Here is a 244,720-nt window from a genome sequence, read left to right as displayed (position 1 = left end):
CTATAAAGCATCACACAGAGGGGAGGTCCAGGTCCTTTCTGAAAACAACTGAAATTTCAGTTGTTTAATATTCCAACGTTGCCCATGAAAGATGACTGTTAGCTTTAGTATAGATCTCTCTGGTTTGCCTTGGCAGACAGATGAGCAGCTGTTGGAAACAACTTAGCCAAAACCTCACCCCTGACCAGGACAGCAGTTCCCAGGAACCCATTCTAGCCTTTTTATAGCACTGAGAGTGAATATCCATTTCTGCTGGGAGTACAGCAACAGCAGTCGTGGTTGATAAATCTGGGCATACTGGCAGAAAATGGGAAGGAATGTATTTTTTTTAATTCTGTTCACATTATTTTGAACTCTCCCAGCAGAATCAAGAGATTTTTTACTCTATTTTGAATTTACTAACCTTAGTTTCCTAGCTGTGAAGGCCATATATCTGCACCTAATACAAACAACTCGGAGTAAGCTACGTATTTTCATCTTGGCTATTTTCTATTTGTGCTTGCTACTTTCTCCATCTCCTTTTTAGATAGCAGCAGTGAAGCCTAGCTAAACATTTCTTGGGAGTGTTTTGGGAACCAGGATAGTGTTTTCTCTCTGTTGCTAAATTGATGAGTGATTTCTGACCCATTGCTTTCATGGTTCAGTTTCTCTGTAAACAGATTTGTCTGTTTCTTCAGTAGTCGTGAGTTTCACGGCCAGTGCAGACACTGCCCACTGAACACACAGCTATAACCTAAACAGTTGAATTCTGAGAGAGGATAAATAGTCAAATGCACTTTGGTGGAGCGTGGCAAACTCACCTATTTCAAACTTGTTTTGTTAATTTGGACCACTTGGACCAGTAAGATGCATTTCCAAGGTGGAAAAGTAAAACAGAGTAACAGCTTCAGTTCTGCTTCAAAAGAGCTCTTTCCATCACCTGAGCTGTACGAAACAGTCATTAACAAATCTTAAAGGACTTGGGTGGCATCCTGAGACCTTGCTGGAATGTGAACTATGCTTTTCATTCCCATTTGACACTGATGTTACACTTTTCAAAGATGTGTACCTCCATGTCTTGGAAAGAATGAACTTAATTATGGAAGGAACTGGTTTGGGCCCATTTCCTTTCAGTGTTTTCAGTAAGAGTCTGAATGACAGATGCAGTCAAACTGAAGGACCCGTAAACAATTTGAAGGATGGGATTAGAATCGGAGAAAAAACAAACCCGAAATGGAAAACTTGGCACCTGAGAAACACATGCCGGGTGCACAATGGGAATAACGGGTGGTAGGATGGCAGCCAGGCACACAGAGGCTCCAGCAGGCTGTGACACACATGGAGACCCAGTGAGACGAGGCTCATCTCCCGCCTGCGCTGACACAGGACCGGCGGCCGTGAAGGGAAGGCAGCGGAGCGTCCGCTGCCCGCGCTGCGGAGCTCCTCCGCGCCTCAGGCAGGGCACGGGCTGGGCACCACCCGAAATTATAAACACCGCTGATGACATAACGAGTAATTTGTTCAGCGTAGGAGAGAAAAAATAAAATCAATTAAAAAACAAAATAAAGATGGTGAAGGAGAGTAGGAATACGGGCTCCGGCACAGAGCGGGGGCGCAGCCCCGCTCACTGACCGGCCCCGCAGGGCCCCGGGAGCGGCGGCCGCGTCCCGCCCGCCGGTGGGAGGCATCGCGCCGCCCGCCCCGCGTCCCTGCCCGTCCCCGCCGCTCCCGCCGCCGCTCCCACAATGCACAGAGCCCGCCAGGTAGCAGCAACATGGCGCGGGCCGCCGCCTGAGCATCCTCCTCCTCCTCCTCTTCCTCCTCCTCCTCCTCCTCCCTCCTCCTCCTCCCGCCCGCCTCCCGCCGCCGGGCTGCCGCAGAGGGGCCGCCCGCCCGCTCGCTGCGCCATGGCAGCCTCCGAGCTGTACACCAAGGTAGGGGCGGCCGCGGGCCCGGGGCTGCGCGGGGCGGGGCGGGGGCGGCGGGGCTCGGCTGAGGGATCGGCGCTGCCGGGCTCGGCCCCGGCGGGAGCCCCGGGCGGGCCCCGCATCCCGGCGGGCACGGGGGGCCGCTCCCCGCCGCCGCCGGGCGCCGGGCCCGCCGTGGGCTGCGCTGGGGCACGTCGGTTATCGCCTTCGGCGGCACCGGCCCGCTCCGTGCGGACAAACGGCTTCTGCGACCTAAGAAGCGCTTTGATATTCCACTACGCTTTTTGGTGACACTGCACCTTTGGATTATATTCTTCTGGCAGGCGTTCAGAAGCCCTGCAGTCAGCAGTGATGCGCAGCGTGACTCTCATATGCTCTTTAATCAGGCATTTTTCTAATGTTTTTAGTCTTGTGTGTTACTATCTCATCAGCTTCTGCCTGCACACAGTTACTGTCCTGCGCATCTTGATGGCAAAGCCTGCAAATTGAGATGTGGAAATGATTGTGTGCACCCTCAGCAATGCATTGTTTTCGTTGCTCTGCCTTGAGCAAGTGCATAAATCTGAAAAAAATATGTCAGACAACAGGTCTTTAAGGGCAGAAGGGATGACAGAGGTCACTGGGATTGAGCAGGGCAGTACAACATGGCAAACTCCAAATGCTACTTTCTAAAGGCTTGCACAGTCCAAGAGTGTTGGTAGGAAAGCCAGACCATCTAGACCCTTGAGCCACTTGGTGAAATACTCCAGAATTGTCCCCAGTGTAGCACTCTGCAAGGAAGGAAAGGGAACAGACTCTTTGTTTTGACATGAGTGGGTCACGGTATTTGTAGAGTTCTCCCACTCAGGAGTGGTGGGACAGTATGGTGACTGTCAGGACAAATCAAACTGGACAGTCCCTTCAGCAGGGGCTGCCTGCCTGTGTTTGAGAGTGTTTGTGTGGAGAGATCGAGTGTGGGAGGTGAGAAGCATGCCTGCACCCCCTAAAGAATACCAAATTCAGTAGTGATACGGCACACTTTGGTGTTTTGTATCTCATACAAGAATATCTCTTTGAGCTATCCCAAAAGGAAATTTACCATTCTGGTCAAGAGAGCAGTGGTACTGCAGAGTTGTTTCCAGGCACCCAACAGACCTTCTCTGTGTAAGGAGTTGTTTTAGAAATGTGTTTTGATTTCTCTTTCTCTGTTGTTCTTCTTCTTATGGAATTAAAATATCTCATGAAGTGTGGATCACAACACTTGCTTTTTCTCTTTTACTTCTTTTTTTATTTCCAACTTCATCTGACCTTGAATTCTTTTCACTGAATGGTTGAATCCTTTGGTCAGAAGCTGTTCCAAAAATGTGAGTGTGCTGTTGTCTTGGGACTGTGTTACGGTGGAAAGCTCAAGGCCCCTCGTAATTCCTGAGGAGGGCCTGGCTCAGAGTTGGGTGGGCCAGGGTTGGAAACCTGCTGGGCACTAAAGAGAGACTCTGCTGTCTCCCCTCTCTGCTGGCTTTCTCCTCAAGTAATGGCAGCATGCTGCTTGAATGGCATTCAGTATCTCATCCTTGATTAGGTAACATCAATAATGGATTTAAGGTCAAAGCATGCTGAGGTAAAAAGAGCAAACACAAAGTCAGACAAGTGCAGGGATGATCTGCAGAGGGGACTCGCTAGGTGATGAAGGCCAGTGAGATATTGTCTCTGTGCTTCACTCTCACACCACAGGCTGTTCTTGTCCTCTTTAGAGATCTATGTAGGTGCAGAAAGAGTGAGTTTCACATCTTTTTTAGCTGGTAAGCAGAGATTGTCATTCAGGGCAGCTGCTTAAAGTACCAGAGCTTCCAGTGTAGTATCAGCTCTTGTCATGCAGTTTTGGCATAGATATTTTGCTGGCGTGCAGGGTCAGGGAGGAATTTTCAGCACATCACTGTTGCTGTGTGTGTGCATGAGTGTGCCCAGGAGCAAAGTTCTCTTAGCCTCTCCCACTGGATCCCCCATCCCAGCTTGCCTGTGTTGTTCAGGTGGCTGGGTTGCTGTGACTTCAAACAGTGCTTGGTAAAGTTATGTTACTGACTGGATGGGCAGTGGTGCAAAGTTGTCAGCATTTCTTCAGATGCTGCCTGAGAATGGCAGAACAGATTTATTTGCAGCTGGGGGTGATACAAGTGGGGCACTCTGCTGTATGCTCCAGTGTATCCAGCTTTACTAGTATGTTATCCCTTCAAATTTGGGTTCTTTGCAAAACAACATAAAAAATAGCACTCACTATCCCAACCACGTATTGAAATAGCTGAAAGGAACTTTTACTTTCCCAAGCTAAATTATTTTTTGTTAGAAACCAGCAATACAGAATTTTTGAAGAAGTCATGCCACTCCTGTGAAGGCCCTATTGCTTTGATTCATCCAGATGTGTTTCTAAATTTGGTGGCTATATAGCCAGCCTTGCAGTTAGACATGGTTGTAGTTAATCTAAAAATTTGGATTTAAGTAAAATTAAAGGGCTCAAGTGCACTCACAAACTAGTTGTGAGCAGTGGGCCCAAACCATGTCCACTGGAAACTCTCTATTTCTGTGGCCAGTGACACTGCAAATTCTGACTCTGCTTGAGGGCATTAACTTTAATTTTGGGGCGAGGCAGCGTAAATCAGTTCCATGAGTTGTATCTCAGGCATTCTTACTAAAAACATTATGCTTTTGAGCCTTGTCCTGTTGGATATATATCATTAGCAGGTTGGTGATCTTGCTATAAGCTCATTTCTGAAAGTTTTGGTTCTTTGACTTTGCAAACAAACTTGGGAGAATCTTGGTGTGATTCCTGGATCACTTTATCCCCACTGAGCGCTGCTGGGATGTCGCTGATCAGCATTTCAGTAACTGTTGACCAACAACAGATACATACCTACTTCTGCTGACCCATAAAAATTGATAGGGACAATCTAGGCCATGTACTGGCTTTTGTTAAGTGTAATTTGATTTCCGTGGAAATTAAGAACAAAGGAGAATGCTCTGCCTAGAATTGGAACTCATCTGACTGCTCTGCTGAAACTGCCATGTTTTGTGGAGTCACCTTGGTGAGGTTCAGGGGTGTGAAACCAAGCCCCAACACATCTCGCCTGTACACAAAAATCAACAAAACAGATCAGACACTGTGTTTATGCTGCCTCTCTGAAAATCAGAGTGAACAGGTTACATTCTTGTTCTCTGTTTCCATCTGGTTTTCCCTGGGTTTGAGTTGCTTCTCTTTCATGCTGTGCTTTCCTAGAGCATGCAGCTTTGCCCTCTCGGGATGTCTGTTTACCTTTTGTATGGCTGTGTACAGTGCACTGATTTATTTACTTATCCATTCAGTCAGACATTCATTTATTTTCATTCTTGCTGCTACCAATGTGCTCCTCCCTTTCCATTACCTCTGAGATGAGGGGGAGCTAGCTCCAGCTCCAGGACCTAATCCAATTTCAGTTCTAGTGAATGAAAATGTTTCTTCAAACACGGAGGAATCAGTAAACAGTTTTCACTGGAGAGCATGTCCTGGGCAAGCTGATCTCAGTGGCTGGCCTTGAAACGGTTCAGTTTGAGGGTTTATGAGCAATAAATTGAGTTAGGGAAGTGTCAGAGGAAACTGCATAGAACAAAAGCTGCTTGTGCCGTCCCCGGCGTTCCAAGTGGCCCTTTCTTGCTTTCCCGTGGCTGTCTGCAGCAGCTGCTCTGGGGGTGAAGCCAGGGATGCTACAATGCTTGAACTCTTCCTTTGGCTGTGCTGGGTCCTTGCAAGCAAAAATAGCAAAGGCAGATTCAGACCAAGTAGTGGCTTTGCTTGGGCACCTTAGTGCTACATGGGGAGTGAAATACAGCAAAAACAACCTGAGTGTAAGAGACAGAATGTAGCTGTTTCAAAACTGCTGGGCCTATTAGTGGGCTTTCCTTGGGATTTAAAAAAAGCTGCTGTAATTATATAGTCCTGTATATTGCTGTGCAAACTGTTGTTTTAAAGTAGGTTCTTTCACCTAGTGTGGAAGAAGTCAATCCACACACAGAGTTGAGGTATTTGACTTTAAATAAGTCAAATACAGTCACAGTTCTGCACAGAAAGGGGTGCTGGGTGGCAAATCCACAAAGCCAGCACCATGACTGCCAAAACTTCTCACTAGTTACACAGTTTAGCAAACAAAGGCAATCCTTTTCACTGGCTACAAGTTACCTAGTTCCTGTATTAATTAGTGTTCTGTCTTCTATTGGTTAATGATTCTCTTGCTTCTCATGCTAATTGCATGCTCAGTCTTTCTCTTCTTTTGGCTTGGTGATTTCCTAGGTTGGTGGCTGTGTGCAGGTGGTCAGGAATTACTTTTACCCAGTCGGAATGGATTCACAGTTCCTTGAGTTGGCTTTATTTGTGTTTGTTTCTGCTCTGGGGATTCTGTCACATGTCCTTGTGGCCCCTAAATTCTGCATTCTGTGTGTCCACTGTCAGTGTCCTTCTTCCCAAGCTTTGTTAACCTCCCAGCAGGCCTGAGATCCCTGGAGCATGTCAAACCCTAAACCTTAACCAGAAAATTCTATCAACAAATATTTTGTCTTGCAAACACCTGGACATCACTTAGAGCTTGTTAGCTGCTATCTGTTTCACAGATTGAATCTCCTTTTCTGTTTATTAGGCTTGAAACTATACAAAGATCAAAAATCCGAGAATATCCTTAGGAAAATTTTTACGTTCCACAATTTGCGACAAAACCATTGCACATGATCTAAGTGTTCTGTAAGCGTTAAACAAATAACCACGTGTCTCAGTAAGTCACTGCTTAGTCCTTCCAGAGCTCTGGTGCCCATCAGTGCAGAGATGGGATCCTTCAGGCACAGCCTGGGCCTCCTGCTCTGTGTGGAGTTGAACAGTTCGGAGCAGAGAGGATCTTGCAGAAATCATACTGTCAAGGAATTGTACCTGAGCATGGCAGTGAGCCTTCACAGGGTACTCTTTATATCTGTAGTCTGCCTCTTCTTAAAACCTAACACAGCAGGAGAACAGGGAATATTTCAGTTTAAGTCTCTGCTTGGGAACCCTGCTGTGTCACTGGAATACACGTGATGGCAGCTCTGCCAGTGACAAGTCAGGATGGTGTGCGCCCATTTTATTCCTACTGCCTTTAAAATGAAGGTGCTGAGGATATAATTACCCAACAGTCCAACAATGCTTGGTTTAACCTAAGCTTGATATTTTACCATGCTTTTGTAAAAAGACCTGTTCTCTGTAGTCAGATGTCAGCCACCGCAGCTGAAGAGACTGAGAAAGCTCTTAGCTTTCCAACAGCAGGTTTGTGACATGTCAGCAGAATGTTGGTAGAATAAACTGAACCTTGGGAAGCAAGGCAAGCCATGGTTTGAGTTAGAGCCCACTCTGTACCAGAGCTGCTCCCCTGGGTGCTGAGTGTGTCTGGAGGAGGAAATGATGCCACGTGGGTGGGGTCAGAGATACCAAGCTGTTGGGGAAAGCTTCTCACAGCCCACAAAGAGCTTCTGGGAGGGTGCATCCTGTAGTCCTAATGGAACACTGGAAGGGTCTCATCATTCAGAGCTGCTTTTGGGGAGGGGTGATAATAGCCTTTTTTTTTTTTTTTTTTTCTGTAGACCTAATCTTGAAAGTTGTGTGATTTCTTCATTACGTGTAAAGAACTGTGAGGGTCCCAATTACAATAATTGGTCTTGTTTCTTCCATTCTTTCAGTATCATTTTAAAACATTTACTTGGTCATATTAGTGGATTATGTGGGATCCCTCCCAAATTGTCACCAGCAATGCTTGCAGAATAGTAATGTCTGCACATGGAGCTGCCACTGGTTATTTGCAGTCTGTTTCTGCTGCAGAGGTTCTATAGCATGTGCCATGTGGATTACTCTTATTTTTTAGATAAATAAATGATCAGATAAAGCACTGCCAAGCTCCTGCTGTGTCAGAAAATGTGTGTAATGACCACCATGGTTATCTTTGGTTGAGCCAGAGAGCTCCAGGTTGAGTTGTAAGGGATAGAAAGATGTACCCAGCTCTTAGGGTTGGCTTGTGGGGCATTTGGGAGTTTAATTCTCTCCACGTGTTCCATTAACAAAGTAGTTTGTCCCTATCTTTGTGAGACTCATTGCCTAATCTGTATTGAACTAAAGAAAGCATTTTTGTTATTGAAATGTGCTCAGTGGGCCAGCTGAATTGGAGGAAGTGACACAAATGTGCAGTATCACATGGCTGCACTGTTTCTGCACGGACTATTTTTAGTAGGATTTTAGGAAAGCGAGAAGCAACAGTGAGGTTAACCAGTGGTGGTTTCTGCTCTGGGGAAGGCAGTGTGCAGCTGGCAAGGCTCCTGTGGCTCTGTGCCTGGATTAGCCTCTGCAGCAGACCTCGAGGAGCTTGGGGTGGCCCATGGGGACATTCACAGAGTGACAGAATGGGTCAGGTTGGAAGGGACCACAGTGGGTCAATCTCCTTGCTTAAGCAGGGCCATCCCAGAGCACGAGGCACCAGATTGTGTCCAAGTGTTCTGAATATCTGAAGTGAGGGAGATTCCACACCGTCTCTGGGCAGCCTTTCCTGTGCTCAGTCACTGCCCAGTAAAGGAGTTCTTCCTCATGTTAGGGTGGAACTTCTGAGCATCAGTTTCTTCCTGTTGGCTCTTGTATTGCTCAGCACCACTGAGAAGAGCCTGGTCCGTCCCCTTGGCACCCCTCCTTTAGATATTTATGTTAAAAACGGGCCAGGAGACCTGCTCCTTTGAAAAGCCTTTATTAGTCAGCTCTTTAAAGGGGGAACTCGAGGGGTCGCCTGCGCCGCCGCTGCTCCTGTCGCCGCCCTCGCTCCTGTCGCCGCTGAGGATCAGGTGTCAGTCGGACCTTCTGCTCTCGCTGCAGCAGAGTCGGGAGGCTTCGATTTCGCGGGAATCCCCGGCAACCCAACTGGGCTCGTGTGGTCTAGGGGTGTCACTTCTTCCCAGTCCCTTTGTGGTCGTGGCGAGGCGGCAGAAGCAGAATTCAGTCTTTAGGTAGCTGAGGGTCTTCTCGGTGTTGTAGTGCCTCCCTTTTTACCTGGATTTGGTGCTGGGTCGCGGCTTTTGGGTCCGCTTGCCGGCAGCTGTACTTCGGTTTTGGAGCGGTGCACCATGGAAGTCCTTGGATTTTCCTATTAGGCGGGGCCGGCAGCTCGAGGAGCCGGCAGGGAACGGCGACAGCCTAGCCCGACGGAAGGGGGGGGGCCCGGGGTTTTAGAGGGGGTATACAACTTGGAATGAGATTTTTGAGGGTACAAACTTTGGTACAAACAGCTTAACAGACCGGTTTACAACTGGCATAATATTTGAAACAGTACAACTTTTTAACAAATGGCAGACTGTGTAAGAAAATGGGAATCTCTTACATTTTATTCATTTCAGTCCCCCCTCTATTTCTTTGATCGGGCCTTTGCCCGCATCAATTGGCAGTTTTTTTTTGATTCATGGGAGTATATCTTTTTTAATTTCTGGTATTGGTTATATATTCTTTTGGCTTTATTCAGTTCTTCAGTTTGGGGTTCTAGTCTTAGTAGGTTTGGGGCTTGCTTGAATGGTTGCAGTTCGAATTAAACAGGGGAATATGCAGGGAAGGAGTAGGAAGCTGGCAAGGATGCTTATTACAATCAATAGGTAAGTTTTTATTAAGGGGCTCATCAATTTCATTCAGTGGCTTTTCTTTTATTAAATTTGCAACTCCCTTTGGATTGTCTAATTTTTTTTTGGTAAAACAATTCTCTTATAGGGCACTCTCTAGTTAGGTGCTGCATAAACGTTGCAGCAATTTTTACCATCCAATATTGTTTTTCATTTTTTTGGCAAGTAGATACTTGGGTTATATTAAAACACGTGGGACTCACATGAGTGTGAACTCTTATAAGGGACTGCAGATTCTCTTCATCATAGATGAGATGGTAGCCCCTAGAGCATGTTCCTTTGGCATGTTTGCTTATTAATGGGACTATGATTAGTCCTCCCAAGAGTCCAGTATGAACCATTATCTCGATCTCACCTGGTCTTGCCTCTTGGGTTAGGGAAGTGGGATAGTCATTCTTAGGGCATGCTCCTTCGGTGGGTTTGCTCATCAATAGGACTATAATTAGTCCTCCCAAGAGTCCAGTATGAACCATTATCTCGATCTCACCTGGTCTTGCCTCTTGGGTTGGGGAAGTTATTTAGCTGGCCTTATGGAGTTTCTTTCAGTGTGCTCCCACTTGTTCAGTTTTTGATTAGGCTTTCTGTGGTGTGCCCTATAAGAGATCTGTAATGATATTATTATCACAACCTTTTTAACACTTTATAATAACTTAGAACAACAACTTACAGAGAACATTTTATGATTTAATTGGGCTTTGGTCGTTTCTTGAAGGTTATTTTAAGTGTGTTTGGATCTCTAATGGTAGTCCATTCAGAGGGAGTCTCTGCTGGGGTAACAGAGTCACTGGGAAGTGGCAATGGTCCTTTTACTCGGGATATGTGTGTCCAACCCTTTTCTTGGGTTCTCACTGCAGTGTGGGTTGTGAGCAGGACCTGGAATGGACCTTCGAATTTGGGAGTTAGTGGAATGGTATTCCAAGATTTAATTAGGACCCAGTCCCCTGGCTTTATTTGGTGTACATCCGCATCTAAGGGGGAGGTTTGAGGAAGATACCCTCTTCTTTTAAGATCGGCCAATGTCTTTCCAATTGTTTTAATATATTCTTGAGTGGCTGCCTCCCCTTCTAAATAATTTGCAGTGCTGTAAGGAGTTAGTAAGAAAGGGAGTCCAAACATCATCTCATATGGTGAAGCCCCTATGTCTGACCTTGGCCGAACTCGGATTCTCAAGAGTGCTAGGGGCAGACATTTTAGCCAATTCATTCCAGTTTCTGTTATCAATTTAGTCAATACAGTTTTGAGGGTTTTATTCATCCTCTCAACTCTCCCCGAGCTTTGGGGATGCCAGGGTGTATGCAACTGCCATTTAATTCCCAAGGCTTTAACAACATCATGCAGGACTTGTGCTACAAAGTGGGGGCCTCTGTCTGAATCGATGTTATTTACCAGTCCATATCGGGGGATGATGTGTTCTAATAGTATTTTTATTACTACTTGTGCTGTTTCCCTTTTTGTAGGGAAGGCTTCTATCCAATGTGTTAAGTGATCAACTATAACCAAAAGGTGCTTATATCCCTGTACTGGAGGCATTTCTGTGAAGTCTATTTGTATACTTTGAAAGGGTCTTAATGCTATTTGTCTTCCTCCTGGTGTGGGCTTTTTCATTACTTTTTGATTTACTTTTTGACAAATTAGGCATCCTTCAGTCACTGCTTTGGCTAGGTTATAGATTCCAACACATAGGTGTTCCCTCAGGAAATGATCACACAACCCTTGGGTGCCCCAGTGGGTTAAGCTATGGATTTCTGCCAGTATTTTTCGAGCTATTGCTTTGTTTAGGAATGTTCTTCCATCTGGGGTTAGCCATTCCCCCTGCTTCCCTTGGTGTAAACCTAACTTTTTTATTTCTTTTAATTCATTTTCATCATATATTGGTTCACTAACTTTGTTAGCTGGTACATCATTTAAAGTAAGAATTTTTATTGGTTCTCCCAGCCTTTGAGCTGCTAGTTTGGCTGCTTGATCAGCTACTTGGTTGCCCTTTCCTTCAAATGTGTCCTTTTTTTGATGTCCCTTGACATGTACAATTGCTATTTCTTGGGGCTTCATAAGAGATTCTAATACCAATTTAATTAATTCTTTATGTATCAGATTTTTCCCCTTTGAATTTAGGTAGCCTCTTTCTTCCCAGATTTTTCCAAATGTGTGTACTATTTCAAATGCATATCTCGAGTCTGTGTAGATTGTACCTTGGTCTTGTTCTAATAAATCTAATCCCCTCTTGAGGGCATAGACTTCACAACACTGGGCAGACCAATGGGGGGGCAGTTTTTCTTTTTCTATAACTTTTAAATTGTCCCTTTCTGTACCTTCGACTATTGCATAGCCTGATATTCTCTTTCCCTCTATCACCCTAGATGATCCATCAATAAATAGCACCCTCTCACATGGTAGAGGTGTATCTTCAAGATCTTCCCTTACTTTTGTTTGTAAATCTATGATTTCCAGGCAATTGTGCTCTAAGTTTGGTGTGGGTTCCCCTGAGAGGAACTGGGCAGGATTTAGACTTTTTGATGTGATTAGCTCCAAATCACTGGTGCCGGTTAAAATCACTTCATATTTTAAAATTCTAGAGTCAGTCAGCCATTGTTGAGCCCTTTGGCTCAACACTGTCCTGAGATCATGGGGTGTGTGTGCAATGATTTTTCCCTGCAGTGTCAGTTTTTGTGCTTCCTCTACAAGAACAGCTGTGGCTGCTACAGCCTGGAGGCAAGCCGGCCACCCTCTTGCAACTGGATCCAAAAGTTTGGAAAGATATGCGACAGGCTTTTTGTGTCCTCCCCATTCTTGGGTTAATACTCCATAAGCTATTCCCCCTTCAGAGTTAATGAATAGGTCAAACTTTTTCTTAAGGTCTGGGAGACTCAGGACAGGGGCTGAAGACAATTTTGTCTTTAGGTCTTTCAATTGTTCTTCATCCTTATCAGTCCATTTTACAGGTTCAGGTTGGACTAACTTCTCATAGAGAAATTTAACACTTTGGGAATATTTTTCTATCCATAGCTTGCAATAACCAAATAGTCCTAATAATTTCCTTATATCTCTTTTTGTGGTTGGAGCTGGGATTGAGAGTATACCTGAGATTCTCTCAGGGCTTAATTTTTTACACCCTTCCCCAATGAGGTGTCCGAGGTATGTGACTTGTGATTCTACAAACTGTAATTTGTTCTTTGACACTTTGAGGCCTTTTTCTCCTAGAAAATTTAAGAGATTAATACTGGTTTTTTTCACTTCATCTTTCTCTCTCCCCGATATTAGGAGGTCATCTACATACTGCAGGATTTGTACATTATTTTTAGGGATAAACTGCCTTAGTAACTCTTCTAGGGCTTGTCCGAAAAGGTTTGGGCTTTCAGTGAACCCTTGAGGAAGACGAGTCCATCTTAGTTGCTGCTTTCTCTTACTTTCAGGGCACTCCCATTCGAAAGCAAACCAATCTCGGCTTCCTTCTGCCAAAGGACAGGCCCAAAAAGCATCTTTTAGATCTACTACAGTAAACCAGGAATGTTCTCTAGGGATCCTGCTCAGGAGTGTGTAGGGGTTTTGTACCACCGGGTGCCTGGTAATTGTTTTTTTGTTTACTTCTCTTAGGTCTTGCACTAATCTAAACTTATTTTCTGCCTTTTTTACAGCCAGAATAGGGGTGTTGTGGGGTGACATACAAGGCTCTAATATTCCTTCTGTGAGTAGATGGGTTATAATTGGCGTTAGTCCTTTTTTCCCTTCCAGAGAAATAGGATATTGCCTGACCCTTATAGGAGGCGTATTTTCTTGCATTTTTATTTCTATAGGTGGGATATCTAAATATCCATATTTTCCCTCCTCGGCCCAGACTTCTGGCTTGATTTCTTTCAAGTCTCCAATAGTCAGCCTCATCATTTGTACTACCATTTTTCCTTCTCTAGGAAGAATCCCTACTCCCAACTGAACTTGCAGGTCCCTTCCCAGCAAGTTACTGTCTATTTTGGGTAGATATATTAAATTAGTGACACATCTCTTGGAATTTCCTTTAATTTCTATATTTTCTATAACTGAGGCTTTGAAAGGCTCCCCTTCTGCTCCTAGGACTTCACAGGTTTTTCTTCCAATTGTAATTCCAACTGGAAGTCGGTTAATACACGATTTATCGGCACCAGTATCTACTAAAAATTCAAACTCTTCATGTTGGGGACCTACTTCAAAGTTTACTATGGGCCCTTCTTGATGTTTCGTGGGGTCCCCTAACGCATAGAGCCCATGACACCCCTAATCCTCTTTGACTTCTCCTTTCAATAATTTTTCCAATGCCTCTTGCTCCCCTACGACAGTCTCATCAAATGACAATTTTTTGCAATATTTTTTTAAGTGTCCTATTTCTCCACAATAAAAACAGGCTCGGGTCTCTCTCGGTCTCTGAGGAGTACCCCAAGATGGTGGGTTCCTTCCTCTTCCTTTTTCTGGTAAAGATTTTGTGTTCCTTTCACCCCTAGCATCCTCTTTGAGATCTCTTACACTCTCCCTGGCCACGGCTACCATAATCCTGGTTTTTGCTTTTGTTTTTTCTTCATCTCTCCTAAGATATACTCTTAGTGCTTCCCTTAATAATTCATTTATTTCTCGGTCTTGCCAGTCCTCCATCTTTTCAAGTTTTCTTCTGATATCTGGCCAGGATTTTGTGACAAACTGTAACTTTAATAATATCTGTCCCTCTGGGCTATCTGGATCCAAATTAGAATATTGCTGGAAATTCCGTCTGAGCCTGCTCAGCCAGGCTGCTGGGGTTTCATCTTTCTCTTGGGCCCTGTCAAAAGCTAATTTGGTGTTGCTACTCCGAGGAACTGATTCTTTAATACCTTTTATCATTAGGTTTCTATAATCCTCCATATTTCTCCTCCCTTCTTCTCTGTTTGGGTCCCACCCTGGGTCAGCTATTGGCAACTTCTGGTCACCGGGGGGGCCCATTCGGTTTTCTCTCTCCCAGATGCGCATTCCTGCTGCCCTAACCAACCGAAACTCATCCGGATTGAAGAGTATATTTAAGATGGAGTTTAGTTCTCCCCATGTATAAATATTTGGGCCTAAAAACTGGTCAATCTGGTTGGCAATTCCCACTGGGTTTTCAACTAGATTCCCCAGTTCTTTCTTAAAATTTCTGACTTCTGACGCTGTTAAAGGTGCATTGACAAACCCTATTCCTCCAACTGCCCCACCCAATGGGACCTCCCTTAGGGGAAAGAGTTTGGTTTTTGACCTGGTGTTACTGTAAGGTCCTTCTGGGGTTTTTATTGCCTGGCAGGACGCATTGTTAGTTGCCAGACCTAGCTCCCAGCTGTGAGGGGGTGCAGGGATTGTGGATGGTGAAGGAGAGGAGGTTAGACCAGTGTTAGGAAACGGCAGAGGGTAAGAGGGGTTATAAGCTGGAGGGGGGCAAGTTGGGGAAAGAACAGGGATTACAGTTTGAGAAGGTGGGATATGATTTTCAAATGAGGTTGGAGGATTAGTAGGGATAGTTTGTAGCCCTTCGGGATAAACTGGAGGAGGAGGCAAATGTTCTAAGGGGTCCCAATTATGGCTAGCTTCTTCTTGGTTCTCCTGCTTTTCATTCTTTTGTTTCCCTTGCTGTAACTTACATATTTTTGCTGTTTCATTTTTGACTACTTGTTTCTGCCAACAGATAGCATAGAGTATTTGTTCAGTACTTGAATCTCCTCGAGATTTCAAGTATTGAGTTAATTGTGAACACATCCAGGGGTCTCTAGTTCCACACCATGGCCATCTTTCAGGTAAATCTAGCTTAGGCCAAGCCTCTATGCAATAATGGATCATCTTGATCCTGTCCAAGCTTTTAGTGGCTTCATCAAACTCCCATAGCTCTAACATTTGTCCTAGTGGACTGTCTGGTGGAATTTGTTTTATCTTTTTCTCTCTCTCTTCAACTGGCTCCACTCTACTTATGTATGCCCCCATTTTCAGTGGGTCTCAAATAAAAACTACGCTGTTCTTATTCTGACAGAAACTTTACTTCAGGGCAACCCAAAGCAAAATTACTTGTCTTTGTTTTAATTAAACTTCTTTAAGGTGCCCCTATACCTACACAAGTTTAAAGGTGTGCAGCCCAAATTTTAACTCTCACTCACTCTTTGAGCACTCGTAAGTAGCCCCAGGGACCCCCTCAGGGTCTGGGCACTACCCCTGCCAGTGCTCGGAATGCCCCACAGGGAGCCTGGTGACCCGCCCTTAGGGCCTCAGCCACTACCCCTTAGCAAGCACTCCTTTACTCCCCTGCACCCGGACAGCGTACCTCTTCCCTGGGCACCCCCGACCAGTTTTACCTCTCGAACCCGGAAAGCGTACCCAAGATACCCCCGACCAATGCAGACTTTTATCTCAGCACCCCGACAGCTACCCCAGCCAGTCTCCAAAGCACCCCGAAAGCAGCCTCTTTGCTACCCCAGCCAGTACTCAGACGCTCTGGGCCGTAGCCTCAGCCAGTACTCTTTATCCCAGCACCCCGACAGCTACCCCAGCCAGTCTCCAAAGCACGCCGAAAGCAGCCTATCTTTGCTACCCCAGCCGGTGCTCAGACGCTCTGGGCCGTAGCCTCAGCCAGTACTCTTTATCCCAGCACCCCGACAGCTACCCCAGCCAGTGCCAACTCACAAGCCCCGAAAGTAGCCTGGGCAACCCGCCCTTAGGGCTCCAGCCGCTACCCCAGCCAGCGCTAGTCTCCTGTGACACCCCGGGCTATAGCCTCAGCCAGTGTGGTGCGTGCCTCACTTACTTCTTTGACGTGCCACTTACTCTCTAAATTCCTCCGCACGTCCAGAGGGGGGCGCCTATGCCCCTGGAGACGCCTCAGTCACTCTCAGTTCACTCGCTTCCTGCTTTTCCCGGCCGGCCCCCTCGCGGGGGTACTCAGCAGTCCAAACTCGCTTGGGGGGTCCGAGCTGCCGGCCCCCACTCATTCACTCCACATCCGCTCGTCTCCACTCCCGCCACCGGTTATTCTTACCGATGCTCCCTCAGTGGCGTCCCGCGAGGCTGGCGAGCGAAGTCCTCTGCTCCGGGATATCCAGCTGTCCAGGAGGTCCGAGGTCGGGCTGCGCCTTCCCGTCCTGGTCCTCTTCTGGGCGTGGCTTAGATCCCGGCGAGCCCCCAAATTGTTAAAAACGGGCCAGGAGACCTGCTCCTTTGAAAAGCCTTTATTAGTCAGCTCTTTAAAGGGGGAACTCGAGGGGTCGCCTGCGCCGCCGCTGCTCCTGTCGCCGCCCTCGCTCCTGTCGCCGCTGAGGATCAGGTGTCAGTCGGACCTTCTGCTCTCGCTGCAGCAGAGTCGGGAGGCTTCGATTTCGCGGGAATCCCCGGCAACCCAACTGGGCTCGTGTGGTCTAGGGGTGTCACTTCTTCCCAGTCCCTTTGTGGTCGTGGCGAGGCGGCAGAAGCAGAATTCAGTCTTTAGGTAGCTGAGGGTCTTCTCGGTGTTGTAGTGCCTCCCTTTTTACCTGGATTTGGTGCTGGGTCGCGGCTTTTGGGTCCGCTTGCCGGCAGCTGTACTTCGGTTTTGGAGCGGTGCACCATGGAAGTCCTTGGATTTTCCTATTAGGCGGGGCCGGCAGCTCGAGGAGCCGGCAGGGAACGGCGACAGCCTAGCCCGACGGAAGGGGGGGGGCCCGGGGTTTTAGAGGGGGTATACAACTTGGAATGAGATTTTTGAGGGTACAAACTTTGGTACAAACAGCTTAACAGACCGGTTTACAACTGGCATAATATTTGAAACAGTACAACTTTTTAACAAATGGCAGACTGTGTAAGAAAATGGGAATCTCTTACATTTTATTCATTTCAATTTACACACAGTAATGTATAATTATTTATTGTATTCATACAGCAATTTATACACATTCATTGAGTTTGGGTTTCATTCCTTGACAGCACAAAGTAAATATACAGAAAGCAAATACTTAATTATTGAAGTTTTGCTTGTATTACTGGGGTCTTTAACAGCTGCCTGCATACACGAGCACATATACAGGTGTTGCTGGTTTGAAAGGCATCTTGGCTAGAGGGGAGACCATGGACCCAGTTTTGCTTTGCTCTGTCAGGCAGCAACAGCTCCTCTGATAAAAGTGAGTCAGGGATTTGTTGAATGCCTTTTGATTAAAGTCACCTTTCCTTGCTGCACGTGTGAAGTGAGGGATGAGCAGAGTCTGAACTCCTTTGCTTGGCTGGGTTTTCTTTCGCGTGCTGGAAGGTGCAGAGGTTATGTCTGATCTAATTTTGTGCTCACTGTAGTGGAGCAGTGTTTACTACTGCGGGTGGTGCTTGACTCTGATAGTGAGTGTTCCCGCAGTGGGCCCGGGGCCAGGGAACGGCGTTGGGGCAAGGCATTTGTTCCTGATGCTTCATTAGCAAGCTACTCGAATGAGTTGAAGCAGCAGAATGTACCTTCTGTCTGTCTTCTCTGCTGCTGAAATAGCAAGGAAAAACTTCCTGTCTCTCCGTCGTTATAGGTGGTTGTGGTTGCAGGAAGACACGGTGTTATGGTCAGAAATAAACCCACTGTTCTTGGGAATTTACATCGTGTCTGTGACATTGTCTTTTTCATGAAACTCTGTCTTTCTGCTGATTTCCATGGACCATAACCCCACTCGAGAGATGCTAGAACAGGGATAATGTTTCTAAGGGTTTGGCTGGTTCAAATTGGTACCAAAACTTTTAAGTAAGTGGAAATGCATTAGGCATGAAATTAAACCTGTTATCTAAAAGTCATGGGAGACAGAAATTCAAACTGTTGAATTCAGTGGCTCTTTGTACAGTAACTTTCCCTTTTGCTGGCTTTACTTTGGAGCTGGATCCACGATGCAGAGTTGTGGGTTGCCAAGGCCTTGTTTGCCAACACTGACAAGGCTTTTGGTGACTCCTGGCAGAGAACAGTGCTACATGCCTGTGCCAGTGCCACCCTTTGCCTAGGACTGCATTATTTCCTCCTTGTTCTCAGTGTTCTTGGCGTTGCTTAAACCCTGGGTTTGCTTAAGCCTGATACTGCAAAGTTTTGTCTTTATCCTGTGTGAGTAATCACACATTGCTTAATTTTATGCTTTGAAATTAAGTACATAAATTTGAAAGATAAAGCCCTTTATTCTCTATTTCTTCTTATGGCAGAGAAAAAGCTTTGCTGTCCTATAGCTGTTAGGAATGATTTGTAGGGGAAAACAAACTGAAACGTCCTGAGGATGTCTCTTGTCAAGTTCTCTGAGGAAAGCTTGGTCTATGCAGCATTGCAATAAGTTAGGATCTGCCTACTTAAAGCCCAGTTTTAATGTTTAATAACCAGAGTGTGTTTTCAGCAGAAGCTTCCACTTTCAGGACCCTGCCGTCTCATGGTGCCACTCATCTTTTAGCACAGTCCATGTTTGCAATCTGCTCTGGGCAGCACCCTGACGTGAAACACTCTGTGAGATGGTTAACCTGGACTGCCCAGCACTGCAAAAACATGAAAAACACAGAGTAATCGAGCTGGTGATTTTGGGATCTTCCTGGTCATCCAGGTCATAATCTGGGCCTTTTCTGTCACGGTACAGCTGCTTTGCTGCTGCTTGCAGCTAGTTGCAGTATTTAGTAGTTCTGTTTCTGTGTGTCAGTCTGTTTATATACAAATAAAATATAAAGAAGAAATCAATGCTGTTAAAACAGTTTGTGTGGGTTCTGTGTGGGGTTTTTTTGGATTTTTTTAAGAGGCTAAGTAGTTAGTGTGGTTACATTAAAGAGTGCCTTCCTTGCTGAATTGTGGATATTAAGGAGCTGGAAGGTAAGCACAGGAAACATTAGGCATTGCTAATGAAGTTTAAAGACTTCACTCCAGCTGAATGTCTGTGGATTGCAGATATTGATTGACCGAACTTTTAATGTGAGTATCTGCAAATTTTAATGTAAATTTTGAAGAGGGTGCAAGTGGATTACTTACAGAAGCAAATGCCTTATGTTTTACACCTGTTCTCCTTAGTGGCATTAGTGGATTTAGTTTCTTTGGCCTGTCGGTCAGGAACAATAGCAAGATCTTTCCCTGAATAATAATGCTATGGAGGTACTCAAGGCTGGAGTAAAGCTTCTTAGAATGTTGAGGGAAGAGAAGGTACAAACATACTACCAAAAAACAAGTATGAATGAGAAGTCTCCACGATCATGAATGGTTTGAGGGAACGAAATGAAGATTAAACTGGAGGAGAGGCAGTCAGGAATGCAGAATGCAGCTGTGTTTTTGTGTCTGTCAGCTCCATGCTGTTTGGTGAAAGTTCTGGCTACTTTCTGAACATCTTGAAAGCTGTTGCATTTCCCTCACTGCTCATCAAGTCTTAATTTTTGCCTTTAACCCTGCTTCCAGGTGTGGCTGTAGGTAGGTAAGGCTGTTAGGGTAATGCACATTGCCCCAGGCAATTAGTAGATGTGACTTGTTGAGTGTATTTTGCTTTTAGGCGGCAGTGGGGAGGGTTGAGATCAGACTCTTCCACACTGCTTTCTCTGTGGTCTGATGAGATCCCTTGCTTTAAGATCAAATGTAAAGGGTGAAGCAGCATTGCTTTGAAGAGCTCCCATTCTGTGTTTATAACAGCTACCACAGGGTAAGTGTGGCATGTGATTTGTCATGTTGTTTTCCAAGGCTGCTGGATGGGTAGATGTAAACTGCATGTTTCTGGTTTGACAGTCCTAAATATGGAAAGCCAGGGACTTCTCATTTGAATGAAGTACTTATCCATGGACAGGAAAAATGATAAACTCTTGCTCCAATTACCAATGTGTCCTTGAGTTCTTCCATTTGATTATCACAAGACAAGAGAATTTTGCAGCTGCTTTGTGTTTTACAGGAGGACACTCTTGAGCTTTGTAGAGCTGGAGAAACAACCTAAAAATACTATGAGGCAGTCTAACAATGAGGGAATTCATTGCCCCAACATGGCTTGTCACACGTTACTCTCTGCAGACTCCATGGGTTATTCATAAGTATCTTTAAAGCAGATGACCTCAGTTGTTTTGCTGAGGAAACTAGAGCGAGAGATTCCCAAGTTGCCTTATGAGTTAGTATACACCAACACAAGAGAGATGGAAATTTGTTCCCTGGAGATTGAGCCTATTTTGCCTGGAAAGGAAACACCAGCTGCCTCTGAAAGTTTCTATCGCAGGAGATATGGGATGGAAATAGAAGTTTTAGACTATATGTATGTTAAAGTAAGTAGAATATGTTCAATTGTTATCTTGGTTTTAACATAGGCATATGGGTCTGTGTAGCTAAGCATGTAAGTGCTTACTAGTATCATAATATTACAATATAAGAGTTTATTAATAAGCATTTAAGTTGAGTTTGGATTTATGATCTTGGAGATACATACATGACTATTTCAAACATGCCAGACATTAAATTCATTGTTTAGGAGATTGTTTCACTTGGGAAAAAATCTAACAAGGGGAGAAGCAATTGCAGAAGTCGTTAGAATTTCATGTCCAAGTGCACTTACTCCTTGTGACAGTCTCACGTATCAGAAAAGCTGATTTGAACTTTTTGCACACAATCAAAGAGAAAACACTTGTAGAGAAGAGCAGTGAAATAGTTTGTAGAGAAGAGCAGTGGAATAGTTTCTCTAAGGCTAAATGTGGTACACTTGAAAATGTGCTTCAGCTAGTGTGGCAGGGTGTAATTTCCCTTCTCTCTGCAGCACAGAGGTTTCCCATATCCTGCTGTGCCTGGTGAGGTTTGCCCTGCACTGGTGGGATGCTGCTGGGGCACTGGGGCCAGGATGCTCACAGCCCCCTGCACCTCCCTGTGCCCTCTCATGGAGCTGGCGAGGGCAGGGCGGACAGTCCAGGGGAAGAAATGGCTTCTGCTCTTGCTGGGGAGTTCTTGAGAGAGGCTCTGTGGCCACCAACCCCAGTTCTGCTTTCACAGCTTCCCCCAGTTCTTATGGAGGAGGGGCAGCTCTTGAGGAGGTTTGACTCTGCTCGCTGGTTTTGAGTTTGAGTTTGAGTTTGAGTTTGAGTTTGAGTTTGAGTTTGAGTTTGAGTTTGCCAGGTCATTCATATCAGGTCACTCTGGTTTCCTTGTGTGGGGATTTGCTGTAAATTACTGTTAATGTCTCATGAAAAACTGGTGGAACTAAATATGATGTGCTTCATTAGATGTGCTTCACTGGTGTCAGTTTGCTGTTGTAGTAGAGCAGAAAGGTGTCTGTGGTGTGCACTGGCCCATGATGACAGCTACACTCTGTGTTAGCGGAGTAAAACTGGTTCTCTTTGGATAACTCAAGCTAAGTCAGTAAAAGCTCTGTTTTAATGATCCAACTACATCTCAGCTGGGGTTCCTGTGTTGGCCTAATGAAAAATACTCAAATAATCTTTGCTTTTTAAAACCTCAGTTTGGTGTTTTACTTTAAATGTGGCTTTTTGGGGGGCTAGGGTTAAGTAAAAACAAGATGGTCCTTTTGGACTCGAGCTCAACTTTACAGAAGGACATTCAGAATAGTACAGCCTTATCTACTCTCGAATATATTTCCTTTAATTTTTAACTTTTAAATGAAACTTTCACAGTTAAGTCAGCAATTGTCCATGCTCCAGATGTTCTACAGATAGCAGAAAATGTAGCCTTATTTGATCTCTGTGAGCTAGGTGAGCAGTTATGGCTCCTCCTCTAGTACTACCTCTTTCTCAGTAAGTTCTTGTTCCAAACTCCAGTGCTGTGGCACGGCACGGTGCAGTGCGTCTGTCTGATCAGTACAGCCCTTTATTTTCCCATCCTGCATAAGTAAGTACTGGACACAGCAGATAATCTGATGGCAGCACTGCAGATGGCTCTGTGCTGGCAGACACACAGTGAAGGCTTCCTCCTGTTGTGTGTGTGAGGCAGGAGCACCCAGCCCCTTCCCACCCAATAAACTGGGGCTGGCTGCGAGATGTTAGCAGGGATTCTGTCTCCCGTCCCTAAGGTTTCTAGAAACTTTGGGGAAAATAATTGTGGAAAGGTTCTGTAAGATCTTAAATCCATCTGAGAACTTGACGAAGTAAAATCAGCATTTCATTGTGTGACATCAGCATGAGAAATACGGAAGGATCTGGACTGGATTTGTATCAGAGCTCTGGAAGTTATGTATGTTACTGCATTTATGCTGTCAAGTCTATATTATGGCTTGCATCATCTTGATGTTGAAACAAAATCCTGCAGCCACCTGTTTTATTTGCCCTTACAGTGTTAGTGTTCTTGAATCTTAAATTCAGACACCCATGCAGTTAATTGTTTTGAATATTTGTTTGTGTTTTTAGTTGCAGGCTATTTTAAAGTTTTTAAATTGGAGCATTCACTGTAAGCACATAAACATGAAATCATGCATCCTTTTCCTAATGCTGTTTCTTCAGTGCAACATGTCTCATCAGCTGAATATTCTGGGTAGCTGCAGTTGTTTCATTTGCCCTTAATTCTTTTGTGGCCATTCTTGTACAATTCTTGTAGCATGTTTTTCAGGTTGGATGAATTGTGAGTTTTAAGGCAGACGTATAATTAACTACTTTCTGAAATCTCTAGCATATAATTCCTTGTTGGCCTTCATTCTGGTGGTATGGATCGAAGTGCAATACAGTGTTTGCTTCTCTGTGTGGGTATGACCCCAAATGAAATTTTACATGAGTCAGAATATTTTCCTGTCTCTCAGTCTGAGGTAGGCGTCACACTTCTGCTCGATGTTTGTGCAGATCTTATTGTGGTTATTCAGCTGTTTTGTGTCTCAAGCAGCGTCCAGAGCATTGGTGGGTTTGATCTCACTGTTACTGCCATGTTTTCTGAAGATTCTTCAGAGCTGCTTTCATTCCTTTGACAGGTCTAGAAGTCAAAACTCTTTCAAACACAAAATTTTCTTCAGCATTGCTGTTTCTGTGAATATGCATTTTTAAGCCTGGTTTACTTTAAATGAACTTTTATCTTTTTGAGAAGCATACTGAATTAAATGGGGCTAGCATACTGCATGGGATAAAATAGCAGTGCTGCTGTTTCACTGAGGGTGTTTGGTGAGTTACTACACTGCAGGTTTGCTGGTGACTGGTGGAGAAAGAGGCATCCTGTGGGCAGGTGGGGAGGCTCAGGCCAGCGGTGCAGGAGCATCACTCTCTGCCATCCCATGCCACATGGGCTCATGGCTGTGGCAGGGACATAAGGAAGGGTGTAGCTGTGCTTCTCTTTGAACCGACTGGCCAGGCCAGATTGTGAACCATCTCTCGTTCTTCTGTAATTGATCACACAGCCTTGGTTAAGCCCTCTCCAGAAGCACCATGAAGGCAAAGCCCAGGCAGTGTTGCTGCCCGGTGGGTTTCAGCAGTGGGTGCTGCTGGCATCACATGCCCAGTGAGTTACAGAGTGCCAGATGTAGCCCTGGCCACTGGCTGGGGATGGCTGCCTGCTTGGGGAGGGTGGAGAGGAGCCTGTGAAAGGGCATCTGTGAAGGGCAGCAGGAGCCAGCAAGAGCTCTTCCCGCAGGCAGCAGCTTGGGGGGTGAATGGGCAGCATTTTGATAGCTGAGATATTGTCTGGGTTAATAACAGCTGATTATAAACCACATCTCTCCCTCTGGACAACATTTTGAAGGGAAAGTCAAGTACAGTCAGCATAAAATGTAGAAAGCTGTGTTTTTAAAGGTGTAGAAAATGCTCAACTTTTAAACATTTCATGTGTTTTAACTTCTTAAAAATGTTTCGTAGGACCATCGTACCTGTTACAACCTTGGAATATGACTCTTCTTGGATAGATTTGCTAGTTTAAAGTAAAACTGCAGTTTTTGGCCTTGATGTCGGGCCCAAGGTGTAGATTTGCAGGGTGGTAATTTGCTCTGAATTTCAGTGTATGTAGATATCCTGTGTTTAGGATTTAGCTTTTTTTGCATCCCTTTGAAATAAGGTAAAGTTTCAGCTAAGTGTAAGTCAATGGACATTTTTTCCAGTGGCTGACAATACAGATCTTGCTGCAGTGAATCTGTGTGGGGCGCTGATAGTTTTTGATTGTACCTTGTACAATCGAGGCATGTTTGACAAACGACATAGAAGCTGCTTTTGTTGTTGCGAGCCCCCAGGCCCTAGATACAAAGAATACCCTGTAAAAATGCTTAAAAGAAGGGGGGAGGAGGGGTAAGCTTTTGTATCCTTATGACTCAAATGTAGTGGATATTTATAGAGTAGATGAAATACTCAAGTACTTTTTCTCACTGAGCTGTGATTCAAGGAATTTCCTTGTGCATGCTGAAGGATGCAGTGCCTCACCTGCACAACTGGGAGCCAGGTTTGCAGACCCAATATCACTGGTAGGCAAACTCATAGTGATGATATCCTAGGGGGTACTCAGAGCCTGGGTCACTGCTGTCCCCTGGATACTGTTTGGGAGCTCTGCTTGTGGCTGGTCAGGGAATTCCCATGGGACAGGGTAACACAGGGCTTTTGATCTTCCTGTGAGGTCAACTAACTATGTGGGATTGCTGTCCAGATAAAACATTAATACAAATTGTCACTTATAGTTCTCCTACTGTACATCATGATATAAATTTCTTCTAATTTTTTTTTCTTCCTAAATATATGGCCTTAAAATCTACAAGATGTTTATAAATGGCTGTTGCTGAGCAACAAGACAGAAAATATGCTCCACGCCCAAAGAGTGCTGCTGCCTTTAAGAAAACTGTAATTTCTGTTTGGATTTTTTTTTTTTCCCAGAATTAGTGATTCTGTTTCCCTCTGACTCCAAGAAGAATTAAGATGAGTTGGTCAGAGGCTTTGCAGCAGACCACTTATCATGGAGATGCTCTACTTTCCAATCCTTCCTGGTCAATTGGTGTTTTTGTGAGAAAAAAGTCCTGACTTTTCAGAGTGCAGGGAGCAGCAGCACTCTGATAACAGGAGTGCAGTGTGTCTTTGGGACTGCCCCTGGATCACAGGATGGCTGGCACAAACTGTGGTGGTTTCAGCAGTGGAAGAAACAGGACCTGCTCCTGCCTCCTGTGTGAGTGATGGTGATCTCTTTGTGGGAGATCCAGACTGGTCAAGTTAAGGCTTGTGTTTGCCTGTTACTCAGCTGGCTCTTGATCTGCTTGTGTAGAGCTTATAAAAACTAAACTCTGCTGTTTCAAGTATTTCTAGACTCCGAGTTATTCTAGACTGTTATTATCTTTGGTGGTGGCACTGTGAGCCAAGCGTAAGGGAAAATACAAAGCTGAAAGGAAATTGTTCTAATAGCACTGAATTGTGTTTTCAGAGCAACCCCAGGCAAGGAAATCCCAGAGCTCAGAAATCTTTTTGTAATAACTTTGCATTTTGCCAAGATCAGTTCAACACTTCTGCAGTGTGAGCTTTGATGACTTTGTGCTCTGTTTATTGTTATGCCTTACTAGCAGAGACTTTTTCCTGCCTGACAGTGCAGCCTGCTCTCTCCAGGTGGCCATGTTCAGTCAGCAACAAGTTCACATTGAATAATTTTGGTGAAATTTGGCTTCGACTTTCACCAGCTGTTGCTGTTGCACTGGCTCCCTCAGCTAGTGCTGTCAGAATTGACGGTGTCTCTTTGATCCAGACATAAATGAGCTGCTTTATTCCTACCCAGACCCAAGGTCAGTCTTGAAAGGGAGGGGGGCAATGTCTCTCATATTTCTTTTCATGGTTAACATGTGAAAGACTGTGGGTTTTGAGGCTGTCTGTAAATAAAAAAAGAGATGATCTCTGCTGCAGTGAAAATCATAGCAGTTCACTTGTATGTGTAGGTTGTGCTGAGAAACTTGGGACAGCTTTCTCTGAGTTGAAATTTCCTTTTTCCTTCTAGGATAGAGATCATTTAATGAACTCTTGCAGCTCTTAGCCAAAGAGCTGTTGAGCTGGGAAGATAGCTGTATCTCCTTCTGTGTTTGTGATTGTGCAATGGAAGTAGAAAACTATTTGCCTGCTGACGAGACTGCTGAGCCGCTTGCATTGCTAATTCCGTTTTGTCAGCAATGTCAATTAGTGCTTCAAGAGGTTAATGTCTCAGATGAGAGGCTTTGTGAGTCATATGGTCTCATTTGATAGATAATTGTTATAGTCTGCTGATTTCTTCATGTGATCTAAGATGAAACCACGAGGTATGACAGAATACTCGGATTTTCTATTATATTTTCTTATTATGTAAAATTGTAGGAATCCAACCAACCTTCTGACCCACCGGTAAGATGTGAAATCTTCTGTGTTTGTTTTCTGCTGTGATCTCTTTCAGAGTTGATCTGTAAATGTCTATAAACCACTGCCCAGCTTGTCCTTCCTTGAACAAAGTACAGCACTCCACACTTCCACAGGATTTTAGAGATGCTGTTTTTGGTATGTTGGTCTGCTGAAGCTGGAAGAGAGTCTAGGCTGGAAACTGAGAGCTGAAATAGTCCTGTCATTATGCCTTTAATTATTTATGAATTCCAGGACATCTCCTTGGTATCCCTTCTGTTTTCATTCTGACTTTCAGACTAGTCTAGGTGGAGCCGTGGTCCTGCAGGTGCTGGCCTGGAGGACCCTTTGCTGTAGGTGGGAGGATGTGCTGAGTGTCCTCCCCACGCCTCTCCCAGTCCTACACCTCCAGTGAGGAGGGGAAGTCATCAGTGTTGAGGCAGAGTCACACCCACAGAGGAAGGATAGCAAAGCTCATTTGTTTGAGCCAGATCAGTACTGAAGTATAAAGTGCAAGTGACACTAGTGGTAAGCTTGAGCTGACATGAAAGGTAGCAATATTCATCTAGAATTTTATTTCTTGACCTTTCCTTGAGTAAGTCGTTCTTGTGCCCCACTGACAGGTTTTATTTTGGTGGTTCAAATTTTGCCTTGAACTACTACAGAGAGTAATGTATTCATGGATCATAATTAGGATGATTAAACTAAAGTTCATTTGATTCTTGCTGTAATTTATATTGTCATTTCAGTGCTAGAATTTTAGACAGGATAGTCATTTTTAAACTAGAATTTTCTTCCCTTTTTAGAAGGTGATTTGTAAATCAGTGGCTCTAGAAGTTTATCTTATTTTACCCTTATCCTAATGTCATAAACTCTACTTTATATACTAGTAAATAAAGAGGGATGAATAGCAGATATCAGAGTAATTTCCCAAGAGAGGCCTTGGTCCTGTTTCTACCAGTGTTGGTGCTTTGTTTTCTTCTGTAGGGTTGGATCCCAGTAAAGGCTAGGCAGCAATGGAATTTTAGTATTAACTGATTATATAAAAGCCTGAAAATCTGATTTTGCAGACCATTCTGCTAAGTTAATGAGGTGACAATGTTGTGAGATGATTCAGTACTTATAATTAGGAACATCTCTCTCTTTCCTCCCACCCATTCCTTTCACCAGGTGTTTCCTTTGGCAGGGATTTAAGGCTGGGCACTGGTGCTGGAGATGAAAAGCTGCAGCCTAGCCCTCATAGGATGGCTTTAATATCTGTAGGGTTATGTCATGGAGGGTTTGCTGGCTGGAGTAGCTCAGTTTCTATGGTGATCTGTTTTCTGCTTTCTCTTTGCCTTCTCTAGACGGTAGAAAACATACAGTTTTAGGTGGATAAATTAAAGATGCCAATTTCATGCTGCCATAGATCACACTGTTAGAAACTGCTACACAGCATTTGCTGCTTCAGCTTCTCAGCATTTGTCTTTGAGGCTGCTGCCTTTCTTAGGTCAGGAAACATTTCTTTGTGTAGCCTAAAGGAAACCAGCCTGCTGCTCCCTTTGTCTAGGCAACATTTAAATGCTTTCCTCTTTCACATTTACTTTGCTTTCTGTTAATTCCTTGAAAGGAATATCCTATCAGAAATATTGGGGATGGGGAACTTCTGCTGCATCTTGAGGGTGGAATCTCGTCAAAGTGTGATATGCGTTTAGTCTTCAGCTGTGTCTGGTGCTGGACCATCTTTTGTTAAACTGAAGAATCCCTGATTGCTGGCAGGGTTTTTGTTTTTTAGCCTTTTGGTTAATTGGTTGGGGTTTTTTTAATAAAAGAATTCTGAGAACACATGTATTGTGCTGTGTTTGGATATATGGGTCTTATGAGTTACTGATTTTAGGATTTCAAATTACGATGTGAAATTGTGACTTAAAATTACTATTATATGAAATCATGAGTTTATGATTTATGAAGTTTTACAGAGTTTTTTTGCTTCAAACCAAGTGGGAAGGAAAAAAAACATTGTTCCTTAGCATACTACTTGACTGTAATGTGGCATCTCTACTGTCAAGTCCTGTTTAATTATTTTGGACTTATTATGTGATTTCTGTGGGTTTGTGCTTGCATGGCACATACTCTTGTTAGCACAGACCTTCATTTCACTTCAAAGTTCCTTGCTTTGTGAATTGGGGGTACAGAAGGGCTGAAAACAACTTCTCCAAGTGCCCAGACCATGCCCTCTGCTGCTACTTCCCTCTGTTGTTACATACAGTGCTCTGTGATTAACAGGAGCATGTGCTGAAGAATTGTTTTAGGCATCTTTCATTTTTCAAATAATTTGTCTCTTGGGGAGTGGGGAAAAGACTATACAATAATAAAGTAATGCAGCACTTTTGCACTGAAAACACTAGCAAATACATATGAAATTAACAAAGCTCAAAGAAAAAAAAGATGCCACACAAGCACAAATTGACTACAAAGAGCAAAGCTTCTTTGTGTAAAGTAAATTCTTAGAGCTGGCAGTAACACCCAGTGATGATGGAGAAGGGCCAGGTGTGGGAGCGTGACATGCCTGTGTAGTGGGAATGATGAAAGTGACAGTTTATTTACTTATTTCATTATCTTTCTCCTTTCACTTGGTTTACGTGTGCGGCATAAGCTTTTCGAGAGTCTCAGGATGAAGGCAGTGCTTTAAAGGCTGCCATGTGTTAAGGGTACAAGCCATTGACTTAAAAGGTTGTTGTAAATTACTCATGTGCAGTGTTCCTAAGGATCATCACAGGTATGGGAAACAAATTACATCCTGAAGTTCAAAATCATTGCAGGCACTGAGCCTCCAGCTGGGCAGGTGCACTTCCCTCTGCTGGGGCTTCATGGGTCTCACTCCCCAAACTGCTGCTCCTTTTATCATTTTATCATGCCCTGTCTTGCAATAAGACAGCAATAGGAAGATTTTCATGAAATCTTTCAGAAACTCCCTAGCAGAAACAAGCAGTTTGTAATTTTAGTGGGAAAACTGGGTTAATAAGTGGGGGGAAAAAAACCCTTCATCATCCTTTGCAGCAGAGGAAGCTATAAAAAAATAAGTTGTGTAAGATTAGGTGGTGAAGCTGTATGACCAAATACAGTTTTCTCTGCCATCAAATGCCATGCTTTGACAAGTACATTATAGTTATTTTGAAATAAGTTAGTGCACTGAGAATGTTTTGCAATGAGGTGTGTGAATGCACCTCCAGAGCCAAGAAGCTGCTTTGTTTGCAAAGGTGGTGGGTGTGGTGTGATCTCAGTGCTCTCTAGGCATTGAGAGAACATTGGTTCAGGAACTTTAACTTATTAAAAATGTCACAGCCTTTTCCTTGTTCTCCTTGGGCTGTTTTCATACGTGCATGTGTTTGCATGCCCATGTGACTGTATAGGTAACCAGCTGGTTTCCATAGGTCTTTAATTGATTCTTGATTATGAGGTAACAATTGTATCTTCACTCATTGAAAAATATTAATATCTTGCTGTTTTTGAAAACAAATCATATGTTTGCACTGGGTCACTTTTGTGAATAAGGTTTGTATGAAAATGGTCATTAATGGGAATCTGGATTGTTGGGTTTTTTCTTTTATCTGGAGACTTTTTCAACCAAATGTTTTCATTTTTTTCTTTTGGCATTCTGGGTATAATCAATTTTAAACTAGCTCTGTTTGTAACTACAAAGGAAAGAGCTTTTAACACTTGATCTAGCAGCTTTTCCTAAATTAACACAGATGGGCCAAAGTATTCTCTTTGGGGAAAAAGAAGACAAAAATGGCTCTGTAATATTATGCTACAAATGCATTTAGATCCTACTCAGAAGAGTTACTCCACATAATTTTTTGGATAGCCAAATTTTTGAATCTTTCTGAAAGTGATGATTTTTTTTTTTTTTTTTTTTTTTGCTTTGTAGATTTTCAGCATTGAATGTGTATCTTGGAATACCTTCTGCATAGGAAATGCCTTTTTCTCTGTATGTAGGCAATAAAATTATGCTTGTGTAGCCTTTTATCAATAGAACAGGTTATTCACCTCAGATGTACTAATTAACTCGCCTCTTGCTTAAGGGTTTGTCTGTTAAACATGTATTTAAAAAAGAAGAAAAATAAATGTCATTTATTTCAGTGATTCAAATATAGTGCAGCCAAAGCTCACTGATCTTTTGCTCTTGTTGTTGTACTGCAGTATGCCAGGGTTTGGATCCCTGATCCAGAGGAGGTCTGGAAGTCAGCAGAACTTCTCAAGGATTATAAACCTGGAGATAAAGTCCTCCAGCTTCGACTTGAAGAGGGCAAGGTAAGTCTGTGCATTGTTTGTAACCTGATAGTTCTTGTTCTCAACCAGAGTCTGATGTATCTATTGCAGGAAGCTCTGCTGTCAAAATATATCTGTATTTAGGTGTGTGCTATTGGCTTTGTCCACTCACTTTCTGCAGCTTTTTTTTTTTTTTTTTTTTTTTTGCGTGTGTGTGATAAATTTTACTGTTTAGTTACAAAAATCAATTTTACCTTGTTTTTAAAATAAATTAAAAAGGAGTTGCTTTTATCCACTGTCTCTTATGTTCAGTTGCGTCATCTTTTTCTACTTATGCCATTAAACGTATAGCCCTGGTTTGCTATTCCAGGGAGACAGGGTTGCTAGGAGAACAGTGTTGCAGAGAAAGAACTGTGACTTTTAAGTTGAGCATAACCAGCAGAAAATAAAGATAAAAAAAGGCAAGGATTAAAGGCATTACAAAGAAGATGCTGCGCACTGTGTTGAGAAATGATGACGTCCATGTACAGCTCACATCCTTTTAGGTGGGTTTTTTCATGGAAATAGCAGGTAAATAAAGTGATTTTAGCTCTAGACATATGCAATTAAGACATCTATATTAGAGATGAATTTATATCTGAAAAAAGTTCTGAGTAGCATTTTTTCCAGTGTTTATGTTCTTCATGGTGTTCTGCCAGTCTTCCCATGTTGTGTTACCATGTTTGATGCTGGCTATAGATTGATGGGAATCTTCTTCCCCTGCCTGTTCCACTCAAGAGGAAAACAGTAGGGAAAAGCTGGTTAGATTTATGATATAGTGTATTTTGGCTTATCTAATAAAAAGATATGGCAGCAAAAGCATAGGCTTTGCTTAAGTAATAGTCTAAAAAGATGATATCTCTATACAGTTGGCTGTTGTACAGATAGAAAACCCCTTTGGAAAATTTTACATGTCATTTTTGGAGAAAGAACCTCTAACTCAAATCACCAGAGAACTGAAATCTTGCAGTGTGTTTTTTTACCTTGGGCATGTTTTACTGGGAAGAACGGTTGGAGCTACGGAGTGAGGAAACCTAAACAGTAGTTCTTTGAGGAGTGTCCATTTGATTTTCAGGACCTAGAGTACAGCCTCGACCCGAAGACGAAAGAGCTCCCGCCCTTGCGGAACCCCGACATCCTGGTTGGTGAAAATGACCTCACAGCCCTCAGTTATCTCCACGAGCCTGCTGTCCTGCACAACCTCAAAGTTCGCTTCATTGACTCCAAACTCATCTATACCTATTGTGGCAAGTACTGGCTTTGCAGAGAGCAATCTTTACAGAGAATGCCCTAAACAGGAAAAGGAAAGCTGTCTGTTGATACATCTGCCTTCAACTTAAAATCATTTAGTGATAGGGCGTGCTGGATTATTCTTAGGGAAATCACTGTGTTTGTGGTCATTAATAGACTTGAGAATATTGAAGTTCGGAGAAAATTGACTTCACTGTGTGTTCCTCTAGCTCCCCAATGGACTCTGTTAATAAAATGTGTATTCAGCAGTTTTTGCTTCCCAGTGGGATTCCTGTCTGGTTGGTGTGCTCCGTAGGCTTGCTCAGGTTGGGGTGGGTGGGAGGAGGCTCACACACTGCAGATGCAGGAGCTGGTCTTGCTCTTTGGTGGATTTATTACCCACCTATAATTCCCTACTTCTTCATTGAGCTCCTCCATCTCTTTTGGAAGACATCAGTTTATTTTCTTTTTCGTGCTTTCCCATTAGGGCAACTACAGAAGTGAATTTGTAACAGTTCATGAGCCAGTGCTTGTCTTATTACAGTTACAATCAATCTTGGTTTTAAAAATAACACTTAACTCACAGCAGAGGTTACCTAAACTTGTAATTGCCTGTGGTATTTTCAGATGGCCAGAATGGAGGAAAGTTTCTTAAATAATCACTTTGTCATAAGTGCAAAACTGCAACTGAATGGTCTGTTTTAGAAATAAACATTGTGAAGTAGTTTAGGCCTAAAATTTAGATTTGATGCTTCTGGGCTGTTTTATCTATGTGTGCATATATTTCTTTTGAATCTCAGTGTTTAGTCAAAATACACTGCTAGCTTTTAACATAACTTTTCAGTAAGACAAGCAGCTCATTAAACGTGTGATGGACAGATGGAGGCATTAACATCCTGCCACATTTTGCTCACTCTGGCTGCTCCTAATCTGCAGATGCTCAGCAGAGCACTTCTGTTCCCAGTCTTGCTCTCAGCAGTGACCAGACCACAGGGGACTAGATCAGACTTTGCCACCCCCTGCTTGCAGCCAGACTTCATTCCACATAGGAGTGGGTGATGATTCACACTACATCTCATCCAGTCATGCAGTGGGAGCACAGAATAATTTGGGTTGGAAGACACCTCTGGAAGTCTTCAGTGGAGCTTCCTACTTAAAACAAGTCTGACTAGATCAGGTTGCTCAGTGCTTGGACCAGTTAAAGTGTCTGGGTTTTTGAGTACCTCCAGTGATGCCTCTCTGGGCAGCCCCTGCTGAGGATGCATGTTGTGGTCCCACCACTGGGAAACCACCTCAGTTCCCCCACTATGGACATAATCTGTGTTTCTTTCCCAAGTACCCCCTTGGCAAAGCTCTGGTGTGGAAGGGCTTTTGTGCAACTAGAGTCTCATGGCCTGAGCTTATAAGGGGTTTTCAGTCTCAATTTTGTGGTCTCCTAACACCACCATACCCCTCCCATGGGCCTGTCCAGGCTGTGTCCTGGCTGCTTGCAGACAGGCTCTGGGTTGAGCAGCATTCAAGAGGCTTTCAAAAGGAACGTGTTGTCTTCTGGTTGTGTTTTGCTGTGTTTGGGAGAGCATGAAAAAGACATGTTTCAAGTATTCCCCAGTGCAGCTGTAGTTGTGGTTTTGGCTGGTTTTATCATTTCTCACAGGGCTGGGAGGCCTTTAGCTCTCCATGGCTGGGTCTGCCAAAGATGGCAGAGCTGGATTGGCTGGATTGCTTCCAGACAAGACCCAAGTGAGTCTGGGATCTGCTTGTATGTTTTTCAGAAATGTGTGAGTCCAGTAGTGTGGGGTTCCTGGTGCTCAGAGACAAGGAGGTGTTGGAGGTTCAGTGCTATTGAGGAATGTGCAGTGGTTTATTCACTGGGGGTGTAGGCAGGTGTGTTGTGTTACAGGCTGAGCAAAAAGAGTTGGCTTGTCAGCCTCTAAAAACCTGATCCTTTGGTCACAGACATCCACCCTTCAGACTTCTCCATTAGTTCCCATCCTGCTGCAGGTTACTTCCCTTCTTCAAAGATGATTGCCTTGGAGCTCGGTCTCAGAGGGGCTGCATTTGCCTCCTTGATGTGACTCTCACGTTAGCCAGGTTAGTTTAAATAGCCTGTGAAGGTGCTTTGAGCTAACCCAGTTCATGCAGCCCAAAGGAGACTAAAACCACTTCACTCCATCAAGAGAATCACAGTAACAGTATTCTCAACAGTAGAACTAGAACAGGAACACATGGATGGAGAGTTGTCCAGGGCCATAAAAATGAATTCAACCATGCTGTCTTAGTGTGTATATGTCAAATGGATATTAAATTCTTTAAAATTTCACTTTGAAGTAATTCAGACTTTTAAACGGAAAACCTCCTGATTTCCTAATTTCAAGTCAGCCTTTCACCAGCAATTCAGAGGTGATTTATAACTGTGCTTTACTCTTGGAAACATGAATGAGGAATTAATGAAGGAAGTTGAAAAGTTACAGAGGAAAATTTGAATGCTTACATGGAAAAACTGCTACAGCTGTGATGAAAACTCAGTGAATCTTGCTGGTTAGTTCAGATTAGTAAAAAGTACTGCCTGCTATGCAGGAGAGCAAACTTTAGTTTGAACTAGTAAATTACTTACGTTTATGTCCAATTTTGCCACAGATGGGTGAGTATGTTCAAGATAAAAGAATTAGATAAGCTTACTTTGGGCATATATAAAAAAGATTGGCACAAAGAGTAGCCAATGTTCAACTTAATGGAGTTGTAAGAACAAAACCACACATGAATCTGATTAGGAAAGGCTGTATTTCTTAAAATAGCAATATGATTTAGCAGAGATAAAGAGAAGATATATGTAAATTAATCTGGATTATAGCCCTGAGAGGCAGACTGATTTTAAAGTTCTACAGAAAGCAAAAAATTCCTAACTCACTTGTTTTGGTTATTTCCAGATGGTAGTTGCTTGTAGATTTTACAGATTGCTACTGAAGTTAAGTGTTTTAATATGCTGGAGACTTGTCACGGGGCTGCTTGTTCCCAATTCAAGGGTTTATTTTTGCCAGCATAACCAAAAGCAGGAGGGATTTATCGGAAGTCTCACACAGATTTTTGTAATGTCTCTTTGATGAGACTTGCAAGCCTGAGAGGCTCAGCTGTGGTTTCTGTAGACTGTATTTCACTTTTTACTACTTTTTCTAAGGGCAGATGTTAAAATGTGACACACAAAATAGTCCTTGAGTCTTGTAGTACTGAGGTCTCTTCCTGTCCCTAACCCCCACTCTTATTTTTTAGTTCATCCTTACAGCATTAGAACTTGGCATAAATGTTTATAGAGGTTTTTCACTGGCGCTCCTGAGTCATTCCAGTGAAGTCATGGCTGATGGAAAAACACCAACTCTGCTCACATGGGCGTGTCAGACATAAAACTTGCTGTGCGTTTGAGGAAATAGATCAAGGTCTCTCAGATCTCCCCCTAAAACATACTGTCCTTTCATGTTTTTGCTATGGTTTATGCTTGATCTATAGATGCATAAAAGGGTTTAAAAACTGGTTGATGCTCCCAGCAGCAGTGCCAGACTGTAGATGCTTTCATTTCCCTTCTGCTAGCTTTTTCCGTGGAAAATTTCTTAGATAGACATCACAACACTGTAATCTGCACAGAGCAGAGGGCTGGGATCGGCACTGAGGAATTCTCTGTGTGTAAGAGTGAATTTCTGAGTAAATTTAGGAGCAAGTTGAGTGCTATGGAAACCCTTCTGGGGCAGGTTCTTCAGGGATGGGTTGTCCAAGCATGCTTGGTGTAGTCACTGTGCAGTCATCTGCAACTGCATTGGCACACTTAGGCACCAAAATGCATACACAGAAGAAGAAATTCTGTTTTTAAAATATCCAGAGTTAAAATTAGAGGGGTTCTTTTTTTCCCTTCTCTTCTTGTCGAGGTGAGGAGGACTTGCCATGTCAAGGGGGCACAATGTGCCTGTCACAGCTGGGTCTCACTGTTCAGTGTTTCCACCCCTGCACAGAGCTAATAAACTTTCCCTACCTGTTGTAAATGCTGCAGGAGAGAAAGTTATAAGGAATCTTTGTCAGATTATCCCTGTGGGTAGAGCAATCCTCATTTCTCATGAAAAAGAGAATTGTCCCAAAAACATATGAGGTATCACTATTTGTGGCAAGGAAGTTTGTAAAGAGTGGGACTTAAGTTTTCCTGTGCAGGGAGAGTGAAAGAATGGCATGAATTTAGAACTGCTGTAGTGATGAGTGGTATTAAAAAAACCAGATGTGTTTAATTAGTATGGAAAAACTAGAAAATGGGAGGTGTAAGTGCATTCTCACATGTATCAGATGAGGTTGTTCTGATGCTTTCTAGAGCTATAATTGCCTGATTTCCTGACATGACTGGGTGCTGCTCTGTTCAGCCCTGTGAAATATGTCTACTGTTTGTTTTTCTGATGCCTTTGACCAGGAGGTTGTCCTGCCTGATTGGCAGAGATGCCCTGGAATCCAAATTACTGTGTCTATGCATAATTGCTTATTACAAAAACTGAAGATGTTATTCTCTCACAACAGCTGAAGGGTTAACATGCTGCACATACCCAAACTGGCAGTCAGTGAGACCACCCAGTAGTTATACTTCATAAATTACAGTTTCACTTGTAATTCAGAGTAAAACACAGGGAAGTCCAATTCCCATTCATTGGTTTACTGCACTGAACAGTATTTCAAGTCTGAAATTCATTCTGAATCTCTTTAAGTTTGCATGCTAGCTTTAGAAAAGGCAGGTAGAAAGAAAAGGTGAAAAGTTGTCCCTGATATGTTTACCAGAGCAAGGTAGAAGTAAACTCGTGTCACTTTGTGTGTGCAGAACTATATTCAGAATAAATATCTGTTGAAGTCAGTAATATCAGATCCTCATTCTTTAACATTTTTAGAAAGATTAGAACAATAGTTGATGTTAAAACCATTTTTGGTTTGGTTTATTTTAAAACAACTATTAATAATTCCTTTTGTTTAATTTCCTTTGTAGGTATTGTTTTAGTGGCCATAAATCCTTATGAACAGCTGCCTATCTATGGCGAAGATATCATCAATGCCTACAGTGGCCAAAATATGGGGGATATGGATCCACATATCTTTGCAGTGGCTGAAGAAGCATACAAGCAGATGGCCAGGTTTGTAGACCAGAGTCTTGAAGTCACTGTTTTTCTGAAAGGAATAAAACAGAATTTCTGGCTGATGCTCTTCTCTTTAATTTATAGCTTGTGAAATATTTTGCAATATCTGTCTTTTATCCAGTGTTTTAGTACATTTCACAAGGGGAAAAGTTGCCTAAGTTAGTGAACAGTAAAGCTTTATAAATGCTGTGGAGATCATGGCCACTGACGCTTAGCAGGAATTACCACAGATCTCATCAGTATTTAGGTCTAATATTAGCCCTGTGCTTTATATGATTATGTTTTTTAAATTTGATTAGCAAAATAAGGAGATACTTTTTAGTTGTTGGTGGATTATTAAAGAGAAAAGGACCAGGTTCTTGGCTGTTGTGTGTTTGTATGTGATACTGACAGGAGAAAAGAAGTCGCTGGGCTTAGGAGTGCTATTATAGGCTCCTGGTCGTGTCACTGATGTCCCAGCTACGTAATCTGCCTGTGGCTGTTGTTGACTGGAATTAAGAGGGAGCAGAGGGACGATTGCACAGAGCGCCTGAAAACTGAGTCTCTGAGGACACTGCAACAGCTGTGCAGGAAATCCTCATTTTGTTCCATGTTGCATCAAAATGAACTTGTCACCCAAGGGCAGTGGCTATCAGCAACTTCTTCCCCTTAGCCCCAAGAGCCTGCAGCTGGGGGGAGGCTTTTGAAATATTTCATTTCTAGGATAAAGAAGTTTGGGGCTACTGTGTGGTCTTTGGTTAACAAGATGCTCCCTGGTAAGCTTCAAGCTGTTGGTCTGGTTTTCCTTTTTGGTAATACAGCTGATGGTCAAATTAAGTAAAACATTGAAAGATCTCTGGATTATTTGTGATGGCCCTTAAACTATACTGCAGGTGAGGGAGGCAAGGGGAGAATGAGTTGAAAATGATAAAACCTTCATGTTTGAAACCAGCTATCTGTTCATTTAAGAATCTTTATGAGAGCTAGAATGCATAAAATGTTTGTCTCGTGCGCATCTGAACATGGTGATCCACAGTACCCAGGCAACAGATAATTTCAAAAGAAAACAGTTCAGTGCAACATTTCATGATTTAGGGTAATTGCAAAAGAGCCAGTGTTTCAAAAATACCCTTGTCTTGTTTGAACTCCAGCCAGCAACTCAGTACCATACAGCCACTTGCTTACTCCCTCCCTCCTGCACTGGGATGGGGAAGACAAACTCATGGGTTGAGATAATAACAGGTTAATAATTGAAATAAAGTAAAATAATAAAAATAATAACAATGAAAAGGAAGGAAAGGCAGAAGAGTAGGGCCCAAGGAAAAGAAGTGATGCACAATAAAATTGCTCACCACTGGCAGAGCCGTGCCCAGCCATTCCCCAAGCAGCCATCAGCTCGTCACGGCCAACTCCTCCCAGTTTGTGTACTGGGCATGACGTTCCTGGTGTGGAAAATCCCTTGGCCAGCTGGGGTCAGCTGTCCTGGCTCTGCTCTTTGTGCACCTGCTCACTGCCAGAGCAGGAGAACCTGCCAGGGCCCTGCCTGCAGGTGAGCACTGCTCAGCACCAGCCAAGGTGTCACTGTGGTGTCAGCATTATTCTCACTACTCCAAAATGCAGCACTGCACCAGCTGCTAGGAGGAAAATTGCCTCTATTCCAGCTGAAACCAGGACAGCTCTACACCCACACTGTTGAATGGCAGAGATATTTGCCTTTCTTTCTGCTCAGAAAATAGACATATAATCTGGTGTGGAAATACAAAGGCAAAACTGTGTGTTGCGATAGTCACATCTTCATGTATTTTTCATCACTGTTGTTTTAAACAGACTTGGTTCTTGTAAAAGCTGTACAAAATAAAAAATTATTAACCTTATTTTATGTCTAAGGCTTGGTACAGTGGTCTGATATTTTAGTCAGTGATGGCTGTCATCCAAATTCACAGAATTTTTGTTCCTAACATTAACCAGTGGAAGTAAGAGGTTGGAGAGGGATCTCTCTCGACTGGCTGACTGTACACCATGACTGAAATGGGCTTACCTCTTACTGGTGCTGAAATGTCAAATTGCTGGGTCACCTGCATTCTGAGTGCCTGTGCAATGAAGGTAGCTGTCTGCCACCATTCTGCTGTTGGGCAGACTCGAGGGGCTGAGATTTTGGCTCGAGTTTCCTCTTTGGCTTTTCCTTTTTGTCTTAATGAACCCGCTCTTCAGCTCTCACTACACCCTCTGGCGATTCTGCTGTCCTGAATAACAACAAACAAGATGTGGTAGGAGTTCCTTTTTGAAACAAATTATGAGAAATTGTATAACTATTGAGATTAGCTTAAATAAATCTTCTGAGTTATTTAATTAATTACTTTATGTGTCTATGTTATAAACAATTTGTTATTCTTTTATGACTGACAGTACTTTCACAGTTGCAAAATGAAATCTGGGCACACAATGCAACTGAAAAACATTTCTCTGCACTGAAGTAACACTTTTAATTGTTTAGCTTTTCAATGTTTATTTTCTTTTCTATTTGTTTGGGGGTTTTTTGGCTTGTTGCTTTTAAGAACTTTTTCTGTCATTGCAAGTTTTGGTAATTTAGTTTTCTATAGCTGCTTACAACTACTAAATCCCACCCTTTAACTTCAGTGATGTTTTTTATACTCTGAAAAAAATCGCCTTTTACTTCCGAGTTATGAAGTTAGAGAAAAAGAACTCCAGTTTTACATTTCTGCAGCTGACTAAAAATTAAAATCAGATTGTCTGTGACTGCTGTATTAACATTTTAATAAGTGCCTTGCATATTCATGCAGTAGCTAGTCACATGGCATTAATCTGCATTTATGTGTGTAATTGGTGAGATTTATTTTTCTCTTGTTTCTGATTTTTCCAAACTTCATGTTTAAATGATCACTGGAATAATTAGTCATGATGCTCCTATCCTTAAGGCTTCAGTGAGTTCTTCTAAATATTTACTCCGTAGGTCTTCTTGTTAATTTATAATTTAGTGATTTAGAGTTTGTTCCTTCCATCTTCATTGCTTCGTCTGCTGCAGCTGAGAAATTCCATCCATGTGCATGGTTAACTAAATGATCTCTGGAGCCTTTTTCAGCCAAAGAAAATGCCTCATGGCAGAAATCTGGAAAGCCAGTGATTAAATATTTGTCTTGTGTTTTCAGAAAAAATACAGTGCAAAAATGCCCACTGGAGTGACAGGGATGGATATGGCTTGTGCACCAGAAATGATACACAGCAATTGCTTGGGGTTAATTGCAGTGTAAAGCAGCACATAAAGATACCTTTGCATGTGGCATTTCCTGCCTAGTGGGAGCCAAATGATGGGGTACATCCTGCTGGGAAATGGTGGGCCTGTTTGAGCCTCTTTATTTCCTCTTCCTCCAGCAGTTCTGTCTCCAGTTTGCAGTGGAGGGTTAGTGGGAAGGAGCATGGCTCATCTTTATCCATAGCAAACAGTGCAGTAAGGGGTTACTGTTTGCTTGGTAGCTTCTTGTCCTTTGTGGTGCAGGAAAACATGCACAGCTCTTAAGACTAATCTCATTTTGGATTATTATTTCTTTCCTTTGCCCCCTTCCCTTCTCTTCCTCCCTTGTCATCTGTGTCTTTGTACCTTTTTCCTTTTCTCTCTCCATCTCCTGCTGCTCCTCTGCACAGACTGACAGCTTTGTTTCAGACAACTTTCCTCTGCTGTGCCTAAAAAAAGCAATGATCTAGTTTTACAACTGCACTTAAATTGTGTTAGTCTTGAGGTTCTGAGTGCTTCATCTTTACCAGTGACTGTATTGGTTTGGGCTGTGTGAGCCTCCAGACCACAGATGTGAGGGTTTGGAGCAGATCTCCTGCTCTGTCCTGTGTGTCTCAGTGGTAGGGAGCCTGCTCATTCAGCTGGGGATGTGCCCATGTGGCTTTTGTGCAGAGTGGTTTGGTTCTGTAGCTAGAGCTCTACCAAGCTGTGCTTCTGGTAAAAGCTGGGACCTGCACTCACAGGGCTCTCCTCAGCAATGGCAGTGTGTTGGCCATGGATAGCTCACTCCATTTCAGTGAATATATACAGCTTTGGGACTGTTTATGGCAGATGAGTGATGTAGAAGGAAGAAAATTATTATTGAAGAATATATTTTTGTCCCAGAAATACAAACCTCAATGTCAGCAGGTGGGTGTTTGCATGTGTTGAACCCTTTGGGCTGCAATGTGTGCCACTTTTGTGTGTCAGGGTTTCCAAATTGTTAATAAAACCCAAGTTCAGTCTTCAGTTACCCCTCTGTGGTAACTATGAAAATTGAAGCAAAGCTTCAGTTGCCAAACATTTTATCTTTTATTTTCAATTACAACTTCAGTAGGAATCATAACTGTCAGCAGGTGTGGCTCATTTTCTTTGTAATATTCAGTAGAATATTCAATACATTTTTAACTTGAAGGTTTGCAGTAAGATGCTGATGATTATACTCTTGAAACTGTTAAGAATTACATTAATATATGAGACTTGGGATTATCAGTTTCCTAACAACACTATTAGGGAAAAAAAATCACTCTTTCACAGGATTCTTTCCCCTGCCTACTGACAGTACATTGCAGTAATTAAGATAATGTATGTTTTTTATCAGCACTTTGTTGGTCTGATTTGTTCCATCCTACTTGTGGTTGATGGCAGATACAGCAGATTCAATTTAATAAATTAACTTTGAGATTTCCTTCTGATTAAGTAGTAAACTTGTCGAGCATTGCTTAAGTTGAAAGTAACCTCTGCAAACAGAATTGCATACTGATGAGATCTATATAATCCTTAATACCAGCGTGGAAAACAACAGTGTTTAAAGCATCAATTTCCAAAGTTTTGCTTTTTCTATTTGGACAAAGTAAGGTGATTTATTTTGTGGTACTGTGTGGCTTTGTCATTAAATTACCTTTAATAGGCAGGCTGCCTCTCTATTTTGTCAGCTTTTTTCTGTATGTCTGATGGCTTTCACCTACAGAAAGATATTTTTCTATCAGTTTTTGTTCAGCAGGAAGCTTGGTGAGTGGTTGAGTAGGTGTTTTGAAAACATCTTTACTCACAGTCTCCAGTTATCCCAGGCATCCCAAGATGATATCCTCTTATAAAAATGCATATTTGATCAGCTGCTGTTTTGCTTCTGTTTAATAAATGGATACTGTATTTTCCCCTGGCAGAAGTCATGGCAGGGATGATTAACAATCTGTCACAGATCTGATCCAGTAATGGAATAAGAGCCTGCTGTGGTGGGTGCTGGACAAATATACAGTGGCCTTCCTCCACTTATGGCCTTGCCATAGGACTTCCTGAGTTGAATATCTGCCTTAAAAAGAGATGGTGTTTCTGGGGTCCCACTGTTAAAAATGGGAAAAGTCTTCCTTTCTGATGAAGTGTAAGGGAAGTCTCTTACACTTGGAGCCTGACATTTTATGATGTTACGGGTGCAAGATGGTAGATGGGGGAATCAACTTGGTATAACTTAAGGGACCTACTTGCCCAAGCAGTGATTGGTTTTAGGCAACAAAAGGGTTAAGTATGGTTGTAGCTGGAAGCTGGAGTTCATGTGAGGTGTCCTGCTGGTAGCTAAGCAATGAGCTTTCCTAAACTGTTGCAGGAGTGACCTCTGACTAATCCCTAGATAAATGGGTTGCATAGTGCTGGCTCATCTTTGTGCTCCTCTGGAGTGCAATCTGTCATGGGTTTGTAGCATGTGCTGACCTCAGTTTTCTTCATTTGTATGTGTTGGGAGATGTTACTGACAATTCATTATCTTTTCACCTTTTGACATTTTTACAGTCAAGAGCTGTGTTTCCTGGATGTAATTATAATGGCAAGTGGTGCATTTTGTTAATTAAAAAAAAATCTTCAGGTGAGAGTGTTGCAGAATGCTTTTACTGAGCTGTTGTTGAAGAGAAACAAAGGTTCTGAAGAACCTGAGCTCTTTTGGAGGGGTTGAGTTTGCAGCTGGATCAGACTCATGAGCATTCAGGTTGTGAATAATAATGTTATTTCATATTTGCTTTGCCCATTCAATGAGCAGATGCCAGAGTTCTTTACAGAAGAGATCAGCATCCTTACTTCCATTTTATAAATCGAAGCAGAGATATGGGGCTTGGGAGGGCAGCTTTGGAGAGTTCACCAAGGTGGCAAAAGCAAGGCATTGAGCCCCTGAATCGAAGTCCTGGTCCTCTGACTGCTGACTTGATGGCACCAGCTTGACAATAAGATGTGTGAGAATAGAGTACATAACTGATAGTGCAGTTCAGTTCAATGCTTTCAGGGTACAAAAATAAGCAAATGGACTGCATTTTTCACCCCGGCTTTCCTGCAGCATTAAGGGGTCTCTGTGCCAGGTAATAACATTTGCTTTCACAGAAGGTTTCATGTCTTCCAGGCACTTCCCAAGCCTTCCCAAAGCCTGTCTCCTCTGATAGTGGAGTCTCAATTTCTGCTTGTGTAGAAGACAAGACAAAGGTGGTATGCTGTGGCCAGCCCTGGATCAGCCCAGTGTTGGTCCCAGGCACTGAGCTCCCTGTGCTCAGAGCATCCTCTTTTCTCCAGCAGCTAAAGACATCAGTGAGAAATGCTGTTAGGCTTAAAAAAAACAAGTTAAACTGGAAATATATTTTCAAACGAGATTAAAGAAAGTAGTTTATTGCCCTGATGTTTCATGCTTATTAAAAGTGAATGCTTTTACAAAGAATCAATTTACTGCTTAGTCAGGAGTGACTGTTATGACTCAAGGTTGCAGCTGAAGAATTCTCTGAATTGTTAATGTGTGGCATCTGTGAAGACTGGGTTGTGTCAGAGCATGTTAGATCCAGGTAGTCAGGATAAACCAATGGATACAGCATGCGAAGGTGGAACAGACACAAAAATGTGGCTGCTGTTCTGTGCTTGCTTCTGGTGCAAAGCACTTGTAACTCACTTTTGTCTTCTTTGGCTGTTTGCCCATCACATCACTACAGGAGGGTTTGGAGCACTTCAGTCTCTCATAATCATCCTTGGCTCTTATGTAGCACTTTGCACATTTTGGCTGTTTTACAGACATTATCTTGTTAATCCACACACCAGCCTTTTGAAGGTGGAAAAAATCAATTCTCTGTGTCAGACCACGCCTTTTGGGATGTGCCAGGACAAGTGAATTTGGAGGTTCAGCACTGGGAATGCTGTGGAGACGTGGCTCCACACGGAGAGAGGGGCTGTGCCTGCTGTTCAAAGAGCACTGCAAGAAGGAAACTGGGGAAAGGAAGGGTGAGGGTAGTAGGGGTGAAGGCAGAGCACTTACCAGGTCTGCCTGGTTGCAGGGCAGGTGACCTGCCAGGGAGAGCAGCTCAGCGCTGCAGAGAAGATGGCAAGGTGTGCTTGTGCAGCCTGAGCTTGGAAGCAGTTAGAAAGTAAGAGGATAAAGCAGGGGAACTTTCCCATTTTAAGGAGGCTACTAACCAAATCCAGAAATGGGATAACAGAATTTATTTAAGACTGTGAAGAACTCTGTGATTAAAATAGTTTATTGGGAAGGTTGATGAGGGACAAGATGTTGCCTCCTGCCCTCGTTGTGAGAGGTGCCGGGAAGGCAGCCCGGAGCTGGCTGCTGCTGCTTTCCATCAGTCCAAGAGCATTAGGAAACTGCTGAATGAATTCTTGTTTGTTTATTTATTTATTTATCGAACAGTTAAATTACTTCTGTTTGAAAAGCAAATCCTGGGTTTGTAGATTTGCCAGGTTTTAAAATGGCTTCTAGCAGATGCTGCCTGCCCTGGGCTGAGTTTCAAAGGCCTTTGCACTGAGGGAGTGCAGCTGAGCATGCACAGCCTTGTTTGCTGCCACACAACACTGCCCTTAGGCAAAGGTGAAGCTAAATATATTGCACTGACTCGTGTTAAACCTCCCAGCACTGGTGGGTTTTACAGCTGCCTTTTATATTAAGATAAGTGGAGAAGCAATTTTGGTCTTCTAGAAAAACAAGTCACTGTAACAGTGGGAGCATCACAGAAAAGTGGAGCGCAGCTGCCCAAAAAATGAACCTGGGACCTACTGTGGCAGGGGACTGGGAGGGCAGGTCTTGGGGAGAGCACAGGCTGGTGAGTCTGCAAGAAATAACTGAATCCTTGTATCACTCCAAAACTGCATTTTGTGCTGAAAAGAGTGTCCTGGGGAAAAAAATGCAGCTATGTTTTGGCTTCAAGTTTACAATCACTGGTAATTTTAGGAAGCACTATTTATTTCTGCATTTATTGAAATCAGACATATTTTTAGTGAGCCTTCAGATGAGTTGTGCAAAACCTTATTCATCTTATACCATGGATTTGTCTTGCTGGTGCTTTATTCTTCTGCCCGTGTTCATCAGCTGTGCATCCTCTCTGCTGCCTCGGGAGATGCCAGTCCCCTGGAGACAGGGCTCCCTTCAGCCTGCAGGGGCTGGCCACCTGTGGCTGGGAAGGTCCTTCCTAAATTTCTTAAGGAGTTAATTAAGCTGTTTTCTGTGAAGCTGGCAAAACATTCACTACTGGAGCGAACTCTTGGCTGTATATTGATACCTGATGAAATCTGCTGGGTCTCACAAGGAGTTCAGAGTTTTTTCTGTGGATGATTATTCCAAGACTGAATGAGCTGTTTGGAATGTGTGGAGTATTAGATGTATTTTTCTATCCTTTGATTCTGTGCTTCCTGTAACAGCAGTATTTCTAAGTTATTTGGGAACATCAGTAAAGCAGTTACAGTGATATTTAGCACTTCCACACTGATTTAAGTGCATTGTGTAAACATCATTTATTTTGGCTTTGTTACCAGTGCCTCATGGTGAGGGAAATGATCATTCTTAAACAGATTTTTTTAGTGATGCTGTCAATGATCTGTGAAATGTTTTGACTGTAGATACTGCAGGTTATTTTGGTCATATGCTGTCACAAATATGTAATGGGGATGCTGAGAGATTGATTGCAACAATAGGATGTTTACTTTGGTCAGAGTTTTGTTTATACTGCTGGAGACACTAAATCATGTCAGCTGCATATATGTATGTGTATCCTTGAAAGGTTTGGAAATCTGCTTTAAGGTGTAAGACAAGAAACATAGCTTAAACTAAGTTTTTGTTGGTCCTTAGTTAATGCTGTGTCTCTCAGAGAAGCTGCAGCTGATGAAAGAACAGCAAGAGTTCAAACCTGCCAGCATTTCAGAATGACTCCTAGCTGACCTTTCAGCAATGTCATTAGTTTTTAAGTTATTTTCTTGGGTTGGATTTCCTGCTGCCATAATTCAGCTGTAGGATGGCAAAGCACTAAGGTCTTTTTCTGTCTTTATGGGCATGACGCACATTGGTGTTAGTGGCACTCGTGTGTGTGCTGAGAACAGGATCTCTCCCAAATGTTCCCTGAGTCACAGGTTCCTTCCCCGGGAGTTTGTCAGGTGCTTTGATCATTGAGAATTCACTGTTTTGAAAATGTAAAGCCATTTCAGGCTTACAAGGCTATCTTATCACCACAGAACTGCAGTAGAAGAACAGTAGTGAGATAAAGAAGACCAAACTGTCACTGCTAGATTAAATAAAAGCTATTTGTTGTGTACTTGCATTGAAGTAGTAGGGGATTTTAGTTTTTGAAGATCACAGGATCAGGCCTTTACTAACAGTTGTTGCTGTGTTGAATGAAATAAAAACGAAATGGTCATACAGAATGGGGTTGATGTCCTTACCCATGATCTAAATCTGTTATACCAAAAGAAAAGAATTAAGCAGCAGCAACTCCACTAAGGGAAGGAAAAAAAAAAGGGGGGGGGGAGAAAAAAAGAACAAACCAGGAGATTTAATTGATTAGCCTTTTAGCACTGAGGCAGTGAGGGGGGAAGAGGTCCTGAAGGTAATGGCCTTCAAACCACCCTGACAAGGAACTTCCTTAAAAACATCAACATCTTGGCAGTGTCCTCAAGGTAAATAAACAGACGATTTAGGATCAAAGGCAAAGTAAGTACTAATGTTCTTCTCATCAAATTGCCCTGTTATTTGCTTTCTTCATTATATATTAAGGATATTACACTCTGATCTTTTCTGCCAATCTCATCTGTGTTGTGACATGGAGACAATTCAACTTTGAAGTAGTTCATCACAGGCAAGCATTTCAAAGTCCCTATCAGAATCTTTTCAAATCAGCTGTTAATGATACAGTTTTTCCAGGGAGAGATGCTGGTAGCTTGGGTATAGATGGATTGATAGGAGTATTGAGGTTGATGTCAATAATTTCTGTATTCCTTTTGTTATCAGTAATTCTGTATTCCTTTTGTTAGTTTTCCCAAGTTGGTGTTTGTGTGGGGGGTGTGCTTATATACGTTTATTTAACATTATTTACTGTGGAGTCATGAGTCTGAAAGCCAAGATCAAGTGATACAGCTGATGCATCAGTCATAGGAAGCAAAAAAAATCACAAAAAAAAGTGTTGTGCTTTGATGATTCAATCAAATAGCTTTGGGCTTCTTTAATCCTCTCTGAAATGCTTATTGATAGAGAGGTTTTTAACTTTTAGTGTTCCTGCTTCAGAGAGAGATTTTCAGCTGGTACAGAGGAAGAAGGTAAACAAAGATATCTGTAAGGATTTTTCACTCTGTATGTCTTGATTATCCTGATCTGTTTGGACAGTTTGCTGTGGAAGCAAGTAAGCTGTTTTGGTTTTTGTGGGAAGTAGCTTAAGTGGGTGCAGTGATCTTGAATGAAAATTGTTTGAAAATTGATGACTCTGCCTTTAATATTAGCAACTTTGATGTTGCAGTTCTTTCACTGTTTTTTCTTTTTTTGCCTCAATTTTTCCATTGGTCAGCTGAAATCGTTAAAAGCTGCCCTGGATAATGACAGCTGCCAGTGATTGGTCAGTTTTGTTGCAGCTCTCTGTACAGATTGGAGGTGCCCAGTGTTGCTCTTGCTTCCAATATATCTGGCAGCTGTGACCTCCTGAGAGTAGCAGTTCCTCCACACTGAGCTCTTCTGAAAGCATCTACAGTACATTTTAATAAAATACAAAATTTCTAGTAGCCAGTGCTGTGAAAGCATTGCACTGAGATACATGCAGATCCTCAACAAAAGGTTTTTTCACCTCTTGAGAGCAAGGTGATATTTTTAAAACCACTTGCTGGTTTCTTGTGCCTTGTCATTCATAATCTGCAAAGCCCTTTTCTGTATGTAAGGTATCTCAAGATAGTTTGCAGCAATCTGTCTTCCTCAATGCTGAACCTTCTTTGAGCAGAAACTATCTTCAGTGTTAAATTTTGTGACGTTTATTCAAAGCATAAGAAGCCCCTGTTGCTATGTAGGCTGTAATCTCAATCTTGCAGGAACTAGGTAAGACTACATGTTTTCAGTTTTGGCACTCTGACAGTGAATTTCCTCATAAACATACTGCCTGTCAACAAAATTCTGTAGATAAAGTAAAATTGTCTTTAAAAATTACCAGCCACTACAGAAACCTGTTTCTGCATTATTTTTTGTGATAGAGAAGACTTTAAATTACAGGTTAGGTATTCCGTAGTGTGTCCTCATTCTTGTATTTATCGAGAAATAGCTGTTACCCTCACATGATTCCCAAAGTATAGCCTCAGAGAATTTATATACACGATTTCTGAACCAAATCCTCTGCTGTTGCAAGCAATCTCAGCCTATCATTTCACATTTCAGCTTGTGAAGAGTCTGACCTGTCATCTTAAAATGGCACTTTTAATGTAGTTTTGTTACTCCTTTATTCTTCTGCTATTCAGAAACAGCAAAAGCTGAATGTGATCCTGACAATGCCTGAACATAAACGTGCATCAGTGATGTAGTTCTGTGTGCCAGGATCTGATTCACCCTTTGGGGGAAAAAGGACTCCTCCACCTCTCATCTCCCAGACTGCTTGTCTTCATTTCTGTTTGCAAAAGCATAATTAAAGTGTTCCCTCCATTCAGAAGTAATACTAATCTTAAAATCATCTACTTATCTGTTTTATGCAGAGCAAAAACTGCAAGATGAAGTATTGCATGAAATGGCATCTGGCTGCAAAGTGGTGTCACACATAAAGCTGTTGCCCTACTTACTTGTTTCATTGACTGAAAGTTTTAATTATAGCCTTTTTTCTGACTGGTGACATGTTAAGTATTCTAAATGTCAGGTCAAAGGTCAAGGGCTAATGATTTAACTAAAAATAACTCTAAAGGTGTAGTATAATCTGAGAAAGAACTTGGGTGGTGTCAATTTTGTTTTCTGGGGATTTTTTCCTTTGTTTTGGTCTTCTAAATTTTGTTTTGCTTTGTTTTTAACACAGCCTGATGATGAAAATTTCATTTGACATAAACAGCGGTTTTATTTTCGACAGACCACTGCTTATACCTATCACTAAAAATAACTCTCACTACATTTCATACATCATCCAAGGGGCTTTGGTGCTGGTTTACTTGTTATTTTTCTTTTAATTGCAGTGTTTTGTTTCTTTGAAGTTCTCTGTCGTTAAAGAGCTTTCTGCTGAGCTGGCACAGCTGCCTGGCAGGACCACTCCAGCCTCCTCCAAGACTAAATATCTCTCTGCCTGTGGTAGGATGTCCATAAGCCAAGTCTTCTCTGGGGCTGTGGCAGTGAGAGCTCATCCCAACTGTCCTTTCTCCTTCAAATGCCCAGTGTGATCTTGGGTGTTTTGTTGTGTTTTCCTTTCTCCCTGCCAAAAAGCACAAAGGATAATATGCTAGAGGATGGCCACTACAGTGTGTTAAGGCCAAACAATGGATTAATGTACTGGTGAAAACAAGAGCGGCCCTGAGCCTGGATGGAGCGCTGGCAGGAGGACACGGCTGCAGACAGTGAGGGAGCCCTTTGTTTGTCAGGATGGCTGTGGCTGCTGCAGACACAGAAAGTCACTGCAGAAGGGACAGCAGCAATGTTTTCAGCTCACACAGAGCAAACCCTCTCTTCTCTAGGCCAATGTGTGCGATGTGTGTGTGTGTATGTACTTATACAGGGATATAATAATGGATCCCTTATTCCTGGGCACATATGTGTGTGCTGAGGAGATGAGCAGTCTTCATATCTTACATCATGGGAGAAACAAATTATGGCTAATTAGCAACAGTATTCTTTAGAAGAAATTATTTGAAACTCATGTTTTTATTACTGTCTTTGTAAAAGTGGAACTCCTGAGAAGAGACTAAGGACTGCAAAACCAGTGTGTATTGTCCATGTGACCTTCAGGAATGTGACAGTTAGAATGAGACATTTTTAATTCCATGTCCTTTCCTGGCAAAAGAGCTTGTTTTTTATGGACAGTTTTGTCAGAAGTCTGAGTGTGTTTGCATTCCTTGGTTTTCCGAAAGCTTTTTGTGCTTTGGGAACTAAGAAATCTTAACCATCAGAGGATCCATTTCATAGACTTGAGTCTTCGTATATTTAATGATATTTAATACATGAAACAGCTGATGAGCTACAAATGAAAAGCTTGTTATGTTGTTGCCTATCTCCTGTGTTAGGCAGTCCCTGAAATCAGACCAGAAGTTTCATATTTTAGAATGGCATGGGGTTTTCTTGTTTTCTATTTGAAAGAGAACAGGAGGAAAAAAGAGAGAATGGTGCCAATCTTACGAAGAAATGATTGGTTTTGACTCACTGCAGGAACTGTCTGTGGGAGAGGAAAATTGGTTGTTACCGGTTGTCCCATTTAGGTGTGGATTTTAGGCATTTGCTTGGATTTCTCCTGCATCCTGCTATTTGAGCAGGAGGATCCAGATAATTCTTGAAGCTTCCTGAGCCACAGAATCTCTCCCACACACCTCTGTCTGCCATGAGTGAACTCTGTGAGGGGGACTGGGGAAGAAACAAGAGTGTTTCTTCATTTTCCAGCTGGAAATCTTAATTGTTACTGCAGGCCATGCCAGGCACACAGACCTCTCTCAAGATCCTGCAGAGAGGCTTGATGGCCACTGTCACATGAGGTCTCGTCAGAGGGAGGGATGAGGCTTGTGGCCAAGGCTGACATCTCTGGCATTGGATCTGTGTGAGCTGGACTGCACAGCCTGGGTTATCAGCTGAACACTTCTGCTTTCCCACGACCCTCCCACTGAGGCTGACAGCTTGGTGTGCATGGATGTGAGAACTGTGCCGTAGTCATTCACACCTACTGCATGTGTTACATGCAAGTTGAGAACATGAAATTAGGTTGCTTTGATCTTCTTAACGCTTCGCTATTAAATTTAAAGCAGCACTCAGCCATTCTAAGTAAATTCTTTTTACCAAAATGTGGAAACTCTGCCTCGACTGGTACCTAATTTGGTTAGACAAATGCCCAGGGATGGGTGATAGAACCAGAGGCTCCTTCAGCCTGTGGCTTTGAGCAGCACTAAGTGGGTGCTGGAGCTGTGCTCTTATCTGAGAGCTTGGCATTGTTTTTGAAGATAGGTAGCACCTTGAGAATTGCAGCAGAGCCTGTAAATAGTTGTTACCCAGAGGCTGTGCCCACAGGTGATTAACTGGGCCTAACTCAACAGTTATTGTGGGGTCTTGTCCAGTTTATAGTGCCCTCATATCTGATGGGACTTAAATTGGTTTGATTTGGCAGAATTAGGTCAGTTGACGTGGATGATGTTTGTATCAATGACCACACAAACCTGTCCTCCCCTGGAGAGAGCAGGGGGTCAGTAGTTCCAGCAGAGACCACAGTAAAGCAGTGCAAGACCAAAGTGATTTGATGAGAGTGGTGTTTAACTCCAGGGTGGGAGATGGAGATGGTCACTGTTCTGCTGGGTGAGGAGGCCTGGCCAGGCACCTGAGGTGTCTGAGGTCCCTCTGGGGCTGTCACAAGTGTTGACATCATCCTGGCAGGGAGAGAGGAAGGGAGGAGGAGGAGGTCATGGTGCATTAGAGGCCATGGTGAGGGGCATGCACACAATCCTGTTTCCATTTGGGGCTTCTATTTGTTGGGGTACCAATGTAAGTGTGACACATAGCATCCATTTGAGACAAAATCACCAATTTCTGACTATAGCAGACAGGTCAATCACAGAAAAGGAACACATGTAATTTATACATGTTTGATAGATAGCTTCATTATTCCATCAGCAGGGTTTTGTTTTTTTTTTATCATCCCAGAAGCAGAATAGAGATATTCTGCCAGGCCTTCAGGCTACAGAAGCCATAGGTAGTTTTTCCATGCATATGTCTGATTTCCCTGCACAGCATCTCCTGATGCCATTGGCAGGCCCTGCAGACTGTCACTGAGCTGCCTGAACGTGGAGATGCCTGAAGTGTCATTCACAGCTCCTGTGCTGTGAGGACACCTGGTCTGTACCTTGGCTGTGCTCTCTGTGTTCCAGCCCCAGCTCTCTAAAGCTTTGGGGGAAAGTTTTATTCCTCCTTTCACCTCTTTTCATGTTAGTGTGTAAAATAGGATTAAGCTTACCCAAATCATAGGAGTACTTCAAAATACCTTTTATTTTAACTTCATTGGTTTTGAAAATGTAAAAGCTTTATAAAGCACATATAGTCTTTATTTTAAAAGTTTTGGGCTCAATTAATGTTAATTTCTGTGTTATTTTGTAGTGTGTTGTTTACTCATGTAGTTGGGTTTATGCACGGAGTTCTCTTTGAGTTGAGAGAAAATTGTTTTAGGAGCAAATGGAAATTATTCTTTTTTACAAGAGAAGATTTTTTTTTTTTTCACAACAAAGGGACTGTCTTCACTCCATAGCTGCTGTCTGTGTCCTGAACAGCCACACTTGAATTTTTCAGATTCAGAGCAATTCTGGGATAAGCTGGTGATTAGAGCAAAGGGACGAAAGGTTTCTGTGGCTGACTCTGCTGTTGATTTCTCCCTCTGTAAGATGACATTCATGATCTTTACTAATGACCACTGGTAATTTAGTGGAGCACTGTACCACAGACTCTGGATAGAAGTAGCTGCAGAAGCACATAGTGAATAGCAGTAATAGATTCTTTGCCATAGGCAGGTTCTCCAAAGCAGCTCTGCTGGCTGGACTGTCACAGCAGCATCCATCCTGGAGCAGCATCCTGCTGGCAGGCAGTCCAGGCAGCTGGGTAACTAACTGCCTTGTGTCTTCCACCTGCACTTAACTTTTGCTGTGCTGCTAACATTTATGGTGGAGGGGTTGTTGCCAAGCTGTGGACGCAGAAAATAATGTCCTTGAGAGAACAGCTGGGAATTAACATGTGTTTTTGTTTCAGGGATGAGCGAAATCAGTCCATCATTGTCAGTGGGGAGTCTGGAGCTGGGAAGACTGTCTCTGCTAAGTATGCCATGAGATACTTTGCCACGGTCAGTGGATCTGCCAGTGAGGCCAATGTTGAGGAGAAGGTTTTGGCCTCCAACCCCATCATGGAGGTAAGAGAGCTACTGCACCAAACCTCACCCTCCAGCTGCAGTTATTACTGGCACAAACATAAGCATTCAATAGAGCAATCCATACTTTAAGACATTTGTGAATATACATTAAAATTTTGTGTTTAATCGATTTACAAGGAGTTGCTTTAGGTGTCGTCTTGGTAACATTTATGAAAGACTGAGAGAAGATGGGAGGTGATGTTTCAATATTGTTAATGTATTTCACATAAAGTAATTTTTATATGAATACTGCTTTGTGACTGGTAGTTCCCAGACTGCTGGCCAAATGCAGTTGGTTTTGTGTGTATCCAAAGAGGATAAGACTGTTGGTCTTACCCATCAAATTTGTACATCTCACAGTGGAGGCCAGCAGATTGTGTACTCTAAAAGGAAGTAAAGAAAATGTTAAATTTTAGGAAATAAAATTAGAAAAGAGACTGAGAAAACAAAGTTACGTGGGATGCACACAGTTTCTTTCAGAGAAAAAAAAAAACATTGGGAGATCTAATTTTTGCTATAATTAGCTCAGATTCATGTTTCAGTTCTGGAAATTGTTATAACCAACTGTAATCAATTCCCAAAGCCGTTTGCTTTGGAGGGCGGGTGTTGGCAATGGACTTTGAGAGGACATGTACTATTCCTCCTGCTTCAGGGTCTCTGTTCTCTGGGAAGCTCAGGAGAGACTAATTCTGATGTCACAGCCAAGCAGAAAAGATTTCTTAGACTTATCTGAACTATTTCTCATGTCTTTGCCTACATATGTATATTCAAGTTGTGCCTGAAGTTAAGGAACTATGTTAAGAAATGATTCATCAGAGAGGAAGTCTTGGGGGAATTTCTGAAGAGAAGTAACTCTGTCCATAGGCACACACATACTCATGCCTGTGAACAGCCTTGGAAATGGTTTAGGACCACTGATGCCTTGGAGGATGTTGGGCATCTCTCTGCAGTAGTGTGAAAAATCATGAGTAAATAGACTGCATGCAGTGAAATGTGACATGCAAAATGCTGCCATTGTTTTTTTCCTCAGGTATTTTAAAAAATGAACTGTGTTTTATTCCTCCTTTCCTCCTGGCATGAGGAGTTCATGATCCTCAAACTATAGCTGCCCCATCACAGTTGTGTGTGTCTGTCATAAGGTAATTGTGCCTGGTTTGTGGTGCTGTGTGATGTTTGGAAATTTCTTGTGTGGAGTAAACCAGGCTGTGCTGTGCTGGGCAGTGCCTCATGCACATGTCCAGCCTGTGCCCTGGGGGGCAGTGGTGGTTGTGCAGGTGTGGGCTGAGGCCAGAGAACTGCAGAGAACCCATTGCCCTGCTGCAGCGTTTGCAGGAGGTGCCACATCCCATCGGGGGCTGAGCTGAGAGCCCGTGTGCCGAGCCCCCCTCTGCCCTGGTGTCCCCACCATCAGCCTCCAGGGACAGCTCTGCTGAGAGGCTCTGCAGGACAGCTCTGTGCCTGGGTGTTTGCTGGGTGAAATAGGTTTCCCTGCACCACTTCTTTTGTTTGGTGTCAAAGCCTAAAGCAAACATCCTGCTCTCAGCCCTTGGGCCCCACCTCCCAGTCAGTGGCCATCAGCTCACCACTAATTATCTGAATAAAGCAAGGTAGTTTAAATAGAGGACTAAAAGAGCTTCCCATCTATACCTTTTTTCATTCACTAAAAATAGTGATGATGCTTTATTTTTATTTTCTAGGAATAACAATTTTGTGAACATGGATATATCTAAATATATATTTCAGTTGCTTTCAAGATTATTATAATTGGGCAAAAGTTATCCTTTTAATTTCCAACACTTGAACTTTAAATTAGCTTTAGAGTGAGTGTTGAAAAATTTGATGTTGAGACAGACTCTCATGATAACATAATTAATGTTTTCAATCTTCAGTTGATAAATCAGTAGAAACACAAATTAGCCCACATATTTTAGGAATAAAATGAGTACTTCATTTTAGAAACTAGAAACTCCTCATTTGCTAAGCTGACTGTAAAATCTTAGGAGCAGAAGATCATTTTATTTTAAAATTTCTAGTTGGACAACCTAAACATCAGTATTTTATGTGCTACCATCACATTATCTTAGCCTACTAAATACTCAGTAATGTCAAGAGGTAACTGTACATTTCTAGCATCTATTTAAGTTGATACTTTTGTAGTCAATAACTATATGCAGTTTTCCTATTGCAAATGTAGAAATCAATGAGTCTTAAAACACATCTTTATATGTAATTTCCTGCCCCTCATTCTTTGTTACCCTCTGTAGCTATGCAAATAGTACAGCTTTGTGTGTATCCAGGCAAGCAATCTGATAATCCCAAAGACTTTCTGTTTTTATCAGTAATACCTTTCAAAGGAATAATTGCTTTCTGAAATACTGTAGTATTATATTGCTACCATCACCAGCAAAGTAAATCACAGTAGTACTAATTTTCTTCTTTCAAAAAAACACAGGAGTGCAGTTCAAGTACATTCAGTTTGAATGAATGTGATGTTTCTTAGAACTGCAGGGATGAAGTTTGTTCCTAGATGCTTTCCAGCAGCTGTCCGTCTGATGCCCACTTTGACATCTGCTCTGTTGGGTGTGCGTGCTGCTGCTGCTCTCGTGGGGTTTCTGACAGCCTAATCCCACTTTCCAGGCTGTACCAGCTGGCACTGACCCATTCACTGGCCTTCTGCTGCAGATTTGGGATACTCAGCAGTGCTGCTTGCTCTCATTTGTTTTCCTTAAGTTTATTTCAGTACAGAGTTCCAGTGGATGGCTGCATGGACTGGGAAAGTTGACACAGATACAGTGGTGCCCTTGGGGCTTAATAACACATACACAGTGCCATGTGATGAGGGGCAGTGTGCTGCATCTCAGTTCTTCCAAATGCCATTCCTTTTGATACAGAGATACCTTTAGGAATTTTTTAGAAGATGAATTACTGTACGATGTCTAAAACATTATCTGATTGAGAAGAGAAAATGCTTTTCTTTGAAGTTCAGCATGTTGTGATTTGCATGTCTTGAATTCTGATACACCCAGCTGGTACTGGTTGTGGGGTGAACCCTAATGCTGATGAGGTAAGGCAGAATTGCACCATGCAGGATCCACAGTCATTATTTGCACTGGGCATCCCAGGACATGTAATGTAGAGGAAATGCACAAAGTGTTGTTTGTTGTGTGTGAAGCTGTATTGAATTGATCTGAGAAAGTTCAGCACGATGCAGGGCAGCATCAAGGGCTGTCTCTGGGTCAGTAACCAAGCTGCTGTGGAAGGGGTTCAGTTTCAGGTAGGTGACACCAGTCTGTGCATGTTAATTTTTAGATTATGCTCAGGCACACAGTAAATACTTTTATGTTTGCAGAAATAGTTTGGAAGTGTGGTGATTAGAGAGTAATAGTAATGATAAACTGTTAGCCAGGCAGAACAGAGTGGGCTGTGGTTTTATAATAGGTAGACTTCGAAAAGTTGCAAGTACTATAGATGTATATGTACACCTATATATAAATATATCCAGGTGAAATAATTCTTACAGTTTTACTAAGTCCTTGAAAGAAATCTGTGTGTATGTGAGCTTCCTGCTAGACTCTTTATTTCCTTTTGAAAGACTTGGAAGAACAATAAAGGATTTTTAGCTGTAAAATTAGACTATGTGGAAGTGAAATAATTGCTAGGACTATCAGCTCCCAGTCTTACATTAATGAAATAACTGTATTTTGCTGTAACTTGTTCACCAGGCAGAGACCGTTCTTCTTTAAATTTTTGATTATTTTTAAGCCAGGATGCGATTAATGTTGTTAAGTGTTTATGAGCCATGTAGAAGATTAAATAGATGTCATAATTTCTTCAAGCTGTTTAACCTTTACAATATTCCCTTTTTTCAGTCTATTGGAAATGCCAAAACTACCAGGAATGACAACAGCAGTCGCTTTGGTAAATACATTGAAATTGGTTTTGATAAGAGATACCGAATCATTGGTGCTAACATGAGAACTTACCTCTTGGAGAAATCAAGAGTGGTGTTCCAGGTAATACTGATGTAATCTCTCCATTTTGTTATGCCATCCTTGAACCAATCCACTGTCCCACATTTCGTCTCCATCTTTGCCTACCTTGTATTCTAGAGCTCAGTAAAAACAAATTTATCCTTGACTGGCTGCCTAAAGGTACAAAAATAGTAATTATGGTTTGTACCATGTGAGGATGTTACATGAAGAGCTGTTGTATATTTTAAAAGTAAGAGACAGTTCCAGCACATGGTTTAGTTGGAAGAGAGTATTTTTCATTTCTTTTTGATTTGAAGGTATGAAATTTAGAGTACTTAAGTTCAGAATTACAGTGTTGGCCATGAGTCATCACCTTCTGAGCTGTGTTTGTCCTTCATTTTAAAATTCAGGCTTTGCCTGGACAAGGAAGATACTCCCTTCAACAGCTTACTATAAATGCTGAGACAAATAGTGTTAGTTATTTTTGGAAAATGAAAAGCTTCTCAGTATGATCGTTTCACTCACCTACAGAATCCTGATCTATAATTAATAGTAATCTACAGTTCTGAGAAGTAAAATAATTTTTTGTTTGTTTTTTTAAATGAAAATGTCTGTATGCTTCTTGCTGTTGAAAATTGATTAAATTAACCAAGAAGGAAAAGAGAGATGTTGATTTATCTTCCTTTTTTCCATATGGCTTCTGTGTTCTTAATGTATTGCTAGTGAAAGCATTATACATAGTAATTCATTTCTTCTCATGGTTGTTTCTGCCACTTCTAAAGTGGTGAAAAATAACAAATTGCTTTCTTCCTAAAGGCAGAAGAGGAGAGAAATTACCACATCTTTTACCAGCTTTGTGCCTCTGCAGCATTGCCCGAGTTTAAAACGCTACGATTAGGTATGACATTCACATTCGTTGTGTTGTGTGATTGTAGGGACAAAGCAGCATCTCTGAGCTTTTTGAGCCAAAGATCCAAATGAGGAATTGCAGGGTTTTAAATTCCAAACTTTTAAACCTCCAAGTACTAAAAGGTATTGAAAATAACTAAAATTATAGACCTTGGACTTTGCGGTTTTCTGATAAAACAAAAGTAACAGATTTGTTTATTCAGCAGACTCTAATACACTGCAGTTGCAATCAATAGGACTTACTATGTCCTGGAGGGTGAAATTCTTTTCTCTTAGTTCTTTAAAGCCTTTTCTCTGTTGTTCCAGCCACTAGAGAATTTTATCCTTTCTGTTATAAGCATCTGAAAAGCTTATTTTGCATCTGTGTACTTCTACGTGGGCTGTTAGCAACAATTACTTTACAATCTCTGCTAACCTGGTGATCAAAAAGCAGATGAGAATTTGATTTTTTATCAAATTAAAATGTTAATATAAGAAAGGTTTCTTATTTGACAGGAGTTGGTGCTTTGTAAAAGAAAAGCATGATGATAACCTTAGACAATCATGTCATAATTTTAAAAATTCAGTATAAATTGCAGTGCTTCCTGTATATTTCTATAAGTCGATTTCATAGTAGGAAAACTGCACAGTCTGTGCTGGTTTCTGAAATACCATTCTGGTTTTAGAGTGTTTCTCTGCTCTTCTGCACCACCCTGGCACATTTAGGATTCACATCTGCTAACACAGGAAAGAAAGGAACTGATGTCATTATAACTGAAGGAGCCATTTAGCAGACTTTTCTTTCAGCATTCTCGGAACCTTAACTGAGCAGAAGAAAAGGAGTCTGTTAGTGCAGCTGGAAGCATGGCCAGTGAAACCATAGGAATTTACACAGGAGAGCTACTGGTCTCCCAGTGGAGCCCAGTGCTGTCCCCAGAGGAGTATGAAGCTCTCTCTTCTCCAACCTCGATTTCTCAGCCTGCTTGGATCACAGATACTCTAATTTATGAGCCAGGCCATAAATTAGAAAAGAAAAGAAAATGGGCAAAATGTAATAGCCTGATGTAGTAATAGCATAGTAATATCTGTCACATAATTACAAAGTGGTGCTGCTCTCAACTCTGTGGCTACTGCATAGGGGGTTGTTTCAGACTTAGAGAGTAACTGCTTCCAAAGTGATTATTCCACAATCGTGGAAGTCTGAACCAAGGTTAGGTAGAGAATATGCTTGAGGACCTACTGTGGGAACCAGGTAGCTTAAAGAATACTTACTTGCACAGTTAAATCTTGAAAAAAATGCTCTTTAGAATAAGCATGTCTTATGAGCCAGAAGGCAAAAAGGTACATGTGTCAGATCATGGATTCTGCCAAGAGTGACTTAACCATGACGCAGCTTTACAGACATGCTGTGAATTTCTGCATCTTTGTGTGTAAAAAAAATATATCTATTTTATTATTACAGGGAATGCAAATTACTTTCACTATACGAAGCAAGGTGGAAGCCCTGTGATTGATGGTGTTGATGATGCTAAGGAAATGATGAACACCAGGCAGGCCTGCACTTTGCTAGGTAATTGGTAAACCAGTCATATCCTAAATCTAATACACTACTAAGTGTTTTTCTATATTATTTGTGTATCTTTTTTTCATACTCTGTTGTGTTTAAAGCCAAGAGAGTTTGCTATGCTCTGGGACTGAGATCCTTGTATTGCATGAAGAATGTATTTAAATTGTTGTAGAATTATAAATCTAAGAGGAACACTCATTACGTGAACATAAATGGTGGATTCCCTTGGTGTAACATATACAGTGCTGGAGGTCACTGACAAAGCACTTTGAAAGAGCAAATTAAATGATTCATTTTAATGGATTTTTTTTTCATCTGATTGTAAAACGTTTTTGATAGAAGTGGAGCCAATTAGAACTGTCAAATGTCAAAGTCACACACAGCAGTCACAGTTTTTCTCTCCTTAATAATTTTTTTTTGTCAGCTGCAGCTCTCTCCATTCATTTTATTCATCCTTTTCCAGGGATTAGTGATTCCTACCAGATGGGAATTTTTCGAATCCTTGCTGGCATCCTTCACTTGGGTAATGTGGAGTTTGCATCTCGGGATTCTGACAGCTGCACTGTTCCTGTGAGTAGCAGATGAAGGGCGTGACAGATCTGCCTTCTGCTTGTTTGCAGGGACCTCTTCTGAAAAAGAGTGAAACGGAAATGGGTTTATTTCTAATTTGCTAACATTTTCAGGTTTTTGCAAAGAGATTCAACTCACCTCAGTTTAGAGGCTATAGACAGTACTCTCTGTATTGTAACATTGGTATACAATTATAACTGTAATGGATCTGTCCTAGAAAAGTCTTGCAGGCAGGCTAGCTTTGAAGTCCTGAGCAGGTGTCTAGGTCTTTATATTCCTACATGAATATCTTCCCTGCACACAGTAAATGGTTTGCCAGATCCTTTTTTTTTTTTTTTTTTTTTTTTTGTTTTTTTTTTGTTTTTTTGTTTTTTTGGTTTTTTTTACATGAAATGCCAGAATGCCCTAAATAATTGCAAAATAAGGGGTTTTCTGGGATGTCTAGGCATGAGCATAGGATATACAGGTATGATTTTTGTGTGACTCATCTGAGTGTCAAGTTTCTCCTTCTGCTCCCTTTGAATGTCTGCTGCTGGCCTGCACAACCTTCATCTTTGTCTCTCTTGCAATAGTAGCAATACTTCCAGAGTTTTTTTCTTTTCTCAATGTCAGTCCCTTTCTCAAGAATCTGCAGTGGCCTGAGCTGAGACAGCAGGTCCTTCATGGGGCCAGAGGTGGTTGGTGTTCCTGCCCTGACACCACCTGCCTGTGGGGTCTAATAACAGCTGCTTTGAAACCGCAGCAATAGTCGGGCTCCTTGGTGTCTTATAAAGGTTTTCACTACAAAGGAAGCTCATTTAATGATAACAGGTAGAAAGCTGATGTGCCCCAGGACATGAGGAGCTTGCCTGTGCTGTGATGAGTATCTCCAGTGCAGGAGTCCCACTGGCTGAGCTGGTAAAAAGCTGCAGGTTCCTGTGCAGCCCTGTCCTGTTACAACAGCTGGCAGGCAGTGGTGAATGTCTGCTCAGGGGCACCTTTACCTGGGCTGTGCTGTTCTCTGGCAGTAGCCAAGTCACCACAGAGCTCTGTGCCATGCAGGCTGCTCTGCTGGGAGGCACTGCTGGGAGGGAACAGTGCTGCTGCAGGGTGCACAGCAAAGGGCTCCCTATGCTGCTGTGGCAATCAATCAGTTTGTTTAATGTCAGCTTGAGCAGCCCTAATGTGACACTCTTTTGTGCAGTGTTCGTAATTATTATTACTTTATTATTGTCTTCCAAGCCAGTAAAACATGCTTGGTTAATTGGATTTTGGAGGTGTAGCTGCATGGGGCCTGTATGCTGTAAGAACTAGAAAAAGCCCCAGAGAAGTCACAAGGATGTGGAAATATTTAAAGCTGATGTACCCTGAAGCTGCAGGACATGTGGTAACAGTCCTCTGCCATCTGTCCTTGTCAAGACAATACTTGTCAGTGTGCTGCTGAGCCACCAGGTGCAATGGAAGCGTGATGAGGAAGTTAGGGCAGCTCCTGAGGAGGAAAGACCTGTCTGTCCTCCTTGATTTCTAGTGATCAGTTTGCAAGTTAGTCACAAAGTGTAGTATCTTATTCAGTGGTAAATGCACTGCACTGATCTTCATGCAGAAATCTTAGATACCATTTCAACATACAGACCTTGCTGGTTGATTTTACCCAGTTAAACAAAGCTCAGGTTTTCCTCTTGTACAGTTCAATTTGAGAGCTAGAGAACATCATTAGTGTGCTGCAGTCTCTTAGTGCTTGTCTCCAGAATTCACTGAGAAAATTCTTAGTTAAGTACTGAGGCCAGAGCACTAAAGCCCTTCCACACTTGTTTCTTGCCCCGTTGCCCATCACTTGCTGCCACAGCTGTATGTGAGCAGCCAAGAGCCCCACTCAGGAGCTGCTGTCTATTTGTCCTGAGACAGTTGTAAGAATTCAAAATATGAAGTCCACCCCAGCGAAGATGATTCATTTTTCTGAAGGTTGCAGGTTCCCTGTGAAGCATTTTGGTGAACACAAGTATAGTAACATCAATGCCTGTGAGGAAGCCTATTCACTAAGTCACTTCAGCAATGTGAATGTGCTAAGTGGGTAGGGAGCTTGCTACATTTTGAAGGAGGAAGAGCTGAGGAAGCTGCTGTTGCTGCTTATTGTAAGATCACTGCAGGCAGGCAGTTTTGTTTGCATGATTGTATGTTTGCTATGGGCAATACTGTTTCAGTATCTAACGAGCCTGTTTTTATTAGCCCAAGCATGAACCCCTCACCATCTTCTGTGACCTCATGGGTGTGGAGTACGAGGAGATGGCCCACTGGCTTTGCCATAGGAAGCTCGCCACTGCCACTGAAACCTACATCAAGCCAATTTCCAAACTTCATGCCATCAATGCCAGAGATGCACTTGCCAAACATATCTATGCTAATCTCTTTAACTGGATTGTAGATCATGTGAACAAAGCCCTTCACGCTACTGTAAAACAGCATTCTTTTATCGGGGTGTTGGACATCTATGGGTGAGTTTTTGTCAGATATATGACACACTTATATAATTATCTGGCCGCAAAGCATCCTTGTCTTTATCATCTAGCACTGCATGGATTACACAAAAAAACCCCCAAACCTTAGCAGCTGCTTGTTCCAGCTGAAGAAAGTAGGTGTTTAGTTTTGACACACTAAGATCTTTGTCATGACTTTGATGTTTATAGTGGGATTTCAGATTTTTGCTGTTGGTAGTTCATTTATCTGTTGCGTTTTGGGAAGTTACAAGGCAATTTTCATGTCAGGTTCCTCCAAGGTGGCACTTAGAGAGAGGACAGAGAGAATTAATGTGCTCTCCAGGAACATCAGTCCTTTAGCATCACTTAACTGCCTATGTAGTGCAATTTGCCATTTCCCTGTGTGTTTTCTTGCTTGGTGTCATTTGTCCCTGAAATAATTCAATTTCAGGGGGAGGGAGGGAATTTAAAATTTTGGGGGTAATTTTATCTTTTTTTTTTCAGTACACTAGTAATTTTGAGTATATGCATATTTTAGATTTGAAACATTCGAAATCAACAGCTTTGAACAGTTCTGTATCAACTATGCCAATGAAAAACTGCAGCAGCAGTTCAATATGGTAAGTAGGAAATGACTGGCATTTCCTCTTCCCTTTCCCCTCATCCAAGTCCATTCTGCTAATTGGGTCCCCAGTGGTTAGGATGAATTCCTTCACTCTATTAAGCAGCTGTCCTGGCTGTGGGCTTTGAGGGATGGGGAAAGATCGACTATTTCCTAGAAATAGATTTTATGACTAACTGCTGCTCTGGGACTATTTGAAATTCTGATCAAGTAACAATTATAAGGCAGAAGCAGTGCTTGGCAATTAAGACCCTGAGATTGCCTGTCAGTGAGAGGACTGTGCAGATGAAGTTGGAGTTAGTGGTGTGTCCATAACCTCCGAGAGGCCCTGGGTGGGCAGAGGAGAGCATGGCTTGGCTGCTGGAGATCTGCCGCCCGCGCTTCCTCCCCGGGGTTATTTTTTGAGGCTTTTCAGCTGCATCCTGAAGTTGATGAATGACGTGTGGCAGGAGGCGGCTCTTCCCCCTCCTCCAGAGAGATCACGATTCTCTCCTCAGCCTTGGTGACGTTTGCAATTACATATCTTACCTGCATAATGATGAGGCGAGTTATTTCTGCCAGGTCTGTTGCTAGGCTCTGCTGCAGCTCCGGGATAGCTCTGAACTCCTGTTATGATCCTACCTCTGTGGCAGTGCATGCTCACAGGACTGGATCCCCTGTGCCCTGTGCCAGGGAGTAAGCAGGGTGCTGGAGCTTCCCAGCCCTGGTGTGCCCTTTCCATGTGGGTAGGGCCATGGCTGGCTTCAGCTCTGTGAGTGGGATGTTGTCACTGCTAGGCACAGGGTGTCTTGGAGTTTTCTCAGCTGTACAGCAAAATCTAGTTGCTGTAAGAGCTGTAATGGTTCTCTTCTTCAGTGAAGATAACTGTGCCCCTGTTCCCTTCCCTTGTGCCATTGCTGTAAGCACCTGCCTCACGGAGGGGTGACAGGGCTGTTGTGTTGGTGTCCTGCCATGTTCCCAAATGCAGTGCTGGTGAACACGGAGCTGTTGGGCTGCCATGCAGGCACACAGTGGGGAGGTTGCTTTGAATGAAACCCTTGTGGCTGGTGGCAGCCAGCAAACCTTCATGTGCTGCTTGGAGCAGCCTGAGCCTGGCTGAGGAGAGGCCACTTGGGAACTGCCTGACCACCCTGCCCTGCCTGGTGCCCACCACCCACAGCGAAAATCAGGTCTGAAGGCATTTTTCACCACCTCATTACTGGTTCCTTCACAGTGAAGAAATGGGTTTCTGTTTACTTTCAGACCTTGGGTTGGATACGACTCGGCAGCAGAGCACGCCAGGTTTGCTGCCAGGTGCAGGGTGGGAATGGCTCCCAGGGGCGCGGTTCAGAGCAGTGTTGGGGATGGTGGCGTTCAGCTGATGAAGTGAAGGGATAAACAGCTTTGTCAGGGTAGTTTTCTGCCACCTGGCAGATGTATGAGGTGTCTGTGGGCTGTGCACTGAGCTCAGGGCAGGTGGGGCTGGCACCCCAGTTGAAGTGTTGTGGCACCCCCAGCCCCTGCCTGTGCTGGTGGTGGGGCACTCCCAGCACGCATCCACCTGCCACAGCAGCATTAAGTGTGCAGAAAAATGCAAGTGGGGGTTGAAACATCATCAAAAATGACTGTAGTCAGCAGTCTTTTTGGTTTTTCAAAGTGCTTGTTCTATTAAGACCGCAGTTTGCCTGTTTAATATCTTATTCTGTTTTTTCCTGAAGTTTTAATTCATCTCTTATGCACATTTCATTAAAGCTGTGCGGGTTGCTCGTGATAATATTTTTGAATAAATATACAACTACATAGTTACTGATCTTCGTACCAGATAAATCTGTCACAGAATTTTCCTTAAAGGATTTCTAGTGCTAATGCTCCTTCAGCTTTTGCTGGAGAGTAAATTTTAATGCAGTGCGTCATGTTAGGAAAAAAAATCAGCAGCCATTTAAGAGGAAATAGAGCTCTGTTCTTTTACAAGGAAACACAAAAGTATTTATAGTGAAACTTAGCTTGAAATAGAGTGGTGTTCATAATTTCCAAATCATAAAAGCATGGCACATCCTACTTTATAGGTTGCTGTTCTTGCATTTGAAGGTTTTTCTGGGTTTTGTGGTTTTTTTTTTTAATAAGAGAGAAGAGCTTATTGTAATTATTGGACAGTATAGTAAATAGATAGGATATTTACAGAGAATATGGAGTGCTTGAATTTAGGCTGTTGTTTTTAGGCCAGGAAAAAAGGTTAATTTATTTTTCATACACTTGTTAAAGAGTTTATTCAGTTGAACTAGTGTGTCACTTGACAGCCTGGATTAATGTGCCAAGATTAATTCAGTAGAGAGTTCAATGTATTTATTCTGCATTTCATTTCACAGAAAACTGTTTTCCTTTTGCCCTGCAGCATGTCTTTAAGCTGGAGCAAGAAGAATATATGAAGGAACAAATACCGTGGACCTTGATTGATTTCTATGACAATCAGCCTTGCATCAACCTCATAGAGGCCAAAATGGGAGTTCTGGATCTGTTGGATGAGGAGTGCAAGGTGTGTGTTAAAGGGCTTTCATAAAGAAAGAGGTCATCAGCTGTCCTGCTTCGGGGCCTCACAGGGAAAAGTCATCTGCAGACAGTTGTCATTTTGACACTCTGCTGGTGCAAGAATTTGGAAAGCACACAACAGAATTGGCAATTACAGGAGGAGAAAAAATGGGTTTAGTAATGGACACCCCCACCCCTTCCCCTCCATCATGGATCTGTAGATGTTCCTGGGTCTCTGATCAACTTTCTTTAGACTTCAATAGTTTTCCCTTCCCCAAGGATGAGTGACTGCAGTCCTTGGTCCTGTCAGATTTCCCCAAATTGCATGTTGCTTGGTGTTTCACCCTTTGTCTTTCGTATTGGTTTATTTTATGCCGAGCGATGTACAGGGGATGTCTCAGAGTGTCTTCTTCAGTGGAAACCCAGCCTGGGGTTCTTATTTATCACAAAGTATCACAAGAAATCTCTAAGAGGGGTGGATGAGTTATGCTTAGCCTGGTAACATGCCTTTGGGATCCCTGCCTTCAGTTGTGTGACACTGTGTGCATTGTTGGTGTCAGAGGTGTGCCAGCAGCTGCACCTGCTGCCAGTGCCCAGTGCCCCGTGTGGAGCTGGCAAGTGCACAGCTGGTTACTGTGTCCTTGCTTCTGGCAGTGCTGGAAATCTGAGGAACTGGAATGTCAAAGCAAATCATCAAGTGTTGTCACCCATCTTCTTAGATGCTTTTGCTACTGAAAAGTTCTCCAGACGTTTTAAATGTATTCTGTATTCTTTTCCCTAGATGCCAAAAGGCTCAGATGACTCCTGGGCCCAAAAACTATACAATACTCATTTGAATAAATGTGCTCTCTTTGAAAAACCACGTATGTCAAACAAGGCCTTTATCATCAAGCACTTTGCTGACAAGGTAAGGCCTTTTCCTGCAGGTGTGTGGGAGGAGATCCTGGGGCTGCTGCAGGCAGAGACTGGGCAGTGCCATCCCTGGCTCTACTCGGCTCTTACAAAAATGTGCCTGCTCAACACCTGCTCAGGAGGAGGAAGTGCAGCTGTGCAGAGCCAGGGGCACAGACAAGCTCCTGACTGCACCTCATGCTGTAACCACTGACCATCCCTTTTCCCAGCACGAAAGCTTAGTGCATTTGCAGCTCTCAGCATTACTGCATCAATTCCAGTTATGCAACAGGAATGTACAAAAAAGGAAATCCTGTACCCCGCTCCTTTTAGCTAAAGAGCAGCAAGGGATTAATGCTGTTCGTGCTGCCATCTCGGTGTGCAAAGAGGAGAGAGGCCAACACACCCTTTTCTATTGCTGGAGCAGGGTGTGCTGCTGCCACCCTCGCCTCGGCTGTGCAGGGAACAGCTATTTCTAGGGAGCTGGCTGAGGGCTGTCTCAGTGGAGTGCATGTCGTGTTCAGGTCCCAGTGCTCGTCAAACTGAGCCGCACCTCAGCTTAAAACAGAGAAAATTAATCATCTCATTTAATACAGTGGTCCTGTTATATAGAAAAGCTACCTCAGAATATTGTCAGCTTTGTTAAAAAAGGTTTCAAGAAGCTCTCAGATTCTTATCAATAGGTCTGCTCATGCTGACAGGGGTTGGAGATCTTTATCTGCCTCCGCTAGGTTTCTCCCAGGCTCCTGAATTTACCTGTAGAAGAAGGGTCCTATCCTTTTTTGCATCTAGTGTTACCTTGATGAAAGCAGCAAGAACATCTCGGTAACAATTTAGATTCATGAGTTCTGTTCTATTTTGTGGATGAGAGAACAAGAAGGAATTAATTAATGTTTCATAATCTGTTCATTAGGCTAAACTTTGATATTGAAAGCAAGGCTTTCCTGTGTCTAGTCTGTGAGCAGCAGGGGCCAAGGAAAGCAGAAAGTAGCTCCAAGCAGGTACTAGCAAAGCTCTAAGCTCTGTCTGTGCTAAGCATTTTATGTTTTCTGTGTGCTTAAGCGAATGTACTCAGACATCTTGGAGGAAACATTAAGCCCCAGCTGGCATGTCAGCGGTCTGTGCTGAGTTGTCCTCCTGCACAAGGCAGGGGTGCTGCTGCCCTCTCCTGGCCTGGCTCCTGCAGGAAGAACGGGGCTGGTGCCCCAGGTAGTGCTCAGAGTGGGATTCCAGCTGCGGAGAAACCCTGGGGACATTCTCTGTCCTCTTTCCTCTAGGAATTCCTTGAAATGTTTTGCAGCTCAGGGTATGGTGTCACTGTGCAAGCACTGATAAAATGGACTTTTGCCAATAGTTTTGGTTTTCTTTCAGCCTTGAATTAGGACAGTGAAAGAAATGGTAGGTTTTTGTCTGCTGCTGGCTGTTCTTTGGTCCAGGAGACTCTGTAGCCCTGTGACAGAGGGTTGTTATATATTGTTGCAACATACAGACATTTTATTGCTTCTGGTAAAATTAGTCCTTCAGAGCACAAATGAGCCATTTCCACAATAATCTGCAGGCAGATGTACTTACTGCCTCTCAGCTAATGAGATGAGAGATACTTTCTTCTCAGTTGCATCTGGATTTCAGACAGCTCTGCAGCCCTGATGAGTTCAGTGGAGAAGCTCAGCACACACTTTGATTCTTCACCCTTACAGTAACCATTCAGTCATGCTGCCTTACCACGAGCATCTCTCAGCAGTGAAATATGTCTGGTATAATGCAATGGCAGCATTCCTCTCTCTATTTTAATGTTCTGCATTTTACTGGAAAGCACTCTCTTTGAGGAAAATCTATATTTGATAAAGATGCACTTGGGAGCTGATATTTTCAGTATGGAAAAGAATTATGTTCTAAATGTGAATGTTATAGGTGGTGAATTCTATGCAAATTGTTCTTATTTAATACTTGTAATACTTTCTCTTGTAAAATGATGGCTTTCAGGTGGAATATCAATGTGAAGGCTTTTTGGAAAAGAATAAAGATACAGTTTATGAAGAACAAATTAAGGTCCTAAAATCAAGTAAGGTTAGTATAAAGGTTTTTTTTCTTTTTTTGCAGTTATGAATCTCTGATTTAAGAGTCATTAGAAAACTTCTTATAAACCTAGGAAAAATTTCTCACTTAGTATCAGATCAAGATTGAAATTGAACGTAGTTTGTGTTTTACTTGGTTATCTGCATGAATTTAGGAAGTCTTATATCCTAACTTTTTCCATGTAAGATCAGTCTGTTTAGCCATTAATTTCCCTGGTTTTGGATTGTTGTTGTTGTGGGGGCTCCTTTGTTGGGTTTGGGTTTTTGAGTGGGGGCAAGGGGCTTTGAGGAGGGGGGTTTCTTTTTCACAAAACTTTGCTATATTTTCTGTAGAGACATCAATGACTTCTGATATACTGTAGTGGTAGAAGAAGGCTTAACAGTTAAGCCCTTAATTTTACAACCTAGAAACAGAAGCTCCTTGTTTATGGCATGACAACTGAGCAGAAAATTTCTGAAGGAGAGACAAGTTCAGTTCCAGAAGCAAAATGAGAGAGGAATAAAATACATAGACCCTAAGGACACAAACCAGAATTTACAGTCTTGTCCTCTTGATATCTGAAAGAAAGATAACATCTAAATTGAAAGATACTGCATGAAGGAATATTATAGAGCAGGCCTTCAGTGGCATCATCTGTGTTTTGTAATGGTAGAAATGCTGGTTGTGCTCTCAGAAATGTGAAGGCAATTAACTTGACATTGCACAGTGATGGCTGTTGGGAATTTGCTAGCTCTAATGGCCCAGGAAGCTGGGTATCAAGGACAGGCTATTTAAAATTATGTTATTCTATCAGGAAAACCAACGTTTTTCTCTTCTGTTTCTATTCTGAGCAGATAATATGAAACGAAATGATTAAAACATGTGGTATAATGAAACACCACAGCAGACTTTGCACTGGGAGAAGTGGTTTAAGTGAAGCCAGTTTCTGGGGGTGGAGGGGGGAGGCAGATGGCATCTTTGGGGAGCTGGCAGAGGCCAGCCAGCCACTGTGTGCAGGACAGAGGGACAGGGTGCTCCATGGGATGTCAGCCAGTGACTGAGGGACAGGCAGAGGGGACAGAGCTGCTGTAGGAGCCTGACAGCAGCTTGGGCAGGCTCAGTGTAGCTTGAGCCAGTTCAGTCCAAACACTAAAAACAACATGGTTTTACCTCACAGTAAGTTTTGCCAAAACCAATGTGAAGAATGTTTTATTTTTGTTTTTCATCAGCGCCTTTTTGTTAGTAATTGTAATAGAACTGCATTTCTCATTTTTATTTTATTTTGTTGCTGGTGATGTTTTCTGGGTTTGCTCTGCACATCCAACAGAAGGTAATTCTAAACTGAAAGCATCATCTGTCATCCTGCCCATGCCCACTCTTACACACAGCTTGGATGCTTGTTCTCCAAAAAGTGCATGACACACACTGCTCTTGGCAGGCACTGTAGAGTTCAGCTATTTATTTTGGCCTTCTCTGTAAATCCACCCATAGAACCTCTGTGAAGTAGTTCAGTTTCTATGCATGTATCATGAAAGCAATGCAACAATCCTGAGCTTTTATGCTTGCTGCTGGCATGGTTGTTAAAATCTTCTATTGTGGCTCTGTATTGAAAGAAATCATCTGTAAGATTGTTAGCAGCATGTGTGTTAAGTTGTCTGAAAAAATTACAGGGAAGAAATGCTTGCTTGCTTGTTTTCTATCACGTGAATTATCTGCCCTTTAATCAGTGTTTTCCCTCTCTTTGAACACTCCTAGTGTTCTGTGAAACACGGAAAATTGATAAGATACTAAAACCCAAACAGGAGTAGTGCTGCAGTGTGGATCATTGCAGCACTGCTCCACTATTGCTAACCTGTACTGGAGAAGCCAGACATTGTTCCTTTCTTCTACTTGGAGTAACTGGGCCAGTGTCTGTGAAAATAGTGCCTTTGATATGCACTTGCCCATTCTTACTGGCAGATTTTCCCAGGGCTGGAGAAAAGGAATGTGGCTTAGGTATGGACAGCTTAGTGAACTCATCCATCTGCAGTTGAGACAATGGGGACCCTGTTCCTACCCCCACCTCTGGTGTGTGGGAGCGCCAGGAGCTTCAGAAAAATCATATTACATTCAAATAAGTTCCTGTGCAGGCTGAAAACACCTGGCTCTGTAGCTCAGCTGCCTTTGCACACCGACTCACTGCATCACAGGCAGCTGACAAGGAGCTGGTAGCCCAATCATCCTCAACTCTGTGTTGAGTCAGTGGAAGAAGAGTAAATCACCCTCAGGAAATGTCCTTCTTCCACCAGCTACAGAGGTAATCTCAGGTGAGATAAAGCCAAGCTGTGATACTCCTTTTTAAGTTCAGGAATTTAGGATACCTTTGTAGCATCCTTAGTCACTCTGTTGTGCTGGAGTGCTATGCTTAGTGCTGCTGGGCAATATTTGATGCCTTCTCCCAGCCCATCTGGCACAACCACAGGGAAAGTGGTTTTTGTTGGGTGCCATTTTGTTGTGCAGTGTGTTCCATTGGTTTTCATGTCTGCTCACCAAGCTTTATAAGACAAAACCAATTTTTTAATTTTTTAGGTTGTACTTGGCACAAGCAATTTCTAGTACTGAAAAATGAATACTCCTGTCTCTTGGGAAGAATGCACAGATGCTAGATATAAAATTATTCATGGACAGGTTCAGATCCTCTGACTCTTAAAATGGTTCTGAAGTGCTGTAGTTGTCAGTAGAAAGACCTGGTGGTGTTATTTTTAGTTATAAGTTACTTCAAAGCAGCTGTTATGTATCAGTATATTTTGTAGCCATTAGAGAGAGGGAACCAGTAGTCCTGTGTGGTATTTGGAAAAACATTTCAGGTTTTTCCTCCACTCCCACTGGCAGGGAGTAGATCTCAGTCAGATAAATTTGGCTAGTGGGGTTTTTTTTCAGTTGATGGTTCCTCTTTTAAGCTGATTATTTCAGTTTGGAGTGATAAAGCAGGAATCATCTTTGCAGCCTGCTACTTTATTCGGTGTCCCAGATACCTCTCAACCACAAAGGAGACTGATGCACCATTGGAATATGAGAGGAGCCTGTTGTTTCCTTCTTAGATCAAAGCAGCCATTTATAATTGCAGCTGGAACTTATGAAACTGCTGTCGATATCTAACAGTTTCACATGGAAGCTGTTGTTGGCTATATGAAAAAATCCTCAAATCAGAATTCTGTCTTCATGAGGAGACTCACTGATCAAACCCACAGAAGTTTTGGTATTAAATCATGGCCCACTCACTGTATCACTTAGCCTGTCTGCTTTTTGCATTTGTCCCCTGTGAAGTTTAACAAAAATGCAGTTCTTACAAAAACTGAGCCTGGAATTTAGCCTTAAACACGAACAGGTGCAATCACTTGCTGGTTTCTAACCCTCTGTGTATTTTTTATGCTGTTATACCAGTTTAAGCTGCTGCCAGAGTTATTCCAGGATGAGGAGAAGGTCCTGAGTCCCACATCAGCAACCCCTTCAGGGCGTGTGCCTCTGTCTCGAATGCCTGTCAAACCTGCCAAGGCCAGGCCAGGCCAGGCCAGCAAGGAGCATAAGAAAACTGTGGGACATCAGGTGAGTTGAAAATGCAGCTCTACTAAATACTCTCTCCCTTTACCTTCTGTGTCATAGTTCTCAAGGTGTGCTGGTGCCTTATGGGATCCCTTGGGATTTTAAGAGAGGTGCAGCTTATTGTGACTTAGTCTGGTGCAAAGAGTCCCTAATTACTAATGCACTCTGGGGGACAATTTGAGACAGCCCATTTTTTATTATGGTGCTGAACCCCAAACTGATGTTTTTCAAAATAAATTTAACATAGATGCTGAGAAGCTTTGAAAATCTTAAACTGGGTCTTTGGATCATGTGCCACTTTGTCTGATTCAAATCAAAAGTGGGGTTCAGTCCCCAGAAAACTTGGTTCCAGTTATCATTGGGCCAAACATTAAATATCCAGTATCTTTGCCATAATTAAATTAAAAGGATGCAAATCAGGTCTGCTTTCTGAGGTTATCTCAAAGATGACTGAGCTTATTGAGGCTATTCCCTGACATTTTTTTTTTTCTTTTGTTTTCCAAAAAGTTTCGAAACTCTCTTCATCTGCTGATGGAAACCCTGAATGCTACAACTCCACACTATGTGCGCTGTATTAAGCCAAATGACTTCAAGTTTCCATTCACGTAAGATGCCAGTTCCTGTGTGGTTTGAGTAGCCTGTCTTGGGAGGGGATTGTCCAAGGCCACTGAGGATCACTCCGGAGTGAAGTGCTGTGTCTGCTTTTTCTGGTTATGGATTCACTGTGTGCACGTACATGCATTACAGCAGGGGATGTTTGGGGATGAACAGAGGGAGAAATAACTTCCTGATGCCGTTTTTTTGTTTATGGTGTTACGTGAGAAAAAATTCCAACACTTTCGTTGCTACCAATTTTAAATGCAACTGACAGTTTGCACTCCTTGAGCTCATTTGACATTTGTTGGAGTTTGCTTTTTCAGATTTCAAAGCCTCTTTCATTATCTTTTTTTTTCTTTTCATGTATGAACTTGCTTTGTGTTTTCCCCAAAGCCTCCCGTAGCTCTTGTGCTGGCCAGCAGGAACTGCCAGTGGGCTCAGTTCTCCAGCCAGGCTCTCCTCTGTTACCCCTGAGTTTGAAGAGCACCTTACCCACCACCCATCACATCCACCCTGCTCCCCACTGTGCCACTTCTCTCTTGGGTGTGCACACAACCAGGACCCCCAGCTAATGCAAACCTAGTCCCACAGCCACCTTTTGTTCCTACCTAGGTTTGATGAGAAGCGGGCAGTGCAGCAGCTGAGAGCTTGTGGTGTCCTGGAGACCATCCGAATCAGCGCCGCTGGCTTCCCCTCCAGGTGTGTTTTCTCCCTTTGGATTGCTTCCAGCTGCTGTTCTTTTTAAGGGAATGTTCATTGCTGGGACTGACACTCTGCTTTGGGGACAGGTGGACATACCAAGAGTTCTTCAGCCGTTACCGGGTTCTGATGAAGCAGAGAGATGTCCTTGGTGACAGAAAGCAGACATGTAAAAATGTCCTGGAGAAGCTGATTCAGGTACTGGACATAGTGCTGAGAGCATTTGGAATCCACAGGAATAAAGGCAGTGTTGCTTACTCCCTCATAGCCACACTGTTTTAGTACTTCTACAAGATACTAAACCACAAATGTATCCTGTAGCTCTTTGACTGCTGTTCCTTTCAACATGGAATCAAACAGCCAACAAAATTAATTTTTTTTTCAGTGTGCCTTTGTATATTCTCATTTTTTTCCTCAAAGGAGCACTACAGCCTGTAGACATAAAATATGTTTCTCTTTCTGGTTGAGTTCTGAAATTTCACATGTGTTTGAGCAGCAGCAGCATGCTTTGTTCTGCCCTAGTCCTGATACAATAAGTGATGTGTACATGTCTGAAGCCCCAACTGCTTTGTTTGCACTGTGTAATGTGGTTGAAGATGGACTGTTCAGAGGGGTCAGCTACAATTTAAGCAGAAAATTGTGCGTGTGCACTGCCTGTATTGCTTTCATCTTCTAGGCCCCTTTGTCACCTCCTGTAGCCTTCCATGTTATTATCTTTATGGCATTCTCATCTAAGCAAAAATCTCACACTGCTCCTTTGGGCCATGCTTGTGGCCTTATTGTATTAATTTTTTAACAGAATCATACAAACAAAATACCCTTCTCCACTACTTAAATTAAGTCTCAGATTACCCAAAATATTACACAGATACTTTTCCCTCTTTACTAACTGTGCTTTCATTTAGCCCTTCGTGCCTTTTTTTATGCATTAACACTTAACACTGTAACTTATCCTCTTTTTACCTTTGAAAATAGGACAAGGATAAGTACCAGTTTGGTAAGACAAAAATATTTTTCCGGGCTGGTCAAGTAGCCTACCTGGAAAAAATAAGGGCAGATAAGTTGAGAGCTGCCTGTATCCGCATCCAAAAGACGATCCGAGGCTGGCTGATGAGGAAGAAGTACATGCGCATGAGGAAGGCTGCCATCACCATCCAGAGACATGTCAGAGGGTACCAGGCACGATGGTAAGCACTGCTCAGGGCAAATCCCACACCAGCCTCAGTCCAGAGCCCTATAAGTAGGGCATTTAAATGGGATACATTTGTTCTCGCCTTCCTGAACTGCCTGAGAGGAAATGATTTTCCAGGGGAATGTAGGAAGTTGAATATAATGAGTGTGTCTGTCCTGCCTGGTTTTGACCTTTCTGAGTAGCACCCTGCCTCTGTGATGCAGAAAATAAGTAGTACTCAGGAGATATGTTGCAGATGAGGTAAAGCAGGACTGTCTGAATCCTTATTGCCCAGTTTCCGTGTGCCCTCCCAGCTGAGTCTGTCCTGTTGGAGAAGCCGTTCCTCATCAGGGGTGCCATTCATCACTCAGTGATTTGCTTGGATTGACTTCTGAGGGATGGCCATGGGGCTAGAGAGAAGGGCACGAATACAGGTGGTATTGTTCAAAGATGAGGTGGTGATGAAGGCTATAATAACCAACCTTCAGAAAGAGACATATGTTGAGACACTTTGTAATTGTCTTACTGCAAGAGCGAAAAACAAGCAAACATTTTCTACTGGTGGAGGTTAGGAGAGTAGATCTGGAGGATGACATAGTGGAAACAGCTTTAAAGTTGGAGAAGAGGTGATGAGACATTAAGCTGAGTTTACCTTGTCAGTTGTATAGTACAGTACTTAGGGGAAGTGAAAGCATTTCTCCGTAAAGCTTTGTAAGGTTTCTGTTAAATTTGTCATTCTGTTGTACTGGCACACAGCAGAATAGCAAATAAACATACTGTGTCACTGACAACATTAAGAATCTAAAGATACAGGGTATTAAAAAAAACCCCAAGCATTCAATCCCATAATTACAGGTATTGTTTGCAATCTTTTCCTTAGCTATGCCAAGTTCCTGCGGAGAACACGAGCTGCCATCACCATTCAGAAGTTCCAGCGCATGTACGTGGTGCGCAAGAGATACCAGTGCATGCGAGATGCCACTATTGCCCTTCAGGCTCTCCTGAGAGGTTACATGGTCAGAAACAAGTACCAAATGGTAAGAAATCATAATGTACTTTTTCACTCTGCCTTTATTTCCGCACACTTTTCAGGACCAAGCTTCTCTGTGTCGTTGTCTTGGGAATCTGAAATGTTTTGTGTGCCCGCTGTTAGGTGTGCTGCACTAACAAAATACCAGAGCATGGACTGAGGGACAGCACCTGGAAATTAGAACTATCTAATACTGCCATCAACTTGTCATTTTAGACATATTCTCACTGTCATCTGACATAGATGTACTTAGACTTTCAGTGCAGCCAGTGGAGAATACAACAGTGGTTTACAGCATTTCTGACTTTTTCACTTGTTATAGAGAATGTTGAGGCATTTAAAATAAATACTGAAAATTGCCATGCTTTAATCTGGCTCCATGAGTCCAAAACAGTATTGCTTACATCAGTATACATGTGATGCATTCACTACTGGTCCTCTCCCATCCTTAGTTTCAGTGATTCTGAAATGGCTTATGGAATTAAGTTAGCAAAGAGATTCCCACAAAAATTGGATATTAAAAGTTAACCATGAGTGGAGTGGTTTTATTTTTTTTAATGTACGATGGTTTTGGTGTGTGGATAAATTGATATAACCTTCTCCTAATGATATTGATAATATTTTCCTGATTATGCTTGATAATAAATTATTCAATTGAGAAATCAGTATTTGGTTTTCAGTGGTTACAGGGCTGGAAACAGAATTATGAGTCAAACTGCAAAGTGCTAACATGTTTCATAGCACTTTTATCTACAAGAACTGTGTTAACTAGGCTCAAAAGTCAGCCAATACTTCACTGAAAAAGTAGCTGGGGGAGTTGTGGTTTTTTCCCAAGCTTTAGATGTTAAGGGCACACAGCCAGAAGTCATCTGATGCTTATGTGCCATATCTTTCTCTTTTATAGTTGAAGTTTCTATATATTTTTCATTTGTATTAAAGTTTCTACACAGTCACTTGTAGCATTCTAACATAAACTAACCAGAAAGTTGGAAAAAAACCCAAACCTTGATAAGAATTTCTTCTTATTAAGACCCCTGTGCTTGATTTGGCTGTTATTTTGTGTGGGTATCTACATACCTTTTTATTGGAATTCTTAGCATTCTTGTTATTACAAACTATATTTGTGATGTTAAACAAGATGTGTTTTTAACAGTGTTCTAACAGATGTGACAAAGTGACCCTGGGTCACAGCAGTAGGTGACCTAAAATCTTCAGGAGAATGGGAGATATTTCTCTGTGCCTTGTTAGTTGCATGAGTCATACACAGCCCATCTGTCTTGTAGCACAGTTTAATAAACCTGTTATATTCCCTCCTAATAGAGGTGGCAGGTTTCTGGAGGAGCCCCTGGAGGGGGTGGTCAGACCTGCCTGTCAGGAGGATCCCCCTCGAGCTGTGAATTGTTGACAGTCTGACAAGTGCCCCTGCGGTGTGCTGTGTTTGTCTTGTGCTGCTGAGGTGGGATTTTACCCAGGCTGAGGTGCAGGATGGCCAGAGAGGGAGGCACAGGCTCTGTGTGCCGTGGGAAGGTAAACACTGTGGCTGTTGTGGAGTTGGTGATGATTATGGCCGAGTGAAACCGAAAGGTTTCCCTGTGACAGGACACCTGGGCTGAGCCCTGCCTGCAGTCCTGTGTGGGGCACGTGTTGTTCCTTAGGATTGTGAAAGGTACCTGTTGTTGTTGTAGGAAGAGAGGGCATGTGTTGAGTCACGTGGGCAGTACAAGGAATTTAATGTGCTTGAATCATCTGTTTCATACATCCTGGGGAAAACTGTCTGAGACATTGCAATGTGCTTCTCAGCTGGACAAGGAGCCTAGTTCCTCCACAGCTTTGACATAAGCTTTCCTGGGATATCCCTGGTAGATAAAGTAACTTCCTGATCCTCTCCCCTTACTTGGGAGTGGCTTGTTTCCGCGCTGGATTGCATGGATGCGAGAATTCACTGGCAGATGAGGACCATCCCTGCGCGATGGAGGTATTTGACAGGACTTGTTGCTTTCAAACTTGAGGTGAAAATGTTGTTGAAAGCTAGTTGTATTTCAGTGTTCAGGCACCTGCTGGGAACCTGAAGGAAAAATGTTCCAGAAAATGTATAAGGAGGAGGCAGGAGGCAGGCATGCCCACTGCATGGTGTACAGAAGTCAGAAGGACTTTGGCTTTTGACCTTGCTGTGTTTTTCAGAGGGCTGCTTCCTTACCTTGGTGTGCTGACTAACTGAGTGCTGGTATTTCCAGTCTCATTTTTAATTCAGAAATAAAACGCAAAGGGAGAAAGTTTGCATATATTACAATCTTGCCACTTTGCCAGTGAATTTTAAGTTCATTGATTTGGAACTGTAGTGCTTCTAACACATTTCAGCTTGTTTACTAAGCAGTATAAAAAAAAATAAAATTATTGTTACCTGACTAGTTTGTCTTATCAGCTTTGTGGTAAATCAGTGTAAGAATGCAAACTGCCAATGTCATTTAAACTATCAGTTCTGAGCATTAACATGAAATCCTAAATATTGTTCTTTAAAATAAACGGTTTTATTTGCAGAAGCTTTATTAAGTGAACCCTAAAGCTCTCAGTGTCCTGGAAACTTTATGGATTTGGGCAGGCTCTCCATTACGTAGCTGTGGTCTGCTTGAATTTGGGTGTTCCAGACCTGGGGGATCTCTGGTTGAATTAGTGGGTGAAGGATCCAAAAACAAGTGGTAGACTCTTCTTAGCTGAACTTGCTGGTTGACACACAGATGAAGGTTACTGGCATTCACGACTGGTTTTATGTTATAGATTGTTTTTTAAAAAGTAATACAGATTTTTTTCTACACCTCAAAGCTATGATTGAAAATTCTGCCATAAAATAAATTGGAATTACTACACTATGAATTTATTAATAGAGTAGTTGAAAATTTTTCCATGCTAGCAAGTCTAAGATATGTCATAAAAGGCAACAAAATCCCTCCAAAAGAAAATAACAGAAACAACCCAAAAGCTTCTGACTTCTTAACAGCTGCTACAATTTCCTCTGGGAAATGCGGTACTGACTGCATTGCATATCAAATGTGGTAATTTTAAACTTTTTATTGATGAACTCTATCCAACATATGTCAATGATTCAAAAGTGTTTCAAGATAAAGTTGCAGTTAAAAAAAAAAAAAGACTGTATTTGTAATCTTGCCAACAGGTACCATGTACTTTTGCAATTAGCTGGGCTCTGACCTCAACCCAAAGGAATGCCTGGTGCTTCATTGTGCCTCCAGTTCTTTTTGTCCTGTTTTTCCCTCTGGTTCCTTTTCATTTTACTCCTTGTTTTCTCCTTGTTCCAGTCTTCTTTTTCTCTTCTTTTATTTGTAATTTAAACCATTTCTTGCTGCTCTTCCCCGGAAGTTTCTCTTGGCCGGCTAAGGAGTCTCTGTGTACATCACTGTGGTGTTCTGTTTACCTGCAGAGGTGCAGTGTGGAGCTCTGATGGCCTTGCCGTGTGTTTTCCCACCTGCAGATGCTGCGGGAGCACAAGTCTGTGGTTATCCAGAAGCACGTGAGGGGCTGGCTGGCCCGGCGGCGCTACCGCCGCACGCTGCGGGCCATCGTGTACCTGCAGTGCTGCTACCGCCGCATGATGGCCAAGAGGGAGCTCAAGAAGCTGAAGATAGAAGCTCGCTCCGTGGAGCGCTACAAGAAGCTTCACATTGGCCTGGAGAACAAGATCATGCAGCTGCAGCGAAAAATCGATGAGCAGGTAAAAGCTCTCTGCTTTTCCTCTTCCCCATTCTCCCCAGGAAAAACGTGTCTTGGTTGCCCTCTCAGCACTGCGGGCATTCGGAGAATGCACTGAATTCTTATTGTCAGGGCTCAGTTCTCTTTTCTGATGAAGAAAAGTGATAGGAGAGAAGGGGAGGCCACAGTAGAACTGGAACAGTCAAACATCCACTTGTTCCTCTCGGCAGAACTGAGAAAAAACACCCACTCGCTTAACGCCAGTATTGCGTTTGAAGCACGTCAGTTGCTCTGTTTTAGGGGAAGGTGGGGTGATGGTGTCTGCTGTATGTGGGCTCTCCATCTGATTTTAGTTTAGGATGTGCAGGCTTAGAGACTGGACTGTTCTGTCACCTCATTCAGCAATTCTGCAAAACCAGACCAAAACCTTTTTGAAATGGGGAAGCTGCTCCTGTGCTCCCATGTCTGGGTGTATTCCTTAGGGAAGGAAAAGGCTCCCTTAAACCAGAACTTCTCTAACAGCTGCTGTGTCCTTGTTGTGTCTTGCAAAGAACAAAGAGTACAAGTCCCTGCTGGAGAAGATGAACAGCCTGGAGATCACGTACAATACGGAGACGGAGAAGCTGCGGGGCGATGTGGAGAGGCTGCGGATGAGTGAGGAGGAGGCCAGGAACGCCACCAACCGCGTCATCAGCCTCCAGGAGGAGATTGCCAAGCTCCGCAAGGAGCTGCACCAGACCCAGTCGGAGAAGAAGAGCATTGAGGAGTGGGCAGACAAATACAAACATGAAACTGAGCAGGCATGTATGGGGTCTCAGATGCATGAGAGGCTTTACAGGGGCCTGGTGTCCATGCAGATTTTGCCCAGGCTAAATTGTTTCACTTGTGTGGCTGGTATTTTTACTGTATTTTTATAGCTGTGCAATCCTAAATAGGCTTGGTACCTAAATGGCTGCACCTATCGTAGAAGAGTATGCTAAATCCATTTATTGTATGTAAATATATGTATCCAGTCTATTAAGATTTTGATATTGAAAGCATTTACAAATCCAATCCTTAAGCTTTCTGACTCAGAGGTAGTGCATTCATAACAAGAAATCATTTTTACCTACCTAGAGAGAGTAATCACATAGATACCAAAATCTGTCCCATGTTCAGTATTCAAAGGTACTGCTATATCCTGCCTAATGTAAGCAGCCAGCCTATTCAACACGTGCACAGTCTAGTTCAGCAGGTTTCAGCTAACGCCTTATCTTTGCTAACCACAAACTTATCAAACAGGTTGATTTCTGTCAGGCATACTTGCTGATAGTGGTGCAAGTTTTGGGTATTGGAAGAGCCAATCCATTATTATGTGATGCTGCAGTGACAAATTTCAATATCAGATAAGCATAAGGGAAAATATTAATACACAAAGCAAAGTGAATGCATAGTAACCATAATCAGAGACAAATGAGTACATGGGAAACCTGAACACAGGTTAAGTGACACAGCTTCAGGGTAGAGGCAAGATGTTAGATTTTGGTGTTACCCAGTGCAATGGAATTTACCATAGAACTACCAAATGTGTTACTGTTTTATGAATATTTCTGTTTTAATGAGCCATTTACATCTTTGGGACTTTACTGAAAAATGCATGGCACTGTGGAGTGCTTCAGGGCAATTTTAGCATCGGATCAGAAATAGGGTGTAGAACATACAGGGGAGTTTGCAGTGGTACATATTTAAAAATGTAGTTTGGAAATGAAGGTATAAATAGTTCACCAGTTCAGTCTGTGAAGAACAGTTTAAGTATTTGAACTGTTACAACAAAGATGTCATTGTTGTTAGAGATACTGATAAAAGAATGTTGGAGTCCAGGGCATTCCTCTGGGTGCCCTGGAAGGTCACAGACCTCGGCAGAGAGGTTTGGGACCCGAGCAAGAGGGTTTGAGATCTGTACAGGGGGGTCTGGGATCTGTACAGGGGGTTGTAGTAGGCCCTGGCACAGAGCCCAGGAAGACACAGTCTTTGACTTTAGTCCGTGGGAAAAACTTCCAACATTGAGACAGGAATTACAAGTCACAAAGGTGTGATAGACAGTAGTGTAGTTTCTCACAGGGTGGAAAATGTTGTAGTTTTGGGATTCTTAGAATGGAGGTGAATGGGGAACAAGATGGAGGATTTAGGGCGGTGCCCTTGGTTCTTCTTCTTCTCCCTTGGCCTCTATCTCCTGCTGTGATGGTGGCACAAAGTAGTTCAAGGGAGATTGGGTCAGAGTAGAGTTGACCCCTTTAGTATAGGTGATGGGTATTGACACATAATTGTAAATAAGACACACGTAATTATCTGTATAAGAGGCTGAGACATCCCACCACAGGGGGAGTCGTCCCTGTGTCTGAGCAGCAGAACAGACCTTGGCTGGGCACAGAGAAACTTGTAAGATAAGAAATAATGAACAAGGCGAGAAACCTTGAAAAACAAGACCTTGAAGACTCCATTTCATTCTTGCATCTGGCTCAGACCTCTCAGAGGGCAAAAGACTCTCAACAACCTGAATCTCGGGTGAAGAAAAAACCTGAGAAAGATGAACTGCATTCTGAGTCAAATGTTTTATTATCTCTGTAGCTGGTATCAGAGCTGAAAGAGCAGAACTCATTACTGAAAACAGAAAAGGAGGAACTGAACCGCCGCATCCATGACCAGGCAAAGGAAATAACAGGTTGGCTCTGTTCTCTTCATTCAGGGTTTCTACTTCATGTTACCTTGTAAAGCGACACTCTGCTGCATAAATTGGGCTAATTTGCCTTAGTTTACATTCCTTTTTGTCCATTCATTTCTTTGTTTTAATAACTTGCTAACATTGGAATTATTTACAATTTGCATTTCCACGAAATCCTAAGGGTTCAGGGCCTTTTATAGGGGGGTGACTGTTCCAAAGCACTCAAATTTTTAAAATGCAGCTCTGGTATTTAATACAGTTTATCCCCTACAACTTTTCTGGCTGCTGTGACTGTGTAGGCAGCAGTCAGGAAAGCTTAACTCTAGATGTGAGGACTGTGATGAAGGGAGGTGTGATGAGGAGGGTCAGGATGCTTGAGGTGTAAAGCATCTCACATTTTGCTTTTACATAGCACACCAACGGTGCCTCTTCTTCCTCCCTCCTGGAATCATTTATAGAAGGTATTAGCAGAATGAATAACTTGTCTGAGTGAGCACTTTCATGGTTGCCAAATAATGCTTTGGCCCTTCATATTTTTTGCTTAATGTTTGCCTAGAGAAGCACAAACACCAGCTTCAAATGGCAGGCTGTTCCTCTGGTGCAGACACAGGCCTGTACTGCCTGGATGGATGGACTGCATGATAGGCAGGGCTGGAATTCTCACTTGGGATCCCCGCTGTCTTTGGCAGAGTCCATGGAGAAGAAGTTGGTGGAGGAGACAAAGCAGCTGGAGCTGGACCTGAACGATGAACGGTTGCGGTACCAGAACCTGCTGAATGAGTTCAGCCGCCTGGAGGAGCGCTACGATGACCTCAAGGATGAAATGAACCTGATGGTGGTAAGTGGCTCCACAGCTGAGAAAGCAAAAGCTGTCTACAACTGTGTTTAGGCAGAGAGTCTAGTAGGGTAAGTTAGTAACTGCTGTCAGCTGTATGTGGTGATGACCTGTACTTGAAAAGAGAATTTGTCCTTTTATTAAATAACTGTTTATTTTGGTTAGTTCAGCCAAAATAAATACATTTAAAATTTATTGTTGATTTAAGAAAGAGAATTTAATTGTCACATCTGTGAAGAAGGCTAAATTTCTGCTGTGACTTTCCTGGTGGTATTACTTGGGCTGTCCACCCTTATTTTGCCCTCTAGTTATTAACATCTGCTGGGGTTCATTGCGCCATCTTCATCCACTGATAAATTTTAAGTAGTTCTAAGAATGTTCTATGTGGCAGGAATATAAAGTATTCCTCAATAGAATGTGTAGGAAGTTAAAAAATTGCTGCCTGTGCTTCCTGTAAACTAAGTGTTTCTTTCCCACAAAGTGCTGCATCCTTGCTTGGTTCTGCTTTCTGCAGCAGTCCTTTGTGGTGTAAGATCTGACCTGTCTCCATAGATTTCAGTGCTAACTGTATCTCATTGGCTTTTAGGTCTTTGGAGAGACCAGAATCAAAAATATTTTCTTATGAACTTTGATAACTGTGACATAACACTAAATATTATAAGCTACATTAAAGGTTGTGAAGAGACAGTCACAGGGAAAGCCATATACTGGTACTGATTTGTTCCATTTGCACTTCAGAGCATCCCCAAGCCTGGGCACAAAAGGACGGACTCAACTCACAGTAGCAATGAGTCTGAATATACTTTCAGCTCTGAGATCACAGAAGCAGAAGACTTACCTCTAAGGATGGAGGTAATGTTAAAAATCCCACACAACTTTTCACTTATACATGGTTGAACTCATTCCTTTCTCTTTTTTTCATAAGTGCTTCTGAACACCATATCCTTATACTGAGATATCTAATGCTTTAATCCAACTTTCTCCATTTCTTTTTAGAGAACACTTATTCCCCAGTTAGTTGTGATCCTGTGTAAAAAGACTGTCGAAGTATGCTTTGAGTTTTTCTTGTATTACAGTAAGCATAGAGTAGATACTTGCTGGTCCAGCTGATTTGCATCTGTGAAACATTTGGTTGTCAGTGTTGGTAAGCACAATCACTTATTCAGCACAAAGTGGGAATTTAGAAAACCATTGAGACTTCCTGAGGAGCCTGCCTACTGTATAGTCAATGATTTAAAATGGCAAGCTGCATTCCTAGTAACTACATGGAATGAGTTTCCTTTGCATATGCAGCAATACAAATCCCAGGATGTTTGGGAAAATGATCAGGAAGATGTTCAAAAAATGTTCAGAAAGATGACTTGATTCAGCTAATGCATAATAACCATAAATAATTTGTGGTGCAACTCCAAGCCATTGATAATATTTTCCAAGATAAGATTTTCCTTCCAGCCCATCCCATCACAGTGGGGACTGCAAACACAGAGCCTTCAGGGTGGAGTCCAGCTGTGCTTGGCACTTTCCAGAGTCAGAGTTTTCTCTGTGTGTTCTGAAGATCTCCTTAACTGTGAGCCAGGGCACAGCACACCGTGTCTCCCCTCTGCCTAGCTTAGGGATCTCCAGGGTAGCTTTTGACAGGCTGTCATTGCTGCTTTGGAAAGCCTCCGCAGAGAATTATTTTCTCCTCTGGATGCAAATGTCCTGACGCATTGGGGCTGGCACAGCCTCTCTATGCTCTCTTTCATAATTTGCCTTCCCACTTAGGTTTTCACCTTGCATAATGGTTTCAGGATAATGCTCCTACATTCACAGATAATCAGGAGAAGAACCGTGCAACTGCACGTGATGGGATGTCACATATGAGCCAAATGCCATTTTTGCTTTGGCTGATGGACTTACTGAATTGCTGCTCCAGAGCCAGGTTTGGGGTTTAGAATATAAACAAAGAAATGAACTCACACAAGAGTGTGAATGAATGCAGCACTGTATTTGTTTTATCCCTCAACATTCTCCAGTTCCAACTCTAGACTAACAATATAGATAATTATACAAAACCACATAAAAAAATCAGGCCCACCTCAAGGCAAACAAGTAAAGCCAGAAAACTCAAAAGTCTGTTTCCTTTTGCCTGAACTGTTGGTATGGTTTATGACTCTTCCCCTCAACAGTAAAAGGAGATGAAGTGGAAATGGCTGTGCTTGCTTGTCTGCTTCAGTCATTAATATTAATTTTCTGGTTGCTTTTATAGGCTTTAAAATTTTATGGTATAGTTCATGGTAAATACTTTGATCTTCTCAGTACATAAAGTACAAAAGGGCTGATGGACAATTTCTAATGCACCTTCAGATTGCAAACACTGGTCCTTGCTCAGAAAATAGTGAAGAAGCCAGTGAATTAGGCTCAGAACAGGCTGTATAATTAACATAATAAAAGGAAAAAGGCATAAAATATATTTTCTGTTACCTATTATTTGGGTCACAGCCCACTAAATTAACCTTCAAATTGCCAGAGATATTTCTCTTTAGCTGAGGAATTTACTATAGAAATCACTGAAAACTAAACCAACAAACAAAAATGTCCTTATTTACAGTTGTTTCCAGGTGAGTCTAACCACAAACTTTTTCTTTTTTCTACTTTACCCCCTTCAAACAAGTAAGACTATAAGGTATGCTTAGTTATAGACCTCCTGTCTGCTAGGTAGTGTCTAGTGCTTTCTTTTGCTAGGCTTTAGGCTTAGAAACATTTTCTACTAGTAAATCCTTTTTAAAAAATAGTGTTTGATAGCTGATGAAATATTTTAGATAGTCAATGCTCAGAATCAAGTAACATTTCCGTGTTCCTCTCTTTCCCCAGTCTGTTTCCCATCTTTACTCACTTGTGCTGTGGAAGGGGAATACTTCTTGACTTCCCTCTGTTGTTTCTCAAGCAGGAGCCTAGTGAGAAAAAAGCAGCGCTGGACATGTCTCTGTTCCTCAAGCTGCAGAAACGGGTTTCAGAACTGGAGCAAGAAAAGCAATCCCTGCAGGATGAGCTGGACAGAAAGGAAGAACAGGCTCTCCGTGCTAAAGCTAAGGTGGACTCCTTGCAGCTGATCAAATGCTGACACCGGAGTGTCCTTTCTTGTGAAACAGTAGCTCTGTGAATGCTGACTGGCTTTCACTAAATCTTTATCTTCCTCTAGCACTTGCTTTGTTTAATGACAAAGCTTAATGTTTTTTGTCCTGGTGCTTAGTTCTAGGGACTGGTGATTTTGTTTTCCAAGGTACTTGAGATCCTCTGATGGAAGACAACAAGAACAAAAAGTGCTTGGGACCTCACTTTAAAAAAAGAAGAGGCTGAAAGGCTGTTTTTATTAAGAAATAGCCATAAGGAAATCTACTTAAATGATGGGGAGAATGGGTAATTGTTCATTTTAGACACAAGTGTTTCAACCAGGATGCATAGCCAAAGCACTGGGCTTACACATGTTAGCTGATTGTAATTTAAATTCTCCTGATTTGGTCTCCTTAAGTTCTTGGAAAATTATGAAACCAGTTTTGGCAATGGTTTCTTACTACATTTCTACCAGTGAATTTCTTTAACATGCTGGGGTTCATCCTACTCTGTTTTGTTGCCAGTGACAGTATGTGATTTTGTTTATGTTAACCATTTATAATCTCAGAAGTAAAGGAGACAATGCCAATATTCAAACTACAGAAGTTAGCAGTACCAAAATGAGTGTTTGACAGGTTTATAGGAAAATAATTTCAGTTCCCTTTTGTTTTCCTACCTCAATGAAGGATTTTTAGTTTTCACACTTGTTTGTATTCTTTCATAGGAGGAAGAAAGGCCTCCCATAAGGGGTGCAGAGTTGGAGTATGAGTCGCTCAAGGTAATTCTAAAACTCAGGTTTCTGGGTTTTTTCAAGTAAGACTCTTGCACCAATTGTATGTGCTGGCATAGAAAATTACATCAGCTCTCCTGTTTCCAAATAGTAGCTGGAGAAACCAGAACAAATATTCCCAGCAGTCATTTCATTGTAGTATTGCTGTTTTTGAGGTGTAGAATGTGTGGCTGGGAATGCAAAACAAAAAGATCCCCTAAGCCAGAGGGAGTTCTGTGTTAAAACACTTGCATGTTAATTTGAGCAAAAATACAATGATAAATGTAGGTATCTTTTTAAAAAACATTATTTTAATTACTGCATATCTTAGACCACTAAAACTAAAAATACTTCCTAATAATGATGCAGAATTTTCTTAGCCTCCTGACCACTATTTGTGAACTTTGTTGTGCACCCTTTTTTTTTTTTTTTTTTTTTTTTTGCTAAGGGGAGAATAAGAGGAAAAAAAGATTGGCAATTCTGTTTTCCATCAAATCTGTCTGATTCATGTGTGTGTGTTCTGGTTCTGGTTTTGCATTTCAGACAAAAAGTTAGTCCTGTTAGTGAAATCCTTCCAGACACTACTGACCATAGTCAAGAGGCCAGGGACACAAGGGAGATTGGTGGATTTCTTGCAGTTACACACCATTTTTACCATTTCTGTCCATAGTTTTGTACCTGTGGGTTACTGATGTGTTGCAGTGCTGCTGGGTGACAAAATTGTCCCTGTTTCTTGCAGCGTCAAGAGCTTGAATCTGAGAATAAAAAACTGAAGAACGAGTTGAATGAGCTGCAGAAGGCCCTCACAGAGACAAGAGCTCCAGAGGTGACTGCTCCTGGTGCCCCAGCATACAGAGTCCTGCTGGACCAGCTGACCTCGGTCAGTGAAGAGCTGGAAGTACGCAAGGAGGAAGTTCTCATCCTCAGGTCTCAGCTTGTTAGCCAGAAAGAGGCAATTCAGCCCAAGGTAAATCACACTCAGCAGCTGCACTGTGTAGGAGAGTTACATTGCATCATTGACATGCTTTATTTATTAACACTGTGCTTGAAATGGCAGAAGAAAGTAGTCTGGGTTTGAAAACTTTCCGAAGTGTAATCCATTGGTCCATTATTAGTGCACAAATCACAGCAGTCTGAATTAGGAGCTTGTATTAATCAACCAGTCTGGGGTTTCTCTGCCAGCACTCATGTGAAGGTGTACAGGCTGTACCAAAGTCTGATCCCCTCAGACTCCTTTAACAGTGCACAAATAATTCTCATTGGGAGCTGTATCATTTCTCTAGTGTGCAGTTGGACTGGAAAATTTAAAGGAATTCCTTTCAATTATTAGTTCAGTAAAAGGAACAGTTTGTTCTGCATCTGTATGATTGCAGGTCAGTACCATTTCATAAAGATGATGTCTGAAGATATGTGAATTCCTTATTATTGCTTGATAGGTGCTGTGTGCTTTTATAGAAACAAGAGTAGATTGCAACCACTGAAATGAATATCTTCTAAAAAGCTCTGATTCTGATGACACAGTTAGGGAAGTAATATCTTTGCAAATAAGAATCATTCAACCTGAAAAGGTATCATGTAAATCAAGGAACTAGTAATTTCCACTGAACTGAGCTATTTCGTGTTTCATAATGGCAACAAGGAATGAACGGAGATGTCATCCTTCCTTTGCTGCTGCAAAGTTATGGCTATATTTGTCCTAAGTAAACTGCATGAAGTCTGTGGTGCATGAAGATGTATAAGTCTTCATTTAAATGATTGACTGTAAAGAAAACAGAACACATTTTTCTGTAGTATTTAGAACATTGTAAATAAATACTTAGTAAATTTTTCCCTTAATAATAACATTCTCAGCAGTGCTGGGATGGATGTGTTGATTTTACAGCAGCTATGAGTATGAGGGAAATAGGAAGGTGACCTGTGGGATGGCCAGCAGCCAGTTTGCAGATAGCTTCTGCTTTTTAGGTTGGACAGCTGCAGCACAGACAGATATTTTTTAATGTTTTGTTTTTCTTCTTTCTTGCCTACCAATTTGATTGCCAGGAGGATAAGGTACACATTTTCTTCTACAATATAAACTAGAACTTCCTAAATGCTAAAATAACCCTCAACAATATTGAGCTGTCATTTCCCTGCCTCTTAAGTAACCTACATGTTCTTGCATTTTTCCTTGATATTATTGAAAAGCTTTTCCCATAATTCTATGTCCTCTGCATCCCCATCTTCATGCTCTGCACAGGGAAACAAGGTAATTCAAAACAAGCAGATTTAACAGTTTTGAACTGTTGGTTTATGAAAACCTGAATATGAAAGGAAGGATTTAGGAATTGGTCTAATCAGCTCCATTATGTTTCTGGCTGAGTATTGAAGGGTAAGGGCAGTGATGCAGGGAGCACTGTGAGCTGGGAATCAGACCTCTGTTAACTTGCAAAGCCGTTATATTTCACAACAGATTAAGTGTCTGTGGTGTGAAGAAGTCCCTTACTTCAGAGTGTTTGCTATCCTCAGCAAGCAGCAAACATTGTGGATTCACATTGTCATCTCTAGATACTTGATGGGAATTGCTGAATGTTTGATTAGAAAATGTAATTAAATACATATAAGAGTATAAGAAACTGAACTGACCCTAAATGATAAATGTTCAGTCTGCTAAAGCTTGATTGATTGGCAGGTGAGATACAGCAGTTTTACTCCACAGTAAATTAATAGTAGAAAAGCCTCAAAGATCTCAAAAGATGTTGGGAATAATTCTTTGAGAGGCTTACATATTTTATTGTTTTTCATATTGGATAACACAATTCATACTAGACACAGATATCTAGCTCCAGAATTTATGTCCATGACATTGTTATTGTAAATACTTTCCAAAATTGTGCTCATGAAAAGAGCATCTGCTTGTTTTGAAAGTCAAAAAGTCAGAATTCCATCTCTTATGTTCATTAAAGTCCTGTGGTACTCCATGGCAATGACTCAGATCAGACTGGCCAAGGTGACTGTTAAAATCTATTAACTGTTTCAAGTTTTATTGAAGAAAAAGTGAAATGCCATAATAAACATTCAAAACTGAAACTAAATGGTAATGTTATGCTATCTAAATTAGAAAATCTCACGCCCTTGTCAATTCTTTCCTGCTTTGACAGTGTATTTAAAATTCATATAGTTCTTATTTTTGAGCTTTGAAAGACTCCATGTAATGCTATGTTTAAGAAATATTAATAGAATTAAGCTGGCAAAACTATGCTGCTTCAGTTTTAGTATTAACAGCTGTTCCTGGTAATTTGAATAAAATGGAAATTCAACGTTCCGTGAAATTTATTTTGTTTCTCTTATGTGGTGAACAAATGGAAAATGTACCCACATACTAGACAGACCGATATCTGACCATTTTTTCATGCATTTATTTTAAAAGATAAACCAAATGGACATAGAAATTAGGGACCAACCTCTTGCTCAGGTACTCACACTTACTTAATGTGGATTAGTGTTCCACATGAATTTAAGGAGCACTTACCGTTGTTAAATTTACTGGAAATTATCATTCTTTTTCCAGCATACAATGACAGATGCTACAATCCTCTTGGAGGATGTGCAGAAGATGAAAGACAAAGGAGAAATAGCACAGGCATATATTGGACTGAAGGAAACAAACAGGTACAAGTTCTCTTTCTTTATTTTGTGATCAGTTGGGGTCTGCTGTGGCACACTGTGTATATTGTGTTCAGTCAGTTCCATCTGTGTATGTCCAGAGAACACTCATAGCTGGGGTTATAATTTGATTTCATCAATTAAATTGTTGTGTGCAGTATTTGAAAGGATTTAGAAATAATGGGGAAATGTAAAATCAAGCTTTCTGGATTTCCATCTTCTTAGCCTCTAATTGCTGCATGGCCCAGCCTGGGTGCCAGGCTGGTTTGTCACCCTCTGAACCAGAGTGCTCACAATAGTCTGCGGCAATGCATTTATTGTAACAGCACAGAATGCTGTAACCAGCTGCGCTGTCACTGAGCACTGAATTGCATCATTCAGAAGAAAAACACATAAACAAGGAAAGTAATTTGCTACATTGTTTTAGAGTGTTTTTTTGTTTCTTTTATAGTAACTGTAATGTAGTGTGTAATGTCCTTACCATGTCACCTCATCACCATCACATATATCTCTTATATTTTTTTAAACACCTTTCTTGAAAGGCAATCTTCCCAGGACTATCATATGCTGAATGAGGACGGAGAACTTTGGCTGGCTTATGAAGGGTTAAAACAAGCCAACAGGTTACCAGACTTCTCAGAATGTTCTTTTTTTCTTCATTTGCATCTTCTTTTCTAGCTAACTGTACCCCTTGCTATGGGTTTGCTTTAGCTACAGTACTTCTATTGCTTTAACAGATAGAAAAAAATTCAACACAAATTATACAAGTTATACAAATCAGGAGTTTCCTCAAACCTAGTTCCTAAAGCTTTCTACTTGTCAGGTTTTATGATTTAAAAAGTTTAAGATGACACAACAGCCAATACATAATTCATAAGAATACTTGAACAAAAGTAGGCTGTAAAATACCAGAAGCTCCGCAGCTGGAAAGTATTTGTAGCCATGTACTATTTGTGTGCCTTTACCCCAGGTTTCAAAATTGATATTCCTTACAGTTTTTCAGCCTAAAGAAGCATAACCATTTTAGTAATTACTAAACTGTTGTTTAAGTAGCTTCAGAGTACCCTTAATTTCAAACTGAAATAGGTCTTAACTCTCCTTGTGTCTCAAGTTCAGTAAATTAAATGTTTTTCTCCCATGTCTCTCCACACCAGATTCAAAATGTAAGTCACAAAATAACCAAGAAAGAGAAGTAATCTTTAGTTCCTCATGGTGCTGTTGAAGCCTCAGTGGGATCACTGTGGTCTCTGCAAGGACTGTGCTGCTCGTGGGGCAGGCAGAGTCGCCTTGTCAAGAACTGCAGCTCTGGCTCTGTATGCTCATCTGTGTCCCTGGCTTCCAAAATGCTCCCTAGTCTTGTCCTGACAACTAATTCACTACATCAGCACTGCTGATGTTCTCCATTTGTGTGCATTTGGTAGCAGTAACTACAGAAGGTGGTATTTTCAATGACTGCTGCTAACTAAAGTCCTTCCTTTTCTGATGCTAACACGTTTTACCCCTAACATTGTTGTGTAAACCTGTGAAGATCTAACTTAGAGCAAGTGTTCTGCAGAGCAGGATGGGAAGTGCTTTGCTCTGTTCCTTTTGCCTCTTGTCCTGGCACTGCAGAGACTTTATATTAGACAGCAAGAAGCTTTATATTAAATGGCAGAGCAGTGCAGGTAAATGACTATTTGCCTTTGTGTGTTTCATCAGTCTAGTTACTAATAAATGCCTTATGCATATTTAAACCCTGAAATATTGTCTAATTGAACACTGGTAGTCACTAGTATGGTCATTTCCTGTGTATGTACAAAATTATGAGTCAGAGCCCTTGGACAGTGCCTTCCAAGCAGGAGTTGGTCCCCCAGCACTGCCTGGCATGAGGCTGGTATGTGTTATCCCCATTTCACAATGAGAAGAATTTGAGATGTGATGTGCCCAAGGGGAAGGAACAAGTTAATGGTGAGGATATACCTCCTGAATTTCAGTCCTGAGTTGGATTCTGTTGTTGACCTTTCATGCATTAAGGACAACCCTCTGAAAAATGGTTAATTTAATGTAAAAATAAAGATTATTTATGTGCATTTGCAATTAAATGGTTTCTGACTGAAAAAGTCTACTCTAAAAATATTTTCCATTGTTAATATTGCAAGGTGCTAGCTTAAGTGTCCATAGTGTCATCTTCATCTAAGACTATTTGATTTGTTTAGAGGTAAAACTTCTTTAAAGCCCCTTCAATCTGAGAAGACTTAGCTTTACATTTATTGCCACAGTGGCACCACGTACAGTACGTGTTCAATCAAAGGAAACGCAAAGCAGTGTCACAATTAGCTTCTCTCTCTTCACTTTTTGATCATGCAAGCCTAATTTAATTAGAAGGCATACTGAAGGGTTTAAAGAGGACTCTGCCTTTTTCATTTTCCTTTGCAAGCCATGGCTAATTGTTCCTGAGCAGCAGCTAAAGCTTTACACTCCCTCTGAGAACTGGGGATGTAACTTTCTGCGTGTGTTCACACAAACTGTTGCTCACCCTCCTTAGGCTGCTGGAGTCTCAGCTTCAGTCGCAGAAGAAGAGCCACGAGAATGAGCTGGAGTCTCTGCGAGGTGAGATCCAGAGTCTGAAGGAGGAGAACAACCGGCAGCAGCAGCTCCTGGCCCAGAACCTGCAGCTGCCTCCAGAGGCCCGCATTGAAGCCAGTCTGCAGCACGAGATCACCAGGCTGACTAATGAGAACTTGGTAAGGGAAATGTCGCTGCAGGAGCAGGCACCAGGACTTACAGACCTGCCCCACCTCTAGGTTCTTATCGTTTTTCACATGGCAGCTTCCTGCAAAAAAATTGCACCAGGGTAGTGGTTCTCTTGAGTGTAAGCTAATGGGAGAGAGAGGCTTGTGATTGCTTCTGAAGTAATAATGGTTCAGGAAATTGGTTTGAAGTTTGGGGCATGGAGGAAGCTTGTGGATCCCAGCTTCCAGCTGGTGAGTTTAGTCATGGCTGAATAGAATGTTGATATCCAGGGAAGTCATAAAAACTAACAATGCCAAGGAGTGGTGTTTCCCCTGAAATATGTTATTTGTTTATTTCATTGAAAAACTCTGATGTAATTCTTTAATTATTTAATGTAATTTATCTTCCCATTTCTCTCTTCCCTGCCTGAAGCGACACAGATAATCCACCATTTTACGAGCTCCAGCTACTCAGTATGATTTGAAAAAAGAAATAGTTCCATAAAAAGAAACTTGGATAGAAGTCACTTAACTAATAGTTGATATTCCATGTGTACTGCACAACATTTTTGTGTGAAGGAGGGATTGGGCAAAACTCCCTACCATCTTCCTCAAAGGAGTATGTTCATCCTATATGGGCTACTTAATTTCCTGAGAAATCTTCCAAAGAGACCTGTGTTGGAATATGTTTGGCTTGTTATTGGTAAAGGGAAACAAGCTACTTCAGCCAGAAAAATCCTAGTTGTGAGTGTCATTTCTCCAAACAAGCCACAAACAAGCTTGTGTTTCCTGCTAATGTTCATGACAGAAGTTATCACTGTTGGAGTCTTGTCTTAATACCAAAGATTTTGAGCAAAGTATCAGATAATTCAACTGATACATGTTGGAGAAATGGCTAAAACTGTAAGTTTGCCTCAGCAGCCACAGTCTCTCACTGGCAAAAGTAGATGGTGAATGTTTCTGTCTCAGCAGCTCCCTCCTGCTGCTTAGTCATATGTTACAATTTTTAGCCATTTTTCCCCCTAGAGACCTACTCATCACATTGTGTTCCCAAGACAACACACAGTCATGTAATTATAGCCCAGAGGAGTTCTCTTTGTTTTCAAATACACTGAATGTAATTCTACTTGTTAAATATAGACTCATTCCTTAGTATTTCACTTCAGATGTTAGAGTATTGCAAGTCCACTCCAAGCCAGGTGAATGTTTCAGTTCCACTCCTAGCCCTGGAGTGGAAACAATTTGCAGTTTTCCAGATGCCATGTCAGAATTGTAGTGTTCACTGCAATCCCATCTTGATTAGCATAAGAAAATGTCCTGTCCCTGTTCTCACAAAGGTTGTATTCCATGCTTTCACGGTCCTAGTATGGCTCATTTTAAAAAGGTCTGACTGTTCTGCTAGTCATCTACATCAGCTTCTCTCTGGGAGGTGCTGGCATGAACACAACTAAGGCCTAGACTACCGAAACACAGGAGATTCTTGATCTTGTTGTATTCTGATTTAATCTGTACAGTGCTCACTGAAGTTTCAGTGTCTCAGAGGGAGGGAGAAAACCAATCCTGTCCCTATTTTTGCAGTTTTATGAGGAGTTGTATGCAGATGACCCCAAGAAGTATCAGTTGTACCGGATTTCCCTTTACAAGCGGATGATTGTATGTAGTTCACATGAATGCTGTTTCTCTGTTGTCTGGTCGCTGTTTCTGAAGCACTAATTGAAAAGCAGGCTGTCTCCTTTTCTCCCTTTCAGAGGAAATCCCCCTGCAGAGAGCTTCACGATGCCAATTACTTCCTTCACTGCTTTTTTTGTTAATCTTAGTGTCCTTTGTGTAATCTGTGTTTCTTTTTGATGCACAGTTTTGTTACTAATACAAGCCTTGCGCTGTGAGCAAAGCAGTTTCTTTTTGAATATTACTTAATACTGCCCTGGAAAAGAGGTACCTGATGCAAAAGATGTTCAATTTTCGAAACTATTTTTTGGTTTGAAACTTTGTTACATTTAGATTCAGTTCAGAAAAGCAGAGGACTGATGATACAGATCCTTACCAAGGTGAATAATGCAAGCAATCCAGTCACAGCCTGAATTTATTCTTACTTTAATATTTTTCAGAAATGGAAAATATGAAAAATGACAGTAGAGATAATTTTTTCATGGTAATTAAAGACAGCACCATATGTGAGCTTGAAAGAATGTAATTTATGAGTTTCCAGATCGTAATGAGATGTGAAATCTGTTAAATTTGTTTAGAGGAACCATAGAAAAAACTTTATTCATCCTCACGTGTTCTGAAATCATATCCCTTCCCTGATACACTCAAAACAGTCTGTCAAACTTACGTATATATTTTTGTTAATTTCGGGAGAAAGTGTTTTATCTGACAACAAGTGTGTAGTGTTTTAATAGGATTTCTGTTGTAAAATTGAACAGTGCTTTGGATGCGAAGCATGGCCTTGATTTTGTTGTCAACAGGCCTGTTATCTTACTGCTCAAGTATATTGTACCAGCTTGTAAAACTCTTTTACTACATGATTAAGGTTTGTGCCCATGCTGCACTTAAATTTTTCAGTACTTCAGAAGAGATGTAGTTTCCCAGATAATGCTTTTGATGCGGGGAGTTTACAATCCCTTATGTTCTTACCAGTGCCAAGAATATTCCTCATGCTTAGGAGATTTTTCTTCTAAGCTGCTTTCCAACACTCAACCTGAAATGGCTTTCAGGTTGTATGAGCTTGAGGTTTTGCTTTCTTTAGAAAAACTTCCACATTTTAAATTACACGATTATTTTATGTCACAGAACTAGTCAAAGATGGATTTCTGGGCAGTGTTCCTTTGAAGGACAAATACAGTTTATTAAAAGAGTAGGACTTTTAGGTGCTAGATGTTATTCGTCTAGAATAAAAACATGTAAGAAACCAGTTTCAGTGTAAGGAAATGTGATGATAGCAAGGGAAATGGCAGAGCAGCACAAGAAATGGTGTTTGGATGTTTGATTTGGTAAATTTGAGTGCAAGTTACAGTCTTTCTAGGAATCTCTCTCATCTTCTCATAACATGGATAAGTCTGAATAAGGAGTCAGTCTTAAGGACAGGAGTAAATGGTGCAGAAATACATGATAACTGTTTAATAATTAAGAAAATAATTTCTGTGAGGCATTTGGAAGAGCAGGGAGAAAGCATTAGGGAGATGTGTTTGCAGCAAAATATCTTCTGCTATATGAACTGACCTCATTCTGAGTGTCTGCAGAATCTACCTGCCTATGAGCTTTGCCTTTGTAATGCTGCATATAACTTAATAATATTTGCAATATTTGGCTTGTGTTGTAGGCAGTGTACCAGCTTGCAGCCCTCGGCCAGAGGATGGCACTTCTGTTCAGCTTTCCTCCCTGCCTCATAACTCTAACAGCACTGTTTTTGTCTCTGTCACACAGTACAGGATTGTTCCCATATCTTAACCTTTCCCTTATTTTAATTTACAGGATTTAATGGAGCAGCTGGAAAAGCAGGACAAAACTGTTCGCAAGTTAAAGAAGCAGTTGAAAGTATTTGCTAAGAAGATCGGTGAACTCGAAGGTACTTTTATATTTTGAGAAAGATTTTGGTTTGCTCTGTGATCTGATTGTCATCATACCCATCTGTTTTAGCAGTTGTGAGTTCTTCAGTAGCTTTAGCCACTGTAATTTGAGAAACAGGATGTATGCTCAGACCTCTATGCGTTCCTTTAGGAACCTTTAGAAATTTTATTGAGAAAAGGAGATTGATGCTTCTCTGAAGGCAGAAAGTATTCAAACATCAAGGAATGTTTCCTGCCCTGTTTGTGTACTCAAAGACAGTATGTGGTTTAGTCAAGAGAAAAGCAGTACTAAATACAAACCAGGCAAAAATAAGTTATCCAGTTTTCCTTAGAATGTGAATGTTAGCTACTCAAACGAAGTGTTTTTTTAAAAAGTCCTACAGTATTGTTCAGTTCCTTCTCTGGACAAGATCACAGTAATGTTCATACATAATACAGAATGGGAAAATGCTCCTGAAAATATAGTTTGGTGTATTTATTGCCTAATTAACTTAGAAGGACGCAGTGGGTCTGACTGGGATGGAGTTAACTTTCATCATAGCAGCCTGTGTGATGCTGTGTTTTGGATTTGAGTCTCTAACACTGCTGGGAACATACCAGTGTTTTGGCTACTGCTGGGCAGTGTCAAGGTTTTCTTTTTTTCCCACTCTGTCCCCTCAGTAAGCTGGGGTGGGAGGGCACATGGGCACACAGCCAGGACAGCTGACCCAGACTGGCCAAAGGAATATTCCATATGCTTCACCTTCTAATGTCAGGAACCACAGGAGGGTTTTTTGCACAGCAAGGTAGCTGTTGTGTGAGACTGGCTGGTCATCAGTTCCCTTGGGATTGGGGTTTATCATGAGTGATTGCCTTTGCTTTGCTTCCTTCCCCCCGCCAGCCCCTTTTCTTTCACTTACTAAACCACCTTTTTCTCAACCAACGAATTTTCTCAGTTCTGCTCTTAATATTCTCTTCCCTGTCCTGCCAGAGCCAGGATTTATCTTAGGAATGTTACAGAAATGTCTCAGGTATGTATTGGTTTCACTGGAAAAGTAATATTTCTTGTCATTCTCTGTCTGAAGTGGGCCAGATGGAGAACATATCACCTGGACAAATCATTGATGAACCTATTCGTCCAGTGAACATTCCGCGGAAAGAAAAAGACTTCCAAGGGATGTTGGAGTATAAGAAGGAGGATGAACAAAAACTTGTCAAGAATCTTATTTTAGGTAAGTATCTTTCTCATTTGTGGTCTTCTCTGTTTCCGTGCACTCGAAAAAATGAATGATGAGAGCACAGAATTTGCATTAGGAAGTGAATAGCTTGTTTTGGTTTTGACAGTGTTCAGTTTATGTACAGTTCCTAAATGTATATTGTAATCTAATTATCCTTCCTGATGAGTATAGTACATATTATGCCTGCATATTTTTAGCAGGCATATTATTATCTTATGATTATCTTATTCTGTTTTTTTTATCAAGAAAGTGGTTTTTAGTATTGCTGTGAGTTTTCACTGGCCAAGTGTATATATCTATATATGCATGTATATGCTATTAACTGAGGGGGTTGCAATTACCTCATATAACATCTTCTAATGACTTGATACTTAACAAGACAATGTGTGTTTGTTTTTCCCAAGAGCTGAAACCACGTGGGGTAGCTGTCAATCTGATTCCAGGACTACCAGCATATATTTTGTTCATGTGTGTGCGCCATGCAGATTACCTTAATGATGACCAGAAAGTGCGGTCGTTGTTGACTTCCACTATCAATGGCATCAAAAAAGTGTTAAAGGTTAGTTAGTCTGCTTAGTTTAGAAAAAAAACCCGTTAAATTAAAATTCGCTTTTGGTTTTATGTTGGGAGAATGAGGAAAAGGCTTTTAGTGAATTGGCTCTGGATTTGTGATCAGTGAACTCCCACTGAAATCCCAAGAGTTGTGTTAAAAATATAACAAATTACATTGCTGGCATTTTATCCAAATAGTAGCAGAGATGCATTGAATTAATGGGAAAAGAATTACCTTCTTTTTGGTTTGAATAGTCTCTCTCCTCTGAAGCTCAGCTTAAAAAGTTTTGGATGTAGTCAGAGTTTGCAGAGTGAGTCTTCGTTAATCTTCTTCAGAGCACTTAAATAAACAGCATCATTTGCAGTTTTGGTTAACAGATTCCTCATTTGCTTCACCTACAGATTACACTGATGATAATATGTTACTGCCCAAAGTCTTTGCAAGGAGTTGGCTGGGAGAGTTTGGGCCAGGTGTATCTTGAAGGCATAATTAAGACATAAATATGTTTTATGCTTACATAGTTTTTTATTTTTTAAATGAGAGAGATGTGTCAAAAGCCAAGCCTTTAATCAAACTACTAATTTTTAAAAAAATACTTAGTAAACAATCCTGCTGGAGCTTAGATATCCATAGGAATTTTTAACATTTTTAAGTGAAAGAAGTGCATACTATGGTGCTCTAGAAGCATATACTTGATCCTCTGTTCTTTGGTGAGAAGGGTTTGTTGTTTTGTTTCATTTGCCATACCAGGCTGCCAAAATGGTTATGAAGTAAGTAGCATTCATCAAAACTGTTGTTTCCTGCTCCTCCTGCTGGCTCGTTATCATTCCAGTCTTCCCTGCTGGGCTCATCACAAGAGTCATTGGGTATTTTGGGAATACAGTCACATTGCCCTTTGATTTCTGCCCAGAGCAATTAGGATGGGTCTATAAAACACAGAAGGATCATCCCTGTGGAGGAAATCATATTCATGAAAAATACTAAGGAAAACAGGGAGGGTGTTAAATGGCACTTTGCCAAAACCCTTGCTTTCCTAATTCATTACTGTAATACACAAAGTTTTGCAAAACATCAGAATGAGGATCTACCAGAAAGTGTATTTTAAGTGTTTAGTTGTGTGTCTTGCATTCTATTCTTTTATTTCTCCTACCAGTCTTTGCTGAACTGTGTTTGTTTATATCTTCAGAAAAGAGGAGATGACTTTGAAACAGTGTCCTTCTGGCTGTCGAACACCTGCCGATTTTTGCACTGTTTGAAGCAGTACAGTGGAGAAGAGGTAAGCAGTGCTCTTACTCTGGTCTCTCTGCTCTCCAGTACTGTTGTCAGCACTGCTCTTTAACAAATATTGCATAAAAGATCTGGTCATAGTCTTTTAAAATGGCCACACCTTTTGGAATGATGGTGGCAGCATCAGTGGAGAGCACAGGGATATAAGATTTGAACCAGCTCCCCTTTATTGCAGGCTGGGACCCAGAGTCTAGTTGAAGGTGGCAATGGGCTCCCAAAAGGGTCAGCTCAGATCAAGCAGGAGAATCTGGCAGCTCCTGTTACGGTTTTTAGCAATGATTCACTGCACTCCCTATAAAAAGGCCATATTATGCCCTTTAGGCATAGTATGGCAGACCAGTTGATGTTTGGAGGCTCTGATATGCCCAGTTCCTCTTTCAAGCTTAACTGGGCTTTTAGCCATAGCCAGCCAGGTGAAAATGCCCATGCTGGAGTGGGAGGGAGTCTTGCCCACCAGAAAACTGGCAGAGTTTGTTCCTGTATCACAGACCTGAAGTTTTGAGTTAAGGAAGCAGATGCTGTGAGCATCATACTTGAAAAGGAAATCCAAGCATTAGCCTCAATCAGACAAAGTTCCAAACTAAAATTGTGAGAGGCTGTAACTTAAGGTATTATTTGTCAGTTGCATGAAAGAAAATCCAAATACTGGGTTTGTGTAATATTTTTGTGCCCTACTGAAGCATTAATTTCTGTTATTTTATGAATTCAGGGGTTTATGAAGCATAATACACCTCGTCAAAATGAACACTGCCTCACTAATTTTGATTTAGCTGAATACAGACAAGTACTGAGTGACTTGGCTATTCAGATCTACCAACAACTTGTCCGAGTGTTGGAAAATATTCTGCAACCAATGATTGGTAAGGCAAAGTTGAATTCCTTAAGCTTCACAACATAGTACCGAAATGAAAATCGTGATGGTGGTAGTAGCCATGTCTCATATTTTTTCCTAAACAGTAGAGTTTCAGTAATGGTTCTTGTGGTATTCTGTTCATAGATGACAAGGACTGTTCTGGACAGGTTGGATAAGATTAAAAACTAAACTGTGACTGGTTCTTCTGGCAGTGCCAGAATAAATTGGTATACCTTATTCATACTTGGCATTTGCAGGAAGAAGCTGTCTGGGCAATCTGATATTTGTTGCCCTGTCGAGAAATATCCTACTGAAAAATTAGACTTTAAGTACATGAGAACTCTTAATTGAAATTAATATGGAAAAAAATGTTTGATTGTTGTTATGGACAGCAGTGAGGACTTAAATCACAAGCAGGGATAAAGCTAACAGTCAGCGAGGGTTTTTTTTTTTTCATTAAGAATACTTCTCATTTTCTGTTCAGACAGTACTTCCACAGAAATGTTCTTGATGATTTCCAGTCACAATATTTAGAAGAATGGAACAGCTCTCAGTTTGCTGACTCTGCTGGTCATTTGACCCTGTGAGGAAAAAAGTACTTTCCTGAGCTAGATTCAGACTGTCCTTTTAAATACGCATGCTGGAATCTTCGTAACAGCCCTGTGAACTTAGATTTTGCAGGACATAGTGGGACACACAGTTTCTGGAAATCATGGTAAACTGTGGCTAGCAGAAAGCCCAGCCTGCTCTCTCTCTGCTTGGCTGTCTTGCACAGTATGCTTGTGTCCAACAGTTTTCAGTCATTCCTGTAATGGTGTCCATCAAATGCAGTTTCAGGAATGCTGGAGCACGAGACCATCCAAGGTGTCTCAGGGGTGAAGCCGACAGGGCTGAGGAAGAGAACCTCCAGCATTGCTGATGAGGGCACCTACACCTTGGACTCCATCATCCGGCAGCTGAACTCCTTCCACTCGGTGATGTGCCAGCACGGGATGGACCCAGAGCTGATCAAGCAGGTGGTGAAGCAGATGTTCTACATCATCGGGGCCGTAACGCTCAATAACCTCCTCCTGCGCAAGGACATGTGCTCCTGGAGCAAGGGAATGCAGATAAGGTGGGACAGCTTGCTACGGTTCTCTTCAATGCACTGCTGGAGGTCTTATTGGACTCTTGACATTGCTGAGTATCATTTTGGTGGGGCTGCAGATATCTGGAATATTTATTTTTCCACACGCAAACATGTGCAGATGATGTTAAACTGATTTGGGTGAAATTCAGTTAAAAACAGCTTAGTTGACTTTGGCCAAATCCTGCCTGACATTCAAGGAAATGTGGCAGAAGCAAATCAAAAAGTGTTTCATTATCAAGTGGGAATCAGAACTGTAAGTGAAATGTTGGTAATTGCTTCCTCAGCTTTTAGAGATTAGCAGACATACCTGCTGCTTTTTTTCATATACTGGTGGTGCAGTGGACTTCTTGTCTACACTAGTTTGCTGCATCCTGAGGTAAAGCCATCTGGATTTCACATCATTTGTCCAATGGATTTTACTGGCATATGTCAGGAAATTTAGCCAGGGCATTCCAGTCCCTTAATTTACCTCCCAAAACCTCACTGTACATAACATGGATAAAATCTCATTTGCCTTTCTTCTTACCACATTCACACAATTAATAGGAGCAGAAACAAATGGGAAAGACTAGTTAGTGGAAACCTTTGACAGTAGTTTCTAACTGTTATGAAAGTCAAAATCCCTGCCTTAATTGAAAGAAAACAGTGTGAAGACAAAATAACAAGAAGGAAAAACACATAAGGACAAAGAGGCAGCACTGGGAAAGAGAAATTGCATGTGCTTTCCATTTATCCATAATCAAGCATTAATGTTCTTCATGCTTTTACCTCTTTATACAGATACAATGTGAGTCAGCTGGAAGAATGGCTACGTGATAAAAATTTGATGAACAGTGGGGCTAAGGAAACCCTGGAACCCCTCATCCAGGCTGCACAGTTGTTGCAAGTAAAAAAGAAGACGGATGAAGATGCAGAAGCCATTTGTTCAATGTGCAATGCACTGACTACTGCCCAGGTGAGCAAATCCTCATTGTCTGTCTTGCTGTGCCTCCTGTGCAGCTCTCTGCTCTACTGGTGTTTGCTATCCCTGCCAGCACTGCTGTCACACATGAATTGGAGGTTTCATACTTTGCTTTGCTAAAACAGATTAAGTTAGAGGTGTGAAAAAAGGACCAGACCTTTTTGAGTCTGGTGTTTGAGATAAGTTTTGAACAAATGAGGGGAAGCTCAGTAGATTGTGCAGGGTGCAGTGCTATACACAGTCTCTCAGATTTTGAAAATCCTCAGAGAAAAGTCTTCATTCAAAGACATCTCTGTACTCCAGACAGCTTTGCCTAGGATAGTAGGAATTGATCTTTCTGCCATCAGGGTTGGTATCCAGCCAAGCTGATGGACAATTCAAACAGAGCTGTTGTCTCTGAGTCTGCAAACAAGAGTGTAAAGTTACTGTACCCATTAACCTCAAAGGCTGAACCAGGTGGATCTCAGTAAACAGACTCCTATTTATGAGAGCTCAGATTTTGTACGGATATGTTGCACTCCTTTTTCAAGCCATACTACATTTGCATAGAGCTTGTACAGGAATAAATGGACCCAAGCATCTTTGATGCTTGCTGAACAATTCTCACCAGGAAAAGGAAAAACTTTCCCTTTTTTCACAGTTGTGTCAGCACTAGCAGTTGCACTGATAAAGCCATTTTGATTGATTAGTTCACATTACTGGAAAATAAGTTTTCTACTGAATAAGAAGTTAGAATTCCTAACTAATGTTAGGAATGTGTTTTAACTTTTTAACAAAGTGTTTTGACGTTTTAATAAAGGGAATAGTAAAACATCTAAGAGATTTTTTTTAATAGGTTTTACAAATTTCACCCATATTATTATTATTATTTAAAGTTCTTGTTATGTAATTCTTTGCTTTGATGGTTTTAGCCCTGCTTTTAGAGAAATAGTTCACTCTCTTGAAAAACAAAAAAAGTTGTAAGACTACAGGAGGTCATGACTACAGGGTCAAAGTTAGGGTGAGAAATACATCATGTTTTCAGGAGTGGGTATGAAAACAGTTACTTCTTGTGTGATTTTTCCATCATTTGGTATTTTCATCACATATGTAGAAATTCAGAGTTTCTACCTCCAAAGAGCATATGTTCTGAAGGAGGCAGTCATTTAACATAGCACTGAGCAGGGTGATGGAATTCTGCATTAATCAATAAAGCAAAAAAATAACAGATACTTTCAAATAATTTTCTTTTTTAAATAGCTAATTTTAAAATGGTATTATTAGTAATCATGGATGTGTCTGTCGATTGATCAGTAACATGAACCTGATTGTTCTTCTTCACAGATTGTAAAGGTTCTGAATTTGTATACTCCAGTTAATGAGTTTGAAGAGAGAGTCTTGGTGTCGTTTATACGTACAATACAGGTATGTCTGTCTTTCCATCAAAAACTATTTGACTGTTTCTAAGAAAACCTCTGATAAGCCAAAATCACTTCCATCTTGAAATACATTCATGAAAAGGAATAAACTATGCTTTTTAGCTGTTGTAGTTTAACAGCACTGAAAAGGTGATGTCAGCCTTAAAATTTAAGCAATCACAAGTTCCTGCCTCCAGACTTACATGGAAGTGTTAGTTTCCCTGTCAGTGTGTATGAGGTTTTCAGGTGCGAGGTTTTTGTGCTTATTCATCTTTGTATATGTAAGCTCACTTGTATGAAAACTTTTCAAGCACTAAGATTAAAATATGCAAATTCACTCAGACCTGTGTCTGCATGTGAAGTTCTGTGCTTTGGAAACTGAGGCATATATCTATACCAAAATTCTTAATTTAGTCCTTCCAGTTTTGTAGATATTTGTGAAAATGAGAAGTTTGAAAACTCCAAAGAGAAGCAGCCAGTAGAGCAAAATTAAAGAAACAAACATGAACTTTCTGGTCTATTAGAAATTGAATTACAGCACAGCAAAATAAGGGGGATTTGGAAGGTAGAACTGAGATAAAGCTGTAATTCCACTTACTGAAAAGGTGGTTACCAGATACTGGGCAAAATCTTCCTTTTGCAGGGAATTTAAGTATTCCCAGATTGCATTGTAAGGGGGAGATGTGCAGAACTGAAGCTAACCAAAGTAACTGCAGTTTAATGGCACAGTTGATGTAAATGTGACAGGTGAGCACAGAGTGTGTGTCTGCACACACATCTGTAAGCACAGATCATCTTTGTAGGGTGATTGTTAGCAGTAGATTGTTAGCTGCATGCTGATGCCATCACTTTCTTATCTTTGCAGGTACGTCTGCGAGACAGGAAGGACTCTCCTCAGTTGCTCATGGATGCTAAACACATCTTCCCTGTTACTTTTCCATTCAATCCATCCTCTCTGGCTTTAGAAACCATCCAGATCCCAGCCAGCCTGGGCCTGGGGTTCATCTCACGTGTGTGATCCCGAGGATGTCCTGTCAGTGTTAGGTGGAGAACCAGTTGCCTGATGCCTGTACCTGTTCAAACATAGTGAGCCACTAAACCCACGTTTTCTGAGCTGCAGCCTGTCTAAGCCCAGATGTGTAGTTAAGGTAGCTGGGAAACTGCACAGCAGCACAGGCTGGATGCTCATAGAAAGATGTGCATTTGTGCTCAGTCATTGCATTTATAAGGACATCACTGATTCTTACATTTGCAGAGTATGGAAATCGGGCTTGGACAAAAATTGTGTCTTCAGCTGTCTACAGACATTTTTAGATCTTTAGTAAACATATTTAAATAGTGTAAATTAAAATCCATATGTAATCTTCTCATAGGTGGGGACCAATAGGGACAGTCAAAGTCCTGGACATGGAAGACTTGAAAGTAAGGCATTTTGTAGTAGAATACACAGTCACGTGGGAGCCTGTTACATTTAATTTGTAAAAAACTGGAATGGAAAAACACAAACTGGCAATATATAAAGTTATTTCTTAAACCACTTCCTCATTTATGTCAGTTTGACATAAATTGTAGTGATAAGTCTTATAGCTCACTATATGCTCTTAGGTGTTCATTTGTTAGAACTGTGGTTTACCAAGCAAACTAAATTGCTGCTGCATATTCTGTTGTTTTAAATGTATGACAGTATCATACTAAGCACTAAAAATAAGATACTTCATTTTTTGTTGTCAACCTTATTTACAGTCTGTTGCAATCTGTTATTTTAAATGGATTTTTGCACATTGTATCAAGTAACACCTGTAGAGGAAAATGGTAACTAAGCACAAGTAGCACACTGGAAATTATAGGTTTAGTTATTTTTTAAAGTAGTTAGCTAAAAATACAGGATCTTGAAGCAAACGATCAGAAGTCAGTAATGATTTTAGTATTTATTTAGGTTATAGAGTCTGTCTAATGTTGTTCTTTGTTTGCAGACCCCAGAGATGACAATGTGTATTTTGAGTATAATCTCTTGGTTTTTTGCCACTTAAAAAAAAAAAAAAAACAACAAAACAACAGAGAAAAGTCTTCTTTCACACTGGAATATGAGAGGAAAAACTGTAATAGAAAATTTCTGCAGTAGCCCAAGGCTCTCATTCTTAGAAAGGTTGACTAACAAGAAAGTTAAGTAGGATTTGACTATGATGCTGTCACTTGACTATGATTCATGCTGATTTAATGGTTGGAAATCAGAGTGCATAAAGAGAAACTGAGTTATTTTGAATGTTGCACATTTTACAGGAAAGGTTTTTCTCTCACACATCTTGGATCTGCGATATAAAATTCACATTTCACAATGTGAGGCATAAGCGCGGAAGCCTTGTGTAAGGGGTTCCAGTTCTGTGGTGTATGGTTCAAATATACATGTAAAAATAAAGCCACACACATTGCTCAGTTGCATTGTGCAATATTTTTAATGTATTATAATAATCTGCATCTTGGTGTTAACATTAATTTATTTTACAATATTGATAAATAACCTGGAGGTACACTATTAGACTGTTCGGTACTCCTCTGTTTGCCTGCAAATTCACAGAGAAAAGATTTGCTGTTAAGCAGACTGAAACATTTCAGTTTTGTTTTACTTGAGAGGCAGACATGCTGTTTGTATGGTTGCTAAAATAGGAAATAAAGACAACATAAACTTCGTCAGTATCATTTTAAGATGCTCGTAACATCTTATATTCAAATGACCCATATTATATTTGATGGATCATGTCAGTTCCAAGAATTTATACTGGTAAAAGGGTTCTGAATGATCTTTGCTAAATGATTTAGATTGTTTTGCTCTGCATCATATACCAAACACTCCTTTTTTCAAATGTTACTTGATTTCTGAAATTCTGGCTGCTATGAAATGGCTCCAAATAAGGTGTAAGGTCGTTTTCAGACTGTCAGGGTACTGTACTTGTGAGAATGTAATGGCAAAGCCTTCACATCCAGTAACAAGGTTAGGAAAGAAAACACATGAGAACATGCTGACCTACCAATTTTTTTCTCCTATTGAAAAACAAACAATTGGCATTACAGTATGTTCATACTGTAGATCAGGAAATGTATCCACTACTTCAGCATTAGTGTTTAAAATGTATGCCTAAATGTATTTTTGTTTATTTTTTGTTTACCTGTAAAAAGCCTTATTGTATTGTTTCCTTAAAAAAAGTAGTGTTTAGTAATTTATAGGTATCATCCTTAAACTCAGTGGTTTGACTGCTATTACTTTTATATCACATTAAAAGTATATGCTGCTTGACATGTTTTAAAGGAAAATATTTTTGAGTTGGAATAGATGTGTAGTTGGTAATTCATCTAACATTTTACATGGCAGTATTTTACATGCACTTTTCAGAAGTAAAATTTCAGTGTGAGTATATAATAGAACTATCACCTTAGGACTAAAATCTCTTTAACCATGGAATATAATGCAGAATTATTTTAAATTTTTTTTCCTTTGAATCATTGTTATGCTCTTTTAATGTGGACATATCTTTTATATTTTAATTTATTATCTATTGAGATGATAGATTTTATCAGATGCTGGAAAAATACTTGTCAATGACCCCTTAGAAATATATACAGTTATTCTACAGATTTTGCACAATAATTACCTCATTCAGTTTGGTGTATTTTTATTCCAGTGATCATTTTATTCTGATGTTTAGGACACAGTCTTCTATCCAAATTTTGAAAACTTGCTTCTCACTCTTCAAACTAGGATAGAACATAAAAGTGCTTAAGTCAGTTAAAGGAGATTAATCTGTTACAGGGAAAAGTAGCATCAGCTTCATTGAAAGTGGATTGATAATCCAGCAACGTTTGTTCCCAACTTGGAAACACCAGCAACTGCAATTTGAAGGTCTATATGTAATTTGTGATTTAAACTGAACACATTTCAAATACCATACTAAAACTACGACTAAACACTTGGGTTTTTTAGGATGCTGATACTTCATGCAGTGAGTAAAAGCCTTTAAACATAGGTTTTCACTTGTTGCCACTACAGTACATAGAGGAAAAACAAAACATTGTCAGAATTACCTGAGCTCTGATCCGTTGTAGTGTCTGATGTTGTACTTAGTAAATGTATGCATCATAAAAACTGTAGACTAATAGCTATCACTGGAAGATGTCCAAATAAAAGTACAACTGTACAGTTTGTTTCATATTTTTTGGGTTGGTTGGTGGCTCGTGAGCTGGGTGCTGGCACAGACAACACATGGTCACAGGGTTCCCTCTCTGCCTCCATGGCAGGCTTGGTGTTGACTGCCAAGGGAGTTGGTTAAAATCTGAGGATGTGTAAATACACACCCAGATAGCAGCACTGTGCCATAAATTGCTGTGCTTAAAGGGAAATACCTTGCTCAACGTGACCCATTTCTGGTTAGGGCGTTTTGTCTATTAACTGTTCCTGAAATAAAATTTGAGTAACTTCACTAGAACTTTCACTTGTGTGCCATGAAAGCTCCTCATATCAGGTGGGCAGGGCTGGTGGGTCTTGGCATGTATCTGCCTGCTAAAACAGGGCACTGCGGTTGTTCAAGTCTTCTTCCTCATAAAGGGTATTTGACTGTAGCACCTGCTAGCGCTTTGAACCTTCTAAATGCACTCAGAGTTGTTAATTTTTATCTTATTCTGAGCTTGTCACAGAAATTCCTTTGCAGTGCTTTTTAGGGAGGTGATTAATGTTCCTGTTGGGTTTTTTGCTGTATCAGGACTGCTCCCTCTGGCACCTGCAGCGTCCCTCTGACACCTACATTATTCACGGTCCCCAAAGGTGTATCCGAGGTGCCGGCTGTGCCAGGACGGTGACTGGGAGCAGACAGAGCCGGGATCCTGCTGCCCGTGGAACCTGCCCCGCTCTGCCAGGCGCTGCGCTCCCGGGGACAGGGCTGGAGGGACAGGGACAGGGACAGAGCCGGCAGGCAGCGGGGCAGGGGCAGGGACAGGGACAGGGACAGAGCCGGGGCTGGCGGGGCAGGGGCAGGGACAGGGACAGGGCCGGCAGGCAGCGGGGCAGGGACAGGGACAGGGGCAGGGGCAGGGCCGGGGCTGGCGGGACAGGGACAGGGACAGGGCCGGCAGGCAGCGGGGCAGGGGCAGGGACAGGGACAGGGACAAAGCCGGCAGGCAGCGGGGCAGGGACAGGGACAGGGCCGCAGGCAGCGGGGCAGGGCTGTTCCCCACGCCCCGGGGCGGGGGCCGGGCCGCGGCCACCTGCGGAACCTGCGGCGGCTCTGCCCAGCCGCGGCTGTGCCCCGATGGCGCTGGCCGAGCTCTACACGCAGGTGAGCGGGGCCGGGGAAGGGGAAGGGGCCGGGGGGCTGGGGCTGAGGGGAAGGGGCTGAGGGGAAGGGGCTGAGGGGCTGGGGCTGAGGGGCTGGGGCTGAGGGGAAGGGGCTGAGGGGCTGGGGCTGAGGGGAAGGGGCCGTGGGAGCGCTTCGTGCGCTTTGGGCGCTGGGCACAGCGCGGAGCCGCCCGTGCCGGACATCGCACCGCTGGGCACCGTGAGGAGACGCTTCTTTCTGGGAAAAACACTCCTTCTGTGAGACTCTCGGCCTCTAGGAGCCGGTCTCGCTGTTCTCGGCAGCGATCAGGCAACGTGAAGGTTTAACTGCCCTTCCCTGGGCACTCAGGCTCGGGGCGCCGCGCTTTCTGTTGGGCAAATATTGAATGTGTGCGGCAGAGCTTGGCCCTCAATCAAAGATTGTTCCTCCATAACGCACCTGCTGAAACTTTTGCACAACTTTTCCCTCTTCTCCCGTAGTCACCGGAGTGTTGTGACGTATGGTTTGTTTGCTTAGCTTTAAATACCCGAAGCAGCAGGGGTCTGTTGGTGTTGGATAAGCCTGGGGCTCGCCTGTTGCCGCAGCCGCTCTCCCCCTGAGCCCGGGGCTGAGGTCCTGCCGCGCTCGGGCCGCTGGAGAGCGAACGCGGCTTTCCCGGGAACGGTGTGAGGCAGGTGAAGGGGGAAGGAGCGCGGGTGTAACCCGACACGGAAATGAGCAAACTGCCCTCTGTTTACCTGCGAGGCAGGGTTTGGAGACAGCCAGCTCTCTAGGCTGGGCGCATTTGCCAGTGGAGGCTCCTGCAACTCCAGGGGCCTTTCCTGAAGAATCAGTGCTTTTATCACGTTCTTCTCCCTCCGTTTCTCGTCCTTGACCTAGTGCAGTTCATTTTCTTGCATGGGAACACAATGTGTGCCCCTGGGGCTGTTTGGTGGTGATATTCTAATTCACAAAGAATAACAGCAAACAAAGAATTCAATTTAACAAGCGCTTTGTGTAAGCCAGAAGGAGATCGGCATAGCGTAGGAATGATACAAATAACACTTTATAGTTGGATAAACATGGAAAACACAAATGTAAGGCTAATTTAGCCATGTCTTTCACGTGGCCATTGAATAGATACTTGTGGAGCTGGGCTTTTGTCCCCTTGATCAGAATGATGGAAACATTACCCTTACAGTGGTTTGGGGTTGTTCAGAAGCTGTCTTTGTGATTTTGGATATTGTGTGAATAAATGCCATCATGCTGAAAGCATCAGCAAAGAGGTGTTGTGGAAGCAGCTGAGGTTTCCATGGTTGCTCATCCTCTGATGAGCACCAGGTTCTGTGTGGCTCATTAGAAATGTCAATGTCTGTCCTTAGAGATACTGAAAGCAGCTGGAGAAGTCACTGAGCAACACAGCCTATCTCACAGGATGTTCTTGTGCAAGTCCCTCCTGCCCTAAATTGTTTGGTGTTGGTCCTTGGGAGTTGAATTAAGGAAGCTCTAACTGTACAGTGCACTTTGCAGGGACCTCTGTAGGTACCCACCATGGTTCAGTGGGGTTCTTTGGGACAGAGACACTCATCTACTGCAGCTTCCAAGGCTTCTTTCAAATTAGAGAGGGAAAAAAGTAATTTTTGCCAAAACCAACAGTTGAGCACCAAAACGAAAGGGAATACAAGTCCCCAAGGTATCTGTGGGTCTGCTCACACTCTGTGAAATGGTGACTAATGTTAATTTTCAAGTAAGCAGCTGCAGCAGTTCTCACAGGTTTATTTAAACAGCTTGTTTCAACTGACCATGAATATAGCTGGGGTGAGGGAATTAAAGAAGGAGTTCAGGCTATCAAAACAGAAATATGCTGGAAGAGTATACATTGTAGTTTCTTGTGTGGGTAGGGACAGATGATGTCCCTTTGTCAAACCCTATGAGGATGTGAAGGACACACTCCACATCAGTAAAGTAATTCCACACTGACTGAGGTTTCCAGCTAAGTTACGTCCTTTTAAGGACTGTTGTTTCCCATAGCTTCTCAGGCAGAGCATTTAAAGAAGATGCTTTTGCTTCAGCATTTTAACTTCAGCAAAGGAGATGTAAATGGTTCAAACAGTGTAACTTATATTTAAATATTTTTTTTTTCAAATATCTGTGCTTGAGTAAGTTTGAGATAGCTTGCTGGGATGGAGCTAAAGTATGCCAGTTGATTGCTTGTAAAGAAAGAAACCAGCCAGTAGTCTTTGAAGTTTGTCCTAGAGCAGGGAAAGATGTTTGGAGGTTGCACTTCAGTCCCATTAAAAGAAAGGGAGCTGTGCAGAGTCTTTCTTGGCTATGCTCATGTGCCTATCGCAAAATGCATTCTGAGTTCAGTGTCCTATGCTTGAATTCAGGGAAGTGATTGTCTGTACTTGATTGTCTGAATTCTGGTAAATGAGATTCTTTCCCTGGTACTTGATTATTTGAACCCTCCTAAAAACAAGGTCTCTCCCTTAAGTGTATTTTATTCTTTGTTCAGTGTTAGAGGATTTGAAGAGCCTGGCAATAGCTGGCCCTTACTCACCTTCCTGCATGCTGTGTTGTTTTGCAGACTCTGCTCTGAACAGGAGCAGAAGATGCGTGTCTGAAATTAATGAGTCTTCCTTCTTTTTTTATTCTTTCATGAAAAATAACAAAACCACAAAAAATACACCCTGCTGTACAGAGCTAATAATAATCCCCCAAAGTCCTGGAATTTGGCTGCACTTGATGCTTGAAAGGTATTTTTTAATGCTAGCCTGGTGTTATGATAGTAGCTCAGCTAACCATTGCCTTGTTTTTCTGCTACAGTACAATAGGGTTTGGATCCCTGATAATGAAGAAGTTTGGCAGTCTGCAGAAATCACAAAAAACTACAAAGCTGGAGACCGTTTTCTCCATGTGCAGTTAGAAGATGGAACTGTAAGGAGAAAAGCCTGAATTTTTGTGGGATTTGCTGAGATATGTTAATGTAGAAACATAGGTCTCACTGTTATGGGGTCTAAATAACACGTACATATTTCTCTTTTCCATCATATTGAAATTGGTACAGTACACATCTGCTGCCCAAAAATATGAGGAGTGCAATTCTTCTGTCTGTATTCATTAGTATGGAGAACACACCTCAAAGATCACTTTGGAAACAAGCCCTGAAACTCATCCTAAACTGAAGTAAAAATCAGAAGTGCAGGGCAGGCATAGTTCTCTCCCAGAGCCAGCTGTTGCCTTTTTTGTTGATTTGTGTAGGATGTTAATTTTAGTATCTAAATTCTTTACAGATGTAATATTTTGAAAGCATTTCTATATTACTGCATTTCTATTCCATAAAGACTAGTATTAAAGGTATGATTAAATGTATTTGTTGAAAGAAACAGAAGTGAGTTTTAAACTTTCTGTAAAGAAAACTGAGGAGTTACAAGTAAGGATAGTTATAAAGCTGAATTGAGTTCTGACCAGGTCTTTTCTTTCATTCAGTTGAAGCTGGTCTGTTATCCTCATCTGTACTTGAAATACATCTGTGTTTAGAGAGCTAAACATGTGTTCCATTTTTAAAGATTTCAGTACAAAATATTGTAATTAAAGAAAATGAGGCTTTCTTTTGCATAAGCAACAAACAGCTCCAATTCCCCCAAGTTCAGTGAGATGTATGGAATCAATGAAATAAAAGATCAGACAGGGCTCCATCAACTCTAAGCTTCATGTAAGGGTAATTTGTATTTATGCAAACATAATGCATTTTATAACATTTCAAGTAATTTTTGTTGACAGGAACTGAGTTACCCTGTAGATCCAGCTGCTTTGCCACCACTACGAAATCCTGACATACTTGTTGGTGAAAATGATCTCACTGCCCTCAGTTATCTCCATGAACCAGCTGTTCTACACAATCTTAAAATTCGTTTTGTGGAGTCTAAGCTTATCTATACATATAGTGGTAAGCTAAGTGAAATGAGGTTTTTTAAAAAATCTTTTTTAAAAAGTATTAATCTTGATTCAGTTTTCAACTTGTGTGTAATGTTTTCCTGAAGTGTATTTTAACTCATGTTGAGTGGTTTTATATTGAGTTTATATCCAGTTTATATGAACTTGTTTGTTCATCACCATCTTCTACCTAGAAAATATCACTACTTTGTATTATTTCAACTGTTGCTGCCAAAACCAGATATTTCATGTAACTAACCTGTGTTTTACTTTTATTTTGTACACTTGCCTGTAGGAATAATTCTGGTTGCAATAAACCCCTATAAGCAGCTGCCAATATATGGAGATGCCATTATCCATGCATATAGTGGGCAAAATATGGGGGACATGGATCCACACATATTTGCTGTGGCAGAAGAAGCATACAAGCAAATGGCAAGGTTCAGTATGTTATTTAATGTCCATAAATAACACTTGAAGTCTTGTGTCGGTCAGTGTTAATTGTTGTTTAATTTTACTGTGTATGTGTCACTGGCTATTAGGAATACCTTTGAACACATACCTTAATTAGAGAAGAAAGGATTCCTTAACCAGCTGAGGAATTTCTAGAACTCAAAACTACTTTCATTCTTGATGAGGGGTAAAGCACTGACTTAGTGAACAGCAATGACATCAACCCAGAGGTCACAGCTGAAGAGGAGTAAGGGAAGAATAGATGAAAGGTGGAACAGATATGTGAGAGTTGGGCACAGCTGTGATTTCAAACATTGTTTTGTATGTGTAATTCCTACATCTATACATGCACTTCAGACATGTCTGAAATAAACTGTCTGATTATTTGGTTTTAGAAATAACAAAAATCAGTCTATTATAGTCAGTGGAGAATCAGGAGCTGGGAAGACTGTGTCTGCAAGGTACACTATGAGATACTTTGCCACTGTGAGTAAGTCAAGCAGCAATGCACATGTGGAGGATAAAGTATTGGCATCCAATCCAATAACTGAGGTAAGTTTTGGAGAGTGTCTGTCAAGTCTGTACTCATCAAGGGAAGAATTCTGAGAGCTTATGGGAAATTTTGTTTGAAATTTTTAGGGGTGCTTTATCTGTCTGAATTAGATATCTCAAGTATATCTGAATATACTATCAACATTCCTCTGAATGTTGCTGATGGAAAGAGGTGGTTAGCCTCAGGAACACCCAGTCCTGTCTGATTTACCAGTGCCCTTTTGGAGGTGCTGGTTTGCCTCCAGAGTGCTGTTTGGCCATCTAATTAGATGATGATATAACAATAGTGAGCGAGTTGTTTGGTTTTATTGATTGGATCCTTATGGTGGAAAAGCATACTTTTTCTAATTTGCAGTTTATGCAGCATTATACTATTTGACTTGAGGCTTGTCTTTTGGGCCACAAAATTTGAATAACAGCCCAGTGCTGAGACTGATCCTTGAGCACCTTTGATTTTAGAAACTTGTAGTTGACTCAAGTTTTGACTAACTTATTCTTATAAGACACGTGAGTAAGTCAAATGGTAAAAGTTTGTATTTTTTACAGGCTGTGGGCAATGCAAAAACCACACGGAATGATAACAGCAGTAGATTTGGTAAATACACTGAGATCAGTTTTGATCGGGGTTACCAAATCATTGGAGCTAACATGAGAACATACCTGCTTGAGAAATCCAGAGTTGTATTTCAGGTGGGTAAAATAAAGTCTAAGATTGTCAATGTCAGTATAGCTCCTGATGCACTATACTCGTTCTCTATAGAAAATATTATGTGAAGTCCTGAACAGTGTATCCAGTCAGCATTTGTTTTATTTTTTTAACAGGAGCTAGTATTATTTATGATCAGTTACTTTATTCCATGTTCTTCCTTATGTTAAGTGAAGAATGCTTCTCAGCAAAAATTCATGAGATAAATGCTAGAAATATTTGAGAAATCTGTAACTTGTGGTTACAACAGTAACAGAGGCCAACTGTATCTGGAAAGGAACAGGATATAGGGGGCAGAGAGAGTCTCAATTAAAAAAAAAAAATAGCTGAAGTTTTAAAAGGCCAGGAATTATTTCATGTGACTCACTACAATGTTATGGCTCAACTGCAATAATATACTAAAGAAGGTATTTAATTTTATAAAACGGTTCTTACAAAGGTTTCTTTTTTAGTAGTATTGTAATTTCTTAAGTACATGGAAAAGTACCTCTGTATATCTTCTGCCCTGAAGGATGGTTTGGAAATGGAGAGTTCTTTGAGTTCTCACAGGGCAGTATTTCAGCTGACACTCCTACACATTTTTTGTTACAGCATTTGACAGTTTTATTAGTAGTTGATTATTCAAGCTGAAGAAATTATTAACATCCTTGGGGGAAGAACTCAACGTATAGGCAGTGAAAATAAAAGATACTTGAATGTATCACTTTCAAACCTCTTGCTAAATGTGCCATTTTAATAACAAGCAATTTCTTTGCTAACCCATGTTGCAGCGGAACTTAGCCTTTAGTTATCATTATCACTTCACGATAGTGTTGAATATAAAGTGTTTTTCAGTTTGTTTCTTCATTTTGTTGTTAATATTTATTTCTGTGATGTTACTCTTTGCTTTATTTTACAGTCAGAAAATGAAAGGAACTACCATATATTTTACCAGTTGTGTGCATCTGCTACGCAACCTGAATATGAACATCTTAAATTGGGTAGGTCTCAAGAAAATAACCTGCTCTTCACTTTTGCAGTGCAGCATTTTAAGGCTGGGCTTTCAAGTGCTAGGATGTTTAGTGCACTTCAGCATAAATCTCACAGCCTTGAAACAGGACCTGTGTTTTTAAGTCACTTAGCTGTTAACCCTGCTGGTTTTGAACTTGGTAGCAAATCCCTGGTAACTTAAATAGTGCATGATCAAGTACCTGAGTGTCTTTGGAAATCTTATTCTCATGCTTTCTGTAGTGACAGATGCCATGACAGCTAAGGGAATTGATTCATTTATCTACAGAGAAGCTGGGAGAAGCAGAATTTAAGTATGTGTTTCCTCACTCTCCATTTCAGTTTGTTTATTAGATTTTTATTAATTTTTCGAGGAATTATGAATAGTAATTTGTGTCATCTTAACTGAGCTGGGCACGTGGATTTCCCACAGAAAAAAGAGGACCTCCAGCTCAGCACTGCGACATTGTCATCTGACAGCATCTTCAGTTTTTTTGTGTTATGAAAGTTTTAACAAGTGGCTCTCCTCAGTCCCTCATTTTTTCAGAATTACAAGATTTGCTTCTTTTCTACAGGAAGTGCAGAAGAATTTAACTACACACGAATGGGTGGCAGCACTGTAATAGAAGGGGTTGATGACAGAGCAAATATGATGGAGACTCAGAAGACATTTGCCTTACTGGGTAAATTTTGGGGATGCATTTTCAGTAGATTTTGTTTTTGAAAAGGGCAAAGGTGGATTGTTTCTGAAGTATCCAAAACATTAGCAGTAATTGCCAAAATAGTTTATTTCATAGCTTGTCCCTTGTGGTGTTGGTCTGTTTTCAAAGTGCTGGGCAGGAGCAATTAGCAACTGGTGTTAATTGTTACTGTTCAGAAGCATTGAGGGCTGGAGTCTTCTTGGCCCATAAACTAACATGCTGTGACAGAAGTGGAATTGGAAGCCCCTCTGCCCCTGTAAAAGCTTATGTAAAAGCTAAATCAGACTTAAGCTGGCACTTGAGGAGGTACAGGAACTTATGCCCAATCTGTCATGAGATCAGGCAGGCAGAAAATTGGCAGAACCAAGGATTTGCATCATATTCTCCAGAGATGCTGTACAATTCTTGGCTGCACAACAGGGCAAGTAACCCAGCATTTTTCTACTTTAATTAATTGTACTGTTTCTGTGTATTTCAAATAATCAAGGAATGTTTTTTTAGGTCTGAAGGGGGATTTTCAGATGGATGTATTTAAAATGCTGGCAGCAATCCTGCACTTGGGCAATGTGGAAATAGCAGCTGTTGGAGATGAAAGATCATCCATCAGTGTAAGGAAGTAGCTCATTCAAATACCAACATTTTCTATTCTATTTTATGCCAGAAGTGCTTTAGGAATGGTTTCTCCCATATCTGGGGCTCAGAGCAGCATTAAATCTGGTGTACTAAACTTGATTGATTTCTCCATCTCCATCTGTGTGGATTCACAGCAAGTGTTCACACAGATGCTCTTCTGTGCCCAAGTTCAGAAACTCTTAAAAGGCAAAAAGTGGCTAAGAGTACCCCATATCCAATTGATCCACAGCTGCTGGAAAATCCATTTTGGAACTCTCTGCAGGATGCAGGAAACAGAGCGTAGTCAAAGCTGCTCACAATGTGTCCCAGCAAGCTGTGCAAGTCTAAAAGGCAAGAACACCTAAAAATAGACTAAAGTAACTTTCTTTCAGTCTTAATCCAAAATATCTCATCCAGTCCAAGTTTTTCTCTCCTATATCAGGAGTTCTATCCAGTACTATTTGCTTTAGCTCATCTTGCTATTTTTCCAGATGAGGAAGTAAATACAGCCCCTCACCTATCTAAAAGTAAAAATCACAGTTCGGTGTCAGCGGCGCGAAGATTTCACTGTCTGGACAACAGTTAAAGAATTCAATGTACCCTAATAATATTTGTTGATCTTCATTAAAGATGGAGGACAAACATCTGAGCATATTCTGTGAGCTTCTGGATTTGAACTGTGACAAGATGGCCCGGTGGCTGTGCCACAGGAAGATTGTCACCACCTGGGAGATGGTGATAAAGCCGATGACCAGAGCCCAGGCCGTCAACGCCAGGGATGCTCTGGCAAAGAAGATCTACTCTCATTTATTTGACTTCATTGTGGAAAGAATTAACCAAGCCCTGCAATTCCCTGGCAAACAACACACTTTCATTGGTGTTTTGGATATTTATGGGTAAGAATGTCTCTGGAAGCAGAGTGCCTTTTCTTTGGAGTTGATAGAAAAAACAGGTTTTTGTGCTGGTAATGAATTTGAGGGGGCTTGTTTTACTAGAAGATCATGGTCATATAAGTTCTTTAGATCCAGATTAGTGGAAATCCTCTGCTACTATAAATACCCTTTTTTTTTTTTTTTTTTTTTTTTTTTTTGTGAATGAGGTTTAAATTTAACTTCTGATATGATACTTTTAGATTTAACTCTGGATTTTCTAGCTTTGTTTTGTCTGGTAACATTAGCATCTAGAGAAGTTTTGAAATTCCTTAACATCTTCATTAGTCTTACCATTAGTTAATCAACCTAGAAACATTAGGATGGCTGCAAAGGCTTTTTGGGATGCTACCATTTGATTTTGATGTCAAAGGATTATTTTTTTCTAATTTGAATTGTGTTTCAGATTTGAAACGTTTGATGTGAACAGTTTTGAACAATTTTGTATCAATTATGCTAACGAAAAACTACAGCAGCAATTTAACCTGGTATGTTCTTTCTTTGTTACAGTTCTTTGTCTTATTTTGCTGCAGGGTGGATATTGGTAAATGCTGTTTACGCTTGAGTGATGGATATTTCTGGATAGTGACTATCCAGTAATAAATAAGAATATTTTATTTTTATATGTAAACATAGGTACATGCATATATATAAATGAAAATTTTAAAGTTTCTTTTTTTACAGACAGACATATAATATATTTCAAAATATTATTTTTTAATGTAAACAACAACTATGTGCATGCACACAACTGTATTTATTTTCCCTTAATTGTAACATTCTTAATGTTTTCATAATTTTTGCAAATCCAGCATGTCTTCAAACTTGAACAAGAGGAATATATGAAAGAAGATATCCCATGGACTTTAATAGACTTTTATGACAACCAGCCTGTCATTGACCTTATTGAAGCTAAAATGGGAATTTTAGAACTTCTGGATGAAGAATGCTTGGTAATTTAATATTTGTTCATTAGGAAAAAAACCCAAAAGCACAACAAACTATATAGATTTTTACAAGTGGAGCTTGTAATCCATATTTTACCCTTGTCAATGGGAAATAGAGCATTTTCTTCAGAAAAGGAACATTAATGTTTGCCCTCCATTTGGCAATTCTGACTGTAAATTACTTACTCTGTTTTCCTCTTATAGAATTAAGAACCTAAAACTGGATCTGAGAGCTTAGCTAGAAGTAAGACAGCAGCTGGAGTTCCTCCCTGTGGGGGCGAAGCAGAACTAGAGCAGGTTGGGCAGGAAGCAGTGGGATCCTCATCCTTTTACCCTCCTCGGACTGGAGGTCCAGCTGCAGTTTGCTGCTGGTCCTCTTGCTCCAAGCAGGAATCTGGACTGCTCAGTCTCCAGGGGGCTCTTCCACCAATATTTTTTAAGTTAAATTAGTCCACAAATCACTATTTTTGATACCAAACTTTGTGGATTAACACAGCCTTCTTACCAAAAATGATTTGCTACGAGGAGCCAGTGGTGGGTCTGAAGAGGCAAAAACTAGTTGTTACCAGGCCTTGTAATTCACTGGAGGGGTTTTATTTTGTGTTTATTGACAGTCAGCAGCTCTGCTGCTTCTAACAGCCCAGCTGAGTTTGTTAAAGAGATTGCCTTTCTCATTCTTACAGTTGCCTCATGGAAAAGATGAAAACTGGCTTCAAAAGCTGTATAATAATTTTGTCAATAAAAACGCACTCTTTGAAAAGCCAAGGATGTCAAACACCTCTTTCATCATTCAGCACTTTGCTGATAAGGTAGAGTGTAAACAACACAGTATTGTTCTCCGTGTTTCTAGCAGTAGCTCATTCAGAAAAAAACCAAATATAGGAAATAGGAAATATTAATTATTAACCACACCTATTTGGAACTTCTATAACATTGATCTTCAATACATTGTGCTATTTATTTATTGGTAATACTGCCTGTAACATGCCATTTAAATGGAAGAAATGCTTAAGACCGTTAATTTGAGAGCATAAAAATAAATCATCAACATACAAAAGCAGAAAAAATAATAGAATGTACAAATAGAACAGTTAGAGTAGTAGCTTATACACATTTTAGTCTCAGTTATTTACATTTCAGATGTACTATTCCTTTTTGGTGCCTTGATTTGAAATTGTAAAATAATGAAGAGAGGAAGAAGGAAATTCCTAATGAAGGCAGAAGCATTTGGATTCTGGCAGTTCATCCTGCTTCTAAATGTGGACATTAGAAGCAGGATGAATGTATATAATCTTGAGATAATGGAAGTGAGAAAATCAGAGTTTCCGCCTTCATGTTTGAGATTAATAAAGAGCTCTTGTGTACCACAGCTGGGAGAGTAAAAATATTTGTTTTGTCAGTTTTATGTGTTGCTGAAAAGTTAATGATTTCACCTGTTTGCACAGGTAGAATATGAATGTGAAGGATTTCTGGAAAAGAACAGAGATACAGTACATGAAGTATTGGTTGAAATCTTGAAAGAGAGCAAGGTTTGTGACGAACAGTATTAATTAATCTTCTGAATATCTGATTTTGCTGTAATTAATTCAGATCTGATTTTGAAATGTTTCTTCTGATATACAGGTTTTTAATTGGTTGAATAAATTAATTCCATTTTAATTTTTATTAATATTATAGAAGTGTGTATTTTTACCATCAAATAATATACAGGATGGAAAACCACAGTGTTCAACTTCCTTCATATATGTGCATTTATTTTGCTAGTTATGCTGGGTTTTTCTTTTAGTATCTCCCTTCAAGAGCATTTTGTAATCCTTGTAACTGAAAAACTTTTTTCCTGTAGTCATTACTTGCAGCTTTGATAGGTGGTTTATCATTAACAACTGCCTTTGTTTATTCTTCAAAAGAGATTGAGAATGCCAGGGCAAGGAAAACATCAGGTGTCTTATGTGTGGTTGCCACTTCCCATCTGCTTGTCCCTTTGAAGTCTACAGCCTTGAGATTTCAGGATTACTCTTAACAAGCTAACTTCATCTGACCTGAAAATATATTCTTAACTTTAATTGCATATTGTGAAAATACAGCCTTAAGTGCTCTTATTTTTAGCCCTGTTCTGTGTTTATGTTCATATTTGCTTATACTGAAATAGTTTTTGCAGGCTGCTTTCACAGATGTTGAGTTTTGTGTGTGAAATTTGTAAGTGCTTCACAAGAGACTTCAGGATCATTGCAACTCTTTTCACAAGTGTTGTTTGTTTGTGGCTTAAATACCTAGTTCAAAATCAAGCAGTACCTGGCCTAAGACTTAAGGGGTTTTTATTTTGTGTTATAGTAAATGTAATTTTGATTTAAATGATGCTGCAGTTACTCAGTGTTTAACTCTGGTTCTTTCACCACACTTTTAGTTTCATCTGTGTGCAAATTTTTTTCAAGATTGTCCAGTGTCCGTTTCGCCTTTCAGTTCAGCTATAAACATCAAATCTGCCAGACCTGCTCTGAAATCACCCAACAAACAGCTCCGGACTACTGTGGGCAGTAAGGTACTGCACAGACCTGCTGTTCTGTGGTGTCTGTTCTTTCTGGGAAATGCTGGGCAGCCTCAGACTGCATTCTGTCACTGTTCATGGGGGCTGTCCAGTGTTCAGGACAGCAAGAGCCACAGAGCAGTGCTCCAGGCCTGGGTATAAGCAGTGTGTTTATTTTATATATAGAAGGCTGTTGAATACAGCCACACTCTTCAGTTTCCTGCATTTAGGATCCCAACCTCATCATCTCCAGTGTTCAGCCAAAACCTAACAAATAATTGAAAGACTAAGATTTGACTTTTTACTGGAAATGTTTCATTAGCAAAGCTCTTATGTCTGGTATTTTCTAGTTCCGGAATTCTTTGTCTTTACTTATGGTGACACTCAATGCAACCACTCCTCATTATGTGAGATGCATAAAGCCAAACGATGAGAAATTGCCTTTTGAGTAAGTATGTTGTGCTCAGCTGTGGTTTTCCCTCTCACTGTGCTGGTGTGTCAGCAAGCTCAGTTCTTATTGTTGAGAAACTTCCCGTACAGAACATGGTTTTCCTTTCCAGGAAGCTGAATTTGAAAAAGTACTGTCTTCTTACAAAAAATGGAATATTTAAGTGTCATAATTGTTACCTTAAAAGTCTTTTAACCTAGTATTTTTCTAGTTAGATACTAGGGATTGTGTATTTGTCAGAATATTTTTAGGGTAAAGGTTGTTCTCCTTTGGTTTAAGTTGATGAATATTTTATATAGGGGTGTTGCCCTTATGCAGTAAGGATTAACCCAAATTTATATTTAGAGAATAGAAACCTGTACCATTTTGTTTGTGAAATTCTCTTTAGTCTGCAGAAATGTTTAAAAGGGATTTAGAAGTCAGAAAAGATGTGAACAGTGTTGAACATAGCCCCAGATGTTTCCCCAATTTTTATGTAATTTTAATGTTTGAATGCAGTCATATGTGGCAGATAATTTTCATCATTCCTATGACCAGATTAATAACCACTAACCCATGAGTAGGAGTTAACTTTGATGCAGCTGTTGGTCTCTTTTGTGGGCAGACCTGTGGAAGCACTCTGGTGTTAGTTATACAGCTTCCAGCTGGAAGGCAAGTGAAACTAAAGCCTTTATCATTTATGAGTAGGAGGGAAGAGGCCAGCTTTGATTCTAAATGAAATCTTTTAAGTATGTTAGTTCATTTTCTTGTAGCCAGACAAAATCTTTCCATGTGAAACACTTTACTGATGATATTATATCACTGTCACTGCTCTCATGATTCTGCAGTGAGGGCAGAAATAGCTTGGATAATGTAAAAATATGTCAGAACTAGACTAGAGGAGTGCACCATAAGCTTCTGAAAGAGCACTGTAGTCATCTGCCAGCTACAGGGCTCTCTTGGCTAATGCTGAATTGACACTGGAGGTGTGCTCTGTGGGTGTATCAGCTCTGGTCCAGAACAGGAAGGGGCCTTTCCATGCCTTGTGTTTGTATTTTGGAACACAGGTATTAATGAGCAAACCCTGGTTTATTCATAATGAATGGGCTAAAGTATACCTAGAGGGTTTCTTCCTAGTGGGCTAATGAGGGGATTTATTTCTGTGTATGTTTTGTGTTGAGATTGGAACTATTCTTTACCACTTGGTGCTATGAACAGGCACAGTTAATCCTGACAGGAAATAGGAATTTTAATGAGAGAAATAAACACAGTCTTCCTTTGGTTTTGAGAAAGAAACAGAAAACCCAGATTTTTTAAATTTATTTATATTTTTAGTTTGTGATATAGAGTAGGACATTATATAAGAAGCAAGGAGCATTGTGTTCTATGAGCAGAAATACAAATCCAGTTGGTAGAATGTTTCTAATTATTACAGCATGCCAAACCCGGCAGAAATGTAAAGTATAACACTGCTTTTTTTTTTTTTTAGGTTTGATTCCAAAAGAGTTGCTCAGCAGCTGAGAGCATGTGGTGTTTTGGAAACTATTCGGATTAGTGCACAGAGCTATCCATCCAGGTGGGGATAGCAGTGGGCCTCCCTGTGCCAAAAAATACCTAGTTGTGTGTTAATGAAACTAATTTGTTAACTCCTGATTTTCCAGGTGGACTTATATTGAGTTTTTCAGCCGCTACAGCATTCTTATGACACAGCAGGAACTCTCCATAAATGACAAGAAACAGATTTGCAAGATTGTTTTGCAGCGGCTGATCCAGGTTGGTTTGTCTGCACCAGCCCATGGATGTATTACAGCATCTGTTAGTAATAAAAGGTCTCTTTTGCCATGGGTAGTGTCTCCCCTCAGACAGGAAAGGTATTTGCATTATTACTGTTTTTCCTGGTTTACTGTGCTGTACATAGGCTTGTGGGTCAGTAACCTTGTGTTGTGACAGTTGTGATGTGTCCATGGACAGAGAATTTAACCACTCTGTGCTTAATACTGTCACTTACAAAATGGAAGACATCCTGTTTTTATAAACCAGTAAACAGTAATGGTATACATTTGTCAAGTATTACAAGCACAAGAAGGATTTTGATGGTGGAATGCAGCATATTGGAGAGCTGTTCAAAAATTTGCTATTTTGCACGTTGCTTGTTTGTTAGATGAACCTGTGGTGGTGAGGCTGGTCGCAGTCAGGTCAGCACCTCAGGGCTGAGTTCAGATTCAGGGATGTGACACAGGCACACTTGCTAAGTAGCTCTGGCACAGGCCAAGGGGGAGAGCTGGAACTTAAAAGCAGCTTCACCCTGAGTTTCTGCTCACACAGCTCAGTGGTTCCAGACTAGAAGTGTTCATCAAAAGGTACTGCTGAGCCCATGGAACCAGACTTGTGGGAGGAGGTGAAGAGGTTGCTTTTAAGGCCCTGATAAGTCCTGCCTTTAATTTTAGATCACGAGTGTGCCACTTTTGATGTAGTTCCCTGTGTCTTTCCTGCTAAGTGGGTTTTCCCCCCTAAATCCTCCTATCTACAAAGCAGGCAGAGAGGATATTCTTATTTAAGAAGATTGTGTCTTGAAGCAGAGCTTGCCTGAAGTGACAATTTATAAAAGGAAGAGAATAGCCGGTCTACAAAAATAAACTAAAAACTTCACATACCTGCCATTTTCTATTTTCAGGATCATAACCAGTATCAGTTTGGGAGGACAAAGATATTTTTCAGAGCAGGGCAGGTTGCTTACCTGGAGAAGCTGCGCTCCGACAAGCTGAGGCAGGCGTGCATCCTGATCCAGAAGCGTGTGCGGGGCTGGCTGCAGCGGAGGAGGTTCCTGAGCCTCAGGAGGGCGGCGGTCACCGTGCAGCAGTACTTCCGTGGGCAGCGCACTGTCAGGTACCCCTGCTGCCCAGGGCATTGCTCTGGGCCCTGTCTGAAGGCACAGGGGAGTGCCAGATGATGCCCAAAGTGTGGGGTTTTTTATGAAAGAGCAGTTCAGGTTGTGTTTTGATTTCATCTTGGTTGTAATTATAGACTCAAATGTGTTCTGGTTATTCAGCTGATAGGAGAAAAGTACGCCAACAGGTTTCCAACCTTGCCTGACAGATTCCCAAGCTGCCTGTCTGCCTGTGAGCTCAGTCCTTAGCTGATAATAGATGTCCCAGTTGGCCTTTCTACTGAGCTTCAGAGCCAGAGAAGAAATCAGGGGTTTACGAATTCGTATGGACAAATTATTGGAAAGGATGTGCACCAGGCATTTGCAAAGCAGACTGAAAGATGGCTCTGTGTAGGCTTGGAGGTTTTCATACAGAGACCATCAGGACAGATGCTTGTGGATACATTTAAAAGTTGTGGATAACTCCCTCTCTTTCACTTTGGTTGAAGAACAAGCTCTATTTTTGATAATGGATGCCTGTTTTTGATATCTTATCTTTTTGTGTGTGTCTGTATGCCATTTGACCAACCAAGGCAATGAGCATGAGATCAAATGTGACCTAAGTAAATTTTATTGTTTTTTGAATTAAGGCAAGCTATAACTGCAAGAAATCTGAAGGAAACATGGGCAGCTATAATTATTCAGAAATACTGTCGGGGGTACCTTGTGCGCAGACTTTGCCAGCTCATCCATGTGGCTGCTGTAACAATACAAGCTTACACAAGAGGATTTCTAGCAAGAAAAAAGTATCGGAAGGTACAGCCTGTCAAAAATCTTATTTCAGTAATTCTTGCTCTGTAAGGAAGATGAGCACAATGGCAGTTATCCCTAATACTTTACCTTTTGCATATCTGGTTCTCTCTGCTCTGTTTTTTTTGTTTTTTTTTTTTTTTTACCAAGATCTCTGGTTTATGCTGGATGCAGACCATTTACTGTGATCACTACACTGGCTCAAATGTGTCTGCAGTCTGGATATTTCAGTATTTTGATATTCCCCTGAGATGCATTGTCCTCAGCAATGTGTGTAGACTCACAGACTGCTGTAATTGGTGTGGATTGAGCTACTTACAGAGAGATGTTGATACTTTGTTTTACAGATGCGTGAAGAGCAGAAGGCTGTGATCCTCCAGAAGTACGCCCGTGCGTGGCTTGCCAGGCGCAGATTCCAGAACATTCGGCGCTTTGTGTTGAACATCCAGCTTTCATACAGAGTTCAGCAGCTGCAGAAGAAGATAGAAGAGCAGGTGAGGGGAAGCAGTCAGGCTCTGATTTGTACTCTGTGTTTTACCATATCTGCTCTAGTCAAAGATGTTGAATTAAGAAGACAGGAGAATATGTAAGGCTTCTGGTCCTTTACAATAAACTACTAGACTTTCTACACCCATGGTAGAAAGAATCATCTAGGGTTTCCGTGTATTTATGGGTTAATTATGCAAATGAGAAGAGTCTGCAATTACCGTTTAGGTTTTTTTACTGTTTCCTAAGTCCATCCAGTCTCTGGATGGGGTTGTTTGTGTTAGGATGAAGGATGTGTGAGATACTGCTCTAGTGCAACATGTTTTGTTACTTTGAGGAATTCAACATTATGTTTATTTTGCAGCTTATTTTTGAGAGCCATTCCATGATCTTTAAAATGGTAGTGTTAATCTAATTGATGGAAACAGTTGGGTTGAAATAATCATGACTGACAAGGGATGTTGAGCAGAAGTAGGTCAGGTACTCCCTTTAAAATTCTATGGAACAGTTTCAGTGCATGTTTCTGTTTTCTTTTGCCTTGTCCTGCTCATTTTAGAGTAGAGAAAATCATGGTTTGCTGGAACGATTGACCAATGTGGCTTCAGCTCATATGAATGACGTGGAAACAATTCAGAAACTTGAATCAGAACTTGAAAAATTAACTGCTCAAAAGAGAACATATGAAGAGAAAGGGAAAAATATAAAGAGGACAGTGAGCAGGTAAATTATAATTGCCATCTGTGCTTTTATTTTCAAATAATGTTTTCAGTTACTGGATTTATTAAATGCATGATTTGAGAGTTTCTAAGTAACTATACTCCTTTGGGGGAGGCAGTAGGGAAGGAAGAGAGTCCATGTATACTTCTTAAAATAGAAGATCTTCTGTGACCTATTTCTTCCTCCTTTGTAATTTGTATATTTTACTTACTTTCTGTTTGTACAGAAAATCTTAAAACTTGAGAATCAGAATAAAGAATTACAAGAACAGAAGGAGACCTTAGAAATAAAACTCCAAGAAAAAACTGAGGAAATGAAAGGTACAATAACTAAAGAAGTATATTCAAAGGAGTTACACTGGGGTAAAGTCAGGTTTTCAGCAAAAGTAAATTACTTTTGTTCTAATAAAAGCAGTATAAATGCTGAAATTGTAGTAAATTGAAAGCTGGTGCTTCTCTTGCTTAGAATGTGTAGCACAAGTGTACAAATTCTTTTAATTTAATTGTTAAATTAATTTTTTTCTTTCAATAGCAGAAGCTCTCCTCCTGCTATGTTTCCTTTTTCATACACATGCATTCCATCAAAGTGTAGCTTCATCCTTGCTTCCTTTAATACTCTACTTTTAGGAATCTAATTTCAAAGGACACAGGCAGCACATGAGATCAAGTATACTTTAGATAAATAATTGCACAATTTGGTGCTTCAGAATCTTTTTTCTATAGCATTACTTGTAAAACGTACTGTGATAAATTTTGCTCTTGAGAGAGTACTTTCAACCTCAGAGTATGTTAAGGGTTACTTATTAAAATTAAACTTCTCATTGTGATCATGCTTTTTAATCAATGTACACAATTGCATGAAGGTCGTTGAAATATTAAAATATTTTTTGACAGAGAAAATGGATGAACTCACACAGCAACTCTTCAATGATGTACAAAAAGAAGAAAACCAGCGAATGTATGTAGTCTGAATTTTATTTCTTAGAAACAGCATTCATTTTTTTCTCTTTCCCACCTTTCCTTCTTCTGTGAATGTATTATGCCAGCGTCATTTATGAATCTGTCCATGTTCTTGGGTACTAGTGCTGGTACTGAAGTAATTCATGCAGAGTTTAGGAAAAGCACATTCTTTTTTGTGGGTGAGTCATTTGCAGGAAATTGGACTGTTCTTGGTTTTGCAGTTTCCTGTGTTTTCCTGTGTCTCTGAGAACTGAAAGCCAGCTCTGATCATAATGGCTTCTTTGGAGATGTCCTCAGCATTTGGTCAGGAGTGGAAGAGCAGCTGATGGCCACACCAGTCAGAACTCCTGTGAAGTGAATATGAAAGGACAGAACTGAAAGATTCAGTGTGAGGGAAAGGCAGTATTTGTGAAGGACATCTGGTTAAAAATATAAAGGAAAAATCCTTTTTTCCCCCTTCGGTAAAAATGCTATCATTTATCAACAAATGGCTATTGCTTTCAGCATGCTTCTCTTGGATCAGGTGTTGATTTCCCACTAGCTCTTTTCCAGTACAAGACAGAGAACCTTGAGTACCAGAGAAATGCTGTTCTCTGAAGTGTGAAGAGAGCAACCAGTCACTGTTCCTGAGGGCTGGAAGCTCTGTGGTGCTCCAGCTCAGTCTGATTTCAGCTGCCAGTAACTTCAGACTATATTAAGAGAACTTCTTTTGCTAGTTTTTCTGCTTTGCTCATTACTTGTACTATGCTGGAAGCCAGTCCAGCAGGGGCTGGTGGAAAATGGAAAGTTTCCTGCAGTATTTTACTGAGGACCCAGGGCTTCCTTTCGCTGGTCCTTCTTCAGTGCTGACTGTTTCCATGAATGCAGTGGAAAGGTGCTCAGGTGGCTAACTCAAAGTTAGAGAACAGGCCTTGAGTGGAAAAAACTCAGTTTTGCATTGAATTCCATCCTAGTGTCATTATATTATCTGTAAGGAAATGCAGGGATGTTCTCCTCCCATTATCATCCATTGTGTGGGTGGGTTCTGAGGATGTAGGATAGCATTTTCAAGTAATTATGGTTCATTTAAATGTTCTTCAGCATGTCCACTTTTTCACTTAAAAATATAGACAAATAAAAACACCTTTTTTTGTGTTGTGTTCTTAAGGATACTTGAGAAAAATTTCCAAAACCAGAAGCAGGACTATGAAAAGGAGATTGAATTGCTCAAGGGAGAAATTAAGATTCTGAAAGAAGAAAAAACTCAGCTACAGCAACAAATTCAGCAAGAAATTATCGTTCAGGATGGCTTGAAAATGGAAGTAGGACAGCTTACAAAACAAGCAGAGGTGAAGCATTTAATTTTGGAGTCCTTGCTAGATAAAGCAAGTGGAGAATGTGCATGTTTTGCTTGTAGATTTTCACTAATTTCTTTATTTCCAGTGCCTTTTTAGAAGAAGCTGTAGTTAATAAGCTGTATTTAATACATGACTGTATTGCATTGTTTTCATATAGTAGACAGTGCAAGTTACTCATCACAGAAATAAGTGCATGTTTTCAAGAGTAATTTTGCTTGAATATTTATAAATATAAATATATAGATCATTTTTTTCCTGAGAAAGTATTCGTTTCTACGGGAATTTTTCATATATGTAGTTTATAAACTGAACCTTAAATTAGTGTAAAGTCACATTTTTGTCCTCTGAGTCAATTCCATGGCAAAACATACATTTTTTCAGTACCTCACATTACTGTTCTGCTGTGATACCTGAGAACCAGATGCTTTAAGCACAACGCATTTTAAGCTTTTCACCATATTAATTTGTTCTTAACTATAATTATGATTTAACTGATATTCAGCCCTTGTCACCCACTCCTTGTCTCAGTATGTGATTTCTGTTTGATTCAGAAAATACCGGAGTTGCAAAAGGAAATTGAGCTGCTTCAGACACAAAAATTGGATGTTGAAAAGCAGGCGCAGTCACAGAAGCGAGAATTGAGGGGTAAGTTACACACCAGATAGTGCAGAGAATTCCTAACTGCAGTGTGAGCCAAGCCACTTTAAACTGATCTCTTGGGTGTCAGCTATGACAAAATTCCAGTTCTCTTTCCCATCCCATGGTGGTTTAATTCCATTCATACATATATATACAGTTTTACAAAGTGGTTACTCAATACTGAGATCCAAAGGTACCCCTTTGAGAAAACTCTGAATTCAGGCATTTCTCCTTTGAAATGAAATAAATACTAATGATTTAAACTTCACCTAGAATTTAAACTTCACTTAGCGTTAAACAAGTGACACAAATATGTGTAAACAATACATTATCTAGTTTTCATTCACTCTGTCTTTTGTCCTAGGTCCAATAATATCAAATATGCTTAAATAACTTGCTGAGTTGGGTTCTCTTTGGAAAAATGTACTTAAGAAGCACTACTGTTGTGAACTTTGTTTAATGATAATAATATCACAGAGCAAACATGTATTTACAGCATTTAATGTAGTAACCTAGAACAAGATGATGAATCAACTCTCCAGCCCTAGGAGTTCCCCAGATTCAGATTAGAAAGATGTAATTTTGCATTGAAAGTTTAGAAAAAAAACAGTATTGGTGGTACATCAACCTAATGCTCCTACATGTCCCAAAGTAGAACTGAGTCCCTCATGGTATTCCTGTGGTAAATCAGATATATTTACGGAGTACCAAGAAAGAACCTTGTAGATTTAGGAAGAGGATGGTTTGATCTTTTTAATGAAACATGCAGAGAAAATAATGAATTTTATAAACTTTGTGAATTTTTTTTTTTTTTCCCAGAAAAGATGTCAGAAGTTACAAAGCAGCTTCTTGAAAGTTATGATTTTGAAGATGTAAGAAGCAGGTAATTTTGTTCTAAGGCATCTTAAAAAAAGCTTATAAAATGCATTATGGTCACCTGCACACTAATGGTTCTGCCTTGCATTCTAGACTCTCTACAGAGGATCTGGAGCACTTAAATGAGGATGGAGAACTGTGGTTTGCTTACGAGGGCTTGAAAAAAGCCACAAGGTTAGTTCAGTTCTTCACCGTTTCCATAACTCTAAGCTGTGACCTAGAAGATAAATGGAAAGATCAGTGGCTAACAAGATTTTATAGTGTAATGCTGAAATTCTGTTAAGGAAATGAACAAACACTATATTATATGATGAGCTGAGCAGATTAAAATCAGTTGAATAAACGTCTACCAAGCCAGTGAGATAAGTGTGTATGTGTCAGTCAGGAAAATGTGTTTCCTCTGAGATACCATGCATAACTTTCAACTCCTTTAATGCACAGGTGATGTAATGGAATATCTCTCTGTTAATCACAGTACTTTTGTTTTCACTTTGCATTAAATTTGACCCATTTAATCAAGGTCGTTCTACATCTGCCATGTTCTTTTTCCCGTTTGTTTTAACAGAGTATTGGAAAGCCATTTCCAGTCTCAGAAAGAAATATATGAGAAGGAGATTGAAGGCTTGAACTTTAAAGTTGAACATCTTAGTCAAGATATTAATCATCTACAGAAATTATTCCGGGAGGAAAATGACATAAATGATGGCATTCGGCTTGAAGTTAGCAGGCTAACTTCAGAAAACCTGGTAAGGTCCAGGTGTAGAAGTACAACCCAGATATGTTTGTGGCACTCAAAATATTGTGGTTATGTCTTTGAAATCTCAAGGCTCAAACAAATGTGGCCATGTAAGATGACACATCCATAAGGCCCTTTCCCTGCCTGCTGGGGCAATGTGTAAGGGGACAGCTGAATTTATTGTTTGAATGTCCAGCTTGCTGGGACAGCCTCACAGAGACTTTTTGCCTTTTCATTTGCATAAACCTGATTCGAGATTTTTCTAAGAAGCCTCCTCAGAATTCTGAAGCTCTCCCCAGCAGAGGGCAGCTGCACATTCCAAAACCAGCTACAGGCACGGCTGAGGAGCCTGACAAGTGCTGCTGTGCAAAACTGTCTGACACAAGGAACTGATGTTGTTCCAGAAGATAGCATATGCCATATCATTTTTCTGAAAAATAATTGAAGAAATGTATTCAAAACACAGCCTCATAAATTCAAAATAAAAGGAGAAGTTATTTATTATATTGTTTTTTAAAATTATTTTATGGGCTGTTGAAGGTGAAGGGTTTTTTTTCACTAGTAGTTGTACTGGGGAAATTAAAGCCATAATACAATTTCCTTTAAACTGGAGCAGAACAATGGTAGTGGAACAGTCCAGCAATTTGATTAGCTCAGTATTTAGTTTTTAAGAGTGGCCAGCAGCAGGTGCCTCCAGAAAAGTTAAACAGCAGTACCCTCCAGAGCCTCTCTCTGGTTTGGACTATTGGCAGTTGAAGGTCCTGGGGTGACTTAGGAACTACTGCAGGGATTTAAAAAGAAGGAAGGTGCTGAAATACACAAATCTCCTTTTTCTCCAAAAGGTAATCCCAGATCTTAAGCAGCAAGTTGCTGAACTTGAAAATCAAAAATTAGATCTTGAAAACCGTCTTCAAGAGCAGACCGTAAAGTTGCAAGGTAATGGACCCACTATGGTCCCCAGTCTTTCAGCTGTTTGAGATGAACTTGATGAATTCCCTGGAACTGAACTTTTAAAAGCTCAAGTAATATTCCATGATGACTTCATTGGCTTATTACTTACTTTCTTAAGAATAAAATGAAAAAAATGTAATGGAAAAAAAGTGTTATATAGCTTATACCTCTTCTTAAAGAGTAAGATACGTGCAAATATTTATTTTTTTTTTTTACCTTTTTGAGGTCATTCAGTTCTATGGTGTGGAAATCTCCAAATGCATTCCATTGGGCTCTGTTAAGAATATGCGGAATGGAATATGTCCTTTGGATACATTCATAAAAAGGAAAAGATCATTTGGAAGTTAAGGCATACTCTGTGAGGTGGACTTAAGAGATTGCTGCAAAACTCAGAGTGGGAAACAGGGAAAAGTTCTTCTCAATTTAGGAAAACGTACTCTTCTAAGGATTTGGTGTGTCTCTAACTGCAGTGTCTTCCTAGGCAACTGATTTAAAATTTATGACTAGTTTTACTGCCAACTGCAAGAAGTCTGCAATATCAAAATTCTTCATCCCATATAATTTTCTGTATGGTATGGAGTAGTCACATATTTCTCTGATACATTATCTGGCAGGTCATTCAATTTCATTAGATGAAACAAAATTATGAGAGTAAGAAAGATTTACTAAATACTAGTACTAAGCAGTAAATACCTTTGATTTTGTTGTTTCTGTTTTGTTTTGGGTTTTGTTGCTATTTATTATTGAAAAAAATGGAAGAGGTGTCAAATCGGCTGCATTTTGAGCTAGAACGGGATAGGACACGAAGACGGTAAGTTTTTATTTTATTTTATTTTATTTTACTATAAGAAATGTAGTCACTCTAAGCTGTGGTAACAGAGTCACTTAAACTCTTAAATGTACTACATTGCCCTTAAGTTTTGCCTTAGAGTGTTTTGCACAGTTAATAACTAATGGACAAGTATGATCTGACTGTGCTTTCACAAAAGATGAAGAGACAAGACTTCTTATCTATTTTTAGATCTTCTGAGGCCCAGAATGAAGTAGACATAAAAGAAAAAGAGAGTCTGAAGGACACAATCCAAGGAATTGAGGGGCTGAGCAATGGTTTGATGCAAGATGAAGACCAGGATGAAGTACAAAGCAAGATAAAGCAAGTGACAGCTCGACTTGCTGTGGAAAACATGGTGAGGAAATGGAATTGTCATTAAGAAACTGTACCTGAAATGCAGGATAAAAAGAATGAAATTAGGATTTTGTGGTGTGGATAGGATGTTCCTTCAACTAATTGAGAGAGAAAAAGAAATTTGAAGGTGTTTTTTCCAGCAAATATAAGTAAAAGCACATCGTAGTGCACTTTCATTGTGCCTGTAACATGGAGTGATAGAAAACGTTTTTTGATTGTGTTACTCTGAACTCACTGACCTTGATTATTACAGGATCTTGAAGAAAAGCTAGACATGAAAGACAGAATAATAAAAAAATTAGAAGATCAGATCAAAACTCTGACCAAGACTATTGAAAAAGGTAAGATATTATTATGTGATTTATTTTGCTTAATAGATTTGAATGCTCAGTGTCTGTTTGAAGAAAAAAATCTATTTTAAAAAGGTGAAGTTTGGGGTAGAGTTAGGAATTTAATACCTCAGAAAAATGTGCCAGGGGAATCAGCAGCACACATTACAGAAAAGTTTTTTCCTGGTGTTTTTTTTTTTTTTTTTTGCCTTTTCCCCCAGCTAAATCATAGTTACTTAGCGGACCTGGTCAGTATGATAAAGGTGAAGGCAGAGGGACAAGGTGCTGCCAGCAGCAGTTAATGCACACCCTCACACAAACTCTCTCTGAGCCAGCAGTGTTAGTTCTGCATCTGACATGGAGCTCCTCCTGAGAGTGGCAGATGATTCCTGATGTGAAGTTAGTCTGGACAAAGGTCTTATAGACAGAGTAGTTTTTCACTGCAGGATACTTGCAGAAACATTGCAAAATTGTCTACTGTAAAGGTGTAACCTTGCTGTTTATTTTTCTTAATGCTGCAAGTAATCCCACTGATCCCAGTGAAGCTGTTAATGAATAATAAAAATGTTACTTAACTCATAATGCTTGGAGCCATAAGATAAGAACATCAGTGTGGACAGGGTTTGTACTCTCTTAATTACAGAGAAAACTGCTTTTCTCCAGTAGTTTTTTTCTAACATGACCATTAGTTTAACCATTAACCTGGAAATAACAGTACTTTTCTGTTTGACAGCTGAAGCCCATGTGCCCACTGTGCCCAAAGAGTACATTGGAATGATGGAGTACAGAAAAGAGGATGAAGAAAGGATCATTCAGAATCTGATCCTCGGTATTTTAGTAAAACTTGGAATTTTATAAGTTATCAACAGTATTCAGAACACCGTAACAAAAACTACAAGGCACCATATTTCACTTATATTTAAAGTTGCCTTTTCCCTGTACTCTTACCACCAGTACAGTTTGAAGGCTCTATGTTGCTCTCTTTCCACTGCCAGACATTTCGAGTACAGAAATGCTTTATCTGTGTAAAATTAATTTCTCTGACTCTTCTCTGACTCTATTACCTTTCTTACTATTTATCCACCTCTGAAGCTGTAGATCTCAAGAGCACGCCAGGGACTTGAATTTACTTTCTTCCTGGTCATCTGCTAAGTCTGTAAGTCACAGTGCTTACATCCATGTGTGATGGTTCCTGTCTGTGCTTTCCACATCTTCCCTTCACTGAAAGGAGCTGTACTTTGTGTTTCTCTTGTAGAATGATTTTGTCCTTCATCTGAACTACTTCACAGTATCAGTCTTGCTGCCAAACCAGCTTTTCTCATTAGCTTACAATTAATGGTGAATTTGACAAATTTTCCATGTACATTTGTACCATTATTAAATTAACAACACCTACCTTTTCTTCTCACCTCCTTCTCACTTGTGAATGTTTATATTTTTGTGAACAAAGGTGTGGCCTTAAGCAATGCTGGAATTTGGTGGGGCATCCAGTGGGTAGTTAAATGTAATTTGCTTTTTGAAGTTGTCCTGCCTGGCATAGGCTATGCTGGACCTTAGAAGTCACTACAATACTCTCCTACTCCCCAGGAAAATATAATGAATACTCATATGTCAGCAACACTGTTACAGAAGTTTTCAGAAGCAAGTGTTTCATCAGTAAATCAGTTACCAAGTGACTGGTCACTGCAGAAAGGAACAGCATGGTGCCTGTCTCTTTCGGAATGATACATTGAAAACTGGATTTTTACATAATAAACCATGCGACTCTCCTCTTGTGCAGATTTAAAGCCACGTGGAGTTGTAGTTAATATGATACCTGGCCTTCCAGCTCACATCCTGTTCATGTGTGTGAGATATGCAGATTACCTGAACGATGCTGACATGCTGAAGTCGTTCATGAATGCAACCATTGATGGCATCAAACAGGTTGTTAAGGTAGGAGCCATGTTTGATTGTACTCCACTGTACTTTTTGATTTTTAACAAAAGGTTTACAAGATGCTTGCATGGTACCTGGGGAGTGCCAACACTACCATTTGCTGATATTCCTAGAAGGGAATGATCATCATTAGTGACACTCCTTTTGAGGTTTGTAGTAGCATCCCTGTAAAGTCTCCAGGTAAGGTTCTGCTGTGCTGAACACAGAATCCACAGAATGTGGATTTTTTTAGTGTAAATTATATACATTAATTTATATATTACATTAATATATTAATGTAAATTATTTTATCTGAAGATGTTGCTGATGAGATCATTTAAAGTATTTTATATTTTACAATGAGTAGCTAATTAGGTGAAGTGCACCTGCACTTTCAACACTGGTAAAAGTCAGAGGGACAGAAATGAAGGCTGGTAGGTCTGGCAGCAAGCTGGTAGTGGGCTGAAGAGGTTTTTGCACTGCTTGGCTGCTGGTGTAATTCAACATGTCATTTTGTACTGCAGCACTAGAACCCAAACATTTAAAATCGAATTGCCAGCCAGTGTACAAAATTCAATTATAAACAAAATTTGCTATGCTGTATGCATAAATAATCAGCTCTGTGAATGCTTATTATGGATTTATGATGGAATGAAACACCAGACACAGGGAGGAAGCACAGGCAGGAGTGAGCTGTGGTTTATGCAGTTGAACATGTACTGAGAATGCTTATAAGTTTGTACACAAACAAATTTATAGCACAGTTTATCCATCAGAGAAGCTTTTGTTTACTCAGCTAATAAAAATAAGAGATAGATAGTTAGAACTGTGTTTATATGTAGTTCAGTTTGTGAATGCAGGTGTTGTTCACACTTCTTTGCAGGAAGCCCTCCAATACACCACATATCCATAGGAACTGTAAAACTGTTTGTTCAGGCTTATTATTTAGCCTGTCACTTAAGAATACATAAGCAGTATTTACCAAACAAAAGGGGGATCTTTGCTGTGTGTTAGCCTGAAAACAGAGCAGGATTTGTTCAGCACCTTAGAGATGCTCTGTGCCCCTTCTGCTATAGATAGGCTCTGTTCTACCAATGCTGTAATGGTCTTCACTTCAATTATTGAATTAACTTCATGAGCCAATACCATTGTAAGACTGCTTTACTTACTATTTTCAGGAACATTCAGAAGACTTTGAGATGTTGTCCTTTTGGCTTTCCAATACGTATCATTTTCTTAACTGTCTGAAGCAGTACAGCGGGGAAGAGGTATGATTGATTTCATAAAATAATTTCATTACTTTTGACACATTTTAATTGGAATTTAAAATAGCATTAATTAATAGCTATTCACCAGCTGATCAGTGTTCCTTACAGGTATTTATAGATTCACATTGCTCTGCAGTTGTGCCATGTGTCTTATACAAATAATAAGACAGTATAGAATTAATGGATCAAAAGAAATGAAGGAAACATCAAAGTGCTAAAGTAAGTTAAGGCCATGACATGGAAACTGCTACTTAATTTGAATCTTTCCACATGAGTTTAATTTGAGCTGGACTTCATATATCCAGCCATGTATATATATAAAACAGCTTTACTGTTTTATAATTAGAGCCATTCACTCACTGCTACCAAAATAGAAGAAAACCTCTGGAAAGAAGCAAAACAATAAAATGTTCAGGTTTTCCCTTATTTCACTTGCTTGTTTAAGCTAAATCTCATCCTAAGATTCAAGGTTTTTAAAATTATTTTCAATTGGAAACTCTCACTGTGTTTTTAATGGGGTTTTATGGAATTGGGTGGCCTGAACTGGGGTTAGAGGCGTTCCCTCTCTTGGCCACACCGGGGTCACACAGAACCCAAACCACTAAACTTCGTTGCCAGCACTCTGTAATTGGGGTTGCAGCAGTAGGGAAAGCTCTGAATCCAGAAATTACTTTTAATCTACATTCTAATGAATATTAAACACCTCACACAGGTTATGATTTGGAGTAGACTTTTGAAGTCAGAACTTCACTAACGAAAAGTCAAAAATAATATCCCTTTGCAACAATACAGTGTAGATTTTTTTGTTTCCCATCATAGTTGAAACAACTACATTGTTGGCTTCTTATTTTGTGGGTTAGTTTGGGGTTTTTTTGGGTGGGGAATGAGAGGAGAAGAGGGAGAGTTTGCTTTCTGTTTAAGAGATCTAGGAGTTGCTCCAAAGTTCATTGACATCTATGCGTGTCTTTTCCTTTGGCTTTAGGAGCAGAGCAAACGTCAGCATAAACTGGAAAATTAAGTACAGGAAGCTTCCATTGAAATTGGCTGTGGCTTTAACTCATTCCGAGACTGTATTCAGCCAGAGATGGAATGAGTAACTCCAACACATTGCAGTAACAATTTATAATTACCACATTATGTGATTTCTAATTATATTTACAACTCACTTGTAGGAATTCATGAAGTATAACACTCCACGTCAGAGTAAGAACTGTTTGAAGCATTTTGATCTCTCAGAATACAGACAGATTCTCAGTGATTTGGCCATTCGAATATATCACCAGTTCATTATTGTAATGGAGAACAACATTCAGCACATAATTGGTAAGACAGCAGCAATCCAAGAGGACTTCAATGTAGCTTGTGAAGTGTATAATGAAAGCTTATACAGGGAGGCAGAGGGTGGGACACACTCCTATCTACTGATATTTATTGATAGGTGTTCCTGCATGTGTGTTTCTACACATAAAATTTCACTGAATCAAATGTTCCCAGACTTTCTCCTCAAAACTTCCTAGTGTAGGATAATGCTGTGAATCTGAGCAACATCACACAAAAATAAAGGGCTTTTTAAAACTTGTGTGCTCTGGAAGCCTTTGTCAGTAGCTTATTTTTCTCGTATCAATTAACTTCTAAAATATCCTGAAAGTGGGTTTTGTTCAATAATTAATGTAACTGAAGGGAGCCTTGGGAATTTTGATTTTATCAGTTATTGTCTGTTGTATTTCAGTACCAGGCATGCTGGAATATGAAAGTCTTCAAGGAATTTCTGGCTTGAAACCTACGGGGTTCCGTAAACGTTCTTCTAGTATAGATGACACGGATACCTACACTATGACCTCTATCTTGCAGCAGCTCAGCTATTTTTATAGCACTATGTGTCAGAATGGCTTGGACTCTGAGCTCCTAAAGCAGGCAGTGAAGCAGCTTTTCTTTCTGATTGGAGCTGTCACCCTCAACAGTCTCTTCCTCCGCAAGGACATGTGCTCCTGTAGGAAAGGAATGCAGATAAGGTAAAGCCAGTAAAGCTTCAACGAGCTTGAGAAGGAATTTTTAACACTTGTGTGGAATGTCCATTACCTCTAAGTCATTGGATATTCTGTGACCATTCTGCTGGAAGTAGCCAGTTGTTTTTACTTCTTTCGGAAAAGCAAATCCTCGTAATTTGGGCTGAGCTCTCTCAACATGACAACTGTAAATTGTTCTTTCCATGGAAACACTAGTGGAGGAAAAGGCAGAGAAAATTACAGTCTGAAGCTTAAAGTCACACATGGTTAGGATTCTTTCCATACTAGCTCATCCATGATGTGACCATCAGTATTTTTAATTCTTCCTTACTGTAGTGAACAGGTGCAGTGTCCCAGGGCTGGCAGAGATACAGAAGCTGACTTGCATGTTTCATGCTCTGTGACAAGACAGGCACTGAGACAGAGCCTTGGAGATGTAGATTGAGCATCATCTCTCTTGTTGCAAGCATCAAGGAAACATGTTCCTCACTGTTTACATGCTCCTAACTGTTTTGCAGAAGAAACAGTGCATTTGTTTTCCATGAGTCAGTCTGCAGACTCAGGTGAAGGAAAATCAGAAAAATCTTGGCCCATCTGGGAACATTATTAGAGGAAACCTTATAACCATCAGTTATAAGCCTGGCCCTGCTTTAGCAGCAAAGATTGTTCTCATTTCCTGTGCATGCTCAGTCGTAAATAAATGTTTTAATGCGTACAGTGCAGTAGACAATGCCAGTATGTATTAGTAATTTCCTGGAAACAACAGCTAAACTCACTTTCTATTAGCCAAGCTATAAGAAATAGGAAATGAAGACAAAAATTGAAATATTCAAAGGATTTAACTTATAGTTCAATAAGCTATTGATTGTTTGATTTTTGTGATCTGCAGGTATTGTTTTTAACCTAAAATACATTAATTTGAACACAGCAGTAGAAGAGTATTTCTTCTTTAGCAGTCTTCAAAGTAGCTTGCTTGTCAAGGGGAATCTGACATTTCTGTTCTTTGTTCATGGTTTAACCCAGATGTAATATTAGCTACTTGGAAGAATGGCTTAAGGACAAGAATCTTCAAAGCAGCAATGCCAAAGAAACTTTGGAGCCCCTGTCTCAAGCAGCCTGGCTCCTTCAGGTTAAAAAGATCACAGATGATGATGCCAAGGAAATATGTGAGCACTGCACATCTCTTTCTGCTGTGCAGGTAATGAACCATCTGTTTTCTTCTGGCAGCAGTGACTCCAGAATCTTAGCTACCTAAAATAATTTGTTGCAAAAAGCCATTGGACTTCCATTTCATAAAAGTAGCATCCTCAGCATTTCACATCATCACATGTTAAATTGGAATTTTAACTCATTATTCCTGATTGGTTTGAGCATTTTCACTGCTCCCATGGTGAATGCTGCCCTACTTTGTTGTAACCCACAGTTTTGCTCCACAATGTATTATTTTTTTTTTAGTATGTCACAGGGTTGTTGTTGTTGTTTGTTGTTTATTGTTTCCCTTAATCAATTCAACTTTTTCTACACCTCCTTGATCCTCTTGACACCTCTGGAAATGAATCATAGCAATCATCATATATGTAACAACTCAGTGGATGACAAGTCAAAATTCTCTCCTTTACTTGTAAAATGTTCTACTAAAGCTTAATTAAATACCAGTAAGAATGTCATAATAATGCTTTCTCTTTTTGTCTTCTCCCTTTTTATGACACACTAAAATAGTCTTTGTAATTTGAGCAGATAGTTAAGATCCTGAACTCGTACACTCCAATAGATGACTTTGAGAAAAGAGTGACTCCATCATTTGTTCGGAAAGTCCAGGTAAGAACTGCAACTGCTATTTCTAATATTCAGCTTACAGGATACTTCATGCACATGGGTTTTGATGCTTTATAGTTGTACTTGACCTTTACATCACATTATTGCTAAGTTGCTCATCTTCTAGCCACTTGAAAGTGATGCGAACAAATCTGCTTGACATCGTGGAAAAGCAGGATTTGCCGTGGGAAGAAAGTGATTTACTGGCTTTGCTTTGATTCTTAATTCATTGTTTTCACACTCTTTCTGTTCTGATTTCAGGCTATGCTAAACAACCGTGAGGATGTTCCACAGCTGATGCTTGATACCAAGCATCTCTTTCAAGTGACGTTCCCGTTCACCCCCTCTCCACATGCTTTGGAACTGATACAAGTCCCCAGCAGCTTCAAACTTGGCTTTCTCACGAGGGTTTAATAAAACCAGTGAATTGGTATTTCCTCAGAGACTCTATAAAGACAGCAGACTTCCATGGTTCATTTCACCAGCTGGTGGATACTATGTCATTGTGCAGTGAATTAAGCTGTTAAAAACTTGTTCTTCAAGACTTGAACAGTAGGAATAATCTTGACTTGTTACTTCCTTCTCTCTTTTCTTTCTCTTCTTCCTTCATTTCAGTCCTACAAGAATAACTTTATGTCATCACCTGGACACAAGGCTTACATACAGTTTTTAGCCCAAACCTGACAAGAAAAGCATTTATCTGACAAGTTTGCATTGCTGCCCTGTCAGCAGCAGTCAGAGGGGAAGACTGGCATGTGATAGATGTTACTGCTTTACAGTTTTCCTTGCCTTCACTTCCCGTAATGAGAGGGTTTTTTTTCTTCCCAAGGCAATTCTATTCTTTGCCTTGATATACTGGATCTGTTTGAGACTGGCTTTCACCTTTCTGTGAAGAGGGGAACTGAGATCAATCTAAGTGAATGGCTGCTACAAACCCACAATGTCTTTTTTGTAGGCAGGCTGGCTCTCTGAGTACTTGCATTCCAACTCAGGCACCCTACACAGCTCTTTGGCCAGAGTAAAGACTCAGGTGCTCTTCTTGGAGACACATTTCAGTTTTGTTCTCTACAGTGACAAGTTTGGATTTAATACCAGTTTTTGTAATAGAAAAGTTAGATATAAAATTCATGCTATGATCCAGGTTTGAATTACAAGCTTGATTCTCTGAAAGACAGGAGTAATCTCCTGGTTTGGTTCCATTCACAGTGCAAAGTATTTCAGCATATACACTGAGTATGCACACATCACCTTTCTGCCTTTTTCATTTTGCTGGTTTCCCTCCTCCAGTCCGGAGACTGAATGGGAGCAGATGCAGCAACTGTGGTCTGGTGTTAATGATAAACCAAGCTTAATTCCTTACATTTCACCTTTACTTACATAATTTCAGTTGCAGGATCCTTAAATGCAGAAATGGTCTCCTTTCTGCTTTGTTCAGCCTTCTCCCTGTGGTCAGGGAGAAAAACAGTAACTTTATTTAGTGTCAGAACAACAGGGGAAATAGCATTGACCTCACCACAAGGGTGACTATCCTTAAACAGGTAACTAATGCTGGGTTTCTAGCTGCTCTGTTAGCCATGGTTATTAAAATCAAAAAGCTCAGAAATAGTTAAAGGATTATAAAGAATTGAGATAATTTAAGGAACAATTTATTTTGATTTATTATTATTATTACTACAGTGTTAGTACTTCTTTAATTTCACAAACAATCTGTAAGTATAAGCAGGGAATCATTCTTGCTATTTAGAGTTCTGGTGCTTACCATGTACAGTGTCATATTCCTCATGATATTATATCCACAGAGATGTAGTCGAAATATATGAAGGAAACATTTTGTGTTTTGTTCAATAACAATAAAAGCTGTACAAAAGATCACACATGTAGGTAGACTAGTATTTTAACATATTAAATAAAGTAGTTTTAAATCAATTTGTAGTTCTTTGTGTGATGCAATGGTTATCTTTTCAGTAGGGAATCATTTGAAGGAAGGTACTTGGAAGTATGTGAACATCTGTGAGCGCTGCCAGTCTTGTATTGTGCCATAAACATTTATTTAATTTAGTTGCTTTGCTGTAACATTGTGTATCTTCCTGTCAGTATTGTGTGCTGTCCTTGGCTCCTCATGAATTTCTGGAAATAGTTTAATTGAAGCAACTTTTGTTGCTGAAAGTTGTGCACAGCCCTTTTTTTTTTTTTTTTTTTTTTTTTTTGGCTGGAGCTGTGTGTCTTTAACCTGGGCTGACGTGAGGAAAATGAAAGCCCACCCTGGCATCCACATCACAGAGAAGTGCCAAGGTGTGTGTGCTGTTATGACAAAAACTGTTGATCAAGGAAAACTCTTCTGACAATTTGATGCTTTGTTAGTTTGAGAGCTTTGTGTGGAGTGTGCTATTAATGCTGTGTATGCAAACAACAAGGTATATTTTTAAAACAAAGTTTAAAATTATCCTGCTTACTGTATGCTCTCAGAAACTTATCTTGCTTTTGCTGATATTAATGCCTTCAGCTAGAATTTAAGTGCAGAATTCTTTTTGTTCTCTGTATTTATTCTGATTATAAGGAGCAGTTTTAGTGAAGGCAGATACATGAAAGAGGCATTACTGAGGTTAACTTTCCTAGAATGATGCTAAAAGGAAAAGGTATTTCATTTAAATGGGAACGTGCTGAATGGTGATCCTTTCTGCAGTGGGAAAGCACTGAAATGGCTTATGGAGAGATGTGTTAAATGCCTTGGCCATTTTTGGATGTATTTAGATGTGTGACTCCTGCAATTTCTGGGAATAGGGCTCATCAGCACAGGTGGTCCCTTTCAGTCCTGTGCTTCCGTAATATTCTAATAAAAAATTATTAGGACTTATTAATTTACCCACATCTCTGCTGGGCTGAGACTTAATTCTGTCTTTTTTCCCTCATTTTACCTCAGATCCCCTTGACTACCAAATGTGAAATCTAACGGCATGAATCCAGTGCCTTCCATAGAGTCTAAATAATAGGCGTGACCTTCAGGACCTTTAGCACTTCTTAAATTTGTCAGACATGTTTTCATAAGTTTCCCAGAAATTTTTTCAAAGACTGCAAGAAAAGCATCAATTTTTAATACTATTGACTTTAAATTTATTGTCTTAAAACAAGACAATGGTAGAATTATAACCAAGGAAGAACCAGCATGGACACTAATCAATTTGTTGGACTTGTAAATTTTTTTTAAGAAATGAGATAATATTGGCAGTGCTGCTTGTCAGAACACCAAGTTTGATAGTTGTAAAAATAAGTTGCCAGTCACCTCCCCAGGAAATTTCAACTTTAATACTTGTTAACAGGCAAATACTTGTTTATAAACAAACCTCAAAAAACCTGCTGTATTGAATAGGCAGGTAAGGTCTGGCTTGCCTAATAGTTTCTGTTCTTTAGTCTAGGTTCTAAAAGAGGGCAGTTAAAATAAAGTCATTATTATCAGTAATCTCCAGTATGTAACTGATCTGAGGTGATGCAACTGGAGAGGCTGAGCTTTAAATACCTTTAAGTAGAATTAATAGGAAGGTTGTCTTTCTACATTAGCAGCTACCCGGGGCTTACTTAGTCATCTTGAGAATCTCCAGGTTCTTGCTTTCTGAAAAGGTGAGTAATTTTTTTTTTAATTTTACAACAAGATTCATTGTACAGAATTTCTCTGTAATAACATTTCTTAATGATTCACCATTTTAAAATCTCTAGTGTAACTTTAAAAACCTAGTAAGGTTAAAATTTCAGGCTGTAGTGCTGGGACTTGTAATGGTTTTAGACCTTTTTGCTTTAAATACCTTAGTAAAATTGTCACAGTGATGGATTTGTGTAGTATCTCAGAAATAATACTGCTTTTTAATTATTCAGATCTTTTGATGACTTCTATTGTAGCAGAATTTTGTAATGTGTCATAATCTCATCTGAGGTAAAATAGTGATAGCAGGTATGATTCCTCCTGTACATTATTCCAGCAAATTCTCATATTTTATCAAAGATTAATTCTGCCCAGAGTGTTTATTCCAGGCCTAATAGATCCTTGTCAGAAGTGTCTGGAGCTACTGACATTTTGTTCAAATAAGATCAGTGCTTCCTCAGGGAACCACTAATTCTGAGAACCTTGGAATAACAGGTTATTCAATTGTAAATGTCCATTTTTAAGGCTCCAGGAGAGCTGAGCCCAGGCACTGCAGTCATTTTACAGCCCTGAGCAATCCCTGCACAGACGAGCTCCCTAGAAAAGGTGGCAGCTTCTCGTCTCAGGTTCACATTTGCAAAAAAATACATTAAAGGCTTCAGGCCATATTTGTTGCTTTTCATCAAGTGGAATATAAACCTCCTTGGCTGTTGACTGAAATCTCCATGCAAATTTTAAATTATTACAATGCAGTTTTTTCCAGGACAGATTTTTTCCCGCATGTTTCAGGATGAAGTCATGCATACCCAGGAAACAACAGCAAAACTTCTATTGACTTAAAGAGTGGGCAGGATTTCTGAGTTTATTTTTTTTGCTTTTCAAATAGTCCCCTGAAATATGTAAGAATTAACAGCAGAATGGAGACAGGTACACAGATTAAAGTTTGATTTGATTTTTGTATAATGCCCAGCCAGACAAATTCTAAAATGTCATTGAATTTCTTTTGTTCCATTTAAATCTCTCTTGCAAAACTACTTCTGATTGTTTACCACAAATGCATTTTTTATGTACAAGTCTAAATAATGTTTAAAACTTCCATTTTTAGAAGAGGTGAAAGGTCCCATTTTCCCTATGAAAAATGTACAGAGAAAAATGACACTGCAATATTATTCTCATTTGTTTGTCTGACTCTCAAGTAGTTTCTAATACTCTGTTGGTGATAGTGCTTTGATCTTAGAGATGCCTGGCTTGAGAACAAAAGTGGATTTGTAATGACCCAGCTGTCAGTGTGCTTGAAGCATCAATTTCTGCTCAAACAGCATAATGGTCACAATACTTTGTAGCTGCTGCTGACCAAATCCTAGGTCATCTTTTCAGCTTTAAAAATAATGCATAATAATGACTTTTATAATGCAGTGGGAAAATAAAATTTATCGATCAGTGCAGGTTTCTCAGAAGTCCAGCTGTTGCTGTGGATTTCTGGTTATTGTCTGCTGGCAGTGGCTAAGTACAAATTAAAAAGTACTTTCCCACAAGTAGTGAACCCATATGCACATATTATAATGGTGTGTTTAAATATATGTTTTCCTTTATTATTTTCTTCATAAAAAAAGACTCTGCAGAGCACATGACTGTCTTGTATATAGTGACAGTTCATCCAGCTCGAGAGATTAGTCACAGAGAGAGATTATCCAGCCTACAGATGTCTATATACAGCCCAGGCTGCCTGAGCTGGCGCTGCCGTGGTGAAAGCTTTGTGCTGGGCTGGAATGCTTTCCTTCTCCTTCTCTTTCAGCTCTCCTGACCCACCAAGATGGACCAGACCTTTTTAGCCATCGTGTTTGGTCCCTGTGACAAGTGCTCCAAGGAGAAGCCCCTCAGGCCTGTTTCTGTGAAATCAGAACAACGCAGCTACTGCTCTCTGTGTGTAGAGATGGTACGTCACTGACCTCGCCAGCCAGTGTGGGCAGACTGCAAAAACGGGGGGTTCTGCCAGTGGCCTCTGAAGTTGGATTTTTCTGGACAGCAAATAAGCACTGCTAGGCCCATAGTCTGCCAAACAAACACCTCTGCAGACACCTGCTGTTTCCACAAACCTACAAGGGAGGTGGCCCCAGGGTTCAAGGATACTTTTTGTGATTCTTGATTGGAAAATGGCCACGAGCTTTTTACCTTAGAGTACCACACCTGCTGTGCAAATGTTATGTGCCCATCTCTTCTCTGAGATACATGTGTGCTCTGCTTGGCCTGTGATCTTGAGTTTCTCCATTTGTCTTTGAAAGAAATTAACAACAGCAACAAAAGATTAATCATCACACCAAAGTCATTCACTGGATACAGGGGACATGACATTCCCTTGTCTGTCTCAGACACCAGTGAAGGGCTGTCACAACTCCTTTCTGCCCACATTTCCTACCACAACCAGGTTGTCTCCTGGGCTATGTGCAGTACTTGGGTGAAAGCTGAAGATGCTACAATGAGGATAAGGTGGGGGAAAGTTGCAGAGCAGTGGAATGTCTTCTGTTAGAGGCTTCCTAAGCTCCAGGAATTAGTGCTGAGGTGATATCCTACTCTCCTGGTTCAGCACTGTTCCAGAGATGTCACATTGGGGTATTTTTAGGTGAAACGCACAGCTAAGGTCATGAACCTGTGTGGCTATTGAAGAGCTGGCCTCCAAAACTCCTTTTGTAAACTTCAGAATTTAGTAGTCCAGCTTGCAGTAGTTTTATTTTATCTTCCTAAACCATTGTGCATTATCAGTTGGAGAAGACATCCATCACTGTTTCCTCCCCAGAAGTGTTCTCTGCCATGACTGAGTAGGGCCCAACAGTTTGTTGTATTTGAGAAATGATCTCTGCAGAAATGCTAAAAGGCTTAGCAAGCTGTGTTTACACAACACTGTTGTACAGGCAGATGAGAGCACTGATTTGGAGGTGGAGGTGTACGTGTGTACAATTTACTGGCTGACACAGCACATTCTCATGCATTACTTTGTTTAGGAGGAAATTTAGATGTAATGACTGCAAGACAAAAGACAGTCTCTTCCCGGTTTATTTGCTTCTTCTGACTTTGAAATTGCTGCTTTGTTCAGGTCCTTCTTGGCCAACAGCCTTCTTGGCTATTTATTCAGTAAATTTTTGCATGACTTGATAAATGCATGCTGGAATTGCAGGAAACTGGCTGTTTGTTATTTACAGTTCCTGCAACTTTCTCCCTGTTATTGGCAGTATGGACGTCAGACTCTTAGCAGCTGGAACAGCTGGTAGGTGAAAGCAGACTGAGACTTCAGGAAGAATTGAGTCAGTACCTAACAGCCTGTTAGGCTTCCTATTGGCACTGCAGGGGGGTCTGGGGCTTTCTGGCAGATCTGGCTTTAGCTTGCTTCATATTTTCTAAAGGATTTAAAAGCAAATATTCAGCACACAGAGAGCTCTTTGCACTAGCACAGAAATACACATGAGTAGGGAAATTCCATCCTTGACTTTTAAATCATCGTTTTCAGACCTTTGGGTATGCTTTGGCTTAAACCAATATATCCTTTGCCACAGTTATGTTTGTGGATGCACATGCATATTGTGGTGTCTAACTGGCTGATCTTTCTGCAGCTCCCCAGTGTGCCCATACAACTCCCAATTTCAGTCCAGCAGATGCACACATGCATTTTCATCAGCCAGTCTTGATGATTTCCCCAAAAACAACATATGTTGAGGGATAACAGAATTAGAAATTGCTGATTCCCAGTGCTGACATCATCCTACTTCAATTGTTTGCCTTTTAGACAAAATAATCTTCATCCTCTAGGGGTTTGCCTGCTTTGGAGTTTGGTGCTAATCAGTAGAAACTCAATGTTTGCTGGTTTAGTTTCACCACAAAATTAGCTTAAATTTGAAAAGAGATCAGCTGGTGAATTAGTGAGGAAGGAAATTTATTTTAAAGGCCTGACTTTTGAGGTAGGCAACGATTTGTTATACACTGTTAGATCCTTCATTTTCCCCAGTGTTCTTATTACCAGAGCAGGACCAACTTTCTTCCACGGATCCCCATCACTCATCACTGCAATCTGGTGTATTTGCCATGTGTGGCACTCGTTGATGGAGTACTATGCTATCATCTAAATTAATTCAGCCCTGGTTCATTTTATTTAAAGCTCCCAATTGGCCCTACTCTAACCTGTATTTTTGCATGTTTAGCTAATGACAGCATGGGCAGTTAAGCAGGAGTTGGTCAGATGAACTAAATACTTTTTTTTTTAAAATATTTTTTCAAACCAGTGAAATACACATTATGTATCACATACTTCTACAGCTCAGTCTGTTCAGTAGAGGCTTCCCTGTCCCCTCAAGGCTCTGCTCTGCTGACCCCAATATCTCAGGATTAGTATCATGTATCAGCTTGCACATGTACAGTTCCCAAAGACTCTCACCTTCTGTGCTGTTCTTTGTAGACTTTTTAATCCCATTCCACAAGGCAGTGAGACTGTTCACATCAGTAAGGCAAGAAACTGGATTTTTCACTGTTAGAACTATGCAGACTGTCTGACATATAGGTGTTATCTATGCCAAATTCCTGAGAGCTGAGGAGTTCCTATCAAGGCAAAGAAATTTCCTACGCCTTTTGTTGGATTTAACTTCTGGGCCTCTCCACACTTATCAGGTGTCAGAAATAAGGCATTTTCTATAGGTTAGAATCCTTCAAAAATGAAATTTCTTCTTCAGACTCTCCCTCTGCTAGTTGCCCAGGACACAGCTGCATTACTGAATTTAATATAAGTAGGTTTAATTTTTCAGACCTGAAGATAATGCATGGGATGGAGCTTTCTGTCACTTTCCTGCTAAAAGATCTTTGGGTTTCTCAGGGATTTTTTTCCTGATCTTTTGGTATCACTTTTAAAAATACTCAGGTTTTATTTCCATGGCAAATGGAAGTCTATGCTGGAAGGCATTTCCAATGTGCTGATTACTCTGGAGGCCTTTGACGAATGTTCCTTTATCCTGCAGTGTGTGAATCCATAGTCCACATACTGCCTACATTTTCTTCTGTGATTCTGAACATACCTGGATCGATGAGTTCAGGGCTGCCTGTGGCCATCAGGCTCGTTGGGTTAGGTCACACCAATTTCTGTGGACAGTGAGGACTGGAAATAGACTCACTGGATTTGATTCTGGGGAAGTAACCTGACTTCTGCCTGCAGAGCCATTGACTAAAAGGGACCTTGTGGACATGACCATACCAGCACCTGAGTTCAGCTCCAGAGTGATGGTGAAGAGCCTGTGCATTCCAGACAGCAATACTCCTATACCCGGTGTGGGAAGGGACTTTTCTTTTCTCTGAGACACACATTTTGTCCAGGATGTGCCCAGAGTCCAAACAACAGCTGCAAACAAGCATTTTCTTATCTCCCTCTCCAATCTTGGCACATCCCCAGGTTGAACAATAGCCACTGGATTGTCTATTTTCTGGCTAAAGGGAGACAATGGGAGTCAATATGCACAGAGTTACTCCTTGTAGATCAAGGACAATTCTGTAATAAAAAGGGGACATTTTCAAGGAACTCCCAGGGAACAAAAAGCTACGTGCCAGGATTCTTTCTTCGGAAGCATCAGCTGCTCCCAGCTGATTTGTATGAGTAGACCCCAAAGAGCCGAAACCCTGGGCTCACACCACACCGAAGTGGAGGGCTATTTCGTCTTTGGAATTTTGGAAACTGCTCTGTTTCAAGAGATAGCAACGCTTGAGATTCTAATGTGCACATCTGAGAGTAGGATATACAAGGGATATAAGGTCTAAAGGAGAGAAATAAAAAAGGAAAGGAACCCTGATAAACACCAAATTTAAAAATCAGGAATTCAAAGCATAGTAGAGAGAAGAGTTTTCACCACTGCATTTGTCCTGCTGGCACAGGAACTGAGCCAGAGACCTTCATAGCTGATTCTCCCAGTACCCCCTACCCATAGGAGTACCAGGGAATGATGGAGCTAAGATGGGACTTCGTAAGCCTGGACAAGATCTGTCTTCCCAGACAAATATTTTAAAATGCCATTGATGTGACCGATGGCTTTTTTTCTTTCCTTCTTTTCCCCACATTGTGCAACTTGTACCAACAAGTTTAGGTATGCAGCAGAAAAAGCCATTGGCACGTGTTTCTGGGGAAATGAAGCTTTGGGCTGTGAAAAGGGCCTGGGATGTGTGTAGGAGCGAGGCAGGAGGTGAGGCTGGTCCCAGCTGCCAGCCTGGAGACCACTGGGGTGCCAGAGCAGGCTGGGCAGGGGATGCTGGAGAGGGTGGGCCAGGGCATGCTGGAGAGGGCAGGATCAGAGATGCTGGAGAGGGCAGGACAGGGGATGCTGGAGAGGGCAGGACAGGGGATGCTGGAGAGGGCAGGACAGGGGATGCTGGAGAGGGCAGGATCGGGGATGCTGGAGCCGCAGGACAGGGGATGCTGGAGAGGGCAGGATCAGAGATGCTGGAGAGGGCAGGATCAGAGATGCTGGAGAGGGCAGGACAGGGGATGCTGGAGAGGGCAGGACAGGGGATGCTGGAGAGGGCAGGATCGCGGATGCTGGAGAGGGCAGGACAGGGGATGCTGGAGCCGCAGGACAGAGGATGCTGGTCCCCACGGTGTGCATGCTCAGGACTGGCCTGGACGTCAGCGGGGAGGGGAGGGGGAGCCCGGGCCGGCTCCGGCGCCGTTGCTGAGGCAGCAGGAGCCGCGGCAGCATCCCCGAGAGCCGGGCTGGCAAACTCCTCCTCCCTCCCGATCTCATCCCCGCTCTCCCCGCTTCCTTTGCAAAGATGGCAACCGAGGGGCTGCACGAGAACGAGACCCTGGCATCGCTGAAGAGCGAGGCCGAGAGCCTGAAGGGCAAGCTGGAGGAGGAGCGGGCCAAGCTGCACGACGTGGAGCGTGAGTGGGGCCGGGAGGGCGCGGGCGGCGGGGCGGCCGCAGGGCCGGGAGCGGGGCCGGGCCTGGCCGGGAGCGGGGAGCGCTGCCCCGGGCGGACACCGCCGTGCCCCGGGCCGGACACTGCCCTCCCGTGGGCCGGACTCTGCCCTGCCCTGGGCCGGACACCGCCGTGGGCCGGACTCTGCCCTGCCCTGGGCCGGACACCGCCGTGGGCCGGACGCCGCCGTGCCGTGGCTCCCGGGTGAGGGGCAGGGCCCCGCAGCATCCCCGGCCCCGCGGAGCTCCGGCCCGGCCCGGCGGGGCCGCGCTGCCTGCGGCGGGGCCGGGAGCCGGGCGGGGGCCCTGGGATACCCTCGGTACAGCCCGGCATTCGCCCGCAGCCTTTGGCTGTAGTGTCAGCAGCCGGCATGAACCCCAGCCGTGTGGAAGTTGATGGGAATTTCCTTTCGTGAGGCCGGTATTTCACCCGAGGTGTGGAAGGGCTTAAAAAGGAGCACTGTTTCCAAAAACATCTCCTCGGCCCCCCTTCCGCCAGGGAAACAAGTTGCAGGGATGCAGTGCTGATTCAGAGGTGCGGGTGAGTCAGTGCTGGAGGTGTCAGTGTGTAACTCACCGTTCTCAGCTGCAGGATCCAGGGATAACCCAACAGGAGTGCGATGGACAGAGCTCAGCCCGGCCCTCCCCCTATCCCCCTCCCCATTCAGGAAAAAGAAGTTTACCTTATGTTAATGGAGCTTTTCAAATAGGTATTCACAAATTCTGAGATATAAAAAACCCTTATATTATCATAATTTCATTTTATAAGTACAATGATACATTGAAGGGGCTTTGTTTGTTTGCTTTTGGGGGTTTGTTTGGTTTGGGTTTTTTGTAAACATGTCAGTTACTGTTTCCATCTGAAATCATGTAGCTCACTCTATTAGTAATATTAGTGGGTCATTAAAACTTTTCTTTCATGTGTTTTCATGCCTTTAGCATTGAAAAGGAATCTGAACGTGTATCCAGTGACTTAGTTCTTAGTGTTTTGTAAGAATGAGAGACTGAAAAACACTTTCGCTTTCCAGGTTGGGAAGGATTAAAATAAAATATTTATATTCTGGAATAAATAGAGCATTTTCTTGTCTAAGTTAGACAATCATGTTACATGAATGTCCTGTTAATCTGAATTGTTAAACAAACAGAGATGTCCTCATTACAGAAACATTACCATAAATCACCATATTCCTGTCCATATCAGAAGTGGCAGGGTCTTTATTTAACAGACCTCTTAAGCATATTCTTGAACCCATTTTTGCTCACAGAGTTTTACCTATGATTGCAGTGGTACTGCAAGGTAACTCGCAGTGGTGCTGCAAAGTAACTGTGTATGCCATTGATAGTCATGGGATATTCTTTGTCATATGTAAAATCTGTAAATTTCCATTGGAAAGCTGTGTTTGCAAAAGCCATTACAGCGTTTCTAGGACAAAAGTGTTATGCTCCTGTAGAACAATGCTCCCTTATGATATTTTGTATCATTAATTCTATATCAGAGCTTTTTTACGCTTAAATTATTCCCAAGTACTGTTTCTGCAGAGGTTGTAAGTTTCAGAATGAGGCATCATTTTTGATTTTTGCTTGGTTGGTTGGTTTGGGTGGTTTTTTCCCCCTAATCTAAGATTGTATCTTTTGCATTTTTTTGCTTGGATCATGACTTTCCCTTTGTGGTTCCCAAAACAAGCAGCTGGCTGAAATAAGATTGCCCTTATTTGTTCAATTGATTCTGAACAGCAGCTCTCAAAAATATGCATAGAAAAAGGAAATGCCAAACATGCATTTGCTTTGCAGTCATATAATTTTAAGGAGTCAATTCAAGAGCTTAAAGTTTTAGCTGTAGTAAAAGCTTATTCTGGTTGTGCGATCCATGAATTTTTAAGGCCAGGGAGACCATTAGGCCCAACACAGAAAAGATCAAAGACCCAAGAGTATCTGCATCAATTCCACACCTCCTGTTCTGGCCAAACAATATTTTTAAGATAAATAGGCAGTTTTATCTGGACCTCTGTAAAACTACTGAAGCTATTTACTGGCTTTTAGCTGATCTGCTTGTCTGAGTGCATGATTTTTGACTATCTTTGAACAATATTGGTAAATGCTTAGAAAGAGCTCTCTGACTCTCAAACCTGTGCTAGGCGGGAGCACGATTATTATGGCTGTGGTTGGAGATAAGTGTCCTCAGGGAATCAGTGAGGCTAAACCAGACAATTTCACAGAGTCTCAGCTGCATCGGCATAATGGAAACAGTTTGTCTATTGTCTGTGAAACATTTGGTTTTTTAGATATATTCTGGACACAAGCCTCTTTCCAGCTGCCATAATAACCTCCTGTCCTGTGTTTTCATGTCTTTTGATTGGATCATTTGTCAGGTTTCTATGGGCAGTAGTAGAGGGGATGTATCTTTTCCTCAGTGGGTTTATGTGGTACTTGCTCAGAAACTTGCTTCTGACTTATGGACAAATCGTGAGGAATGGTGGACAGTGCTCGTCCCCTGACTCAGGGGGGACTGGTTGAGCAGAGATTTCAGCTGAGAGCATTATTCTGGCACAGCCTGTGTGGGGCTAGTGCTTTGAAAGATAACTCTTGAAAAGGTAATCCACTAGAAATCAGTCTCTGCCTTGGGCAGAAATTGCTTCACTGACCCTGTGCCAAGAAATGATGTGTAAGTTCAGGATGCCTGCTCTCACTGTCACAGCCCTTCCCAGCCTGTGAGCTTTCTTGCAGCCCCAGAAAAGTGATGAAGGGTGAAATAGCAAGGCACCTCCAAAGCACCACCTGCTGAGGGGGATGTGGAGCTCAGTCTCCAGCAGGGCAGTGAATTTCCTCTTCCAGTTCATTAAAGCACATGAGCTTCTCCATTTATTTCAGAAGTTTGAGTCAAACGTTGTCCCCACAGCCAAGAGCAGCTGGATCATCTTGGGTTTTGGTGTGGACAACCACACAGCACAGGAAGTGCTGGATCCTCTCAGCTCTTCTCTAGACAGAGTAATTTTTAATTCTAGTGTCAAGTCTCCAGACTCAGGATCTTTACTCTGCTGTGGGACTTGAAGTAAGTCTCTGTGCCAAGATCATGACCCTACTCAGCTGCACACTGGATGAATGTGCTGGAGCAGAGCAAATAGGTTTCCTCAGATGACGGTTTCTCCCAGACATGTACAGGTGATCCCAGCTTGAGGCATCAGGGTTATATGAGAGACCTTTTGGTTGTGTCAGCTGCATGAATTTTATGTCAAAGTCAGTTTGCACAAACAGAAATGTAGATTTGTCGGGTATTTAAGAATATCAGTTGAAAGTACTGCTATTAAAAGAGATATGAAAGAACTGACTTCTTCACTAGAGGATGCTGCTCAGGAAAGTTGCTTGCCTGCCCTCTGTTTCCCTCTTTTGTAGAAGGGACATCCCGAAAGTCCTTAATGTCCATAGTTGCTGTTGGAAAGTTGGGTAGTGCACTCAACTGTCCAGCTTCCTGCTCACCCAGAGCTATGTCCTGGCCACCAGAAGGGATGGCACAGCAGTCCCCAGTGCCAGTGGCCAGTACCTGTATCCCACTGCACCACCACAGTGGTGACAGCCAACTGCAGCTGGGAGTCTCACATCCAGAAGGTTTGTCCACCTTCAGGCCTGAGGATTTGCCAGTAAAGGGGGGCAAAGGGGTCATCTGCTTTCCAGTTATACTTGGGTGGGATGACCTGCAAGAACTTCAGCTGCTGCATCCCTGCAATTCAACCCTGAGTGAATTCATCCCTGTCTTTCTCTGGTAAATATGTTCCTATGCTGACCACCTTGGTGTTAGCCACCTGCCAGCTCTGAAGTAGAGCTCATTGGCTTGCACCATGGACTCAAACTTCATGGATGAATCCCTCCAGGGCCATTACTCAGAAACAGATATTTGCCAGGCCAGAGCTTTGATGAAGAGCTCTCTAACCATCAGCTGTTTGCAGTTCATCAGGTGGCAGAGCGTGTGGAGGCACTGGGACAGTTTGTGATGAAGACCAGGAGGACCCTGAAGGGCCATGGAAACAAAGTTCTCTGTATGGACTGGTGCAAAGACAAGAGAAGAATTGTGAGCTCTTCCCAGGTATGCCGTTGGCCAGATGTTTTTCAGAAGTGCTGTTGAGTGCTCCACAAATCTTCTGGCTGTGCTGTGTGCCACTCTTAGCAGATGATAGCTGGGATTATTGTAAATGTTTTCAAGATGTCCTGAAAGAAGTTCATTGGGAATGTATTTGTTCAGAGAGTGTAAATATAACCTTTTAATCATTGGTGCACCTCTTGTACACTCTAATACCCTAAATATTTCTTGTCCAGCCATATTCCCCTCCTACAATAAAAAAATAGACTCATGTGAGGCTATATCTATTTCCTTGTTCTTTACAGATTAAATACTTAGCAAAATTTTAGGTTATGTGTTCAGAGAAAATAATCAGGAAAAGAGAGGAAATGGTAATTCTTTTAGAGATTTCTATGCACAGAAATTTCTTCTTCAGTCTGTATGATTGATATGACCTTGAAAGCCTTAGACATCCTGCCAAAATTACTGCATTTAGTTGGGCATTTTGAGAAACAGTCCTAACACCTGCTCAAGACCAGTCTCATAAGCTGGAGGAGGTAATGAGATAATTGCTTTCTAGATCCCCTGGTTTGTCCTGAGCCCAGTATGGCAGTGAGCGAGCTTGTTGCATCTCACAGCTGTTCATTGACCTACATGAAATCTGTCAGGGGTCTCACTTGAGGGATAAAAATAGACAATCTGCATTGCAAACCACCTTCACTTACTGGGAGTTTTTTACCATTCATGGTGATCTCAACAAAGAGAATAATTTAAATATTTAACGTCACATTTTTAAAGTGGTTAAAATGTTAGTGTGTAGATCAGAAAACTGAATAGACAGGTTGAAATGCACTTTTTACTCTTATTTTAAGAACTGTGTAAGTCCAGGTGCAGAAGCAGGTGTTGCTCAGTAATAAACATTTCACTTTTGTGATACAGGAAAGATAACAATATTATCTGCATAAGGCAAAGTAGCTGGCACGAGTGTACCTGTGTACACCAAGTGATTGTGCTGCTCTCTGTACAAGGTTCTATGATGGCTATTTAGCTGGTCATATAATGGATAATTGAAGGTGAAGTAAGTGTAGTGACAAGTAAAGGGAAAACCAGGATCAGACTGGAAAGGGAAGATAAATAAACAGTGCAATATCCATAAACAGTCAAGTGAGGCAAGTGAGAGCTTAAAGGTGGCAGGTTCCTGAGGAGATGGCCCTGTCCATGGCATGTGCTGCAGGTGAGAGGAGTACTCATGAAGTCATTAAGAGGGAAGAGAAAAAAACTGAAAAATAAATTGATCTTTTAATCAAACATGAGTTGTCTCAGAGAGGAAGAAATGCACTTCTCCTGTGGTAGATACAACAGCACTACTGAGAAGTGTCTCCTTGGTGCTTCACTGTGACCATTGTGCTGTTGTTAAGATGGAGACAAAAGGACATAACAGACTGGGGAGAGGAAATGAGCAGCAGAGTTTTCTCCAAGCTGGGAAGCAGGCTTGCAGCCACATCTCTGGAAGGCCTCAGTTTCTCTTTCTCTGTCCTTTCATTTAGGATGGGAAGGTGATCGTGTGGGATTCCTTCACTACCAACAAAGTAAGTGAAACTTCAGCAAAATTCTCTGCCTAGGGCAAATGACAGTGGGATGAGGTGAAGGGCTCACAGGTGTCACTGGAGGCAGTGGGATAATAGGATAAAACACAGATTTCCACTAGCACCCCCCAAAAAAGGAGCCCAGGGCAAGTCACATCCCTTGACCTGTTTCTGAGCAATGTCCCTGTCAGGGCAGTGGAGTTTGTCATGGTCTCCAGTGGGAGGCTCTGATCCAACCTCTTTGCTCACAAAGGAGGCAAGGCCCAGCCAGCAAAACAGGGGAACTTTCCCTGGGCACCCCTATACCAGGTGTTGTGTGTGATCACTGGGGATCCTTCAGCTGTGCTGTTCACTGTGAAATGGTGCCTCTGCTCCTCCAAGCCCTGCCTGGGCTGCCTCGTGGCACCCTGCACCACACAGATGAGGAAACACTATTTGCTTTTCACTCACTTTTACATGTGCAGCAAGTGGGGACCTTTCACAGCAATGGATGACCCTACAAAACATGCTCTGTGATCAGTTTGGGGCTCATAAATAAGATGTAAAGTGTCAGAAAAGGACTGGCCATCCTCCTGCTGCTCTGCTGCCTTCTGCAGTCAGTGTTGTTGACTTATATGTGGGTTATGGCTGGGGGAAACATCTATACCTTGCACTGACCCTAAGGATGTCCCACAGAAATGCTGAACTCACTACTCCCACTGTTTTCCTGGCATGGGTTAGGGAGGCAGCGAGGTCCCAGTCTGACGGGGTGCTGTGTTTCAGGAACACGCGGTGACGATGCCCTGTACCTGGGTGATGGCCTGTGCATATGCCCCATCTGGATGTGCCATTGCCTGTGGGTAAGTTCCTGGTTTCCACAGCAGCTTACACAGAGAAGTTGGATTTGTTGCAGTGTCCTAGTGGCTTCAGAAGCTGACAGAAGTATGTGTGCTGTGATTATGGGTGGAAGGTCTTACATTCAGTGCCGCTGATTCTATTTCCATAATGGCCTGTACATGTTATCTCCACTGACTTCAGTGCAATAACATTTGTTGTGTAAGCATGGAAAATAATCCTCTTTCAGCGTTTATATCATGGGTTAGGAATTCTGCATGCATGCAACTTCCCTTTTCTAGTGTGGTTGTGTATGTTGGATATATTTTCTAAGGGAAAGAGGTTCTAATTGTGTTCTTACTTTGCGCTCATTTTTTAATGACATAGAGGTTCATCGTTAATGATTACCAGTATGTGAATAGATCTTGCTAAGATGGGATGGGGAGAAGTTACCCCATCCTTGATAATCTTCTACAACTTTTCTGAGGGCTCAGGTTTGAAAAAAATAAGTTTCTATAGGGGAAAAACAAAGAGATGAAATGTTGGCAAAATATCTTGTATGAAGGGACTGGGTGGATCAGACAGACAAAGCAAACTTGAGGCGAGAGAGAGAAACAAAGGGAGACTTCAGTGTGTGTCTTGCAGATCTAGAAGCAGTAGAAAAGCAGTAGACTGAGGCAGAGAAGCAGATTCTGTAACTGGAAAGGAGTCTGGAAACTGTTTTTGACTAGAACCTGAAGAATGGCATCAAGCTCTGTCTTTACACTTGTAGCAGAGACAGGGAGTGCACGTATACATTGCACCTCATTCTGTATTTCTGTTGTGCTGTCAGTTAAGTGCCACGCACATAATGTAAAGCACAGAACCAGCAACTGGTGGTGTACCATGATCCCAGAGACCAGGGCAGGACTGATCTAACATGACTCTAGGAAAGGGTCAGATGTAAGTCCTCTCCTTTACAAATGAGTCCTGCATCTGACACAGCTTAACTGGTGCAACTATCCAGGAGGGGAACAGCATCTACAGAAGTCAGTGCTTCTGTTGACTTTTTTCCACATTCTTCTAAAGGTTTTGTCTTCACACCCACTACTTGCTCTGCTGCTTTTGCTATAGAAGCTAGATCACATTTGTTAAGGTAAGTGTATAATGATGCTGAAATAATGATCTTTGCAATGACAGATGTCAGCAGAAAAATGGCAGTTTGGCTGTGTGTGAAACATTAACCCTGAGGTGGCTGCTGTCACCTCCCAGTTTATACTTTCGTGAGGTTTCATTCAGTGCCATTTATAAACTCGATAAGGGTGAAAAATACTGAGGCGCAGCTGTTCAAGTTCTGTAAAGCAGCCAGGCTGGTGAGGCAGCTGGGGCTTCCCTGCACAGGGAGATCCCACACAGCACAATACAGGGAAGTCGGTACTTGTAAGGGTTTGGCAGCACAGCACTGACAGGTGGTGTCCTTATCACCACTCGCCTTTTGTCGTTGCAGTTTTAACCAGTTTTCCTCTCTCTGTTACTGCTATTATTACTCTCTTCAGTGGCCTGGACAACAAGTGTTCTGTGTACCCTCTGACATTTGAAAAAAATGAAAATATGGCTGCAAAGAAGAAATCTGTTGCAATGCACACGAACTACTTGTCTGCCTGCAGCTTCACTAACTCAGACATGCAGGTAAATGTGCTCCCTACCCGCTGCTCACCATCACCTAACACAAGTTGCACTCAGGGGCAGTGCACATGTCCTTCCTTGCTCCTGGGGCACCCAGGGCTGTGTCCTGCCCCTGCAGGGGCTGCTGGAACACCCTGGAAGGGGCCATGAAGGTGCTGCAAAAAGTGCTGCTGTAAGGAAATGCTTGTCACAGCCCGTGGCCAGGCTGTCCCTGCAACGGTTTGTGGCTTCTGCAGAGGGAGCTCACTGGTACCTCTATGTTCTCTGCTCCCCAGTTTGTGCTTTTAAGAGCCCAGACTATTGCAAATAGTTAGAACCACTGTTCAGCCAGGACTGGTTTGGGTGCTGTGCCAGCTGATGGTGACTGTGTTGTTTGCCTGCTTTGTCCTGGACATCCAGAAAAATGTGCTTTTGCTTTCATTCAGAGTATTTTTTATTATTTACCAAGTGATACAATGGAGCTTGAGGATGGCCCTGCAGGGCCATACCTGTTGTCTGTTCATGCAGTCCTGTGTTCCCTCCAGGGAAGGGAATGATGCTGTTCCCATCTCACAGGCAGTGGGGTGGAGCACAGAGGCCCACAATGGGAGGTGATGGCAAAGCCAGGAACTAAATGCAGATCTTCTGAGACCAAGCCAGCCTTCCTTTCTACTGAATATCTCAAAGATCTCTTTCTCTAGGAACACGGAAGATGATGAAAGGAGCCAGGATAATCCCCTTGTCCTCTCTGGTTTCTGAATTTAATTAAAGTTCTTCTCAGTGCAGCTCTGCAGCAAAATAAGTGGCAGAATGGAGCATTTTTATAGCTCTCAATGTCAATAGAGCTGCTCTAAAGGGAATACCATGTCCCCTTCTTCCAGATATTTGGAGCTCTTCTGAAGGAAATATCAGCTCTCATTGCTATTTCAGGACATGTGAAGCCGAGAGTATGTTGTTGTTTGTCGCTCTCTGGTTTCTGTAATGACTCTGAGGTGCTAATTTAAGTCCATTGCCATGGAAACAAGTGGTGGAGGTACCCAGCACTCAGGCTTGCTTAGCCCTGACCTTCCTGTGCAGGAGCCGTGTGGAATTAGAGCAGTTCTAAATTAAGTGGAATGTTTTTGATGAGCTATAAACCCAGTCTTCTCTTTTCTTGTCTATACCTAAATGATCAAATCCTATGACAGGAAAAATAGCAATTTATTTTTCATAATAAAAAGGAAAGAAAAGTTGAGTCCTTTTCTTCCATATTAATACAGCAAACTGCATTGATATTGAAGGTCATGCGTTACTCTTGTAAAGTTGTATCACAGTGGATTAAGGTGGTTTCTATTTAGTGAGTCAGAAATTTTTCTGAAGTCTTTAAAAAGAAGTTTTCTTGTGATTGCTAGGCTTATAAATGATCATTTATGGCTCTGCATGTTATTATTCAGTCAAATAGAAGCAACAAGTTGGCCAAGCTTCTCTTAGGATATGGTTATGTAGGAGATCCTAGAGAATCACAGACTTATCCTTTTTTCATTTACATAAAGGCCTGAGAATTAGAACTATTCCGAATCAAAACTATTCAGTTAGTCTGAGGGTGCAGTGCAACAAGTACGCTGTGCAGGACTTTCCCAGCTGTGTGCAGAGCAGCTCTGCTCTCCCTGTTTGCATCAGGAGGGATGTGGTGCCATCCTGGAGCAGCTCTAGCATGAGGTGGAGGTGTGCCCCAGCCCAGTGTCCCCAGAGCTCCCACTGCTAGGTGCTGCCAGGGCTGCAGCTCTGCCCTGACTGCTGTCTTAAACTACAGCTCAGTTTTCCCACAGAGGTGTGGAAGACTGAGTAGAAGTTTAGGGTTTAGTGTGCTCATGGCTTTGGGCATTGCAGTGGAAAGAGAGGAGATCTGGGGGTGGCTCATCGTGGGTTAGAGTCATTCCCAGGCTGTGTGGGTGCTGAAAAAGGGGGTCCCACCCTTGCTCCTCATCATGTTCCCACATGGGCCCTGAGCTGCAGGGCTGGGTGACCCACCCAGCTTGTTCTCAGTGCCCCAAACCAGTCCTGCTTGAGAGAGCCTTCCCTGCCTCAGTGAGCAGAGAGCCAGGGAGCCTCACTTCCTAAATTAGGTATCTGCAGCTCTGTGGTGTGATAATGCTCCCCACGTGACAATGCTCCATGTGTATTAATAGCAACAGTTAATTGGGATCTCAAGTGTTTTGCATAGGGCAGACAGCCATGCTCCCAAGTGTGGCAGGGCTGAGGAGCAACCTTGAAGTTGAGTCCATAACATTTCTCTTTAAGCATTAGCTGGAGCTCTGGGTTGCCAACAGACCCTTCCCTTACACCTTTAGCCACTCCTATTCCCTTCATATTCCCTTACACAGTGTTACAAGAGCAAATCCTCAGAGCTGAAAGTCTTCATTCCTTAGCTAAGTACAAATATTCCCCAGAACAGGGAAGTTCATTGATCCAGGCTCAAAAGCTGGCCAGGAAGACAAATCAGGACTTTCTTCTGCTATTATCATCTGAGAGCATTAGCATCTCTCTGCTGCAGGATTCAGAACAGTCTGTTCTGCAGCTTTATAAACCTCTGTTTTTACGGGAAGAATTTTTGGAGCATCTGTCAAACATGTTCAGTGTTTAACCTTTATGTGACTCTGTGAATGGTTTCGTGACTGTATGATCATTTTCTTCTTGAAGAGAATTTTGTTTTTAACTTGTAACTACCCACTGGGATCACTTGAGTTTCCTCACCAACCATGAGAAAAACCTGTGTACAAAACTGAGAGTCCTCCTACGTTCACTCTTGCTTCCTTCCACACCAGTGCACAGGGACTCTTTCAACCTACAGAATTTGTGATTGCATAACAGTTTCGGGTGCCAAGGGGAAATTTTGAACAATTGAGCATCATCAGGATTTAGCCACAATAACAAGCTCTGATCACATGTGCTTTCTACAAGTACTGTAGCAGATGGGAAGCTTTGAGCTATGCTCGGTCAGTGTATGTTCCAGCCCTTTCACACACAAATGGTTTAGGACAAGTGGGAGCTGATGGACTTATCAAACAACTGTCTAGACAGGCTTACTTCCCTTTCAGAAAATCCATGTCTTAAGCCAAATTAATTTGGTTTAACTCGACTATTTCAAGCAGAAAGAAGAAATATTGGAGAGTTAAACAGGTATACTTAACTCCAAGAGTTCATCCATTTACCTGGGTTGAATTCCAGCAGCCTAAATATAGATAGAGTAAAATACAAGGGCAGACAGGAATACCAGTATTGTTCTGCCTTCTTTTTAGAGACTATGAAAATTCCAGCAGATCTTTACTGCAGTCAGTTGTGCAAACCCCACCACACAAAAGCAACCATTATTGAAACATGGTGTAGGTATAGTGGTGTCCATACAGCTGTCCTTTCCACTCTGCCTTTTTTCCTTAAAAATAAAAAACATAAACTGTACTTAGGTTTACATTTGGCTTATGGCTTTGATTTATTGCATAGTATTTCATTAAATCAAAGCTGTCCTTTGGTGTAGGATGTCAGTTGTTTCTTTGTGACCTGAAGGTCATCTGCTGATTCTTGTATTTTGACTCTTCTTCCCACATCCTATAGATCCTGACAGCAAGTGGAGATGGAACTTGTGCTCTATGGGATGTTGAAAGTGGGCAGCTTCTACAGAGTTTCCATGGTCATGGAGCTGATGTCTTGTGCCTGGACCTGGCCCCTTCTGAAACAGGAAATACGTTTGTCTCTGGGGTAAGCAGGAGCTTCTTCTCATAATATAAAACTAAGGAATATGGAAGTGAAAAGACAGCAAAGTAGGAGGCTCACAATGTTATTGAGAGAGTGCTGGAGTGTATGTTGGATTCCCCAGTGCAATCCACTCATTGCAAGCACATTTTCCAAGCTGGAGCAAATTAAACCCCTGACTGTGGGGTCAAACCCACCCAGCCAGTCTGACTGCAGTTCTGCTTACTTAGCAAGTTCCACCCCACATGAAAGCAATCCAGCTCGAGATCAAAACAACGCCTCTGCCAGGAAGGGGAAGGCTCAGCGTTAGAGCAGTGGGCTCCTACCACAGTGGAGGTGTGAGTCCCTTTGGGTGGGAGCCTGGAACAGCAGAAGACTCCCCACACTTCGCTCATTCCCTGTGCCCAGCTCTTTGGAGCCAGATGGGGTGTGACAGGCGTCGGGTTGTGCTCAGGGCATCCAAGTGGGGTTACAAATAATGTGCGTTCCACTGTGTCCTGAGAGTCAAGGGGCAGCTTGGACACTGGCTAACCAGTGCAAGTTGGAGCAGGGAGATGAGGTGTGGCCACATCTTCAGCTGTTGCTGAGTCCTCTGTGCCTTCCAGTGGTACCAGAGGCATTTAAAGCCCCTTCATCAGTCAACCACTCTGCTCCCTGTCCTGGCACAGAGGAGCACACAAATCTCACTGCGGCTGCAGGACTAGACTGGTCTGGGAAAGTACCCAGGGCATCTTCCAAATCATGTCCTGCTGCTGAGGGGTCACTGTTCCTAGGCAGCTGAGCCATTGGCACACAGTCTGGCAGTGAGGCAGGCCAGGCATAAAGGTGAGTGGGATGCAGCTTCACTCCTTTTCAAGGTAATATCTTAGTCTTTCCCACATTAGAAAGTGAGTGTGCAGATGAGAGCTGGCAGGAGCTGAGAGGCTGGTTGCTACCTGTAACTTTGCTGAAGGTACCAGAAACTTTCCTGGTTTCTGAGCCCCACCAGCACTGGCCCATGGTTGATCATGTATTTGATGATGGAAATGGCCCTTGGGCTAGAGGGTGACAACCATGGGTTAGGGGTGCTCAGAGTCATGGTTGTATGCCTACACAACAAACCTGGACCCCTTCTGTTATGGCCCTTTTTATCAAATTTGGCTGGCACATCAGGAGCAGAGTCCAGCACACTGGCCCAGTTTGCCTGCTGGTAGCACAGCTGCTCTGAAGCGTGACTGAAAGCTAATTCCATCCAAGTGCATTACTTCTCTCGGGTTTTCCTGTCACCGAGCTTGCTTCCCAGAAAGGATAGATTTATTCTCCCTGGGAACAGCTCAGCTTATTATAGGGCAAGGAATCGCAAGCAGCTCTGGTGCTGCTAAGAGAATATGTCATACTTTTGTTGATAGAGCAGCTTGGGCATGTCTGTGCTTACAGCATTCTCTTAATTCATCACATGCAAAACACCACTGTGGTGAAGACCTGTCTTCCATCGTGTCAGTGCAGGTATAGGCAGAACAGTATGGAGGTATGGTGAAGGTAGGGTGGCATAGAGGGATTCCCTGAAAACTGTGAAAACTCTGTGGTACAGTAACCTTGAGCTAGAATAAGCAATGTCAGTAGAGCAGCATGTAGGCTGGGTACTGTTACATTTAACGACTTAACTGAAAATTCCAGCCCTCCTGGGTAAGCTCAGGGCTGTGTCCCAGGCTGTTGTGCTCAGTGGCCTCTGGGCAAGGCTCCTCAGCTGAGTTGGGTATCACTCAGGGAGCCTATCTCTCTCCACAGGTGGTGGCTGTTTTCTCCTTCAAAATCTTAGGATTCAAAGCAGCAGCTTGTCAGATTGGTCTTGCTCCCAGACTGCCAGAGGGGTCAGTAAGAACAGTGCATAGGGAAGCAGTATGAAGGACTGGGCTTGGGCTATGGTGGGGCTTGAGAGGGAAAATATTCTGGGTCCAAAGTATTCTCTAACCTGTTTGGTTTCCCCGGTGCAGAAACCACAAGCTGGTGCCAAGGAGCATTACATCTTTTAAATAGTGACATCTTTACTAAAAACACTAGGATTTCATTTTAACAACAAAATTTTTTAAAAAAGAATGAGAAATATGTGACTTGTGAAGAGACTCTTTAATTTAATTAACTACCCTATTTGATTGAAATAAATAACGTGTGGCACGGTCTGGTGGGCAGGGCGCTCTGGCTCAGCAGAAGCAGCAGCCACCTGGCCTGCCCTGTTCTTCCCACACAGCCTCAGAGAATTTGAGCCCCTGCAGCTCAGCCTGCCTGCTCCTCAGCAGGGGCAAGTTTATTAAAATCTCCCATCACTCTTCAAAGCAAAGTCTGTGTTCTTTTTCCTGTCACTACAACTGTGACAGCAGTGAGACATTGCAGCTGAGAGTGTGGCCCTACGGGTACGAGATGGTTCTTGCCCCAAGGACAGTGCAGACTACATAGGCCAAGCCCCTTGCCCAAAGAATTCAGGGTGCTGAGCACTGACTGTTGAATGATCCTTTCAGAGCACAGCTCGGAAGGGCAGGTTTTGGCTTGAGGATGAGTGAGGTGAAGTGCAGCTGTGCTGTTTTTCTCATCCCAACCACACCATCAAGCATGTGGATGCAGAGCCCTGGTAGGAGGCTGGGAAGGAAACTCTCTGGATGCACTGATTTAATTTTCTCTTTCAGTATATGAAAAGAATTAGTTATAAAATGTTAAATGCTGGGTATTGTTTTTTGTATTGATCATGTTAAGTGACCAGCAAAGAGGTCAGTTGTACAGCTCTGTGGCATGGTGGGGCTGCAGACAGAGGTAGGGCAGCAGCACAAGCAAAGCAGGGTTGTGAGTGCAGGGCAGCTCCAGCCTTCATGAGGAGTTCTGATCCCACCTGCAACTGCACAGCTGAGGGTACCACTGCAGCCACTTTTGGGGCTGCTTGGCTGGTTAAATCCCCTCAGAGCTGTGATGTTCAGAGCCTTTGAATGTAGTGGGCTTGATGACAAATATCAGGCACATGAGGGGTGAATGTCACCATTTGCATAATTGAAATGAATTTTTTTTTTCTTCCTAGGGATGTGACAAGAAAGCCATGGTTTGGGACATGCGGTCTGGTCAGTGTGTGCAGTCATTTGAAACCCACGATTCAGATATCAACAGTGTCAGGTCAGTGTGTTTCTGGGAGAGGACACGTTTGCAGTGTTGAGCAATGTGCTAATTCTATTTCTGAAGTCTGACCTCATCCAAGTAATGTAATGTGTTCTGGTCTTCTTTCACTTGTGCACAGATATTATCCAAGTGGAGATGCTTTTGCCTCTGGTTCAGACGATGCCACGGTATGTTAATTCAGCAACCTAATTTAGGAAAATTCTGTTGCTTCCCAAGTCAGGTTTTCCTAAAAGACTAAGTCACATCCACAGAGGACTTCTAGTGACTAAACTGGGCCTGTGACACCAAATTTGCAGAAACACTAATCCTGTAAGATAAGATATTAAATACCATATATAATGTTCTAGGAAAAATCACATAACACTGTAGGTCACTTCTGCAAACTTCTCTATGGGAGGTTCTGTCCAAATATTCATTTCAGATTCTCTATGTCTGAAGTTTCATGACTAAAATCAGTTGTTTTACTGGAAGATATTTGGCTTCACATAGCTCTTGGTGACAGCATGGGAGGAACCAGCTGAAATGCTGCAGCTTGTGTCAGGAGGAGTAGCATGTCCCAGAAAGTAGAGGGGCCATGAGCTCAGGGCAGAGCAGGGCAGATGTTGGTAGCTGGCTTCTGCAGCCCCATGGTGGCCTTGGCCACAGACGTCTCTGTGGGCCCTGACTCACTGCTCACACTCTTCACTGCAGTGAGTCACTGCATCCAGGTCATCCTAGATCACAATGGCCCTAAATGGATCTTATCTATGAGCAATCTGCTAGGAGGGGCTCAGAATGCATTGACAGGTAAATTTGATCAGCACAATGTATACAAAATGCCATTTACCTCCTGCTGCCCTCTCTGCCCCTGAGTGATGCTCAGGGCTGATGACTCTCCCTGCAGCTCGTGTGTCCCATGGGGAACCAGGCTCTGCCCCACCACAGCTCTGCAGGGCCTGAGCTGGCAGTTCAGTGTAGCATGAGAGGAGATGATGGGGAGGCACCTGGCACCTTATTTCTTCTGTTTATTCAAACATCACACTGAGTCACCTGAAAGACTTTATCTAAAGTACTCTGCCCTCAGAGTATGTTTTGAGTCTACTCCAGTGCTAGCTAAACTCGACAGAAACATTCCTTTTGTCTTCATTGGATGTGGAGACATTGGAGAGAGTGAACCCTGATTTTATGTTTTAAAAACTGCAATGAGAAGTTCATACCTCTAGCCCTGTGGTGAGCCCAGTGGCTCTCTCCACACGTGGATGCAGTACTGTGAGCTCTTGAGATGCTGAGGGAGTGATACAGAGAAATTCTCCATCATTAAATTCCGGTGAAAACATTGTCTTTTAATGCCCAGTATCACAGGTTCTTAATAATTTTTTTTTCTTTTTTAACCATTCCTGACACCCCTGGCTCAAGCAGGAGAATGGGAAATTCCACCTCTGTACTTTTGACAGAAGTTTTTGCAGTTTCCATCTACCAGATTCTTTAAATGAAGAAGTTTGTTTTTGCTGTGTTACAGAGGTGGTATCCTTGATCTGATTTATTTACTTCGAGATTCTGAGGCACAGATAATACTGACTGGAAGTAATCCATAAAAGCGTGCTCAGATGACAGTGTTGTCATCTGCAGTGACCCCACCTCCCTGTCAGGACAATCTGATGAAATTATTCATCTGTGTGGATCACTGGGAGACCTAGACTGCACATATCTGGCAGCTCCCCACTGCCTTGCAAATCCAACAGCCCCTTCTTTATGTGCAGACTTGAATACCAGCTATTTTTCAATAGTAAAGTCTTAATATTAGCAATCCCATCTGGCCAGTGTTTGCTTAAGCTTAACTTGTTGAGGAGGGGTTTCGGTTCACATAGTTTCAAAAGTGCATTTTCATTTCAGGGTTAGCAGGCTGCCTTTCTGCATGGCAGTGAAGTCTGATACATGATTTCCATGTCAAACAAGCCAAAATTTGCTGGCAAATGATAAAAACAGGAAGTATAGGTTGTTAGAGGTGATTTGGAATTTTCCATGAGAAGTGAAAACCAGAGATCTGCATTAAAATGTATTATTTCACTTGAATTATTTTCATGTAGGTTTTTCAAATAGAGAGGCCTCACAGAAGGGCAGGGACTGTTTGCTCTCCTGGCTTATTCAGAGCCAGGACTACCACCTAGGCTCCTCTGTGCCACATGCTCTGTGTTCTCAACAGTGATTAGAGATTTGATCCCATCTCCCAGGCTCCAGCTGTGGCTAAACTGTTGTTTCAGAGATTGTCTCCACATGCACCTCTCCAGCAGCAGGATGCCCTGATAAGTACAAAGCCACAGAGGGGAAGCAGGAGCGTGTGGGGACTGCAGTGGGTATTGTGGCCCAAAGCCCACCATTCATGTCTTTAGGATAGGCAGGAGGCTTAGAGAAGTGGCTTGAATAAGAAAGTTCTTCCTGCAATGTATACAAAACAGCCTTGTGTTGCTTAGATCCCTGTTAGAGGATCCCAGTTACAGCAGCCAGAAGCAGAATGAAAGGAGGAAGCAGAAAGAAACGGAAGGAAAGAAGCCAAGCAGCCACTTCCTGTGATGTCTGTTAGCCTGCACTTCTCACTCCCATTTTTTCCAAATATTTTAGCCAATGCTTCCAGCATTTACTGAGGCATATGTGTTGGTTTTGTTTTAATCCTAGTGTCGTTTATATGACCTCCGTGCAGACAGAGAAGTAGCAATTTATTCCAAAGAGAGCATCATTTTTGGAGCATCCAGTGTGGACTTCTCTCTCAGTGGTGAGACTTGAACTTTGGAGGTTATCTTAGTGTTGAGATTTGAGGGGACCTGTAAAATTTTTCAGTTTTATTTCATAAAACATACATTCTTAACAGTTATCAAAAGTAATAAGTACCAAAAGAAACATTTAATGTATGGAAGCTTTTTTTTTTCTTTTTTTGCCTCTGTAAAAATAATTACTCTTTAAATAACCTAGCTGGCTATTGCTTCGTTGTAGTGATGAAAAGTATTTTCCTGGCCCTGCTGAAGGCAGGAAATATTTTGCCATTAACTACAGCTGGGCTAGAGTTTCACAATAATAATGAAAAACATTTCAAAGGCAACATGAAGTGTAGCAAACTATGAAGTGCAGTTACATAAATAGTTTTTAAAAGGATAACAAATTAATAGTAAAAGTATATTACAGGGGTATGAAGAAGGAGACACTACCACTTTTCACTACAGATCCTGAGACATAAGCTCGAGTCTTGTCTCTTCTGTCCCAGCACAAATGCAGAGCTCCCAGTCACCCAGGATGGGGGTGAGTGGGTGGTGAACTGCCCTCCTCTTGGAACTGAGGCAAACGTCTCTGTCATGGTCACAAGCACCACAGCTTGTCCTGTTGGCAGTGAATCACTTACCCAGTTGTCTGTTAATCATTCAAGCATTCGTATTCAACTTCTTGTGTAAGGTCTGCGTAAAGCATTATTATCCCGCAATAGCTGTTAATAGTCTGTCCGATTTGAAGTCATCCCCGTCTCTGATGACTGAACGCATTCTACGTAATTCAATTAAAGTCTGCAATGCTTTTAACTGATCAGGTGTAGTTGTGGCAGTTTAGCACGGACAGCTCGGCAGCAGGCGGGGCTGTCGCACGGGAGCACAGCTGGCCCGAGGGAAGCGGTGGTCACAGGGTGGGCGGTCAGTGTCCTGCTGGAGCCCTCGGCTGCGGTCAAGGCATGTTCAGCCCTCACTGTAAAATCTCCTTCTCTCTGCAGGTCGCCTGCTGTTCGCGGGCTATAACGATTACACCATCAATGTCTGGGATGTGCTGAAGGGGTCCCGTGTGTCCATTCTGTTCGGACATGAGAACCGTGTCAGCACCTTGCGGGTCTCTCCCGACGGCACCGCGTTCTGCTCGGGCTCCTGGGACCACACTCTCCGAGTGAGTGCCGGGAGAACCTGCCTCGGGTGCTTCTTTCTGCAATTGTTGAGTAAAAGGGGGTGAGGAGAAAGGGTTGTTGGACAACTGCACTAGAGGAACTAAGGAGGGCATCAAACAGTGTAAAACATAAACAGCAAAGCCAAATAATAAAGTGCTAGTAGAACTGCTAAGTTTGAGCTTGCTGTTGGGTTACATGGTATCATTGCTGCTGATACTCTGTACCGCTAACGGGATCGCCTTACCAATGTTAATTTAAGGTTTGATAGGGGACTCAGTGTCATAAAGAAATGTTCAGCTCTCTCTCTTTCTACAGATCTGGGCGTAACCTGAGATCCCGTATGCAAAATCAAATGAAGACTGAAACCCTGGACTACAAAAACTGCATAAAGAAGCCATTCCTCAAAAATCAAATATTCACTACAGCCCAAAAGAATGACACTCAACCCACAGATTAACACAACTAAGTAGAAAATGTAGTCTGCTTGAACACATAGCAAACATCAATTTGTAGTAAAATGAAATTATTTAATTTTTTTTTGGAAACTATATTCTTTTATTAGAATTAGTTTCATTATTTATAAAGGGACTTTTCTCCGAAGTCACCTGTATCATAAAATTGAGTATTTCAGTGCACATTATGTATTTATTTGCATGAATTTAGTTCCTTTTTAAAGTTAAAAAAAAAAAAAAGTCCTGATTTTATTGGGATATAGCGAAAGGCTTTGGAAACATTCCGTAGTAGCATATTGAATTTTGGTGTTGAAAAATGGAAAGAGAAACAATTCTGATACTTTGTGATGGTGTTATGGATGACTGAACCTTGGTGGAAAGTAGAGGAGCAAAGGACCTACTGTGAAGGTACTGGCTGCTGTCATAAAAATGTATTTTTTGTACAGAAAAGAAATCCCTTCAATCCCTGTTTTTCCTACTGTCTTTTTAGATAGAAATAAGTATTTCATCTCTGTTACCTGAATATAAAGAATCTAAAGATATACATACTGATAAACAGCAAAGAGGAGGGATATAAACATGATTTACATAATCATGAGGTAATACTTAACCAGTAGTTTCTTAGAAATTTTTAATTGTATCACTTGGTGAGTGAATTTTCTTTTACTTAAAGAAATACTACATGCTAAGCACTAAGGGATACTACACGCTAAGCATTAAGCACCATTATACTGATGGTTAGATCTTTTCCAAGTCAGTCATAGTCATTCTATGACCATGATTCCTCTTTGCATTTTGAGCAGTTCATACAAACTTTGGCAAGGCAATGTAGCTTAAATGTATATTAAAGCAGTATATGCCCATCTTAAGGTCCTTCTGCAATGTCAGAGCAGTTGTAAGTTCGTGCAAATACAGGTCAAATCTTACAGTCCTTACTCTCAGAATCATCTCCCACTGCCATGGATATGGTTTTGTCATATTTGGTCTTGAGAGTGAATAACAGTGAGCTGTTGAAAATCTGCTGTGAGCCACAGTCCTGCCAGTGTTTGATACTGTGCTGACCAGAGCACGTGAGTCCATCTGATCCAGGAGTCACTGGTTTTCAGGAGAGCAGGACAGCTGGCCACATTGCTGGCACACCCAGCCCTCTGTGTGAGGGACTGTCATGGGAATGCCATATGGACTGGCAGGACCACCCCACATAGAAGTGATGCTCTAGAATCAAGATTAAATCAGATAAAGATGAGATACAATTAATGATAGAATTGTGAGATTATATCTGCATTCATACATTGAAAACTATTGGGACTCGAGTGTGTCAGCTCTGCTCATACCAACAGGTAATGAGTCTCACCTGAGCACAGACACGTGGGGAGCAAAATGTTGGAGGAATGCTGGGGGATTGCACAGCCTGGCTTTTGAAAGGCAGGTGGTGAGGTACAGCTCTGAATATATCATGTATATGATTTATATTTAGATTGGAACAAGAACAAACAAGCTCACTGGTCACTGGAGTTTAATGATAACATCCTCATTCTATTTGCAAGTGGTATTTTTTTACAATTATATGAAAATCATATTAGAAATAAAATCTCCTCATCCATGAAAACATTAGGTTCTGTGAATCCATAACCAGTTAACCTAAGACACTGATATTTATACCAGCCTTCCATCACTAATGGAATAGGTCAGCTGTTTTCACTTGGAAAAGTCAACTCTGATGCTTTGCAATATTTGTGGCAAACTATCCCTGTAACAAACTGAATGCACTATGGAAATGTCATATAGAACTCACTGTGCAATATTGAGTCAATACACTGTACACATTTGATCAAAAGATTAATATTAATGTTTAGATAGTATTTATTGGCGAGACGTTTGTTTCAAACATAATACATTGTGTTGATACTTATGAACAGCCTAAATACAATAAATTGTATTTTACATATTGAGAACATGTATGTAGTAGTTCTTTCCATTGCGTAGGTATTTGTAATAGTAGCTATTTGGTTTTTTGCTTTTTTTTGACATTCACTTTTTGCACCACACAGTTTCTTAAATGACTTCTCCTGCAAAAATCTCAGGCAAAATGCAGATCTACCAGAAAATTGCTTCTGGAATATCTTCTGGAAATACCCAAGGTGAACCACAGCAAATGAGAGTGGGCAGCCCATGAAAGTACCTGAAATGCCATCTCAGGTTCCCCTGCATTCAGGAGGCCAGAATTCAGATCGTTTTCCCACTCAGAAGGATTACAGCTAATGTAATGTTTTCTTTCCAGATCCTTATTGCCATACCCAGGAAGGAATTGGAAAATGCAGAGTATATGTTTTGTGGGAGCTCCTTGTGTTGTAGCAGGATGCCAGTGAAAAGCTGGCCACTGAAATTCTGTTGAGGGCCTAGGCTATGACTTTTTGGGTAAACCAGATGTGCAGATCACCTGGAGGTGCAGCAGCTCAGCTTTCTGCCTTGTCAGGTTGTCAGGAGAGAACTGAGCTGTCTCCAGCTGTCCTCTTCACTTCAGTGTAGGTTTTAAGGTCAGCCTGAAGGTGGCTGGTGGAAGTGCTCAGTTTCGTCACTGAAAAAAGCACCTTCTTAATTTAGGTGCATTGTTTCATTTCCCCTCTTCTGAGGGCCTGGGGAAAGTGCTGAGCCAGCTTGTTCTGAGTGACATAAGTACCCAAACCGTCACCAGATCCAGTGGGAATGAGTCTGACATTACATCTTGCACTTCTGTTCTTGCATGGAGAAATGCTGTGGGTTTTGCACTTCAGGGCCACTGCCTTTGGACTTGTGTGTGGGGGTGCACGGGCTTGCCACCTGAGAAAATCACCTCTTTGTTCCCGAGGTAATGGTGAAAACATGAACCAGGATGGGCCTCAGCTTCCCATCAGATAAATGACACTTAGAGGAACAGGACACTGAAGTACCCATTGTATTTTTTTACACAGTAAAGGCTGTCCAGGGAGGCTTTGGAAAACCCAGAGTTTTGAGATTTCCCTGTTGTTATGTCAAGCTATTTGTGTCAGAAACACCTCTATTCCATAAACGTGTGGAGAGAAGGGAGCTGTAGCTGGGGCCAGCACTGTCAGACGGCTCTGTCCTGTTAAACAAAAATGCTATATAAACAGGAAGGGTGGAAAAGGATATTACTAGAGAAAGAGCAGCCTCTCCCTCTTGCACTCCTGCTGTGAGGAATGCAATAGGAAATTCCTGCTCCAGGATTAACAATCATAAGGAAAAATAGTTTTAAAAGCATGTACGTAAAGCTCTTGTGAAAAGTAAAGATCTCATTCCAGCCACTGCTCTAGCACATAAACAGACTGTATTTCCCTGCTTCAAAACAAAACAAAAGCCAAATACGGGGATGTAGAACTAAAGTTTGCCTTAGGAGGGACTCTAAGGGATCAGGCCAATCCTTGATAGCGATCTGAGAAATTGCAACGGGATTGATTCCAACCATCTATTTTTAGATTTTCTAATGGAGATGTAAAATGGAGACAGCTGTATCTCAAGATAGATGGAGTGAAGCCAAGCAGTCCTGTGCTGACGCGTTGGGCACCTTGAGCCGGCTGTGGGACGAGAGGTGAGAGTGTGCGGCGGTGCCAGGCAGCTGCGGCTGTGCCTCTGCTGGTGCGGGCACAGCCGGGCTGTGCTGTGACTGCGGGCACCGGGCACAGCCGGGCTGTGCTGTGACTGCGGGCACCGGGCACAGCCGGGCTGTGCTCTGACTGCGGGCACCGGGCACAGCTGGGCTGTGCTGTGACTGCGGGCACGGCACGCTTGGCCCCAGGCCACCAGCAGCACCTCACCTGCAAACGGCACCGAGCAGGACGCACAGGCTGGGTACCCAGTACCCTGTGCCGGGCCGGCCACCGGGCTGGAGGCGGGATTTGCGGGAGTCTGGGAAGCAGCTAGCTGGGCTGCCAGGGCACACGGGAGGTGTCCCCCCGGGCTGTGCAAATGACACCCTTGGCCAGCGCTGTTCTCAGCGGCTTTACTTCACACCAGGAGTGTGAAGGGCCCGACCTTTGCACCGTGAGGGTCCTAATCCTATATTTTGCATATATGCTCATCAAAAAGCAAAGGCCACTGCATTTGCTGGGTAAACACACACTGCATTCACCCCACGAACCTGGAAAACCTACATCTCCTTTGATGCAAAGAATAAAGGTTCGGGCGGGCCATTAATATTGAAGGAAAACAAAACCTAAAAGGAATTACACAAGTATTTGAGAGTCAGCACCCGGTAACTGAGCATTTGAGGCAAATTGCAGCGAGGCCCGCAGCAGTCAGCCGCAGACCCTTTTCCAGGGATGCGGGCGCTCGGCTCCCGACGGGAACGTGTCCGCCCGCCGCGGTTGGCCCCGCCCCGGAGGAGGGGGCGCCCGGGGCGGGCCGGGCCGGGCCGGGCCGGGCCGGGCCGGGCGGAGGGGCCGCCCCGCCTCTTAGTCGGCGGCAGCTGCTGCTGCGGGGCCGCCGCCGTGGGCAGCCGCCATGCCGCGCTCGCTGAAGGAGGAGACAGCGCTGCTGCTGGAGGATTACTTCCAGCACCGCGGCGGCGGCGCCGCGCTGCCCCCCAGCCCCACGGCGGCCACGCTGAGGCGGGCGGCGGCCGAGCTGGAGCGGCAGGAGCGGCCCTTCTTCCGCTCCTGCGCGCCGCTGGCGCGGGCCGAGCCGCGGGAGGCGGCCGCGCTGCTGGGAAAGGTGGCCGCGCAGCTGGAGGCCGACGGCGGCCTCAACTGGGGCCGGCTGCTGGCGCTCGTGGTGTTCGCCGGCACGCTGGCGGCCGCGCTGGCCGAGCGGGGCTGCGGAGACGGGCCGCGCTGCCTGGCCGCCCACCTGGCCACCTACCTGGCTGAGGAGCGCGGCGAGTGGCTGGAGGCGCACGGCGGATGGGTGAGCGGGGACGGCGCGGCGGGGAGCGGCCTGGGGCGGGTGCCGGGACCCTCGCCCCCTCCCCGGTGAGCGGGGCAGGCCAGCCCCCGGCTCCGTGCGGCGGCTCGTCCCAGGGGAAGACGTGCCCGTGTCGCTGTTGGTGATGGGCGTGCGCGGCACCCGCACGGAGCGTCCCCGGGGTCTGCCCCGGCCATCGCCACACGCGGTGTGTCCCCGGGGGCTGCTCTGGCCATCGCCACACGCGGTGTGTCCCCGGGGGCTGCTCTGGCCATCGCCACACGCGGTGTGTCCCCGGGGGCTGCTCTGGCCATCGCCACACGCGGTGTGTCCCCGGGGGCTGCTCTGGCCATCGCCACACGCGGTGTGTCCCCGGGGTCTGCTCTGGCCATCGCCACACGCGGTGTGTCCCCGGGGGCTGCTGGCCATCGCCACACGCGGTGTGTCCCCGGGGGCTGGCCATCGCCACACGCGGTGTGTCCCCGGGGGCTGGCCATCGCCACACGCGGTGTGTCCCCGGGGGCTGGCCATCGCCACACGCGGTGTGTCCCCGGGGGCTGGCCATCGCCACACGCGGTGTGTCCCCTAGGGCTGGCCATCGCCACACGCGGTGTGTCCCCTAGGGCTGGCCATCGCCACACGCGGTGTGTCCCCGGGACTGGCCATCGCCACACGCGGTGTGTCCCCTAGGGCTGGCCATCGCCACACGCGGTGTGTCCCCTAGGGCTGGCCATCGCCACACGCGGTGGGTGCGCACTGGGCCATTGGGGTGCCTGCGGGCGCCCAGTGCTGCGGCGTAGCCCGATCCGGCCCGGTGCCGGCACATGGCCTCGCTGGGATGCAGCCTCCTGATACCACAGGAGTGATGCTAGGTGAGGAAGATGTGGGTGAGGGAGCCGGGTTTCCCTTCCCCTCGGGTCCACAGCCGGTGGATTTCGGCCAGCAGGCTGCCACAAGTCCTCTCCCAGGTGTGAGCACAAACCTGTGCCTGTTATTAAGTACACCTGTGTATTAAGGCACCCACCCTCCAGACCTGCGGCTCTTGTTCTGCCTGTCCCGAAGCTGGTCAGGTCAGGCCTGGGGAGGAAAGTGGTGTGGGCATTTTGCCCCTCCAAATGCACACTTGTAGATACAGCTTTTAAGGCATTGGTGTAGCTCTGCATGCGTTTCTTAACAAAATGTCAGCTATCCCACAGAACTGCTCGTTTCCTATTTCCAGTCCTAGTGGAATACTTCATGTCAGTACAAATAAGCACTAAAAATAGAAAGGAGGGGAAGTAGCCACTGGTTTCGTTGACTTTTCCAGAGACCAAAATGAACTTGGTTTTCCAGTGGTCACTGGTCCATCTGGCCACTCAAAACAGTGTGGTGGTTGGCTGCAGTATGCACTGTCACTTGGCAAAATTGGCAAAATCATATTGCCTGTTCGCACGAATCAAAGTGTAAAGAACAAAGTTCCGGAAGAAATTAAGAGTATAACTTGTTTACATAGACATCTGCAGAGCAGAGTTCAAACACAACCATCTGGAGTTGTATTGCTGCCACTTCTGATTATCACAATGATCTGGGAGAGCAGCTGCCAGCTTTGCTCTGTCATAGGTCAGCTCTGAGCAGTGTCCACCCAGCCCTTCCAAGAGAGTGTGTAATCAGTCCCACATCCACCGAGATGGGACTGGCTTTGGGCTCCTGTCTCAAAAGTGGAAATTTCCATATCCTGTGTTTTAGATGCTTTCTGAAACTTAATTTAGGAAGAACAATGCTGGCAACTTCCATCTTGCCTAAAAGGGCAAAAATATGTAATGACACACCGAGCATCTCAATAGGAAGTATCCAATTGTCTGTTGAGCAAAGTATATAAACTTATAGCTTATTCCTTTCAGTTGCCTTGTGCAAAGGCTCTCACAAAAGGCTTTTGCCTGTGCCCAAGGCGGTGGGTTTAGACTTTCATGACTGAAATAGAGACTTCTGCAGCTGACAGAGGCTGGATGAAACTGTGCTCAAAGGCTAAAGAAATCCATTTAACTGCAAGCTAAGCCACTCAGTGTCCTTTCTGTTGCTGTTGCAGGATGGCTTCTGTCGGTTCTTCGGCAGGCACGGCTCGGAGGCGGCGGAGCAGAGCAGCACCATCGGCAATGCCATCATGGCGGCTGCGGCGGGCATTGGCATGGCAGGATTGGCTTTCCTCTTGGTGCGGTAGGCCCGCCGGCGCATCTTGCCCTGGGAAAGTACTCTCAAAACTGACAATTTACCAGATTTCACTTTATTTTCTATAGAACAGACCCTCTAAGAAGAAGTCTATATTTTTAAACTGGCTCAGAAAACTGCCTCACCAAATCCTTGGCTATAAACTGCTTCACTCGCTGCCCAGTAACGACACAAACAAATGTGTACTAGAGCACTGTTTGTGCATGTCGAAAACCTGTCGTCTCCAAACATCCTCTGGACTTTCTTTTTTGAAGGTGTAACCTAAACTTTAGCATGGTTCATGTACTGTAACTTCTGAGTGCTTGATGTTATGCTAGGAAAACGTTATGGTGGGCTTGCTACTAAACCCTCTGTTCAAGATGTCTTATTTACGTGGAGGCAAGTCTTGGAACCTGCGTTCATTAATGCTGTAAAGTGGTCAAACATTGACTGTGATCTAATGTGGTTTATGGCTTCAAACGTGGTGCACAGCACTTGTAATCAAAAGGCAACTCATTTGTTGATTTAGAGAAATTGGTGCCTGTGATGCAAGAAGCATTAGGGCTTAATGTAACATAAGGCTGAATTCATTACACTACAAGAAGGTAAGTATTGATACAGGACAGTAATGGCTGCAGTACTGGTTCCTACTGAAAGGAAAAGAATTTAAATGTTAAACCTTAATTGGTATATTGAAATCCAGTGAAGGCTGGAATTTCTCTGGATTTCCCTTACAGAGTGAGAATTTCCATATATCTTAATATATTTTTGAAGTATTTATCACTGTATAATACTTGTAGCCATGACATCTTTATTTTTGTTTAAAACTTATTGCTGGTTCTTGTCACTCTTGTACGTATCAAACGTTGTCTGGTTTGAGTAATATTTCACTCTGTTTTCAAAATGCTGTGTATTTCTTTCAATGGTTGTACAAATTGCCTTATGTTTCTGGTAGCTTTTTAATAATGTTCCTGGGTTACTCACAGCGTGTACAATTTTACTATGGTGACTTCAAAGGTGAATAAATGTTAAGTATTTTTATTTTAAAAAACCTTTCTGATTATTAGATCGGATGGGTGCTGCTACTCAGACAGTGAGTGTTTTGGTGGTTACCTGGATGCATCAGTTTATATTCACTGTAATGCTGGTGCTTTGACCTGAGACAAGGACTTGTGCAGCACCAGAGCACTTTGATACCAGTCTTCAGTGCAGTCCTGCAGTCCAAACTAGAGCTAACACAACCTGAGGGGAAAAACCCCTCCAAAAGGTCCATCTTCACCATTGTGATTGGAAACAATCTGGTGCTTTTGCAGGCCAAAGCTTTCCAAAGTTTACCAACATAGGTGGGTGCAGTCAGGCTCCTCCAAGAGGTGCTTCTGTTTGTAGAGTGACAGAGCTCTTGTTTCTTCTCTGCCAAGACTTACTGTTGCCTCTCACACATGCATGCTTTTTTACTGAAACTGGAGTTTCTGACACATGCTATGATGACATCTATGCAATGTGTTGGTGGAGTTCAACCTTCTTGCATTAGTCCTACTCAGCAGCTGTAATCTTTGAGGGTGTTGGACTTCACTCTTTTAAAAGGTATGCCCCTGTGTCCAAGCTGGGGGCTCTCATGCCTGTTCAATGCTGCAGTCCATTGTTCAGCCTCCCTCCCTGGCTGCCTGCTCTGCCCTTTGAGAGGGTCCCCCTTGGTAGGAAGAGTACCCAGCCGACTTCCTCTTGGGAAAGCTCAGCCTGGCAGCCAGGTCAGCATCACTGTGGCTGGCACTGGCCACCCTGCTTCTCCTTCTGCTGGCCACTGGGCCCCGAGGCAGGCGTGCAGTGGCCACAGCCTCACAGTGGACAGAGCAGCGTTGTGCTGTCTGGCCACAGATGTGGGGAGGAGGACAAAAAGGGGCATTCAGGGATGGTAAGTCCCGCAGAGGCAGGAAGGAGCTGGTGGTCCTCCCCCTCATGCTCCTGGCTCTGAATAAATGTCTGCTTGTTCTCCAACTTCCAGTTCTCTAAACTCCAGCTTGCCTCCTCTCAGCAAAAGGATTAGGAGTCCATGGTGCAGGACTGTACTCGGTTCCTCTCTCAAGTTCCTGCAGGGATGGTGCCTGTATGGCAGCTGAGAGCTCTGAGCATCTCCCTGCAGTCTTCCAGGAGGCTGCAGTGCCCGAAACTTTGTCCACAGTGGGAGTGAGCTGGTTGGTCCTGGGGGAACTGAGACTACTTTCTAAAATGTGGAATGCTTAGGGGAATATATGATGTAAAGCATGGGGAACAACAGGGCAAGGAATGCACTAAATGGAGGTCAAATGTCTCTCCTGTGCCAAACAGAACAAAGATAAAATATCTGTATCTTGATTTTCAGTGTAATCTGATCTGGCAGGCCCCACAAAAACAATAGCAGAGAGGATATTTATGCTGGCTTTTACAGTGTGCTCTGGAAAAGTGGGAAAAAAACCCCAACAAACCCAGCCTGGAAATGCCCTTTTACAAAGTCACATCATCTTTTACTGTAAACCTGACCCTTTCCAATATGCTGCTTGAAGAGTATCTGTCAGTCTTTCTTGTCCTGGGAGAAGCTGGGAGTGGGCTTTCTAAGAGCTAGGAAAGCTGCAAGGCTGAGTCAGAAGGCTGCAGTGCAGCTCTGCAGTGAGTGGCAATGCTGCCTGGTGCCAGGCTGCTCTGGTCTCTTCTGGGAGCCTGTGCTCAGTCGCCTGAGATCTGGAGGCCCAGCCCAGGCTGCTGGAACCTGGCACAAAGGGGTGACTGCCTGTCCTAGCCAGAGCATGCTCCCCAGGCTGATCTCTGCTGACATGAGAATGTAGGATTGAAGAGCAGGACTTAAATCACTGGAGCCCCATTGACTTTGGGGCAGTTCAGACTAACTTACATTTGCACAACTTCTGATTTTTAAAAAAAACAAAACATTTCAGTTTCAGCCTGACAGTTTGTCTCAATGAAGTAATGTATTTCTCAATTAAAAACTGCTCATCTGCTTTTCTGCCTCAGAAAGAGGGAAGCAAGATGCTGCTGTTCCTTCCTTTAAATGTAGAGGGGGAGTAGGTGGCGTTTTAGTACAAGGCTGTGTCTAATCCTCACAGCAGCTTTTGGCTCTCCAGCACTGTTGTGCTTCCCAGGCCTCTGGTGGATACAGCAGGCTCATCCTGCATGAAGATCAGCACATGGCAATTGCTGCAGGTTCTGCAGGGGCCCCACCGAGTGCTGGCAGGGTCTTGCATTTGAGGGAAGAGGAGAGGAGTGAAGGTGCTGGCTGGGCTCTTCCAGCCCCTGGCTGCTCTACCACTTTTGAGTCTTTCCTCCTGTGCTGCATATGAAGACCTTTGCAGGGCTGAGGGATGGGGCAGGCTGTGTTCCCAGTTTATTGGAGACTTACAATGATCTCACTGGAGCTGTCAGTGTATCTGCTGGTGCTGCACCTGCTCCCTACACAGTTCCCTTCTGAAGGGGCATCCATTGTAACCACGGGCCAAGGTTGCAGTGCTGTTGCAGCAGCCCAGCTGCTCATTAAAGGAAAAAGCAATTTAGTCATCAGTCTTCTTAAGAGCACTGAACTGGCCAGCGGGTTTCTTCTTGACTTGGAAAAAATTAGGCACTGTTAGGGCTCAAAAACCATGAGTTGCAGGATGGTTATATGGCAGTTGGGGAGCTGCTTTGCTGTGGTATGCAAAAAATCTGGTCTGGCATGTCTCACTGGAGGAATTGGTGCTGGTGCTGTGTCCTTTTCTGCCCATGCACACTGCAGGTATGGTACCCAAGCCTGGGTAGGGTTAGGGTTACAAATGACTTAGCAATTGGACAGCCAAAAACCCCCCAGATAATCACTGGAAAGAAAAAAGGTCAAGTGTGTAGCATTTATTCACATTATTTCACTTCTTGTGCTCATTCTGTTTAGATAATGAAAACAAACTTCTGGGTTTCACTTCTGTTTCTCTGGCTGCTTTCTGTACCAGACTTGAGCTGGGTTGTCCTTGCCAGGGCAGAATGCTGTGTGGGGTGAGCAGGCACAGCTGGGAAATGACTTGCTTTCAGATTTAAAAAGTGTCAGTGCGATTCCTTCTTAAATGCTGCCATTGTTAGGAACACTTTTAAATGTTATCTTCAAATTGTTAACAATTTTCCTGTCACTAACTGAAGTTTTTAAATGAGAGTTAAAAATGAAAACATAAAATCCTGATTTACTTGAAGTCAAATGCAGGAAGTCTAAAAATCAACTCTGCTGAACTAACGAGATCAATTTGTTGGATTTTTTCTGTGCTTGGGCTTGGTCTATTTGTTTAATTCAAATGAGAGGTGGAAGAGAGGACCTGGCTTTCCTTGTCAGAGTCTCTTTTCAAAGAGGCTGTGTCTTTCTGCCCAGCCTGTGGTAAGTTTCTAGCACTACAACCTGGAACTGATACTTGCCCAGTGGCAATCTCATGGTTTCTGGATGTCCACCCAAGCTGGTGTGTGTTGTACATTTCTTTGAGTTAAGAATTAAACCTGTTAAAATGGGTGCTTTAATTCATTTGGAGCCACGCTGGCCATGGGGATAAGTGAGTCTATGGAGGTCTGTAGTAAGAGACTGCAGTGCAGGCATTGGAAAAGCCTATGTGCAGAGAGCCACTGTAGGCATTGCAGAAAGTTTGTGCTTTCCTGATTTAATCCCTTTAATGATTCTGACCTGTGAGTACAGTTCACTTGAGGGAGTTCCTGTGTTTGACCCAACCTGCTCTTTTGTTTGTCTCTGAACAGCTCAGCACATGGTGAGTAACAGCAGGAACCCCACGCCCTGCTTACAGCATCTGGTACTGTCTTTTTTTGTTATCAAATGTGGCTTGTAGCCTTAAGAGGCTGTGTGGGGAACAGTGACCTGGTTCAGTCTAAGCACAGGGGAGGTTTCTGTGCTGCATTGCACCTTGGGGAGACTGGACATAGCAGCTGGAGCTCTGCTCTGGGCAGCCTGCTCTGTAGCCTGACACCGAAGCCAGGATTTCTTGCTGGCACTTTTAATTTGCAATGCATAATAGTAAAAGGGCAAAACCACTTGGCTTCATCAAAGGCTGGGGAGAGAGTACTCTTTGTAGTGTGCTAGCTAATGGCTGGTTGGCTTTTTCCTTGTAGCTATTATTGTCTTCAGGAGAATCCCAGGCTGTTGTAATTAATTTTGAAACATTAATTATGAAGCTTTATGAGGAGCTCATTGGGAACTCCTAAAATACAGGCAGAGCCAGGTGGCTCTGGTGAGGAGTTGGTGTGGGACAGACAGTGGTAACTCCTCTCTCTCTGGGAACTGCTAGCAAAATCTCTCTCCATTACCCAACCTCCTGGCACATGGGCTGGACCCTCCTGCTCCTCTGTCAGGCCATGGCTCCATGGCTGCTTTGTCTTCTCACCAGCCTGGAGCTTTCCTCCCTCTCCTCATACAGAGGATGTGCTCCCAGAGCACTTCCTGCCTGCAGGAAGCTTGGCCCTGCTGGGATGCACCCAGGGCTGTGCTGCCCTGGCAGCGTGGGCATGGCTGTCTCTTGGTGCCAAGCACAAGCCCATACAGGTGCTGTGCTGGGTGGGTGGTGGTAAGATGACTCTCTAATGATTCTGCTGCATGAGCGAGAACAAATTCCACCACTCGTGTGTAAAGTAACCTAGTAAAACGGTGCTGGTGTAATCTGTGGCAGCTGGGAGCTGATGGTGCTTGACAGGCAAGGCAAATGCTTGTTTCCTGATATCCAGCAGAGATTTAAATGTGGAACCTAATTATAGTGGGAGCCTTCAAGTAATGAGGTTCCCTGAGCATTTCATACCCAAGCTGGATTGGTGGTGTTTCCAGGCAGGTGCCAGTGCTGCTGAGGAGGGGCTGGATTTCTGCTTGGGCTGTGCTGGATCCTCACACAGTCCCATGCAAAGGAGCACTACTGAGCTGTGACAGGCTGTGACAGTGTCCCTGTGGCAGGGGTGTGGGGCTGTTGCACAGCCACTGCCTTGACTTGCAGTCAGCCAGTCAGCAAGTGGTTTCCATCCCAAAACTCTACAGAAACCACTGAGCTTTCTGGCTCTGAATAGTCTGTAAAATGTGCAAGGTTTGAATATTTTCCTCTTTTTTCTTCTTTTTTTTTCCCCCACAAACACCTACATGCCCAGAAGGACATAGAGCTGCAGTGCCTGACGGGCAGTCCCCTGCCTGAGCACCCCTCCTGCCAGGGCTCAGCACAGGTCACTCGTGGCTTTGGCACGAAGAACCTGCCAGCCTTAGAAGTGTTCTCACTGCCAATCCACAGCAGCATCACCCTTCTCATTTAGAAAAAGGAAAAATAGTTACTCATAAACTATTTTGAAAAAGGCACAAAACAGCACAAATCTGGCCTGTGTCTGTTTTTAAAGAAAAGAAAAATCATCTGGGGTCTTGTGTATTGTCCTTTGTGATCTTCAGAGCAGAACACCTGCCACTCTGAAACCCTTCCAGGTTTCCTGGTCGCTTTTTCCAAGCAAAGTCCTGCTCCATGGGAGGAAAAGGTTAAGCGTGGGAGTGAGCAGGGCAAAAGATTATGTGAAACAGAAATCCCGGCGCTGTTTGTTCTGCCATCTGCTCCTGCTGGATCCAGGCTGTGGGTGGTTTCCCAGAGTGCCCCAGCTCCCCTTCTTGCACGGCTGGCAAAGGGCTTTGAAGTGCCCGAGCTGGCACCACCAAGCCACACCCCGTGCTCCTGGGGGAACTGCCCTTTGGCAGGGTGAACCTGGCCAGCAGCTGTGGGCTGTGCTGGTGGCTGTGTTGGAGCTATCACTGAGAGCCTGCTCCAACAGCAATCCAGAAAAGCGTGGACCTCGGTGCCTTTGGCACAAACTCGGCGAGTGCCAGGGCTGTCAGGGTTGGCACATCTGTGCCATCCCTGCAGGGAGCGCTGGGGCAGGACAGCCACAGCTTCCCTGGGCCTGCTCATGGCTCCATCATTGCAGCCATGCACCAGTGGTGCAGGATGCTCCCCGGTGAGCAGGGCAGCAGCTCATGCCCACGTGAGGTGCTGCCACTGTCCCCACGAAGCAGCAGCAGGGTGGGCTGACCCCTGCACATCTCTGTGCCACTCGCCATCCTGCCAATGGTGAGATGTGCTGAAGTGTGGGAGGATGGAGGTGGCACTTGTCCCTGCTTCAGGGACAGCTGGTGAAAGAAAGGTTAAATCATCTTGCCTTTTACCCTTAGAGCCCTTTTCTGCTCTGCCTCCTCCCCAGCCTCCTTTTCCTGCTCTCCTCTGGTCCCCAGCCTGGCTGTGCCTGGGGCTGGGGGTTGTGCATTCCCTGTTCTGCATCCCCCTCTGCCTCCTGCTCACTCTCCCCACACTGTGCTCACTTGGGAATGTGACCTTGCTCTCTAGATTATTTACAGACAAAATATTGCTGCAGGCCTGCGGAAGGGTTTTCTGTGTTGTTTTTGCTTTTTTTAAAAAGTGACTGGATTCCACAAAAACTGAATTATTCCAAGGGCGTGGGGGCCCTGGTGGGAACGCTTTGCTCTGTTTGGGAACAGGCTGCCTGCAGCCATCTTCCCTGGCCAGCACAGGGATGCTGGAGGTTCTTAGTTTTCCCAGCTATACGGAACAATCTGTCTCTGGTTTTCTTGGAAAAACCCACCCCTTGCTCAGGGAACGCTGCCAGCTCAGGCCACGAGCATTGACAGGGCTGTGGCACACATGTAACCAGGACTTGAGCTGCCTCCCAAGGTGTGTGTGAGCAGGCACAGAGAGCTGCCTGCAGGTCAGTGCGAGAGTCAGGAGTGCTTTAGGTGGCTCCCCTCCCTACACCCCTGGAGCTCTCCACTTCCCCTCACTTGGGAGCTCCTGGGTCTCCTGCTGCGCTTGCAACACAGCCTTGGTTTGCTGAGGACCTCAGACAGCACTGTCACATCCGATCGGAAGCCGTGGTGAGCTGATTTCTCCTTTTTTTTGCTTTTACTGGCAGGACCAGCAGCTGCCCTTTTCCCACTGCTGACAGTTCTTCTGTCTAGCTGAACTTCTGAAAGCCTCATGGTGGTGGTTTCCCACTGAGCAGATCCCTGATGCCTTTGACCTTGCAGGGCTGTGGCTGCATCCCCTTCGCGTGGCTGCTGGAGGCCACAGAGCTGTGCACTGCTCACAGTAATGAGTTGTTATGTTCCAGCAGCACTGGGTGTTTGGGATGGGGCTGACCTGAGGGCCCTGGCTGGCGCTGGTTTCCTTACAAGGTCAACATAAGCCTTCAGGTGCCTGCAGCTTAGGAGCTGTCAGGCTGTGTGCTCAGCTTTTGTTTGGGAATAAGCACTGTCAACTGAGCTAAACTTGATCACAGACTGACTGCCTGTTTTGCTGTGGGAAGAGTTCTTATGTGAAATCCCTTGGTCTGGCCCAGCATGCAGTGTGGCTTGATCTCTCTGGAGAATGAGTTGGGGCTGCTGAAGGTCTGGCAGGAGCACACTCCCCTCCCTACTGAAACTGGGGCTGCTGCCGGGAAGTTGCTCAGCAAGCTTGGCCACAGGGGTTGACCATTAAGCAGGCAATTGTAAAGCCATTCCCTGCCTGCTACAGGGTTGGTGCCAGTCCTCTGGAAGTGACTCCAGCTTTCCCAGCTTGTGGAGGTGATGGTCTCATCCAGGCCCTTGCAGGAGTGTTGGGTGCAGGAGGGATGCTGGGAAGTGAGAGGATGCTGAGGGGATGGAGATGATGCCCCTCTGAGGCAGGACCTTGATCAACCAAGTGTGTTCAGCTGGTGGTAGTTTGGAAGCTCAGTTTGCAGCAGACTGGTCTGACTGGTGGAGTCATAGCAAGTGCTTTAGTCCCTGTGCAGGTTTGGGGACTACTGAGCTATGGAGTGCTCTGGACAAGTCACAAATAGCATACTGCTTATAAACAAGGACAAAAAAAATCATCAGATTTTGTTCAACAGAATTGTGAAGTTTCCCTTGTTGAGAAGCCATTGGGAAGGCTGGGATAGGAAGACAAGGGGTTTATTATTTTAGTCAAATCCTTGACTTGGCTGCAGTCAGCACATTCAGCAGCGGGGTAGAAACTCACCAGGTGAGAGGCAGAAGTGCCTGCTGAGGTGAAGAGCAGAGGCAGCAGATAAAGGGCATCACGGGGCTGTGCCTGTAGGGACTGCTCCTTATCAGCACACCTGCTGACTGCATTGCAAAAGCAGCCCCTGCTCTCACCTGTGCCTTTGGGTAGCTGGGGATTTTTCTGATGGAGCTGTAGTTTTCAGGGATGTTGCTGTTACCCTTTTTTATCACCTGGCAAAGCAGGAGGGAAGGGAGCACTAGGTCTCATGCTGCCATAAGAATGGGACCCAGAGCTCCTTGCTCCAGATCTGCTCTGTGTGCATCCATGTGTGGACAACACTACTCCTCACTAGTGGGGTCTCTGGCACTTTGCTTCCAGCCCAGAATTAATGGCTCAACTGCCCTGAAGAACCAAGGCTGACCAGCCCCATGCCATGCAGGAGTGCAGGGCAGCCCAAGCAGGTTCCACCTGAGGAAGGGGTTCAGTGAGGTTGCTGCTGAGCAGCTCTCCATAGTGTCAGGCTGGCAGTGTCACTGTTCCTTCAGCATAAGCCTGGGGCTTTCCTGTGTGCTCTTGCCCTCTTAAATAGGAAATTTGGCATCCTGAGCTAAGCATCTTCTCTGCCTGGGTGTCCTAAATGGTTAACAATCCCAGCAGCAATGGATGGGTGGTGAGGAGATTGATTGCCTCCTGCAAGGTACATAAAGTCTCGCTCTTCTGTAGAAACACAACACTTGTTCAACCAGGTAAATAACTGGTTTTAAATCCCCTCTTGCAGCAGCTGACCCTACACGTGTTTATCCAAGTGACTGGAGCTGTGCCAGTCTCTCTGGTAAGTGACCTTTCCCGAATTTTTCTTTTCAAGTTGACATTTAAGAAGGGGGGGAAAAGTCACAGCAACAAACAGTGTTTTAACAGTGATAAAGCTTTACCCGTCAACAAAGCCAGGAAAGTCACGCTGGAGCCTGTGCTCGTGGCTCTGCCATCCCAGCCAGAGTCCATATGCACTGGCTTGTGTTTCCTGACCTGCTTGGGTCTGCATGAACCAGCTTCTGCACTATCTGTGGGCTGCTCCTGCTGCCTGGGCTGGGCTGGATAGTCCTGCTGCAGCTCCTGGGAAAGGCTCCTGGGTGCAATTAAGTCTAAGGCAGCTGCTGGCAGCTGGAGGCACTCAAAGTATTAGTTCATTACTGCAATTCAAATGAGGAAGAGTCTTAAATCTCTGAGAAGAATCTGGGTTTGGCAGGCAGTGGAGTTCTCAGCTTATTGGGAAAACGCCTTGGACAATTTTGGTAAATGTTCTACTGTGTGTTCAGGGAAGTAAAATTTACCCCTAGTTTCCATGTTCCTTGGTTCTTAGCTTCAGCACTGCCATGACTCACCCCTTGCTCCTGACAGTGGTCTCACACAGAGGTATTCAAGCTCTGAAGCCTTGGAGGAGGTTTACGTCTTAGCCCAGATGCCCAATAGAGGAGCTCCTCTGCCAGGCTGAAGTCCCAAGAGCTTCACAGAAGGCTGCTCAGCACATTTGGATTCCCCAAATCCTGCTCTCTCCACATCCTGGCGGATGCCATACTTCCAGTGTACCACCCGTCAGCCACTCCCATCTTCACTGGGCTCTGCAGGATCTCTTGGATGCTGCTGCCTTTTCCATCTGCAAAGCGCCCACAGCCCTCGTGGCCTGCCTCTGCAGCCCTTCCCCAGGCTTTTGGCTTAGTTTCAGATGGTGAGCAGGACTGGGAGCAGCAACTGGTGTTGGTGTCTCCCAGAAATCCTCCCTTCCACAGAGTGCTGCTAGAGATGGGCCAGCCTGGGGCCATGCCTGCACAGTCCTGCCTTGAGAAGAGAAATTGAAACAAGGGCTTTCCAGTTGGTTTTGTTTCCTGTAGTATGAGGGACAGGAGATTCCTGGAAGCAGTGACATCAGGGTTCCACCAGACTTAGGTGCTTTCCTGGCGTTTTTTTGCAGATGCCCTGATGGGAGTGGCTGGAATAAGGCAGGAGGCAAGGAGGAGACAGGGGCAGCGCTGCAGTCAGACAGGGACATGCTGCTGGCTCAGGGTGACCCTGGGCAGCTCCATGCCAGAGACCTGGACTGACAGCGACCTCTGCTTTCAGAAAGCCACTGTTTTGTGACAAGTCTCAGTTGAGAAATACCTAAGTGCCTTTGTGGAAAGAGGTCTGATAGATACACTTGGCTTTGTGGCTATGCTGGTTCTTGGATTTAATCTATCTGTGCTAGAGGAAAAAACAATTACAAAAAAAGCTCAGATAAGTGGAACAGTAAAGATGCTGGTAGCCAAGCCTTTCCTTTGCTGACCATGTCCCTGTGCAGACCCAGTTCTGCAGGCAGGGCACCACAGCCCCCGGGCTGCCAGCAGCAGGGCCAGCAGCTCTCAGAGTCCCCTGTTAGGGATGTCCATCTGCCACAGCTCTCCCCACTCCGTGCTGTCCCCAGGAGGACTCTAGCCCTGAACATTAACGTGAGGCAGATGAGCTTCTTTCCTGGGCTATCACTGAGTGTTGCTTGTGTGAGGCTCTGTGGCTGCTTGGCAGTGATGGCAACTTTGGGACCTCATGCACTAAGTTATCTTTAATCTGCCGTGGCAAGAATGCCTCATTTTGCTTCTGCTCCCAGCCAGCCCTGGTGCTGGCTGGCTGCAGGGTCAGTACGTGAGCCCTGGAGTGGGACAACCTGTATCCGGAGCCTTCCTTCCTCTGTGATAACGTCAGTGCTGGAAGCAGGCAGCTATTTTGGTCCCAGGAATGCAGCGGATGATTTCACTTTTGTTTCGTACCCGATAACCTTTCCCATCACAATGAGAGACGACGTCCGTGCTGCCTGCGCTTCCGTGTGCAAGTGGAAAGCCATTCAAGCGCCTCTGCAGGAGAAAAGAAAGAGCCAGGTTAAAAATAGCTTCTGATTGTCCATGGAGCCTGGGCAAAGGAAGGGCAAAAGCCTTTCCTTGTTCCGCTGCCCGGTCCCATACACTGGGAGCAGCTTTTCTGGCTGAGCCGGGGCATGGGGACAGCGACCGTGGGAATATCTGTGTGCTGGCTCTTTGCATCAGCCTCATGGGGATGGGAAAGTCCGTGAGAAACTTTCTTTTCCATGCAGAGTTGTGGGGCTCCAAGAGTGCTACAGCCACCCCCTCTGCTTGTCACCTGCATGCCTCTACCCTTCCTGCCCATCTCCTAGTCCTTTCCCTGCTGAGTTTTGTGGCTGGATGCTTGGTCAGGAGCTCGACGAGACAAACTCACCCGAGGCCCCAGGCGAGATAAGTCTGGTCAAACCCAAATTGCTAAAGCTCAGCTCCAATTTTTATTTCCTGTGGGGAAGGAGTTGGCAAAAGTATCCTGTTTTTTTTTTAAGCTTTCAGCCTTTGACTTCCCACGAACTGCTGACCCATCATGTGACAGGGACATGGTGGGGCTGCTGCCTCAAGATGTGATGTCGGCACTTATCACCCCGGTGCTCATGTGGAGAAGGGCCCCCAGCTGTCCCCGGTCCTCTGTGTGCTGGGGCAGCAGCAGCACCCAGCTCCTGCCTCTGGGAGTGGTCAAACCCCATATGCTGTTAGGGAGGGCAGCAGGCTTACATGCCACCAGACCCCATCCCTTATGGAGAGATGCTTCCTTGCTCCCCCAGAGCAACAGCTTCTTCGTGCCCACCCTGGCCTTCAGAGGCATCACAGGGCATTTTGCAGGCTACCAGACCTGAGCTCCTTTAAACAGTCCCTTTGCTCAGTGGGAGGTTTTTGCTTAGTCCCCCAGCACATGACTTACAGGGTGGCTCCAAACTGCTCTTGCTCTTCCTGGGCTGGAGCCTGTTTACAAAACAGTGGCTGAAAGCTGCTATTTATCCTTACCTACACATTGCATTCAGAGTTGCTAAATAGGCAAGCCCAAAACGAAAGTCATCTGGGTTTTCTTTAATTAGAAAAAAATCCTGATGAATCATGAGGTTGTCTACCTCAAGGATGCACCAGGAATTGACTTTGGCTGCAGACACAAAGGTACAGCAGTCAGCAGAGCCGGCTCTCTGCCTTGACATCTGCTGGAAAGACTTGTTTTTCCCTCCCGAGTCACATGCTAGCTTGTGATCTGATCATGAGATACAAAGGATAACCTTCCAATATTTACTCCTCCCATGTGCAATTTCAAAAGGCAGAGGAAAAGAGCAAAAAGCAGCATAAGAGAGGAAAACACAAGTCCCCTTTCCTCATTTGGTCAGTGTTGCTGGAGGTGATGTGCTTGTTGCTGGGACAGGGCAGGAGCCTGGCTGCAGCACCGCGGGCTGTGCTTGTCCCTGTTGTGGCCATAATGGAGCATGTCAGTGTGGGCAGACCAGTCGTGTGTTCAGCCCCGTGGGCATACTCCCCTCCAGTGCCACCACACCTGTGTGCCAGCAGAGGTGGGCAGGGGCTGCCCGTCCCAGGGTGACCTGCATGGGCACAGGCAGGGGAAGCCTGTCCTCCCCCATGGCTGCTCAGCACTGGCCCTATGCCATCCTTCAGCATTCAACTTGCACGTCTTATTATAAATGTCAAAGTGACATTTTTTATAACAATATCCTAATGTAGGCAGCCAGGCAGGTGGAGTTGTACGTGCTCTAGTCCAAGGGTTTATAGCAAGCCCAGCTGCAAGATTAAACCAGAATCACCCTTGAATAAAATCCCCTATATAATCTTCGGGGAATTTTTGCTACTGCAGCTTGGGTATGTTTACTTCTGTGAGCTGATGCCTATCAAGGACCAAAAACCCCCAGAACTGCATCGTGGTGCCACAGGGGCTGTTGGGACATTTCCTTTCAGGCTGCTGAAGGCTTTGACGGAGCTCCTACTGCAGGGAGAACAGGACAAAGCAGTGGGGTTGGGTTATTTGCTTGCTGAGCTGGAGAGGTGTGTGCCTTTGAGTACCAAATCTGCCACAGGCTGCATATGTGCAGCAAACCTGAATTGCGTGTAGAGTGGGGCTGCTCTGGGAATGGCAGGCTGGGCTCAGCAGCCTTGTCTGTCTTCCCCAGACTGTGGAAGGGGAGATGCTACAGGCAAAGCCAAAAGGGCTGTGCCTATGTGTGACACACCGTGTGTCAGCCTGACACAGGGTGAGGAACACCACCATAGCTGCCCTGGAAAGCAGTAACTGCACAGAGGAACAAGAAGGGGTGGATGTCACTGCCCGTACAGACTGAGTGATGAGAGCAGCACTCAGCCACAGCCTGGCCACAGCTATTCTGGTGTGACAGGACCGAGTGCCGCTGTGTTTCCACTAAAAACACCCACTGGTGTCAGGTGGGGAGGGAGGTGGAGTGTTGGGAAAGATGGGACAGGAAGGGCTTATGGATATGATTGTCTGGTAAGAAACACTGGAGATATAAAATCTGTGAGTGAAATAGAAATGAAGGCCAGCTTTGAGATGTAGGCATGGCAGGCAGGAAGACGGTGATTAACTGGAGATAGGTTGAAGGACAGAAAACAAAAGGACCCAAGAATGCAGCCCCTCTCCACACTGCCAAGGCATCAAGGAAAAAGTAGATAAGAAGAGTAGTCTTTAGAGTTTAGAATATAGGATGATATGGTAATTTAGTAGTTTTCATAAGTTGCATGCAAAGTTTGTAGGTTTTATTTCTTGTGCCAGTTGGTCACTGTAAATTAGAATATTCAACACAAAAGGAGATAGAACGTGTTGTAACAAGGTCCTCACTCTCTTGCCTCTTACTCTCTTACTCTCTTACTCTCTTACTTTCTGACTCTCTTACCGCTTGCCTCTTTGCCCCTTCTCTTGCCCGCTCTCTCCCTCCGTTTCTTCTACCTCCCTCTCTCCTCCCGCTCTGACCCCAGCACTCTTCTTACCTCCCTTACCTCATACCCCCTCTCTCTCCCTCTCTCTTTAAGGGCTTCCCTTCAGCCGAGGCTGGTGGCTGAAAGCAGGCCCTCTTTACCCACGACCCTTGCAATAAAACCATGTGTTTCTAGAATATCTCAGGTCTGCAGAATACCTTGTCCCTGCCGTCCATGGATGCCTCTACAGTGGAGGGGCACAGTGAGGAGATACCTCACCTAAGAGGGAGGGCACGAAGGGAGGGTGCCTGCTGGGCGCCTTTGGTGTGGTGAAGGGTGGTTTGTGCCAGGCAGGTAGATCCCAGTGTTGTAGGGAGCATGGCTGAATGGTGGATGAAACCAGCCTGCAAGGTGCAGCTGGCCCCTGTGCCATTGCCAGGACCACAGCATTCATGAGAGAGGCTTTGGATAGCTGGGGCTTGATACGGTCCCTGCACACAAAACTGGGGAAATGTGAACAGGAGGTGATTTTAAATTAAAACCCAAACTATCCATGAATAAGGGCTGTCTCCAGTAGGCATGATTATTTCTGATTTCAGGTTTGGGGAAGTCTTGAAACTGTTGAAGTCCAAGTTGTGTTTCTCCTGCTATTACAGGAGCTTCACATTGCAGTGTCCTAACCTACCCTCCCATGCGCACACTTAGCTCCAAGATCCATTTTTTTTTTTCTGAAAAATAAACCACTTTTTTTCCTTGGGCAAATATTCCTGTGGCCTCTGCTGCAGCATTAGCCAGAGATAATTAGGAGGGCTGTGATGGGCTGATGAGGGGTTTGGTGTGGACTCATCTGTGGGCCATGTGGGACAGCGACGTATCTGCCTCTGGCACACAGCATTTGGAAGCATTTGGATTTTGTGGACCTGGTTGACCTGTCACTGTGCCCCAGAGGCATTTCTGAGCACTGTGGTTTCCTGGTTCACTGGCCTTTTGCCTGCCTCTGTGAAAATTAGAGCAGGCTTGACCCAGAAAGCTGGATGCAGAAGTGATCAATAGTGATGGTAATTGGTCAGCAGCACTGCCTGGCTCTTGGTGTCTTAGTCCCGAAAGAAATAAATGCACTCAGAAAACATGTAGGTGTTCTGGCTCCTGTGGCTGCCTTATCAGCTGAAGGAGGCTTCAGCCTGTGGTCCAAGGGTTATGGAAGGCTTTTACCATGCCCCATCTCTGGTGAATGACTTGGTTCTTCTGGTCTCCCTTCCCAGTGACAATGGTTCTCCAGCAAGTTTTGCTCTGTGAAGTGTTTGTTCTGAAGCAGGAGAGTGCTGAAGGCTCAGGTGAAGGGTGGCAGCAGGGCAGGTGCCGTGGGAGGGGACATGGCAGCTCTGGCTGTGATCCCACCGGAGTGAGTGCTTGGGGAAGGAGATGCATCTGCTCATCCCTGAGGGCGTGGTAGACACTTGCTCCTGGACAAGAAAGTAGTCCCTGTCCTAAAGGAAATAAACAAATCCTAAAGAACATCCTTTCAGAGCAGTCCCCTCCTGTTTGCTGTGTCTCTAGAGGACAACAAGGGCTTTGTAACTGCTCAGGGCTCTGGGGAACCAAAACAACTGCGATATGAGCTCAGCGGCTGTAAATCAGCGGGCTCCACCAGCTCTAGGGCTGCATAAATTCAGTGCCAATTGCTTTGATCTCAAATGCTTTTATTTCATATCCTCTGCAGAGATAGACACAAGGTCACACTAATGGCTGATACATGAAAAACTTATGTGGCCTTTATTGATTTTGGAGTGATAAATGAGTCAAAGGGAAGGACAGTGATTCATGCACATGAACAGTGCCTGGGAATGAGCAATGCTGACCAGGGTGGCCTTTTAATTTCATAATCAAGCCTGTGTCCAGCTGCTTAGAGGTAGCAGCATTGCTCTCACAGACGTCTGTGCACTTGGCAAACACCTGTGTGTAAGCAGTGAGCACTTGTGCCTGCTCCTCGGTTTTGCTTCTCACTGTCCCTTTTGAAAAGCGATCGAAAATAGCCAGACCTAAACTCTCACTGTAGCTTTGTTGACAAAGCCTCTTGAAGCTTTCCTGCTGCTATCCCAGGTGGCCCAAGAGGAGAGGCCTGGGAGAGGTAAAGCACAGTGCCTTGGCCAGCCTCATGTCAGGCAGCAGAGCACCTACAGGAGGCATCCCCCAGCTTTGGCCCTCTGTCACCAGCATGAGCTCAGTGAAGGAGCTTCAAAGCTGGCTGCTGTGATGAGCCTTGCAGGCAATACAAGGAGGGAGCTTCTTTTCCACTCCCTCAAACATGGACAACTTCTTGGAGGCTGCTGAGCTGTGGCAGGTTGGACACCCTCCTTCCACAGCCTCCATCCCAGCGCACCCTGTGGATGGGATCCACAACCCCCAGTTTGCTCTGTGCCACACATTCAGCTGGAAACTGATGCAAGGGGAAGTTAACCTAATTTTTGAGCGGGACATCAGACCCAGCTTGAAGGATCTGGGCAGTGGTTATGCAACTTTCCTTTTTGGTATTTGAAGAAACTTCCCCCTCCTGGTTGCTCCAGCTTTGTGACCATGACTTAAGCCATCATATTGCTACCAGAATTCATTCTGCTGGGCTCAATGCTTTCACATAGGCTGTCTTGCTGAGTGGGTCAGAGACCTGCTGCATCTCTTAGGGCTGGAGGACTTGCCATAGTTAGGGATTCATTTGTTGCTGGCACTGCTGGTTATTTTTTTCTCTCTTGCCATTTCCAGATGTTCCTGTGTAAATTGAAATATGCCTGTGTCCTCCAGCTCCCCAGCCTGACCTCCAGAGCTCTACCCCAGCCCCCCGTGCTGTGGCAGAGTGAGGTCCCAGTGTGTTGGGGCACACTGCCCTAAGGGAAAGGCACAGGAAAACGTTCCCAGTGGCACAGGAAGGTGACAATGCCCACCCTGCCAGTGGCTGTGGTGCAGTGCCCACACTCCTGCCTTTGCTTTGCCCACCACCAGCAGAGACACAGACCAGCCCCCATGCCCCAATTCCCACTGAAGTGTGGCCACAGGCTGTTGGCTCCCTCCCAGGGAAACTTAGGGGAAACAGGGTGTTGGACCCAGCATCATCTTGCTGACCATGGCACAGCAGGAGAGGGTGGGGAGCATCACGGGGAGGCACAGAAAAACACTGTGTGCTCCCAAGTTAGCTACCAGGCCAGGTTGGTTTTCCTGTTTACTCCCTAAGTGGAAAATAGGAAGGGAGTGAAAAACCTCATCCCCTGGCCTATATAAAGGTCTTGTTGTGTGGGCACAGAAATTTTACCTTCCTTTCCTTTTTTGCCTTGGTGTTACCAGGTGTGTGGCATGGGCTGTAGCATCAGTAAAGCAAATAAAGGGGGTGCTAGGAATAGCAGCTTCTCTGCAGGAGACATTTCCTCAGACAGAGACCTCGACTCCTTTGGTGGTCTGCTGGTGAACTGCCATATTTGGGTCCTGCGAAGCATGGAGGGTCACAGAGGGTCAGGCACGCCTTATGCTGGTTGTGCTGGGGACACAGAGCCCCAGGTACAGCTGGCACTCCCGGCTGATGGCTGCTCACATCTCAAAACAAAGGCAAAAGGTGAAGAAATCACATTATCCCTATAGCAATTCATGGGTAGATTGGCTCACTGGCTGGCTTGGCCAGCAGGAGCAAGAGGTTGGAGCAGATAAGACATTGCCACACCAGGAAACTGTTTTGAGTTTACAGCATCAGGATGTGTTATGGGGATCTTAAACCCTGTGATCCCAGAGATGTTGCTGAACCTTGTTTGCCTTGGATTGTTTGTCCAAAAAGATACCAAGAGATGAACTCTTTCTTCCCTTCGTAATTGTCCATAATCTTATCTGAAGCCTCCAAAGTGTCCTAGAGACTTCTCAGGGAGATAACATGGACATAATTACCAAACAAAAAAGAAGTCCAAGAGCAGCTATTTCTGAGCTTTGCTGGGGTATAGCGTCAGTTTCTTGCCCACCTTTGGTCATCCTTATTAGTCACAAAGAGAAGGAAAGGACTCCCAGAGGTGCCCATATCTTGCTTAGGCAGTGGTTGACCTTTCTTGCCTCCTTGCTCCTCTGGGAAAACTGAAGCTGTTTTGAGGAGTAAAGTCTCAAAGCTGCTTTAGCTAATTACTAGAAAATATTACTGCACGAGAGCTGCAGCCTATGGCTCAGCTGTCCAGCTGCCTAGGCCTGTGGAATTTGACTGTGTCCCACCAAGGGTGTTTTGGTGTGTATGTTGTGGGCCTGTGGATCCCCTTTAGTCAAGGGGCTTGCTGATAGATCTGGTGGTGATTTCAAGGCATCTTTTACATCACAGGGTTTGTGGCTTCTCACTTGAGAGAGAAGTAACTAATCATATCACCATAGAATCAGAAAAAAACCTATGTGCCATTGTAAAAAAAGCATCTTCTTTAAAATTCACTTCAGTGTCTGTATGTGACTAGTCTTCCCATAACATTAACTGCCTGTCCAGTTCTGGAGTCAGGACCTGGATTCTGTGTTAATTATGGTTGTTTCATCCAGTTCATTGATTAAAAATATGACATTTCAAAGAGAGAAGAAAAAATTCTTGTCTGACAGAGTGTCTCCCTGATGCTGGTTCATGGCTTAGATATGGTTTTCAGAGCTATGACTTGACCAGGTTTTGCCACTGTTTTTATGTGCTATGTGACCTTTTGTGTCATTCTGGTTCTCAGTCAAAATGCAATACCAAGTAAGAGCAGTACCAAATGTGAGCATCTGTGTCAGCACCATAGCAAGTTACCGTGACCAGATCTATTTTCTCCAAATCCTTCTTGATTAGCAAAATAAACTGTTTAAGGGAGTAGAGCTAAATTATTCAAACCATGCCTTGGCTCTTTCTCATGGTGATTTGCCTCTAGCACTGTCCTGTTTAATCCTTAAAAATACTGGCTTCTCAGTTTTCTTCTGGATGAGTCCCTCAGCAGCTGGAGCTAGGGCAGGACACAGATCCACTCTCCATGCCATTGGAGTGTCCTCAGTTAGTTCAGGTGCAGCTTGTATTTTAGAAGTTAATGAAAGGGGAGGTGAAGGGTACTGCAATGTCGGGTTCTCTCAAGCAAAGCAAACTAATGGGGAAAATGAACACTTCACTACCCCACTGTAGTGATTTTATTAATACAAACCAGTTCACAGTCAATAAGGACATGCCGTCAAAGAAAATTGATTTTTTTCCTACTGTTTTGCTCACCCACTGCAAGGCTTTGGGCACTGCCAGCAGGGCTTGTCCCTGGCTCGTGGGTGTTCCCTTTGCTTCCCAGCACTCAGCCCCACATGCCTCTGGGGCTCCTTGCTGGCCTGGCTGCAGGGCTCTGCCCACAGCTGAGCCACAGCCGTGCTCCTGAGGGACCGGGGCATTCATGGCACAGGTCACTCCATGGCAGCACTGGAACCCCAGTGCTGGTCCCAGGAGCAGGTCCCAGAGGAAGCCCAGCAGCGGCAGAAGGTGGCCGAAGGCTGGTGTGGCTGGCAGGGCTCTCGCCCTCTGCCCTGGGAGCTCAGGGACAGGCGTGGGGCAGTTACAGCCCTTGGCCTGACTCTGCCAAACCTCACATTGCATGCTCTCTGTGCAGAGGCTGCCCCAGTTCGTCCCGGGGTTACCACACATTTTTGTCATGCTTGCAAAATGCTGTTACCACAAATTGCAAAAACCAACCTCATCCTCATCTGATCAGAGTGAAACCAGCACAGCTCTGCACCACGTCTCCAGCATGTCCGGTCCTCTGCGTGCTCCTGCAGGCATACAGCTATTGCTCAGACACGCTTTCATTTGCTGCTTTTGGATTTTTTTTCCACTGCAGACTCCGTGGCCTGTGAAAGTGGCTGGTGACCACTGCAGCCAGGGTGCTTGCTGCCACAGTTACTGGCCATGCATTGCCTTTTGCTGAGGGCTGATGTGGCCTTTCTGCGCACAAGTGGCCGCAGTAAAGCTGAAGGTGTTGGGGAGTCTCTGTTGGGCTCTTCCTGAGCAGAACATCAGGGCTGCCACCAGCATCCTGCGGACAGAGGTGTGGCTGTGCTGACTGAGGAGAGTACCCCAGGCTCTTCATTGCCTGTCGCCCCAGGTGGGCAGCACTCCCTCGGGTGACCCTGTCCTGACAGGGCAAAGTGAGCAGGGCACCCACTATCTCCCCACTGCCAGCACCCAAGTTCTCCTTGACAGCTCCTACCCCGATAGCTCCTCCCGACCTCGCCCTGGTCACTGCAGTGGGACAACCATGAGGATGGATGAGTAGCTGCAGCATGCAGGAGCTCTGGGAGACTCTGGGCATTCATAGGAGCAGAGCTGCTAGTAAAAGTAATATGTTTAACAATTACTACAAGTCCTGGAGGCTCTTTAACCTGTGTGGAGAGCAGCTTACCAGCACAGTCCTCATGACAGACCACTTCTGTCTGTTGCTGGGCTGTGATGTGGCTGGCTGAACATGCAAAATGTTGAGAGCCCTCCCAATTTCTTTCACTAGAGCTTACCAGGTGGGTTTGGTTGTGAGCCAAGCTGGAGCTCAGCCCCTTCCAGAGCCTGATGGCAATGCTCTGGGTGGGGCTGGGCAGTCCATAGGTGCTGGGAAGAGCTCAGGTAACAGGACAAAAATGAGGGCTGTCACAAGATGCTGTAATGAACTGCAACACTAAGTTAGAGCTGTGCTCTGCCTTCACCCATGAAATGCAGCAGGGGCAGAATTACCCCATCAGTCCCACTGCCACCAGAGTGGCAGAATGTCTGTGCAGAGCCATCAGCTGGGGACACATAGGGCCACAGTTCTCTGCCTCAGAATGCCATGTCATCTGACATCATATGGTTCATCTTGTGCAAGTAATCAAGTCACTCAAAAAGTCAGGGCATGAAAGTTCTTTGGCAATGCTAAAAGCAAAATGTAAGGAAAAAATTCTCCTTCCCTTACTCCATAAAAGTTCAACACTGTGCTGATGATCTGAAACTTTTTTGAAGTGCTAAAGGCTGTCTGGACTGTAAGTGTTTTATATTTGGTACAGAGATCTCCTGCATCTAAAATAGATGAGACACTTTAGTCTTTCCAGACAAGAGATACAAGACATACAGCAGAACCCTGCTATTGTTGGAGGCTGGCTGTAGGAAAAACAACTGCAAATGGCCAGTCTTGATATTCAACTGTGCTTTGTACTTAAAAGTATGTGTTTTATCATGACAGGTGAGGAGAAGCTGAACTTTAGAAGCTTACCTTGCTCTAGCAGGTGGCCTACAGGAGGTTGTCTGACTTGACTCCACCCCAAGTCATTGTGCTGGTCCTACCCCCTCCCAAATTCTTAGTTTTGCACCTTTTCCTGTTTTGCAGGCTCAAATATATTAGCCACTCTCAGGAATATAATTTTCCAAAGGCCCTTAGAGCCTTGCCTGCGTGCCTTTGGCACTGTCCCGGCAGGCATGGAGGGCCGATATTCTTGCTTTGAGCCCAAATAGGTTTCCACGATGCAGCAGAAGCTTTCTGGGGTGCTGGACTTGTGAAAGCCAGGCTTTGCAGAGGCTTGGGTGTTCCAGCCCCTAAACTAGGGGGTGAGGGGACACATCACCCTGGCAGGGACACACCAACACTGCCTCACAACCAGCATTTCTAAATGAGCCCTGGACTAATCATCACGGCTCGTATTTCCATCCCCACCTGTCACCTATGTCAGCTCTTGTGGGGACACCAGAGGGCAACTAAATGAGGAGAGCGCTTTGGTATTACACGGCAGCTGGAGCGGCAGCTGAGTGCGGGCATTACGAGGCTTCAAACACCTCCACTCTTGGCAGAGCTGCCCTGCGGGAGTGGGACACATGCCCCGGGATCGGGCTCCCCAGCGGCACGGAGCCCTCCCCGCCTCCCCGCGGCCCTGCCCGGCGCGGCCGGGGCTGTGCGGGGCTGCAGCTCCCCGCGCTGGCCGCGGCGTGCGCAGCTGCCGGGGAACCGGGGCCGCTGCCGGGGAACCGGGGCCGCTGCCGGGGGAAACCGGGGCCGCTGCCGGGGGAAACCGGGGCCGCTGCCGGGGGAAACCGGGGCCGCTGCCGGGGGAAACCGGGGCCGCTGCCGGCCTGCCCTGCCCGGGGCCGCTGCCGGGGGGAGCCGGGGCCGCTGCCGGGGGAAACCAGAGCCGCTGCCGGGGAACCGGGGCCGCTGCCGGGGGAAACCGGGGCCGCTGCCGGGGGAAACCAGGGCCGCTGCCGGGGAACCGGGGCCGCTGCCGGGGAACCGGGGCCGCTGCCGGGGGAAACCGGGGCCGCTGCCGGGGGAAACCGGGGCCGCTGCCGGGGGAAACCGGGGCCGCTGCCGGGGAACCGGGGCCTCTGCTGGGGGAAACCGGGGCCGCTGCCGGGGGAAACCGGGGCCGCTGCCGGGGGAAACCGGAGCCGCTGCCGGGGAACCGGGGCCGCTGCCGGGGAACCGGGGCCGCTGCCGGGGGAAACCGGGGCCGCTGCCGGCCTGCCCTTCCCGGGGCCGCTGCCGGGGGAAACCGGGGCCGCTGCCGGGGAACCGGGGCCTCTGCTGGGGGAAACCGGGGCCGCTGCCGGGGGAAACCGGGGCCGCTGCCGGGGGAAACCGGAGCCGCTGCCGGGGAAACCGGGGCCGCTGCGACCAACAGCGCCAGCTGCGACAGGGGCGATTCATAGACAGACACACACAGAATGCGGATAGGTAAACACATGTCTCCGTGCGTGTATGTACACACACAGCGGGTGTGTCTCTGTATGCATTTGTGTACTATGTATAAACAGATATGGGTGTATAAATATATATATATAATAGATATATAAACGCGTATAAATTCTAAAAGTGTATATACATCCGTATAAATATATTCGTAAGTGTGTGCATACACTCACAGTGTACATGTACATAAACTGTCCGTGCTCCCGCATGTGTTCACACCTACACACACACACACATTTAGATATATTTGCACGTGTTATTGGTGCGCCTGCACACACGGGCACACCTGAGTGTCCCCTGAGCCCCTGGGGTGTCCCCCGGGTGTCCCCCGGGTGTCCCGCCGCCGCGGTGTCCCCACGCCCGGCCTATCCCGCTGCTGGCCGGCCGGTGGCGCTGTTGGCCGCGCGATCCCCGCCAGGAGCGGCTCTGGGAAATTCTAACCATTACAAATATCGCTCCGTTAATCTCTAAGTATGTGACGGGGAAATGGAGGTTTCGAATATATTTCTCTTAGAAATGAGTTTTCACGCGTCTCGAGTCTCATTAGAATTGCTCTGCTTGTGTTTTCATACCGGGTAATATCCTGCCAGCTTGTAAAGCTGAAGTCCCCTGGGGGATGTTTGCTGTGCCTGGGAGGAGTGAGGGGCAGATAACCCGAGGTGCGGCAGGGGCTGTCCTGGCTGCCTGGGAGCCGCACACGGCGGGCTGGCGGCAGGAGCTGGCCCTGGGCAGAGCCGGGCAGAGCTGCCCCTGGCCGGAGTTCTGGGCTCTGTAAGGCACGGCCGCACAAGGGGATGGTTAACTCGGTTTGGGTGAGTAGCTGCAGGGTCACAGAAAGGATGCTTTGCAGAAAAGTTGTTATAAATGACTGGGTTTCATCTCATTCGAACTGAAACAAATTAAAAACCTCCAACCCCGTCGAGCAGAATGCAGCAGCCATGGGACGACCCCGACGGCTGGTTCTGCAGCACTGCATGAGCGTGGAGGGAGCAAAGGGGGAGAAGCTGCTGGGGCTCCCCGGAGCAGGGAGGCTGCTGAGGGTGAGCAGGGCCATGGCATCACCCCGCCGGATAAATCCCACCAAACATAAACCCTCGCAGTCGCCCCAGCTAACACTCTCCTCCTGAGAAAGGGCTAATCTTTACATGCCTCAGCCTTTCCCAACACATCCTGGTTCACAAGTTCAGCGGCTTCAAAGTTAAGTCTGATCATTAACCCTGAAAGACTGGAGATTACTGAAGCGTTTAAACTGCATGTTTGAGAGGGCTGAGAAGCACAAAGCTCAGGCACAAATCTGTGCCCAAATCCCGAGACAATCTTCATGAGGCAGATGGAGGGGTTTGGTTCAGCTGTGTGATGCCTGCACATTGTGTAGGTTTGTGTCTTCGTTTCTTTTTAAAGCTGCTTTCGAGCAGCTGATGTTTCAAAAATGGTCATGGATTTTGGGTGTATCTGCCCATATGGCCTGTGGTGACTATGGATGGGCTTACTGTTCCTATGGACTTCTGTAAAAGCGATGAGAGGGTCACAGCTCTTCATTTTTGACAAAGACTTAACAAAAATTGCTCTTTTCTTGTGCATTCTCTCTATCACTTTTATTCTTGATATGACAGGTATGGAAGAAAAAGCTGTTTGTGACCATGTTACACACAAAACCAGCAGCAGCAGGCAGAAGCTCCATCAATAGTTTTCAGTTTATTATTTCCACAGAGTGGCTTTTGCTGTCAGAATCACAGGGAAACATAGGTTGGAAGAGGCCTCCTGGGGCCACCTGGCTCTCCCTCTTGCTCAACGTGAGTCCAGCTCCATTGGGCTTCTCAGCAGCAGTGAGCCCCTTGGCAGTGTGACTCAGAGCACTGTGATAGCAATTTTGGGAGGATCTGAATGAGCACTGAGGAGCAAAATCATTGGTATTCTCCTTGATGGGATTTAATCTTAATGCAGCTCATTAGTCTTCAAGGGTGAGAGTCTTGAACCTGATGGTGCCAAAGGATTAACCTAAATTTAAATTCTGTAGGTATAGCCTCAAAAAATGGGAGGTGAAGGTCACATAGTGAAGGAAGCCCATGAATACAGACAGCCCTGTCTGTAACACTGGAGCTCCTGTGAGCAGAGGTCGAGCCCCAGGTGCCCCAGGGCAAAGCTGGCAAAGGGCTGAGGCTTTGAGCCCTGCTGGTGCTGATGTTCCTGAGGGTCAGCGAGGGATGTGCTCCAGGCAGAGGGGAGCCCTCATCTCACCCTTAAAGAGAAACTGCCAAAGCAGCCAGAATCAAGCACCAGCTGAGGTTGATGCCGATTTATTTTTCACCTGTTTGTATTGCTGCTACCTGGCAGACCAGGATCAGCGGGTAAAGCTGGATCCTGCAGCACAGATACCCTGATGGGACAGGCTGGGACCACTCCCTGCCCATGGTAAGGTGAGCTGATGGGCCAGGGGCTGTTCAGTGGGCAAGAGACCATCTCACCTGCACATCCAGGCACTGTTTCACCTGCACATCCAGGCACTATCTCCTGCAGGCTCTGCTCCCAGGCTGGGGATGCCAGGATTGTCCCAAGCCTGGCCAGTGCCTGGATGGCAGCGGGCTGCCCGCCATTCTGCAGAGCACAGGAGTGTGGTGGCCATGGCCAGCCTCTCACCCACCAGGCACAAAACACCAAGGCGTGGCTCCGTTTCATCTTTTGTCTTTCATCTCCTAAAATTGTCCCACAATGCCCAAGTAGGCTGGCATGTTTTCAGCACTGAAAACCAGATGTTGCCAACTTTCCAGTGGTCGTGCTTGGTGTTTTGTGCTGTTATTTTACCAGAAGTAGGCACGTCATGCCTCTTGCAAAAACAGATAGAATTTATTCCCTGAATAAGGGTCAGCTCTGTTTTCAACTGCCTTTATCTCCGTAGCAATGTCTGTCTGGCTCAGAAATGTTTCTGTCAGCTTCCCATGAGCACGGGTTCAGTAGCATTGCAAGACTCAGTCCTCTCCCAGCCACTTGCTTACCTGGCCCCTAAGCAGCTGCTTGGTTTGTGCCTGCAAAAGTACTCGCCTGAATATTTTTGCCAGTAAAATGAGGGGTTTTTTCCATCTGTATTTTTAGACATTAAACCCAGAGTTTAGTCATCAGCTCTATGCTTCCTATCTGTGTGCAAGTGCTGCAGAGGAGATAAATATAGATATATAAATACACATATGTATAGATGTATGTATATGTAATATACACACATAAGTGTATATATATGTATATATACATAACACACACATATGTATGTATAGATATTATATACACACACATTCATGCTATGCAAAAGACCTGTCCTAGGAAGGGAAATCTGCTACCTGGGGTTACAGGTTTTCCCCAGACAAAATGAAGTTTAGAGGAGGAAGGATGCCCTTGCCTTTGTGTGCACTGCAGGGGTGTGATCCTCTGGCACCAGACCTTCCCTGGGGCATCAGCAGGGAGGAGGGCAGCCTCAAACAGTGGCCAAAAGGCTTCTGGCAAAGTCTCTGAGATGTCCAAAGAAATAGTGCCAAGCCACATGGGCCAAGGCTTGCCAATGGCTGCAAGAGCTGCTGTGTAATTTGCTTCAAGTTCTACCGAGGGAAGCTCATGGTCCTACACCCATCCTCATGATAAGTGCCCAGCTTCAAACCAGGAAAAATTAGTAAAATTCTTCCAGAAGTTTTATTAGCATTTTCTTTCATAGTTACTGGAAAAATGAAGTGGCATGTTAGTCATTTCAGAAATACGGCAGAGCAGTATGAGGGCAAGGGGTGGGTTTTTAGTGGTGGTAGTTTTTTGTGGACCAATTGCTGTAACTGAAATATAGTCTCCTTAAAGAATTGTAAGCACAAATCGGAGCAGGGAGAGAGCTTGCTACGTCACTTCAGGCTGCCTTTTTACCTTAATTTAGAAGCCCAGATAAATGTGACAGCTAGCTCTGCAAGAGCAACCTGATGTGTTCTGCCGTGAGCTGGGGCACTGAGCAGTCAGGGCAGTGGGGAACACACCAAATTCTCTTGGTTGGGCAGGGCAAACACAGTCATGGTCACCCTGAGGGGCTCCTCAGAACATCACCCAGCTGAGATCACCTCCGTGCCTATCTGCCTGCGCAGCAGCTGGGGAGAGAAGTGTCTGTAGTGCAAAGGCAGGTTCAGGCTGACTCAGGTGCTAGGAGTCACTTTTCCACTGCAAAGGCACTGGGCTGTGCATCACAGCTGAATTCCCAAAGGAGCAAGCACTGGCAGTATGAGAACCTTGGGGCACTGACAGGGCCACCTGCCAACAGACTGGCAGTGACCTGCACAAGGTGAGCCTCCCTTCATGTTGCTGTGGATGTGGAGAGGTTTGTACACATATGTGTGCTTAAACACACACATGGACATATGTATGTGTCTGTATGCTCATGTATGTGTGCATACACATATTCTACACGTGATTCTACAGACATGTATGTAAACATATGGGCATGGATGCACATAGAGACATTATACATGGGTATGTACATATATAACATATCTATACTTCTGTTACATGTAATACACTGCTATATTGTATATATACACATATTCAATGTTATATATTTTATATATAAAATATAACTTTTGCTGTTGAGATCAAACTGTCCCTAAGGAGACTCAAAGGCTGGGACTGGTTTGCAGCCCTCTCTGCAGGGTTTCTATCCTGTCCTTCAGCTCCACCATGTTTGCAGAAGGTCTGCAGTACCTCTGTGAGCCACAGTAGATGGGAGCTGGCAGATCCCTTGGTTTGAGCACTAAACATTTAGACCAAGGTACAGCTGTTTGCTTTGCTTGTTTAATTTTTATCTGTAGATGACATAAGGGGCATAAGCACTTGTACTACACAGAAGTATTGATTTCCAAAGGGAGGTAGCTGATGAATCACTGCAGGTCCAGCTCTAAAAGATGCCCAGGTACAGCTTGACCCAGCATTCTCCTTGGGCCTGCAGGAAGTGACTCCCTAGCAGTCGTGAGGGCAGTGGAGACAAAGATGAATGGCTTATTTCCCCTGTAATGCACCTCAGAAACAGGCTTTTATGAAAAATAGAGCACAGACAAGATGGAAAGGGCAACAGTCATTTTCGAAGGTCACACATACCATTTCTTTTTGGCAAGTTTGCCTCTGTGACTGACAAAAGCAGGACAGATCAAGTGTCTTCCATCAGACCTGGATTAAAAATGAAGTCATGTTGCTTGGAGAACTGACAGTCCCACCAAAAATAATAGAGGCTGCTGACAGTTCTGCTTTCACAATAAAAAGCCTCTTCCCACGTTGTCAAAAGAGCTTCTCTGGTATGGGCATAAATAAGGCATTATTTGAATGGAAATGTTAACGGTAAGGAGCTATAAATCATATTGGTCTGCTGCAGTAACAGGCTGCAGCTGAAAAACGTGTTCTTGTTTCTCATATGTATGGAAATATATGTGTGTGTGTATAAACAAGACATGCACATCTATTCATATCTCTATATATCTGTGTATGATTCTATGCATGTTCCATACACATAATGGTAGCTAAAATTACTTAGCCAACAGTCCTTCCTCTAAAAGCAACACCACTGAGGGCTGTTGTGTAAGATTTGACTGAGTATTTTTCCCATACATAAAGGTTGTAACATAGCAACCATTTTTTTCTGCTCAGAAAACACTGTTTCCGAGCTAATTATTACTGCCCTCATCAGTGGCCACTGCCTTGGCTCCCAATGCACTGCTGGGCTGGGCAAGAGGCTCAGCAGCTTCGAGCAGCCACGATCTGGATGAAGGTGGTCACGGAGAAGAGGCATGGCAAGTGAGAGCTCACCCTGTGGGTGCACACTTACGGTGGGGGAGATTCTTGCCATAGGAGCCTCAAGTGTTCCGATGGCCTTGCTGTGACAGGGAGCTGCCCTGGCTGTTCAGTGGGACTGTGGCCACTGCTTGGGAAGAGCCCACAGCCCAGGCCGTGCTGCCAACCCTGTGCTGGAGGCAGTCAGGTCTTTCACTATGTCATATGTGTATGTATAAATATATACATCCATATATATATATACATCCATATATATACACACATATACATATATATATATATGTGCATACAAATATATGTATGTTATATAAATACATGCACACACGCACAGACGTCCCTGCATGAACATCGGGGTGAAGGAGAACTCCACCTCTTGACATTCAAAACACCTCTGTGCTAAGGGACCAAAGCAGTGACTCTCGGGGACAGTGTCTGCAGTGCTCGCTGCCGAGTCTGGGCGGTCACCACTGCAGCGAGGGCTGTCCCCACCGCCCCAGGGCCCCACGGTGGGGACGCCACAGGAATGTCCTGCATTGAGCGAACCCCGGGCAGGGAGAAGGGAGGGACTGCACATGAGAAATCCCAGCCCGAGTGCATCTCTCCCAGCAGCTCCTGTCTCCGGAGGGACACTGCCCAGCGGGCTGGGGACAGGACAGGGGCCGGTCTGTGGTGCAGAGGCCAAGACACCAGTGCAGCCCTGGCCTTGGCACCAAACTGGGCACTGCCAGCACCCTGCTCTGTCCCCAGCACTGGGCTCACAGCTGATGGAGGTGTTGGGTGCGATGCCAACATGGGGTTATATAAACGTGAAAGCATTTTATATAAGCCTATTTTATCTGCAAATAATTTATATTTAGAACACCTATTTCTACTGGAAACACTAAAACCATATTACATAAGAGCTTGTTTAAATCCTTTGGCTTAAGGCTTGGGCAGGGGGAGGGGTTGGTTCAGGCATGGTGCATTCAGGCTGCAGTTTATAATCACAGCCTCAACTGGCAGCCAAAACCCAGTCTTAAAATCCTTTTTGCTTTCATTCCACGCTGCCCTGACAATAGCAAAATACTTCCCTGAAGGGTAATTTTCCTCTTTCTCTGTGCTGCCTTCGTGTTTGGAAACTTTCATTTATAATGCTCTGGATGTGCTGCCAGCAAAGGAGAGACGGCAGCTCAGCTGTGCCCGGTCAGTGTCCTTGTGCCCGGGCTGTGACAGTGGGTGGGGACGCTGCTGACATCACCTGAGAGGCTGCCCAGCCATTCTCAGAAATTAAAAAATGCATTAACTGGAAATGACCATTTAGCACTATAAAATTACTTATGTTGTCATTCATGCAATGATGTTTTCTAATGAATGAATTATTCCCTGAGCCCTCCCACAAGGAGGAGGCAGGAATGGTGGTGATGATGGCCATCAAATCCATGTCTAATACACCAAAGACAGCTGGACCCTTTGGATGTTCACTCTGCCCTGCTGCAGCCCTGGAAACATCTGTTCCCACCATATGCCAGAACAAGCTGCTCCTACAAGGCTGCGGTGAGCTGCACCACTTCACATCATGCTGTTGGGCCATGGTGCACAGGGGAGCTGTGTTACAGCCTCCCCATGGCAGCACAGCACGGCTTTGGGCATGGCAGCCCCTCCTCGTGGAGGCAGAGGTGCTGTGGTGGCCACCACAACACTGCTGTGGCAAACAAATCCTTACACAGCATTTGGGTGCTCTCCCACCTTGTTTTCCTAGCGTGAGGGACTCCAGAAATGGAGAAGGGGAAGATCCCACCTCACAGTGATGATGCTATCCATGAGAACTCTCCGTTACTCCACACCATCAATGCTGTTGTGGTGAACAGCGCAGCTACAGCAACAGCAGGTACAACTGACCTTCCCTCCTGTGCTGTCAGTCTAGACCACACCTTCTGTCTTTTTCTCTCTCCCTTTTGAAAGTAAGTTCAGGAATCACTCCTCCTCACTCCCTTTCTAAGGCAGCACTGCCAGGGCACTGTCTCCAGGCTGGATGTACCCTGTCCTGGTGGGATGTGCTACCTCTGTAAAGACACTGCTCTCCCAAACGAACAGGGCTGGGCTCTCCACTGCTTTCTCATCTGGACTCCACCTTTAATCACCATCACTGCTCCAATTCTCCCTGTAAGTGCTCCACATTCAGGTGACATGGTTCATTAGTTTCTATAAATGCCCAGGACACTGCAGAGATTTCAGGAACAAAGTAAGAGCTAAAGCTGTAAATTACTTTCCTCTTTACCTTAATCTTCCAACTCCCTTAAAGTGGCTCAAACTCCAGCATCAGGGGAGCCTGGTTTGTCCCATCCCAGTCAGGAAGAGGTTTAACCACTCCATCTTTCATTTTCCCTGTGTGTAGTGGAGAAGACAACACACAAATTTCCTAGTAGTGTGGGAGGAAGGCAGTTAACATCTATGCATGCTGCAAAGCCTCTTGAGACTTGCTTTCCCTCTTCAGGAAGTGAAGGTATCTTAAACTGTTTGAAAGCCACATCATTCCCAAATTTCTGTGAGCTCAGCTGCGTGGGTGATGGGGCTGGAGTGCCATGTGTCAGTGAGAAGGAAACTGAGTTCCCTGGTGCCCAGAGACAACATTCCCTGCTGGGAATTACCCCAGGACACGAGCAGAGGCATCTCCCACTTGGTTTTTGCAGCAGCCTCGTGAGTATTTAAAGGAGAAGGGGCGAAGGACCAAGTTGGGCTGTTCCTGGCCTGCTGCTTCTGGCCTCACTGGCGGAGAGCAGGGTGTCTGTGCTGAGGGATGGAGCTTTCCTGAGCCCTCCTGCTGCTCAGCCCCACCATCCCAGGGCTGCCCTGCCTGCTCACCCAGCTCCCCACACATCTCCGCTCAAATCCCTTAAGCAAATTCTTCTCATACTTCACTTGAGCCAGACACTGTAAATTGGATTGAAGTGGTGCCTGGAGAGATTTCTCGTGTCAAATATGTAAAACTAACATGAATTTGAAGTGTCTCTGGGCTGCCACAGGGGTGTTGCTCCCCACTCTCCCCCTCCTGGGAGCTCCCCAGATGTGGCTCCATGAGTTTGAAGCCAGCTTTCCTGGGACACTGCCCACAGACACCAAAATTCATGTAAAAACTTGGAACAGTGAAGAAGTTCATCTTGAAAATGCATCTCTTTATTTAGACTTGAACAAAAATTGTACAGGGGTTGATTCTTAATGGAGATGGGCATCCCACTACTCCAGAAAATGGCCTGAGTCAGTTGAGCCACTGACTTCAGTCAATTTTTTCACTTTATGCACTCCATCTCCCCCTATTATTTATCATTTACAATAAAAGTCAAGGGATGTAGTGAAAAACCGGGGACATTCATGGATGAGCACAACACTTTGACTATTTCAAGGACCTGGAGAACAAGTCTTATTTTTTGAGCATGAAAGAAGAGAAACTGAGGTTATAGGAAACACTGGTTACACTGACATCCTCAGGACCCAAATCATCTGGAATACCCATGAGAAAAGCAAGTTGCAGATACACCAGGGAAAGCCCAATTCCCCTGCTGCAGGACCTGTGTGGTGCTGGGCAGAGCCTGCCCTTTACTGAGCTTTCCTTCCAAGCCCTACAGCCATGCCTGGCCAGCTGGGATGCCTAACTGGGGGAAGACCTGATGGCTGCGAAGAGCTGCTCTGTGTTAACTGGCTGATGAAAACCGGGGACATGGTCCTCATCCAAGGCTGTTCTGCATCCATCTGGTTCTGCACTGCATTGACAAACACTGGCAACTTGCAATGCACATAGTAGATTCAATTTATCCATGGAAAGTAAATAAATGGATAGCAGTTTGGACTCCTGGGAAATAGCAATTTTCATTTTACCTAAAGAACAACCCAGTTTGATTTAGCCTCAGAGATTTTAGTATGCCATTTCTAATGGATGAATGACCTCATAAATTATGGGGCACTGAGTTCACACTTGCTTCTGAGCACGGTGCACACATGCTGGAGCCTGGGACCTGCAATGTGGTGTCCTTTCACCACACTGTCCAGGCTGAAATCAGTGCCTGGCACTGCAGCTGCCCTGCTCCCAGGGGAGCAGAAACACCTCAGTGCTGGGTGTGCAAGGCATTCCAGAAGCTGGTTGGGCACTGGCCAGCAGCTCCTTGCCAGCCCCAGCCGCAGCCTGTGACAGGTCACAAACTGGCACTGGGGATGGGAACCAGCTCCTTCAGCCACCCCAGAGCCCGCCACTCCTGCTGTAAATCCACAGCACTGACTGCTGCTGTCAGCCCCTGGAAGGAAGAGGCAGTTTAGTGAGAGACAAACTCGGCTTGGTTTTTATTTTGTCGTGGCTGGAAGGACGCCATGGATGGCAGCTCGGAGAGCAGGCTGTGATCAGCTGGGAGATATCCAGCTCCCTGCTGGCAGCCGGGCTCTGGAACTGCTCCATCCCGCTGCCTGGCAGGTCCTATCTGTTAAATAAATGTGAGCCCAGGCTGATGTGTTGTAGGGAATGGTTTATGACCTTCATCCAACAAAAAAGAATTCAGGCAGGTGTTGAGAGAAGGAGAGTGAACACACTGGTGTAAATAGCCATAATCAGTCATATCTTGGGGAACACGAGATGCCAGTCTGCTGCCAGTAGAGCTGTGCTGCCTCTGCCTCGTGGCTTTGGTGTGGGCCTCCAAGTGAGAACTGGGTTCTTTGCCCCAAACAGCCTGTGTGAGAGCCTCCCTGCTCCCAGCAGCCTTCTGCAGCCAGCCAGCCCTGCAGCCCCACTGTTACCAGATTTCCAACATCCTGTTTTCACTGGGATTATTTTAATCTTCCTGTTTCCCATCATATTTTTCCTCCTGCCCATGCCAACGCAGACTGCAGTTCCTGGCAGGCAGGGTGGAAACCTCCTCCCTGGGCCGCACCAGCATTTTGGAGGATGAGCTGGACTCTGCCCTGGTCACTGCTGACTCCTCTCCACTGCTGGTGCTGGTAGCCACTGCTGACCCACCACGGCCACCCAGCTGCTTGCAGCACAGCATTGTGAGTCCACTCAGCCAGTGAATCCCTCAAGCAACTCTGTGCTTTCATACTTTTCTCTGTGTTGGCTGAAGAACCAAAACACCTGCTCCACTGCTGCTGTCATTGTGGTTTTATCAGGGCAGGAGAAATGCTGCAAGGGACTCATTAACTGAGCCATACAGGTGAGGGCAGCTGGCCTCTTCCCTTTCCCAGCTGCAAACAGTGAGCCTCTCCCTGGCTGCCCAGCTCACCAGAGCTCCTTAGGCTTCCAGGGTTTGCTTTTCTCCTGGATTTGCTCTGCGTGATGAATTTCCTTGCCCTGTGCACATCCCTAAGCCAGTCACAGGTTTTTTACCTTGCCTTGCTGGAAGTGGATGCTGTACTCCGGGTGATGCAGTTACAAGGCCAATAGAAAGGCAGATACAAATGCCAGCAATCCCAAAGGACATTCCTGTCCACTCTACTCTGCCAACAGACTGGCACCTTGTGCTTCACAGGGCTAGGTGCGATGTAAAACTGAGAGACTCAAACAGCTGAGGGTCTCTCTGTATAAAAGCAAGTAAAAAGAAAATAAATAATCATGGAAAACCAGTGGAATATCTGTGTAAGGGTCCAAAAGATAATTTAGTATCTAGAAGTAATTCAATCTTTCGATATGTGTCAACATCAAATCTGCTAAGACTCAAACAATAGCAGAAAATATCTGAGACAAATATGATACAAAACAAAACCCAAACCCATCTGCTTTCTTAATCATAGGCTTTAGGAATGTTTCTGCTAGTTACCCAGCTATTTCAAGAGCTGTACTGTCTAAATCTATACCCAAACAAACACGGAAGTCACAATAAATCTGTCATTCAGTGATTCAGGTCTATGCTTTAAATCCTTCTAAATGATAACATTCAAGACAGACATTAAATGGAAGCATTGTTTCTCTGCAGCCTCTAGCACTGAAGATTTAAACTCTAATCCAGTCTGAATGGCATCACCAAGAAGGAGAATGAGAAAATGTCCTTTCACTGTCTGAATCTGGTTTTGGAGCGTCCATTGCTGAAGCCTGAGCTGCAAACTAAAAGATCAACAATTTTGTAAAGCTACCCTGGCTACACTTGCTTTTTGGGAAGATGCTCTGGAGATGATAACACAGAAAAATGATGAGGTTTATCATGATGAGGTTTACCTTGCACCAGCCATAGTGGGATTAGTGTGGAAATGAAGCTTCCACATTACACAGCACCAGAATTCTGGGATATGGCATGAGAAGATGGCAAAACTCAGATATAAATGAAAGCCTGTATTTTATTGGGCCTGACATCTATTCTGAGAGTGGCCAGTGACCTTGAACCAAGTAGGCAAGGGATCAACCACTTCCCTTGGACTATATTCAACTATGAATGATTACTAGAATAATATAATAAGCCTGAACCAAAAGTTATAAGAAATCTGGAAAAATGTCAAGTGTAAGTAAAAGACACAAGTAATGCAGAATGATACCAAATTAGGACAAAACAAACTAGCCTTCCACCAATGTTAAAACTGAAGAAAACCCATCAAACCATCAGCCACCAATTCAGTAATGACTCTGTGCTCTAGAAACACAGATTGGATGTAAGCATAGATTAACCCAAGTCCCCAGGGACAGATGCAAAAGCCCTTCCCTGCAGCCATGCTCTTACACAGCGTGTGAGCTGTGGGAATCATCTCCCAGCACCTTTGTGCTGGGAGCAAGGGAGCCAAAGCTGGGACATGAAGGGCAATGGAATTGCTGGCTCTGCTGCTGGACAAGTCACAAGTTCCCTGTCCCATCCGCAGCTGCCAAGGCACACTTTGGTATTTCATACCACACGTAGCAATCCAGGCTGGGTGACATAAAGGTTAAAAGTAATTTTGGCCACAGTAGCCCAGCACAGAGATTACTAAAGGTATTTTATTATCAGAGTTCTCTATAGAAGGGCTGCTCAGCAGTCAGGATGCAGCAGACAGATTCCTGAGGAAGGCAAATGACACGTGTGGCTGCTGCCACAGTTACTGACCCAGCTATTTGCAGAGCGTGGCCATACCCGGCCATCACCACGTCCCCAGGGGCTGCTGGGCACAGCTCCCTCTGCACATGGCCTGGGACACACAAATCACCCCAGCAGCCATGCTGCTTCCCAGCCAAAAGCAGCCACCGAACTGTTCAGCAGTCAGTATTTTAAGGAGTTCTCCAATAGCACTCAGCATAAGCAGATAACCATTTTAAATATAGACACTGGAATGGATGCCTGAGCGCTGGGTGCCAGCAGTGATCTGGATTATTTGCTTGTTACTAAATACCCCCTGGCATTACTTCCCAGGTTGCTCAGCTCAGGTCTGACGCAAACAGTGGCAGAACAGCAAACAAGAATTTACAGGATTTTGTAAGAACTGAAATAATTCAAGGAGTAAGGAACAAATTGGTTCAGGGCTGCTGTTGCTCAGGGCTGCATCTTTGGAAGAATGAAGACAGGTTACTGTTTAATTACGTGTAAAACCCAGCTGAAGGCTTGACAAGCACTTCCAGATCTCAGCAGTAAGGAACATGAGTATAAATCAAGAAGACTTGTGGGAGCAGATTTAGCTCAAGGATGATTTTCCTCTTGATATCCAGCAATAATTGCATCCCAGTGTGCCACTGAATTCCTTGGGGGTTCTCTGGGGTTTGCACTATACACATGTGTAGAGTAGGGAATGAAGGTCAACATGTGGAAAAACTCCTACATCCCTGACTATCACAGAGGTTAGAAGGGGACAAGAAAAAAATAGCAACATTAGCTCCATGTGGAAAAAACCCCTCTCTGGTGGATGCCTGTAAAAAGGCATTAAAAACCTGTTCATAAACCAGTGCCTCCAGGCAATCAGCTGGACCAAAGTGGGAACTTGGCAAGGCTTTCAAAGGAAGCAGCAGGCACGGCTCTAAGAGCTTCTGCAGCACAGAAAAGGCAATAGCAAGGTGACAGGAAAACAAAATACAACAAGGCACAGATTTTGCTGTAGGCAGCAAACCCTTTGCTGCAGGTCCAGGTGCCCTGCTGAACAGGGCAGTGCCCAGCTGGTTCACAGAACCCCACATCCAGCCTGGAGCCCCAGCAGACCAGCTCTGCTCACAGCAGAGACCAGCTAAGCTGTGCCACTCACACTGTCATCACACCACTACCAGCAGTGTAGGCAAAGGCTTATAATAGCTAAGATTATATATAGCAACTCTGATTTAATTAAAAATAAATACAACTAAGAAAGCTAACTGACCATGGCTGAGAACTCTTGATCAGTACAAACTGTTCAGTAATTATTAGACCTCATGTGATGACAGGACATGTAAAAGGCTCTGTCCTGGTCTGTTGTAAACATCACCTCTTTCTAGCTGAAGCTCTTGTTAAATATACTTTAAAATGCTGCCTTTTAACCAAAGGCCACTTGGAGAAGAAAGGGTACTTTTAAAAGATGGTTAATGTTCTCATTTCTTATTTGCTTTTTCGTTAAATAAGGGTGTTCCATTGTACTTGGCAAGCACCTTGGCGTCAAACAGTGGTCCTTTTATCTGGTTCATAATTCAAGCCTCTTCCATATTTTGTTTTTAAAGACAATGCTGTTGCTAGGTCACAGCCAAAGGGCTACACATGTAACTGACCTATTTTTTCCTGCAGGGATAGGCAGGCTGATGAGTACAGGGCAGGAACCATCTCCTACCCCATGGGAACAACCTGTGACGCCCTGCGCTTTCTGCAGGCTGTTCTTCCAACACTCCTGCAGTTTGCCAAGGGAGAACCCAGCACCACACCCAGAGTACCTTCACTTTCTACCAGTGCTTTCACTCTGCATGGTCCTTACAAAACACTTTTGTCTCCACATAGGGAATTCCTTCTACTTGAATAACCCAAACTGCCCAGCTGCACCCTACAGTGACCCATGGATGGAGCCTGTTGTGACAGCAGGGTTTGCAGTCTGTACAGTGCTGCCTCCTCAGCACAGGTAGAACACAAAGGTAATGAAGCACCATGATGGGTTTAGGCTCAGCACTCGACTCTCCCCTTCCTTTTAGTGTAAATATTCCCTTTGTGCCCTTACAGGCTTCTTAAGTAAAGTTTCACATGTGATCTTAAAAAAAAAAATAAAAAAAATACTTCATTTGTACAAGATGTGGTTTTAAGCTGAATTTTGTTTCCCGTTCTTCCACCCACATCTTCCCACCCACTGCTTTCCTCCAATCTCAACAAAAGCCTCCACAGCCCTTGAGAACAGTCCCTTGCCCAGAGAGGGCAGCTGGTCACCTCCCTCCTACAGCCCACGCCCCACTGCTGCGGCTGCAGGAACACCCAGGGGCCGTGCCCAAGGACACAGTCCCTGTCCCCTCTCCAGGTGTCCATCCTGTGCCACACTGAAGGGACACATCCTTGTTTTAGGCCAGTAGCAGCTGTGCTACCTGCCAGAGGAGCAGGGATGGAAGAATCTGGAGGAACTAAAACACTGTCATAGGAAAAGCTGTAGGAGTTTGCCAGGAGATGTAGCTTTATTGAGAAATTAATTATCTCCCCCTGGAACGGCTGTGATGGGAGGAACTGGAAGGGAAATACATACTGTTCTAGGGCTTGCTGCAACAGAAACCTGACCTGCACATTTTGAAACAACCCACAGGAGCTCCCAAAATCTCCTTCTGGAAGTGCTCCAGCCAGGCTCCTGGCTGAAGAACCTGTGTGCTCACCTTCACTCCAGGCTGCCAGCAGTGTGAAGGTGCTCGCACCCACTCACAGCAGCTTTTCCTTCAGCATTAATCGCTCTAGGACACTGATAAACACTAACTTTGGCCACTCGTACTCTGAAAGTCAAGTGGTTTTGAACAGAAATGGTTATGGACACACAGGATTTCCCTTGGTAGAGGTTGCAGGCAGCAAGGACAGAAGGAAACCCTTAGGATCTCCTTCCAGGATGCTGCAGCCCCAGCAGTGGCACTTCCAGGGAGTTTCTCATGCTTCCATGAGCACCCTGTGTTAGGCAGTAACCCTCACACAACTCCCCGAGCTGCAGCACAGCAGCTGCTCTTCATCTGGCAGGGTGTGTACAAAGCATCACAAACAGCCTTTTTTGCTGGCCATGTTTTTATTTGTTTTTAGTTTTAAACAGGGGAGCCAATGATACATCCAGTATTTCAAAAAATCAGAAGGTAAAACAAATTTTCAAAAGACCGAGATGCTACATGCTATATTTAACCTAATTTTATTCATGCTTGCTTTTGAGGGGGGCTGGGAGTGGGACAGGAATCATTCAGTAAAAACATACAGTAAAAACAAAATGTCTCACCATATAGAACTTTAACCTACAGTAATGTTGTACCTTAATTATTTCCATGCACACAACTAACATTACAAAATCTTTAAAAAATGAACACAATTAAGACTTCTAGGAGCATTTGATAATAAAGCAATTCCTAATTTCTTTAGTAGAGATCAAGCACCTCCAATTACAAATTCCTATACACAGTGAGTGCTTTACTTGAAATAAAAATAAAAATGTATTGGATAGCCTCAGAATAAGCCGATGTTAATATATATCCAGCTATGTAGGCAATAAAACCATAGTGCTAAACAAAAACTTTTATCTGAAAAGCAACTCAAAAATTGACTTTCTATAATTACAGAAATATACTTATTTGCTAAAATAAATAAAAGTGCTGTATATTAACACTTCACTATAAAGAATGCATACCAGAACATTTATAAATATTGAATGATTTTCAATAGGAATAGCTACTACAATAATGCTGGCTAAACAGAAGTGCATAATGAGAAGCACTATGGGTGGTTAATGTTTTGCCACATACTGCTGTTACCTTGAGGTAGATAACACATGCGTACCAAATTCTGCATTCATTTCAGTTGCTGCTGGTATCATGTGTCTAAGAAATGTGTAGAGTATGAAAAACTCTAAAATACGCATGAATGAAAAAAATGTTTTGGGAAAAATAGATATTCTCATGCAATTATGTACAGTCTCACTGTGTAAATTTCAAGGCAAGGTTCTTTTTCTGCAAAACATGGACACTGTTTTACTGAGAGAATGTTTTTTTTTTTTTTACTTGGTTTAGTGCATTTTTTTGTTACCTCCTGCATTTTGCATTATTTTGCTCTATTCTTTAATTTTGTGTGCAAACGACATGCCAGTTTAAAAACAAAACTAACTCATGTATAGAAAGTAATTCTGGATTGTAAAAACAATGGTAAACAGAAAACTAATGAAATCCATACCAAAATTACACCATCTGATTCAAGTAAAAAAATTACTTACACTAGTAATAAAAAAAGACAAACACATCTCATGAATATAAAAGAAATGTCTGCTGAGTGTTTTAGTTTAGGTGTTTCAGAATGCTGCTGTAGGTTTTGTGGGGAATCTGGGGAGATGATTTCATAGCAGAAGGCGTTAGTGTGGCCTGGATGGACTTGAGAGGCGAGCCAACAGGGCTGTGAAACTGAGGAATACCTATAGCCTCAAGCTGCTTGTTGAAAAGGAGCTCGCCACTGTTACTGAGAAAGCTCTCTTCTCTTTCCTTCTCCCCAAGCTTCCCCTCTTCTACTGGCTCAGGTTCTAGCATTTCAGCATCTTCTTTCTTACTAAAAAATTTGTCTAAATAACTGGTGTAAGTATTTTCTTTTTCAACTTGTTCGTCTTTCCTGACTTCGCAACAGAACTGGTCTATGAGGAAGCACCCCTCCCCACCACTGACAAACTGACTGTCCCAAGAAGTTTGGTACAGAGCTTCTAACTGTGCCAAATTGGCCATGCCTTTCTCCTGCTTCTCTCTGCTTACAGACTTCGATATTATTCCTTTCAACTCTATCTGAGACACTGAACTATTCAAGTCATTTAATTTATCAACATCAGTAGACTCATGTTGTAAACTAAGCTGGATGGTTTCTGCTATAAAAGAATCAAAGTCAAACCCCTGATTCTTCTCCCTTTCTTTTTCAACAAGTTGCTGTGATGCTTCCTCAAGTGCTATCTGAGCTTTCACCAACCCATTCTTTTCACATTTAGACTTGCCTTTCTTGTCAGACTTTTCTTTGCTTTGTTCCTTCCAGTTTGAAAGATCTATAATAAGCTTGGGCTCATAGTAATGGTTAACTTCACTGTCTCGCCAAACTAAATTATCTAGGTATGAAGATGACCTCATTTTGTAATTACAAGTGTGACTACATTCCAGATCACAATACTTGTTTTCGTGGTGATCTGAGTACTGCCAGCAAGGCTCAGTTGAGAAGTGGGTGTCAAAGGCAGGATCCTCCAGGTACTTTTCACGATCTCCATCCAAATATTTGCGAGGATCTACTTGCACTTCTTCTTCATCAGTAACATCAGAAAGAGCCCTTGGATCACGCTGAACTTCATCAGCTTCATAGTTATTATGAATAGGCCAGTCATGGTCGGAAAACTGACTTTCATGGTACCTGTAAAATAATTTACTAAGTGTTAGCAGCTAAAAACAGTCTTCTAGCTCCCAAGACAATACAAATCATGACAATTCAACACAGTTTTTTCCTTAATCCAGCTGGGTACCTCTTCCAGGTTTTTAATTTAATCTAGCATAAAGAAACAGAATTATGTACAATAGCTCACTCCATTTACAGAACTCTTTCTAAAGTGTGTTTAATTAACTTAAAATGACTACCGTGAAATCTCTTTACTATAATATGCATTAAGCACTAGACAAGACAATCATAATTCAAACTGTCCTTAAACAAAGTTTATTTTTAGAGAAGAATTTTGGGGAAGGAAAAAATAATGGAAGCATTAACTTTAGATTCTAGAGTTCTGAGTGCAACTCAGGAATCTATCAGCATATCTAAATCACATCTAACAGATTATAAATCCAATGATAATGCTATAAGGGAAAATTTTATTCTCAGGTCAACTCAAGAAGAAGAAACGAAGAGAAAAAGAAATAATGCCCATGAAGCAATGTCATTTCAAGAACAAAACCATCCAGATATATTACCACAGTAAGTGATAAATTTACCTTTCCCAATTATAAATATGGCTGTGACTTTCATCCATTAGCAGAATATCATCAACCTCATCTTCAATGTGAAAAGGATGACTTGAAATAGGCTCATCCGTTGGAAAGGAATAAATGCTCATATAAGGATGGGACAAAGCTTCTTCTGCTGTCAATCGATCCATGGGACTAAATGTCAAAATTTGCTCCAGAAAGTCCAGTGCTGTAGAATATAAACTACCATTAAATGGGAAATTTCTCATATTTAGACTTAACATTAAGGTGCAGTGCTTTGCTCTAGAGCTCTCTAGTTGTTTCAAAGTAGCTGCCTGTGAAGTATCAGCTACTGACAGTACAGTGCCAAATATGCATCTTGTAGCCAGCAGAAAGAGAGTGAAGTCAAATCTAAGATCAACCATAATTTAACTTGAAGCATAAAAAAATAGCAAGAGACAGAAAGCTTCAAGCTGAATCAGTATCCACCAACGGCTAACAGGAACACTGCTGTTACTTTAGCTGGGGGAGTCTTAAAAACATTTGAAAGACAGTCTTTTTATACTTGACTCCATTCCAGTGTTCCCTTGTATTTAAAAGTGTCTCACAACAAAGCAATTCAGAGCAGATAGGTCCAGCAGAGAGTCACAATTTTACTCTAAAGATAACCAAGTAGCCATTGTGGAAGTAATTTTTTTTTTTACTACAGCAGAAGACAACCCTTCTTCAGAGAACACAGATTCTTCTAACTGAAACTTGCTTTTAAGTCACACACCTGCACCTCAGAGCTGCACACTACTTGATGATTTTGAAACATCAAAACAGTGAATTAAGGGGTTATTTCATTACTTACCTTCAGGACTGATGCCTGGAAGCAGCTGAGTTAAAGGTTTGTGTGGCTCAGTCATATCGTTTCTAATGTAAACTGGAATTACATTGAGAAGCTCCTGACGGTCCTCCTCATGTACAACAGGAATTGATTCTAGGATCAACTGCATCTGTTCAAGTTCATGTGCACCTGAGCACCAAAAGAAAAGACAAGCTGCTATTTCGACTTCAAACATTTCTGATCCCTGTATATGAAAGACATGTCAAAACTCTGTGCTCTGAGCAGCTATTTCCAGTAAAAGATCATAATCTCCTGCAACAGAAGAAAGGCTGAAGTTCTGAATTTAAATGATAATAAATCTGAAGAGCTCTCAAGAAATGCCATGACATATGAAGAATTACAGAGCTGCTACTCACAGATTAAGAGACCTAACCTTAAACTTTTGTAAGGGCATTTTCACCATGGATGAGGTACTCTACAGCAATACCCTTTTTATTATACACTATATACTGCAATCCTCCCCTTTCAGCTGATCCACCTAATTAATCCAGTATTTGACCTTACTTTGAATTATATGTCCCTTATTAATAAAAACTGTAGTAGTTTAGCTACTCAGAATGACATTTTGCAGGCCACAACCATTTGTATTAATATTCTGCTCTGAAATCCTGCAGTAACTGTCAAGTGCAAGACAAAAATCATCTGTTGGTTACATAGAGTGATACTCTTCTTGAAAAAAGTACTGTATTATGATTGAAATTATGGTACTCTTTTAGCACTACCTGGATTTTCCCTGGCTAAGAACAATAGGGGCCTATACAGCAGGTCAATTTTGAATAATGAACAGCATCTATATTCAGGACTAGAGTATCCAGAAATACAACTTGCCAACAGCTTGTTGTTCAGCTCCCAAAAAGTATGTAGGATCCTAGAGATTCAACTAGCAGGTGAAATTATATAGGATTATTTGCATGCCACTGTTTCCTTCCTTCACCAAGCAGCTCTGGGCAATCACAAGCAATACTGACGTATGTGTCAATAAATATAAAAATAAATGGGGCCAGCAAGAGACTGTACCATCTCCAAAGCTCCATACCCTCAGTTCACTTCAGTGCCTGCACAGCACAGCACTCTGCACTGCACATCCTACCACACACCTGCCAGGGGACTTGAAAAACTAAGGCAAAGTCACTGCAGAAAATCCGACAGTTCCCCAAATGAAGCAGAACTGCCTTATGTTAACTTCTTTACTGGACTGTAAGAGCTGTTTTGTTCTACTTCAAACTACAGCAAATTACTTAATATGATCTATCAGATGTCATACTGCTTGTAATTTGCTGGAAAACAGATTCTACTGTGTAATTAGTACCATCCTAAAAATTAATCAGCTTTCTGTCCACTGTCAGCGAGAAAATCGTTGCAAAATATTAATTCAGAACAAAGAAACAGAGAAGTTGTTTGGAAAAGCTACTGAATTCCTTTGCCTCAATTTCCCTTCCCTCACTTGTTCCAGGTATTCTGCAATATTAATCTGCATTCTTCCTTCCCATTCTCATCAGCTTTTTGAACAGCAGGATTCCTAAGGGATGGTTCAGAAGCAGACAGCAAGTTGCAATTAACCAAATCAATCCCTTCCAACAACTCTGCAAAAGAGCTTTATTCGGAGTCTCAGGGTAGAATAATCAGATCTCCAACCACCTTCCCTTTCCAAATGCATGATGCCAAGAAATCGACTTTTCATTAGATTAGAAAACCGTGGCAGTGTAAATTTTCTGAGGGGCACATCTATATCTAAAATACTTTTCTAAGTATCTACTCAATACAACTAAGACATATAAACAAGCCTACAATTTTAGGATTTTGGTGACTAAGACCAAGTTTTTAAACAGAATTCTCTCTGCACAGCTATTGGGCCAATAAAAAATTGTGACAAATACCAATGCTACTCAAAGAAAAAAAAAGCCAAAATGTGATCAATCTATCCTGAATGATGAAATCTGCAGACTTTCTCCCATTATTTGCCAGCAGAAGTACTTGGTGCAATGGTAACCTAATAAATCTTGTATCAGCCAAGCATTTAATACTCCAGGGACATTACTCCAGTAGTTAATGACTGAAAGAGTGAAAAACTCACTGTATGTTAAGAGAAACCTTTGCACGTATTAATCACTGACTTATAACAAATAATGCTTTCAAGTAACAATTCTCCATTAACTACTTAATAGGAAGAAGGTCTCAATTCCATTGCCTTTTCATGGAAAGCTAAGAATGACAGCAGAGGTGTGCTTTCAGTCCACATGTGTCTAAAGGAATGTGAACTTTGAAATGCAAGCTTAGCTCTCAGAGGTTTTATCAGTATTACTCCTGTAATTCAGGCCCACAGGAGCATATCCAAGCAGGAGCTTGAACGAGGCAGCTGCTGCAGAGGCCCCAGGGTGCACAAAAATCAGCATTTCAGAGGTATTTCAGCAGTTTACTCATCTGCGCCCATGGAACAAGCGCTTATCAGCAGGTGGTGACCCCCTGTAGTGCAAATGACAATTTCACTTGATCTGAAATGCTCTAGTTTGTGCTCTGAGCTAGGTCAGCAACATAGTACAGGATCACCATCAAGAGACTGGCTCCAAAAATCTGCTCCTGATCCTAACCAAAGCTCTAATATAGATGCACCCAGTGAGACCACAGCATTGCTGCCTATCTTACCTGAAACAGTTGAAGGCTGCACATTTCCTTGCAACTTAGATTGCACTAAATTTTGCACCTTTAAATCTGTGCCCCCAGGGCCTCATAATTTAAAATATAGAGAATCAAGAAGCTATTAGGTTGACTACATTAAAAAAAAAAATTATTCATATGATACTCAGGGTATTCATAATCTTCAAATACTCCCTGGATACACCAATTCACACATGTATCAGAACACTTCTAAGTAACCAATAAATTCAGCTTAATAAAATTACAGAGAGATTTACCATGTATGACTCCTACATTAAATTATGATATTTATCTAAATACACACCAATACAAATAACGAAATTGAAATGTCTTCTGCTTTACAAATACATAAATTTATAGTTCATAGAAGTGCATAATAGTACAGCATATCCTGATAGTCAATGACTACTGATGTCAGCCATGAGAACCAATCTTTCCTGAGGAAGATAATTAAGCTGCACCACTCCTTTTACAAATATACACACTGATTTTATTCTACCCACCTGCAAAGAGGGTTTTCCCAGTCAGCATTTCAGCAAAGATGCAACCTGCAGCCCACATGTCAATGGCTTTAGTGTAGTTGTTAGGAGAAAGCAAAAGCCGGGGCGATCTGTACCATTTAGTAACCAATCCTTCAGAAAGATGGCCCTAATGAAATGAAATCAAAAAAACGTAAGTCTTAAAAAACCTAATTATTTTTTTAAAATAATTTTTTTTTAATGCACTACTAACAAGATTTTTTTTAGTCTCAAAGTCCCAGGGATTATATTGTGTGCATTCTACTAAACCTTCTTCCTACTGTTACCAACATCATTGTGAGCGACAACAGCAACCATATAGAAATATGACACTATTTATTAGTCAAATGAGGTACTGCAGCAAAACTATCTCAGTCCCAGATGCCAAATAAACGCAGAGATGATACTGAACTCTCTTGAGAAACATCAAGACCAGGAGGACAGTATCTCTAAACCAATCCCCCAAAGTAGCCACACTTGCACTATGAATGCACTACTTATAATCTTATCTAAGGCTTCTATAATTAAATAGAACTAAATGTTGCCCCAAAAAAATTATTTTATGCTTGCAGTAGTCCTAGCTGAGACAAGCAATGCTAAGGAGGCCTTCCACAGCCTATCTACCTGTGCAAAAGAGAGAAAGATGCTATTTTAAGAAGGCACAGTTGTCAATGTATCACTTAGATATTCCCACCCTGCATACCTTGTGGGAATAATGAGGATCCATGATTCGTGCAAGACCAAAGTCACCAATCTTCAGCACCAAGTCTTCAGTATTAATGAAAAGATTAGCTGGTTTGAGATCTCTATGCAGAACATTTGCAGAGTGAATATACTTGAGCCCACGTAGCAGCTGGTACATGAAAAGCCTGGCGTGATCTTCTAGTAAAGGGCCTTGCTCTAGCAAATTAGCCAGATCTGTCTCCATGTATTCCTGGACAATATAGACACAGTTCAATTCTGTCAGGGAGCCCACATCATCTGTTAACTGGCTTCCACTGGGACCAAGAATTTCAAATACTTTGACAATGTTATCGTGGTCAAGTCTTCTAATAATTTTGATCTCACGTAGAGCATGTTTAACACTCTGGGGATCTGTAAGGACAATTTTCTTGACAGCCACTCTTTTGTCACAGTCATTATCGACAGCAGAAAAAACTAAGCCGTTTCCACCACAGCCCAGTGGTTTTAAGTCCATATACCGAGAGCCCAGATCAAAACCATGAATGTTCATGAGACTTTCAAATTTTTCTGCCATTTTAAAATTCTTTACGTTTTTCCTCAAACTACCAAGCTTCTGTAAACACACGGAGACACTTCCACTGGTATCTGAAGGAAAGGTCTTAGAGAAAGGGAGAAGAAACACTTGGCTTTGACTGCAAGATGGTTTCTTGACACTCTCATTTCATTATGAGCCAGCCAGGCCTGTTGTGTCCCCTTGAATTTAGAGCCTGTAAGCTCTAGAACTCAAACCGAGCATAAGATAGAAAGATTGCAGCATTCATAGTTCAAGAAAGGTGCAGCATTTCTGCAGACATTAAAGAAAACACTCACAAGAAACTCAAACGGAATGAAATGACATACTATGCACTCAGCTCTACTGTGCTAATCTGGTTAACATTTAACAAAAATGTGAATAAATATGCACATAATAGGCTTCTATTAACATCCTCCTCCTCACAGTGCAGATACATTCAGTGTTGGACTGGTCCTGAGCAGCGTCATTCTATGGTGCTGGTAAGCACTATTTTTTTTTCCTTCTTCCTCCTTCTTCTCTTCTTTGTTTACAGTCTAGTTAAATGGGAAACTGGCAGCTCTTGATTTACAAAAGATGCCTTCTGTTAATGATCAGGTGGCTCCAGCTCACCACAATCACAGTCAAAGCTACCATCCATTTTACTCCGTGGCAACCTGAAAAGCAGAGAAAAATACATCAGTACCCCAGCACATACAAAAGTCATCCTACTCCCTCAGCTCACTGAATTGTCCTAAATATATAACTTATTTACTGCCCAGTTACAAAAATAACAAACCATCAAAAAAGCTAAGCTAATTAGAAATTATGTGTACTTATCACACTTGTGGAAGAAAGCAATAATGACCAACCAACTTCTAAAACATATATGGTGAACATTTTTGATGTAATCTATTGAATTTATGGCACACATCAAAAAAATATAATTCTCCTGAGTCTTAATAAAGAGACTAACAAAGCAAACTTGGTAATTCTCCAATAGAGCTGTTAAGATACAAGCCAGAAGCAGCAGGATCAGTAGCATCTGTCAGCAAATTTTGGAATAATTCTTTTCACTAAACTTATATTTGAGGACAAAATCAGGTTTAACTATTTCACCATAGTAAGAGGTAACTAGGTACTGGTCACATGAAAAGGGTAAGGCTTGTACACTCCCAGTATCTACAGAATATCCAGCACACACCCAATGCCACTTATAAAGCTTTAATCCTTGTGATTTTGGATAAAATGTACTAACATCTCAAATAATAATTTTGCCTCTATAGACTCATTGTTACAGGAATCATAGGGGTAATTCCTGCGTATCAGACAAATATTATTTCCTTTATCAATTATTTCTGCAATTATCCAACCTAGATTACAAAGAAAAACTAGTAGCAAGTACATTTTACAGAGTAACTGGTATGCTCTACAACCATTTCCCCTAACATATGGGCTCTTTCAGACATCATTTATTTTTTAATAGTGTAATGAATTCACCTACTATTTATGAAAAACCAAACTGGCAATTTTCTCAATACGTTCCCGTCAGCAACAGCAGAATGCAGTCATAAAGACCACATGGTGCATTTTTGTACAACATCCTCACTTCTTTTAAAAGCTCAAAAATGTCACAAAGGGAAGAGTCAGAGGTTTATGCTACACAGTGTGGTAAGCTTTGGGTAATTCCAGTACAAGTCACTTGAATGTTCTTCCCCAACATGCATAGGTCACAACAAACCACTAAATGCCTCCCGTTCAATCTTACATTAACACATTTCAGCTCTCCCCTCAGCTCTCTCCCAAATGTAAAGGTGTCCACACTATCCCAACACTTCAGAGTTAATGATAAGAATGTTTTCCTTTAAAACAGTGCTAGCCTTTCAGTGGGGCAACTGGGAGCAAGCAAAACAAGTCTCCTCACTCCTAACAGAACAGCAAGAGCAGCTGACAAGTTATTAACATATTTTAAATAATGGCCTCAATTCACTAAAGCAATCAGAATTGTATAGAGAAAAAGGAATAAAAAAAGGAAAGAAAGGCACACTGGCAATGAGAAACCAGACTGTTTCAACATATTTAAATATTACCCTTCCTTCAGCTCATGCCTGACTGTCACCAAGACACAGCCCCAGTGCCCTGGCTCGCTCACTCCCTCCTGCCACACACCACCTGCCCCTAGGTATGTGGACAGAACACGACAAACACAGGCAAGAAGGAAACATGCTATCCTCTGCTCAGTTTTTCTTTTTAAATAAAGATCATCAAATGTAGTCTTTCTGACCGAAAAGCATTGAGCTGCCCTCTACTGATGTGGTATCCCCTGCCACAAGGGTGATCTTCAGAGCCTCCTCTATTCAGCACATGGGTCTTAAGATTCCTTTCTTTGTGCATTGGCAAGAGTCCCAATTTTAAACGGTGTTTTACAAGGGTTATAAACACAATGAGGTAACATTTCTACTTTCCCCCAAACTATCTTGAATTTTAACTAATATTAAGAGTGAGGACCCCTTTAAAAATACCCATTAATTTATTTAAAGAGCAAAAGTAAGATTAATCCTAAAGAGGACAGCATCAGCAACTATCCAACTCTGTTCACACAATCTAGCCTCCTGATTTTTAATATTTTTAAACTTGAAAGTATTTTCTCACTCACATATATGACTTTCAGGTTCACTCATTCGAGCTGCTGCCTGTACAGAAGTTTACATCACCCCATTCACCTCTCATTCCAACACATCCTCCCCACACTTGTTATGGAAATTAATTTTTGTACCAGTACTTCAAATTTCACATTAACTCGAGGTCCAAAGCCTCTGTTCAATTACTCTGCATTAAGCTGTGTTTTACGTCCTTGGGACCATCTACAACCACTTGTATTCTGCCTCATAATTAGGCTTATTGTTTCACACTGCTGATGTCTTCAACATGCAGCAATTCCGAAACTGTTTGCACCAGCTGCGTGACACATCTGGAACCTCTCTTTTAGCTAGCTCCATTAAACAGCCCAGGAGCAGATTCAAAACGATGCCCATCAGCAGCAAAGATTAAGATCTACCATCTCTTTGCCACGGCTTAGCTCTTACCCCCTACTGCCATGAGTGAATGCAGCAACAAAAGGACTGACTGCTTCAGGGAGAAATCGGGGCTGTGGCCCACTCGCCTCCTAAAGTAGGAGCCCTACAATTTTCATTCTGTGTCTCTGAAATGATGCATCTTTAATCATCAGTTTACACTTATCCTTTCACTAGGTGTCCGGTAATTACAATGTTTTCAGAGAACATACAATGATCTCCACAATCAGACTGATTTAGCTAAGAAAACAAATGCTGACAACATAAGCAACCAACGCAGTGCAGCCTTCATTTGACCTGATTCTGCTCCAAACTTATCTCTGAACAAATTACTTAATCCCATGTTCTAGCCATTTGAAATGTATAATGGACTACAGTATAAAAAAAGGTGGGAGGTTATCATCCCAGTTTGTACTGAACAGGCTACTGATGCAGGCACTGACATTTTCATCTAGGCTGTCACCTTGCCACGACTACCAGGTTTTTTTTAAGCTATACTTTTACTCATTCTTCACACAAAGTTTAAAGGAGGAAACACAAAAATACCTGCTTCTGAAGTGGTTTACAACTATGGTTTTAAAATGCGTGAGTTGTTGGGAGAGGGTAACAGAAGTGACCCACAGAAGGGCTTTAAAATCATCCCTAGTTCTGGATCACCACACTTGACCGGCCCCAGGCATTGTGCAAGCAGCCCCTTCACAACACGCTCTGCTCCGGCACGTGGATTCATCGCAGTTTTCAGGAAACAGGATGTACACCGAAACAGTCAGGTATGAGATGTTTACTTTGTCAGAAATGCAAATAACACTGAAAGATACCAGTTAATTTGATTATGCTGACCATATAATGATCAAATTATTACTCACAGGAGAAAGACCGAGAATGACTAATGAGACATTATACAACCTGCTAAGTACTATCCCTTTGACGAAAAAAATACGGGGCACAGAACTTTTTTTTTTAGATCAGCCACGTTGCAGTCAGTAGGCAGAGTGAGTCATCGTCCAACTCACGAAACTGCTGCTTTCTAAAGCCTCCTACTTGCTCCCCACACTGTTTAGGGAACTCGGTGCTGGCAGTAAGCAAATGTTACTATTAGTTTATAAATCTTCTGAAGGACCTGTAAAAACACACCAGAACCTAATGTACTTTTTTGTATCGTGCTTCAAAATGGTTTGGCTCTCCCTTTAGATAATAATAATGAAAATTCTCCAGAAAGAAGCCCGCCATCAGCTAACCACAGCCTTCTGCACCTCTGCAGACCTGCTACCATCTGCTGTTCCACTGAACAGGTAACCAGTCAAGAGTGAATTCGAGACAACAACCACACAAGCAAGAACTGAGCTTGAGCAAAGGGCTGAAATGAAAGTTCCCATTTTAGCTTTAGAACACACATTTTCTGAATGCACTTGCCAAACCAAAATACATCTCTATTTTAAGCCACCGCTTTCCAGAATTTGTAACTGGTTTATAAACATATAATCCTGTGACGACGTTATTTTTATATATACACACGCACATATTTATATAAGAAGATAGCTAGCAACAGCACTGGCCATACGACAACACGCCGACCGCCGTTTCGTTTTCCACAACACAATTAACAGCCATTGTCAGGCTGATCCCAAACGGCACCGAATTAGCCGGAAAATGAGCCACATCCTCCAGACGCCAAGCGAGAGCATCCTGCCTGCCTCGGCAAGGGTACCTGTTCCCCGAATCCCAGAACTCGGGCAGTCTCTCTTCAAGTCATTTCCGTCGGGTGTTTCAAGCTACTTATTAAGAGCATGAAGTCACTTTTCCCACAAAAGGCTCCCGGAGCCCGCGGGCGCCCGGCAGCGGGAGCGAGCGGTACCTGTGCCCTGTGTGCCGGCTCGCAGAACTGCGCCGAACGCAGCGGCAAAACTTCCGCAGGCGGCGGAGGCCGGGCCCCCCCGGAAAAGGACATCCTTCCTCCCGCCGCCCCCGGGCCGAGCAAGCCTCGCCCGCCTGCGCCGCTGCTCCGGCCGCCGGGCCGAGGGAGCCGCTCCCGCCGAGGCGCGGGGGGCAGCCCGGCCCCGGAGCCGCCCTACCTTCAAACGCCCTTCAGGCCGCGCCCGCCGCCCCCGGCACAGCGGCCCCGGGCCCGCGCCGCAGCCGCCCGCAGCGCCCCCCGCGCGGCCGCCCCCGCCCGCCCGCTCAGCGCCCGCTCGCCCCGCTCGGCCCCGCGGCCGCCGCAGTGCGGAGGGGCCGCGCCGGGCCCGGGCGGAGGGAGCGGGGCGGAACGGAACGGGCCGGGGGCGCCGCTGTCGCCGCCGCCGCCGGGCGGGATGGAGGAACAAAGCGCCTTTGTGCGGCGGGGCCGGGCCCGCGCGTGCGGCGGCCGAGACCCCCCGCGCCCCCCCGCCCCTCGCACTCACGGGCCTTCCCAGGCTCATCGGGGGTGCGCTGCTCACACGGCCGAGCCCCGCGGCCCCGCCACCGGCCCTCGCCCGGCGCCCGCCCGCCTCGCCGCAGTTGCCGCTGCCGCAGCCGCCGCCATGTAACCCGGCGCGGAGGGCAGGGAGGGGCGGCGCGGCGGCGGCTCCGCCCGCCGGGGGCGGCCCCGGGCGGCCCTCAGGGACGGGGGCGGGCCGGCGGCGCTGGGTCGGCGGTGTGGGTACGGCCGGGCAGCCGAGCCTGCCCCCGGCCCTGTCGCCCGCACGGCAGCCGCTCGCTCACCTCCTCGCCTCGCCCGTCGGACTGAGACACGGCGCTCCCGCTGTGCCCGGCCGGCCCGAGGGGTTCCCGTTCTCGGGGCACGGTTGGGTCACACAGCGCGGAAAGGCGGCAGGTGCGGCGGCGTGCGGCCCAGGGAGCGCGGCCGTGCCCGCCCCGGTGGCCCCTGCGGCAGCCGGAGCAGCGGCACCGGCAGCGGGACCCGCCGAGCGAGCGCTGGCCCCGGGCTGGCCCCGTGCCGGGCCCCGACAGCGGCAGGCGGGGAGCGCCCGGGTGCGCCTCGTTCCACTGCCCCTCACTAAACGTCCCTCACGGCACAGGAACAAAACCAGTTGGAAGGCAACAGGCGGGCGCAGCCGAGGCAGTTCCTTTCTCCGGAGGTGAGACTGGGCTCGGATGTTCCGCAGTCTTAATGGCACGGCGGATCCGAGTCTTCTCCCCACAAGCATCTACAAATCTTTGCCATTGCTGTCACCTCTAGATACCACAAGGGATTTATCTCTTCCTGTAGCATCTACCTTAACAGAGTCACTAAGAGTCTGCCTTTCCCCCAAATCACAACTCATACAGCAAAATAAAGAAAAATAAAGAAAACTTCACATTTTCCCACCTGAGACTTCTATAGAGCAGTCTTTAGCAAGGAGAGAGAAGCAGGACGACACCAAGCCTCTAGGTATCGGACGAGCCTTATGCTTCTACTAACCCAGTTTTGGTACAACTGTCAAGGCAGTTCTCCTACTGCAGTTCCTCATATGCCTTTTCAGTGCAGGATGACTCAAAAACTGATAAAGCAATTAATAATCATTTTTGCTGGTTAAACAGAGGTTATTTATAGCTAGTACTAGGACAGAAGTTATATGCAATAGGGCTTTGTTGCTCTGCTGCCATTTGGACAGAAGCATCCAATTGACCCTTGCACTTTTAGATCATGTAACTTTTTTTTTTTTTTTTTTTAATAAACAAGTCATATACCAACATCCAAGGCTCTCCCTACTCAGCTTTTCCAAAGTTTTTAAAGTAACTTTTAAACTGCCTTCAATTATGCAGCAAACATCCTCTGTTTCAATTAGTCAGATGCACTGCTAGCTCTGATACTGACCCCACTACCAGGAGAGGTGACCTGGCCCTTTGGTGGTGCAGCACTTGTGCTAACAGCACACATACAGAAGGCAGCAACCAAACTGACACTTTATACTGCAATGCTTGCTAATTGCAATGCTTGCTAATTGATAGGCGGCTCACCATGCTGCCAACAGTACAGAAAAGTCAGAAACAAAGCTGCAGTTCTTCTGCCCACCCAGCAAAACAGAGCTGGAAGATTACAGCACTGCTGCTCCAGAAGGCCTGTATTTAAATACACTCCATAAAGAAAAATCTGCAGGAGTGCATATTTGGAAGAGGTGATGTTAGGACGGCAACCAAAGCCAAGCCACAGAGGAGTTTTTGCTTGAATTAAAGGAAAAGATATTTAGCGCTTTAAAAAAAGGCAGGAGCAGCAGTGGGAGCAGCAGTGGTTGTGTCTAAATCCAGAGCTATTTAGTTAATTAAACAACCCTTCCATCCATACAAAGTATTTTCATTATGAGAAACAAAAGAGCAAGCTGATCCTCACATTCTAGAGTGCTGAAGTAGGAAAAAATTTTATATTACATCCTTGAAACAGCACCTGGAGAGCCCACAATCTGTGTCCATTGGGACTGTTTGCCAATATCCCCAGTATCAATTCAGTCAGGTGGAGAAGTTGCACATCCATGGAGTTTGCTCTGCAGCAGCCTAGACTGTTTGAAAAGTAACAAACACAGAGGTTTGCAGTAAGCAGCAAGCCTCCTCACTCGAGTAGCACACACTCACTCGTTAATCTCCCATAGCCCAGAAATTCCACTAGTTTCTGGGTTCTTAATTTATAAGTGATGAACTGGATTTTTTTTCCCCCTCCAAATTATTTTCTGCCATTCTAAGAGCATAGTTCATGGTAGGATTTACTGCATGAGATCCTTCAGTCTAGAGGAAAATCTTGCAACAAGGAAGAGCAAGTGCAGGAATGTTACTTGTCTTCAACCTCACTATTTATAAAATTACAACTCACATGAGCGTTGCTCAGAATTGTGTGTCACGTGGCAATTTATAACTATCTAACCCAGCAAATTGCTAATCTGTTTTCAGATTTTTAATATCCTATTGATTAGGCTGTAAATTGCTGTGACAAATTTTTCCATATTTCCCACAAGAATGCAATTTCATAGCATGTAGGTGATGTGCTAGATGATATCAACCCATTCTAAAATGGGTTGGTATATAACTGGCAGATATTAACTGTTGGTGAAATGCAGAACAAGAAGAGAACTGGATTTCAAAGGTCATAAAGACCAGCAATTAAAAAATAATTAGAACTGCAGCAATGATTCATTTATTATATCCAAGTTCAAAAAGATCAAACAGTAAATTCCAGTGTAATATTTCAGTCCCGTGTGTGAATTGTTACTTGTGGCATAAAAGGGAATGAAGTATTTTTTAAGTGTCCACACCCATTATGATTGGCAAGGGAAGAAAGATCTGGAGACGGTTTGAAAAGGTTGCCCAAGGTAACTTGGCAGCTCCAGGCTTTTGTCTCAGTTTCACTGCTTGACTTACACATCCTCCCAGGAGAAGGGAAATGTGTCCTAGGATACATTTTTAAGGACTGACCATATTTCTTACCAAAGTCTAAGATGAATTTTGCATGTGAATAGGGATGAGTTTAAAGGAAAAAATCTACTTATTGAAAGGGGATGGGGAGGGGTTCAAGAAACACTCAGTTTCTGCGGCCTCCTTGGCTTATTTCTTCTTATCTATGCTCTGAGCCCTGAAATACAATTTAATTTTCCTGGCACAGATCTCAAGAGTTTTTTTTTATATTTTGAGTCTCCTTTAACTGCTGCCTCTTCCAATCAGCCTAGTTTTCTGCAGGTGTTAAGCAAAAACCTTTACAAATCACTTGCTCTTCCAGCTTAGTTTCGTTGTGCTGATGTTCAGCACAAAGAGCTCAGATACATTTGACTTTCCCTGTCAACCCAACAGCTCAGGTGGCTTCATTTCCTGGGCACCTTCATTTCCTAGAAATGTCAGACACTTGCCATAATGGACAAAGGGGGTTTTTATTTGTTCTTTTTTAACACACATTTTTCTAACAAGCACTCACTCTCTGGATTAGCAGGCTTTAAAAATTTACCAATAAATGTTAAAATATAATTCCAATCAGCATTATTATCAGATAACCACATGGAAGTTGCCATCTTAGAAACTTCTAACAAATGTTTGTGTCAAGATCACTTTTTAGTTAAAGTTTACTTGGTGGTGGGCAGAGCTGGCTGGGCACAGACAACATGCTGTCACCTCATTTGAGGTCACTTGGATGGACCTGACTTAGTTGGAGAAGATTTGTACCATGTACATTCTGATCAGCAAAGAAAACTATGATGAGGACTTGGAATAAAGGAAAAAATCATCCCCCAAGATCTGCATTCCTGTGTGAAATAATGGAAAAGAGCAGACCATTAACAGAGACCAATTCAAAGTAGAGGCAGCAAAGTACAAAGGGCAAATGGAGGTGGAGGAAGAAAGTCACAGAAGATGTTCAGCTTTGAGGCTAGAAATAAATGGGTTATGTGACATACTTTGGAAGTTCTGTAGGACAAAAAGTCATTAAACACTTAAAACAGAACAAGTAATTCTTCCCCCTTGGTAGATCATCAGTGATCTAGGACACTTTGGTACAGCAGGCTGCATGCAGGCCCCCTCCTTAAAATCACACCGTTTTATTAAGTCAGGCAATTCCATTGCCTACTTTTTCTATGTTTCAAACGACACTCAGCCCAGGGGACAGAGCAGCTGCCTAAAGCAGGAGCTGGCAAAGCCACGTCAATAAAGAGAGAAGAGAAAACTTGCCTTGTAGCTGGGTCATCACTAGAAGCATTAGCCCTCTGTATGTAAGGCTGGAGCTCTCACAGATCCTCAGCCTTTCATCATTTCCTCATTAGTTTATCTTGCACAGAGATAGTTTGCACAGAATAGCAAACATGTCAAAAAACTTACTGAGGTAGGCAATTAAGGCCATATGTGTGTTAGCTTAGTTTTTTAAAGGAGGACTGGTACCCACATTTTCACACTGGGGTGCTCCAAGGATCCCAAGCTCCTTCTGACTCCCCAGCATGGGACATTGGAGATGGAGTCAGGCTGTAGATCCAGTCAGTGGATGAATCTACAGCTGAGAAATATACTAGAGAGGACAAGGCAAAGCGTGGCATGAAGTGGAAACATAAGCACCAAATGTTTTTAGCCCAGCACATCAGGTGCAAGAAAATTCAGTGTGCAATGGTTCTTCTCCATTCAGACCTTCAGCAAGGCACCATTCTCATCCTCACCTCCAAATCCTCAAATGAAGTGGTTAGGAGAACACATCTGCCAACTGAAGTGGTACCAGAGCACAACTGAGGCCTCTGTGCTGGTTATTGCTTTAGCTGAAGTGCTGCTGAAGTTGAAAGGCAGCAGATATTATTTAAATATCTGTAATACCTTGAGTATGCCAAGGTGGAGAGATGCCCTGGAAGCAAGACTGGCTGCTCTCAGCAAAATATATATTTGATTTTGGATTCCTACTGGAAAATATGTCAGCTGTTGGGCAAGTTATAAAGGCCTGATGATGGATTTATATAGAACAATTCTGTGTTTTTGTAGAACTATTGCATTTCATTGCAGAAATATACATATTGCTATGCAAGAACTGTTCTTGTTCATTCTTTTAGCACTGTAAGCCTTCCTACATGTAGCATTTTGATTCCTACTGCATTACAGACATAAAGTCTCTGGTGTGATTGTAAATACAGCTGGTGCTGCAGAGTTTGTCATTTACAGAGAAGGAAAAATTGGACTAACATTCACTAACATTTTCATCCACACCAGAATCCTCTTGAAATACATTTACAGGGGGCAAAGCTCAATACAAATACATGGGTACTGTGAAAAGAGGATGAAACAAGCTGCCTTGGGAGGCACTTTAAGAAATTGTGCCTTTGTGACTGCTCAGGCAAAGGCCATCCTCGAATTCCATTTGCTCCACACACGGTGGTCTCCCAGCGTGCCCCAGCTCATGGATGCAGGTGTTTGGATGGCTAAAGATAAAGGGCCATGCACTGCCAGCAGGGTCAGGGCAGGCCTGCAGGAGGCTGATAGGAGTTCTGCTGCTCAGGGTGTGTTTGGGCTAGGGCCAACACCCTTTTTCAGGATTCCCAAAATAGCACTTATCAAAAGCAGCAGGTTGACTGGAAGCACACTGCTTCACGTAATGACTGCAACTGTCTCTGTCAGACTCCTACCCCAGTCAGCCTCCTGAAGCTAAAGAGATTGAAAATCTAAGAAATATAAAGAAGTAGGGACTTTTTATAGAACATCTACCACCAAATTATATGGTGAATACTCAGCATTGCAAAAGCTACCTTGAGTCACTTTTGTTGTATTGTTTCATTTCACTAACAAAAAATTTTGGAAATGCCTTCTCTCCCTTAATACTCTTTAACTTTTTCTCAGCACATCTTGCATGTCTTTTTCTAAAGATTTCCACTAAAAACATATGGGACTATTCAATTCCCTATATTCCCCAACACCATTTATGTCTTAGCCCTCATTAAGATTTTCAAGGTTGTTTCAGGTTTTCTCAGCAGTTTTGAAACACTTGCTGGGAGGGATTACATTTCCAAAGGATTTGTTTTCTCATGAAAACGGGGTTTTGCTTATGTGCCAGAATCAGCAGACGTGTTATAAATAGCTTTGGATAGATGACAGGAAATGATGCAAGATCTCAGGCCACTCTACAGAAGACAACTGTTTGAAGTGCTGAGAAAAGAAGGCCTTGCACCATTGACTACTGCACAGGGGGAAGAAATTAATGCACAGAAGCATCATTTACTACAAAGGGTATTAGGCTTATGAAACACAAGACCTCTTGTTACAACTCAAGCAAAAAGTATTTGCTTGCAATTACACTACAATGAGAAGCAAGAAAAATTAATTTTTTCTTTGAAGAGGAAAAACTGACCAGAATTGTCTAAACTCGCTTTGTCTTTTACTCTTGGGGAGAAAAGACACTCTCCTTACATGCTACAAATGCCAACACACACACTGGAAATCTTCCAGGCTCTGACTGGTGCCAGACACTAGGATCATCTTCCTACCCTGGCATTTCCCATTAGCTTCAGCAAGTCTATTCCAACTTAAAGTGCTTTAAATGGGCTCCAATAACAGATACCTAGAGATTAAGCTGTGTCTATTCATCTCTTCTGAAGAACTCCCTGTTACTCTTTGCAGTAGTAATACAGAATGGAACATTAATTCCTGGTCTCATTTTGTTTCTATCAGCTCCCATGAAGATAAAGCACAGTAATTTAACCCCCAATAAATGCTTTTTTTTGGAATAGGGGAAACTATCAGCGTTCTTAAGTTTATGACAAAACTTTGAACAGATGTAACCTTAACACAGTGACTCCAACCTTCACCTCCAGTACAAGCTGGCTCCTTTTCGTAACAGCAGGAAGCACCTCTCAGCCCACTCCCTGCCACACTTTGGCACCATTCCTGACTGGACAACGTGCTGCACATGGAGGGCTACCGAATTAGTGAGAAATACATAGTGCACCTCCCCAGCAGGTTGTTTTTTTCAGAGAGGGATGTATTTAGGCCCTCTACATTCCCATGTTACAGCTGAGCATCATGTGGGCCAGCCTCCCTTCTGCACTGGGCATTGGAAGAGTGTCAGCATCAGGCACAGGGCTCACCTCTCACCATCATAACTCCCCCGAGACAGCATCAGCAGGCTTGCCTGGGACTTCTGCTGAGGTTGTACTTCAAGAGACAATGGCATATTTGATCCCTCTCCTGACTGTAGCTCAGAGGCATCCCACTTTCAGGAGTGGATGGTTTCTACACAGGATTTTTGAGTTATCTGTTCTTTTGACAGAGAGAAGAGCCCAGAAGCACTTCTACCTAGGAAAGGAATAAATAATACATGACATATTTTTTGTACTGAGTAACTCATTTTACCCATGATCTACACTTCTGTAAGTCTGAAGAACAATTTTTTTTTTTTTTTTCAGTAAAGACATAAAATCTGACCGAATCTTTGTTATTTTGGAAATGTAAGATTTATTACCTCTCTTAGAGGTACAACAATGCTGAAACTGGGTCATCCCAAACTTTTTCTGTTGAGGGCTAGACAAATGAAATACATCTGTCCATCTACACATTGCAGGACAGAAAAACAAATCCACTTGTTAGGGGATACTAATACATACACATACAGTGTGTGCAGGAGAGGAGAGTAGGAAAGAAGGTGGGCAAGGCTGTCAGCCCTTGCAGAGCTCTATGAGAGCTCCAGTGCCTGTTGGTGCAAGTGACCTTTGTGACCATAATTCTTCTCAGAAATACCTCCATTGGACACTCCAGTGCTGAGGAAGTACTGAGAAGCAGTCCTCAATCCAGAAAGTTATCTCATAGAGGTAAACATTTTATTGAAGGGTTATACCTAGAAGTTCTTTCATTATATAAATAGCAAGATTTATCCTGCAAGTGAACTAGAATTAAGAAAGGTAAAGATGTAGAGAAATCTGCTTATAAATGCATCAGCATTCTCTTATCCCCAGCATATATTTAAACAGTTTCAACTCAAATTTCAGCAGTCAAAAACTGTTAACTGAAAACTTAAGAGATAGCCCATGCCCCTAAACTTATATTTTTTGAAAAGAAAAATATATTCCTCCCTCATTCCTTGTGTTTTATGAAACACCAGGGAACTATATAAGCCTCAATTAAAATAAAACAAACTCCTGATAAAGCTATTTTAGTAAACACAAAAAGTTGCTAACCATTATCTCATATTTCTTCTTATTGTTTAATCAGGACACTCCCAAAACAAAAGCAGTCAAGATGACTCAAAGAAGATGAGTTCCAACCTTTGGACCAGCTCTGATAGCAATACTTACTTCTCATGATTGCTGCAATTCAGCAGCCTCCAACACGATAATAGTGTTCACGTGTGCTGCATGACCTGCTCCAGCACTGCCCTGGGTGACAGCAAGAGCTGCTACATAATTCCTGTGTAGTCTGATGTCCCCAGCTCACAGCTCACAAACCAGCTGTCAGACCTTCTTGTGCCCCCTTGCATCCATGATCACAGAGGTCAGGTGCACAAACCCTTCCACTCGTGTTCAGCAGTGGGAGTGACAAGGCAAGGCTGAACTGTGGCAGTTCTTACTTGGCCACCTAATGCCATCAAGAACCAGCTTAGCCACCATACAAAATTGAGCAAACTCTTCCTGTGTCTTGAAGTGGTGGCCCAGAGGGGTAAGGCTGCAGCTTACAAACCTCTCCCCTTTTTCTTGCTGTTAACTATTCCAGGACAGCCTGTCTATCCTTGGTTCTGTGTTGGAAAAGGTATAGCCCAGAAATCAAGGATAGCCAGAAAACTCAGCCCTTGCCTTCAGAGTTAAACCATACTTCCAGGGGCTGGACTAGGAATCTTATTACCACTTCCCAAGCCATCCTGCTCCAAGGGCAGCTCCCAGGAAGACTTAACACTCCCAAGCCTGTCTGTCAGAGATGCTTTACCAAGACTTCATAAAACAGCACAATATTAGTCAAAACCAAGGTGGTGATTTTCCCCTCAACCAACAAAGATTCTGAGATGACAGACTACCCAAGGTTTCTCCTGGCAGACAACCCAAGCCGGTATTTCCACAACTGCATGGACTAGATACTTCCTCGAAGTACAGAGTAAAGTGAGATTGTTATGGTTTGTGATAATATCCCTGTTTCAATAATTAAGGCAACTCATTTTCTTGTAGTAAAATTGCTTCAAGGATAACACGTACAATTTGCGATCAAAGTACTGCCCTGTAGCCCGGCTTTATCATCCCAGTTCCAAAGACGTTTATTAGTAAACAAAGGCAATGTAATCATTGCCAGGCAGCAGCGAGTCCGAGGCAGGGCTTGAGCAGGCTGCTGGCAACTAAGAAACAGCAACAAAGAACCTGCCGGGGCTGCTGAAATCAAGGGAAGCAGCAGTAATGGTAACTTTTGAGCCTTTTCACACAGAGGAACAAGAAGATTTGTCTTTCTGATTGCTGAAATGTTTCAGATAGCTGGAGAACACGGGAATATGGGCCTTCATGACAGCTAATAAACTTCTCTGACCTTGGAAGGGAGCTCCATGTGGCATCACAATCACAGTAATCAGAACCAGCTCTATCTGCTCTGACACAGCTTTACTGCAGGAGCAGATATTCCCTTTTCTCTCACAAGTGCTCAGTGCTCTCCTTCATTCATTGCACAAGATGATGCTCACCTGATTACCAGCAACTGGATACCGACGAAAACCAAAATCAGTGTACTGCCCTATGGGCTGTTCATCCCATATTGCCCCAGTCCGAGGACAGAACTGCCAGAGTTTAATGGCTCTGCAAATAACCATTAAATTAATTTCTACAATCTGAAAGAATGTCAGAATATTATCATTCCCACTGTTCGGAATGGAGTCACAAAAGAACAAGGTCAATGTAGCCCTTAATAGCAGATTTAAGATTACTGGAACTAAAATTTGCAGGGGTTTTGTACTTTATTTCAACTCACTTTTTCGAGTCCTTGCTCCTGGCACCAAGTACAGATCCCCAAAGCTCTCAATTCTGAGTTTACAAGTTATTCTGGGCTTTGTCGAGGCAGTTCTTTGTCCATGCCCAGCACCAGAAGCCCCCGAGCAGCTGAGCTTGTACACCCCGAGTTTGCACACCCTCTGTGCCACTCCCTCCACTCCCTCCCTGAGCCCATCTAGTTTCTCCAAGTCTCTTCCCATTTCCTGGTTTCTATTTGCTTTTCTCCTGTTCAATTAAAATCTCATTTTTACAAGCTTTTTCTCCCAACCTGTATCTGAAAAGTTCCCTACCTATTTGGTCCTTGTTTCTTCCACAGGAGTCAGGTAGCTGCTGGAGCCAACAGAAGCCACTAAAAGCAGTACATGGGAGGAACAGTCCACTTAAATTCAATTAAGGTGCCCAATCCCAACATAGCCTGTAGAAGCCTGTGGATGCAGTCACAGGAGAATTTCTGTTCAGGAGTTGTGTGGGCTGGAGCACACCCAGGACTCGCAGCATGGGAATTAATCTACTAACAGATCTCCCAGTCTGCAAAACCTGAGGTCTCCAGTTCATGAACACAAGAAAGATAAAACATGCATTTTTGATTCTGGATTTCAAGAGTGCCCTTCCCTTCTGAAACAGGCAAGAGTCTTTTAGAAGCTTTTTGTTGTTGTTTGTTTGCTTGTTTTAAAGTAGGGCAAAATCAGTGGTCTCCTCTGCCCCAGTTCTTGTAAAATAAGCAAAACATTCCAGTAAAGTTCAGATTTGGAAATCTACCTGGCACAACGACGTTTCCATGTGAAGAATTAGCCATCAGCAAAGTCGTGGTCTATGAAAAGAGCCTTGCCCGAGTCACCAAGAGGCTGCGAGTGCCCAAGGGCTGTGACCCCAGTGCCACCTCTGCCCGACCCTGCTCCTCACACGGGCACATCCAGCAGAAGGTGCCCAGAGCTGCCTCACCTCTCCAGGTGCCTTCTCCTCGTACTCCCGGGCAGGGAAACCTCTAGCTGTCGAGGAAGGTGGTGGTGAAAGAGTCTTGCTGCACAGGAATGCGTTAAGGAGGAAAAGAAGCGGCCCAGAGAGTTTCTGAGGAAGAAATGTCCTCATCAGTGCCCTCCCCATGGGAGGGTGACAGGTTTCTGGAGGAGCACAGATTGCCAAGGAGTGAGGGGCACCTGCTGCAGTGATGCACAGGACTTTATTCAAGCTTCTCTTCCCCTTCACAAACCTATTTTGGGAAAAGGCCCTCAGCAGAGCAAAGCAGCAGACTGCAAGAAAATATCCCACGCTCCAGGACAAAGATTTTCCCTATTCTTTTGCTCCAGTGCATGGCCACAAAGCCTCTTTTACGACCCAAAGCCTGGTGCTTGCCTGGTGTCCTGGTGCAGACCCCACAGTCCTCGCTGCAGCCGCTGCTGCGGGGCTGTGGGACAGGCAGGGGACACAGAGTAACAGGGACAGCCCCAGCCTGAGGGCAATGCAACGCTGAAGGAGATGAGGAGCTAAGTGTTTAAATAACCTCCATCCCCAGCTCCTCTGTAATCTCAGGCTTTGGCTGATGGCAGAGATGGACAGAAACGACATGTGCCTGTGTGCAGGCGTTGAGGAGAATGTCAGCATTAGCCCAGCTTTCTGATGGCTACAAAGGCTGTAATTTCATTTTCTTGCCATTGTATCCTATGTGAAAAGCATTCCAAGTCGTGCCGCACCCCCTAAATCCAATTAAGAAAAACTAGACCTCATAAAGCTATTTTCCAGTGTGTCGAACTCAGCTGTTTGACAGTTTTCCATTAACTCCCGACTGAGCAGAGGCAGCCAGGTCACTGAACACCAGGGAGAGCAGGACTCCTTGCCCAGGAGCCTTGCCCGGCTTGGATGTACTCCTGGGAGCCCCTGTGCAGCCCCAGCAGGGTCTGTCCCTCCCTGTGTCCCAGCAGCGGGCAGGGGAGAGCAGGACACCTCGAGGAGAGCCAGCTCACCTCAGCAGTGCTGCTGCAGGGGTTAACGCGGCAGCACATCGGTGAGGCCACCGCTGCCACGCCACTGTCACCTGCGGGACACCCGCTGCTGTAGGAGGGGCTGGCTCACCTGCGGCAGCGACACAGACTGCCCGGAGCCCTGCAGCATCGCCCCAGCTGCCCCAAACCCACCCTTGCCATCTCCAAAACAAGCTTTTGCTTGTGCTGCCGGTGGCGAAATAGACCTGAGGATCTATCTGAAATGTACAGAACATAACCTGAGTCCCCAGTCTACCTTCCGTTGTATTTTTCTTGAAGCTCTGAGGCTCCTCTCCCTCTGCAGAGCAAACACAGCGTTTGCAGGAATAAAGCTGCACTTATGTAAGTTTCTGAGAATGCCAAGTTGAAAGTCTGACAGAAGAAAAACTTCTGGTAAAAAAACCTATTTTTTGTCTTTTCAAGAGATCTAATCTATCTTCTGTGCATTCCTGACCTTCAGAAGGCATTTTCATCTCACACGTTAAGTATAACAATCCTCTTAACAGGGAACATTTTGTTAGAGCTTTAAATTGGGTTACGTAAATTATTTGTAGTTCTGACAGCAGGTTTCTCTTCCGTCCACGAGGACAGTTGTTATGAGCTTGCTACAAGGTTCATTTGCAATCACTGCAGATAATCATCTGAAGGGACTGTTTGAAAGGAGATTTTATCTGGGGCATATGCTACAAGTTTGTCAAGGCTTTTTATAAAAGCAGCATCTTTGCCAAATAATTTGCAGTACAGTAACATGCATGAGGAATAAGACATCCCTGATGGGGATGGTAAACTGAGTGAACAAAAGCATTTCTAACTTTAACAAACTTTAGGAGGTACAGAACACAAAGAAGAAAAGACCCAACAATGTGTAAGACCGTGGATTGAGACATATATAGGTGGCACTGAGCATGTCTCAGTCCATGGTTTTGCTTTTGTTGACTGGAGTAGGAATTTCAGTCAGGATGAGGTTCTTTGTTCACACTAAGTACTTTTTAAAAAAAAAAAAAAAAAAACAAACAGTAGAAT

At 43.4% G+C, this 244,720-nt stretch overlaps 6 protein-coding genes across 7 annotated transcripts; 4 read left to right on the top strand and 2 right to left on the bottom strand.

Moving 5' to 3' along the window:
- Positions 1 to 1,695: 1,695 nt before the first annotated feature.
- Positions 1,696 to 108,941, top strand: MYO5A (myosin VA). The gene is made up of 41 exons (XM_066328452.1): positions 1,696 to 1,913; positions 30,930 to 31,040; positions 32,113 to 32,284; positions 37,270 to 37,414; positions 53,575 to 53,731; positions 57,601 to 57,744; positions 58,519 to 58,600; positions 60,053 to 60,160; positions 60,621 to 60,727; positions 62,933 to 63,198; positions 63,719 to 63,800; positions 66,174 to 66,314; positions 67,089 to 67,214; positions 69,182 to 69,265; positions 72,677 to 72,838; positions 73,343 to 73,440; positions 74,045 to 74,131; positions 74,221 to 74,329; positions 75,107 to 75,318; positions 76,183 to 76,339; positions 79,817 to 80,056; positions 80,586 to 80,834; positions 82,642 to 82,735; positions 83,425 to 83,573; positions 84,309 to 84,422; positions 86,500 to 86,643; positions 87,388 to 87,441; positions 88,172 to 88,399; positions 90,980 to 91,080; positions 91,617 to 91,697; positions 93,599 to 93,797; positions 95,364 to 95,438; positions 97,260 to 97,353; positions 98,419 to 98,565; positions 98,976 to 99,130; positions 100,311 to 100,400; positions 101,121 to 101,271; positions 102,096 to 102,378; positions 103,174 to 103,348; positions 104,678 to 104,758; positions 105,617 to 108,941. Exons 1-41 carry the CDS (start codon positions 1,725 to 1,727, stop codon positions 105,767 to 105,769), a joined length of 5,796 nt encoding a protein of 1,931 aa, XP_066184549.1. The 5' UTR covers positions 1,696 to 1,724; the 3' UTR covers positions 105,770 to 108,941.
- A 1,071-nt stretch (positions 108,942 to 110,012) lies between these two features.
- Positions 110,013 to 143,317, top strand: MYO5C (myosin VC). Its single transcript, XM_066328451.1, is given in 42 exon segments — positions 110,013 to 110,075; positions 112,881 to 112,991; positions 113,838 to 114,003; positions 114,286 to 114,430; positions 114,839 to 114,995; positions 115,542 to 115,685; positions 116,600 to 116,681; positions 117,264 to 117,371; positions 117,891 to 117,997; positions 118,632 to 118,897; positions 119,337 to 119,418; positions 119,743 to 119,883; positions 120,561 to 120,686; positions 121,323 to 121,406; positions 122,282 to 122,416; positions 122,752 to 122,849; positions 124,318 to 124,404; positions 124,490 to 124,601; positions 125,503 to 125,714; positions 126,345 to 126,510; positions 126,852 to 126,998; positions 127,547 to 127,682; positions 127,685 to 127,710; positions 127,934 to 128,027; positions 128,601 to 128,664; positions 129,814 to 129,994; positions 130,555 to 130,648; positions 131,462 to 131,525; positions 131,612 to 131,692; positions 132,084 to 132,264; positions 133,097 to 133,190; positions 133,965 to 134,016; positions 134,227 to 134,392; positions 134,645 to 134,732; positions 135,454 to 135,549; positions 136,501 to 136,655; positions 137,816 to 137,905; positions 139,078 to 139,228; positions 139,635 to 139,917; positions 140,935 to 141,109; positions 141,649 to 141,729; positions 141,988 to 143,317. Coding segments are annotated over 42 exon segments (5,208 nt in total). The 5' UTR covers positions 110,013 to 110,048; the 3' UTR covers positions 142,141 to 143,317.
- Positions 143,318 to 152,023: 8,706 nt separating this feature from the next.
- GNB5 (G protein subunit beta 5) lies at positions 152,024 to 173,560 on the top strand. Of its 2 annotated transcripts, XM_066328448.1 has the most exons (11): positions 152,029 to 152,264; positions 156,242 to 156,378; positions 157,899 to 157,940; positions 158,700 to 158,776; positions 160,286 to 160,418; positions 163,986 to 164,129; positions 167,167 to 167,258; positions 167,380 to 167,428; positions 169,914 to 170,010; positions 170,989 to 171,155; positions 171,469 to 173,560. In XM_066328448.1, exons 1-11 carry the CDS (start codon positions 152,153 to 152,155, stop codon positions 171,478 to 171,480), a joined length of 1,062 nt encoding a protein of 353 aa, XP_066184545.1. In that variant the 5' UTR covers positions 152,029 to 152,152; the 3' UTR covers positions 171,481 to 173,560. The 2 variants fall into 2 exon arrangements, with proteins under 2 accessions (XP_066184546.1, XP_066184545.1); XM_066328449.1 differs by lacking the exons at positions 170,989 to 171,155; positions 171,469 to 173,560 and adding an exon at positions 170,456 to 170,968 and having other exon boundaries at positions 152,024 to 152,264.
- A 2,478-nt stretch (positions 173,561 to 176,038) lies between these two features.
- BCL2L10 (BCL2 like 10) lies at positions 176,039 to 179,736 on the top strand. The gene is made up of 2 exons (XM_066328447.1): positions 176,039 to 176,504; positions 178,567 to 179,736. Exons 1-2 carry the CDS (start codon positions 176,103 to 176,105, stop codon positions 178,696 to 178,698), a joined length of 534 nt encoding a protein of 177 aa, XP_066184544.1. The 5' UTR covers positions 176,039 to 176,102; the 3' UTR covers positions 178,699 to 179,736.
- Positions 179,737 to 201,272: 21,536 nt separating this feature from the next.
- Positions 201,273 to 202,148, bottom strand: LOC136366828 (proline-rich protein HaeIII subfamily 1-like). Its single transcript, XM_066328071.1, has one exon. The coding sequence runs from the start codon at positions 202,146 to 202,148 to the stop codon at positions 201,273 to 201,275; it is 876 nt and encodes a 291-aa protein (XP_066184168.1).
- Positions 202,149 to 218,071: 15,923 nt separating this feature from the next.
- On the bottom strand, positions 218,072 to 226,297 carry MAPK6 (mitogen-activated protein kinase 6). Its single transcript, XM_066328445.1, has 5 exons — positions 225,743 to 226,297; positions 225,025 to 225,169; positions 221,831 to 221,995; positions 221,005 to 221,206; positions 218,072 to 220,435 (listed from the first exon to the last, which is right to left on the bottom strand). The coding sequence occupies exons 1-5, from the start codon at positions 226,295 to 226,297 to the stop codon at positions 219,337 to 219,339; spliced, it is 2,166 nt and encodes a 721-aa protein (XP_066184542.1). The 3' UTR covers positions 218,072 to 219,336.
- Between the last annotated feature and the right edge of the window lie 18,423 nt (positions 226,298 to 244,720).

Source organism: Sylvia atricapilla, chromosome 13 (genome assembly GCF_009819655.1).
Source record: "Sylvia atricapilla isolate bSylAtr1 chromosome 13, bSylAtr1.pri, whole genome shotgun sequence".
In the NCBI taxonomy this organism is placed as follows: domain Eukaryota; kingdom Metazoa; phylum Chordata; class Aves; order Passeriformes; family Sylviidae; genus Sylvia; species Sylvia atricapilla.
This window is presented reverse-complemented; position numbering and strand designations above follow the sequence as displayed.

What these genes read in the sequence shown, in the direction of transcription:
- LOC136366828 (XM_066328071.1), bottom strand. Translation starts at nt 202,148, where the DNA reads ATGAATCGCCCCTGTCGCAGCTGGCGCTGTTGGTCGCAGCGGCCCCGG.
- MAPK6 (XM_066328445.1), bottom strand. Translation starts at nt 226,297, where the DNA reads ATGGCAGAAAAATTTGAAAGTCTCATGAACATTCATGGTTTTGATCTG. An exon ending in ATCCTCATTATTCCCACAAG is followed by an intron (nt 225,170 to 225,742) that starts GTATGCAGGGTG and finishes TCATTTCATTAG; the next exon opens with GGCCATCTTTCTGAAGGATT. An exon ending in TCCAGGCATCAGTCCTGAAG is followed by an intron (nt 221,207 to 221,830) that starts GTAAGTAATGAA and finishes TATATTCTACAG; the next exon opens with CACTGGACTTTCTGGAGCAA.
- BCL2L10 (XM_066328447.1), top strand. Translation starts at nt 176,103, where the DNA reads ATGCCGCGCTCGCTGAAGGAGGAGACAGCGCTGCTGCTGGAGGATTAC. An exon ending in TGGAGGCGCACGGCGGATGG is followed by an intron (nt 176,505 to 178,566) that starts GTGAGCGGGGAC and finishes TTGCTGTTGCAG; the next exon opens with GATGGCTTCTGTCGGTTCTT.
- MYO5A (XM_066328452.1), top strand. Translation starts at nt 1,725, where the DNA reads ATGCACAGAGCCCGCCAGGTAGCAGCAACATGGCGCGGGCCGCCGCCT. An exon ending in CCTCCAACCCCATCATGGAG is followed by an intron (nt 53,732 to 57,600) that starts GTAAGAGAGCTA and finishes CCCTTTTTTCAG; the next exon opens with TCTATTGGAAATGCCAAAAC. An exon ending in GTTTAAAACGCTACGATTAG is followed by an intron (nt 58,601 to 60,052) that starts GTATGACATTCA and finishes TTATTATTACAG; the next exon opens with GGAATGCAAATTACTTTCAC.
- GNB5 (XM_066328448.1), top strand. Translation starts at nt 152,153, where the DNA reads ATGGCAACCGAGGGGCTGCACGAGAACGAGACCCTGGCATCGCTGAAG. An exon ending in GGATGTGCCATTGCCTGTGG is followed by an intron (nt 158,777 to 160,285) that starts GTAAGTTCCTGG and finishes TACTCTCTTCAG; the next exon opens with TGGCCTGGACAACAAGTGTT. An exon ending in TCAGATATCAACAGTGTCAG is followed by an intron (nt 167,259 to 167,379) that starts GTCAGTGTGTTT and finishes ACTTGTGCACAG; the next exon opens with ATATTATCCAAGTGGAGATG.